The sequence below is a fragment of the Cyprinodon tularosa genome, unplaced genomic scaffold (assembly GCF_016077235.1).
Source record: "Cyprinodon tularosa strain WSP-4 unplaced genomic scaffold, ASM1607723v1 ctg8, whole genome shotgun sequence".
In the NCBI taxonomy this organism is placed as follows: Eukaryota; Metazoa; Chordata; class Actinopteri; order Cyprinodontiformes; family Cyprinodontidae; genus Cyprinodon; species Cyprinodon tularosa.
Window position 1 is genome coordinate 1,118,154 of NW_024039562.1, and position 243,793 is coordinate 1,361,946.

A 243,793-nucleotide genomic window follows, 5' to 3' on the forward strand; every position below is an offset into this window, starting at 1 on the left:
TTTAGATTCTATCTGGGCATTACATGTATAATTGAGCACCTGTAGAATAAAAGAAAGTCAAAACAAGTATATTTCAGGACTAATTCAAACTTTAAAGATTTAAAACCCAAAGCTCATCGACAAGGAGGTAAATTATAACTAACCTTCTTGTTGCTATTAAGAAACAACACGTACAGGAACACATAAAAAAATAACTTTAGGCTTGATTGTTTTAATTTCACTGACTCAAATAGATTTTTGAAAAAACAACAAAAAATAAATCTGTATTTTGAGTGCATGATTGTTTCTGAGCTGGATTAAGATTTTTGTATAAAATGTCAATGTTTATATTGCCGGTTGCTTTATACAACCTTTTTTCTACTGATGATTAGGACTGAATGTGATAGCCCTATGATTGCCTCCAGATTGTTTTTATCCTGTCATAATTCAAATGCCTATGGGGGTCCTGAGACTGTAGGGCTTTATTAATGCATAAAAGGGGAGAAAGACTGTCAAGAGTTCACCCATCCATCCATTATCTGACATGCTTGTCACAATTGGGGTCGCGAGGGATGCTGGTGCCTCTCTCCGGCTGTCTACGAGCGAGAGGGGGGGTAAACCCTGGACAGGTCGCCAGTCCATCGCAGGGCAACAAAGAGACAAACAGGACAAACAACCATTCACACACACACTCACACCTAAGGAGAATCTAGAGAAGCCAATTAACCTAACAGTCATGTTTTTGGACTGTGGGAGGAAGCCGGAGTACCCAGAGAGAACCCACACATGCTCAGGGAGAACATGCACAAAGACCCCAGGCTAGGAATCAAACCTAGGACCTTCTTGCTGCAAGGGAGCAGTGCTACCCACTGCGCCACTGAGCAGCGCCTATTGTAAAGATACTAAATATGGATGAAGACAAGTTAATTTTCTTTTTTCTTGAGACTTCCAATTAAGCCTATTTTATGTCAAATCAATATTTAAAAAATTTTATTAATTTATTTTGGTTGCCTAGTGTAAAGCAGATTATCTTTCTTCATGTCCTACTTTATATAAAATGATTTCATTTTTTAATAATGTGTGTTTGTTTTCAGGTTTTATATAATTGGCGTAATATCTGTGTTTTGCTTTTTATCCACATTATTTCTATGTATATCATTATCCTAAATGGTTATCTAGCAGTAGTGAGCTAGCTGAACAGCAAAAGATGCCTTTCATTAAACATCAAAGAATGTGTATCATTACCCAAACTGAGCGCTTCACTGAGCCACTTGGTGCATTGCCTGCTTTATTAGATAAGTTCAAGCTAATTCAACTGTAGCCAATTGTGTGTTATTGTTCACGCTAATTACTCCATCAGAGGAGCACAGCCCCCACTGAGCTTACTTCAAGACCCCAGAAGAGGGTCCCCCGAGGTCACAGTTGACTGGGGTTGAAGCAAACAGAAATGAAGGATTTTTTTGCCCTCATTGTTGCTATGAGTCACCTTCTCTTTCTCACCCACTAAAGATTAACTTTCCTCTTAAGGGGTAAAGTATTAACATTCAAAATGATAACATTCAAAATGATCAGGAACAGGCATACATTGGTTCCCTGTTGTATCCCTGTGACCTCTAGCTTCTACTGGTTGGAGCAAAAGTATGCAGAGAATCCCACCATTAGTATATCTATGCATCTGCTGCTGAGGGCTCCAAGCAACAGGAATAAGCCGTCATGGGGTAGAGATGACAATTCGCACCCTGAGTGTTTGTTTAACCTGGAATCATTTATAGAAGTATTGCAGGCAGGAAGACATATCCATGGTTCACTGGCTTCCCGATCTCTATCTGAAACTCAAGGTTCAGGAGACAAATAAAGATTTATCTAATGAGGTTGAAGAATTTATTTTACCCCATAGAGGTGCAGCTTTGGCCTGCAGAAACTTCTCATTTGAACCAAATCTTTCCTTTCTGGATCACAAGCATAGGAGGATCTACTGGGGTGGCATAGGGTGGCAAATGCCACCTTAAATGACAGCCTTGCCACCCCTGCTGCCACCCCAGTTGGCGGTAGGGTTGGCGAGGCTTATAAATTATGGATCATTTGAGAATTACGACTGCTATTTTCCAATGTCGGACTGCAGTGAATGCAGCACGAGATGACGCGAGAGCGACTGAGACTGATTGTTTTGAAAACCGAATGGGGCAAAGCGAGGGAGCCAGGGGTCATGGGGAGAGGAGACACGGGATGAAACAGGTAAAAACTGATTAACTATCTATCGAGAAATGAAATCATAATGAAAGCACAACGTTGCTAGCATAGCTGCAATGCTGATTTTGAGATGATAAAAATCAGGTTGCAGAACGTTATTTCTCTATCTATGATGTTAGTTAGGCCTGACGTTTCAGGCTCATGGAGACATATTTGCGGTCAACTTTGACAGAAAAGAGACGATCAAGTTTGGTTTTACTCAAATCAAAACGCACAAAGGTATTGGATGTAAATACATTAGTGAAGCGTTTTGCTGAGCAACATGGAAATCACCAAATTCAGCTGTTATAGTCATGTTAACTTTATGTTCTGCTCTCTGGTGAGCCTTTACAGAGCTGTTACATTTTGTTTTGGCACCTGAGAAAATCTGATATTTCCTTTAATAAAACCAAAAGTGTTAAAAGTTAAAAATGTGATACTGGTGTAAATCCTGCTTAATATGAAGCAGTGTTGTTGTTTCTTTTTTTGTATATATAGTATGAAACTATCCAGAAATGACCCGTATGAACCTACTCACAAGCAAAATGTATTTTTATGTTGCTTCTTTTCAGATTTGTGGAGATTTTGATGTAACATACAGAACCCGCCTTTTTGTTGATTTGTTGATACAGCAGTATGGAGGACCAACTCTGCCATATTTAAAAATAAATACAGAAATAAATAAATGCTTAATAAGTAAATAGGCATACAATTAATTGCCACCAAAAATACAAACAACAAATAAATGTAAGTAGAAATTAAATTATACAGCTAGTCATAAAGGTATATAACTCTTTTAATTGGCTTCTTTATTTCTTTGCCTTTTTAATATTTACCTTTTTTTTTTTTTTTGTCATTTATTATCTTCAACTTCATTTTTTAATTACTTATATTTTTAAGTATTTATTTATGTGCATGTTATAATATTTTTGTCTGTTTTATTCTTCCTTTGTATTTTTTTACCCTAGTTATTTCTTCGCCGCTATTTCTTTCTGCCTGCCCTTTTTACATTTCTGCCTGCCATTATAATATAATTTCTAATTACATTTATTTGTTGATTGTATTTTTGGTGGCAATTAATTGTATGCTTATTTATTTATTGAGCATTTATTTATTTCTGTATTTATTTTTAAATATGGCAGAGTTGGTCCTCCATATACATCTCTATCTACAGCATATTGACATGCATGAAATGTCCCTTTCATTTTGCCTTAACTGCTGTATTTCAAGTTACTGAGGAACAAATGGGGTAAATGTGTGTTCAGAGTAAAAATTACATAGATGTCTGGTACCTTGTTCGGGTGCCTTGACCCATTTATCTCTACTGTGTAGTTCTGCTCACTTTAGTGCAGCTCAGTCCATAGATCTCTGATGGGGAACTTTTTCTTTCTATAGTTTCTTCTTGTGCAAATGCTGCAAAGCTGCCTCTCTGACAGTCAATCTCACACATCTGCCACTCAGCACCTGTGTCTTACCTTAATACCTTTCCTGTCATAATGCCCCTCTATAAGTAGTGTTATCATTCTTCTATCTCCTATTAAGTGAGATCAGATTGTACGATGTATTATTAATATGAACTGTTTCACATGAAACACTAGTACTCTACATACTATTCTGACCAAACTGTGATAACTGTGATTAAATTCAGTGTAAACAAATGCCATATGTTGCCACCCCTAAAAAATTCCTGCCCCCCTCTTGCCACCCCATAAATATTTTTCTAGATCCGCCCCTGATCACAAGGAGAAGGGAGAGGAATTATCATCTCACAGGTAATCATCTCATTTTACAGCATTTGGCACAGAGTCCGAAAACAGGAAAGGTTTGGCAAAACTGAAACTTGGAAGTCCAGCCACATGCTGCTTTGTGTATCTATGAGTGACAAGAGCCTCTACTCTTTTCAAGTTGAAAAGTTTAGCTCAAATTACAAGGAAGCTAACATATTCCATTAAAAAAAAATACAAAGTCTGTTTGTGTCTGTTTAGTAAACTGATGAGAGAAGTAGATGTGAGAATAAAAAATGGGCTAATATGTTTATTTCTGTCATTGCATGTAAAGAACCAATATGATAAACTGTGTGTTTCTTTTATAAAACACGTGTAACAGGAGTGTTACCATTTTTTTCAGCATTACAACAAATTGTCACTGACTCACAATATTCTTATTTGCAGCCTCCAGAACAGGATTCGCTAATCCCAGGCATTCTGCATCGCTATTCAAATATCCCAATCCAGATTATGAAACATTTTTATTGGGGAATAAAAAACTACAATCTGGCATATAAAAGATGACAATCTTGTGTTATTCTGGTGCTAACTTGACCTGTGTGCTGTGTTTTTACATTTTTCATCCATCTATTTTCTCCCTCTTATCTGTCAGGGTCACAGTGGGGCTGGTTTCCATCTAACCAGACAATTTTACAGGCCTAACTGATTACTTTTGAATGGTTGAGATTTTCTGAGGTTTGGCCAAGAATCTTTATTTTATTCTGTCTACTTAGCACAAGTAAGTGCAATATAAAATGGCCATCAAATAAATCTTGTTTGAGTGGATTTATTCCTCAATAAGGTTTGGTCATAAACCCAAAAATCGAACTTTCTAAAAATAAATAAATAAAATACTACAAAATGAAAATGACTTGACGAATTGTTCTACAGACACAATGGATTAGAATAGGTTTTCTGATTAGGGTTGTTTGCCAAACTGACATAATCTTTGGAAAAAACCTCAAAGCAGGTATCTAACATACATTTAAATGAGCCCACATTTCTGTATTAGCATTTATTTTGTTATTGATCTATATAATACTCTAATATAAAATCTTGTACTTCATTATCTCTAAGCAGAAAAACTTCTTTACAGAACGAAAGGTTAGAAATCACCAATCTATGTCTAATTAATCTACATTATGTGTTTCACTTATTCAAATGAGTTACTGAAATGAATTATCTTGCCATTAACAATGAACATTTTCATTATGTATATGTATAGTGCACGATAAAGCTATGGTCTACAGCCCTGGCTCTCATGTTTGCAGGGATGTTAGGTGTGCTGCATGGCTGCAGCACACCTAACATCCCTTTCATATGAAGCACAGAAAGGACCAGCTTTTTTTTTTCCATCACAGCTTCTTAAAGCAGTTTTCTAATGAGCAAAGTTCTCAATCTTTTCTTTAGCTTCATCATCTCCTGTATCCTGTTTTCTTTTGTGGTTGATAATAGTGGGCTGAACGATAGTGAATCTCAAGGGAATTAGTTTACAATTTTATTTTTGTATCTGTACCACTATGTGCCTTTGTTAAGATGATTTTACTTCCCAAGCAGTGCCTCCTTTTACAAGCTTTTAGTGGTTTTGCTCTTAGCCTTGAAGTTTACCTTTATAGGTGGTTTAATGGAGACACCATGAATCACAGGTTTATATGAAACTAGACAAAACTGATTGCATATAAAGCAATCTGAATGTGACTGTTGCAGTGTTCATGTAAGATTGGATAATAATACTGTTTAGCCCCCTGTTGTCACTTAACAAGAATGTTGAAATGGCACAGTAAAACCTATACAAGCCATTTTAATGGATTGTACACATACCAAACACGCAGCAGCTGCTGCCGGTCTCTCTACTCCACTCAGCCAACTGTACTGCACTTCATCAAAGCCTCCAAAAATCCAAAGCATGCATCTCTGTGCATATATTACATCCAGTGGAGCCCACATGTCTCACTCTTCGGTTTCACACAGTGGAGAAAGACTGTTGCCATAATACAGTTTGGAATGTAATTATACGTGATTGGTGGCTCAGTGTCAATAAATCAATAACGAACTGAACGGATTAAGGATTGTGACCTGGGGCATGTTAGTTAGAGAAGCTACATGACAGACCAGAGGAGGTTTTTAACTGACTTTTCTCTCTGACATTCTAATCCTTCTCAATGCAGAGAACAACCCAAGCAAATCACATTTTAATAAAGAGAGGAATTTTCCTGCACAATTATCAAGTTGAACATTTCTTTCAGCTGTCTAACAGATTGTACATATAGGAGGTATATGTACCTTTAAACAGGTGGGAACCTGTTTGCCAGCGCAGTGCAGATCGTCAAAGAACGTGCAAAGTAATTTGCATTTGCTATTCAACAGACGGCACATTCAAATCACTTTTTGTGTGTTTGCCTTCATTATTTTACTTCATTATCATGCAGATAAACTTTTATTTCTCATTTAAAAACTCTTTTGCTTCGATTAAGTGGTTTTTTGGGGTTGCATCGAAATTCTTATATTTCATAAAACTGCAATGGAAATTTTTTTCCCACCTCATAATTCATGAGATCTGCAACTGGGCCCCACTGCATTGTACAAACATGAAGACTGCAAGTAGCTGAAGTATTTTGGCATATTTGGATACATGAGGAGAAATAGTATTTTTTACATCTCGTTCTCAACGATTAGCGTGATGAGCAATAGGGCTAAGTTTGAAATATGGATATATCTATCATGTTTACATGCGCCTCTGCTATGTTGTTTTTAGGAGTTATTACGTGTACAAACACATTCACATGCAGTTTTAGTTGGATTTTTTATTTAATGGACGTACCGGAAAATTAGCATTTTCAAAATTGGCAGAATGGTTTTGCACACATTTGTAATGAAAATGCAGCTAATGTTGCCACAAATGAGGCATCTTGGTGCATACTAACATATCTGGACCATCAAAAATAACAATGGTAGGATAACATTTATTTAAAAAAAACACATCTATGCAGGCTGGTACAAATGAACTGAGGATGCTGAACACCTCTGATGTCATCACCCAAAGCACAGGCTCCCCTCAGGGCTGCGTCCTATGCCCCCTGCTGTTCACCCTGATGACGAATGACTGCGTCCCAAGGTTCACCACCAATCACAGAGACAGCTGGTCAGAACGCTCTCTATGGTGCTTCTGTAGAAGGTGGTGAGGATGGGTGGGGGCAGGTGGGCTCTCCTTATCCTCCACAGGAAGTACATGTGCTTTTGTGCACTTTTGATCAGTGAGGTGATGTTTACAGTCCAGGTCAGCTGTCTGTAATGTGCACCCCCAGGAATTTGGTGCTGCTGACCACTTCTACAGCTGAGCTGTTGATGAGCAGTGGAGCCTGGTTAGGTCTTCCTGATGTCAACGATGATCTCCCTCATTTTTTCCATATTCAGGATCAGGTTGTTGTCTCTGCACCAGTCCACAAGCTGCACCACCTCCTCTCTGTAGTCCTGGATGTTGTCGTCTCTACTGCGGTGTCGTCTGCGAACTTCTCGATGTGATTCAAACTGGGTTGTAAAACAATAGAAAGCGTATAGGCAGAAGAAATAATGGCCATAAATGTACCTCCACTACGTTTTGCAGTGTGGACCAACGTAGTGGGGGTACATTTTCCCATGAGACTGGGTTGCTGTCTCACTGTATGGAGGCTGCAACGCTGCAGACTGGAAGAAGGTGAGGAGAATAGTGAAAACTGCAGAGAGAATCATCGGGGCTCCCCTTCCCTCCATTAAAGACATTTCATCCCAGCGCTGCGTGTCCCGAGCCCGTAATATTATAAATGGCCCCTCACACCCCCACCATGGACTGTTCTCTCTGCTACCCTCTGGGAAGAGACTGCGAAGCATTCAATGCAGGTCCAGCAGATTCCAAAACAGCTTCTTCCCCACTGGCACTAAACTGCTGAATGTTGAATAAAATCTGGAAAAAAAAGCTGAACGTTGGAAAAACTGTAAATCATATTTCAGTCTTATTTTTACAGTTGATCACCATGTTTACATTTTATCACAGCTGCACTGTGAAATGGAAATGTCTTGAGAACTGTACTGAACGAAAATTTGTTTTGTATACACCCTATAGTGTAAAGAATGACAATAAATTTTGTATATGTCCAAAAATGCAGTGGGATACTACTTCTTTTTTTGTGCTGTTAGTAGAATTTATCATAATGGATAGGTAGGAGAGGGACAGAAAAGGAAGAAAAACACATTTAGCTCAGGCTCTTATGGTCAAGCCTTAAACCCAGGATTATTTAGTCGAGGGCTAGCTTATCATATGGTCTACCTCTACACCAAATCAAATATTATTACATTCATTTACATATTAAACTACTTGTGGCCAATTTGTGTCAAGAGAGATATGTGTTTCTTTTTTTAAATGCTGTTAAACTTTTGGATTTTCGTTTTCTGATTTTCATCATATCTTTTTTTTACCTGTTTAAATGAAGCAGTATAGATGTAAAACCACACAGACAAACACTTTCAGCTAGATTAAGCAAGTACTGAATTAATAAGGACTTTTCTTTACTTGTTCCTTTAAACTGAGGTCCCTCATTCATACAATAAAATAATTTATTCCTAAATGAGTGTTTTCCTTTTGCTGAAATGCTTAACTTTTCTAACTGATGCTATCAATGTTTAGCAACACTGAAACAGAATACATGTTTATTATAATCATACAAATCTTTGATTAATTAATCTTAAGCCTGTTTATCTCAGACTATAAAAAATAATTCAGTATTCAAACATATGTTAAACCTTAGTAGGTTTGCCATTCCATATATCTGATCCATTTATAGTAATACTGTGCTTTGTTGATACTGTAAAATAATTAATATCTAATGTTAAGTATAATATTTACATTTTCAGAATTTTTAGGTGTCATTAGCTGTAAGCAATATGACCCACTATGATGCTAAATACATCATTTGTTGAGATGTACCAGAAGATTGGTGCTAATTGGATGGTTGCCCAAGGCATTCAAAACAAAGAGCAAAGAAAGATAACACACACATAACAACCATATAATTCAATGTGTCTAATTTTCTTAGAGAAGCAAAGCAACCTCATTTCCAATGTTATTCATTTTTTTTTCTTTTTATAAAACACTTTCCATACAGCCTTCTCCACCTCTAAATAAACTCCCCGGAAGGTCAGAATGAAATCTGCTGTGATTCTCTTTCTGTCTCTGCAAAATGCATGCAACAAATGCATGCATTTTTCAGAGAAGCAGCTCCCCACTCCCCCTTTTTTCATCCTGACAGTCTTGTCAGTCTCTTGAAAGCAATGAAATGATTGTCAAATCAGTGGCCGTCACACCCAAACCATTTAGACTCCAGCTTTTAGAGTCCAGCTTTTCACAGAGTTATTTCACACGCCCGGGAGGGACCCCAGGCTCTGACAAGGACTAAGAGCACATTTAAAATGGGTTTGTTTTAATGGTAAGAAGAAAAGAACAACACTTTTTATGAGTCAAAGGGGCTGGTGACCTATTTGTATGCCAAGGGGAGATACATTAACATAATACTATAGAAAGCAATTCAGTTGAAATAAGCTCTCCATGCTTTTGACACAGTTGGGATTTATCGTGACTGCAATCAGATTAGATTATTTTATTGGCTTCATACACCTTATCATTCTCTCTCTTAACAATAAAATTACCATTATAAAAATTGTGATAAATATTTAAGTTATATATGAAATTATGGGGCTTTTAAATGTATCCGAATGTTGCATTCTAATGGTTAACTAAGTGTTTGCTGTTTTATTAATAACTAGTTTTTTAGCTGAATATAAGTAATTTACAATTGGAGTCTTATTTTACTGCCTTGCTAAAGAACTGCACACACTCCTTTAAATTTGTGTTTTACATGTCCTAGCTTTTTTCTACTTCTGCAGTAGGTGTTCCTCACGCTCCATCTATTAAAAAGAGGATCTGTTGAGATTTCAGCTTGTTGGATTAAATTCACTCTGTCAGAGTTAGAAAAACCATCCTTAGGGAAGGAAAGGTAAATCCTACCAAACCTGAATCAATAACATGGAAGAAACACTCTGGTAATCAACATCCTCTGCATAGCTGTGATTAATTGAATAAGAAACAGAGGAGGATATTCTTAGACATAAAATTTTAAATGATTTGCTCTGGCACACCTCTGGTTCTGGGGGAATAAAAAAAAAGCTGTTATAAAGAAATAAAATCTAAATGGCATCAAATTAAAAAAAACAGAAAAGAAATTTATAATAAGTGCATTGCTTAAAAGAAGCTCAACAGGCGTGAAGTCTTCTCTATGATTAATGTGCTGGTTAGATTGGGAGCTTGGGGTTATGGGATCAGGACTGGGGTCAAAGACAAGGCCATGGGAATTAAATGCTTACTGCAATTAGTTTGTTAGTGAACTGCTTCGCTACTGATGAATAGTTTTTTGATACAAAAAAGAGCAGCATTCTTTTCTTACAAAGTTCGGAGCAAACAACATGTGTTTTCTTGAAATAAAGTCACACCAGCAGAGCAAAATAAAATGAATCAAGACATAAAACTACCAGATTTTCTTTTTTTTATATGCATATATCCATAAACTCCAGCTCTTCCCATGACAGTTTACCCCTTGTGAGAGACGTCCAAAGCTATTCAGCGCCTGACTTTCATTAGCCAGCTGTTGATCAGTAGTAATGGGAACATGGAGAAGGCCCAGAGAAAAAACTAGGAGCTGGTCCAAAGTATGTTCGTTTCCCTGAATGTGTTTAATGGTCATGCAGGGTCAAATACGTAAACACCAGTTCTAGATAAGGTGACATACTGTGTAAAGAGATGTTTTTGTGTTGTGATGTTCCCTCTCTTGTTTTGGTTCAGTGAAGAGCGGATTTCTGCTGAGGGCAAAAATCTGCTCTGCAGCTTTAAATGACATCATGGCAAATCATCAGCTTCTGCAAGTTGTTTGCAACTCGGGTTGAGTAATTTAACTGCTTAATTAGCTGACATGCCACAATAATACCACACCTAACACATTGCTGGGTTATTAAATCGCTTAGTTTTAAAGGTTCTTGCCCTAATAATTATGTTCTATAGCCTCAAACTTTTCAAATCTCAGCCTCATATTTGTGCAACCATAAAATTCTCCCCAATAACCCATTAATTATATCCCCTCTGAACACCATATCTGAGATCTGTACACATCACATCTTCTTCACAGTTCCACTGACGTTCGAGGAACAATGAAACTACTTGAGTCATACCTGCCAAATCCTAAATGTATTGTCCAAATATTCCATGCTTGGTTAAATTCCAATAAATTCTGGCCAATTCTTTGACCTCATTTCCAGTCTTGATCTCTGTACTCATCACATGGCACTGTATATTGCCTGTGGTATAACATTGATATAACAATAGTCTCCCAAGTGCATGCCAAACATGCATCCACCTGGCTCCAGCAGGCCTAGCCAGAGCAAAGACACAAACACACACACTAATTCCCACACGAAAAGAACTTGGTTCAATTAGACAGACTTAATAATAGTGGTGACAGCAACTGGATCGGATAGGAGACATTCAGAGCTAAGATTAGGGACAATGAGTCGGGATATGTCTAGGAATCTGTCCAGTAAAACTGAGGCCGAGTTAGAGCTTGAAAGACAGATGGGAAGACTTGAAAGGATATTTACCATGAATTATCAGTTTATTTAATAAACACACTGATGAGAGGGGAAGTTTGCTTTGAATCTGAGATTGATTAAAAGCTATTTTTTTTAAATGGATTTGCACTAAGACAAATGTGAACAACAAACTGTGTTATCTCTTCCTCTCTCTGTCTCTCTCAGCTCATCTTAACAACAGGGGTGGGGGGTCAGTGTGGAAAGTAGTAGGAGAGAAAAAAGCTTTGCAAAGGAAAAAATGATGAGTGAATTAAACAGACTTAAGGATTTTATCAGGCTGTTTTTGAAAGGAAAGTTTTGTGGATTCAGGATTCTGGACTAATAAAGTTTATTTTCAGTTCAATTCAGTTTATTTATATAGCACCAATTCACAGCACATGTCATCTCAACTATACAGAGACAATTAAACCAATCAATCAGAGATTGAATTAACAGATACTGCAGAATGGGAGAACAGAGATAGAATGAAGCAGAATGATAAGAATTGGTCCCTATGTCCTCCAGCAGTCTAAGCCTATAGCAGCGTAACTATAGAGACAGCTCAGGGTAACCTGAGCCACTCTAACTATAAGCTTTGTCACAAAGGAAAGTTTTTAAGGCTACCCTTAAAAGTAACCGACTAAAGCTGGTAGTTGGTTTCAAAGGAAAGGAGCCTGATAACTGAAAGATCCCATTCTACTTATAGAAATTATAGGAACCACTAATAAACCTGCGGATTAAGAGCGCAGTGCACTGACAGGAACATAAGGAATGATCAGAAGCCTGATATGAGTCAGAGCTTGGTTATTTAGGGCTTTCTATGCCTTGAAGTAAAAAATGCATGGACTAGTTTCTCAGCATCACCACTGAACATCTTCTTTCTACTTTTTGCAATATTCTGGAGATGAAAGAAGAAAATTCTGGTTACCTCTTTCATATGGGATTTCAATGACAGGTCCTGTTCAAAAATAACGCCAAGATGTTTTACTTTATTATCTGAAATCAATTTAATCACATCCAAATAAAGTGGCTGACTAATCAGCTTCTCTTTCAGAGACACGGGTACAAAGACTATAACTTCTGTTTTGCCTGCATTTAAAAGCAGAAAGTTAAGAGTCATCCAAGTTTTTAATGTCTACAAGAGTATGGAGCTCTATACAAGACATACCTGTAATCTTATAATGGGCTGATTTCATTTGGATTGCATTGTATCTCTATCAAAATGCTTTATTTTATTCAGCACAATTGAGTTAAATCTTTTACATACATTGGCACAGCACAATGCATAAGTATTAATACAGACAAGGTGTTTTTTTTTTTACATTTTTCATATTGCACAATGTTTGAATTTGTGATCATGCCCAGAAAAATGTGTGAATCTTTTTGAATAGCAGAGAAAGATCTATGAGGTCTGGCCCACACCGTAATTTGGCTTTACACATCTAGAAACAAAGTCCTGTTGTTCTTCAGTTGAATAAAGAGGTGCTTTTATTACATGCTAAAAATTCTTTTTTGGTTTATAGTCTGGACCAGGCATCCCCAACCTCAGTCCTCAAGGCCCCCTGTCCTGCAGGTTTTAGAGGTTTCCCTGCTTTAACACAGCTGATTATAATGATTGCAGTAGACCAAAAGCCTGTTAATCAGCTTTCTATTAAAATCAGCTGTGCTGGAGCAAGGAAACCTCTAAAACCTGCAGGACAGGGGGCCTCGAGGACCCAGGTTGGGGATGCCTGGTCTGGACTTTGACTAGGACATTAGGACATGAGTTTACTCTGATATACTGCATTTAGTGCTTAGACCTCTTTTGTAATAAAAACAATTGGCTATGAATTCAAACACAAACTCTTTATTGGATCATGTGACTAAAGAGACAGAAAAGAACAAATGAAATGTCTGAAATGCCATGTTAATAACGTAAGTACCGTATTTTAATAACTGAAGTCATAACAAGAAACAGATATCAACCATTTAACTCGTATGAGCTATTTTCTTATGATATTTATCCAAAAACATTTTACGTTAATTGCCAGTCATTAAAATTAACAAAAATGTAGAAACCAACAGGGCGGTTTAGTCATTAAACCACCCTTTTGGTCTCCACATTTTTGTAGTGTTTGCTGCTCTAAACACTAAATCTTTACTTCAGTGCAAACTCTTTTACCACCTCAAACACTTCTTTTTTTATTCATTTTTTACTTGTGTTTCTTTGTTTTTTAATTTTAGGCTTGTCTCCCTCAATCTTCCCATCACTCTTGGTATGTGGTTGTGCCAGTTATGAACCAAACTGCACTATATGATGCTGAAAAATTGCAAAATGACTTCATTGCTTAAACTTCTCAACAAGGTATCATTTGTTTCTACAGTAATGTTTTAATCTATTAGCTATCTCATTTCTCCTTGCAGTTTTTTACATTGTTTATGTATTTAGGGGTATCAGAGGATGGGGGAAACATACATAAGCATACCACATTTTACCTTTTAATTCATATTCATGCACTTTTTAGCATCCATTAATAATAGACTGTAAATCACCATTAAACTATATTGAAGTTTCATAACATTTTTAGACGTGTTAACTTTAATTAAGTGCTAAATTCCTCTTTTTATGAGCATTTTCCCTCAGTAAAATTTCTACTTCAGTCTATGCCAAACGCATTTATCCCAGTCAATGACAAACATCCAATGCTTGGTGGAAAGGCAATGGGAGAAATCTACATAGATTGCTAAGAAAAAGAAAAAAAAAGGGGGGGGGGGGGTATGTTTTAAATCTGAGGGGCTACAGATTCAAAGCAGTAGTTTAAATAATGCACCAGAAAGTCGTGAATTATTCACAAGGTAGAGTGCAGGCGGCTGGCAGAGGGTGAAGAAGAACAAAGTGGAGGGAAAACACTGAAAGTTGAGATAAAGCAGAAAAAAGAGAAAGCTTGGATTTCTTTTAATACCCAGTGGAAAGCAAAAGGTGATGAATGTACTCATTTTCTGATGGCTCTGCACTGCTGCAGGGCTTTCCTCCTGCCCTTCCCTTCCTACAGCCCCACAAATTTGGTGTGGGGGGTTCTCCCCTGGGTTTGGGGCTACCAGAAGGGGTGTTTTTCAGTCTCAGAGCTTTCTGACACACCAACATAATAATATTCTCTAGAAGATAAAAAGTATAAGGAGATGCTATGTGTGTGTTTGTGTAACTAAGTATTAGTTACCTTTTGGGGACAGTGTAAGGCCAACTTTGCAGGAACATCGTACTATGTGGAGACATTTACTCACGGATGGCTTAAAATTAGGAAAGGTTATCTTCTTGGGACAAGTTTGGGTCTAGGACTAAGGTTTAAACTGAGGTTAGGTTAGGGTTACAACGGTGTGTGTCTGAGTTACCATGGCGATGAATGGAAGTCAATGCAAAGTCCCTGTAAGGATAGCAGGACATAACATGTGCTGTGTGTATGTTTTTGTGTGTGTGTGTGTGTGTGTGTTGGGGGGGGTGCCTGAGAGTGCAGGCTGTTTAAGTTTTTTGTGCTTTGACATCGTCTGCCAGTGTTTTGGTTCTGAGTGCCACAGCCAAAGACAACATAGGTTCTCTCTAAAAGGAAGTCAGGGATCAGGCATTTGATGGTCAAGTGATGGAGAATGAAAGATATCTGATAGACTGAGTCTGGGGAATAGGAACACAGAAAAAGCTTTATTTCAGTGCCTTTTTTATATTATTTTTAACAACACACACTTCATCATATTTTATTGAAGCAGTTTTTTACAGTTTAATCCATCACCTAAGCATAGGAAGAGTTTGGCACGACTTTAGGTTTGTTAAGACATGCCCATGCACTCTAACTCAGGAATGCATTAATTAAGGAAGCAGTTAGGAAATCCAAGGATATTTTGATGGATCTGCAGACATAGACTGTTATAACCGGAGAACTTACTGACATGACCACTACTTGTTCATGCCACAAATCTGGCCTGTATTTAAAAGCAATCAGAGAAGGTGAGCTGTGCCTCTGTTGCTCAGCAGCATCTGTGTGTGCTAATCAAAGCCTGCACTTGATTAACCTCCACAAATTTAGCAGCTTGTGCTCAAAAGGTGACTGACCAGCTGCTGTGTACCCTTGTAGTACATGATCTGAAAGGCATACATGCCTGCCACCACCACCTCAAAGGTCTGCCGCCTTGTTTTTAGCCCCTGGCTTTAATCACTTCAGCAGATCACCATAGCAGGACATACTGTTTGTACACTCAGTTTGTGCTTGCTTTCTACAAATTCTAACAGGCGTTCCCCACGCCTCAAGCCTTTGAGACCCCTAAAATCACCCCGCCTCTACATGTCGGGCACCGGAGCCACGGCCTGCAACCTGGGGGAAAAGCGCACGTGCCTGACTCACAATAAGGTCATCTAAGTCAAACATGCAAACTCCCACTGTAAATTCAGCAGCAGAGGGATTAAAGAATAATCACACTCCGGTCATCAGTGCAGAATTTTTTAGGAGAGAGATAATTACACAATCGAAATGCTGGAGAAACCAGCAGCTGGGATGGACTGAGTGTGCATCAGGGTGTGTGGATGCGTAGTGTTGGGATGAAGGTCTGTGTTAAGCAAAAGAAATTAATGACAAACGAATAGAAGTAAATGGAAAGTCTCTGTAAATATAATGGGATACATTGTGTTTGCATGTTGTCCTGTTACCTATTTAGGACCATTTTTGTTATACCTACTAACTCTCTGAGGGCCAACAGTCCTTATGGGGACCAAAGGCTGGTCCTAATGAGCTCCCTATCTCAAGGAGTTACTTTAGAGGTATGATTTGAAATAACTTTAGGTTAAGGTTAGGAATACATTGGTAATGGTTAGGCTGAATGTTAGGGTTAGGAATAAATGCAACAACTGAAATGAATGTAAGCCAATAGAAAGCTCTAAAATGCAAATGTATGTGGGAGGGGCAATATGTATAATTATAAACATTATTGTGGTGGGTCCTCGGTTAGTCTTATTGAATAAGACTAACCAAGATCCGGGCTGCATGGATGGAGACATAAAGACAATCCAACATCCAAAAAGTTAGATTGTCTTGGCCTGATATCTTACTATTTCCAGTATTGTCCAACAGAGACAAGGAAGCAACTTGTTGAATGGGACATGTCAACGGAAAGCGTGTTTTTGGGAAGAAAAACATAGTAACACAACTCATCACTTTAATAAGTAGAGCCCCTGCTCATGCTGTTTCAACTCCTTTAAAAAAAAAAAAAAAAAAAAAAAAAAAAAGATGTCATAAAATTTTCTCTGCAAAAATTAGGGGTTGGATTCTTCCTACTGCAGATGTGCAAGTAAAAAAATCTTTTGACTCAATGTTGATTTATTAAGGGTTGGCCCTTTTACCCTCATATAGAAACAAGTCTTTTTTATTCTCACACCTTAAAGCCAACAAAACACCAACCCAAAACAGAAACCTTTAGTGAGAGAAAGTAACAAAAAAACTGTTGCTAATTCAATGCACTTGATTACCAGATGAATCCCAGAATGTAAGCAGCTCCACTAAAACAGAAATCTGGAGCCTTTAGGTCACTGCCAAGTAGAAATGAGATCACAAAGGATCAAAGAGAAGGGATTTATAAGGTCCATCAATCTTTAAACAGTTATAAGACTATCCCCAAACAATATGGAGTCCATCATTGTATAGTGAGGAGGATTATTCTAAAAGAAAGGGCGGTTTTCCCAGAGGTGGACATCTAGTATGATTGCCACAAAGTGTAAACATTAGAAGATCAAAATCTGGACTGTGTAGATTCTACAGGCCATAATTAGAGTAAAATCAAAACATCAAGGATGGTTTGAAAGAACTGTTTTAGGAAAAGTATTTTAAACCTAAGATGGCAGGACATCTTAGGTTTTTAATTTAAACAGAACTCACAGTCTCTGAAGGAGGATTTAACAAAATGCATTATGAAGTACATTGTGCAGTATGAAGCACAACATTTGCTAAAATTAAACATATCTGCACATGTTCTATAGTCAAGCTCATCATTTAAAGGTGATGATTCAAGCTTGATTTGTGGTCACTGGATGTTGACAAAGATTACTGGTGGTGTGGTGGTTTGCACTGTTTCCTGACCTCAAAAATGCCTCTGGTTTAAATCTAAGCTTTGAGGGCCTGTAGGTCTATGGAGTGTGCATGGGCTCCCCTTCATTGCCAAGAAGCATGCATGTTTGGCTAACCTGTGACTGAAAAACTGGTCTCAGATGTGAGGGCAAGCATAAATGGTTGCCCTTTGATCGAATGAAGGCCCTTTGATCGGCTGGCAAGCTTCCCAGGCGCTGCCCCAGTTGTGGCTCACTAGCACCCACTAAATAGGAAATCATCCCTGCAATTTAAGATCTGACAGAACCTGGGTTATGTGATAATAAACTTAAGAAGTGAAACATATAAAAAAAAAAACAGCTGAAAAACAAGATCCAAAGTCTTACTTCACATCCAAATTTAACTTCAGCTGAAATGTTATAAATTGATATCATAGAAAAACAGATGAAAGATAATTTATTAAAGGAATATGCAGGCCTTGCAAAACTGTTCCTTCCCCGTTTAACTACAGGTGCTGGTCATAAAATTAGAATATCATGAAAAAGTAGATTGATTTCAGTAATTCCATTTAAAAAGTGAAACTTGTATATTATATTCATACATTACATACAAACTCATATATTTCAGATGTTTATTTTGTTTAATTTTGATGATTACAAATGACAACAAATGAAAATCTCAAATTCATCATATCAGAAAATTAGAATATTGTGAAAAGGTTCAAAATTGATGGCCCCTGGTGCCACACTCTAATCAGCTAATTAACTCAAACCACCTGCAAAAGCCTTTAAATGGTCTTTCAGTCTAGTTCTATAGGCTACACAATCATGGGGAAGACTGCTGACTTGACAGTTGTCCAAAAGACGACCATCGACACCTTGCACAAGGAGGGCAAGACACAAAAGGTCATTGCTAAAGAGGCTGGCTGTTCACAGAGCTCAGTGTCCAAGCACATTAATAGAGAGGCGAAGGGAAGGAAAAGATGTGGTCGAAAAAAGTGTACAAGCAAGAGAGATAACCGCACCCTGGAGAGGATTGTGAAACAAAACCCATTCAAAAATGTGGGGGAGATTCACAAAGAGTGGACTGCAGCTGGAGTGAGTGCTTCAAGAACCACCACACACAGACGTATGAAAGACATGGGTTTCTGCTGTCGCATTCCTTGTGTCAAGCCACTCTTGAACCACAGACAGCGTCAGAAGCGTCTTGCCTGGGCTAAAGAGAAACAGGACTGGACTGCTGGTGAGTGGTCCAAAGTCATGTTCTCTGATGAAAGTAAATTTTGCATTTCCTTTGGAAATCAAGGTCCCAGAGTCTGGAGGAAAAGAAGAGAGGCACTTCATCCACGTTGCTTGAAGTCCAGTGTAAAGTTTCCACAGTCAGTGATGGTTTGGGGTGCCATGTCATCTGCTGGTGTTGGTCCATTGTGTTTTCTGAGGTCCAGGGTCAACGCAGCCACATACCAGGAAGTTTTAGAGCACTTCATGCTTCCTGCAGCTGACCAACTTTTTGGAGATGCAGATTTCATTTTCCAACAGGACTTGGCACCTGCACACAGTGCCAAAGCTACCAGTACCTGGTTGAAGGACCATGGTATCCCTGTTCTTAATTGGCCAGCAAACTCTCCTGACCTTAACCCCATAGAAAATCTATGGGGTATTGTGAAGAAGAAGATGCAATACACCAGACCCAACAATTCAGAAGAGCTAAAAGCCACTATTAGAGCAACCTGGGCTATCATAACACCTGAGCAGTGCCACAGACTGATCGACTCCATGCCACGCCGCATTGCTGCAGTAATACAGGCCAAAGGAGGCCCAACTAAATACTGAGTGCTGTACATGCTCATACTTTTCATGTTCATACTTTTCAGTTGGCCAACATTTCTATAAATCCTTTGTTTTTATTGGTCTTCAGTAATATTCTAATTTTCTGATATGATGAATTTGAGATTTTCATTTGTTGTCATTTGTAATCATCAAAATTAAACAAAATAAACATCTGAAATATATGAGTTTGTATGTAATGTATGAATATAATATACAAGTTTCACTTTTTAAATGGAATTACTGAAATCAATCTACTTTTTCATGATATTCTAATTTTATGACCAGCACCTGTATTTTATATTTATAATGTCACAGCTACCAGATTTTATATATTTTATTGAGAAATTATAATAGTAGATATTTACAAAGGAAAGCATTTCTGGGAAATAGAAGGAACAAAGTTTCTTAGTTCTAAAATTGGCTTTACAAACAGTTAATATCAGAAAGTTTTTAATAACTACAGTCTAAATCTATCTAATTGAATTGTATTTTGAAAGTGTTGAGAAAATGTCAGACCACTGCTATGTTCATTGTTTCCAGCCTGACTGTGACACAACCGCAAACCTACCCTGACATAGTCGCCAACCTAACATGTTGGGCAAGGAAAGCAGATATCAAAGGAGTTATTTTTGGAGGAAATGTGTTCATAGTTTGTATACAGTTTGCCCATCTCAGGTTAGACCAAACTGATCTACATCTTCAACTACATCCAAAAGTACCAACTATGGCAGAAAACAATCACTAGGCATTAAACGTAATATGCAATGCCCATGGTAGATATAGTATGACTAACTTACTGACTTTAAGACAGAAAGCTTAGCTGGTCAGAGTTGAGCGGGAGATAGCTTGATCTAAAGACAGGAAAATCCTGAAAAAAAATATTGCTGAGACAGGGGAAGAAGTATATGAATGGATTAGCATTTGAATATGCTTTTAAACACTAAAATGTGTTGGATTACATGCATGTTTTAAATTAATTATTAAAACATGACTTCCACATGAAGAAATATTAATTTCCTTAGTCTGCCGGAGTGAAAGCAGTCAGGAGTTACCTTTTTTTTCAGATAACAAACAGGAGTTCAGCCCAGCGGCTGAGAAGTAAGCAGAAACACGCATGTTTACGCTGGTGGGACGCACTGCCAGCAGGCTCCATGGGAATGGCAATCTCACATCTAGCTTGGAGAAAGCTCCACCGTGACAGACGAGGCCAGCGAGGCTTTGAGGTTCAGCACAATCAACACAGCATGTTTTCCAGTCCCCTGAAGTTCCTAATGTATCCTCACCAATCAAAACATATCTTAGAGATCAGCGGGGAAGAGGCTGCCATACGAGGAAGGGGACAAGGAGACTTTCCTCTAAAGGTCAGTGGGTGCACACTGCACAGAAAAGTGAGACACCTAATGAGCTGTCTGCTGACTGTATATATTTCATACACAAATGAAGGGGCAGGGATGCCAAGTACATCCCTAAAGAGGCATTTGTGTGACTGTCTTATTGTGCAATGTACATAATTCTATCCCCAGAGAAGAGAATCTATGTACAAATGTTTGGCATGCATTCCCCTCCATGTTTTGCTTATATGGATCTGCCATGTGTTCCAAGCTGTTTTCTCCATCCAGTTGTTTTCAAAAGGAAAAATTACAACCAGCAAAGGGGTTGAGTGGGCCCACAGCAGACCACAAATGCGGCACTGATCTTCTTATAAGTTGGGTATAAATTTCCATGGGGGTAATTTTATTCAACAACCCTAGAATTAACATCTATTTCACAATACCATCTGTCTTTAGGAAAGAAAATAGATTTCTTGTATTGGCATTTTGGATTTTCATCAACAGTCCCAGAGTCTGTTTAGTCATATAATTGTATTTTTCCCCCATTTTTCTTTTCTTTTTTTGTCCTTTTCATGGCAGCTTTAGCATTACAGATGGGGGCTTCTGGGGCCGTGTGTCAAAGAGGAGAGGTCCATATGTGGATGAAAGCTGTTCAAGATGAACAGAAGCACAATTAATGTTTGACTAGCTTAATAGATGAATAGGAAAATACAACATCTGACCCATCAATCACAGCCATTGAAGGGGAAACACAAGCAGATGCACACTTGCTCACTTACATAATTGTGTTCGCTGCTTCTCCTCTCTGTTTTTAAATATAAAACTAAAAAAAATTTAGATATAACCTAACATTGATGTATTACCTCTTACCAACTGAAATCACTAAGTTGCATTAAGTTATCACAGAGGAGATAACTGAACATCTCCAACCAGACAGACTTTCTGCGGCCACTTTCGCCATCTAGTGGACAGAAGAGTAATATCTCCTTGCAATTTCCTCATTAACCAATTTTAACAAATACTAGTGTAAAACTTTGTGTGGAGAAATTTTGATCATAATAATAACATAATTGAGTTACATATTTCGGTTTATAAAAAGGGTTTCCTTAATATTTGTTAGGACACAGTAAAATATATTTAAATATTTTTAACCTGTTATGAACCCTTTTATCAGATAATCAAAATATATGAGAGCAACACCACAAGAGGACCCCAAATCATCATCGACTGTCTAAAACCTCATAATGACCCCCCCTTTAACAGACTTTGTGCCTCTCCACTCTTCTTCAAGACTTTGGGGCCTTGGATCCCAAACAAAGTAAAGAAGTTTTATAATAAATGGATAGTATAGTTAATGAATGTATAGATAGGTTAGAAAATGCAATTAAATTGAAAGATAAAGGGACAGTAGCAGGATTTAGTTTATTAAAGTAAGAACAAAACAAACATTTAGGATATTGCTAATAATAAATAGTAGTTATGTCAGAAAAAGACAGAGGATATTCAGTTTTTATATTTAGGATATAAAGTAAAGCAGGTAAATATATTGGCTAGAATCCTCTCATTTTGTTCCACAATCCACACCAATAGGTGGCGGTAATGCACATTTAAATAGTTTGCCAACCACAAATAAACCTCACAAAGAAGGAGGTTACGTTTTAGTCCAGTTTGTGTGTGTTTGATGTTTGTCTGTCTGTGTAACCTACAGGAGAACTGGAACATTTTTGAAGGAATTTTAATGAAATAGTTACCAAAGGTGCACCTCGATCCAAGGAACAATCCACTAAATGTTGGTGGTGATCCACATCATAATCTAGATGAATAATCTTTTAATTATTTTTTTAAATTATTTGTCATAACAGGCAGTTCCCCCTTAAACCTGAGGGTAGCAGCACTATTGACAGCTTCTGCATTGGACTCCTAAGTTCAATGCAGAAGTCTTAAAGGAATAGTACACCCAAAACATGATTAGCCTTCATTTTCTACTCACCTCCATGCTGAACAACACTCTGGAGTACTTTTTTGATATCTCAAGTGCATCTGGAGATCTGGGAGGCTTCTTGCTGTCTGCTGACATTCAAATAATGGAGGTCCATGGCGCCCGAGACAGAAAGGTCCATAAAAGTCCACAAAAACGTGTCAATATTCCTCCATACTGCTCGTCCAATGTAATCCAAGTGTCCTGAGTGGGTAGCATCCAGAATTTACTCGAAACGAAGTCATTTAGAATGTTTTTAGAGCATAAACAGTAGTGTATAGGATTTCCTAATAGCGCCCCCATGCGCGCTCACGATTCTACGGAAGCCGGCAGACCAAACCGGAAGAAAGTGCGCATTCAGCGTCTGGTCTGCCGATAATGCAAGCGTAGAAGAAGAAATGTGCTGTTTACCTGTGCAAAGAAAGAAACAACGAAAGAAAAATGTCTGAGGACTTCAGTGTTGAGGAAGAGCATGAGTTCTTTGCCGAGCTGAATGCGCTGGTTTGGTCTGCCGGCTTCCGTAGAATCGCGAGCGCGCATGGGGGCGCTATTAGGAAATCCTATACACTACTGTTTATGCTCTAAAAACATTCTAAATGACTTTGTTTCGAGTAAATTCTGGATGCTACCCACTCAGGACACTTGGATTACATTGGACGAGCAGTATGGAGGAATATTGACAAGTTTTTGTGGACTTTTATGGACCTTTCTGTCTCGGGCGCCATAGACCTCCATTATTTGAATGTCAGCAGACAGCAAGAAGCCTCCCAGATCTCCAGATGTATTTGAGATATCAAAAAAGTACTCCAGAGTTTTGTTCAGCATGGGGGTGAGTAGAAAATGAAGGCTAATCATGTTTTGGGTGTACTATTCCTTTAAAGTAACCTCACTGTCTGACAAAATGAACGTCAGCCTTTCATTAGCTGTAAGGCAATATACACATTTTTAGAAATAAAAGCTGGAAAAATTCTGTTAGGAACAAGTTTATATATTGGTTACCAAAAAGATCCCAATACACCGAGATTAATTTGTAACTATTCATCCATTTTGACACACTGCAATGCATTCCCCCCCAATTTAATATTTATTCATAAAAGTTGTTGACACGTGTTTAAATTTCTACATTAAACTATCCAACTTAAAAGGAAATGATTTCTGTAAGTGACAAACATGATAAAAAGGCATCTTTTCCCATGTATTAAGTCTATAAGAATAGATTTAACTCAATGACATGTTGCCTTTTCAACATTAAGCTTACAGAATGTGCATTCTGTTCATAGATTTTACATGACATAAACAATACTAAGCAGAAAAAATGATGCAATACATTTTTAGGAGAGAAAAGTTTCAGTCCACTGTGACGCCTTCAGGCAGCTCCACCACCACCGGAGCACAGTCATCCAAGTCGGCATCAAAATCCCAGCAAAACTTCTTGGTTAGGTGAGCTTTGAATTTCTCTGCTTTCTTACGCAGGGTGCTGTCCACACCAGGCCCAGTGGCAAACTGGAAAAAATCCTGCAAGGCATACAATGTTGAGGGATTCATTAAATGTATCTGTGAAGTTTTAGAGTGTAATTTATTCTGTTGTGTACAGTCACTGTGTTTTGTGTAAAAGCCTCACTGGGGACAGGCATTGAGAATTAGCCTTAGCTAAAATGTTGTAGTGTGTGACATGATTTTTAACTCAGATTTTTACCTGATCTAATTTTTTGACATTTTAGACTAGGTGATGTTTTAGTCTATAAAACACAAAAATACATTTTCTAAATAATAATTTCAAATAATCTAAGACATCAGAGCCCTGCCAGCTGGCTGAAATCTGCAGTAAACTACTGAATCCTGAAATTATTGGTTCTACTTGGATCTGAATCTGACTGTACAGATGAACCGTAATAAAATTTTGACTGACTGTTATTTAATTGTTATACATGTTACACAATTTGACCTGTTTATCCAAAATAATATGTTGCTAGAAAAGATCCTGATTTGTTTTTACCTGCAGAGTGCTGGTGAGGAAGTTGTTCTGTGAAACGATGTCAACGAAGAAGTCAGGGGGTACTTCACCAAGCTGGTGGTAGAGCACAGTGATGAGCCCCAGGTAGAGCTCCTTCCTCTTCCTCATGGCCTCCTCGGACCGGCAGAGCAGAGCCATGAGGCGCTTCCAATGCTCGAAGCCCTCGTACACGTTTCCAACCAAGAAACACACAAAGGCAAACTGCAGCTCACCTGGAAGGTGTCAGATAAAACAGTTATATTTAAAGAGAAATGTAAAAGAATGATCATTAGTAAAAAATAAAATAAAATAAGCATTAACATACCAAGCAGGTTGATCGGTTGGTCAGGGTAGCTCTTCTTCAGCACGGTCTCCAGGGAGTAACTCAGGTCCATGCTGCAGCGGGTGATCTCTGCAGGAGAAGCTCCAGGAGGGTAGTTCTTCTCAGGAATAACCGAGAAGCGTAACTCTGTTCCTTCCCTTTGTTTCATCTTTGGAAGCCTGTCCAGTCCCTCCCTCATGCTTTGACAGGCTGTGTCATTCCTCGGCTGCTCTGCCCGGTCTTTGGTGTGTCTTAACTGCAGCTCAGGAATGACATCGCTAAAAGCACAAACTCGGCCTGAGAGAGGCTGTAGGTTCACAGCCAGCTCCTGGCTGATCTGGTCTGTGAGGGAAACCCATTTCCTCATCACCTCATATGGATAAGGACCCAGGTAGGGATCCAGCTCTCGCAATGTGTCCCGGATCCGGTTCACCTCCTCGTCATTCTTGGAGGCTGAGAAATCCAAATCCTCCTCTTTGGGGTCCCAGTGAGCCACAAGGATCTCTTTGGACTTAAGATTGAGAAAGAGGCCTGATTTGGGACCAATCTCCCCACCACAGCTTGGAGAGTTAGCGGAACAGAAGCTGAGAAAGTGGAGACCTGGAGGTATCATCTTTACTCCCTTGAACCGAGGACCCACCTGCCAACTTTTGCAGTCAATCCCGAGCTCTGTACCCTGAGGAACACCCAGCAGGACCAGGGTAGCTCCTTCCTCAAACAGCCTCCGTGCAACATCCGGATCCATGTCTACACAGGAGTCGCTCGCCATGTCTTATTGAATGCTACACACAGGATCACTCAAAAGGTAAGGTCTGTTCTCACCTAGCATATAAGATGTTCATATCCGGAGCGTTTTGCCTCTAAACGTCAGAAACACGATAGTGTCCGGCAACTGAACTAGAAAAGGGAGTTTACCCCTTTTATATACGCATTCAAATTCTAATTGAATTAATGATAAACAATGATATATGGTTAATGAAGACCTTACCCAATATCTAAGTACTGCATAAATTACCACCTTCACGTAAGCAGATTTTTCAAAACGCAGAGCTCGTTATCGGTGATATGCGTAACACCTTCAATGTGCCGGGCGGAACCTGCATCATCGTGTTTGGGTTCCGCTTCTTCTTCTTGTTGTTGAAATTTTTATGGCGCTTGCAAAAACGTTAGGTGAGCATTACCGCCACCAACCGGTAAGGAGTGTGGACCGCATGAAAAAAAACAAACAAAAAAAAAAACTATATCCTGTTATACAATTTAATCTGTTTCAAAAACTCAAATATAATCTGATATCCTGTGCTTCTTGTTTCCTTTTGTATTAAATAAACGATGTCAAGTTTTATTTTCATATTACTAAGTTTCCTAATTAACTTGTTTCTCTGAATCAAATATTTCCTACAACTCAAAATAACATGTTCCACTGTCTCATCTTCCCCACAGTCAAATTCCCCTGTCTGATGTTTCCGTATTAAAAATAATGACCTATTCTTTCTTCCTCCCATAACTTTTGCCACCTCTCTCTTGTTTTTTGTTTAAATATACCCTTTATTTCTGTTATACTAAAACTAACATTAATATCTATCCTTACCTTATTTGTACTCTCCTTAGCCATCCTTTCAGTCATTTCATTTCCCTTACTCTCATTATAAATTTACTACTAGCCCCATCATATTTATTCTGCAAAGTGTTTGTTGTATTTCAGCTAATACATCTGGCCTACTGTGTGAATGATTATTTTGCAAACTGACTAATGACGAACTAGAATCTGAAAAAATTATAGATTTTAATGGTCTTACCTCTTCCACCCATTGAACTGCTAAAAGCAAAGCGAGCATTTCTTCTGTACACACAGAAACTCCATCACTAATCCTTTTTTCTACCTTAATTTGATACTGTGGTATAATAAATGCTATCCCTACCCTATTAGCTGTATTTTTTGATGCATCTGTATATATTTGTATATATTTATAATATTTATTTAAGTGCATTTGTACTATATGGTTATTCATAATTTCAAATTTATTTTTGTTCTTCTTTTCTAATAATGAAACATCAACTTCAGCATCAGGAAATATCCAAGGAAGTAAGGCAGTTTTGGGTTCCGCTGTCCTGTTTGGGTTGAAATAAGGTTTAAAAAAAAAAAAGAAAGCTCTTACTTTGTAAGAGCTTTCTTTTTTTATATAATTTGTAAGAAATTTGAAGGTATATTTAATTATTTAAAGTATAATATTGTCATCAGTAATAATACATATATACATTGGAAATTTTCCTTATTTTCTATACATGATTTTATTTACTGAAGAATTTAGGTGAGACATCACTGTAGTATTTAGAAGTATCTCTTATCCTGCTTCCAAGTGCATAGAGTCAGCTGAGATTTTTTTCTACAAACTGGCATAAATAAAATGTAAGTTTAGAGCATTATTTTATAACTATTATATGTGATGTATTAAGGTGCGTTTATTTTAAATCTGTCCATATAACTGGATCGAACATACTTAAAACTCCTGTATTGAGACTAATTGGTTTATCTTGTAAAGTGCCTTGAGGAAATATTTGTTGTTATGAAAATAAGCCAAATTATATCACCAGTGTTTAAAAAAAAAATTTTCTCTAACATTTCAATTGCCTTTGTAAAATGTTTTTTTTACCAATTTGATTTTATTCCAATATTTCTCCACAATACTGTCATTGTTTTGGATGCTTTTAATTTTTTATCTTCCAAAAAGCCAGCTAATATTTGGAAAGTGGTACTTATATGCAAATTAAAGTAGTTTGGTGCAGTTTATTATTTCTAAGAGGTTAGATTGAGATGTGCAAAGCTTGTTGTTTGATAATCTAACATACATACATACATACATCCATCCATCCATCCATCCATCCATCCATCCATCCATCCATCCATCCATCCATCCATCCATCCATCCATCAGGGTCGAGGTGGGGCGGTTCCTGTCTCCAGCAGTCTATGGGCGAGAAACCGGGTACACCCAGTCTGTCGCAGGGAAACACAAAGACATAAAACCATGCACACACACCTAATTACAATTTAGAGATGTAAATTAACCTAACAGTCATGTTATTGGACTGCCGGGTACCCAGAGAGAACCCACACATGCACTGGGAGAATGGAGAGAACTTTTCTTCCTGCAAGGCAGCAGTGCTACAAACTCCACCAGCCCATTGATAATCTAACACTGCTTAAAAATGTTAATCTTTAAAACAAATCTATTTGCATTTATCATTTTTATTATGTGGTATAAAGATTTCATGGTTATTTTTAAAGATTACAAACAAGAAACATACATGTAAATGTTGTTACATAAAGAGAGACTTTGAAAATGTGCATATTGTTAAAGTATTTGAACGCACCGTGGATACATTTAGCTTATCTTTGGTTACCATGAAACTAACATATATCAAAGAGCAGTACTGTATACAGAAAGTAGGATGATTTGATACATAAAACACTGAGAACTTAACAGTAAACATTCATAGTATTGCATTAAAAAAGATCTGTGCATAAAAAATAGGTTATTCGGTTTTATAGCGGCGCGGTGAACATTCTTGTAAGTCAACTGGTATCTTCATGAAATGGTGGCACAGTTTGTCCTAATTAGAGAGAGTATGGACACTCTGAAGTTTTTCCCAACAAGTTATCATCAGTTTTATAACTCTGATAAACCTCAATCTCTTCTTTTTTCGTTTTATTTTTCTGACAGCTGAACACGAAGTTTTGTTTGCCTAAAAAAAGCACAGGAACATACAGGAGATTTATTTCAATTACCTTTAAATCAGTGACAGATGATTTTAAAAAGCTTCCCTAGAACTGGTGTTGGTCTTTTACCATGAATGTAGGACTGCAGTTTTGAATGATGAGCTGCTCCATGCTCCCAACTGGCTTTTCCAGGTCAGGCTGATTGCCACCCCTCTGACACAGAATCTGCTGTGTCATATTATAGATGGACATCAGTATGCTACGTGCCTGTTGCATGGAAGCCCATCAACAAAACAATGGGAGACATTTGAATTAGTGCATTATTACAAGTTGGAGCTGCACAACATTAGATCTTTGGATAAATGTTTTTTGATTTGTTAACATGAGAACTGCATGACAAAAAAGGGCAGAATGTTTACCGTCCATGGTGCTGAAAGCACCTGTGAAGGACTATGATGAAAACACAACAAACCCAAGAAATCAGAGCATCTTACTATACACAATTCTGCAGAAAAATTTTCAAGCAAAAAAGTGAGTGAACAAGAATTAAATTATTAATTTTAGCTAGACTAATACATTTTTAAAGTACACTATGAATATTTAATTTTACTGCCTTATTTAATCAATATATCATCTTTTTTTATACAGAACAAGTTAAACTAAAGTAAACTATTTTAAAGCTAAAACACATATCCCTCACCCAAATAACAAAATAAAAAAAATAAAAAATAAAACTTCCTTCATGCTAACAAACATGTACTGTAGGAGAACAATAAACACCTAAATCAACTATTAGGAAGCAGCAGAGGAGCCCTTCACTCTTTATATGGAACTCAGTGAAAGACTCTAAATATCTAAATTAAATCATTTTCTCTTAAATAGGTGCATTTTCTTTCTTGAATTGAGCAGGAAAGTGAGACATTTTGCAAATGGAATAAGAAAATTTATATTTAAAATAAGGAAAAAGTGCAGTCTCCTATTTCAAGTGCATAATATCAAATAATCTGATTTTAAGGATAAAAATGCTCCTTCCACTGGGAGATTTTCTTATGTACCTACTCAAATTAAGGGTAAATACACTTATTTTAAGACATTTTCACAAATTTTTAGATAATTTTTGTAGTGTGTTGTTGAAATCCAGGACAAGACCTTATTGTCTTTGTAATATTCAAGATATTTTGATGGCACAAATGAATGTCAATGTAATAACAAGAAGCACCAACTTGCCTGAATATATTAAGAAAAATAATAAAAGTGCTTCTATAAGAAATTCATGAAAAAAACTCTGAGAGTGAAAGAAACACATTTTCTTTAGGTACAACATAACCTTAGAGGCTCATTAACCCTTTAGCTTTACTTTCTAACTTTTCAAATAGCTTTTTACCTTTTTTCTTGACTTGTTACTCTGTTTTCCAACTGAATTTACAGTAGGTAATATATCATTCAAGGGCTCATCTAATTGGTCGAATGCCAAAATATAATGTATAGCCATGTAGCAGTATCTGTGCTGAATGGTTGGATATAGATCATGTGCTTCTAGACCTTGCATCCTTTTTTAAGGGGTATGCAAGTGATCAAAAAAAGTAACTTGCCCTATAAACGGTTAAAGTGTAGACCTTATGATTATGTCATTCATACTATTAAATCAAATAAATTCATAATGACAATAAGAGTAAATATAGAGTAAGGTAAAAAAAAAATGCAAAAATAAAGCATTCTAAGAATCCAACTAGACGCTAAATTAAGATTTTTCCATTTTGCTTTCAATTATTTCTTTAAGAAATGGAAGACGAATAATTAAAAATACTTAAACAAGCTCCACAATCAAACGTTTAGTTGTTTTACTTTCTCAGGTGTTATATAGTCCTTGCTTGGTGTGGTGCTACTTACTTTTCCTGAGGGACAAGGGACTGTCTCTTTGAATGTAGTGGCTGAGTCAGTCAGATTCTGGGGGATTCATCAAAATTAGTTATCCAAACAGTTCAAGTGTATCAAGTTTGATGTAAAAAAAAAAAAAAAAATCCCAAGCTCTACTTTTAGATCAAACACTGGAGGGCAGCCTATCATTAAAAATTTAACATGGACTCTTGCAGTATATGGCAGCTAAAAGTAAAAATAAAATAAAAAAGCAAACCATGTGAAAAATGATCATACCAGATTTTGCAGATCAATGAAGATGACATCTCGGTAGGTGTCCAGTATTTCTTTATAGTTACATCTACGTTTACCACAGCAGTTGGCCAAAACAAGAACCACCAGGATACTACGGAGCAAAGATCCGGTCAGACACTGAAAGAAAAGAGGAAGGGTTGTAAAAAAGAACAAAAAACAACCATCAAATAGAATAAAATTGTTATTGTTTAGATAAAGTGTGAGGATAAAAATGCAGCTCATCAACTCATCTCACACTGCTTTATCTAGGTGACTTAAGACAAATAATGTCGCAAAAACCTTTACCATGAATGGCGAAATATTTCAAGATCAACTTCTGCGCTGCGTAAAGACGCGCCATCGTACTTACCATTTATCATGATCTTCTGCAGAATCTTCAGACGAGTAAACCCATCTCTGTCTGTAAACGAGAGATTTCTTTGGACTCGACAGAGCTCATTGTAACCAAACCTGCTTTTTTTTTTTTTTTTTTTTGCCTTCCTCTTCTTCAGTATTTTTACACTTCCTCCAGTGCAGAGGTTAATGTCGCCGCGAGCGGTCCAGCGTGGTGCGCCGTGGTTTCCAACATCACCAGCGCTCCTATTTCCTTCCCCTTCATGGATGGTTGACGAAGGGCTTAGGGTTACACCAGACTCCTGTCTGATCAAGTCGATGAAAACTTTTGCAATAAATCACTCGGTCTTATTCTTTCAGTTTCGTTTGAAAGACGTGACCCCAAAACAAGGGTTATTTGGTAATGCGTTTATCCCAAAGTGCTGCTCACCCTTTAACTCACCAAAAGGTTCTTTTAAGTTTAAATTGGCACTTAAACACTGAAAATGTAATGTTCAATCTTTTTTTTTTTTTTATTCTGAGTCAATTTTATTTTATTTTTTATAAAATAAATTAACAAACATCACACATTAAACCTGACTCTCAAACAAACCAAAATGCCTAGAGTTTCAACAAAGAACCACCAGAAACTGCATGAGATGGTTTCAATAGGACTTAAAGGTCTGGGAAAGTTCCATACTGAATAGAACCTTTGTGCTTTATTTTGAAAGTTCACATTTAAATTCCCCCCAAAACTATTAAGGAGCAGGGTGCACTTCTGAAGATGACCTTTGGCACACACACACAAAATAGGTACAACACAATTCAGGATAAGGATAAAAACAACTCTCTGATCATATTAAACAGAACTGAAATGGGTAAAATCATTTTTCTTTTCTTTGATTTTTTTTTTACATTTCAAAGGGTGGATTTATAGATAAATTGCATACAAAGCATCACAATTCAAAATGATCTTTCATTAAAACAGAACAAAAAAAAATTTATTTTCCCATCCACTTCCTCTTTGTTTGATATATGCAAAGCTGTGAAAGTAACCTTTGGCCATCGGTTTTGATCCTTCACACGGCAGCTTCTGGGAAGACATCTTTTGAATAATTAATATGATTTTTGCCATATATTTAAACCCAGATGTTGTCTTTGTTCCCCAGCTTCCTTGGTACTCCGACAGCCTCTTTATAAAGCTGCTATATTTTTGGATGATTATAGCTGTAAGACTTATTCTCAGGGCCTGGAAATCGCCTATTCCTCCAGTGTCTAGGGTCTAACTACATAAAATTATTCCATGTTTGTAAATTGTAGTCTTTCTATCAACTGGTTAGTATTTAATATTAATTTGTTGACATATGGCCCCTTATATTAATCATATAATGAGACATGCTACATAGTCTGCAGCCCCTCTGACTGCAACTTTGGTTTGTCATGTTTCTGCTTTACTCTGATCTCTTCCTCAACCTGTTGATGAGCATGTCACAAAAGTGGAGAATCGATTGCATTGTGTCGTTGACTTTCCAACACTTTTTCATATCAAGCATACATGTAGTGAAAGTGGAGATTAAAACTCCCCTTCAACAGGGAGAAAGCTGAGTAAGCATAACCAAGCTCAGAGTGAACAGCTATCTGCCACAACTGACTGCGGATTTGAGATGACAAAGAAGAACACAGAACAACATAAATACTTTCTATCTTAGAAACAAAATGTTAGACGAACTCTATAGGGGGCTTTGGCCAGGAACGGAGAAAAAAACATTTAAGTAGATTATGTCTGAGCCAGTTTTCTGACCTTATATACACTACCGTTCAAAAGTTTGGGGTCACCCAAACAATTTTTTGTTTTCCTGAAAAGTCACACCATACAATCTCAAATTAATAGAAAATAGAGTCAAGACATTGAAGAGGTTAGAAATAATGGTTTGTATTTGAAATAGGATTTTTTTTTCACATCAAACTTTGCTTTCGTCAAAGAATCCTCCATTTGCAGTTAATACAGCATTGCAGACCTTTGTCATTCTAGCTGTTAATTTGTTGAGGAGAAATTTCACCCCACGCTTCCAGAAGCAGCTCCCACAGGTTGGATTCGTTGGATGGGCACTTCTTGCGTACCATACAGTCAAGCTGCTCCCACAACAGCTCAAAGGTCATTGTCGTGCTGTAGGATGAAATTGGCTCCAATTAAGCGCTGTCCACTGGGTATGGCATGACGTTGCAAAATGGAGTGATAGCCTTCCTTATTCAGAATCCCTTTTAGCCTGTACAAATCTCCCACCTTACCAGCACCAAAGCAACCCCAGACCATCATATTACCTCCACCATGCTTAACAGATGGCGTGAGACATTCTTCCAGCATATTTTTATTTGTTCTGCGTCTCACAAACGTTCTTCTTTGTGATCCAAACACCTCAAACTTGGATTCATCCGTCCACAACACTTTTTTCCAGCCTTCCTCTGTCTAATGTCTGTGTTGTTTTGCCCATCTTAATCTTTTTCTTTTATTGGCCAGTCTCAGATATGGCTTTTTCTTTGCCACTCTGCCCTGAAGCCCAGAATCCCGCAGCTGCCTCTTCACTGTAGATGTTGACACTGGTGTTTTGTGGGTACTATTTAATTAAGATGCCAGTTGGGGACCTGTGAGGCTAGGGACTCTAATGTACTTATCTTCTTGCTCAGGTGTGCAACGCGGCCTCCCACTTCTTTTCTACTCTGGTAAGAGCCTGTTTGTGCTGTCCTCTGAAGGGAGTGATACACCACGTTGTAGGAAATCTTCAATTTCTTAGCAATTTCTCGATTGGAATAGCCTTCATTTCTAAGAACAAGAATAGACTGTCGAGTTTCAGATGAAAGTTCTCTTTTTCTGGCCATTTTGAGCATTTAATTGACCCTACAAATGTGATGCTCCAGAAACTCAATCTGCAATGTATAGAGTGTATTTCTTTAAAGTTAAGACTAGTTTAAAGTTATCTTCATTGAAAAGTACACTGCTTTTCCTTCAAAAAAAGGACATTTCAATGTGACCCCAAACTTTTGAACGGTAGTGTAGTCACAGCAAAAGTGCAGCAAATAACTATGTTCAGGATAGAAACAGGACTTAACACTGAAAATCAGTGTGAGCCAGCCAAGGCTACCATTTACTGTAGGATAGTGTCACAGATGAACAGAGATAATAAACTTAGAAGTTAAAATAACAATAATGAAAAATTTGAGGATAGTGGAAGAATGTAACAGAGTGAGGTCTTAGAAAGTGCTTTTCATGTCTTCCAGCAGCCTAGGCCTTTAGCAGCATAACTGTAGAGGTTGCTCATTATAACACAATCTACTCTAACCATGAGCTTTATGAGAGGAAAGTTTTAAGCTTGTCTTAAAGGTAGAGAGGCTGCCTGCCTCATGGTCCAAATGTGGGAATTGGTTCCACAGAAGAGTAGCCTGAAAACTGCCCTCCTTTCCGTCCTGGACTTATTTGACCTCCTATTTTGGGGTCTATTACCCTTTATACACCTCTTACTATATGAGAAAGTGTGACTGGTGCTTACCGGTGGCTCCAAAGTGGCTGTACTTTTTTACCCAGAACAGTCCTCTCTGTGTATTTGAAATTCAAGTTTGTACGTCCATTAAAACATATTGACGTCATTTAATAGATTCCACCTTGCTTGCTTTTGGTACAATCCTCATTTCCATAGTGACAACACTCAAAGCTGCTTGAGGCTGTTTATGACTGGAATCACCGACTCACAGATCAAGGAGATAAAAGGAGAGCGCGTCGTCGTCAAAACAAACAGAAACAATGACAACCAATTCTAAACAGGTGCCAATACCTTTACCTGAAGTCCCATAATATTGATGCTAAATAACACAGGTTTACACACAGAGTGTATTTCCATGATAAAGCCTTTTTCTCTTCTGTTTAGCAGAACTAGCGCAACTTATCCAACGAAAAGCAGCCAAGGCCTTTTACCAAAGTTTCCCAATTTTTGTCCAAGAAACTTCTTTTATTAAAATAAGTTGCAAAAAAAAAAAACTATTATTGGAACAGGTCAACAACATACCAGCCACGCCCTCCTCTGATATCGCAGTGTGATTTCAATTCAATTAGAAAATACTTTATTAATAGTAGCGTTCTGTCTTGCACCAGATCTGAAGAAGCCTCTGACTGAAGACACTCTGTTGTCATTTAAAAATCTTTTGAAGAGGATGCTCACTGTTGTCCATAATGTTCTTCACTTTATAAAGAATTCTTCTTTGTGAACTAACCTCCAGAGTTTCTAGAGGAGTTCCTAGAACAGAGGCAGCTTTTTTTAAGAGCTTCTTTAAGCTCTGCTGCGGTTACTCCAGCAGGTTATGGCAAAGGAGATAACACTTTCCAACAGACTTATAGAAGATATGTAGCATCTTTTTGCAAATGCCAAAGGACCTACGCTTCCTTAGAAAGCACAGTCTGCTCTGTCCCTTCCTGTAGATGACTTCACAGTTATGTCTTCAGTTAAGTTTGTTGTCCAGGTGAGCAGCAAAGTATTTATACTCCCCCACCTTCAACTTGTTCCTGTTTCTTCAAAAATCTACAATTATGTCCAGTGTTTGTTGACATTCATGATCAGATGATTGTTTTCAAACTATGCCACAAAGCGGTTCACTAGCTCCCTGCACTCAGGTTCTTGTCCATGTTTGTTGGACCCAATGACTGCAGAGCCATCAGAGCATTTCTGCAGACGACTGGACTGTGTCTGGTACTGGAAGTAAGAAGTGTACAGAGTAAAAGGAATGGTGAGAGTACCGTCCCCTGTGGTGCTCCTGTGCTGCTGAGTACTTGATTAGACAGCTGACCCTTCAGTCTAACAAACTGTGGTCTATTTGTCAGGTAGCCTTTGCTCCAAGCAACTGTTGATGCCTCCACCTGAGTCTTCCAGAGTTTCTCACAAAGTACGTCAGGAAAAATTGTGTTAAATGCACTCCATGATCTACACAGTACTGTCTGTCTTCTCTAAATGACAGTGGATTTGCTGAAGCAGAATAGTCAATCTGTTATTGGGTGTTCAGTGTGGCTCATTTGGAAGTTAATTCTTCCTTTACATACCAGACCATCAAGACAAGTATTTAGAAATTTAAATTATACATGAAGACTGAGAATCAATGAAGAGAGCGACATTTACTTAAACATAAATTTGTAATTAGCTAAAATAATCTATTGCCGTTTATTAAGCATTCCATACAGTCGGTCACAATTTGAACATTTTGTAGGAATAAAACAAAAAAAGTAACAGAACTGGAATGGTTAAATTCGTATTTGTATGTCAGATTTCAGTTTCTTGAACTTAATAAATCATTGTCAAGCTCCATGATTGCACTAGGGCCAGTTTTCTTCATTGGTAGAATTATCAGACAGCATCAGGTTCATTTCCGTTGTTATGCTGCTGATACTAGTCTGTATTTGTCTGTAAATCCCGATGAAACACAGAAGTTTCAGGTATGTCTCGAAGGCATCAAATTGTTAGTTTTGATCAGGACTTGCCATTTAATTTTTATAATAAATTTGCTTCTTTTATCTCTGGAGTTTTGCGAAAAAAAATTGAAATATCTTGTCCAGGGATGATGCTGAGAAACTATTCCCTGCATTTGTTACAAGGCTGGACTGTTGTAATTCTTTATTACCAGGAAGTCCACCAAATACATTTAAAACTTTCAACTGATCCAGCATTCTGCAGTCAGAGTCCTGGTGAGAATTAAAGAGATCCTATTTCTCCTATCTTAGCTTCCCTTAGATCCCCTGTTAGATCCAGAATATAAAAAACTTTTCATGTACAAAACCCAAAACCAGAAAAGTTGGCACGTTGTGTAAATCGTAAATAAAAACAGAATACAATGACTTCCAAATCATTTTTAACCTATGCTCAACTAAATACACTACAAAGACAACAAACTTAACGTTCGAATTGGTAAACTTTGTTATCTTTTGCAAATATTAGCTCATTTGGAATTTGATGCCTGCAACATGTTTAAAAAAAGCTGGCACAAGTGACAAAGAAGACTGAGGAATTTGAAGAATGTTCATCAAACACTTATTTGGAATATCCCACAGGTGAACATGCTAATTGGGAACAGGTGGATGCCATGATTAGGTATAAAAGCAGCTTCCTTGAAATGCTCAGTCATTGAATGCCCGTGACCTTCGATCCCTCAGGCAGTACTGCAACAACAACCAACATCAGTGTGTAAAGGATATCACCACATGGGCTCATGAATACTTCAGAAAAACACTGTCAGTAACTACAGTTCATCGCTACATCTTTAAGTACAAGTTAAAGCTCTACTATGCAAAGCAAAAGCCATTTATCAACAAGATCCAGAAGCACCGCCGGGTTTGCTGGGCCCGAGCTCATCTAAGATGGACTGATGCAAAGCGGAAAAGTGTTCTGTGGTCTGATGAGTCCACATTTCAAATTGTTTTTGGAAACTGTGGACGTCCTGTCCTCCGGACCAAAGATGACAAGAACCATCCGGACTGTTATAGGTGCAAAGCTCAAAAAGCCAGCATCTGTGATGGTATGGGGGTGCATTAGTGCCCAAGGCATGGGTAACTTACACATCTTTGAAAGCACCATTAATGCTGAAAGGTACAAACAGGTTTTGGAGCGACATATGCTGCCATCCAAGCGACGTCTTTTTCATGGACGTCCCTGCTTATTTCAGCAAGATAATGCCAAGCCACGTTCTGCACCTGTTACAACAGCGTGGCTTCCTACCAAAATAGTGCAGGTACTCCCCTGGCGTGCCTGCAGTCCAGACCTGTCCCCCATTGAAAATGTTTGGTGCATTATGAAACGTAAAATACGATGAGTCCCTGGACTGTTGAACAACTTAAGCTGTACACCAAGCAAAAATGGGGAAGAATTCCACCTAAAAGCTGCAAAAATTGGTCTCCTCAGTTCCCAAAAGGTTTACTGATTGTTATTAAAAGGAAAGGCGATATAACAGTGGTAAAAATGCTTGTGCAAACTTTTTTGCAATGTGTTGCTGTCATTAAATTCTGAGTTAATGGTTATTTGCAAAACAAAATGAAGTTTTTCAGTTCGAACATTAAATATGTTGTCTTTGCACTGTATTCAGCTGAATATGGGTTGAAAAAGATTTGCAAGTCATTGTATTCTGTTTTTATTTTCGATTTACATAACGTGCAAACTTTTCTGGTTTTGGGTTGGTATAAAGCCCTAAATAACAAGGCTCCATCTTTTATCAAGGATCGCATCGTTCCTTATGTTCCTAACAGAGCACATTGCTCTCATTCTGCAGGTTACTAGTGGTTTCTAGAATTTCTAAAAGTAGAATGGGAGGCAGATCTTTTACTCATCAGGCTCTTCTCCCATGGAACCAACTACCAGCTTTAATACATGTGGCAGACACCCTGTCTGTTTTTATGACTAGACTCATAACTTTCATTTTTAAAGCCCATAGTTAAGTGTGGCTCACTCTATCCTGTGCTTTCTTTATTATGCTATTTTATTTTTTTACTTTTTTCCACCTTATGTGGTGTTGCCATTGGTGTCTGAGTTAAGAAGGATGCCGGTCGCTTAAGAGTAGTTACAAAATTCATAATAATTGAACTTTATTAATCTCACACTGGAGAAATTCCCATCAGCATTCGTCCTATCACCTGAGGGAGCAGTGGGCCACCATTGTGGGGAGCCTTTGGAGCAGTGTGCGGTTTCTTGCTCAGGGAGCCAGAGTGCAGGCTGTAGGGATCGAACTGGGTCTTGCAACCTTCTCCAAGCACAAGCCCACTGCTCTAATCACTAGGCCAAGACTACCCATCACTCCCCCATCTTGAATATAACGCTTTGATTGTTTGCTAGATTAGACCCATTTAACAGAGGCGCTTGATGTCACATCAGCAGACACAGTGCAGGAACTAAGTAAATTCAGGAAAATCAGCTACAGGCTTACAGATGCATCAGTGCTGAATTTAAATAATGCATCTTTAAATATAAGGATTTACTCCTTAAGGCAGGATTTTCGATAGATTTTAATAAGATAACAAGTGTATTTTCCAGCCAGTTTAAATTTTAAATATATAAACATAATGATCCATCATTTATAAATCTTTTTTTTTCCTTTTTCTTGATATTTAAATATCTCAGCAGTTGCTCCTTGGTGGCTGTATAATGCTCTCCAGAAAGAACATCTTAGAACTACAAAAAACACAGAGGAGACCTTTAGCCTTTTAGGTAAATTTGAGAGGGTGTTTACTATGAAAAAATACAAACATGACAAAAGCCTAAAATAATACCAGCCTTAAATGTCTGGAAAAAAAGACCTTAAACCACATGGAGCCAAGTCACTCAATGACGATTTCACAAAAACTCTCTAGCTTTTATAGAATATTACGTAGCGGTACTCAGATGAGTAACAACTTTGAACTTGATTTCTGACATACATTAAATTATCATTCTCTGAGATTGAAAAAAAAATGTTTTTGTAGAATAACAAAGCCAAAAAAGATGAGTTTTGCGAGAGCTGGGTGTGTCCAGGTAGAGAACAAGCATGTCCATAGCTGTTCCTGGCTCGGCTGATGACTTCCAGAGTCCTCCAGGGATTCTTTCAAGTCTTAGAATGTATTTTTGATCCTGCTGGCTACCAGAGCTAAAATCTCTCCTGTCTTCTTCTGCCAGTTGGCGACGTGTTTGGACTCGGCACACCACAGCTCTCCATGGCGGGGCTCTGCATTCTCACATCGTTTCCGCACCTCTTCCTGTTGCTCCTGAAGGATGCAGAGCATTTGAGTTAAACTCTTACAATACACGCCCATAGTACTTTTTATCTCTATTGTGCTAAACAGATGAATGTAGCTTTAATGTAGAAAAACTCCATCTTTCATCAAGATCAGTACCTCTGTGCCGTGCTGCAGCTCAAACTTGTAGAAGAGAGCCCAAGCATCTCCCAGGTCGGGCTCGATCTTAACTGTCCTGAGGAACCACTCTCTGGCTTTGGTGATTTTACGCTCACTCCAGAACAGCCTGAGGTTTGCACAAGTTTACACATGACAACAGTCAAAAATCTCATAAAATTAGAAAATTCCAAAAGCTGAAATTTTAAGGCAGTTATTAAATATTTAGAAGAATACAGGACAAAGAGATGAAAAGTTGCAGTCATACTTTGCCACAGCGAGCAAGACATGAGGATCATGTTCACACTTTTTCAAAGCGTCAACACTCTTGGTTTTCCTCTGGGGCCTGGCTTCCAAGAACACTGCCTCAGCCCACAGGATGCCTAACCAAGAAAAATGGAGAAAGGAAAAAAAGAATTTGACAAGGGACTTTGACATTCTAGAGGAAACGAAGTGAACATTTCATTTTAAGACTGCTTTGGTTTAGTATTTTCTGTACTTAAAGACTGGTCATGTGTGACCAAAGTAAATAAAGGTTAGGTTATATTGTTCATTATCGATTGCAGACAAAATCTGCTTAGCTCCCAAAAAAACAAAAGACTTGTTTTCAGTGTATGAACTGCCCAGACCTCCCGGGTCTTCTGGTTTAAGTCCAAGCTGAATACCGAGAACCAAAACCAAACACGGAGAAGAAGCATTTATTTATTTTTTTTCACTAACATGGAGTATTAAATTAAGATTAAAAATTTATTTGTTAGAGTGGCGTTTAACTTTGCTATATAAGATTTATTAATAAAGTTTTCAGTCCATCATTTATTTAATTATTCAATCACCTTTAAGACACTACAATGTGCTTTTCTTTGTCTTTTGTCATTTACATCACTCTGAATTCTTATGCAACTAAAATGTGCAAAAATAGTTTAGCAAATGTATTATATATGTATTTATATATTTATTCAACAAATATTGACAAAACTGGTTTTCCTAAATTTGAAGAAAAAAAGTTGAATCATTACAAGCATTCAAATATATAAACAAATATACCTGAATTAGGGCATTCCTGCAGGGCTTTAGCCATTAGCGTGTTGGAAATGTTCTTCAATCCAGCCCTGTATTCAAGTCTGACAGACTCCAGCCTGGTTAAAAAAAGAAAAAGGGATTTTTTTTTTTTTTGAAAGACAATTTCAGGTGAACATGTTTCTTATTTAAGAAATCTGGCTTTCAGTATTAATGTAAAATAAAAATAAAAACAAGAAAAAATTAATAAATTTGCCTTAAGGATGCAAAATACTCCAATTTGTTTATTTTCAGTTATTAAATCAAGTTTAAATTATGGGCAAATGTGATCCTTAAAGATGAAAGCCAGACAAAGCAGTCCTACTCATGTTTTCTTACCACAGCTCAGGAGACTGTGGGTTCTTTAAGCGCGCCTTCTCAAGGATCGCTCTGGCTCTGGTCAGCTGGCCAACTCTCTCCTCCAGACGGGATAACAGCAGCCAAAGAGCAACAGAGTGGGGGCATTTCTTCAACTACAGGAGAGAAAAAAATTCCCAACAATATAAACTATAGATATACAGAGACAGAGAACCAAGTTAAATTTATTTTCATCTTACTTAAATAATAGGAAGTATTGATACTCTAGTTGAGTACATATTATAGCATCTTAATCCACTGTGTGTAACTGTTCTGAAGACAAAACTGAGGTTTTTTTCCCCCCCAACCAAAAATGTACAAAAAAAAGACTAAAACTTTATGTTCAAGAAAAACATCATCTTCATCTTATTTCTTATCTAATATACCTTCAAAGCCATTTGGAGGTCAAGTGAAGATACAGTAAACAGTATACACTGTTTGTTAAGGCTGCCCTAAAAAATATATATTACCTAATGTAAAGATCTGCTCATAAATTTGATGTAAAGAATAGATTTGTCATTTCTCAAGCTGAATTGGTCATTTTTCAATATTCATTCAGATTTTATGATCAGACAGCTACTACTTAAGAAGTGATTTTTTCCAAATACTTAAATAAGATTAATATGGAAGTACGCATGTTTCTTAAAAATACAAAATTTACTTACTTTGCACTGCTGAAATGAGCCCCATGAACTGGGCTCATAGGTATCTGGACTGTAAAAATCCCTTTGCAAAAACCTACATGTTGGTCCAGCTGTTTGGTTCAACTTGATGAATTGGTAGTTTCATCAAACATGAAGATAAATAGTCCATTCACTTTGGAAGTGAGTTCTCTCCTGATAAAGTCTGCTAGTCTAAAGTGGGTTCTGTATACGGTGTTATCTTTCCCACTTTTAAATGACTTGACGATGTCTGGGTCAGCACACATTGTTTGGAGCGAGCCGTACGAGTGGCGTTGTGGAGAATCCGGATGTATGTAATGAAGGTCCTTATATGAAGGCTTCAGAGGTTTTAAACAGCAGTTGCAGAGCTTGTATGTCTCCGAGCAGCATGGAAGTACCATCACTAATACTGCAGCGGAGCTAGAGGCTGTCGTCTATCTCGGACCACTCACAGTGCTAACAAAGCCTTTTTGAATGTGACTCCACTGCCCATACACTTGGCTACAAAGTCACTATTTTGGGCGGACTTTAACCAAGCCTTAAACTGGTTCCTTTGATGCCAAGTGTTGTTAACTTTGTATTTCCCCATGACGATAGCAGCACTACTTCTACTTCCACACACGGACCATCAGGCTGATTAGCCGCCTACATGTCATGCCAGCATTTTATTGTGCATCTGAGGTAATGTTACAAGATAATTAGGACCTATTAATAAAAAAGGACTTAAACATAATAAATCAAATGCATTTAAGACTTTTTAATCTCTTAAAATTTTGATTTTCAGATTTGAGACATTTTAAGACCCCTTTAAAACCCTGTAATCAGACAGACAGTTTTTTGTAAAAGCAGAGGGGAAATAAATGGTAACAATTTTCTTTGCCTCACCCCTTGGTTGTAAGCTTCTCTGGCCTTGTCCATGTTTTCGCACTGCTCCTCTACCTGGCCGCGCATCATCCACAGCTTGGGGAAGTCCTCATAATGTTTGAGGGCTTCAGTGCACAACTCCTGTGCAGCTTCTATATTTCCCAACACCCACTCCAGTTTCACTGATTTCATGAATACCTGTGATTAGTACAGAGAAAAGATCATTTTCAGACAGAAAATAAGGATAGATGCATTCCCATGAAATGCCCTCCCATTTCCACAGAACATCTATCACACTTGACATAGATAAACAAAATGCTACAAAACAGAAAAAAACCACATCATAAAATAATTAGATATCTTTGCTAAGAACCCAACTGAGTTGTTAACCCATAAACAGGCCTCATCTGACAACTGAATGACAACAGCCAACAATAAAAGTCAGTTCTTTGAGCATACAATGAAGGATCAAAAGGAAATGCAGCCAGGCTAAATAGATAGGGTGATAGCTAATGGGCTCAGCTAAGAGCATCTGTCAACCTGAGTGTTCCTGGCTGTTTGGTAAAGAAACGCTGCAAGCCTGAACTTGCTGAGGACAGAATGTTTGTATAAGCCAAATGAGAGATGAATCACTAATAAGTTATTCTTAAAAATTCAAAATTGATGACACATTTGTTCAGAGAGGCTTTGAGAGTTCCTTAATTCTTTTATACGAATCTTTGGGGGATTTTCAGTGAGCATTTAATTTTTTTTTTTATGATCTTATTGTTATGAGCTCCTAATTGGTTATGTAATAGCTTTTAAAATCACTAAATGAATAAAAGGACCTTTCTAAGAAATATTATCAGGTAAGTTCTGAAGAACTTGTCACTGGAAAGCTCTACAGAGGGTTAATACAGGAGTGTTTATTTTTTTAAAACAGGCAATCATTTTAAACTGAGGCTCTTTATTGAAAAAATGCGTTATGTTAAGAATTTTTTCCCCCTTCTGACAGTTCTTCTGATATCTCTTATTTACTCCCCCACTCTCTTTCAAATACTGGCTCAACGCACCCGTGCTGTTGGAGCGCTGCTGCGAGCTTTGGCCAGCAGTCGACGTGCTCTTTCGTATTCATTGTTTTCCGACTCCAGTTTGACGGCAGCAAGCCAGATCTCCTCACTGTTAGGGTTAGCCTAGATTAAACAGTAAGGGGACAGGAAGAGAGCATGTGAGATCAGGAGGGAGTGAAGAACAGGAAACCAAAAATTCAACAACAGAATGTTACAAGGAAACTTTTGCTTGGTTTAGTTCTCACCTGAAAGGCAAGAGCAAGGATACTTCTTGCAGCTGGGACGTCATTGGCCAGCCACTTAGACTTGGCACCCATCAGCCACAGGACCTCTGCTTTGGGGCAGTGAGCTACGGCTCTCTGCAGAAGGGCCTCCAAAGACTCCCTGAAAGGGGTGAATGGAGGCACAGATGCAGTTGGTATTATTATGACAATAAAAGCAGAGACAACTAGATTATGAAGTAAATGACAATCAGATAACTATGAAACTACAGAAACTAAGAGGAGGAAACAAATCTGATCACCTGGTGCCGTGGTTCTTCTCAAAATACGCTGCTCGAAGCCAAACACTTTTCTTGCTAGGAAACACCTGCAGGGAATGGGCATAAATGGCCCTGGCACACTCTAAAGCTCCATGGGCCACACACTAAAGAACAAAGAGGAAACAAGTTCAAACCCCAAAAAAGACACAAAACTCAACAAATGGTTAGAGATTTACCAACCATCATTATAGGCATGCAGGTAATGATTATTGGAAGGTTAATTTTCTGTATTTGAAAAAAAAATCTGTTCACAGTGGACTGATGACACAATGGAGATTTTCTTCAATGCAAACAGATTTAGATACATAACTTGGTCTCCAGGTCAGGGACAAACAAACCATACTCTCAGTGTGGCCATCACCATGGTTGTCCATAGATGGGACATGTTTTTGGCTCGATTTACCACAGATCTTCATAACTCTCCTGACTGCCAATTCAGCATGCCATGTAGATAACCAGCTAACATCCTTTGGTGGCACCTGAAACCCTGCCTACTCCATGGAATCTGGTGGTGGAGTTGGAGATCCTTCTCAGCCCCTATTTGTAGCTCTTAAAAGAGGTGAAAAATGTTGACTCTAAAGGCCCTGCTGTTGATTGCTTTGGCATCTACTAAAGGTGTTAGCAAGGTCCATACTCTTTCTTTGGGCGCATCCTGAACCAAGTGGGGGGATAATGATGGATAATGACAAACCGGTGATGAATTAATCATGTCTCTTCATTTTTTGTATATTTGCTACACACTGAGCAGCTCATTAGCTTAGCAACATCATTATTCATGAGGCTGTCGTCAAAAAGTCATACTGAAAGTGCCATTTTTTCAATAAACTTTTTCATCACCCTGGGGGCTGCAGATCCTCCCTCGCCTTCCTCCTCATCAGCATGTTGTCTTTTAGAAGGCTTGGTTGCTCCAACTATATACCAACACAGTTTGTTTGCAGCTGAGCTATTGTTAAGTGATGTTGTTTTGGGGGTGTGCTTTCTGTACACCATTCTGTCTGTTGGCTTGAGAGGAACAGACAGAAGAGGAACAAAGGGACAGAGGGGAGACTTGCCAAAATAAAAGATGAAAGGACGTGACCGAAGCACAACTTTGGTCCAAATATTTACTTGCCTTATGGTAAATGATGCTCTGTTGTGTAAGTAATTATTTTCTAGTTTCTAATCTAACTCCATAAATGAAAAATTTAGTCCCAGTTGGCGAGTGTTCATTTCAGACCCTGTTTACACCAAAAATTTTGTGAAGCTTTTTTCTGAATAATCTCCCCCTCAAAAAAAAAAAAAAAAAAATCACTAAAACTCCACATTAAACAGACTTCACACTGATTATGAGTTTTTTGTAAATACCAGACATCTTTTTTTGTTTAAAGTTAAGATGCTTGATATAAAAGATAGATAGAAGATAAAAAACGCACACTGTCTGAATCCTCCATCCACGTATGTTTGCGATCTTCCTCCTCGATGCCGATCCCTATGACAGCCCTTATCACAGCTTGGCAGGTCGCCACGCTGCCGGCTTTGTCACACTCTTCTGCGTCCTGCAGGACAAGTAGAAACATTTAGATGGAGAAACGCTTCTGGGTGAAAAGGGAAGAATGTTCAAAAACTAAAGGCATGAACTCCTGGCACCCATTTTAATCTAGTAATCAGAATGGAATTATTAGGAAATCTAGGAGGGAATATTTACACACCTGGTCTGAGCAGAACAAGTGTTACAAGACAGAGATATCCGATATCCTGGGATAAACTCTGGTTACTGATTAACATCCTCGTAGATGACTTACAGTTTTACTTAATAAATCTGTCTTTATAGACTATTCCCACATGATTACTGTAAGAGGGGAGGATTACAAGGTAAGATGCTGACTGACCAAAAAAAAAAAAGGTTATTTTTCTGCCAGTTAAAGTTCACAAAAAAAAGCAGCAAGACATAAAAGGCCAGTTATTACAGGAAAAGATATTCAACAGTCTGTGATTGCCAAATAACTAAGGCTGAATAGAAATATCACTCAGTGAGCTGGCACATTCATTTGCTTTCAGATAAAGTGGAAGAGAAGCACTTAGCCAATATCCTGGCTTACAGTCAAATCAAAATGAATCCAAGCATGGCAGAGTTCCTCTCCAAGGTTTAAAGGAGCAGTCAGGATATTTTTCACCAAATTCTGACATGGTAGTCTGGAGTTTCGAAGGAAAACTAGTTTTTAAGTTGATGCAATTAAAAGAAATAAAAAAACGTATAGAGATCTATTTCAACTTAATCAACGTTAACAGCCTAAAATATGAGTATATTTTCTATTACCGGTACTTTGAACTGAGGGACAGTTGGACATTGTAAAAGGTCCTTAGGGTACGAGAAACAAAAAAAAAATAATAATAATTTATATATATATATATATATATATATATATATATATATAAATGATTAAATTTATATATATATTATTAAAAAGCAAATCAAATCAAAGCCCTGCGTTTCATTAGACGTATATTGTGGCCAACAGACCTGTATCCACTGCTCTCTGTTGATTTCCACACCGTTGGCCCGTAGAGACGTGATGGCTCTGTCGATGATCTTCTCCACCATCTGAGTGTTGCCGTTGGCCTCCTCCAACTTGGCAGCAGTGATCCAGATGTGGCGATCGGTGGGGATATTTTCTCGAGCTTTATTCAAGACGCGCCGTGCGTTCTCGTATGTTTCTAAACGAGCCAGAGCCAGCCAAAGCTAATGAAAAAAAATGAATTACATGTTAAAATCTGGGGAAATGTGGCTAGTAGGGCTGCAACTAACGATTATTTTAAAAATCGATGAATCGGCCGATTATTTTTTCGATTAATCGATGAATCGGACAAAAAATATTTTTTATATTAACCTCTTTATTCCAAGATAAACATTTTAGACAGAACAAACAAGCACACGAGTACAGGCTGCTCATTAACTGTACTGGTGCAATATGAAAAATAAATGTTTGTGTTAAAACTACGCAAACTTACATGAGAAATATAGGCTACTTTGTTTCATAAAGCGCAAAAAAAGACATTTTTGTTTTTAAAAGCCCCTAAGGGGTTCAAACAATAGGCCCCCCCATTTTAACAAATGAGTTTTTTTTTTTAGACTAGAAGAGTTCTGCCTTTTAAGACAGGAAAGTATAACAGTTAAAGTTGCTACTTGAGAAAATACTGAACCATAGAGATAAAAATAGCCCTGTGATTCAAATTATAAATTGTATTTGGAATAAAAATGAGAGAACTAGGGGTGATAAAAAAAAACACATCCTCCAAAGACAGATATTTACATGGGAATGTGGCAGATAATTAATTGACATATTACTGATCTTGCTGGATTTTATTCTGCTTTACTTCCATAAATTGCAGGATCTTCTTTACTTTATCTTTGCCAGAAGATTTAAACTTTAAAAGCCTTGCCCTCATAATTTGCAAGCTAATTTATTTATAAAGAACATATAAATGCTGCTTAAGCTAATTCAAATGAAATTAAAAGTAAAATAAGTAGCCAACCTTATCACTGTCTGTAACCTACTAACACGGTAAGGAAAGCATCAGATGAGCTACCTGAGAAACTAACGTTACGTTTCCCCACTTTAAAACGAAACAAACATGGTTACTCATCCTGCTGATCTGCTCTCCTCACTGCCATTGAAGGCTCCAACGTGTTTTCTTTTCAGGTGCTGCGTCATAACAGTGGTGCTTCCGTGCCATGTTCATTTGTTTTTACAAAAGTTGCATGTTACGACTTTTTTCACTTTACAAAGCGCAGGCTATTTTAATTATTGTGATCAATTAGCGCCGTCAATCACGGCGCATGTGCGCTTCATTTGCAGTCTGGACGCTGAGGGTAAACTCCTCACTAAAACCCTGCGGCTCTGACTGCAGCGCTGAGAGGGATTCCTGTGGGAGAGGGAGAAAGGGGTTGGGATGGGGGAGGCCCCCCACGGCAGGCAAAAGCCGCCAGTGACACCGTAAAAAGTCGCCAGATTTGTCGCTAGTCGCTTTTTTGAAAAATAGTCGCTGGAGGGGTCTGAAAAGTCGCTGAGTTGGCAACACTGCAACTGCTGCGCTGACTCGCTCCGCCATATTTTTTTTTTTCTTCCCCCGGATGACGGCGGCGGCGGATGACGCATTAATCGCGCGACACAACTAATCGATGATTAAATTCGTTGCCAACGCTTTTAAAAGTCGATTTTTATCGATTTTATCGATTCGTTGTTGCAGCCCTAGTGGCTAGGTCCTGTAGAGGCAAATTAAAACGGAGATGCTGGTATTGACAGTGGTATTATGAAGCTTCCATTTATAGTTCTTTAAAAGTTTTTCTTTTCCAAACCCTTCACACATAGTTAAGTCGTTTCATTCACTAACAGTAGCCACTCTGAAGACTGCTGTACAACATCTGCAATGTGTGTTCAATTAACAAGTCAGGCAGATTAAGCTGAGAAATCAGTTGATTTGAGTGAGACCATTTGGAAATCAAGTATTTTATGGTGCTAGGATGTTTTCTTTTAAACATACCTCCACACTTGTAGGGCAACACTCAACAGCTCTGCTCAGCATGATCCTGGCGTCTTCTGGCTCCTCAAGCTCAACAGCTGCCTTCCACAAACGAACTGACTTTGATACATTCTCTAAAGCTGGGGAAGACAAGTATGAACACAACATATTAAACAGTGTACACATGTGAACATGGCTATATTGGCATCAATCTTTTAAAAGACAGATCTTCATTCAGTCAGACAACTTAATCAAAGAGCGTTTCTGCCTTAATGAAAGAAGGATTACAAAAAGTAAACATTTCTCTGACCTTCTTTTGCATAAGCAAAGGGTTCTTTTTAATCTCAGAATCCCTCGAGTTTCATTTAGAGGATTCTGCCATCCTTGACGATATTCTTTTTTTTTAAGTCTAAAAAGGACTCTTTTATACATTCCATGCATGACCTCTTCGTCTGCTTTCCTCCCCCCTGCGACCTTTAAAACATTTAAGCCAAAGTCCCGGCTGCAAAAGATAGCTGTCCAGATCACATGCTTCAAGGCGCTGACTCTGCGATGCTCATGGTCGATGCTGCCGAGGCAGCGGGGAACAAGATGACTCGCCATGGAGGTGCAAGTTTGAGTGAGTTGTTTTAATACCCAAACACGGGACTATGATGATGGAACACATGTACCTGTGATGTAGGCGTGTGCCAGCATGTCTAGTTTGTACCAATAGGTAAATTCACCAGCCACACTGAGTAAGACGACACACCGTCAACCCAGTTCGTACGGCTTAAATGTAAAAAAAAAAAGGGGTGGATTTTGGGGCAAGTTACACTTTAAAGAGGATTTCTTCCCCATTTTAAAGCTGCTGAGCCATATGTCCTTGCAATTAAAAAAAAGACGCTTAACCTTTGGTTTCCTCCCTGCAACACAGATGATGTGGTGCAACAACTAATAAAAAAAAAACTATTTGAATCCCACAGTATTGGGTAATTTCATACCAGTTGCTAAACAGCTTTTTATGTCAAAGGCCTTTGATAAAAATACATTTTCAGTCAAAGACTTTTCAGAACAACGTAACATTATTGAAATTGTTCCAGTCAGGATTTAAAACTTTGCAAAACAATGAGTCTATCATTTTCAGATCTTTAAATTTGTTTAGCTTCTAATTCTGGTAACTGTGTTATTCCTGTAGCTTTACAACTAACATGTTTAGAGCAGAGGGTGCGATTGAGCAGTGTGGCTCTGAAGTGGTTTAGGTCCTATTGTCTCAGGTGGAGTTCCTCGGGGCTCAGTCCTACGTCTATTTTCTCTTAACCTGTTTCCTCTCTGCCTTGTTTGTTATACATCTTCATCATTATGTGGATGACGCACAGATTTACCTGCCTCCTCACAAAGAGGGTGCCTCCTTAGACTAACACTTACTGGACTGCCTTGATGATCTTTGGGCTTGGGCGACCTTTGAGTTTTAATTAGGAGTCAATTGAGGTAAAGGTTTTCAGTTTGCCCTACACCTCTAGTTTCCTGGATATAAATCCAGGATATATATCCATAAATTTAGAAGTCAAAATTAACAGAAGCTTTAGATTTAATAGCCAGATAAAGGCAATGAAAGGATGATCTTTTTTCCATCCGAGACAATTTCTTTGAAGTAGTATCCATGCCTTTATTACCACTCAGCTTGACTAGTATTACACCCTTTAATGCTGGGATTAATAATTCTATTATCAGTCATTTGAAGAGGACATAAAATTCAGCAGCACATCTTTGAACTGGCAAAAGAAAATCTGATTATATTAGATTTTGGAAATTCTTGTATTTGATGCCAAGGCACTTCTGACGGCTTAAAAAAAAATGTCATTTGATTTTTAAATGTTTACTTTTTTGTTTTTTTTTTCCCACACACCCTACAAGTCTTGCGTGTGCTGATCAGCTGACTGAGTGTACCAGATCTAAGAAAGGATTGGATCTTGGTTGTGTTGGGGTCCAAGTTATGGAATGACCGGCCCTCCCACATCAGACTTCTCTTAAGACCCATTTATTCACTGTGGACTTTGTTACTGTTTATTTATGACTAAATGGTTGTTTTTATTATTATTTATCCCACAAATGTTCTTTGGATGAATCTTTTATTTTAGCTTCTATTTCTTGTTTTTAGTTCTTATAATTCTTTTCTTGTTGTTTATTGCACTGTACAGCACTTTGTACTCTAAGGGTTTTTATTGCACTTTATAAAAACAAAATTACTTTGCTGTGTCAAATGTAGGAAAACAGTAACTTTTACATTACTACAGATTAAGGTGAACTTCCCTCATCCAGTCAGATGAGTAGTGTTTACCTTTGAATGTAACTTAAACCAAAATGTATAACCCCAAAAGCTTTAAGGTGCCGAGCCACATTATATGATTATTAAAAAAAAATTATCTTGAAAAAAAAGCTTCTGCTTCAGTGATTTAATACATTCATATTGTATCCTGCTCATATCTCATCCCTTAAAAATATATGTTTGAGTGTTATCCCACTGGATCTTAGACATTCATTTATAGTTTTCACACTTCTGTGGGAGGAGCTAACTGCCATCAGCAGGCCACTTCCTGGTTTACCCCCTGCACACATGCACAATATCACACCTCTGCTGTTATTGTAAATAGACACAAATGGCTTTATTTACTAAAAAACTGAGCAAAAAGCAAAATGAGGGGATCCTTCAGAAAAACTTTGTATGCAACTAGAGTTAGTTACTGTCGTATAAATGACAAAATATCATTTAATGGGAACTTTAAGACTTGATTATTTAATCAACCATAGCAGATGGTATTTGAATCTACAACTAATCATACTAAAATTTTGAGACAATGTAATGAACTTCAAATCAAACATGTTAGAGATGTGAGTCACACATGTACCTTCAGGAAATTAAACTCACACACTGATTTGCTGTCATATCACCAAATCTAAAAAGCAACTCAAGTGTGAAAGCAGTTTGTATTGAGCATTTGTAGTCAAGCTGGGTGGGAAGCAGAAAAAGAAGTATCAAGTACATAATAGGGGAAAGTAGAACAGAGGCATTCAAACATGTAGAGGCGGAGTAAGTTCCTCCTCAGAGACAACTTCGATCCATCTCTGTCAGTGGAGTATGCTGCTGGGAAACACTGGTGCATGTGTGCCTGTGCGTGCAAGTGTGTGTTGGGGCATTGACACCATGGCTGAATGCGGGGCCTGGCCTTGAAGACAAGCCAGCAACACAGCTGCCAAACGTTACTCTGATAGCTTTGTGTGGGCCATTTTATGAGACAATCAACAGATTGAGACTGGCCTTGAATTTTAGCCCTTCAGAAATTAGTGTCTTTCTCTTGGCACCAGAATTAAACTCATTCACACAAAAGCATAGTCAGGACCTCATAGTCAGGTTCCTCACATGAACCTCATAACAACAACATATTTCCAAAACAACTGCTTCATCACACAACAATGAAAGCAGAAAATGGAGGAACCTAATTGGGCAGAGTGAGTTTGATTATTTTTTTTTCACTTCAGGATAAATAAAGAGTAACCTTACCCTTCCTGAGGACTCGTTTCTTGGCTCTGATGTCTGTCTCCAGCTCAGCCGCTCTGATGTAGATGCGGACGGACTGCGGTAGGTGGCGCACGGCCTGAGCGACTACAGCTTTAGCAGTGTCACCAGGTTGGAGCCTTGCAGCCTCCAGCCACACATCTTCACTCTGGTTGAAAAGCAGATCAGAAAAACTGGTCTTTGGAGAAACGGGCAGTAGAACTAAACTTCTTTTCTAAAGCAGCAATGTCAAGTCTTAGCTTGTCTCAACTAGTTACTGAATGAAAAATATGTAACCAGTGAAACATCATTTATCTTATTGATGCAACTATATAGGTTTGTCACCTTTTAATGCAAGATCCATCTTTTTTCCAATCAATTTAGTATTCACCTTTGGACACATCTCTGTGCCTTTCATGATCAAGTTTCTGGCCACCTGCAGCTTGCCTGTCACTTCTTCCAGCCTAGCAGAAGCAATCCAGGCCGGTGGATGGTGTGGGTTGGTCTCCCTCACTGATTTCAGCAGCAGACGAGCCTTTTTAATGTCACTGGAGCAAAAAAGAAGATACAAACTGAAGTCTTTTTCAAATTAATTAAGTTTAATCAGTTGCTGTTATGAGCTGCTCTCTACCTGATGTCTCCCCCATAGGTGGGAATCATAGAGTTAAGATCTGTAAGGTAACCCTTGGGATCAACAACAGTTTGTCCACTGACTGAATCTGAAACCTGTAGGGTCAACAAGAACAGAAAATAATAATAATAGATCTCAAATCAGCAGGGCAGGGACAGGATGACATCAGGTGAATGTAAGCTCACCTGACTGAGCCTCATATCCATGAGCGTGTTCCTGGCCTGGCCAATTTTCCTCATATCCAGCTCTCCTGTCCCTGGAGTCATTAGACCCGGGGTCATACTTCCTGGATACGGTGTGTTCAGACCTCCAAGCTAGCAAAGACAGAAAGCAGTAATAATGAACAGAAACATTAGTAGGAATACTTTTGTAGAGCATATCTACATGACATGAGAAACGTAGAATTCAGTGTTAAAAGAAGTTTTTTATCAACAAAGTGGGTTTTTGTTTGTATTTCTACATAGTAAGGTATTAAAAAAGGCACATGCAGGAACCAACTAGCCAATGCTACCTTTTTATGATTTATTCAAAAATGAATATTTTATCATTACAATCTGTGGATGTCTCTTTTAAAGCATTGCAAATAACACTAACTGTGCAGTTTTCACTGAGATCTCCTGACTCCTGCTGGAGCTGATTGAAATTACAACACATCATCAGTGACACCTTTTATTTGAGAGTATGCGTATTTTCATTAATACTGACCCCCTGCAAAGGATCCACAGAGGTGTGATTTTCCCCGGTCTTCAGATGTTTGGAGAAGAAGCTGTCAGGGACAGGAGTCAGCTTCTCATGGCGAGGATTCCTTTGACGCTTGTTCCGTGCATCTCCAACTTCAGGGATGCTCAGCCATTCCTCCTCCGACACCTCGGCCAGTTTTCTCTGGGGATAAATTAAGAAAATGAACAAAGGAAATCTTGTGCTAAAATGCCTATTGTGGTTATCAGCTCTATCACTGCCGGTAAAGAACATCCAAACAAGTAAGACTGTAGAATAGCTGTATTTCCTCTACAAATTAAGGGCAAAATAAACCAAAATTGTCACTCGAGGATTTCATATCCCAAAAAAGATAAAGATAAAATAAAACAACAGAGCTAAGGGGGAAAAAGATAAAACTGGAGAAAAAAAAGGTTACAAATACCAGAGGCCACGTATTCACAAAAGCATATAAATAATGAGCGAAAGGATGGAGTTGCACTGTGTTACCCTCAGATAAACTTAACTAAAGAAATGACAATTAAAAATGAAAGGTAAAATCAATTCTGCTGTAAAATTAGGTTTTATTATGAACATTTTCTCTTTTTTTCCCCTTTTTTAAAGTGCTGGGAGAACAAGTGTAGTATTTTCTTTGTAACAGCATCTTATTAAACACACATAAGATTATAGTGACATGCAAAACAATAATGTCAACATATCGGTTTTAGTCCAGACAGATGTTGTAACTGTCATTTTAAACTTTTTTTTATTTAAATCATAAATTTAAAAACAGAACTTCTAGCTGCCATATTTCACTAGAAAAGCAATTGGACCACTACAACAAAATAAGTGCAACACTGCTTTCTGTAGCCTGTCATCTATGAAGTGTGATGAGTGCAACGGTACAATAATTAAATAACTTGAAATAATTATCTAAATGTGCCTTGAATTTATTAAAACTGAAAATAAATGCAGATTTCATTTTACAGATATATGATTAATTATATGGGTCACAATTAAATATAATAATTTCATTTGAAGAAGTGAATTAAGAAGTGATTTAATAAATTATTGTATGTTTCTACACTGAAGAACAACATGAATTAATTTAATTGTTGTATGTCTAACAAACTCAAGGAGGCGGAACTAGGGCCGCTTCCATAGAAACCCCTTGGCTGCTTCTAACTGAGTAAGATAGGGCAACTTCCCCTCAGTTCTTTTTGTTTTTATTACTCTAAAGTCGATATTATTGCTGAAAAAGGTGAAAATAATTTCTAGACAATGTTACATTTTATATATTTATTTATAGCCCATTGAGTGAGCAACAAGTCCAGTCTCTATATCCCTTGTTTGGTCTGAAGTATATCTAATGAACTTTAGAGAAGGCATGCTATGGTCTGGTGTGATTGGATCTCCCACAAGCTTCTGCAGAATCAATGTTAGCCCCGCCCACTGAATAGAACCAGATCACACTCTCATATAAACTATTTATTAACCTAACTACTGGTAATAGTTGCTTACCTACCGTGTAAACAAATGCAACACGTTTTAGAAATTATCTTAAACTTTTCCAGCAAAAATGTTGAAAGAGAGAAGCTGTCTTATCCTAGTGAGAAGCAGACATAATCCTTCACTCTGAGTTTGAGGGGTGAAGTTGAAAGTAGTGCTGCAACTAATGATTATTTTGATAATCTATTAATCTGTTGATTGATCAATTAATAATCGTATAGCTAAAAGTTCCTTAAAGACAATTTTGGTCTGAATTTAAACCTGGGGAACCTAAAGCTAGTCCACTTGAGGAGTTCTGGACAGAGCATATTGACGGACTAAAAAGGGGTTTTTATCTTTAATGCTAAGTGTTTCTGGGTGTTTTATTATGGTATAATTACTGCTCTGAGTGGGTTCCTCTGTCATCTAGAGTCTCTATACTCCCGTCAACGATTAATCAATTACTAAGTTAGCTATTTCAATAATCATTTAATCCCCATAAATCCAATTAATTATTTCAGCTCTAGTTGCCAGTTTAAAGGTTTTCATGATCACCTGACTGCGAAGATGCCATTAATAAATAACTTTAGTGAAATAATAAAATGTATTTTAAAAACAAATTAATTCTTAAAAATAAGAAATGTCTTATTTATTGGCATGTCTATTTATTTAACTTTATATTTCAAATTTTAATGGTACATTTAATTATTTAAAGACATATTAAATAAATAAATAGTATATTTATCATTTGATGGTACATTTATTTATAGATTTAAACCTATTAATTTAATGCTATATTTATGTATTTCCTATTGAACCTTCCTTAGTCACTCTGAACTTATATGAATATTTCTGAATATACCTCTGAATATTTTATAAAAAATGTATGTCAAATGTTTTCTCACCTTTAGATCTGAGAACTGTTGCTGGATTTTCGGTCGCTCCATACGGTATTTCTCAATTTCTTCTTTTTCTCTCAGTTCCCTGTAAATGCAATCAAAGCCATAAACGTTAGGGACATATTGGCACATTTTTCTTAGTGAGAGTATTTTGTCATTTTTCAGAAGTGACCTTCTCTCTTTGCGTCTTTCATCCATCCTCTTGTCCAGAGCAGCATATATAGCATCTGCTTCCTCATCATCCTTCTCATAAGGCCCACTTGAGAACAAGCTACCTGCATACCCATTAAACTGTGGGAATAAAACATGAGAAAGTAATTACAGGAACAGTTTGCCACTGAAGTAAACTAATCACTGTGGAGCCATCTTAAATTTCAATAATGAATTATTCAAATAGGGTAATAAAGTCTAAACCAAACAATTTAGCCACAAAAACCTCATCATAGTTGGTGTCGTTCAGGTCTTCGTCATCATCATCCTGATTCTTTTTCATCTGGTCCCCAACCGTCCTCTTCCCTGGAGGTGCATGACGATCATCCACTGGATCATTTGCATCACGAGCCGGACCGATATCTGACCGTGTGGTGAAACCAGTAGCACTAGAACACAGATACAGATTAATACCTTCCAGCTGTCAAATAATAAAAACAAAGGTGGCTAGTGCAAAAAGCATGATATGAAATCATTTTTTTAAACATTTTGGTTAAATAAAATGCCTGCATGATGTCAACTGTTCTGTTTTTAGGATCATATTTCTGCCTGTTAAAAATAAAAACATTTTTAAACCTAGTGTAAGTGGCCTGTTCAAAGACATTTATTGATGTTTAAATTGCACAATCATAAGATAAATACTTGTAACCTGTAGACTTTTAAACGACTTGTGGTAAATGAATAGATTTTGTATTATTATTTAAGTATAACTGGATCTAGGTCATTTCAATTCGGACTAAACAAGACAGTAGATCAAATTACTGGACATATTTATGTAAGTACGACATTTTCACGTAAATTAGCTCATTTACAATATTGTTTTAAGCTTATTGTAACCAACTTTAAACCTTAGAAGCGAATGAGGTAGTGAAATAAAATAAAAAAAATTATATATATATATATATCGGTCGGATTTGTTATGATAACGAAAAAGTCTTCATCAGATGAAAAAAGTACACATAATAGTCAACATTACTACATCATATGTTTCAAAAATAACGTTTTATGTAACTACATAGCAGCATAAGTACTTGAGCTAGCTCCTTAGCGCTAATTTAGCTCACCCTCTGCCCAAACCGGGGACATAGCCCAACGGGGCCGGCATCCCCAAGAACGGTTTCTTCTTTTTTCCCATCAGCGGAGAAGCAAGGGGGATAACAGGGGGTCCTCCACCGGCCCCTGCAGCAGCAGAGCCCCCCGCAGATGATTTGGTGACAATTTTAGAGGTTTGTTTCCCAGCATTGCTAGCCATCGTTTCGTTTGCGAAGATGCTGCACTGGCGGATGAACAACAGTTTAACTTCCGCTCCCTATTGCTGGGTCTGGGTGAAAAGAGCGCCCCCAACAGGTCAGACTGACTAGCTACCATTGTAACTCCGCCTAGTATCCGTTTCTTGAAATAGTAGCAAGGAAATCATTTTTTACCTGTTCACGCTTGTTTTTTTGATGCGGTGGCTCTTTACTTTTCGTTGATTAAAAAGAAAAAAACAAACATTTGCGTCAAATGTATTAAAAGATAGCCACAAGATGGCGCCACATCCCTAAAACAAATACGCCAAAAAGGTTTTAATTTTTGTTTCCAAGCAGAGTTATTCTATTACCTTATGATGACAAAAATATAATTCTAGAAAATAAAATTCAGGTAATTTCTTTGGTTTCAGCTTGGTCCAAAACAGTGAGCTCTCAAAGTTCCTATGGCATGAACCACCTCACTTATTACAAGACTTTGGTACCAATATACAGGTCCTTCTCAAAATATTAACATGTTGTGATAAAGTTCATTCTTTTCCATAATGTAATTATAAAAGCTGAACATCAAATATTTTACATTCACTGTACACTAAATGAAATATTTCAGGTATTTTATTGTCTTAAGGATGGTTTTGGCATACAGCTCATGAAAACCCCAAATTCCTATCACACAAAATAAGCATATTTCATAAAACCAAAAATAAAAAAGATTCTTAATACAAAAAGGTCAACCTATATATGTTCAAGTTTTATCATTACATTATGGAAAAAAATGTAACTTTATCAAAATATGCTAGTATTTTCAGAAGGACCTGTACTGTCAGAAAAATTGTACATGTCTTGTTTTACTTCACAGAAAGAAAGAAAGAAAGAAAGAAAGAAAGAAAGAAAGAAAGAAAGAAAGAAAGAAAGAAAGAAAGAAAGAAAGAAAGAAAGAAAGAAAGAAAGAAAGAAAGAAAGAAAGAAAGAAAGAAAGAAAGAAAGAAAGAAAGAAAGAAAGAAAGACTCACTCGGTAGCTCTGAAATTGCCAGCTGCACATTCATTTTACAATCTATTCATTTCACTATATCCCAAACATATCCTATTAGATTTACATCTTGTGACTAGGCTACTATGAACACGTTTTCATGTTGAATCTGGTTTGGGATCATTTGAATTTTTAGATGGTATCTTTTCCCACTGGTCGCAATCATCAGAAGATGGAAACACAAGGTTTATAAAGTAATGGATATGGTCAGCATTAAGAGTAACTTTGGCTGTGCCATTTAAAAACCTCAGCTAATACTTAGTGACCCAAAGTGTGCAAAAAAATGATCTCCCACACTATTGCACCACCAAAAAATTTGGGATGAGTTTTTTGAAATGTGGCATTGCATGTAAAAGAAAATAATAATAATATCTCTTTGAAGCAAGGCTCAGTGTGTCTAAATTATTCATGTTCTAGCTGTTTAGGTTTCTTAGGTTAATGTGCCTAATATCTACTGTACAATCATGTGACACCAACATGGCCTGTGAGAACCACTAAAGCTTGGGCAACCTCAACTGATGGGAAAACTGAATAGGTGTAAGTAAAAATACATTCTCTGAGACAACATGCTACTTCTCCCCTAAATGCGCATGTAATAAAAAGGCTTCTACATCTGCTTTGTGGATTGGATTGTAAAAAGTCAAAATCTGTCAAATATAGTCCTGCCCTCTCTTATGGCCCCTGTACTAAAGGTACTAGAACCATAATACTATATCAGTTTCTTTTGATTATGTGTGCTGGGACAGAAACCACAAATGATTGGCAACTTAGACTAACAATTTTTTTAACCTTAATAGTTCAACTTTAACAATGATTTAAAAAGTGAGGTGGCTCATGGTTTTCACTTGTTAGACCAGGGGTCGGCAACCTGCAGCTCTAAAACCAAAAGTGGCTACTTGGCTCTGTGGCTCATACATTGTAAGAGCCACAAAGAAGTTTTTTTATTTTATTTGTTTTGATGGCACAGGTGTTTATATTTTCCCATGTCATTTAATGGATATGGTATAGCTAACAGAAGGTTTGCTATTTTTTTGCAAAGGCGATTAATTGGTGGTCTGTTTTAGTCAGGGCCGTTCTTAACTGTCATTATATTTAAATGTTTTCTTTATCATTTTCATTCTAGATCATTATTCTGGATGTCATTTTGCTTCCTTTGTCAGTACTGTGAAGTGTATTGGTAGTTTGAACAAAATTTGTTATCATAAATTTAGAAAATAAAGATCTAAGTATAAGCTCATTATGGTTTAATTAAATATTACCCTGTTCTTTTATTTACTTTTTATATTTGTATTTTTTTTTTGTTTATTTTGTTCTGTGACTCAGTGAAAAAACACTGCCACCCCTGAACTCTACTGAAATATTCTCTCCATCCAGTGTTATATCAGCAGAATCCATTAGTTTTTTTGTTTGTTTTTTATAAGATCTACATGAATGACTCTATATATTAGTTCACATCTAATTCAGTTTACCACTATTATTCAACAAATTTAACAGTAAAACATTTTTTTAAAGAGTTCTCATACAAAGAAGAAAAATGAAGCAGCTTGTATCCTGAATAAAAAGATGCGGTTGGAATACCTTGGCACTGCACACTTTTTCTGAGTAAGTGGTGGACCATCCACCTTGTCTTTCAACAGCACAGATACAAAGAACCAGGACCAACAGTAGCATATGGGAGCAGTAGAGCACATGGGTAACTAGCACAAATATAAAAGATTATTATGGTGGAACGGCATGCAGTGTAAAGCTCCTTGGGCGATATTTTGTAGCGTTCTATTTTCGTTTTTTCTATGGAAAGCCTTTGATATTACAAGAAAATGCCAATAACAGAGTGCAAGTTTTACTTCAGTCACAGAGTTATTTATTAGATAAGTCTAATAAAGTAGTGGAATGAAAATGAATGAGAAAGCCTCAGCTTTTATAAACATTTTACTTGATCTAAAGGGAGGACAGACAACAGGAGTATGTGCTCAGTTAACAGCTTTCTAAATATGAACTGACTGTTTCTATTTAAATATGATTTTTTTTTTCACATATAAGGATCCTACTGTAGATAACCTTTGATATAATTTTTGTTAACGGGCATGCAACCCAAAATGGCATTTATTTGAATAAACAAATCTTGCCAATCTGTGATCTCCGAGCTTAAACTGGGGTCAGCCTAGGTGTAAATAGAACCCATTTAATTTTCTCTGTTCTTTATCATTCGGTATGTTTTTGTATGTTCCATACTAAGGAATATACACAGCACAGTTTGTAGCAATGTTGCCTTGTATCAAGAAGGTTTCAGGTTTTCTGGCCCGGGGTCTTTCTGCATGGATTTTGCATGTTCTCCCCGTGCATGTGTGGTTTCTGTCTGAGTACTTTGGCTTCCTTCCACAGACCAAAAACACTGTTTGGTTGACTGTTTGGTTAAATGTGCTCTCTACACTGTCCTTTGGTGTGAGAGTGGGCATGGTTATGTGTCTCTGTGTTTCCCTATGACAGACTGGCAACCTGTCCTGGGTGTACCAAACCTTTCACCCAAAGACTGCCAGAGATGGCCCAACAGTGACCCTGATGGAATAAGTGGGAGAAGATGGATGGAAGCCTTGAGACTAAAGGAAAACTCAATTGAAGAACTATAATCACAACCTAACATGACATTTTTGGCTCACATCCCATTACATGAAGAGTAACTATGCATCAATTAGTTTTTGTCACCTTCACCCACCCACAATCTCAGCTTTAGAACTGGTCTTTGCATTTTTCTTAATTTGCATCTGTTGACGAGCTGGCTGGTTTTAACCAGAGGGAGGAGAAGTTGCAACAAATTGTTACATGGATCAGATAATTCATACAGGCAAAGATCGATTTAAACATGGAGGTTAAAATCTACTGGCAGCTTCTGCTATTTTATACTTCCTTAAAGGTATAGTGGAGGATCTTGGCAAATATTTTAGTAGACCCGCCCTTTCTACTTAAAAAAAAAATAATGCACATGCACAACCCCGTACCCGCTCCCAAGAGTGAACGCCTATTAAAGGTGTGCGAGAGCAGGCACAAGCCCATTTCTCCGTGTGCACACCCTGTTTAAAAGTTGCTGTTTGCATCGATCATACAAGCTTACTTTCCAAAAGAACATTTGCAATTTTTCCACTATGGCAGTGTATGATCCACCAGGGAAAAGAACATCTTCCACTATACCTTTAAAGATGAATGGTTATCTAATTTCAAATTGTAATTGTTTTCTTGACAGATAAAAATCTACAGTGTCTGCAGTTTCAGTGTAAAAGGGAAAAAATATTTTCTGCTGCAGATTATTGCTTATTTAAGGACAGTAATTTTAGTAATTAGCTTGTTCAATATAAATCATTCTCCCTTTTACTTTCCTTTACAGTCATAGTTGGGTGGTTACTGGTAGGTGTTTTGAACACGCAGAATGGGCCTTTTGGTAACAGAAGTGGTTTTCAATGGGCAGCAGGAGCCCACCACACAGGTTCTCTCACCCACACACATCAGTCTGTTTTTTTGGCACATTAAATTGAGTGTGTGGCAACAGAAGAAAGCAGATACCTGTGGTGGATGTGAGGGCTGACTGAATTATAGTAGTCTTTGCCAGACATCATACTATCATTATTTCCACCGATGTGCTACCATAAAACATTTGGCTTTTTGTATGGAAAATGAAGCAGTGATCTAAAAATCATCTGGAGTTAATAAAGCTTAGACAGAAAAATAAATTCTGCCTCACTGACCGTTTGGCATTATCATAAAGATGCATAAAAATGTCAATGTGACCTCTACTTTAAGTTTGTGTTCATAACTTGGTTCCATTTCTCTAAACCAGTGGTTCCAAACCCTGTTCCTCAGGGACCCCTGTCCTGCATGTTTCAGGTGTTTCCTTGTTGCATCACACCAGAAAAGAATGAATGATTAACAGGCTTCTGCAGCACTTGATTGCAGGGCAGGAGCCCTAATTCGAAGCAGGTGTGCTGAAAAGAAACATCTAAAACTTGCAGGGCTTTCCCCGAGGACCAGGGTTGGTAACCAATGCTCTAAACCAGAGATAGTGATTTGGAAAAGTACTTTTCGCCTTTTCTGTGGTTTTTTGCATCACTGACACAAACTTCACTGTGTCTAATTCCGGAATTTAATATGATAGAATACCTCGAAGTAATGCATATCTGTAAAGTAAAGCTAATTTAATAAGTTTTTTTTTTATTTTTGCAAGAATATGAATAAGTGAATAACTGAATGTCAAGCGCTTTGGTCAAATCACCTGTCTTGAGAAAGGACTGTATAAGTACAGGCCATTTACTATTTATATACAGGGCATCCAATGTGCTTTACTTGACTTCAAAAGAAAGACAAAAACTGAGTACAAAGCATAAACATAACTTCAGTTAAATAGATATTAAAATACAAATAGAAAAGACACAAGAGACAAATCTTTCAATCATTTCATTAGTCAAATAATCTAAGACTGGTGTAATAAAAACATTTTCAGACCTTATTTATTTTTGGTTGATTTCCCTAGAATTTTTAAAAGTAGAATGGGAAGAATATATTTTAGTTATCAGGCTCCTCTCCTGTCACGAAAAAAAAAAATAAATAATTCAAAATCAAAATCGGCACATAGTTAAATGTTTCCTCACCGTTACATTCCCAGTTACCAGTTACCAGTTACCAGTTACCAGTTATACACCCCTGATCAATAAATTGTGAGTAATTCACATGAATTGCTGTGAACATTTAAAAACCACCAAAACACCCATGCATAATGGTTTGTGATGAATGATTAATTATTTTTGAAGACTTTGGAAATTGGCAAATTAGGAGCAAAAGCTTTTTTTAGGAATTATCAATTTTTCTTGACCAAGGATGATGATCGTTATCAGCTGATAAGACTGCAAAAAATGTATTCATGAATCATTGATATATAAGTAATTTACATGCTTAATAACAATAATAACAAGCCACTTTCAGGACCCTCTTCAGTTTGCTTATTGTGCTGCGTGTGGAGGGTAGGGAATGGAGTATGCAAACTTTAAGAACAGCTGTGATCAATCAAAGAAAAAATTTAGATTTACCTGTGTTCTTTTGGTAACCGTTTACATTCCACTTTCTGCTGTTACGGACACTGCATGATGCAGTCAGTTCCATTATTGCTAACAGCCAAATGAATTTGGGCCAATGACCGGTGAGCTCAGACTGACACTGTCTCATGGTGTCAATCTGGGTTTGGGCTCGGGTTTTCAGTTGTACCGTATTCTTTCTGTGTTTAAATGACAGATTAAACAGGTTTCTGTTCAAAGCTTGTTACTGTATACTGTTTTGCAGCCTAAAAATGTATAAAATCTCTCCCTATCTGTATGCCTCACCTGTCTGCTGTGTTCCTTGGTCGTCAAAATGCTGCTTTTTAATATAGTTTTTAAACGAACCTCTGTGGCAACTGGATTAATGCAGAGATTAAATTACAGACAGAAGAAAGTTAGTTAATTTCTATCTAGTCGAGTCTTTGACACGTGCACAAGAGAGTAGACTCGTAGTCACAGCAAGCTATTAATGTGATACGTCCATGCAGAAAAAAGCAAAAGACAATCATTAACTGCCTCGACCCACTTTTTAACAGAGACTAATCCCTTCAATTTTGCAGAAAAAGCTTTTATGTGATCAAGATCTAATAAATAATTTGGTGAAAACATACTTTCATTTGTGCTAGAGTAATATATTAATGCATGAGATGCTGTGTAGTTGGTCATATAAAATAATACAATGTTGATAACACAGCTGATAACACAGCTGAGGAAAAGCTGCAGTACGGCTGCACCACCAATCATATGTGTGGATCTTTACACGACTGCTTTAGCACTCTGACAGTAGTCGAAGGGAAAGACCAGTGGATGAGCCGAATCTTTGTCACAGTAGATATCTACAGTAATCTATAGAAAAAGCTTTAAGACATAAGATACAAAATATTCCATTGAACAGCATCAAGTACCATTTTGTATCCTTTTTGAGAGAAATACTCTGTGGGACAGAAAAACTGCTTAGAGAGATCTTTAAAAAATAACAGCTTCATTGGGAGACTTTATTGGTAGGTGTATGTATCTGATAATTATCTACAAACACACACCCAGAGACACAAAAAAGACAGAATTTCATGAAGCCCAGGCTGGGAGTCAATTTTCGCTCATTACATTTAACAATACAGACTGAGTAAAGGTAAAGAAAATAGGACATGGACATAATCTTTTTTCTTCCTTTTTTAATTCAAATTACACACTCATGCTTAACTTGATTATAGTCTTGGGATGAAAGCCTGATTTTATGCACACAAGTCAGCCCAGTGAGACTCAGTCATTAACTTGGTGTTGATTACAGGCTGTTTTTATTCTTATTCAAATAAGTGTCCATCCTCAAAGATAAAGGTTCATTTCCATTAGGACCTTCCTATAGGATTGCCCATCCAGATTTATGTTGAGTTGCAGATTTTCTGGTGGACTTAAAAGAAACCAAGTTGGGTGGACCTTCCATTCAGACAGACTATAATGGTAAATTCAAAGCCTGCATCCGCAAGCTGATGAAATTCTGGCGTCACTGTACATTTTAAGAGTTGAAAGTCATGATTTAAGAACATTAAAATCAACAGTTTTGCAATTTATTAAATTATTTAACAAAGAAACAAATACATAGCAATGAATATATAAAGGGAGTTTATTTTTTAGTTTTAGGATTCATGTTCCTTGTGTTGCGTTTTATTACTGACTCGGTAAAGTCAGGAAGGAGGTGCTCATTTGAATTGGTTGTGCTTACATGCAACAACAGAAACCTCTCAATTATTCATTGATGTTTATTTCCATTTACAGTGTGCAGGGACTGCTTTTGATTAATTGTGCACAGACAGAAGCATATAAACTATTTAGTGGCATGTCTGTGCAATAACTGTTAACAAAATTTTGTTTATAAAGATTTTCCTTATGCATGATTACACATCTTAGTTTGTTTTTCGTTGTGATGTTTTATTGGACCCAAGTGCAGATAGACGAGAAGAAAAAAGGTGAAGTGAGATGTTTGAATAAAGAATGCAACTTAAGGTACACAGATACCAGAGCATGAAAAGGGCATATTAATGGAAGAACCCAACACTGAACAAGGAAACAAATGGGCTAAGAATGAAACCAGGTAAGCTAAACCTGAAGGAATGCTAAATATTTATTTCAGGAAAACTGAGAGAAATATAAATACAAGGGAGGGGTAACTGCACTGCAAAGACAATCTAGAAATAAGCAAAATATTCTTAAATTAATTATATTTACTCTTATTTTGAGTAGCTAAACAAGTAGCTAACTATGCTAAAAGATAATAAACAAAATGTACAGAGTGTGGAACACAAGGGTTACATAGAAATATAAAATAAAGGAATTAATAAAAATTGCAAGATCTTACTCACAATAACTTAACCAGCAATAATAAAAAGTAATAAGCATAGAAGGCAACCCAAACAGTAGTGATTTACAGGAACACAAACAGATTTTAAATAATCTAAAGCCAGGGTTAGCTTCAAAACTCTTGAAAACTAGATTAGCTTCTACAAAAAAAAAAAAGAAAAGAAAAATCAGAATATGTACAAAAACAAAAAACAATATGTTATCTGCAAACCACTGCAAATCTGAAGTACTTAAACCTATTGTCTCTATTTACATGACTCGCCTGCAGCTATTGGGTCAGTGAGCAGCTGCTTAGTTCACTAAATAGGGGTAACAGAGGATTTATCAATGGCTTTCAATTTTCATTATTTATTATTGTGATCTACAGTCATTTCACTTTTATTTCACTTTACAGTAGCTACTGAGGGGGGAAAAAGATTTCTGCCTCTCAATATGACTTTTGAAAACAACTGCATTGCAATGACTTGTTACTCCTCACACAGCAGCTTTTTCATCCTATGATGTAAAACAAAATCCTACATTTTAAGAGTTTCTGTCATGTTTGATCAAACTGCACTGCTCTGATCTTCAGATGCAGTGTTCCTGTCCCCCCAAAGTCATAACATGCAACCTGGTTGAAGCAGTTGTCGTAATCTGTCAGTTGTATTTTCTCAAACTGTTAGAAGTACTAAATAGATTCCAACCTCTCGGGTGAATTTGACTTGCATGTATTAAGGTGGAACTTGTGAGGAGTTGGCTTAGAAGTGCAACACATAAACCTAAAGAGGCCCACTGTGCTAGATTTTCTGACATCTAAGAAAGAAAAATAAACACAGATAGCAAGGTAACACAGAAAAAGAGGTAATGGAGCAAAATGGAGAGTTAGTATGGTTCCCTGATTCTGTTTCTAATGAGTACAATTAAAAAAATGACTGGTCTCTCTAATCTTGAAATGTTTTGAACCTTGCTGTTTCATATAAATGATTAGGTGCTAAAAATAGACATACCTTGATCACAATGTCATTGTCTTTAGAGGATTGTATATTTTTTCTTCAAATCAACTGCACAAATTAGCACCTATTAAAATGTTCCATGTAAACGGACAGATGATGCCCATTAACTTCAGTATAAAAGTCTGCCTCTGTGAGATAAAGGAGTCGTGCTTTAGATGAGTTTGTGAGATTTCTATCCAAGGTGTCTTACAAAATGGATTTTTTTCTTACTCAGATCAATAATGTGTTTTGAGTAATGCAACATAAAATCAGCCATACTGAAAGGTTTTATTCTGCTGCAGGTTTCCAGGTGTTTAAAAGATCCCTATCGTTATCTCATTCCAAAAAGAAAACAATTAAAATAAATCTGTTTTTTTACACTTATATTTGTTCCAACTTGGTTTGTTTTTTATGTTTTTAAATGAAAACCATGCCACCTTAAGTGATCTAAAGCAGAACAGATTTATTCCTCTCTAGATAAATGAGATTATTGACTCGAGCTGTTTTCCTGAACCTGTATACAGACTAAGACAGCTTTGAGATATTTGGGCAGAGTGAATCAAATTATGATGCTTTCTGTTTTCCATGACCCCCCTATTTTCATAGAGGAGATAAGATGAGAGCAGACTCTGATCTTTCCTGGGGTTTGACAGGTATGATCCCTAAAATACAGTAACAGAAACTGAAAGAGACATGGTGAGATAAGCAGGGAATAAAAATGCACCCTGACATTTAATAATAATCTGAGCTCTTTACTGTCAGAAATTAGCACAGAATATAAAATAGAGATTTTTTCAAAACAGAAAATCTGTCTCAATTTCCCCATTCTAAACTTATTAAATATAACACGAAAATTGAACTACAAAATTAAATAAAAAGAAAATTACAAATAACTGGATCTTCTGAAAAAATAAGTCAAGACAAATGCCAAATTAAATTCAATTTATTTTAAGCATAAAACAGGCTTTATAAGATAGCCTTCATATTTAGCAATTTAAATAAAAGAGGATCCAAACAGTATTATTGTTTTATTTCATTTGGTGGTTTTTGAGATCTATACAGTTCATTGTGCAAAGTCAACTGAGATTTATTAAACTAAGATAATTCTAACCAGAAAAACTGTTAAAATAATATTATATTATTTTTTTCCTCAGTGACTGATACAAGTTTAAATAAGTTAATCTTTTTTAAAAAAAAAAAAGCAAACATCATGTAATCACCCTACATTGATTTTAGGTGTGTTAATGGATGCCTTGGATCATAAACCATTTAAACATTTAATGTCATTATTATATGAGTCATTCTGCCACTGCAAACACTGCTCCTTGCTTAAAGTGTTTTTTGGCCTATGTTTGTGTTTTAACATAAGGGAATTTTTATTTAGATGGATTTCATTCCATATGTATCACAGTAAGAAACAGGATGGCAGGTTTTGGTTCTGCCAATTGGACTTTCTGTTGTACAATATCACATTTGGTGTAGATTTATTAGCATGTTCTTAAAACGTAAAATAAACAAAATGATTTTATAGATTTTTTTAGATGTGAATTAGTGACCATCTGGCCTTTTCCTTCTCTATGTATTAACAAAGTTCGTGTAGAAAAACAATTCACAAGATAGTTATACCAGATTGAAAAACCCCAACAGCCTAATAATTAATCAAATTAATACATCTGATAACTTTATGGGAAACACTTATACTCTTTTAGCCTTGGATGGATGGATGGATGGATGGATGGATGGATGGATGGATGGATGGATGGATGGATGGAGTGTGTTTTTTCTGGTATAGGATGCTGCATAGCTCTTCTGACTCTGCTATTTTGCATTAGAGTGAGGACACCATTATAGACTGAGCTGAATGACAATTATGTTTCTCTCTTGTCTTTTCCTCCGTGCACGCACATTCATACAAGCCCATGTTCACGTGCACGCCGCACAGCCGGAGTTCAAGAGGAGACAATCAGGGAGTAGTAAAGGGAATATATCTCTCAAATAGATTCTGTCATTTCTTGCTCCATGTTCTGAATCTAAATCCAGGTTTTCCAATAGGGTCTTTTTTTTTTTAACAATATGCTCACAGAATTACCAAAAACTCCTTGGGATCTCTCATTAGGAAAAAAGCCCAGGGACGCAACTTATCACTATGAAATGGGTTCCTCTCTATCATTTGCACTCATCTCTTTGGAGTAAAAGGCTTCCTCTGGGAATTCATTAGATTGCTTTCACATCCACGCAAGGGAGCATTCCCTTTCAGATCAGATTAGGACACACAGAAGGCTACTCTTATGTTTTATTGAAATCCAGCCTCCATGAATCTTAGCTGAACATTTTGATGCGCCAAAGCTTTATTCCCTCTTTCCTCAACCTTTCCTCCGATTTTCCATTCTGTTTGGAAACATACTTTTTCAGTGTCAACTCAAGGACAGTCATTCACCAAAGCAGCCCGCTCTGGCACAGCTGATGGTACTCTGCACTTAAGAATCAATAGCTTCTCTGTTTATCTAAAGGAAGAGCTCTTTTTCCTCCCCTCACTTTGAAGAAAGCTTAGACGTAAGCTCAGGTTTTTTCCCCCCACTTTTGCAGCCTCTTTTTGTCAGTTTCCCTCTACTAACATATCTTTTCGCTGGTCAATAGTTTTTCTAAAACAAAAAAAACTTTAGCACTTGTAAAGGACTGGTGGCACAAAGATCCATGACAGCGCTATGACAACTTACAGGTAAACTGAACAAATTCAGCTGAATGAGTTTAAATATTTAGAGAAAATGTATCAGCCACACTTAATCTAACATGTTTTAAAGCACTTTAGAGTCCTGCCCCAGAAATTAATGTAAACAGCAACAATAAATCTAATAAGATTAAAAAAAGGGGAAATAAATATAGAAAAAAACTGACATTAAATCAAGATAAACCAACATCCTATAGAGTATGAAAAGAAAGAGAGAAGAGGAAGCCTGGCTTATATGCAGCAGCAAATCATTCCCCTCTGGAATGACAAGGGACTGCATAGAGCATACTAGTTCTTGGTACAGACAGGTGTAAAAGATCAGCTATCGGAGAGAAAAGAGTGGTAGATAAGTTGGAGCTCAGAGATGTAAGGTGGAGCAAGGCCACCTAAAGACAAAAAAACAAAAAAAACAAATACCGGTAGAAGAATTTTAAAATGAGAAGTAAAAGATGATCTTGCAGGTGAGATGAAAAATGGGGGGTTTGTTAAAAGTCATGCGGCATAATTTGCACCATCTGCAGAAAGCTGAAGCCTGAAGAACTCCATATAAAAGCCTTTTATGTGGTACAAACTTCAAATCAGACCTTTCTGGTTTATTCCAATCAACCTCAGTCATGTCAAAGTCAAATCCTATTAATGGTAATGAATTTCAGACCATAGTAAAAGAGAATGCTGTCAAACATGTCTAAGCGTTAGGGTTAGAAAGATGCTTTAAAAAATTCCAAGGAGAATCTCCTGAGTTAAATATCAATATTTAAATGGCAAATTTTAATCTTCCATTATCCACTACTCTCTTATTCTTCACCCGCACTGCCATATATTATTTCTGGGTTTCTTTCTACAGGACTTGCTCATACTAAAACTGCTGCTTCTGTGTAACCTGAAACTATAAGCCACAGCTTAGTGAGTCCCTTTATCTCTGCAGGTCCCATTCTATTCATTATTCACCACGCTGACCCCCCTCTCTTCAATTTTTAACACAACTAAATGTCTTTACAAGCACCCAGAATCACACTTTTGAATTAAGTTTTATCTGTGACTACAAGGGGTTTTGGTCTTGATGTGCATTTTTAACATTAAGTGTGAATGTGTGTGAGTGTGCATTTAGAGCTCTTTCCTCCGATCAGCAGGCACTCTGGTGAAGCCCTGATAGACCAGGCAGTGCTTTGTTCCTGTTTTGATTATAAGGTTCCTGGGCTCAGGGGAGGGTGCACATCTTTTTACGTAGTCTTTCAGGGTTGCTTCGTTGTTCTACGAAAAAAGAAGAATTAAACCGTTGGTGCAGAGAAGTGCCTTCTAACCATGCAGATGCATGCTGAATAAGCTGTAATGATTTCAGATTATTCTGCCAAAGCCATATTCACAGCTCGATTATGTTTTATTTTCTATAAAGTAAAAACAAAGGCCAAATAACTGACAACTTGATATTTCCTTAATAAATAGCTGGATTTTTAGATGAGCCTGCCAGTTAATTTCCTGTTTCGTATTTTTATTTCTGATAAGAAAAAAAATCACAGAGACCCATTGATCCATTAGATGGCACTCAGTGTTTCTCAGACTAACAAAAACAAATCAGTCAGTTTCATGGATGGGCATTTTTACCTTGTTAAGTTAAAGTAGCCTCTTTAGGTAATTTTTTGTCCTAGAGGTAAAAGAACAAACCTTCAAAAAAGCTTATATGATGTTGCAACAATTATATTTGGGTATTATTTAATAAAGTACTTTTTTTCCTGTTCTATTCTATTTCATGTTTTTCTTTCTTTTTCTCTTTTCTTTTTTAAATTATCTCCAGAGGTTTTGATGGATTTCCCAGAACGAAGCCGACCGTCCTTATTAGCTTGTTGAGCTCCTTTATGTAATTTGCTCTTATGCTGATTCTCCAACAGATGATGGCAGACGATATCAAATTTACCACAACAGACTGTTAGAAGATCTGCAGCATTTCATTGCAAACATGGAAGAAGCTTCACTTCTTGCAGATGTATAGCGAAGGTTGCATCTAAACTCCAGTCTAACTGAATACTGAGTATTAAGTTCTTCCCATGATGGTTATACTTTTGACCTTATTTCTTTTTTTTTCCTGAAACCCTCTCCTTTATTTTATTCCCATCTGGGAGGAGTTGACTGTTTTAACACACAGCAGTTTACCAGGTTTAGACAAAGGAATATGAATATTTGGAAATGCACAGGATAAATTAAAGAACATGATCCTTACAGTGATGGTGGGTTTGTTGAAGCAGGTGTATGATGGCACTTTAAGCTCCAGCTGTATGGTGATAAACACACTGCAACTACCCGGTTCGATCCCCACAGGCTCTGGGTCCCTGGGCAAGACCCTTAATCCCACACTGCTCTTCAGGCACCGCACAATGGCAGCCCACTGCTCTCCACGGGGATGGGTTGCCGGGCGGAAACACCATTTGTTAACGATAGACTCTGTGTATGCATATTGATGCTCTATCTCTCTGGTTCTTTTCCCTGAAAAGAGATGAATCGGGACAAACTCTTTAAATAACACTTCATAACTTATATGTATTAAATAACCAGGAGACATGACAATAGATTCTGATATAAATTGTATTCTTACTCAGATCAGAGAAATTGCTTACAATGTACAGAAGGCAGCTGCTCACCTCTGGGCTCACCTCTCAGGAAGTGGCCCCGATTAACAGTTAAAAAGGCATTTTAAACATCTCCAGTCTGCCACATCATCATATTTTACATCATACACATTAGCAGATAATTAGACATCCATGGCTCCAACCTTATCAAGAACTTCGTTCTTAGTTGAAGGACACCGCTCTCATTCCATTTCTAAATCTTTGCCACTTACAGAATGAAGATTATAACTGTTTATCCAGCCACAGGAACTGTTTTAATTAGATAAACTCTTATGGAAAAACATCAGATCTGCCGAGCAACTGGCATCCAATATCAAGGTGTAATAAACTCACGCATCTTCTTCTTTTTTTTTTCTTTTTACAGTGTCCTGTCTGGCAGTGTGGCAATAAGAATAATTGTCTTGATGCCAAAAAGAGCCCAACAGATTTTCCTTTCACAAGTGGAGCAGTAGGGCTATCGCCATACTGTTCTGCTTGATTTATGCATATAAATAGCTTTATTATAATTATGCAGGGAGTATTACAGATTATATGGACACTACAATGTAAGTAGACCAGAAGAGGAAAAACAGAAAAAAAGAAGAAAAGATGAAAGAAAGAGGAGATAGAAGGGAGATAAGGATAAAACATTTTCAGTCTGCTTCACATGGCAGATTTCAACATAATGGTGAGTCGTTTAAACACAACACTGATAGCAAAGCCGACAGTGGTACTTTTAATTACTATGTTAATAACTGTGTGTAGTTCATCAGACGGTTGGTAAAAATACAGGTGCTGGTCATAAAATTAGAATATCATGAAAAAGTAGATTGATTTCAGTAATTCCATTTAAAAAGTGAAACTTGTATATTATATTCATACATTACATACAAACTCATATATTTCAGATGTTTATTTTGTTTAATTTTGATGATTACAAATGACAACAAATGAAAATCTCAAATTCATCATATCAGAAAATTAGAATATTACTGAAGACCAATAAAAACAAAGGATTTCTAGAAATGTTGGCCAACTGAAAAGTATGAACATGAAAAGTATGAGCATGTACAGCACTCAGTATTTAGTTGGGCCTCCTTTGGCCTGTATTACTGCAGCAATGCGGCGTGGCATGGAGTCGATCAGTCTGTGGCACTGCTCAGGTGTTATGATAGCCCAGGTTGCTCTAATAGTGGCTTTTAGCTCTTCTGAATTGTTGGGTCTGGTGTATTGCATCTTCTTCTTCACAATACCCCATAGATTTTCTATGGGGTTAAGGTCAGGAGAGTTTGCTGGCCAATTAAGAACAGGGATACCATGGTCCTTCAACCAGGTACTGGTAGCTTTGGCACTGTGTGCAGGTGCCAAGTCCTGTTGGAAAATGAAATCTGCATCTCCAAAAAGTTGGTCAGCTGCAGGAAGCATGAAGTGCTCTAAAACTTCCTGGTATGTGGCTGCGTTGACCCTGGACCTCAGAAAACACAATGGACCAACACCAGCAGATGACATGGCACCCCAAACCATCACTGACTGTGGAAACTTTACACTGGACTTCAAGCAACGTGGGTGAAGTGCCTCTCTTCTTTTCCTCCAGACTCTGGGACCTTGATTTCCAAAGGAAATGCAAAATTTACTTTCATCAGAGAACATGACTTTGGACCACTCACCAGCAGTCCAGTCCTGTTTCTCTTTAGCCCAGGCAAGACGCTTCTGACGCTGTCTGTGGTTCAAGAGTGGCTTGACACAAGGAATGCGACAGCAGAAACCCATGTCTTTCATACGTCTGTGTGTGGTGGTTCTTGAAGCACTCACTCCAGCTGCAGTCCACTCTTTGTGAATCTCCCCCACATTTTTGAATGGGTTTTGTTTCACAATCCTCTCCAGGGTGCGGTTATCTCTCTTGCTTGTACACTTTTTTCGACCACATCTTTTCCTTCCCTTCGCCTCTCTATTAATGTGCTTGGACACTGAGCTCTGTGAACAGCCAGCCTCTTTAGCGATGACCTTTTGTGTCTTGCCCTCCTTGTGCAAGGTGTCGATGGTCGTCTTTTGGACAACTGTCAAGTCAGCAGTCTTCCCCATGATTGTGTAGCCTATAGAACTAGACTGAAAGACCATTTAAAGGCTTTTGCAGGTGGTTTGAGTTAATTAGCTGATTAGAGTGTGGCACCAGGGGCCATCAATTTTGAACCTTTTCACAATATTCTAATTTTCTGATATGATGAATTTGAGATTTTCATTTGTTGTCATTTGTAATCATCAAAATTAAACAAAATAAACATCTGAAATATATGAGTTTGTATGTAATGTATGAATATAATATACAAGTTTCACTTTTTAAATGGAATTACTGAAATCAATCTACTTTTTCATGATATTCTAATTTTATGACCAGCACCTGTACACTCCTATATGTTTCAAACTGCAATAAAGATGTTAAAAGAACAATGTATTTGAGTATTTTATTTTTTCACGCTACAACTTGGAATTATGTGTAATCCAGAGGTGTTGTACTTCATATTGTGCCCACCCAGATAATGTTGCTTAAGGGGCCTATGGTTGTGTTGTTACACCTAATAAATAAGAAGCTAAATAATATAAGGTAGGATTTTTCCTACCTAAAATGTATCAATTTTTGCGTAGTAAAAGATTAGGATTATGTATTTTTGTTTATTTATTTTTTTGTCTGTTTTGGTAGATTTAAAGTAAACAACTGATCCCTTGCAACAGACCTATGACAGGTGCCACTTTAAAGCAATTAGTGGTTCTATGCAAATGTGTGTTTGTTTCCAGCGGAAGGGACAGACGGGTTGCTGCGTCTCCTGTGTAAAGCTGGAACAGCTGCCGTCGGGGCGGGATGACCTTTTTGTCTCCCGGCGGTCAGGTACGGCGAGAGGGGGGGGGGCGGAGCCAAAGGAGGAGCAGCCTCCTGTCGGACCGCTCCTGACTTCCCGAACAATAAATGGCCGTGAGCCGACGGAGATCAGCGGTGGAGGCGAGTTTGTTTTATTTTCAGCTAGGCTGCTCAAAGTGCTGCCTCCATGCTCACATAGAGGGGAAAACGGGGCCAAAGGCGCGCTTCATCCTCTCCCACAGTAACCTACATTTTATTTTTTTTTCTAAGGGAGAATGAGGGAGTCCTGCTGACACCACGGAGAGATACACGCTCAGACCCACTATGGCTGTGGACGGTAAGAGCGCTCCGCTCCTGGAGCATCTCACTCTTTCCTAGCGGACTTTGTTCGGGTTTTTCTCTGACTTCAGTAGACGCAAACAAATTCAGCGGCTTAATTCAATGTTCTTGAGCAAGCTGTTATTTAAAGTTGTTGTTATCATATTTAGGATTGTTTTTAACCAAAAACAATAAGCTTCTCTATGCATTAAACTGACACAATCCCAGCTTTTTGAGATAAATTTTTTTTTAAACTTGCATAGGTGAAGCATAAGTGATTATTATTTTTGATAAAGACGCAACAATAAGTTTGTTGATAACTGCATAGTTCAATCATTTAATTAGTTGCAATAACCATCAGTAAGCAGAGACTGCAGTTGCTTAGGGGCTCCTGACCTCTTAGGGGCCCCGTCACTGATAACTGTTTGGCCCCCTAATGGTGCAAAAATTCCTCTTAAAACCACCCGGTATTAAATTAACTGACCGAACCATATTTATACTCCAATACATGGCAGATTTCCACAGGGTGGTGAGCCATTTAAACCCCACACGAATAGCAAAGCAGACAGTGGTACTTTTAACTACTATGTTAATAACTGTGTATAGTTCATTAGACGGTTGGTAAAAAATACACTCCTATAATATGTATCAAACCGCAATAAAGATCTTAAAAGAATTTGTATTTTATTTTTTTACACTACAACTTTGATTTAATGGGTAACCCAGAGCGTAGATTAAAACCATAACTGTTATGTACAATGTGTTAGTGAAGGGGGGCGTGTAGGGGATGGTGTGTTGTACTTCATATGGGGCCCACCCAGATAATGTTGCTTAGGGGTCTATTGTTGTGTCATTAGGCATTGAGTCTTTGGGTCTATATATGTGGATGCAGGGACAATTTAAAGAGCTGGACCATTATTGAGTTTAAAAAGGAACATTTCTGCCCCTCATTTTTTTTCTATTTATTCTTTTCTAGAGTTTCTTTTATTCAGAAAAATGCAAATATTTGTCAGATGATGACTATTTAAAAACGGTTGGTAGGGTAAGGTATGTAGTTGTAGTGGTATATGGTTAGAACATAAAGATAAATGGCAGTTGAAGGAGATCCCGCCTATGAAAGTGACATAATATGAATGGGTGTTTTTAAATAGTTTTTTATTGTTTCTTTCTTTTTAAAGAAAACAAACAAGTAAAAAAAGAACATAGAAATTTATGTTTATGTTATTTTTATGTTCAAACATCTTTGAATCTTTTATAGAAAGCACAAAAAGGTTTCACCCATGATAAATAAGAGATGAGGTCACATATTGCCTCATTTTTATATTTATGCTTCTCTACAGGTCTAATATTCTCACACCCTTTTTGTCTTTACCTCGAAGGAGTAAAGACACAATTTAGCAATATTGTGCTTTACATTTATTTGAAGACTTCTGCACTGTTTCCGCTGCTGTTGTTTTTCATGACCTTATTCTGTCTTTCGCTAGGCTGGTTGGTTTTTATTGCCTTCTGCCTAATCAAAGGTTTTTTTTCCTCCTCAAGGACAATAATGTGTGTTAGAGCGTCTTTGCTGCATGTGCCAGGTGTGTTTTCTACCTGTCCTCTGTGTCTTCATGTGGTTTAATTCTTTCTCAGATGTTTATTAGGATAAGTTAAGAAGTACTCTAACAGAATGCACAAGTTATTCTAAGTTATAATAGAATCCAACTGTTGTATTACACATTTGACAAAATTTTTGTAAAGTGTGACATGTCAAAGTGGGTTCTATATGCATAACATTGCTCTGTGGTCAGGAAATCAGTGTTATACTCTTTATCTGCCAAAGGTTGTAGTGTCATCACCCTATGGTGTCTTTGCCTGAAGTTTTACATTTAACCATCTATAATTAAAGCATAGTTTGCCTAAGCATCATTGATTTATTCAGAGCCCCAGGCACTGATGCCACAAAGTGCCACCTTTCCACTTAAATTTTAATGCATGTTGGTTTAAAGAAGAGAAGCAAGGAGAAGCAATTTTTGATGGAGAGAAGGACTAAAATGCGAGATGCTGACATGTGTCCTTTCAATTTATAGTGGTGAGGGATGATCACTAAAAAATAGCATAGCTTAGTTAAGCTTGAATTGCCTCACATGTATGTCTTAATATTGTTAAGGTAAGTATCTATAAACTATAGAGCAGACAGTTAACAATGAGGCCGTGGTTGTCGTTTTAAAAGTCCCGCTAACTACTAACAAAAGCTTAAGAGGCTTTAAGATTTTTCTCTATTGGTTACTAAACATCAGTAAATTCTTTATAAATATACTCCCCTGTTAGGCAAATTTAAGCAGATTTATTTCTCTTAGAATGTCTTCTATCTAAAACCTTGGAAGCGTTGTCAATTCAGAAATAAGCATCCATATAAACACATCCATCCGTGTCTGCTCCCTCTCCTATATAACGTTGCACCCTGCGCAGTCCAAAGCACATTGTCTAGCAGAAGAATTTTTTTTCAAGGAGAAAATATCCAAAAACCCATTGTTTGTATTGTCCAAGAGACAGGGCTGAGCAGGCAGCGCTAGATATCTAAAGATTTGTGCCAATATGGAGAATGTCAGGATGGCTATCATCCATCCGTGCGCTGCCAAAAAAATATACATACACATGAACACACAAATAGCAAATAAGAAAAGGCAACCAGCCGTGCTCCTCAGCAACCTGACAGGCTACATGGAGGCAACTACACAGCTGGATCACAAATCAAAACCCGACCTATTTGTTTATCTCGACCCCATGCATCTCCCTGGGCTTTGCAACATAGTACAACCCATGAGGGGGCTGATGTTGTATTTTGGCTCCATTCAGGTTGAATACACATGTAGCAGGAAATCAAACATCTCACATAGACTAAAAATATATTTCTTTATTTATAGCAGTTAAAGGAATCCAAAGAATAATAGCATTTTCCAGAGAGCAGTGTTAATCGAATGTATGAGACATTCCTTTTATGAAACACAGATTTTATCACCAAATAATGGGTGTGTCTTGATAAAAGATCATCAGGAGCATCACATAAATAGAGTTACTCTTATGATCAGGTGGTGCAGTCACTCAGCTATAAAATAATTCCCTCCATTGCAGGAGAAGCCTCCTACAAAGTAGTGTATTCTGTAATTATGCATCTAAATGTGTGTTTTGGTTCATGCATGCTTTTATGTTTGTGTATGTAAACATTAAAGTGAAGCAAAAGGGGATCGCAGTTTCACAGTTTGTGGAAAGTATGGGGGAGGAGCAGAGGTGTCATCTCCAAGCACATAAACACACCCTTGTTATTTTTCCTGGCATGAGTTGAATCGCCTGCTGCAGACAGTGTCCATTTGGGGCATTTGGTGATGGAGCCAAATGGTTTTTAGCTCTGCGTAGTTAACCGATATGGTAATAGAGGCTTAACCTTTCTGTTTCAGTGCCACTGTGAGGTTATATTGGGATTTTTAATTTAGACATGTATGTAAGGCATGCAAGCGCTTAACCTCATTCCACACCACCCATTATCACCCCTCACTTCCTCACATCAGGGGAGTGTGTCAGTTTAATGCATAGAGAATCCTACTGAATGTGCACTCACACACACACACACACATTCAGGAGAACTCCTATCATCCATCATCAACAGCCTGATTCTCTGATGCCCTGTAGTTGCACCTGACCTGATCCTGTGGATTTTAGACCTCCAGAGAGCAGAATAAAGATGAAGTGGACAGGGAGAGAGGGCAGACAGAGATGGGTGTGTTAGCATATACTGAACCAGGAATGGCAAGTGTCAAACAGAAACCTAAAAGTGTGTTTGAGCTTACATTCAGCTTGAGGGCACAGTAGTCAGTTTTTGTTATAATTGTTTACAGGTTTGATTTGAAATCTGTATAACCAATTAACATCCCTATAGTGCAGCAGTTTTAATTTACAAGACTGAGGATTGAGGTACTTTTTTATTTTCTTTAGTCCAACTGTTTTTAATATTCTTTTTTGTTTCTGCATTTTTTATTTTTTTCCCTACTTGCTTTGATTCTGTTTTATTTTCCTATATTTTAATAATGTAAAAAACTTTGCATTGTATTTGTACTGAATAGTGCTATACGAATAAATTTGCCTTGCCTTGCCTTGCCTTTAAAGAGAAATTCCAGATAGCATCTTTTCCCCCCTCCACTTCTTCTCCAGAGCTACTATCCTCCATTCAGAGGTGTTCCTATTTCTAAACCCCCCCTTGAAAAAAATATCTCAATTCCAAAATCAGTATATCATTAATTTCTTCAGAATCCCCCCCTCCCCTTCTATCAGCTGTAAAATGGTACCTGTTTATTTTACCATTAAAAAAAAAGTAAAAAAAAAAAAGTACACCAGTAAAACTGATGCTGTTAAGAAGTATTTTCCTCCTTACATATTTCTATCTTAAGTGTTTTGAATATTTCAGACAAGAAAAGTCAGTCTGTCTAAGATTATATTTATTAAAGGAGAAAGGTATGTGAAGAGCTCTGGCTCTGTTTGATATTTCGAAAAATCTGCTTTAACAAAACAGAAATTCATTTTTATTTTCTTCGGAAAATTGCATTTATTTTACTTACCACTTTCAACGTTGATTCAAACTATAAAAATACATGTTAAATAGAACTTGTCATACAACACAAAAAAGGCTAAAAAATATCCAAAAGCAACACATGTCCTTCTCCACCACATTGAAAAAGACTTTTTGCCAATTGTCACAAAAACTTGAGGGGTTCCACAACCATTCATTGTGCTTTTGGGGAATTCACCTTTTCAAATATAGTTTGCTTTCTATAGCTTCCCCCCCCTAAAGTTGCAGAAAGGAGTTTTGAGAAAACTGTGGACTTAAACACTCCTTACAGATCCCTCCCTCTTGCTTTCTGCAGCCCTAAAAATTTAGCTCCACAGCTCCTCTCCCACAGCGGAGCCTGCTGTGAACATGCAGGCTAGTGAGCAGGAATAAATATGACGGCAGTTAAACAGCTATGGTTAATTCACTGGTATGGAACAAACCTCAGTGATATGCTTTACATTGACACACAGCTGCACAGCTGAAGCACAGCATCAGTCGAGATGGTATGGGCTGTGCCAGGGAGGGGTTTGGCTGCACATAGAGCAGCACGATTGATCGAGCTAAGACATTTCTTCCTGTTCTGTATAGTTGACCAGGAGCGGTTTGTTCCTGCAAAAGGCAGTAAGATCACTGGGAAGAGACAGAGAAGCTTTATTATTATTATTTTTTCCCCAGATTATCTGTTTCGTGTGTTACTGTCAGGACATAGTGATGTTTTTCCCAATATATTATACATGGTTTTTTTAACTACTGCACCTTTAACTGATAAAAAACATCATTTAAAGCTTTGTTTTTATTAAAATAGTTTATCTTTGTTTGACATTGAGATTACTTTACCTGAAAATTCAACCATGACATAAAAGAAAAGCAATGAAATCAGCAAGAGGCAAATGGGTTTTTCACAGATCTGCGCTTACTAAAGTAGAGCAAGGAGGCAACTGAAAATGAGCTAAGGTTGTCAGCTTCACCTGCAACATTTTAGTGGATAGGGGTGTGGGAAATAATCGTTTTGGCGATATATCGTGATATTCGGCTGCCCAATATAATATCGATCTTTCACTTCTTAGTATCGATAAAAAAAAAAAAAAAATGGTTACATAAAACATTGATGGGAAAATGGGCTCCCTCAGCACCACCACTCTGGCAGAAAGCGCTGTGGAGCCCTTTAACTGTGCGTGCAGCACCAAATCTGTATTTGAGGCAGTCACAGTGGAAGAAAACCCCAAACAACATGGATAATAATACCTAATCAATATTTTCTGATGAAAATATACAGCACTTGCTGTTTTATCTCATCCTCTGATTTTGATAGCTGGGGAAAATATGGCAATATATAGTGATACTGCAATATCGTGATAATATCGTATTGTGACCCAAGTATCGCAACATGTATCGAATCGCAACACTCATGCCAATACTCACCTCTATTAGTGGATCCAGCCTCTGAAACCAGAATGTAGTCTTTATTCTCTTTTTTTTTATTGTATTTCTCAGTCAACATTGCATTTAAGAAAGTTGCCTAGATGTTAACTTTTTCCACTTTTTCTGATTCTTTGTCAAAAGTTAACTGATTGACATTTCCACTAAGTCTGTGAAACAAAAAAAGCTCTGGCGTCACATCTCAAAAGGGAATTGTTAACAGGATTCCCACAGGTTCTAAAAATACTTGAAAGTTTTAATTAAAAAACCCAAGAATAAGGCCTTGAAAGTTGATCAAAACAGTCAAGAAAAAATGCCTATCCTTAAAGGTCCTTAAAGGTGAATTTTAATTAATTTATTTATTTTTTTGAAATTTCACACTCATTGCAACCAATGTGAATTTGGCATTATATATGTTTGCTAAGCCCTGATGTCTACTGAATCCTGTGCATAGCTAACGTGTGCATAAGAGGACATGCATCAGTGTAGGGCTGCAGCTAACGATTATTATACATTTTTTGATTTTTCCACTTGAGGAGTTCTGGATAGAGCATACGTATAGGCAAAAAAGATTATTTAATATTTACATATATTTTTAAATAATAATAATACATTTTATTTAACAGCGCCTTTCTAGACACTCAAGGTAACTTTACAGAAAATAAAAATGAAAATACAAAAATACAAATACAGAAACATAAAAACAATTATGTGGAGGGACAAGAGCAATGTATTTACATATAAGCGAGCTGGAACAGATGGGTTTTAAATCTGGTTTTGAATAAGGAGAGAGAGTCAACACTGCGGAGGTCAGGAGGGAGTGAGTTCCAGAGCTGGGGAGCAGAGCCTTCAGCCGCTCTCTTTGGTAACAAGTCAAGCTTTTTATACATTTTGTTATAATTGCTGCTTTAAGTGGGTGGCTCTGTCAGATAAAGGAATGTTTTAGAATCTCTATACTCCAGTTAACGATTAATTGATTACTAAATTAGTTGACGACTGTTTCAATAATCAATTAATCACCTATTAATTTTTTCAGCCCTACATCAGTGCATGCTATCTTAATATAAACAAAAAATAATGGAAATTGCCAATCCTGCTGAATTAGTCATCAAGTTTACATGTTATACAGTACCTTGGAAAATGTTTAGGATGCATGGCTTGCAGACTGTAACTGAATAAAAAAAAAAGTAATGTTGTTTGTCACGGTTTGGAGACCATTTAAAAAATTACAACACATATACTAAGCAGCTTAAGTCAAATCTCCCCTACACTAAACTAATGAAAGTATTGTTACAAGTGAACATTGACAATGAGTATTATCAATTTGAGCGTTGGAATATACATTCCCATTTTCTTTTTTTTTTATTCATACAGATCAGACAACTCATATGCCATTCAGGTTTTCTTTTTGATAAATTTGAATCGTACTAATTTTTCCTATCAGCTATTCCTACATATGAAAATTTCACTATCCAATTAGTTAAGCCCGGCGTACACTGTGCGATATTTTTCAGTTGTTGCACGCAGCTGCTGCTCACACTGTACTGTACATAGAGTGTGAGCTCACAGCTTACGATTTATGTTCGGCTTGACGCTCTCATGTGATCTACCTGCTCACACTGCATGACTAAAAACCAAGTTCAACTCAGCTCCGCAGTGAGATGCCTTGGCAATTTGTGCAATTTTGTGCTGAAAGTCCTAAAAAGAAAAATGCAACAACGTATTTGGAAAAAACACATGGCTGAGCAAACTTGGCTACTACGGTCTGTCAATGTTACAGAAAGAACTGCATTTCACTCATTGCATCCCTGCCACGCTGCTGTGTTTTCATCTCAGAGGAAGAATAAAAAGAAGAATCCCTGTTTGCTCATGCGCACTGAGCGATATATGCCCACGAAGGTCGGGCATATACCTCACGATTCCTGACCTCACGATTCCTGATCGGGAGGTGGTCGTGTAAGGCTGATTGCCCCTCGTAACCCCCTGTACACTACATGACACACGATCAGGCTGAAAGTCGGCCCGATCGAAAGATTCTCGCACGACTGAAAAATCGCACAGTGTACGGCGGTCTTTATCGGAGTAAAAATCAGAGAAGAAATGTGTCCTGTAAACATTCCAGTCAGAATATTCAAGCATTGGTTCTGGCCACTCGAAGAAAAAATATTTCACGTTGACTTGAGTAGCACATGCACAGTTCAGCTTGTCTCATTCAGAATGACTTGATCCTGTCCAGGGTTTACGTGTGTGCTGATCGCATTGTCGATTTCATTCTCATCGTACCAATTCCAACAAGAATATTCCAACGGGAATGTTTACATTACACACTTTTAGTCTGATCGGACATTTATGCTGATTACCCATGTCCGATGTAAATGTAGCTACTGATGGTACTTTAAGTGGTAGCAGAAGGTTAATGCTGCTGCACATGTTTCTTGAAAATTAGGAAATCGGACATAATGCACAAACAATAATTTGCAACAGCTAATAACTTTGCAATTATCTACTTAAAGGTGATGTTAGAAGATTTACAAACTGAAAGCCTTAACCTTTCCAGCAAGCTTGAGCAAATGTGGATTGAATTGAATTTAAATATTAAATTCAATTCAGTTTATTTATATAGAGCCAATTCACAACACGTCATCTCAAGGCACTTTACAGTTCACCAGATCATACAGTCAAATTGATTCAAAGTTTTCTATCTTAGGAAAACCAGTGGATTGCACCGACTCATTGTCTGGAATGCAATCCCTCACACTAAGCATGCTTGTAGCGACAGTGGAGAGGAAAAACTTCCTTTTAACAGGAAGAAACCTCCAGCAGAACTGCCCCTCCTCCAGCTGAAGACGGGCAGCTCATGGCTCTCTGCTGAGGTCCAGTCAGCAGCCCAGCAGTCGACACCCCCCCCTCAGAAAAAAAGTGTCTTCTTTTTCAGAAACCCAAATCTGGTCACCCTAGCAAAGATGCATCAGCCGTGCATCAGAACTAAACTTGTACAAGCATAAAAAATTAAGCAACATGCCCATTTTTGCTGCTCTTGCTGTTTAGGTCTAAACGTAGCATAACAGTGGCTAGCTTCCAGCCATGGCATCCTGCACGAGCATTGAGGGGTCGATTCGTTCATGTATCAGGGTACGAGCACAGGGGGGAGGGACAAACAGACAACCATGATTTATGCAGTAAATGCTGCAGTGTTAAAGTAACACTAAAGAGTACATTTGGTCCCACTCTGAATTAGTGTGGGACCAAATGTACTCTCAAAGTGTTACTTTAACACTGCAACGTGTCAGAAACCAATTGCGTATAACAGACCATCTTTTGTGATTGGTTAGGGTTATTCATTGATTTCTCACCGTAGGCTTTATATGTAAAAGGTTGATTTATCAGGAAGCCAGTAAAGAGAAGCCAGGATAGGAGAGGTATGATCTCTCTTTTTAATTTTCATCAGAACTCTGGCTGCAGCATTTTTGATCAGCTAAAGGCTTTTAACTACAGTTTGTGGACTTCCTGAAGTAAAGAATAACAATAGTCCAACCTTAAAGTAACAAATGCATGGACTCATTGACTTGAAGGAAATCCCTCACACAGTAAATGGCTAATCTTAATGTTCAACATTTGTAAAGATTTGCTTAAGAGGAAGATCTAACACCTGTTTAAACGCTGACTAAGCATGTTAGACGTGACTGGATATAGAACTGAACTCTCCTTCCCTTCACAAGTCTTCAAAAGATTGAATTAGTGGTCAGGGGTGACAAGACCACTTCAGAATATATAAGGATTGGATTAGCATAAGTAGATTGAGGTGTACTTTGGATTATGCCCTTAAGTGTCAAAATTCAGATGTCTCATTCAGTTAGTTCTGTGCCCTCACCAATGCAATATTTTGCCATCGCTTAAATGTTTCCTCAGCGGGTCAGGCGTTACCTGTCTGATCCTGTGTCCTCATCTTGGGTTTGACATTTTCACCTCCCTCTCGTTGGATCCTTCTTTTTCTGAATTAGAGTGTGCAAAGGCCCATATCCAATTTCTTGCCTATAATTAGCCTTCTATTTAGGGAGGGACCTTAAAGGGGGCCTGGTGGGAAAAAAAATAAAATGTAATTTTTCTGAGGAATTGCACCAGTTAGATGCAGCTTCAATCATTTTTTGCCAAAAAAAAAAAGTATAAAACAGTAATTATCACCCTCTTGTTAATTATCCCCTTGTTGTTATTGTCACAAATATTCACTGTTCATGTAAATTCAAAAACAAACTATTATAGGAGGATTAACTGAATTTTAAATTGAGTAATTTTTGCTCACTATCATCAATATTTGCCCTGACAAAGTTAGACACAAAGAATTTTCAACATTAAGCACATTTTTGTCCTCTGAGTTATCCTTGGCCAGCTTTCTTTCAGCTCATTGTTTCAAGGAGAAAATCAACCTTCTCACCCAGCTTGCTGCTCTCTCCATTAGAGTGTGCTAAACAAACAACCCAATTAAGTTCGGCCTTGAGGGAAAGGGTAAGCTTAGAGTGTTTCACTCTTTCTTAATAGGTTAGGCGGCTCCTCCTACTAAGATGCTTTAGGTCAGTAGACCCTTACGTGCAGGTTGTCAATCAAAGCTAATTGCTGATGGATCCGGTTACACCCTAACAAGGCATACATCCTCTTGCATTTAGGAGCAGAAGTCATTCTCATCCACTTGAAAAGCAATTACGTTCCCAAAAGCAATCTCCTTGCGTGATCTCTGTGTGAGTTTATATTAAAAAATCCAAGTGCATGTTTTTGTGATGTTAGATAAAATATGTTTTAGACTTATTCCACCCAATGGTCTTGCCTCCTCCTAAAATAGAAATCGATTTTCTCTCCTCCCCTCCTATCACACATTTAATGTTTCCTTTCCCTTCCTGCTCTCACTCTTCCCTACTGTATTTTCATACTTTTTAATCATTTCCCCTCTGCAAGACTCACCTTCTGTTGCTTTTATCTATCCTTTTCCATTTGCCATGTTTCGATGCATTTCTCTCTTTTTTCCCCCCGCATGCATTTCCTGATGTATTCATTCAAAGTTTCCATATAAATCTCTGGAAAAGTCCAAGGCCTCCACTGGCTTTCACATTAATGCTAGAATGAGACCCTGATTTACCATGTAAATGGGCAGCAGAGAGTCAGCATGTCACCTCAGCAGCTGAGGTGTTGAGGTAGAGTTGTTCAAATGTAGCTCAGTGCTCCTGTGTTTAAGTTTACTGGATTTAATAAAGAAATCCATGAAGGTTGTAGAGCTTCAAATTCATAATTTTGGTTAGATATATTTGCAAAGTTAATAAGTGAAGAAATAAATGTAACATATCTAATGCAATAAAGAGGCTAGTTTTAAACTGCTCAACCTGGCAAACACATTCGCCTCTGCATCTTGGTATATTAAGGCTTAGGACATCTGTCAAGTGAAAATTTTTTCAAGTTAACTTTTTTAGTGTAAAAAGTTACTTCAAAAGCTCTTTATAAGTAGAGGCCATTGTACCATTTGTCATGGGTATTTGTTGCCTATAGCTTAAATGGCTCTTTTGCAAAACAGATTTCTCCAAGTCATGTGAACTTTTACAGATAAACCCAACCTTGTGGAACCAAAGGATCTTTGCAGTAAATTCTAAATTCTCCTCTGACAGGCATGTATGTCCAAACATAAGGGAAAACCTGTTTGGTAGAGATCAATAATGCACAGGTTGAACTTTTCCTGAATGTGTACCATGTCCTGGTTTTTTGTTTAAGATATAATCACATATACAATATAAGCATTCATGTATATTGGATATAAATTAAACATATGCATATCCTCTCTGCAGTGTTAGCTTTCTGGTGCTATCTTATGCTATGGGATCCATATTCTAGGGTCATTAACATTACAGTAGCCCATTTAGGGCCGGATCTGTCAAAGGTTTGCATGTATAAAAACGTGAGCTATTTCACTGCGCACGCTAAAAAATGTACAAACTGATCTATCAACAGCGTGCTAAAAGGATTTGGTCTTTAAAACGTGCTAAATAGCGCCTCTTATCCTTTTAGTACTTTTTCTGCAATTAATATGCAATATGGGGCGTTTACACGCAAAAGTGCGTCTTGTGGGAGGAGAACATGTAAATTTAGCACTCGCAAAGGGATTTATTAAACCTGAAAGATATTTTGCTAACGGTATCTGACTCTATATTTAACACGTTTCAAAAGAAGGTGCAAATGGTCTGTATGCGTAATTGCGCACACATGGCAGCGGTCATTGTCGCAAGAAGGAGACATCGAAATGAAGCAAGGAGACGCAGAGAACGCATTTTTTCACTCCGTGTGAATATTTTTGGAATGAACGAGGAAACGATCATCAAAACATATCGTTTATCCAGCATTGACATCTTGGAGCTGTTGGTGGAACTCCGAATGGATTCGGAGCCAGCCACAAGGAGGACCCACGCAATACCAGATATCACAAAACTCCTTGCAACATTGGATCTCCCAATCTAGTTTTTCAGAAGTGCTGTCCGACGTTCTAAATGCCATGTCGCCCTGACGCCCTAACGGAGAAACCAGACCTCCCCCCTGCGCCTGTGGAGCAACATGCCAATGCTGCGGGGATGCGTACGCGCAGTCATCTCATCCACAGTCACTTCTTGTGAGCCATTTGGTATGTGCATTTTTCTACAGGCCAATACAAAACACCTGTTTTTTTTTTGTTTGTTTTTTTACTGCAGTGAAGTAGAAATTCAGCCACATACCACCTTAGGGAATAAAGGGTCCCAAAGTTTTTTCTTTATATACAGGTGCTGGTCATAAAATTAGAATATCATGAAAAAGTAGATTGATTTCAGTAATTCCATTTAAAAAGTGAAACTTGTATATTATATTCATACATTACATACAAACTCATATATTTCAGATGTTTATTTTGTTTAATTTTGATGATTACAAATGACAACAAATGAAAATCTCAAATTCATCATATCAGAAAATTAGAATATTGTGAAAAGGTTCAAAATTGATGGCCCCTGGTGCCACACTCTAATCAGCTAATTAACTCAAACCACCTGCAAAAGCCTTTAAATGGTCTTTCAGTCTAGTTCTATAGGCTACACAATCATGGGGAAGACTGCTGACTTGACAGTTGTCCAAAAGACGACCATCGACACCTTGCACAAGGAGGGCAAGACACAAAAGGTCATCGCTAAAGAGGCTGGCTGTTCACAGAGCTCAGTGTCCAAGCACATTAATAGAGAGGCGAAGGGAAGGAAAAGATGTGGTCGAAAAAAGTGTACAAGCAAGAGAGATAACCGCACCCTGGAGAGGATTGTGAAACAAAACCCATTCAAAAATGTGGGGGAGATTCACAAAGAGTGGACTGCAGCTGGAGTGAGTGCTTCAAGAACCACCACACACAGACGTATGAAAGACATGGGTTTCTGCTGTCGCATTCCTTGTGTCAAGCCACTCTTGAACCACAGACAGCGTCAGAAGCGTCTTGCCTGGGCTAAAGAGAAACAGGACTGGACTGCTGGTGAGTGGTCCAAAGTCATGTTCTCTGATGAAAGTAAATTTTGCATTTCCTTTGGAAATCAAGGTCCCAGAGTCTGGAGGAAAAGAAGAGAGGCACTTCATCCACGTTGCTTGAAGTCCAGTGTAAAGTTTCCACAGTCAGTGATGGTTTGGGGTGCCATGTCATCTGCTGGTGTTGGTCCATTGTGTTTTCTGAGGTCCAGGGTCAACGCAGCCACATACCAGGAAGTTTTAGAGCACTTCATGCTTCCTGCAGCTGACCAACTTTTTGGAGATGCAGATTTCATTTTCCAACAGGACTTGGCACCTGCACACAGTGCCAAAGCTACCAGTACCTGGTTGAAGGACCATGGTATCCCTGTTCTTAATTGGCCAGCAAACTCTCCTGACCTTAACCCCATAGAAATTCTAGGGGGTATTGTGAAGAAGATGATGCAATACACCAGACCCAACAATTCAGAAGAGCTAAAAGCCACTATTAGAGCAACCTGGGCTATCATAACACCTGAGCAGTGCCACAGACTGATCGACTCCATGCCACGCCGCATTGCTGCAGTAATACAGGCCAAAGGAGGCCCAACTAAATACTGAGTGCTGTACATGCTCATACTTTTCATGTTCATACTTTTCAGTTGGCCAACATTTCTATAAATCCTTTGTTTTTATTGGTCTTCAGTAATATTCTAATTTTCTGATATGATGAATTTGAGATTTTCATTTGTTGTCATTTGTAATCATCAAAATTAAACAAAATAAACATCTGAAATATATGAGTTTGTATGTAATGTATGAATATAATATACAAGTTTCACTTTTTAAATGGAATTACTGAAATCAATCTACTTTTTCATGATATTCTAATTTTATGACCAGCACCTGTATATATACATATACATATATATATATTTATATATATATATATATATATTTCTTTTTTTTTTTTTTTGTTGGGGGTCACTGTAAGATTTAAATTTCTTAATGCACTAGTTTATACAAACTACAAACTACTTTGCTGCAAACCACAAAACACGCAAAACCATCATTTAAATAGGGCGTCTCCAACAGTTTTGCACCTGCCACCAGTTACGCAATCACTCTTGTTAAATCACCCGCAAACCATGGTTCAGCCCCTTGCGCAAAATTCCAGTTTGCGAGCGCAAATTACTGTACGCAAAATTTGATCTTGATAAATCCGGCCCTTAGTGTCAGTCATAACTAACCCCTTATGTTTACTAAAAGAAAAAGACAACAATTTTCTTTTCATTATTGAAATTTAATAATAGAAATACAAATTATTTTCCAGTGTTATCAGAGGCTCTTTGTTACTCTGTGAGAAATATCACATTTTTGTACATGTCTTTGGACAAATCTTTTAATTGTCCAAGTGGCCAACTCTAAAATGACATTTTTGCACTTCATGTGTGTTCTTTAGTTTCCAGACAGGTGAAAAAAAGAAGCCCTGAAGTAGGTTTTGGAGGATAGCTGGCAGTCAGTGGGCTGATGGCTAATAGCGTTATTGAGGTAACAATTTGATTTGGGCTAAGAATATTAACTTTATATCGTTTATCAAAATAGGGTCAAAAATTACCCCAACTTAACAGAAGTAGTTATTTTTACAGTATTGTAAATTTAAATTAAGTTTGATCCTTTCACTTTATTTATTTAATACAAAGATTCCTGGCAAAGTTTTGTTAATTGAAAAATTGAAAGAGGTCAGTGGCGATCCAAACAGCATGGAAACAAATTAAGGATGTATATTGTGCAGAAGTGGGACTTTAAAAAGTACAAACACTTAATTCCTATACTTAATTACCGTAGCCTGTTCAGGGGTCTAGAAATCGTTAGAGAAACAGATTTGGAAAAACCAAGCCACGCATTCCAGAGAACTACCTGATATTGTTGGCTCCAATAAAAATTCATAGAGATATTGTTAGTTTATTTATTTTTATTTTTTTACCAGCCTTAAAACCATAAGCTTCTGGACTTCAGTAATTCATCATTGATTTAAATAAGAAAACAAAATACTCAGGTAAACATATATATTAAGGACAGGTTAAGGGTTCAAAAGAAGGATTATCCTGTTTTGTATTCCAGGAATTTGTTTTACTTTTCTGACATTTTAAAATAGTTATCCATATCATTGAAGGTGAATATATTTCAACCTGTTGAGACTCAGACAGAGAAGAATAGAAACTAGAAAGGTTTTATTGACATGAATGAAACAAGTATTTTGGCGCTCATACCCTGGCAGAAGACTTTGGGCTGACATTCGCTACAAAAAAGATGATTGGCTGGTGGTCCCGATGTTGATTAGCTCGAGCTTGAACATGGTACTTCAGCAGGTGGTCCAGGTGAGGCTGATAAGAGTCTTCCAGATTTCATTTTTGCATAAGCTTCCCTTTTACCTTTTTTTACTTGAATACTTTGTATAACCTGTGCTTTTTAATTTTTAATTTAAAACCTGTCTTCAATCTGTGCCTTTTACCCATTTTTGTTTTTCAAGAGCATCTGTACTATTTTTTTGTTATAATACCAAAAACTGTCAAGAAGGTTTGATAATTAGTACGAACGATAATCGAGATAATAGACTTTTAGTGACGTTTAGCTGATTTAATAGTAGAAAGCAGCAAAAAGGGAAAATAATTCCATTTGTATCGAATAGACTGGGGTCTGTGATATACATGAAGTCCTGTAGAAAACGTAGCATCCCGAACTGGGCGTCATATTAAATGTAAAACACACTTTTGAACGTGCACTCTATTTATTTTTGACCTAAAACATTTAGATCTGTTTTTTTTGCTTTCAATTCTCTACTTTTTTTGCATGCTTGTTGAACATGTGATATTTTCACTTCATAAACTATCCTGTTTTCCCCTCACATGCTGACTTATCTCAGGGGAACTAATGTCTGTTTTAAAGAACCAGATGGTACCATAAAAAGAAACTGTTTTACACCATGGGAAATACAGACTGCAAAAATATGGTCTTCAGAGTATACTGACATTTCTTGGAAGCTAAAAATAACATGCACAGTTTTCTTCAGCATATAAATGTAATCGGATTTTCCACAGATATGAACTGACATTAATGCCATAGCCCAGAGGATGTCCTGAAATGCTGCAAAGAAGACAAGCTCTTTAGCCAATAGGTACATTTGCCCTCTACTGACATCCTGCAGATTCATAACGTATCCAGATACCAATCTTGTACCAGATCCTCATATTTAGTTAGAGCTCTGAAAAAAGATTTTTCTTGGTTTTTATGACAAATACACACAAGAGTGCACAATTACTACATTGAAAAAAAGATACATGCTTTCAAAATTGGTTTACCCAAAAAAGAAAAGAAAAGAAAACATTGATGTCTATTTGTATTCTCCTCAGCTTGGTCACTGTTTTGTTAAACCAGCTTTTTCTGGTATAGCCTAAATTGAAATATTTGGTGTATCGAATTTAAGCTTTTTTATTCTCTGCTTAAGATCAATTGAAAATGCGTGGAGAATATCTGTGAGAAAAGGGTTTTTTTAAGTCTTATCTTCAGAATCCCAGTTGGATTGACATCTGCATTTTTACCGGGTCCTTTAACCACTTTTACTGTTTTTTCTTTGATGGTTGTAGCTCTACTCCTCCTGAAGCAACCTCATTTATTTCAGAGAAACATTCTGCTATTATTATGGACTATTACATGAGCTGTTTTGTGTTGGTATTGTTTTGTGTTTCTGCATCTGAACACATTTTATGTGTGATCAACTAAGTTTCCTTGCCTGCAAGACATTTGGAAAGCTGTTGTTTTTTCTTTTACTTTCCCAGTCATCCGGGACAGTTTATGACTAATTGGTTGTAAAATGATATTCCTAAATATCAGAAAGGACCCCCTTCAAGCAGGAATATCACTTGTTGAGGCTTGAGTTGCTACCAGTCTGTTCAGTCAGTGTAATTCACAGCTCTCACTTTGACCCTACAAATTTTGGAATGGCTGATGAGATTTTTTTGAGCTTTGATAATGTACGGCAAAATCGCTGTATTCTCTCTGCCACCTCTGCAAACCTGTTTCATTTCTCCCCATTGAGCTGCTACTGACATATGGCTGATCACACAGTCATCACACCATCAGTTTATTGGACCTCTTGGACCTGTATGGCCCTCTGCGTAGATTCCCAATAAAGCAGGCACCAATTGGAAACCCATTATTGCTAAACATTCAAAGTAGGGTGGAGTCAGCCAAAGGGGGGTCACAGAAAATAGAGCATAGCCAACTGGTTGTAAATACATATACGTGATGCAAACACAAAACCTGCTGAAAAAAAATGTTAAGAAAAGCTAACTATCTGCACACAGCAGAAGTGTTCAGCTCCACAAGGGACTGGCAGTGAAGGATTAATATGGGAACAGACCCTTTTTAAGGACATAAGCTGGATGCTCTGATAGATAAAGTGTTTTAGAAAGACTTGAAGGAAACCAAGGCTCTGATCCATAGACAGTAATACGTAGTAATGCCAATTGTCTGGTCCAATGTGCGCTGAAGATTCGCTACGGTGAAGACTCCCCCTAGGGATCTGGGGGGGGGGGTCCCTTCTGCACCCATATCTTCTATCAGATTGGCCTATTTGCTTATTAAGTCTACTCATTTTTCCTTCCTGCTGAAAAGAGCTGGACAGAACCCTGGAAGCAGGGAGCCCAGATGTCAGTTAAAGCTGAAGTCTGTAAGTTTTTAAAAATCACTTTTTTGTCATATTGGCTAAAACTGTCCCTATGCCCAGACAGCAGTACATGTGATATGTAACCTGTGAAAAAAACTGCTTCAATTGGTACCGCCTACTGCCTGTATTTCAATCTGGAAAGAATAATTCGGGACGAGTCAAAACAACCAATCACAGCCAGAGGAGCGTCTGATGGAGTGTCAATCACAGCTCACACACGCTGAATCCCGCCCCCCCTTCTGGTCGCATGCGGTAGCCGCGCAGATGCTGTGAGAGGGGTGGAGCTTGGAGGTGGGGCATGAGTGAAGCAGAGAGGGTGGGGGAGTGGCGTGAAACCTGTTTTTCTTCAAATTTTCAGTCGAAGTCTGCTCTCTCCTCAATGTTACAGACTGCAGCTTTAAAGAGCTGCTGCACTCATTTTTTATGAGAGCAATGGGGACAGGTTTTAGGGTATTGGACTGCTACTGGCAAAATCCCTGTTGTTATGCAACGCTGGTTTGGAGCTTTTCTTAATTTTCAGTAGTTTTTGCTGCTTATAGCATTTTTTCTTTCCATGGGTTTTGTGTGTCTGTGTAATGGCATAATTTATGTGGTTCAGTGAGATGATGTATTTGCAGCATGTTTGGACTTTGCTACCCTCAATTTTATGTGATTGTAGCATTTCACTTTTGCAAGATTTTTCTTTTGCACGTGTTTTGTGTCTAATTATTTTTTGTTTTCATGTCTAATTTCATATTGCCATGCATTTATGTATTTGCAGTGTGTTTGCAACTATTGCTCTCACTTTATGCTTTGGATCCTGGAGGCAGATGAACATCCTCTGCAGTCTTTTGCAGAAATATGATCTTTCCATGATACGCTGTCTTGAGCTATCCAGCTCCCTATAAACTATGACCACTTTTCCTGTTTCTTATTTATATGAACTTAAAGAAGGTTAAGATATATCTATATTTATATAGATTCATAAAGAGCACTTATTTAAGTTTTTTTTGCCAATTTTAAGACCTTCTGTCCTTTTCCTTTAACCTTATAAATATTTGCTAAGGCATTTCACAACTGTAACGTGACAGCACAATAGAGAGTAAAGTCCCAAAAGCAGTTCTAGAGTCTTTTTAAACAGTTTAACTGGCTAAATGGGGAGAAAACTCTCTTTTACAAGGATCTCCTGGCCAAGATGTGAAACAGAAAAGTGCAAAATGGAAACAAGGTATCAAACATACATCAACATTATACATAAGAGTTACGATAGTGCTGAATTATTTACAAGACAGTATAAAACAATCAGACATATAAAAATATGTACATATAATTTGACTAAAACCAACTGTTGCAAGATGTCAGACAGTTTCTGTTTTATGCATGTAGATCTGGGGAGACCAGCCTCCCACTTTTAAAGTAAGAATGAACAAGATGCTTGACCCCCAACAACCAACTTAGTGTGAACATATTTTACATGGACACATTTTAAGTCAACTAAATAGGGAAAAAGTAAACACACAAACAAATTTAGAAGCCAGTATCTACTGTTTATGCATCTATTAAAGCCTTTTTTTTCATATACCATTATCACTTTTGCTTTTCAGTTATATTTGCAAATACCTTTAAGAAATGCGCACTTGTTGATTTGCAATCCCCACTTTGGGAATTACTGTCACCAAAGCTAGGACTGAAATCCACTAATGTGTTTACTTTCTGTATGCACTTACAGTATAGAATGATTTTTACAGAATATGACCCCTGCTCTTTAAAACTTTGCAATTGATTGGTGAAATAACTTCCGACAAATGTATTTTCTTATAGCTGACATAACCCTTTCATTAAGTTTCTATTATATTTGAAAAAAAAAAAAAAAGCTAAGCAAAACCAAAAGTGGTATCAAAGCTGAAATGACAGATGTTTAAGTGAAACAGAGACACAAGTATTGTCTTGAGACAAAGTCTGGAGAGGCAGCCAAGGTTACCGAACTGTCAGTCAGAGTTAGTCGGGGCGGGCACTAAGCTGTCATCCCAGCACTTCGGTCTCGCCCTACATAACAGGTCACTGGAGCACTACAGGCTCTGCGTGTTGGCAACGGCAATCACTCATATATTTGCAGATATAGCTTAAGCTTTTTCAACTTGCTTCCATACATTTACATTTTCTTTTAAATAGAAGGAAGGAAGGAAGGAAGGAAGGAAGGAAGGAAGGAAGGAAGGAAGGAAGGAAGGAAGGAAGGAAGGAAGGAAGGAAGGAAGGAAGGAAGGAAGGAAGGAAGGAAGGAAGGAAGGAAGGAAGGAAGGAAGGAAGGAAGGAAGGAAGGAAGGAAGGAAGGAAGGAAGGAATCAGACAGACAGATGTTGATGCCAAAAAAAAACAAACAAAAAAAAACAGCATGTTTTATGGACAGAATATACTTTCAAAATCAAGAGGAAGAGAGAAAACTGCTCTTCTTTAACATTTTTAATATATATTGGCCCCACATTTAGTCCGAAAAGAAATGTCCTTCCAGTCTGATGTCCTGGTGGTTCACTTACTTATGAGAAAGTGAAATAATTAAGGGCTAAATAGTAAAAGTCGCCAATCTTTTCACATCCAAGCTAAAATGTTCCGCAATTATGCAGTAGATTAATATATATGGTTATAGTAGCATAGACAAGGGATTATGTATCTGTCTGTCAAACAGAAAGAAAAGATGAGTTAAAGAGGCTTGTTCACCCATGTGCTATTAATAACCTTTTTGTTAAAATGACATATCTGTGGGATAATTAGGGTTTGTTTTGTGTGTGTGGCGTGTGTGTTTGATTGTGTGTGACGTCTGAGCAGCCTGGTGATAATAAGGGGATGATTCAGTGGAGTGGAAGATAATGGGAACTAGAGCTGGTTGGACACTGGAACATTGGGACAGAATAAATGAAACACAGACTCATAAACCATTGCCAGTATCATTAATACCAAAGTATACACACACTATCATGATTTTATAAATAGGCTGATTGAACTGCTGGCTCCATGAGAGAGGACCAGAGCAGTCAGTAATTCACCCAGCTGTCAGCATAACATCTGGGACTGCTTGCACGTCAACAGAAGGAGAGTTACAGGAATGGTGCAGTTTGGGATTGGAGATTTGATTGGAGAGATATCTACTTTATGAAAATGCGTGGAAGTGTTACTCTAGTATTTGAAATAGAAATAGCTCACAATGCTATGCAACTGTTTCTACTGCTGGAATGCATAAGCAAAGCAGTCATGAAGGCAGATTGTTTCCAACTCTTTGAACATGTTTGTTTTTAAACCATACATGTCATTTGGTGTTGTTTTAGCTTCTAGCCGCTTATTCAATCTTTTTTCCAACCATACATTACTTTGTACCCGCTGGGTGGTATATTTCACATCTGTATTACTGTTGATTTTATTAGCTGTAATATGTTTATAGACCACTGTAAGATTGCTTAGTGGAGTGGATAGTTAGACTTCCTGACAGGGATTAGAGGCATAGTGAACAGAAACAAGTTGTCTTCTTGACTACCAAGAAAATAAAACCATATAATTACAGGTTAAGAGCACTGGTTTGTTTATGGTAGTGTCTGTTTAAAACAAATAGGGAAAAAATGCGATATTGGTATACAAAAGTGCAGTACACTAATGGTAGAAGTAACAACAGTCTAAAATAGTGTTAAGTACCATTGTTCAATACGGTTTCAGAATATCATAGTTATGCGCCCCTGACTTATGAAGTTCAATGTTTCTTTTGGGAAAACGGTAGGGTCTAAAACGTGTGGAGTGCTTTTGTATGTAAAGCGAAATTGATTTCTATGCATGTCCTGCTTGCTACACTTAAGGCATAGCTGCTGCTAAGAATAAATACTTCTGTTTAATAACTAATCTATTCATCATATTGCATTGTAGTTCAATTGGTTATTGAATAGGATTTCATCAATGTTTTCTGCCTAAGTATTCGTAAGCAGTATATTACCTTAAGTTCAAACTGTACAATATCTGCCCCAAAATGTTATATGCATGTTAATTCCTGCAATTAGAATTCAGCATTCAAAAACTGACTTAGTTGCATCAGTGTATTGTGCATATTCTGTGATGCATGTGTCATTTTCTTTTGCTTTGCAGTTTTTGGTCAAATGTGGCTATAACACATTGTGCATGTTTTACTAATGCTGGGCTTGCACTTCAGTAACTTGGTGCTAAACAGGACTATACGTGTGCAGAAAATCTTAAAAGAAAAATAAAATCTTATGGGAAGTTTTTCACCTCTGCCTACAGTTTAATCGATGGTGTGGAGAAAAAAATATTTTGGACTTTTATCTTTTTACCATTAATCCACTCCGATCATTCTTTGAAGATCAGTCCACAGAGATGAGCAAACCGCACAACCTAGACAAGCAACTGTTGCCAACCACTATACAAAGCACTCAGGACAGTGTATGCTGTCACTGTGATAATGAACTACCTCAGTTTAACTTTATAAGTTTGGTGCATATTCAGACCAGATGGGGAACTCTCATGCTCAAGGTTCTTTATTAAAAAGTCTACTGAAAAGCAAGAAGTGATAACTGCCCAAACGAGTATGTCTTGTTACCTAAATGTGATGTAGAGATGGTGGGGTTGTTTAGAACACTAACGAAGCATTACTTTTTATGTTAAGTCTACGCTCTTATTAAGTAATGTTTATTATTAAAGCACCTTTCACTGACTCAAAGTCAAAGGCCACTGTAATGGAAAATAATAAGATTTACTTAGAAATTAAAAAATGATCCGGTATGTAAAAACCAGGATATCGGGACCCAAATAAATGGTGGAAAAAAACAGCCTTGAGTTGACTCTTAATCTCATATTAAAGCATGCATGTTGCTTAAGGTTAAATTTAGAAAAGATTTAGGCAAAACATCTCTTAACTATAACTTGTTGTATGTTGACATATATGTTCTCCAAACTAGTTTATCCAACCTATATTTTACTCAAGAAAAAGGTTTCAGTTATTTTACAATATTTTGATACTTGGTTTATTTGAATTTTACACAACATCTCATCATTTTATAAATGACAGACCTTTCAAATGGTCAACCAAGTGTTATTATTTATCTGTTTAATTCAAACCCGTATTTGCTTCATAACTATGACAGTCATACAATTTTCCTCCTGGAAATAAAATAACAGATATGAAAATAAGGATATTTTAAAACTTTGACACAGTGTCTGGAAGGTAAAGATAAGCTTAGAGAATAAATAGGAAATCAAAGAGATGTTTGGGCGTATTAGAATGTGTGTCTGTGTGTGTTTGTAGGATTAAAAGGTAAGGAAATCGAAGGTTTTCCAGGGATCATTTGGCCGGGACAAGAACCTCCAGCTGGGACTTTCCTTCTGCCTGTGTCTGTTCTTTTCTGAATGTCTGAATAATGGCTACAAAAAGCTTTGGTTCTTTTTCCTGTTTCATCCTTAACTGCCCACTTTGTTCCAGTTGCTATCTACTTTGTTACCTGATGGTGTAGCCTCAGGAAAACCGGTAAAGGATCAACAGTTGTGTGTGTGTCTTTGCTGTGAAGCTGTAATTGGCATGTCGGTCTGACTGAAAGGACAGGACTCGGCGGCGGTGCAGGAGGGGCAGTGATAACACGGCTATTAAGCTCAGAGAGGCAGACCCCCAATCAACACAGTTGGGTGCATGCTGTAAGATTTACAGAGACAGGTTGGACTGTTGAGAGTGAATACAGAAATAAAAGCCACAAATAAAGAGATTGTATGAGAGAGTGCACACAGAAGACAGCTGCTGCATAGTGGATCCCAGCTTTGTTTGGTGAATCTAAAACTGAGGAGCTTTTAAAGGACATATGTTATTATTTAAGAACACCCCTCCTAATGGTTATATTGCAAGAAAGGCAGTTATGATAGAAAGTACCAGGCCGCCTTACTGGAAGACAAAGAAGAATGCAACCATTGTGACAAATTGGAGGGAGTGTTGGCCGAGTGGTTAGGGCATTGCATTTGGATCCCAGAGGTTCTGAGTTCAAGCCCCACTCCCACGGATTGCCACTCTGGGTCCCTGTGCAAGACCCTTAACCCCCACACTACTCCCCGGGCACCGCACAATGGCAGCCTACTGCTCCCCAATGGGATGTGTTTAATTCAGAGGTGAAATTCGTTGCTTTGTACTTGTGACAATGTAATGACCGTAAAGTTGAATTCTTCTTCAAATGAAGGAATATCGGTATAAAGCATAAAAAACTGTTATTAAGGGAAGGTAACGCATTTTTAAGCAAAAGATAAAAAATAATAAATTTTGTTTGGCTATGTTGACCCGTCTACTGGTATCACCAAAGCTGTAAACCAGTTTATATTTAGTTCAACAGGAAATCTATATCTGCAACGCCCACAAAGAATATATCTTTTATTACCATTTAGGTGTAAATATCACATTTCTTGTATCTAATTCCTTTTTGAATTTGATGCCTACCTTACACGTGTTAAACTTTAACAGTACCGAAGCAACATGACAAAACCTACATCACCAAAGAAGTTGAATGAGATCAATTTGTCTGTATTTTATGTCAACCAGACCCTCCTTGTCTTGAATATACTTTTATTTAATTATCCTGATATGTGATGAAGTGATAAATGTTTTATCTCCACTCTCCTTTCTTAGGTTAACTTAATGTTCATCAAAAAGCCTTTTGTTGCATCACTCAGAAGCGGTTATTTCTCTGTATGTCCTCTAAGGCAACTAAAAGAAAATTCACAATGTTATACTGTTCTAGAATATTTATAGCTGCAGTGAGACACTTAGTTGTGCTCCAGTGATTTTACCTAATTTAAAAAGCTATCTGTGCTTGAAATCATCATTGCAGATGCCCCATAATGCATCAACTTTGTTTTTAGCCTTTGTTCTGTGAACAAGACTTACCTAAACTACGTTCAATTCAGTCCAAAATCAAAAGTTTGTATGTTTTTATTCAGGCTGTTTGACTAAAACACTTTGATAACCTGGGTAATGAGACAAGAGACAAGAGACAAGGAAATGTCATTTATGAATCTATAACTTTCTATAACTGAAGTTTATTCTTTGTAAACAATATAATAAAGATTAATGGGCATGGAAATTATAGGGAGTTGCTGGGAGAAATCCAGGAAACAAATGAAAGATGAAACGTTAAATCAGACCCAGATGGATTTGTAGTGTCAGAAAATAAAACTGTGTGAGTCAGGAGTTTAGATAGGGATCAGAGACAGGTCTTAAAACAAGATAGATCTTTTCTCTGGTTATAATTTCTCATCAAGACTGAAATCTGATTTGCTCATCCAGGAAAAAAAAAAATGAAAGTGTCCAGTCGAAAAAACAAAAACCAAAAGCTAAAAATATATAAAGAAGAGTTTTTTTCTTTTCTAATAACTTTGAATTTCTTGATCATTTACAGCTAAGTACAGAGTAAAGGTTAAATTTGCCTAATGTCTCCATTTAGAGAAGAGCTGAGCCTGTTAAATGTTCTATTTTAATTGCATTGCTTGCTGAGATGATTAGAGGAGGGGAAATAGAGCCGAGTAATTTCATACATTGATTGTTTATGCCACTGGCACTGCTGATGTTCTCCCTCTCACCTGTCTCAGCAGCAATGCCTGAGCCTGTCTGTGCAGACCCCCTCCCCCCATCCCCCACAAGTTTTTTGCATATTCATCCTTCGTCGCTGCTTTTTGGTTCCTATTCTCTCTGCCTTTTATTCCCCTCAAGGAAAAATGAGACAGGGCTCCCTTGATAACATGAGATGGTACTACTGCAGCCTTCAAAGCTCTGTTACATTTTATTTGGCTGACAGAAGTAGCACCAACCACCAATGCTGCCGCTGAGCTGCCATTTTAAATCGTTCAGGCTGATAATAATATCACAAACTAATTCCCTGTCCGCCATGTTTATGTTTTATGTTGTGTTTTTATGTATCTCCCTTGCAGATGACCCATTTACCTGCTCGCTGCAATGAGCTTTTTTCTCTTTGTTTACTTCTTTGCTTTTCCAGAGCATCAACTTTTATCTCTTTCCCAATGTAGTATTGCAACCATTCTGTAAGCCCATTTCCACACTTATTCTTTTTTTTATTCTGGTTCTATACTTACTGTATGAATGGGGACAGATTATGGAAAGAGAAGTGTAAATAATCTCATACAATGGTTTACAGTCTGCAAATAGCTCAGAGCTTGATAATAATAGAGATGATACACATAAGTTTGCCACAAATTGTTGTAGTTGTTTACTTTTGTAACAGTACACACCTTCTTCTCTAATTTACCACAAAGGTCTTTGAGCACAGAGAGAGATTAAGTTACACAGTTGAGTACTCGCATGACTCCGGTGGTTTAGGGGCACTCAATAATTTATTGACCACTAAACCCTTCCTCATCATTTTCTCTCATCGTGCTACACCAAGAGTTCAGCTCATTGATTTATAGACTAGATGCAACTATGAAATGCAGGTATTGTTTACTGTTATATCCATTGATCTGTTGACATATGTAGATGTGCGTGGATTTACAAATAACAGGAAAAAATGGTTTGAGCTCTGCTATATCGTTTCTCTAACTGTATCACTGAAGGTGCATAGAAGTGCTTTACATAGGTAGTGATTCACACCAAAGCGTCATTGTGATGTGGAAAGTTAAGGACGTGCATTTTTTTTTAATTTTTTTTACAAATATTAATTAAATAAGGTACAATAAAAATGCATAACACCATTTTCAAATTCATATCTTAAAAAATAGATTTTTGATTATCTTCAAAATTGTGCACGGTTTTGTGCTGATTAAATGAAATGCTGGTAAAATACACCGAAGCTTTTGGTTTTAATGTGACAAAATGTGGAAATGTTTAGGTTATTTGAATACTGATATGTATGAGCTGTGAAAGCAGAATCTAAAAACTGCTGGAATTAGGTTTTACTTTAATCTTCCTCTTTTTTTCTTTTAATATGTTAATATTAAAGCCTGTTTCACTGTGCATAACTTCTTAAAGCTCAGTAGTAGACCATATGTTCTTTTCCGTATGGTCGGCTTAAACTACATTTGAAATGGAAGGATGGCTCTGTTCTGTTTTAGGACAAACTGTGACTGCTTTAGAATTATTAACGTTCCTTTTCCAAACCCTAAATGATCCTATCAGGTTTCCTGTGCTGCCCTTTAGAAGAGCAGCATTGTAAAACAGCTCTAAAATGCCAGACTAGTTTATATTTCGGACAGGAACATTCTGAGTAGCAAAGAAAGAAAAAATATGAAAGCAATTGTGACATTTTGATTAAAGCATGTTATAACATTCAAGAGCTGAGTACCTTATTACTATTTGACAGCTGAATGGACTTTTATTCAGCTCAAAAGAACATAATATTTAACATTTCCCTGTTAAAACTTTTAAAAGAAAAAATCTGCGTCTGCAAGCAAATCAGCAATAATTATAATTTAATATATCTTCATGTAAGAATGTGTTTGCACAGAACAATAGTTCCTTGACTTTTTCTGCTGGACTCTCGTTTGGTTTACAAGAATTTATTCAGCTCTACTAAATCCCCCTAATCTGCAAGCCATCTTAATGATGTGTAGCGCACAGATTAAGTTCTACACTGTGTTAATCTTGGACTGCTCTGATGGAATTTGTTCAGGGAAAAGGAGGGATGTACAGCAGAACCTTCCCATCTGATTGGATGAAGTCACACCTAGTGCCCACCTACCAAATTTTGGCTTTAGCCAATAACTGTTACAGGTGAAATAACAACAGATCCCATGAGAGCCCACAACAATTTACAGTTATATGCTCCTGCTGTTTCTCTTTCAAAGTACAAAGAAATTGAGCATTCTGACAAAACAGATGAGATATCAGCAGTTAAGTATTAGGGGTAAGTATTGGCAAGGGTGTTGCAAAACGATACGCATCACGATACTTTGGTAAAATACCACAAATTTGCAATATCACAATGTATTGCAATACTCTACCCAGCTAATATCAAAATTAAATGTAGAGATAAAAAAGCAAGTGAAAGTGGGGTTTGAGTCGGTCCGTGTCCGCCAATGTGACTGCCTCTACTACACAAACGGTGCTGTACTGCACAGCAAAAGGGCTCCACAGCGCCATCTACCAGAGTGGCAGTGCAGAACTAGCCCATCATCCCCCATATTTCCAGGTTAAAAGGCTTAAAAAATATATAATATGAGCTGAAAGTTTGATATTATATCGAGTGGCTGAAAATAGCAATATATAGCCTAATCGATTTTTTCCCACACCCCTACTACACACTGCATGATGAATTTATGTGTGTTTGTAAAAGCATAGATGACGTAAGAACTCAGACTGCAGGCCAGGTTTACAACTTCCTGCAATTACACTGAGCCCCCCCTAGGTCGTGCAACTCCAAATTTGGGAACCACTGCATTGATTTGTTGCACAAGATTTTGGTGTGTGGTGTAACAATAAACTAATCAACTGGGTCTGCTGAGTAGTGAAAAGTATACTCTGGATCGTTCTTCTTAGCAGGAAAGAATATGCTAAAACCTTAAACAGCCTATATATCTTAAGTTCCAAAAATATATATAAACTAAACTATTAAAACTACAGTTTGAAAACGTTTTTTGCTGTCAAAATTATTTTCATAAAACTGATGCATTTTTTTTTTTCGCAATTATTTTTTTTTGCTGATGAAGATTCTCAGTCATCCAGGTCATAGTCATAATTTTTTTTCTTCATTTTTTTTATTTTAACCACTGGGGTAGGCTGTTTTCACAGAATGTTGTAACTTCTTCAGGAAAACACAAAGCAAATGTTAAAGTGGCAGTAGTAGGTTTGTATCTCATTTGATCTCTGCTGCTTTATCTGCTTAAATGGACAATGTGCTCCTGCTTTACATGTATATCAAGTTATGTCCTACCTACTTGACCTTTTATATGTAATTCTCCCATTTTTCATGCTGTGCTCCATTAACTTCATCCGGATGTGACAATCAGACTGATTTGGATAAAGTTTTATGATGATTTCTATGCGATCTGAATTATAATCCTCTAAAATTTGTATGCGAACAGAATCATCCTGCAATTACTTCCACACTAATAGTGCAATTATTTTATTAGTGCAGGTCTTATTTAACAGATGAAAATGCATATATGTAATATGCCTTTGAAGCGACAGCATTTTACTTCATTAGAAAATTGTTCATGCAATTTTTTTTATAACCTCACATTGACTTCAACATTCATTATGCATTAGCTGTCTAATTGAATTTGTGTTGCTTAACTGTGTGTGAATGTGAACACAGTGTCGGCATCAAAATTACCTAGCGCACATGGTGTAGGGGTGTAAAAGTCTGCATCATAACAATTTACAAATGTTGAACTTGAGTTGATGCTAGTATACCTTTACCTCACAAGCTGGACACATCCAAAAAATGTGGCGACATCGTGATAAAAATCTTTCCTTTCTGCTTCTTCTTATAAAGGAACTCAGCTTTATCATCCCCAAGGAAGGTGTAGCTAACACTGCTTTTCTTAGCAGAACAGTGTGCTTTACAGTAACTGATTGAAGATACTAAGAGTACAGAAAAATTTGTCAGACACATTAGGTCTGCGGAAAAAAAAGCCATTAAAACTGGGTAATGACTATTAATTCAGATAAAAACATTGATTATGTCCTTTCCTGATTTGATCTAACTTATCTCATATCCTATTACTCAGATTCATATCCTTCCCTCTGTCCTTCCTTCACTCCCCTTTTTGACATTCAGTCTGGGTTATTGATAGGCAAGAGATCCAATCTATCCTCCTGTGTCATCATATGAGGGCTTGGCTGTGAAGGGGAGAGGACAACAAATTCAGCATTTGATGTCTTTAAATCATTGCTGTACCTTTATTATTATTTTTAAATCATTGTTAATCCTTTCTTCATCTAACTGTTGTTCATCTTTTCATCTATTTCTTTTTTCTTGCTTATTTTAAATCCATTTTCTAAATCAGCCTTTCTTTAAGGGCTCAAATCTGCATTCTCTTCATCTAGTGTTTTCAGATCCCACCTCCATAGTCTTCCCAGTCTTTCCTTTTTTTATGAAAAAAAAAGTTTTTTATTTTAAATAGGAATTTATTTGACCACAGACAGTGGTGTCAAAATTACACACATTTGCTACCTAGGTAGAAGTATAGATACTACAGTTTAAAAAACGCTCTGGTAAAAGTTGAAGTATCAACTTGACCTCTTTGCTCAAGTAAAAGGGAAAAAGTATGTGCTCCAAAAACTACTTAAAGTATAAAAGTATAAGATAACCTTTAAAAAAAACAGCCAGATGCAACTATATGAATTGAAAGCTCAATTTTCGACTAATTCGAAAATTTCTTTGAGATAGGGCCAAGGATGAGGGAGGTCTAGTTGGTCTCCATCTCCGGATACGCTCTCGCCTGTGTCCGAGCTTTCAGACGTTTCGATATATTTTTCTGAATCCCACATTGTAGCATGGCAGAGACAGAACACCTGCTTGCTTCTGATGTGTTTGCGTTATATGACTCATCCAATTACACTACTTTTCACTAGATATGGATGGCGCCAATTATCTGCATTGGATGGCGCACATGACATGAAATGAATATTTATAAACATTAAACATAAAAAAAACATAAAAGTAAGAGTAACAAGTAACGTTTGTTTTAAAAATTTAAGGAATAAGAAGTACAGATACTTGTGTGAAAATGTAATGAGTAGAAGTCAGAAGTAGGAAGAAAAATAAGTAATGTAGTAAAGTATAGATACCATAAAAAGTGTACTTAAGTACAGTAACAATGTATTTTTATTTCATTACTTGACACTTCTGACCACAGGTGGGGATGACTAGCTGCACGCCTTGTTTTCTGCCATAGTCCTTTTTATGTCACATCAATAGTTTTGTCTGACTTTTGGGAATGTCTTCCAGGGTGATTGTTCCGCCCAGTCTGCAGACAGGAAACTGACATTTATAATACCAACAGGGTTATATTCTCCCCTGGTAGTGCCCAACTTACAAAATGATAAAAGAAATGCCATCCCCACCTGTGTGCTGGTCCACTCTGTGGATCCTGAGGCTTAGCTCCACTGTTATTTGATTCCAGAATTTGCCCTCCATCCACATCCCTGCCTCTCCACAGCTTTGTTCAGGTTCACTAGCCTGAGCGAAGGCTGATAGAAACTCCTCAGACAGATGTATGAAGGAGCGTGTGACTCACAGTAATGTATGTATTGCAGTGCTGACCTTCATTCATAGCAGTATGAGTGAATTTAGCTGCCGCTTTTCCATCCTGTGCCAGGATATGAGCTGAATCCGAGGTTGTTTAATATCAATTCACTATTTGCTTGCTGCCGTGACACTGATAGTTAGTGAAAGGTAGCTGTCAGCCCAAGCCTCAGTGAATGTTTCCTGTCACAGTAGATAATAGAGCGTTGTGCATAATGGAAGGTTGTTGAGTCTAATCAAAGCATGTTCCAGTCCTCTTCCTGATTTAAATAGTAATTTCAGGTTTTTCCTCTCGACTCAATCTAGATTCTTCTTAAGGGGCAGCTTTAAAAAGTCTTCTTACTTTACCAGCACCTTACAGAAACATTAGTATGTTTAAAGTGGTTGTTTGGACACCAAGTGTCATTTGTTACATAGGCATCGCATTAATTCATGATGATATTTCACAGCCTAGAAGATTACAGGATGATAGAGGGTTACTGTAAACATTTTACTTGGACTGCAAATATATATATTTTTTACTAGGTTGAATACAAACTGAGAGTTGCATGCAGCTGAAATATACCATAGTATCATCTCTCTGTCACCCCAAATAAGGTGGATAAACTGTCTTACCCTCCATGCAAGTAGGTGAAGATTATGTGAACTTCGAGGTTGATGCCAAACTTATAGAAGAAGGAAAGAAAATTGTGCATCTGCAAAACAGCTTAAACGGCAAAAAACAGACAGCTTTAGACAATCTTTTGAGTCAAATGAGTAATGTTGGAAGAAGCCGTGTTAATCTACTGTGGGATTTGGCTCGGAACGACCTTCCAGGGTGCCGTACCTAACATCTTAATTACCTTTTCAAAAGGGAATACCTCTGAGATTTAGCTATCGTCTCTACACAGCAGATAGGTTGTGCAGTCAAGAAGAGGTGATATTAGGTTACACTCCACTGAGCTGACTTGTTGTGACCTACCCTCTATACTTTCATATAAACCTTTCTGCTATACCTCACCTTTGATTTTTGGCACATCTTTCAACTGCCAAGGATCCTATGCAATTTTATAAGAGGGGAAATTAAATTTTAGTTGTCCTAAAAGTAGTCGTACGCTACGATATCCTCAGTGTAATAACCTTTAATTAAAACTGTAGATTTTTAAATTACTTACACAAAATTTATAATCATAAATGTTTAACATAATTAAAAGGTTTTGTTCAAAACTTAAAAGCAACAACCTATTCTATTCCTTCTGAAATAAATTATCTAACACAAACATTTGTGAAAATTGTTATCTGTAAGGGCTCTGTCAAATCTCGCTGATTTAGTCAGTATATGCCCGACATCCCAGAATGTCCAAAAATGCTGGCATACACTGATATTTTAATGTGTTTTTTTTTTCAATTTTTGGCATATACATAGGGTATTTGTAACGAGTCCAGAACTTATATCCAACGACAGCCTTACCCATAATGCGTGGCAGCGTAATGCCCATGAAATGTCACAAGCCAGAGTCCTGAGGGGGCAGCGATGTGCCCGGAGGCGTCCAACCTGCATAAAAAGATTAATTTGGATGCAGCATTAACCTAGCAGCTGTTTACCTCCCACCAGAAAAAAAGCAGCTGATTCAAAGTCATATCTGCTAGAAGATTTGTTGGTCGTAGCTGTTGAACGCAGGGATGATCCATCACTTTCACGCTCACCCTATGATGGGGATGAAGTCTGGAGGAGAACTGACAGTTTCCTCCTGTGAAGCCCCTTTTTTACCAAAACGCTGCCAATACACCATTATACAGTAGCTGAAAGCTAGAAACATGTTCCGCAGTCGTCTGGAACACCTCAAATTTGTCTATAAGCGTTTGAGATAAGTTCTTTAAAAGTTACACATAAGTTATGCACATGTTACTCATAGGTTTTGGGTAAGCTAGACACCACAACATATGAGTAACTTACACTTAACGTATGTCAATGATCAGATAACTTACCCAATGTATGAGCATACTCTATGATGCTCAAAATTTCTCGAAGTACGTATGCATGTCGATGTATACAAGCATGTTTCAGTGTGCTCATAACTTTTACAAAACTGACCCATAACTTATCCAAATATGCCTGCGTTTTTGCCAGATTTTTCTGCACGTCAGGCATACGCTGGTCTAAATCGTCAAGGTGTAACAGGGGCATGATAAGATACTCATTTTTAGGTTGATTATGAAATCAAGAATTTAAAAATTTAGTCTAAAAATCTGATAGCATTGCCATTTTCAAGGGCATGATCTGTTAAGGAAGTCTAGTAGTTTGCCCACTGTCAGTGTAAAAAAAAAATAAGATAGAAGATAGGAGAAGATAAAAAAAACACTTGAAACTCAGCAGCTGTTGTTCAAAAAACATTACTTCAATAAGAAAGGGAGGACATACCTTTATTTAGCACAGCGTACATGTCAGTGTTTTTCAATACCAGAAGTAGATCTAGCCAAGCTTGTTTGTCCTGTTAGCTTAATAAATGTAGTGGCCTATGACTGAAAGTACTTAGAGACAAATGAAGTAGAGGTTAAATAAATCAATATGATCGACACAAGATGTAGAAAATTTCAATCTAAATAGATTTAAGGAACAATATTATGCAGCATTTTAATAGTTCAGAGGACTAAATGTTTAAATCCTTGAAATGCTTTGAAAATAGAAACTGTCCCGTTCCTATTTTTAAGACAAATAAAATGCGAATTAAAGATTTAGTACGGTAGAAAAAATATTTAAATTTACAGACTTAAATCCTTATTTCATTATTCCAAAAGACCAATTTCTAAAGCAAGAGACTATACCCACAGATAAATGCAGATTTAATAAAAAACAAATCATAAGGTGGATAATTAGGTTCTTTGTTATCCTCCAAGAGCCAGTGTCCCACTTTGTTTCAGGTTCAACACTTCTTAATCAAATGAACCACTCCTCTACTGAACTTAATGATACCCTAAAGAGGTCATTAAGACATTGATTGAGGTTTGTTAGAGAAGGGCACGTCTGAAACATGAAGGACACCTCTTGATCTTCATCACTGTAGATCAATGTTATTAAAATGACCTGTTGTTTATAATAACAAGATGGTTTATGGATATTAACTATCTCTTAAGAAATCTAGGGGATGATAATCCAGTGTGATAGATTTCAAGATGATGTCAATGTAAATTAACTTAAAAGCTATACAGCTTTGAAAAGTGTTTTTATGCCTCCGCCAGATTGAAATCCAATTTCTTGTTTTACAACACGGACTATGTTATCAATCTAGGTAAATGCTCTGTTTTCCGTGTTACACAGATTTTAATAAAAACTGCAGGATGAAATTATAAAACTATTAAAGGTCAAATGTGTTAACAAGCTCTTTTTTATGGACACCATCACTTTTTGCAAAAGAAAAAATCAATATAAGCAATGCGTTAAGGCTTCAGACAAATTAAATCTTAAAGGATGTAAAATAAACTCTTTGGAGATACTTTTTAAAAGTTAAATTTGATGTAAAACCTAATGGGGAACGCTTTAATAAGCCACCTGCCATGATCTATCACTATTGTTTCTGTGTAAGTTTTCCTTTTTGGGCTCTCAGCTATGCTTTATTTGATGTTACTCTGATTTGTCAACATTTATATCATTTTTGCGATTTATTCCTTGGTCTAGTTTTAGTTAGTTCTTTTCTAGTTTAAGTTAAGTCCCGTTTTCCCTGGTTGCTCTTTGTTGTCCACTGGTTCCCTTATCCTTTCCCCTTCGCTCCTTTCTAGTTGCTTCTATCCACACCTGCTCCCAATTAACCGATTACTCCACTATTGGTTCCTTCTCCCATATAAAATCGTCCTCTGTAGTTCATCAGTGCCATTTTCTCTTCATTACCTACTCCTCACGTGTGTTTCTCTGTGGTGTCTCCTGTTTTTTTTTTTATTTCCAGTTTTTTGCTTTTGGATGTATGCTTCTGTTGCCATTTGTTGATTCATTCACTCTACCCTGACACCACCACTTATAAAAATTAGTGGCAATTTAGAATTGTACTTGGTATTGTTAATGTTAAGGGTTATTAATCTGTTTTCAATCCTGCCATCACAATTAAATGACCATCTTAGGGTTTTTTGAGGGGCTGTTCTTTACTGTTCTGTATAGTCTGTTAAAATAAGGGATTTTTTTACAGTAATTTCTGACATTGTGGACCTTTTTGGATAATCTTTCACAAAATACTCTTTTATTTTTGTCTTTTTATTTTGTTAAAAAAAAGGACAATATTACACTTTTTCTTGGGCAAACAACATTGGCAATATATTTCAGTAAAAAGAATAAATGTAATCCTGGGAAAAATATACAAATGATTTGCAGCTTTTAAGGGTATGTTAAGAGTTAGGGTGATGTTGAAATATAGATATTTAAAAATGGACATTTGGAGTTATTAAGGTATTCAACCTACGGATGTATTAGTGATAGATGTGTCTATGGGTCACTATAATGCAAAAAAATTGTTTATAAAAATTGTCTTCCTTTATTGTATTTTCTGTCTTTTTATGAATTTATTACATTTTGACTCACACAATTCCCGCTCTGTCATCCCCTGTTTTCCGCCACTCCTCTGGGTGGAGGTGATAAAAGTCACTCACAGGGGTACTGAGAGATAATACAACACCAGATAGTGACAAATAGGACTGCTGGGATTTGGCAGTTGGCCAAGCTCATCCTATGCATATTATTGTGGACGAGGAAAGATGAGAGATAACCCCTCATTCTGATTGAAATCACAAAGATCTAACGAGATTGAAAAGTGCCTAAATAAACAGCAATCCCCTTTTCTTAGGCTCATTGTATGAAGACACTTAAAGAGACATTAGTTTGACTTTGTGGACATTAAATTATCTTTGGCTGATCTTAAATTCTCTGTGGTATCCTGAGCCACAAGGTTAAACTAACTAAGTCCATTAGAGAGTGCAGAATAAGAGATTTGCCTTCATTTTTATGGCCGCTTTAGGAGAGGGAGTCCAGCATTGTGGATTAGATGTAGATTGTAATAGATGAGGGGAGTCGCAATCCACCACTACTTAATATTAAAGCCCATGTCTATTAAGTGTGGAGTCATTGTCTATTAACAGCAATGTTTTGGCTTGTGAAATTAACTCGTGCAAGCTTCTCTTTCTCTTGAGATGTTTTTACCTTGATAGAGTCAAGGTTGTTTTACAGGAATCCAGTACTAATTTACAGCTCAACACCCCCCTTCTCCTTCTTGTCAGTCTCATTCCCGCCTCTATGCTTTCTCTTGTCTTTTTCTGGGAGATTGACAGGTCTTCAGGGTTTTAAGGCGCTTAGTTTTTCATGTTCCTTCCTCCTGTCTCCCACCGTTACGCTGACTGGCAGTAATTATTTCCGAGTTGGACCCCGGTTGATCCGGACAACCTCAGAGACGTGACAACAATGAAAAGACAAAGAAATGGTAAAAAAAAAGTACACTAAAGAGAAGAAGAAGGGTCTTTGAAGTATAAAGAATTAGTTGTAACAAAGTAAGGAGAACGAGAATAATGCTCAACTTTGCAGAGTAATAATGCAAATAAATGGTGGAAACAAGTCAGGATAAGGTTATACATGGCTGATTCGTGACATGCCTTTTTCAGATTCCTTTTCTTTCCTGTTGTTCTTTCTTGCTTCATAGGCATAGAATCTCAGTATTGAATGTTCTTCACTCAGGCTGCCTTGTTGTCTAAGAAGCATGTTTATGTCTTCACTCTTTATTACTGCTGCTAGTTTTTCCCCTCAAACATCTGCTGCCTTAAAACAGAATGTTTGTTTTCATTTGGGCATTTTGTATTTATTTTATCTGTTAAATCTATCCATATTGTAAAATCCTATCCTATGCCTAAATGCTTCTTGTGTAAACACCTGATTGACGCGTGTTGTCGCTGGCTTCACCTGCGTCCAATAATGTGATATCCATACTTTTAGCCTGTTTCTTTGATACTGAATACATATAATAAAAACGATGTGATCTGTTTAATGGTTCAAACTCCAATGTGTAAGGATTCTAATGAGCTAAACATACAAATTAGAACGGTCAAAAAACTGTGTTCACTTGCCTAGGAGCAACACCTGTCACCCAGCAGAAGGTTCCTACCTATACAGATTTGAACACAAGCACACAGTGCCGCCACCTTTTGCCCAAAAACCTATACACCGAAGCTTATAAAAGGCTCCTACACACCCTATGATCAGTGTGTGGAGTTGGCAGTAATTCCAGTTGGTCTTTTTTAAACCCTAGACTTGTATAGGTGATGGCATTTACAGTTCTTGTGATTTATTACTCACTTCTTGGCTCGTGCTCAGCTTTCAGTCAGTAGAACTTTGATCTCTAAACTGGTAAAATATCTCTTCTTCATCTTCAATGCCTTTTTTTGAATGAACGCTGTCTAACAAGTGCTGGAATTTGTAGCCTTATATGGAATTACCGGGGCGGTAATTTAGCAGTTTTGTAATTCTCATGGACATATGCTTACTTAAGCTTTATAACCACATTAATTCTGCATTAAAATGAATTGCAATGATTTTAACCTGTGATTATTGTTAACCGTTCCTGCTCCATAACTTGACTTTTTGCCAAATCATATAACCATAAATTAACAGTACAAATTATGCAAGGGGGTACTACTCACAGTTTAGTATGTCATTTTGAAAAGTTCTCTTGAAAAGTGAGCTTTGGATAAAACCATGGTTCTGAAAACTTCCAATAGATTTTCCAAACACTTTAGCTAAGGTTTCTCCTCTTCATTAATTCATATTAAATTGTATTAAAGTTACCCTTCGTTTACAAAAAAAAACAAAAAAAAAAACAGGCCAATAACTAAATTTTGTTTTATTTTTGTCAGATAAATACTCAGCTACAGATGAAATATAGCAAAGGTTAGCTGCCTGTTCAGCTTTCTCTAAAAAGCAGAGAATGCCCCATGGCTTTCACAGACCTGCACCCTGACCCCAAACTGACAAATAATTTGAACCCATGTCACAGCCAACACTTCTGTCCATCCATCCAACTTTCTTGAAAGAACTGTGTGTTCAAGGGACAGAGAAAAGGAAGGATGGCAAGATCTTAAACATTAAGATGTAAAGGTTATCTAATCTGTTATCTCCTTTAATTGTCTTTAACATCTTTATGAAAAAATAGGAATGTGTGGTTTCAGATGTTGTTGTAAAGATTAACTGTGAACAAACACAGTGTGTTGGTAAGCTTGTATTCTTCAATTTTCCTTTCCTTCTTTCCTGACCAGCGGCGTCCAGCTTCAGTTTTTGCCGTGCCTCCCTGGAGCACACGGTGTCTGCTGAGGAGCTGAGCTACCAGCTGCCGCGTCGGGCCGGAGGCAGCAACCTGACCTGGCATGATGGCCGGGGCCAGAAGACACAGCACACACGCACCGTCAAATTACTGCAACAGCCTGGCACGGAGGGCATCCAGGTAGAAACATTATGCTTAAACAGAGCAGAAACTTTGCATATTTGATGCATGAAAAAGATGCTCAGAAGTGGTTTTAATGATGAAAAGACAAAAATCTGGCTGCAAATATATATATATTTGCATATATACACATATTTATGTATATATGTGTATATATATCCCAGTTTTACGTTATGTTAGATTTTTTTTCATTAGTGTTTGTTTTTATGAAGAATTTCTTAGAACTATTGCACTCAAAGGATACACAATGAGGAGAGTGGCTTTCAAAATATTGCTTCGTTTCTTTCATTTACAAAATACTGAGTTACAAAACATTTGTTTGCTGGTTTTAAAGGTGTTACAGTTATGATTGGTGAGACGCTCATACTGGTAGCAAGACTTTTTCACGTTTTCCACAGAGCTTGGTTTATACCTTGTCAATCAAATGGTTCCAGTAACTATTTTATGCATCTTATATTGTGAAGGTATAAGATATATATTTTGTTTTGTATATTAGGGATTTCTGTCAAGCCAATGACTCCATGTTCTTTAGAATATTTTGAACCAATCTGACTGTATGATCTGGTTGAATTGTCTCTGTACAGTGCCTTGAGAGGATGTGTTTTGTGAATAGGTGTTATATAAATAAACTGAAATTAATTGAGTTGAAAATATCAGACAGTTGTTGGTTGGGTTAATGTTTTTATGAATTTGTGGGAAAATCCTCTAACTTAATATATAAATCTTAAAGCTAACCACTTTTTATGTCAAACTTTTGTAATAAGAAACGGATAGTGAGTGTGGTTAAAAAAACTGAGCTTGGACACTTAATCAGACCTTTATCTTAGATTACCTGTTCACCTGCCTGCAAGCAAACTTGGGTTAAGTCTTTTTAGATGAGAGTGTATAGAGCTGGCAGGGTGGGCGAGTGGTCCACATTATCATAGCACTGACTTGATGTCCTCAAACAGACATGGTTCTCACTTATGTGTTCAAATGTGTTTAAATACACTGTTCTTGTGGCCATTACATTACATTCAATGCATTTACCAAATTTCTGTGTATATTTTATAATGTTAGCTACTGGCTGCAGCTTGTTTGAACCCTATTAGAAGGTGCCAGATTTCAGTCAAAGGCCTGATATACTAAAACAAACATAATCAAAGCACATTGGCCTAATTTCAGTGTAGCGTGCAGGAAAGAACCCTAGGAATAAATGAGACAGACAGGTATAAATAGGTTGAGAAACAGCTGGGATGAATGAAGGTGATTGGGAGAGTGATAAGGTGCATCTGCTTACCCTAATTAGCAGAGCAGAACAGAGTGGGGAGATGTAAACAGTCAGCCAGCCTAAAAAATAATACAAACATTTAGGATTCATAACAAATGTTGTCTGTAAAGGTGCATCCAGGCCGACCGTGGTGTCACATGGGATTTCCACCAGCCCCATGGGGAGTTCACCACTCTGCATTTCAGATGCAGTGTTCACACCCCGGACCACGTTACTAAATTGGAGAAGTTTCAGGTGTGTGAAGCTGACACCCTAACCACAGGATAAATCAGATAGACTGGATGGTTAGTGCTTCATCAAGGAAGGTTTGTGTAGTTAAAATTATTAGATATAACTTGTAAAACAAACACAAAAAAAATATGTGCTACTTTTGTTTCAGATATATTAAAGATGATTTTATAGGTCATCCAGAGGTCCGAATTGAACACAAAATATCTAGTTTTTCTGTGCTACTTTATTTGTGCAGGTCAAATAGTCGTTTCTGTTAAAGGTACACTATGCAACCGGTGTTGATTTTCCAGCGAGGCTCCCCCCAGAGGGCGAAAGTAAAAGTGCACTGTCGTAAATATGCACAGCTGTTCTCCTGGTTTCTCCGTCAAGCCAGGCGCGGTTGTTTTGAGCTTAGCAGACAGGCGAACGCAACGAATGACTAATGCTGCTGCGTTCACACCGCAGCTGGCGCGACAGAAGCAGCGAGTTTACATGCAAAGTCAATGGTTGAGGCGCGTCAAGGCGCAGCAAAAGGTCCCGCGGCACGTTTTGAGCAGCAGGCCCAGCGCGTCTGAGCAGCTGAAGCAGGGAGAGAGACACAGCGCTGATGATCAGAGGCTATGATCTCTCCTCTTAAACAGTTTATTGACGCCTAAATTAACTTAAAATGCAGAAATCTGCCGGCAGAATATGCAGTTTGGATTATTTAGATGAAAAACACCTACCAGCTGCCTGGGTGAACCGCGAGGAGGCGACCTGGCCAGAGGCTGCTGATGAAGGGATTCCTTCTGTCGGCGCACCGCTGGTATGTGGGGGTCTGAGCGGCTCCGACAGAAAAAATATTGAAGGCAGGATAATAATCTGAATGAACTGACGGCACTGATTACGTTTTCAGGTGGATTTTCTCATTTAAACACATATTAAAACTACTTTATTCCAAATGATCACAGCAAATATAGCTGCAAGGCAGAGAAAGGATAGTGAAGCTCCGCCCAACGCGCGTCAGACACACTTTTGCACCGCGCAGCCAGAGCAGCAAAGCTGCTTCAGCCGCGCGTCAGAACTAACTGGTACAAGCAGCAAAAAGGAAGCAGCAGACACGATTTTGCTGCTTTTGCTGCGTGAACGTAGCATAACTGCACAAAGATCGCCACTGTGCTAGCAACGAGAATGCTTTTAACTGGGGGGTGTAGCAGTTCTCGCCGTAAAGCAAGACTGACTCTCACGAGACTTCTGAGCCTGTGGGTGCGGGTCGGTGCTCCTGCAATTGCAAGTGCAGTATTTCCCCCACAGACCACCAGGGCGGCCGAGAATACCTTTGTTCAACCTGAAATGACTCATTTAATCATCCAAAACGTTATGGAACACATTAATTAACTGAAAAATGTTGCATAGTGTGCCTTTAATGTGGGTTTTAGGACAGAATAATTTTTTAATTTCTGCCGATGATGTTGCCATCCCAGCAGACATTAGCGCTACGCTCGTTACCAAATAAAAAGTTATCGCATAACATAATATGGCATTCCTCTGCTGGCATTGAATATAACAGTGGGCATGTTTACCTCATATAACGGCTGGAATGATTGTTTCATAGTAGCAGATCATCTACCTCCCTGCCGTTACCCTTGACAACCCTATAACATTTTCTGTCAATGTCTCGCTGTCGACATTTCATAATAAAATCATAGGTCAGAAGTCGATTACCGGTGCTCCAGAGACGCATGTGGCTCTTTAATGCCCCCCTTGCGGCTCCCTGGAGTTTTTTCAAAAAGGTATGAAAATATAAAAAGATGGATTTTTTTGTTAAAACAACAAATGTAAACATTTCTCTCAATGAAGATATGCGTCATAGCCTGCAACACAGGTTTGGCGCAGCGTGGTGCCAGGCAAGTGGATGTTGAAATCAATGCGGCAGGTGTGTCTCGGGCCATGGATCCCAAAGGGAAAAGGAAGAACTGATCAGAACAGGATTCAAAGAAGAATAGATTGAATAATTTTCTTTCATTACCAATGCGGAGGGATTGCCTACATGTTTGCTTTGTCAGTAGAAGTTGTCAACTAATAAAAGAGTAATTTGGAAAGACATTTCCAGGGAAGACATGCCAAATTTGCAGGCACCCACCAAGTTGGGAGTGAGAGAAAAGTGCGATTGCTTTACTTCTGGATAAAGCCGGGCGTACACTGTGCGATTTTTGGGGCGATTTTCCAGTCGTGCGAGAATCTTTCGACCAGGCCGACTTTCAGCCTGATAGTGCGTCTTGAGTTGTGTAGTGTACAGGGGGTTACAAGCGGCAATCAGCCTCTCACGACAACAGTCCAGAAACAAAACTGATCTAGAGAAATGTGTGGAGGAGTGTGCAGTGTGTGAAAACCTGATGAAAAACTACAGGAAACTATGTTTCACTTCTGTAATTGCAAACAAGCAATACTGCATCAAATATAAACATTGACTTTCTCAGGTGTTCAAATACTTATTTGCAGCTGTAGCATACAAATGAATAGTTAAAAAAATCATATTTCTGGATTTTTTTTTACATTGTCTTATTTTCCTCGTATTTTTGCCTTTTTTAAATCTTTGTCATGATCTATAGTCTTTCGCTATTTCCCTTAATGTTAAGTTGGATATTGGGCAGGTTAATTAACTATACGCATACAATGAGGGACTGCTGATAAATGAGGGCAAATTATATCTAAAAACTGCAATAAATTTTATTTTAAGAGCTTCACATAGGCTCACAAATCTCCTTAGTTTGAGATGAGTTCATGTTAATCACTTTAACGCTTTTAAAACATATTTTCCAATTAAGTAAACTTTAGGTCCCATTTGGAGCTAGAAGGAGTACGTTTTCTTAATAGTTCAAGTTAGGAACTAATTGATAAACCTAGCTGTAAGATGTCACAAGAGATGACACAGAATGATCTGTACAAGTGTTGCAACCATGCAGAACAAATCTCAAGACTGCCAACATAATAGTTTTAGCTCATATTGCTGCCTGATCTTATTTGATTCTGGGGTGCTAGAACCATCAGAGGAGGAATTGATTATGTAACAGCTGTACAAGCTCTGATGTAACAGTGCTTGTGTGGTCTAAGTGAGTCCATTTTACATAGAACAGAGACCATTTTTAATGATAGATGCGTCTGAAATATTAATCTATTTTACGGATATCTTTTTTTGCCCACCAGGGATTTACAAAAGCCCTAAAAGTAATGAGTTTTCACAGCAGATATAAAACTAATTGGAGTGCTGTGTGGCATGTGAGGAATACTTAGTGGTTGATTATTGCAGTAAGACAATGCAAAAGCAGCCCCTGCAAGATTTTGTTTCAAATGCTGCTTCATCAAAACTTTATTTCATTGTTCATTTTCCTCTTTCCTTTTAAATTTTTAAATGATAGAAAGCAGATAGCCCAGTGGACGTCTTTCACCTCATTTTATGACTGCTTTTGAGAAAATTTGTAATTCAGAGGCTGTAAGATACACACAAAGTATCTATTCAGTTTCTATAATTTATAAAAGAGAGTCCTCTTAGCTATAACAAATGTAAAAGGCTTAATAAGAGACGAGTGCAGAGTTATTTCCGTCTGATTACACAAAGCTTGGATAATTACAGCTCCTTTATACCATGAGAACTATGGCTTATCACTTCCTAGTGGCGACAACTTCTTTATGCATTATTCAACAAATGCAAGTGCAGTCCAGCCCTCTGAGTTTTGTCTGTACATTTGCAAAATACCACAATCTTGGATCATACATCTGTAATTATAAAAATGTGGGGGGGTTTTTAGGGTGCAGGTGTGTGCGTGTGTGTGTGCAGTCCTCTCAGGATGATTAGATTATTCTCCATTAAACTGGCTGCGCACACACAGGCCTTAATGAGGAAACAGTTTAAGTAAAGCATGGCTCAGTGTCTTGATGTAAAGTAGAACCTGGGGAATCCTTCTTATGTACTTAACAAAGCTGATAGAGCACGTTATGCATCGCTGTGCAAACTCCCAGTCAGAGGGTGATGAGAGATAATGATGACAGAGAGGAGAAAGGAGGTTGTGGTACTGTTTCTTCATACACAAATGTAGCTGTTAATATTAAAGATGTCAACAGTGTTTAAGTATATTTTAAATAGAGTTTTAACAACATACATAATAGATTTTATATTCCGTATAATGATGGAAAGAGTACAAAACATTTAAATTATAATAATGTTATTGCAATCGTTCAGGTGATGGAATAACAGAATTAAATATTATTGATTTTTAATAGGTTTAACTGCGTTTTGGTTGCTGGATGGAGACCAAATACTGAGACCTTTCTGTTTACTCGATCTTTTTAGATAATGAGCGACTGTCTCATCGGCGCACCTTCTGTGCCATCCGTGCCTTGGCTGCTGTTTGGATAACCAGATGGGGGCTATTGGAGGATTTGCTGTGCATGGCTCATTTTGCTGTCTGCCACACAGCTTGTGGTTGAATGTTTAGATGAGACCAGGGACTAGGTGGAATAACAAAGACACAATTTAAGAAGCCTGCCTTTTCTGAAGCAGGGCTGAGCTTGTTACAGGAAGCAAAGCTCCTTCTCCGTGCGCTAATTTGCTTTGCCTTGGTCGGCGAATAAGAAAGACTACCCTGTTATTATTTTTCCCTTCTCATTACAGAGTGCTGTGGCTGACCTTTTGCTCTGACACTGACACAAAGAAGTGAATTAATGGAGAAAACACACACACATGTTCTTCAAAATACCTAATCTCCTGGTTGAATGAATGTTTTTTTTAGTAATTTCAAGTCCTTTCTGATTTGAACTAAATAATATATATTGTCTTTTTTCAAGTTGGTGTGCACATCCGCAGTTTTGTGGGAGTGCATGGCAGCCAAACAGGAAGAGCAGGAAGGTACGGGCAGACAGCACCTATGTTTTACAAGCACGTTCATGGTTCACTGTAATCGCAGAGGTAAAAAATATTGTAAAAATTGGGACAGACTTTTAAAAATGACTACAAGTGCTGCCTATGGGGTCAAACTTTGTATCAAAGTTAGATTAGGAATACACTTTCTGTATTTCTCTTAAAATCTCAGTTGCAGCTAAAGCAAAATATATAGGTCAGAAAGGTACGCGTTAAGTAATCGTCGTTAAACAGGTGCTCTGCAAAGTTAAACCTGAGGTTTTACTGTGTGCAAGTAAGGATCTTTCAAATTAATCTACCTGAAAACATCTAGTAATCATCATGCAGTCGGTTTTATATTTGTAGGCTTAGTAAAAAGAATCACAATTGCAGAAATGAAATTGTCCTTTGCTGATTTTGATGGTTTCCATTAAACCATTGAACGGTAATTATCATCCCATGAAATGAGTAATGAGATTCTCACAGCATGATAACCTTCACAAAAAATCCAACCATGTCCAAGTATCAAAATATCAACATAAATCAAGTGTGTAACAAGATGGAAATCATTCGAACTTGTTAGTCTACATTTAGAACCCATTCCCATTACTTAACATTAGAGCAGCAGCTGAATGCAATCCTCTGTATTATCTACAGATTAATCTCTCCAGCTGCCTAATTACTTTGAGCCGTTGACTTTTGATGGAACAACAACTAAATTTAAACTTATGAAAATGATAGCACAGCCAGAATGACAGAAACTGTATTTTTTTCATATGATATTGTATAGTTTAGGATTTCCAACTTACTTCTGACTTTTCATTAGGCTGCCAACACATTCAAATTCCTTGTTTCATTAAAAGCAGTGCACAAAATCATGAGAGAATAAAACAGTGCAATTTTTCCTTATGTCTGTTGAAAATCTCTCTTTCTTATGGTCAGTCGGAGCCTGAATGCATGCAGACCTTAAATAATTCTCAATATGTTGTTGAACACTAATTTCTTTTAATAGTTTATCTTACATTTTGGTTGTCATTGACTTAAATGTAAACATCCCATTGATATTAAGATACACCCGATACTTTGTTACAGAATGTACATTAAAAAGCATGACCTGGTGTTGCCTAATATGGGATTTACTGATTTGGAAAAAGAAACGCGGTTGAACCTGAATCTATTCCTTAGTGAAAAACAACAAACACAGTTAAATCTGATCCAATGAGCCCAGTCTTTGTACCAACATTTGTTTATAATTTCACAACATGAAGAACCAGCCATAGTGGGTTTTTTCTCTTTACTACTATTGCTTTAAATACAACAGACATGTGCTTGTATTTGTTATGGCAGTAGCACCTAAAGGCTTTATCCTCTGGTCTACGATTTCACTCCTCAGTTAGACAAGACAATGATGCAGTGCGTTTTCATCTCTCTATTTCAAAGAAACCAAGTAGGAGTTATTTCTTACCAGGAATCTGATGCAACCTCTTTGTCCTTCGTGAAATCTTTCCTTGTCTTGTCTGCACTGTAAGTCACAAAATCTTAGAATGCACACAGTCACCTTTAGGAAACATCTTCACTAAGTGAATGACTGGACCTTAAACTTAGAACATTCAATCAAATCTAGTCATCACGTCTGTGGATCAAAACTGAAACAATAAGGTGATGATCAAGGGAGAGTTGTTTTGCAAAACTTAGAGACATAAAGACATATATGAGCTGCTGGCCAAAGAGCCAGACATGCATTAGGCTATATTGTCCTTGTCCTGGCACTCAGTGATGTGTTACACTCTTCAAGACACATGTTTGACTCATGCTAAATAGGGAGCTTTGTGAAAATCCCATCTGGCTCTTTGTCCACCCACTGAGAGGCAGCACATATTTACATGAGTGTGAGCCTTTTTAAACGCTTAGATTCCCGTGGACAAGCAGACATAACCACACAAGGCTTGCTGAAGTTGGCAGTTCACACATTTCCACAAAGTTACTTACAAAAGTAACAGAATCATTTACAAAATCACCCTGATGCACTTACCAAAAAGACACAAGCCTAGACTGAGTAGGACAAGATAACAAAGCACTAAATGATGAAATAGTCTGCCAAGAAAGAGGGGCTCAGGAAGGATTCTACAAAAAGGGGGATCAGTACGGGAGACGAATGGAGGAGATGTGTTGGATCATATGTCAAGATCTGTCAGGGTCTTTGGGATCAGAGAGACAGATTGCAGATCTGACTCTATGATGACAGGAGAGCAAGAGTTCGATGGGTACAAAAGATTGAGGAAAAGAAAGTTGTTTGGTCAGACAGCAGATTGCAGGGATGATAGGGGAGTTTTTAGTATCCTGTGGAGCAATGAAGTGACAACCAGGGAAGATTTACAGTAGAGAGAGAGAAGTCAGTACAAGATATGCATTCAATAAAAAAAAAGTGTTCTATAAATCCCAGCAAACTCAATTTTTTATAGGTAATTAGCGTGTCATTGGTCATCCATCTCACTCAGGGTCTAACAGGCAGCCAATCGGAAGAGCTGTGTTACTGGTCACAAATAACCAATTTAGCTGATTCCCCATGCTCCCTTAACTTCTGACTGATCCCTGATTACCTTACACACAAGTACACTGTGAACTGAAATGCATAGACAAAATCAACAACAGACAACAAAGCATACTTCAGCCTCCTAAAGTCAAGGTCCTGTAAAGACCAAACACAGCAAAAGATGAAAAAGGACAAAAAAGATGTGGAGTGAGAGTGTCAGGCAGTGGAGGCTTAAATGTATTTGGACTGAGTGGAAGAGGATATGGGACATGATAGATCAAAGGGAGCAGTGAATTGAAAAAAAGAATGTGGCTTCAGTATACAAACAGAATGATCGATGGGGAACTACTGAGAAAGTCAGAGTTTGGCTTTGGAAAGGATGGGTGGAAATGCATCAAACTATTTTTACTATAATACTATTACAGAACTTCTCTTTTCGTCATTTATTGGAGACCTTCACACTGAAATATTTTTATTTAACAGCTTGTGTCTCTAAAACAAGGAATTCAACAAGCATCTATTTTCTACATAACCAACTCTTATTCGGAAACCTGGAACTCCCTTGTTTGTGGAATTGCCTCATCATTCTTTGGCCAATGCTGAACCTTAAAAGACAGTCAAACCTTTTGCCTTTTTCATATTACCCATATTACACATGTTGCAATCCAATCATCACTGTAGTTCAGAGAGAATTTTCCAGTGAGGAGATCAGCCACAAGAGAGATCCACATTTAAGGTCAGAGAATCTGTCAACTTTGCATGTTCTGCTCATATTTCACCTTTATAGAAGAGTGGAAGAAAGCACATGTTAAAAGAAAGCCTATTATATATTAGAAGAGGCTTCTTGTCAGACAGAATCAGAAATGTTTGTCTTATGTATTTCAGTGAAAATTACATATCACCATTAGCAAACTATTATCCCTACAATGAATCGGAGTGGCAGCTTTATACTGTTAGGATTAACTTTTTATTTAGACATTTATAGACAAGGAACCTGAACAGATTTGATAGGACATTGGCTGGAGCTAAAACAGGGCAGTATTAGAAGGAAACTTATTTTTCTGAAAAAGGCTTAAAACTGAAGGTTTACCTTCCAACAGCATCACAACAGTTTAACATCTTTGTTAAAATCCAAGAATTAATTTTTGCTTATAAGCAGTAGTCCAGTTGTAAAAAAAAATATATAAAAAAGGGGGATGGTGTAATTTTTTATTTTTTTGGAAGCATTCATAACCTAATTAATATATTCTATTAACCTAAAGCAATATGCATGATGTGGTTGTTACATGTCAGGTATGCCGGCACCTTACAGTAGAACTGCAGTCAGTCCCTGGACTGGCATGGCTATCATAGTTAGGGACTAATGCAGAGGACAAATTTCCCACAGCGATCAGCTTCTTAGTCATGGTAGGCCACTTCTTTGATTTTACTTTGGAAAATCTTTGACAATGAACTTATTAAGATTTGTAAAACCTCACAAAACATTGCAAATGAATATCTGAATCCTTTCAAGTCAAGTATATTTTATTCAAATTCAATCGATTATATTGAAACAGCTGATATCTGAAAAAAACTGCTTACAAATTCAAATACATAAGAATTAGCCTGTAAATGAAATAAGCATATATAAAATCTAATATTTTACTAACTTTTATTTTATGTTTATCAGAAAACCAGTATTGCTTCCAATGGCTAATTTAAAGCAATCTAAGCTACATGCTGGCAATTAATGAGTTAAAACTATTCTAACAGGTCCATTTATCAGACAACAGGCATCCTGCAAATCACAGGAGGGACCTTGCAGTCAGATGTCAGACATTGACATCACATTTGGCAGTTCTTTCAAGATAATAATCTTAATAATCTGTTGTGCAGAGAATTACCTCCCGCCCTAAACTCATGCCCATTGATGAGAAAACAGATTAAAATATGAACGAAAAGGGAAATTTTAAACATATTCTTAATGTTTTCATATTTCTTATACATGGAAGCCTTAAAATTGATAGTTTTGGTGGACAGATACATTCGAATTAATAGGATTTTACTTGTAATGAGACACGTTTCACTCGATGTACTTTAGTCAGTGTGCGATGAATAAATTCTCTGCTCACTGAATGGCAATTCTCGATTTTGCTATCAACACCATTATAGATAATTTCTGACATTTTATTTGTTAAACTCAGAACCTGAAACCTGCTGAAGATACCCTCTCATCCTTATTTTTAAATTTATTATCCCAGACTTATGAAATTCATACCACAATCACAGAGAGCAGGTATGATTATGTGGAGAAACTGGCATAATTCTAAACCCATTATTTCTCAAACTAAGCAGGGGAGGAAGATCTCAGCAACTTAGAACCAGGAACCTACGGAAGATTCCCTCCCCTCCTTATTTCCCATGCCCTCAAATCACTTTGGCTTTGCCGCATGGCCGTGATGCTGTTAAGACCAATACAGCTACTTGGAAGCGCGCAGCCTGCAAAATGTTAAAATGGCAATATTATTCCCATTACTGTTAATATGTAATAGAAATGTACACATTCAGTGATGAAATGTCACAGGGGATGGGATGGGGGATGGTCATTTAAGTAGGAGGATTATTTCAAGATTTTTTTTAAGAAGGGGGATGCCATCCCCCCTCATCCCCCCTCAAGTGTTATAAAACCTGCAGACATTAAGAAGCATTAAATGTTTCGAATATTGCTCATTCAAATTCCAATCATATTAAGATTTTAAGGGGGGTAAAAAAAAAAAACAGAACCTTGTGAAGCTTGAAAAGAGTTGAAAAGTTTTTAGAAAAACGTTGTGTTTTGTTTTGGGTAATGGTCAGTGATTAGTTGCTTTCCAATTTTTTTTCAATTTTTAACTTCCCAGGTGTGTGTGTTTTGTGTCTTACAATTATTTCCTGATCATAAAACATGGTGTGAATCTGAAGGAAAAATATCATAGCATTTAGATGAAGATTATTGAACATTTTGTCTTTTTAGCCTAACTCAAAATTGATATTTAGTTCAAAAGGTAAAAAAATATATATTAATACTAAGAGGAGGGACTGACTTCCCGGAATAAGGGTTTCAACAATGAAAAGCAATGGACAGCATATGAGAAGTTTTGGAAAATTTAAATCACCGGATGCTTTACCTTATAAAACCAGGAATCTAATCTGGGTCCCATACATTCAAGACAATGACTTTAACTACTAACCACGTCTCCAAATTAAACTTTTGACATATTCTGTAATGACCAGAAAACCAAAGACCTGAAATTCAACCAAAACAAGGAGAGACCTTTAAACCGTTTATTGGAATATGAAACTGCCACTGGTTGATTCATCAGAGTAAGCAACTTGAACTTCTGGAAGGAGATTGGACATTTTATGACCAGGCAAAAACAGAGGGAAATGGGACAGAGGGACCAGCTTTCTGAAGATGCCGGTTTGGAGTGGGACATCACTGGTGGACCTCAGAGGATTCCTCAATCTGTCAAGGCTGATTTGGAGGAATCCTTCTTTGACAGTTAATCGTTGGTCCAGGGGAATGCAGATCAGTGAGAGCAGAGACAGGCACAATGAGCAAGAGGACAAAACTTTAGACTTTCGACAGATTTGTCATTTTGTTAACACAACTGTAAAACAAAAAGAAATTTCGTTTGGAAACAGCTCACTGGACAATTTCATCTTTTTAAAAGTGCAGCCTTGTAAAATGGGAAAAATGACTGTAAATTTACAGTTCTAAATTTTTTTTTTAAATAGAGTATGGAATCTGAGAGCAAGGTCAGAGTCAGTGCCAGGGGATACAAGATTCAGAGACAATCCAGGGGAGAATCCGAGAGTTAGGTCTGGGCACAGAAAACAGGTTAGAGATCCAAAACCAGACTATGGCAGGTCGGATAGGGTTTAGGAAGGCTCAGAGAATCAGGCGGCAGAATCGGGTAAGAATTAGGCAGGTAAGCGGACAGGAATGCTGGAAAACACCTGTCTGATGGCTTGTAATAATCTGGCACTAGTGACTGGTCTGAGAGCTGGTTATATAGTCAGGTAAGCAAGTGAATCTGATGAAGGCATATTGGAAACAGGGCAGAGGTGACAGGTGTGTTGAATTCTGATTCAAAACAGAACTAGTGCCAGGAATCATGACACGAAAGTTAACGATAAGAATAAAACTAAATGCTCATCATGATGTCATGATGTTTTTAAGAGATCTGACCCACATGCAGGAAACCACTCAGAGAACCAGAGTAAAAGTTTAACAGGTTTATTGAAATAATCAATCCAGGTGATCCAGGGTAACTTAGAGAGCTGGTGAACCAGAACTGGAAGTGAGAAGGGAAGTTCAGAGGTTAGTTCAGGGTCCGTGGGAACTTTGAACAACGTCTTGCAAAAATCAGAGATGAACGGGACTCACGTTAGTAGAAAAAGGTTCTCTTCTCAGAATCCAGTCGGTGTGGGTTTTATCCAGAGATTGGGGGGCTCGTTGAAAGGTGGACAGGTTCTTGGTTTGGTTGGTTGGTTCCTTGAGGAGCTATGGAGCAGACTGCCACTTAGATTTCCAGGAGAACTTGAATGAGTCGTGTTGAGATTAATCCCCTGTGTAGCTCAAAACAATCCTTCCAGGGGGAGAAGGCCAAAAAATCCAGTTTGCAGGATGACTTCCCAAAACTGGCAAACACTCTGGCGACGAGGTAGTGGCAGTCCACCGCTTAAGAGTCCTCCGTAATGAGCACAACCAGCTGCAGGTGTGTGGGAGGACCAACGAGACCAGGGCGCCAACTGGTGGTGGAGGGAGAGAACACAAAAAACAAACAGCCCACACACACTGGATTCCTAACACATGACAGTTCTATTTGCCAGACTATTCCTCTTATTTGAAATTTATTTATTGTTCAACATTATTTAAGAACCAATTCTTTAACAATAACAATTACTACTTTGTTAAGATTAACTTTTTTTTCTTTTTTTTAAAGTGTATATCTGTGTACTAGTTTTTACTGTAACACCTGTGTCTGCAGTGGTCTCTAAAAGTTAAAAATCTCAGATGACCTGCATCGGATCAAATGAGATGTAATTTACTTTGACTTTGTCTGATTAGATTGAATTCACTTAATATTTATTTATGGTTGTTGTAAATTTCCATGAAAATAAACAGCAAGTATGTTATTTTCATGGAAATAAAAAAATCCACTATACAAGGCTTTGTCTTGATCCAGATGGTTTGATTACTAAAAAATTCTGTCATTGTCCCTGAAATGTTTTTCCACATCTCCCAGCTTTTTACATTTTTCTTATAAATATCTTAAAGATTTTACAGACCACTGCTACAGATGAAGCCTCTGCCCTGTTCCTGTCCTGTCTGTCTTTGTTCTATATGTAAAAAATGAGGGACCTCTTCCAGCTGGACAGAAGTAGGTCTCAGGAGGAGTAGGGGAGTAGCAAAGGGTGAGTAGGGATGAGATAGATCTGGCCAGAGGAGATACAGTCTGATGGATGGCCAACAAATGGAGCGAGAAGAGTGAGGAATGAGAAAAGAGAGAGACAGAGGGATGATTGGGAACCATTATTCCATTTCCGTCTTGTCTGGCTTCTACATGATGAAGGTCATTATTCACATACAGAGTATAGCTAACTGTACAGCTCACAGCCTTCCCACCCTTTTTTGGCATATTTTGTGTGTTCACCTTTTCTGTTTCTGTCTCATTCATTATGTGTTCAATGTAAACTGTACAGGTAAATCAAACCTAATATAAAGCATTTGACATTTAACATGTCAAAATGGTTTCTCAAATGGTTTCCCAATGCAAAGCCATATAGCTGGCTTTACATTCACTCATCTGCCCTCTGAATTTAAAAAACATCATATTCTTAACCCATTTGTGTTGAATATAATGTTGGCCATAAGCTTAAATTCTTCTGTAAAGGTAATGAGAATAGAGTAGCATTCTCTTTTGAATTGATGCTGTCCAAAGATGAAAAAAAGTATAATTCTTAGTTTGGTTAACTTTCAAACACTCAAACGACATTAATTAATTGATTCAAGTTTAAGCACAACTATTTTTCTGTTTTAATGTAATTTAATCATCCATTTTCACTACACCCTCAACTCAATACCATCTAATGATTGGGCTCAGCTGTAACATTTCAGAAGCTGATTTGCTCAAAAACGTGTGTGTAATTGGAAAACAAGCACACTGGGGTGGGAGGTCTTTTTCAATTAAACCCAATAAAGCACACTTGGTTGACCAGAAAAACACTAATAAGTTATTGGAGCTGCTTCTAAAAATATGCAGTGTTTACTGCATTCTGTGTCTGTTACAAATAGAGACGTGCAGCGTTTCTGTAAGCTTACCATTCTGTTATCAATGATGAAGCCGCAAAACGTTTGTTTGATATTAGGCTGAAGAAACTGTCTGTGTCACATTTGTGCATATGACATTTCAGCATACTTAATCTCATTAAATAGAGTGAGTTATCAAGTGAAACATTAGGCAATCATTTAGTGCTGTTCCACTAAAAATAAGCCAAAGTCTTTGTTTTAGCATCAGCTCAGTCAGAATATTAGTGAATGAATTAGATACGTGAGTGAGTCACTAATAATGAGAGTTGAGGGGACGGGGATAGTTGTGTTTTCAGGTCTTATAACAGGTTTAGACTTCTTGATATCTAAATTAGGTTCAAGGAAATGATGCATACATAGAAATGTTTTAACATCAAGCCATTGTAGGTGTGCGATGAATAAAATACAAAAAAATTATAAAAAAGACAAATCAAAATAGAGCTATCAGACAAAATCTTAAGAGAAAGAACACAACAGTGAGGTGAAAACATGTCCCTAATTTAAATCTAATTCTCTAATTCAACATCTGTTTTCCTTTTTATACCCACAAGCTTTTAAACCTTAAGCCTACTAATGAGTCAAGCTGCTGCATGTGGAATAATTGTGTAATTAAATTTGTTTTGCACAGGAGCAAATTATTTTCTAACAGGATTTTTAGCAGATAGGTCAGAAAAAGTATCTTTGGTTTGCTTGAGCTGAACAAATAAAAAAATCCTAGCTGTCTGTATAATGATGTGTTTGTATTTAGGTTTCCTGTCTCAATTTGCACTGCAGTTAATCATTTTGTTTGATATTTTGGCATTTTTATGCCTCCATACTCATATTCGTCAGCTTCCACTTCCTTGGGAATGGGTCGCGGGGGACAGCAGTTTTAGCAGAGACTCCCCCCTCTCCCCAGGCCCTACTCAAGCTCTGTTGGCAGCTGAGAGTCATAGTCCTTCTATTGTGTCCTGCGCTGTCCCCTGGGCCTTCTCGTGGTCGGACATACCTGGAACACCTCCAAAGGGAGGCATCCGGGGGGCACCCGAATAAGATGTCCAAGCAACCTCAGCTGGTTCCTCATATGGGAGAGTATCGGCTCTGTTCAGAGCCTTGCCTGGATGGAGCTTCTCACCCTAACTCAAGCCACCACTTTAACTTGGTGGGGGGGTCTCGGTGCTCAAATGATCCCAGAAGCTATGTTATCAAGGCTTAAATTACTCTGGTAGGGTCTCCTAAGCCAATTAGGCTCATGTTGCCCTTATGATGATAAAGAAGCCCTTATGATGGACACAAAATTGAGGCAGGCGATGTTGCCCAGTACAGTGGAGCCAGGGACCTCACCCTGGAGCTAGGTCTGGGGTTTGGCTTTCCTCCTCATAAGATACGGCTGGGCCAAGTCTAATTCTTTTCCCCATTGAACCCAACACCTGGAGGGGGAAACCATGAGGGACTGATGCAAATAGGATTTGATAGTCTTCAGAGGCGGAGGCCTCTGTGACCTGATCCACGGATGCTTGTTCCATCCTAACTTAACATAACCATAGAATCCTTCATATGAATTAAGCTATAGCAAAAACATAGTTTCTGTTAAAAAAAATAAACAAAAACATCATCGTTAGGTTCTATACATTTTTATGATTGACATAGAATACCTTTTTTTATTCTGTTTCAGCTGCATCCAGGTGAAGCCTTCACAGTCTATCACACCAGTCCTACACTGTCCTGCCTGTCCAAACCTGTGGTGCTGTGGACTCAGCAGGATGTGTGCAAGTGGCTGAAGAAACACTGTCCTCACAACTACCTGACCTACGTAGAGGCCTTCTCCCATCACGCCATCACAGGTACAGCAATCAACAAAAAGCACCCTTAACGGATTGTGTGGAAGTTAGGGTTGGTATGAGATTTTCATGGTTTTTGTAATGAGAGGGAAAATGCAATGGTTTATCATATAGCGCTGATTCAGTGGCGGCTGGTGGAGTTTTCTCCGGCGGGGGGGCAATAAATTCAAAGTAGATGTATACCAAAAACCTATCAAACGTATACTAAGTCATCAGACCAGTATACTTCTATGAATGCCAACAACAAAAACATTATAAAAACACTTTATAAAAACTAAACATAATTTCATCTACGGGGTTACTTTTTGTACATACATTTTGCCCTTCTGAGTCTTTGTGAAGGCAAATCTGTGTTTTGCATGGTCCAATATACTGTCACAAACCTAAAAAAATAATGTACCAGTTTAAGAATGGAGAAGCTCTAAGTGAGCTTTATATTTTTTAATACATAAAAAGTATTTATTTTCTCAGAATGTGTTTATTTAATAGCAACTATGCAAATGAACTAACATCTAGAAAAAGTACATTATATTATATTATTTTCCATGGGAATCCCAGATTGTTCATGCTTCTTTGACTTTTCTAAAAACTACTTTAGATCAGTCCTACCTGTCTTAATCCATGCTGGGTCAGATCCTGACATCTGAAAAAGGATGCTGGGAAAGCAGAATAAAGTGTTAGCCTCCCTGCATGCAGTTAGCCAAGTCTTGTAGCTAAACCAGGTCCTAGAAAAAGACAAGTCTCCGGCTGATCAGGTCCAAATGATTTCACCTCCAGCTTCTCTTGGTAAGTTTGCTTTAAGGGACTTACCTTCCACGACTCGACCGGTCAATCAGCAGCACTACAACTGTGACGACAGTTTCTGTCACCTCAGGGCACAGCTCTCGTGCGCCCGAGCTCTCCTATGCCTTTGTATTGCAGTACAACTTTTAATGAGAGTCTAGGGCGGAAATACGTAATGAATCCGATTAAAAATGAAACAGCTTTATTCGTCATTAAATATTTATTTTGCACATCTAAAAGATATATATCAATATACTTTGAAATATTAAAATTTTTATTTGTAGTTTTTATGTATGTCTTAATCAAGGTCATTGAGTGGGTGGGGCGTTCCCTAGGGCGTTCTATTGGCCAGCTGCCACTGGGCTTCAGCTATGAATTAGTTTTCAATTTGATTATCCTCAAAAGATACTTTTTCTAAATTGACATTCCTCAATAAATAAAAGTGAAATACAAAACTAAACATGAATTGCATATTTTCAATTAATTGTAAGTGGAAAACACAACTATGGAGGACCAGCTCTACCATGTTTAAAAATAAATACAGAAGAAAAAAAAGATTCTCAATAAAGCATTTAATGCATCGATAAAGCATGCTCCTGTTTTTCTACAGAAATGCAAAAACAACAGGCAGAAATAAATAGCATTGAGAAAATAAACAGGGTAAAAAAATACAAAGGAAGAATAAAACAGACAAAAATATTATAACATGCACATAAATAAATACTTAAAAATAAGTAATTAATTAATAAATTTGAAGCTTATAACGGACAATAAATAAATAAGGTATTTATTACAAAGCCAAATAAAGACGCTAATTAAGAGATATATAAATTTATGTCTCACTGTATAATTTAATTTCTGCCTACATTTATTTCATTTTTCAGGGCAATTAATTGTATGCTTTTTTATTTACTGAGCATTTATTCATTTCTGTATTTATTTTTAAATACGGTAGAGCTAGTTCTCCATACAGTACACAACAGCAAAATTCAACTCTAAAATGTATTTTCCAGATGCCACACTGTAGTAAATATAATCACAGCAAGCTGAATTAAAAATCAATTCACTTAGGACAGTGATTTTTGATTTTGATTTACTGAAACACCTCCCTATAATAATACATTTGCAAGTACATATGTGTATATTAGCAATTGCACACACTTGATCATTTACTGACTTTTGTATATTAACTGAGGCAGTCAGAAGATAATGACTAAATAATACTTATTTAGCTCCTATTTAAGTCGGAGGGTCCAAAGTACTTTAAACTATGTTCAATCATTTATGCACTGATGGTTGACAGTTACATTGTAGCCAGAGCTGCCCTGGGGCACGCTTACAGAAGCAAGGCTGCAGTACAACAAAGCACTCTGACCACCATCACTAGGAAATGGAGGTGAGGTGTTACCCAAGAATACAAAAACTGAGATGGAGTCGGGGTTTGACCTTCCTGAATCCTTCCCTCACTACTGTTGCCCCAAATGCATCAAAATTAGCAGCAAATATAGCTTTTCTGCGCTCATTACATAACCTGTGCAAATATATAGATGCCAAAAAACAAAACTAAAAGTGAATTAATTTTAACAGTTGTTAAATCCATTAGAGGATTTTTTTTTTTCTAACTTGCTCATGTATCACTGGTTATCATAGTGACATCTGCTCATGCTCCTTGGAGCACCTCTGGAATTCACACCCCAGTGGAGCAGAGAGGAGCGAATGTAGTGCAAATTTGAAGGGTGAGAAGTTGGTAGTGGTGAGGAGCATAGCAGAACCAGACACAATGCAATTTAAGGGTTAGGTAGCTCTTCTGCTGTCAGCCACTCGCTATGCTAGCTGTTCTAAGTGTAGTTTCAAGCTTCATTTCAATTATGCGTTTTTCTTCTTTATTTTCAATGCCATATAGCAAGTGTTGTGTTTTTAAGGATTGGAAAATATTTCCAAACAGTTTTAAACCAGCTCACTCAGAGCGCAGAGCTGCAGGTGAGTTAGGGGTTGCACTTCATTACTTTATGTTCCGTTCTCTTCTACATACACAGATTTCTGTTGGATTTATGTAATTAGCTGTCGTCTAATTTGTCGTAATTAACTTCTAATATCAGTATTCAAGATTAGTTTTTACTTTTCAGTGGTCTGTAAAGAAAATATCAGATTTTTCCCTTGGACCAATAGATTTTTTTCAAAATACAAAATAGTTTAGAGTTTCTGTTTTACCAGGGTTTACAAAAATATGCATTAAAAATGCTATCACTTAGATAAAATTTTAGGTTATGTAGCTTAGCATTCTCAGGTTCAAAGGGATTTCCACTCCATAATCTGCAAGTGAAACTTAAAGACTTAAGTTAAAACAACACAAAGCTGGAAATAAAACAGATTTTCCTTATTTAGTTAAAAAACATATAGAAAAATATGAAGGTTCGTCTACTTATTGAAATTATTCCCAAACCTTGACAGACCAAATGGCAATTTAGGGCTGCGCAGGTAACAAATTGCTGAATGGTGCCGTAGGGTCAGTTACTAGTCAGGCTACATTTGTATGTAGACACACAGGCTTTGAGAGGATACTTGCTGTATGTAGGCTACGCACTAGCTTTAAAGTTAACAAGCTGAGCGGCAAAATGCTTGCAGGCACTTGTACCTGCTTTTATTTAGATCTCAAACTCTTTCTGTCTGAAACCTTGCTAGCAACATCATGGTCTGATTACGGTAAGTCATAGAAATAATCCTACTGTCAAGTATCTCAGGAGCAGATGCATTTCTACATTCTTAGATTGAAAGCATTAAGGTAAATATGAAAATGAGAGAGAATTCAAGCATTCCATTAGAGATGATATGCAGCACGCAAATAGTAAACTTAAATTCAAATACATCAATAGCTCAAGTAATAGGAAAGAATAGAAAAAAGTAGCAGTCCATGACTCCAAATTTGAAGTTTGTTGCAGTAAATGTTAAGGGTTTGCATTATAAGTGGTATTTCTGCTATAACTGAGGGGTCTGCCATGTCATGTTGCACCTTTTTCATTAACGTACGATAAAGAGCTTTACGGCAGCACGTTATTACTGTATGAGAGCAATCAAACATTGTTTACATGAAAGCCAGACGTACACTTCAGTATGTTGCATAAATGTAGCAAACTGCAGTGAATATGCAACTGTACAATAGTTAATATAGATATTGTACAATAAAACCTACCTCTTAAGAAATTTGGGCTGATATGCATTTTCGCAATAGCTCTGGGATGCAAGGCTGGGAGGACGATCAGTGTTTATGACAGTGCTATTTTAAAAAGCTCCTGTAGGTGGAGCACTACTCTAACAGCCATTCTTAACATTAGAAAAGCCATCTCTGTGGTGTGACTTCAGGTTTCCTGTGACCCTGAATAGGAAAAGATTCATGGTTCGTGTAGAAGTGTTCCCATCACAATAAACAATTATTTGGTGATTATATTTATAAATGCTTTGAAGAATGCAATACTCGAAAAAAAAGAACAAGAAAAGGAGTCCTATTTGTGAAACTGAAGCCAAACATTATTTTTTTGTATTACCTTTTTCTTTTCGGACCACTTTAAGAGTCATTATTGCCCCAGCCAAGGTAGAATTGGTTCCCATTTGCCCGAAGACACCATTAATACGCAATTTAGTTTGAAGCCAAATTGAGGGAAGCATTCTCCATCTAAAAAAAGCTTTTGTTTTTGTGTCTCTTTTCTTCCTTTGACAGCATACTTTCCCTATCTGCAGGCTATTATTAGGAGCTGCATTAAGTCTGTCTGAAGGGAATTGATTTGAGCTCCATTCATCTGCTTTGTCTCATTTGTACACACTTATTCACAGAGCAGGGGCAGAGGGGTTTTCTGGGACATTCTGGTACTGCTGTTGGCAACCTTGTAAAAAACAACAGGAGTTTTGAACAGGCAAGGCTAAGGTGTTAATGAGTATATAGACCTAGAAACTAGCTCATTTCAGTTTGGAAAATTCAAAGTATAGTTACAAAAAAACTAATGTTGCTTTATTCTCAATAATATGTGTACACAAAAGTTGCCTGTTAGATGCATTTTTTTCTGACACAGTAGGAAGCTGGAAGAGAAGCAAATAATCAGGCTTTAAAGAGCATGTGTATACAAAGGCATAAATGCAATGCGTTGTTGTTAAAGACTGTTTTGTCTCTAAGGGGGGAAGCCAACTAAATGCTGGTTCTGTTCAAAGTTTAATGTAAAACATGCGATTGCTTTGCATATTTTCGACAGAAAACATCAGTTTTTTAAAAGAACAAATCTCATCTTATTCAATTTTCCCCCAAAAAAGTTTTTCTTGTTAATAGGGATGGCCAACCTCCAACATTTAAACACTTACAGCACCTTGTGTATATGTCTTCATACTTCTTGATTTTTTTTTTTCCTTTTACCTTTGTGTCATATTACCAGAGACTTTAATGCATTACGCATCTCCACACACCTAAAGGCATAGGTGTGTATAAAGAGTGCATAGAACAAGACATTTCCACATATAAAAAAAAAAAGGTTTGTCGCACTGTGGGCGGGAACGTTTTTGTGAATTTGTACAGTATTTTACAAAAAATGAAAAAGTTTGATAATGAATACATTTCCAAGACTCTGCCTGAGCTAGAACTATTTCAATCAAAAAGTGCATAACTTGAGCAGATAGCTACTGCTTGATTCATGGCATTGCTCAGTAATGCTGATATATAGTTGATAAAAGGGTTTGTCATGTCTCCTTTTACTTGGAATTCTACAGTTCCTGTTTAAATAGTATAACATTTCTCTAATTCCCTAAAATCCAATAACCCTTTTGTCTTATGGTCTAGTTTTATCAGTTTGAATTATGAACGTTGCTTTGTTTACATTCTGATATTTATTCAAATATAATGCAGTTTGAGGAACATTATTTGTTTCTATATACATAGTGTAGAAGCACTGCACCCAGTGGGACTTCTTCAAACCCACACGATCAAACCCTCAAAGCTGTTCTGCACTGTGAAGCCAATCTCATAAAATATGACTTTTGCTTTTCTGTTAAGGGAATTTACTTATATTTCATGTGCTCAGAGACCAAAGGAAACTGAAAGCTGCCTTTTGATTTTTGTTTTTTCTGGATCATCTGTTTTATCCTGCTTCTATCTTCCCTGCTAAGGATTTCAGACCACATGCAAGCACACTAGTTGCTCAGGGGAAAAATTGCATCAAGAAATAAAGTTTATCATGTGTTGAAGATGAGAATTCATATTTTTGCTAAAGTTATTATAAAAAAAATCAGAGATTGAACTAAAAAAACAAGAGGAAAGGGGAAACCAGAGAAGCATATGATGCTTGGATATTTAGATGAAGGAAATTGGAATAAATGGAATGATATAGAGAGGGAAGCACATGAGTAATGAGTCTAATTATGTTTTGGATGTCGTACAGAGCTGCTGCAGGTATGATGGATTCCTCCTCTTGCTGCACAACTGAAGGACATACTGTAGCTCTAGTTACCACAGCAGTCTCTGTACCATTTTGTACCTAAATGCATAAAGGTCTTTGGGCTGTATCTGTATCTGGCTGTGCTGGATTTTAAATTCCATTTACTGAGTAATGATTTGTTAAATGTATGAATCCTGAGGGTTAATTGTGATAAAATACCACCCATAAAAATTTAATAAACTGAAAAAAAAAAGAAAAATATGGTTTGTTTCTGTTGCCATCATGCTTAGTTTTGCATAGTATAAGGCTATATGGCTAAACAGTTCACAAATAGCTCCATCATTTATATAAATCATACAGTCGTTGTGCAAGCTCAAACATAATTGATGATTTAGTTGGTGGTAAATGTCACACATATTTTTCTTGTGTTTAACAACCATGTCTAGATGACAAAACACTATCATTTACATATTTGTCTTCTGCAAGATTTGTGGCTAGGATTCCTTTTCGACCTGCCATATAACAGCAGTATTTTATGGCATTTAAAAAGTCTAATTCAATTCAATAATTTCAATTCAAATATATTTCATTTATCCCAAGGGAAATTAAATGTTGTAATAACTTCTTGGCTTTTTTTCCACAATCCTCCCTATTGAGCAGTTTTGTTTTGTTATTGTGGTTCTGTAAGCAGGTTTATATCAGATTACCAGGACCTACAGTGTTAGTCAGAGGTACATTGAATATCTGGATGAAATTCATATTAATTTTCAATTAAAATTTTAAATAACTTTTTTCCCCGAATAAACTAATGTTACATGACATAGCCTGAACAATAAAGAAATTATAATGATCTAAATGCACATAACATACATGTATAAACCCCCTTATACTATCATGTGGATAAATGTCCTTTAGCAAGCTGCAGAGAAACCACACATTTCTTTATAGTTATCAACATGGGCTAGTTGCCAAATATTTGATAAGATAGTTGAACCATTTATTCTGTACAACTGATAAATGTATATCAATTTATTTACTGCAATAGATCTGGTTCTATGCCTACTACAGTAGATTTAAGGTTAGATCCATTCTAGAATCTTAATTTTCCCGTGATTTATTTACTCTAGATCTGGTTCATTTTTAAGTTTTATCTGACCCAAACACTCCCCTAAAATGAATATAATGTGTTGGAAAAAATCTTTAAAAATAACCCAGGTCTGTCATATAGTAGAAGACTCTGAAACACTAGTCTCACTATAAAATGAGTTTCACGGACTGAAAGATTCTAGCAGAGAAAGAAATATCAGCTCCAAAATTGACACCTTCAAGCGGAAGGAAAATAGGCAGCTCCATCTATGAGTAATTTATTCTCTTTAACGTATAAAACAAAATCGAGAATTGAGTTATTTGATCAAAATTATAAAACTAATGCTTGGAGCTGTCAAAGGGGCCCTTTTTTCAAGGGTCAGGTAAGGTGGTAGCATCATGCTGAGTTTGCACACATCAGATAAATTAATCAGGGATAAGTTTCAAATTCTTCTGTTTGAAAAAAATAGAAAATGATCCCAAAAACATATTAAACATTTATGGCAAAGCCTGAAATTAACTTTAGTGTTTTGTCTATTATAGCGTTTAAGTATATTTATTAGTTCTGTTCTGGAAACCTTTTAATTAAGCTTGCTGAAAGTTGCTAAATAGCATTTATACATACTGTATATTTATGAGGTTGTATGTATATATCTTATCCGTATGAATCATTTAGACAAAACATTTAGGTTTATGGATTACAGAAAACTACCATAAATGTAGACTTGAGTACCCACATTTGTTTTCACTGATGACTGCTTACTGACGTTACACTCTATATAATCTTCTCACCCTAATTAAAAAAGGATTAATTGCATCATTAAAAACCAAAACACTGGAGATCAGGGTATAAAAACCTTTGAATGGTACTGTTACATTATTAAGAATCCACGCTGATATTCAGTGCAAGGTAGGATATATATCAAAATTGCAAGGAAAACTCTCAACTAATTCCTTACTTCTTACTCGCAGGACGAGCATTGCTGCGCCTGAATGGGGAGAAGCTAGAGCGGATGGGAATTGTGCAGGACTCTCTGAGGCAGGAAGTCCTCCAACAAGTCCTTCAGCTGCAGGTCAGAGAAGAGGTTCGTAACCTGCAGCTCCTAAGCAGAAGTAAGTGACCATATAGCTTTCTACTCTGGTTGTTGTATTTTGTTTCTTTTGGGGGAGGGAATAATAAAGAGACAGAAATCGGATTAAGATTGTTCAAATGAGAGGAGACAGTCAAGGACCATGCATTCCTGCTGTGACATATGTGAAGTGGGCCACACAAAGCAGCTGTTTGGGGTTTTATTGATGGGATCTCAGGATTTGCTGCATGTTTACTCATCGACCGGTTTTGTTACCAAGCCATTTAGAAAAAAGCTCAGATTATCTCTGAAGGATTAACTTTATGTAAGATGATTCTTCTAAACACTGCATGTGTCTTTTACGTTTTAATGATTGTGAATTGTTGTTTTTTTGGCAGAAACACTGTATCATAAAATGCATTGATAAGAGCAATGCTTGTTTTGATCATTTTGTATTCAGAGGATACCACCCTCAGGTCTCCATCAGGTACTATAAAATTCCAAATCCTGACCTAAATTGAGCAGCAGTAAGATTCTTGCTGAGTACATGCTTAGAATCAGAAGAGAACAGCAGTATATTACGTTAACTGCAGTGAGCTTCCAGCTTTTTTCTTCACTGGAAGTATGAAAAAATTGGAAAGAAATCCCATAAATGCTCTTCCTTGTGCTAAGTTGGAGTGTGGTCTGCTCTTAAAATTATATTGAAAGTTTAAATATTTGATCAGGTGCTGATGCTGCAAACACCTAATGAAGTAATTCAGATTATGCTAACTCAGGGCATGTTTGTAGTTTCACTTCCCAGCCTGCGTGCTGGTGATGCTTAGTGTCTGCATCTTTCACAGACTGCTTTAAGCCAAAAAAAACTCGATTTATACAATAATGTGCAGTGAACAGAAAACACATTAAATATTATACAGAAATGCCCAATATTTCAAAACTGATGCAAATAAATGATCTAATTTAACCCCCATTTGTCAGGAAGTTCAATGTCAACTCTAGAACAAAAAAGGAATTTTCTGTCAATTACTTAAGGGTCTAGGCTTTAAAGGTTCAAGGGTCGTACTGCTTGCATCTGACTGCAAGCTCTGATGCATTTTTTCTCCTACAACGCAGACCATTCTGCATATAGATAGGGTCCTGCTATCCTTAAAATAAGGAGAACCTGATCTGTGAAAGACTGTTCTCCATGTTTTACCTCTGTGCTTTTTGAAAAGTAAAGAAATCAGAGCTGCAGTCATTGTCAGACATCTGCAGCAGTTGTCAATCAGAATAAAGGTGGCACCCCATCTTATTGCAAACCTGCACACCATGCTGTTAAAATTGAACAGGGAAAGGATTTTTTAGATAAATGTAATGGAGCACAAATCATTTTATCAAACCTGGAAATGGTTACAGCTGGGGCTCACAAAATAAGCTTTTCCAGGTTTGACGATTGATATTATTCCTTTAACCTTAACTTTCATAGATTTCATCTTTTTATTTATTTATTAGCACCTAGATTAATTATTGGTAAATAGCATATAGACATATTTTTACACATATAAATAATATTAATACATACTGCTGTCTATATTGTCATTTTAATTTTTACTTTTGTATTTTCATCACATCTAAATCTATAGCTTTAAGCTTCATCTGTCTTTTACAGACACCTTACTCCCCACAACTGACTCACAGCACAGCACTCACAGTTTCCTCATTCAGACCCAAGGTTTTGGGGTATGCTAAAGTGATTTTGAAGAGACGCACCAACAATTCGGCCACAGATTGGAATCAGAAAGTTACCAAACTATATTCAGCCAGTTTAAACAAGAAAATATTGTATTTTGATTTTTGTTATGTTTGATGCACTTGCTTAACAAAATAAAGGTTATCCTAATTAACCTAAGTGATACTCCAGTACAAATACTGTCAGCTCTTAGAATAAACTCTCTTAAAACGCCCCAATTCTGCCAAATAAACTGCAAAAGTTTAGAATAAATTGTTAAGATTTGCTGTCAGTGTATCAACCTCCCAGACTACTCAGGTCTTCTAGTTCCAGCCTCTGTCCACCCAGAACTAGAACCAAACATGGAGAAGCAGCATTTAGTTCCTATGCTCCACTTTTCTGGAACAAACTCCCGTAAGACAGTAAAAGTGCTGAAAGCCTGAGTTCTTGTAACTCAAAGTTAAAAACCCATTTGTGTAAAACTGCCTTTGAGTGTTAAAGTTGAACTGTTAACTGTTTTATTAGTTTTACTACCTGCTTTTACCATGTTTTTATCTTTACTTGCTTTTATTTTTCTTATATTTGATGTTTAATTCATGTAAAACACTTCGAATTTTCTCTGTACTGAATTGTGGTATGTAAATAATCTTGCTTTGCATTGCCTTATTCAAATATACATGACACTTTTAAAAGTCCCTCCTTTTATTTTTGGATTCAAAGCTGTTGCCAGTTTACAGGAATCTGCAGCACTTGTTTTTTTGTTTTGTTTTTTTCTGTATTGTGTTTATTTTAACAAATAAGGAAAAATAAAAATCTGTTTTAACCTAGAAAAAACAGATTTGTGCATTCATTGTGATTTGCAAACAAATCCACACCCAATGTTCCATGCAGCCGTCTGTACAGACCAGGTTCAAATTTTAATTTCTAATGCACTGTGGATTTATATGTCCATTACATATATAAAAACATTCCCCCCCTTTTTTAAATACATTTTTACAAAGTCAAATTCACCCCTTTTCGTCCAATTTAATTGAGTTAATGTGCACAAATCTCGGAATTGAACATTTCATAGCGCAATGAATGCTTTTGATGACCTTCAAATCAGCCAAGCATGTTAGGCAGAATTAAGCTCAAAGATGCGAGACAACTAAATGGTAAGGAAAGAGTATTAAACTGCTGTCAGACACATTCTTTAATTAGGCAGTGCAGACATAATTTCTCAGTTCATGAGGCTTTGACTCTGAGCTTTGAGGGCAGGCTAATTAGGAGACCTCATATAATGCATGGTTTTCTCAAGTTTGGAGTAAATTGAAAAGGTGATAAAGGTATCGGGTATTTTGGGAGGCCCTGGATGGAAAGGTGATGTTGAATATTCACGGTTTTTATTAAAGAAATTTTAATGAGCCAACAAGTTAAAGTTGATGAAGGTGAAGGTTGAATTAGGTCAGAGATTCAGGTTTAAACTTGTTAAAAAATAGTATTACGAATTACTTCCTGTTTATTTTATCCATCCAATCACAAAGAATCATAATATGCTTGTTTTTTAGATTAAATTTCTATTTTCATTCATATTCTGATAATCATATTGGGTGGATGGTATGCCGGGCCATGCACAACGACATTAGCAGTAAATTATACATAGAATGTAATTATTCATAAAATAAATTGCAAATAATGTTTGCACATGCAAAACTTTTAATTTCATTGGGTTGTCTGAAATAAAGTCTTTCAGTCATCCATTCTAAGATACTTTGGCAGTTTTCAGTAATGTTTCTGATCTGAGGGTGACATCACTGATCCGCTGCAGTGCCTTAGTTTCTACTTGTAGTCATACCATGGCTTTAATGACAAACACAGTGGTATTATACCATTGTGTTAAATTTACACATATTGGCTGATCTGAGTTCATCTAGCACCCATCCGTTTATTTTTAGTCGAATTGATTACTGCAACGGTGTTTTCACAGGTCTGCCTAAAAAGTGAATCAGACAGCTGCAGCTGATCCAGAACGCTGCTGCCCGTGTCCTCACTAAGACTAAGAAAGTAGAGCACATGACCCCGGTTCTAAAGTCCTTACACTGGCTCCCTGTATCTCAGAGAAAATACTTTAAAATACTTCTGTTAGTCTATAAATCTCTGGATGGCTTAGGACCTAAATACATCACAGACTTGCTATCAGTGTATCAACTCTTCAGACCACTCAGGTCTTCTGGCTCCAGCCTGCTCTGCATACCTAGAACCAGAACTAAACCCGGAGAAGCAGCATTTAGTTCCTGTGCTCCACTTTTCTGGAACAAACTTCCAGAACACTGTAAATGCCTGAGTTCCTTTAAATCAAGACTAAAAACACATTTGTAAACCTGCCAAATCAGCTTTGGAAAAAATGTTAACAAGGGATAGTTTAAAGGCAGGTATTATATCAGAGTTCTATCACTCACTGATGTTGCATATATCTGAGGGATCTCATGACAGACTTAATGCTTGGAAGGGTGATTTACAGTTAGAGTTATCTGGGGAAGAGTGGCAAACAGCATGCAAATTGGCCCATACCAGCTCTATCAACACTGCACTGAAAATGATCCAATTTAAATGGTTAATGCGGGTTTATGTAACACCAGTGGACCTCAACAGATATAATGGGGAAATACCTGATGTATGTCCAAAGTGTACAGTGGATAGAGGAACTTGGATTCATTGTGTGTGGTACTGTAGGAATATTATATTGTTTTGGAAAGAGGTAAAAGATGCAATTGAGGAAATTATTTCCAAACAAATAATTATGGATCCGAAGCTGTTTGTGTTTGGACTAAGCCCAGACAAACATAATTACACTAAAAACGAATTAATTTTTATAAACTTAGGTCTGCTTAATGCAAAAAGATGTATATCACTTTTCTGGGGGAAGTCCCATACACCGACTATAAAACTGTGGTTGCAGCAGATGGCATCTACCCTCCCTCTGGAAAAGATTACATATGTATTAAAGGGTAAACAGAATCTGTTTGAATCCATATGGAATCCCTTTATTAGGTACACTATATTGCCAAAAGTATTTGCTCACCCATCCAAATTATTGGAATCAGGTGTTCCAATCACTTCCATGGCCACAGGTGTATAAATTCAAGCACCTAGGCATGCAGACTGTTTTTACAAACATTTGTGAAAGAATGGGTCGCTCTCAGGAGCTCAGTGAATTCCAGCGTGGAACTGTGATAGGATGCCACCTGTGCAACAAATCCAGTCGTGAAATTTCCTCGCTCCTAAATATTCCACAGTCAACTGTCAGCTGTATTATAAGAAAATGGAAGTGTTTGGGAACGACAGCAACTCAGCCACGAAGTGGTAGGCCACGTAAACTGACGGAGCGGGGTCAGCGGATGCTGACGCGCATAGTGCGAAGAGGTCGCCAACTTTCTGCAGAGTCAATCACTACAGACCTCCAAACTTCATGTGGCCTTCAGATTAGCTCAAGAACAGTGCGCAGAGAGCTTCATGGAATGGGTTTCCATGGTCGAGCAGCTGCATCCAAGCCATACATCACCAAGTGCAATGCAAAGCGTCGGATGCGGTGGTGTAAAGCACGCCGCCACTGGACTCTAGAGCAGTGGAGACGCGTTCTCTGGAGTGACGAATCGCGCTTCTCCATCTGGCAATCTGATGGACGGGTCTGGGTTTGGCGGTTGCCAGGAGAACGGTACTTGTCTGACTGCATTGTGCCAAGTGTAAAGTTTGTTGGAGGGGGGATTATGGTGTGGGGTTGTTTTTCAGGAGCTGGGCTTGGCCCCTTAGTTCCAGTGAAAGGAACTCTGAATGCTTCAGCATACCAAGACATTTTGGACAATTCCATGCTCCCAACTTTGTGGGAACAGTTTGGAGCTGGCCCCTTCCTCTTCCAACATGACTGTGCACCAGTGCACAAAGCAAGGTCCATAAAGACATGGATGACAGAGTCTGGTGTGGATGAACTTGACTGGCCTGCACAGAGTCCTGACCTCAACCCGATAGAACACCTTTGGGATGAATTAGAGCGGAGACTGAGAGCCAGGCCTTCTCGTCCAACATCAGTGTGCGACCTCACAAATGCGCTTCTGGAAGAATGGTCAAAAATTCCCATAAACACACTCCTAAACCTTGTGGACAGCCTTCCCAGAAGAGTTGAAGCTGTTCTAGCTGCAAAGGGTGGACCGACGTCATATTGAACCCTATGGATTAGGAACGGGATGTCACTTAAGCTCATATGTGAGTCAAGGCAGGTGAGCAAATACTTTTGGCAATATAGTGTATGTCCAACATCTGAACTTCTTGGAAGACGGCGCAAATGACTGAAGATTCTGCTCACTGCGGTTCCCAAAGAAAATTCTGTTAGAGGACATGCACTGCTGAAGTAATTATTTCAGTATACGGATGAGGTGTAGATTATGCGATGGGTTACATTGGAACTAAGAATGTGGGAGACATTTTGTTGTTTTTGTTCTGTGTTGTGTATTTCATTGTGACTTGAACCAAACTACTATTATAACTGGCATTCTTTGTTAAATGTTCAAGCGGTTTATCTTAATTGTTAAAATTTCAATAAAGATATTTTGGGGAAAAAAAAAACACATTTGTTTAGGATTGCCTTCGACTGTTCTACTTTAACAGTTCATCTAAAACATCATTAGTTCAACTTTTTTATTTTCTTTAGTCCAACTGTTTTTAATGTTCTTTTTTGTTTCTGCATTTTTTTATTTTATTGTTTCCTACTTGCTTTGCACTTTGCACTGTCTTTGTACTGAATTGTGCTATACAAATACATTTGCCTTGCCTTGCCTTGCCATTAACAGATAGTAAAACATATTGAAGTTCATGACTAATTTGAAAAAATTGGTAACAGTAAGAAAAATCGCTTGTTTCAAATATCTTGTTTAGCTGTTTTGTCTTCATGGATGAACTCAAGGTGAACATTCTAATTGTTTTTTGAATTGTTGGAACTGAATAATGCTGCAAACACAGATAGCTGTTAAATTCCAAAATAGATGGGACTAGGTTGAGAAAATAAGTGATATTTGGGAGTAGGACTTTGTAATGAGGATATGACAAAAGACACTCAAACTGGCTTTTCTGTACTGAATAGTGTGGAGAGGCCTGGTAATGGTTAAATGGAACAATAAAAGCATGAAACAAGAAAGAGGGCAGACTCAGACAGCAGCTCACACACATTCAGGCTTTGTGCTCACAGAGCTCCGCACACAACTGCTACTTCTCTCCCTGAATGATTCTTTTAATACGCTCACACTTTTGCAGTGATTAAGTGGAGCCGCCGCACCACCTGTCATGCCTGATACATCTCCGATGGATTTACCAAAAATTGAATATTGATCTCACAATAAATTTTGTGAAGGGGATGAAAACACAGAAACGCAGCTGAATTTCTCATGCTAGTCTTTTTCTAATCTGAGCCATGGCACTTTTACAATGTTTTCACGTTATTTACATCAGAAGTGTAAAATGCTCTGTGATCCTTAACCCTTCATGAGAAATAAAAATGCTGTTTGAAGCTCCTTTTGACAAATAGCATAAAATATTTCTTCACAACTGACTGAAAAGAAAAATCTGTATACCCTGTGATCCAATTCAGAGTTTATCTCGCTTGTAATTGAGACTAATTTTAAAGAATTTACACTTTCTTTACTGTTTGTACCAATTTTGAACTAGACCTTAAAATAACTTACAAATATTATGATAAATAAATGATACCAAAGTACAGTAGCAGCATCACTGCTGACCTAAGGTGACTTTAGAGGGAGAATTGAGTTACTTTATTCCAGCCCTCTTGCCCACATAGCTATTCTTCAGAGACTAGCTGTACAAGTTCAAGCTACCATGCGTTATGACACATCTGGTCTGGGTTGCTGAATTGCCACACTGAGGATAGAGCAGCGAAAGAGCCAGCTGCTTGTTTATCATAATAATTAAAAAAAAGTCTGTAATGTCTGGGTCACAAATCAGCTCTGATAACTGGCTATCAAGCGGGTAGAGATCAAAACGTCTATGGAGAATATCCTGCAAAGCTGATTTTAAAGGGTTTACCTCACTGTGTTTAGCTCAATGAATAGAAGGGTTTCATAAATTCATACTTTGTATTCCAGGGAGCTTTAGTGACTTATACTTAAAGTGTAATCAGAGTAAAATCCTTAGAGGTTTTCATTTGGCTATAGAGACTGAGCAGGAACCCCACATGATACAACTTCGGCTTCCTAGGTTTCATCTGATGTATAAACCATAAAGGAGGGGAAACCGGTGATGATTTATTGTAGATCTGGTGAGAACTACAGTATATTTTGCACTAAGAGCAATTTCAGAAAATAATCCAAACTTTATCTTTTCCAAATGTTGAAGAAGCTGGTGTTAGTTCCTTGTCTACCTCTTTCCATTTACTTTGTGTAATGCGCCAATACCTGTGGCAGCAAAACAAAACATAAACAGGACGCTTTAGTACACAGTTATTTGTTTTGAAATCACTTTAATTCTTCTCAACATACTCACTCCATTGTGATCCATATCTTCTAACTTACATAAGATCCCAAACCAACCGCTATGATATATTGAGATTGAAAATGATTACTTCCCTTTTGTGTAACTCTGCTTGTTTTTTAACATCTTAACCAACTAAATTTAACCTGCTGACACTTTAATTCCTTTGAAGACACACCAATGCTTCTAAACATGCGATAAAACTAGGTTCATAATAGTACAAAAACTAGGAAATTGTGGCACTCAGTGGTGCATATTTGTTTAAAACATGTTTTAGTAAAGTTACTCACAATGGATCGAGTAGCCAGTAATTTTACTCAAGTAAGGGTAGTGCTTTTTCATATCATATTTTTTTCATCTTATCATATTTTTATCCAAGTAAAAGTTAAAGGTAGAATACTGTAAAACTACTCCTCAAAGGATTTTTTTTTTTTTTAAAGTTGCTCAAATAAATGTAAGTAGTTACTACCCACCTCAAGGAACAACTGACAGGGGTGTTGTCCCCCAGTTGGTGGGCATAATCTAAAGTACCTTCAGTTACAACTAGGGATGCACGATATAATCGGCCCCCTATCAGTATCGGCCTGTATCGGCCTTAAAACTGAATATCGGACATCGGCCACTCCATCGATATTTAACCGATATTTGATCAGCTTCTGAGTTTCTAAAGTCTACAAAAAATAAAAAAATACTACTTCTTCTTCCTCCTCAAAAACTTCTTTTTTTACAGACTTAAAAACTTCTAAAGACAAGGGAAAAAATATTGATACACAAAAATATCACAATATCTTCATATGCTGATATATTGCCATTTAAAAACACCATATCAATCTCTTTTACTTTACTCTCTTACTTTACTCTTTTACTAATGAAATATTGCTATATGTCATCGTTATGCTACGAAATCCCCCGAAAATTCACGAAATTTTGCCATATTTTTATATGTTGATATATTGACGCGGTATCGATCTATTTTACTAACAAAATCTCACAAGAATTTGCAAAATATCACGAGAGTTTGTAACAGAACGATGAAATTTCACAAGATTTTGAAAGTAAAATAGATCGATACCACGTTTTTAAAAAATAATTTGATATCAGCATATGAAAACATATTTGAGTATATTATTTTTCAAAGTGTCAGAAATGGATAACAAAACTGCTATTTTCAACGACTACTTATTTTTGTCCAGCTTTAACATCAGTATCGATATCGGTTATCGGCTACATGAGTTTTAAAATATCGGCATATCGGATATCGGGCAAAATCCCAATATCGTGCATCCCTAGTAACAACACACTAACTCAAATTTACACTAAGGGCCTGCTTTTCTATAGGTTTGTTTGTAATAAAACTGTTAAATACTTGTTTGCACACACAAAAGCTGATTTTCAAAGCAGGTGCAATTTCTAATGTGTTTGTAAACAGAGCAGCTTGTGAAAACTTTTTTTCGGGTTTGTGCCACGATGAACATGCAGATCATATTCTAATTACAAAACTGCGCAAAATTCTAGCTGGAGGATGTGCAAATGTGAATATTAATCACTTGCAAAGGGATTTATCAAAGCCGAAACTGATGCAAGCGCAATTATTTTCATCTATATTAAGTATCTTTGGAAGTCGGGTACAAACTCATGCAGAAATGTCCCTATTGCCACAAAGGAGACATTTGTAGCCATACTATAATAATATTAGTGGGAAGAAGACTTTATAGAGGATGTGCAGCTTACATCAGCTAATCAACTGACAGCAGCGACCCCTCCTTCTAGGACGACAAAATAAACCGTTAAAACAGCCAAGTAAAACTCCAGGAAGCGCACATCATTATTTTTTTTCTTTACCAGAACCTTGTCATTGATTTGAAGAAATCTTCCCTTTCTTTTTCTATGCATGCATATTGTATTTTTTTTTTTAGAAACTGTGTTTTGAAGTGTAGAGTAAATGTCTTCCTTAGCCCAGGGCCACAGTGCTCAATGGGTGAGCTTGGAGCAGTGTTCTACCATTTTTATCTAGAAACTTTTAGGATTTGGGATTCAGATCAAAACCCCGAGAGAGAAATCTGCCTTCTTTTTTCTTTTGAGGAACTAGCTGTTGGTTTATCTTTAGCTCATCCCTGCTCAACAAATCAACTTTTAATCGAATCTTTGTCTTTTTATGAAGCCATCTGGCATGCACAAGAATCTTAGCTAATTAGGAAAAATCAAAATGTCTGCAAAGATTGTAATTAAAACATCTGATCTCCTCCCAGCAACAAAAATACATGAGACTGGGACTTTTTAGTTGCAGCGGAGAGTGATAAAAAGAAGTCAGTGTCTACCTTTAGAAAGCTGGTAGACTGGGAGCTGTAATTGCAGTGAAATGGTTCCTCAGATTATCAACTCAAAGGGGCTAAATAAAAAAAAGCAGCCCACACATTGTGTAAAATTATTTGTAAAACATCAAAACCATATTCTGTTTCCAGTTCTTTTCACTTCCTTATTGCATGACTAATTTGTTTGTGTATGAGATAAAACATTCTAACAAAATAGGCTGTGGTTATAACATGACAAAATGTGAAAGCGTTCAGGGAGTGAAAATACTTTTCTAATACACTATAGTACATTTTTATATGTTCTATAACTCTAGATCTATAGAAATCTAAGTGGAAATTGTAGGATTTATTTTTGAAGCACTATCTTCTTTAATATTGTTTGTCTATTTTACCATTTAATGTATATCTCTATACACAGTTGGTATATAGCCTATTTTGTTGCCCTGTTATTGAGTGCAGCATCTCATTTAAAGTGTGACCACAAACACTAATTAGTTGACAGAAAAGATAAGGCAGAGCTGCAGAATTGACCTTCATAGAGGTTGTTCATGACCTAAACTGACGTATTAGTTGATAAAAGGCCTGATGTGAAGTCTTTGTTCCCATTTGAGGCCCTTCTGATGCACTTGTTTGTTTCCTCTTCTCTCCTCTCTACAGCCTCCTTTGGAAATTTCTCTTAGCTCATCCCAGGACGTGTCTGGCAGTGCTTTCTCTCGTCTCCTGTCACAATACATCTCCAGGAGCTGCGGAAGAGCTGCTATCTCCATATATGTGAGCGGTGAATCAACGAGTGAAAGCGGGGGAAGGGCAAGCCTATAGACTGTATGCCAACTGGTCTTGAGGATTCTCATTCAGTCCAGCCAATCTGCTTTACTGGCACCCTAACAGAGACAAAGGACCGTTCAAAGCAGGGAGACACTCTCTATCATGATGCAATGAAAGATTCACTGTTCTAGTGATGATCCAGACCCAACACTTGTGTAATCATTGCAAATGTCCCTATTGATCCGTGTTGCATTTGGATCGAACCAACTGGACAGTTCTGACAGAAATATGGGTTTTCTATATTTAAGATTTTGGCAAATTGGATGCACAGAGATCCACTCTCATCTAATTAAATTGATAGTTCTCTGGAGCAGTTTGGAGTAGTCAGAGTCCGGGTCAGGGCGTGTCTGGTTAAAAAGCTAATTTTCACGATTTTTAAAGAATTTTGAACTAAATAAACCTCTTTGTAAGGCTTTAACATACATCTCTGTGTCAGTATGATAGCCATTTAGGTCTCATTAATGTGTCTGTCCCTGTAATCATGTTTATGGTTGTTTTAAACTAAACATTCATCTTACAGATATGCAGTTTCAAAGCAGTCTATTAAAAAGAGAAGGAAAAAAAATGTGTAATGAAAGAATTAAGAGATTTCTCACCAGGATATTAAAACAATTTTAAATACCTTTGCTTCTGAGAAATACTTCATCCAAGCATGGAAGACTGCAGCCTCTACACTTCCTGTTTCTTTTATAAAAACAAACAGGTGTTTTTGTTGTTTCTGTTTTCTTCGGTTTCTTTCTGACTCTAGCTTTTCATGTCTTTGTGTCGCCATTTTAATGTCGCCGGCATTTATTTAAATACTATGTAAGTATATGGTTATGTGCTCTAAAATACAGATTGTCCTCCACGGAAAACTTGGTTAACTTACCACTTCCTGTTGAACAACCTTGAAGAGTAATGGCACAGTTAAAGAATTAAGAGCTGCTTTAAGTAACCACAGTCTCATGAAAGTTCATGTTATTGATATTTACTTTTTTGTTCTGTTTAGTAACGAGGTTTAGAACAAATATGACAAGAGGTATTGGAGGTATAACTGATTACTCCAAAGTACTCCAAAGAACTGCATAGAAAAATTGGATCTATCCCTTTAAGATTACTAAGCCTATGATTAATTTACATGTTTTCTGTCAGGATTCCTTAAATCCTGGTGTGAATATTTTATGTTAAAGTAAGGCTTCTAATATGTAAGTATTTAAATTTAAAACCTTGGGATAAATGTTATTTCCAAAATAACCTTTCTTTTTATTGTGACTTCACAGCTAAATATTATTCAAACAAATTGACCTTTCTATAACTGAGTGTAGTAGAGTGACATACACTTTAATTTGTGTATTTGTGGTTTATTGATGGTTGAAACGACGGCCTTCTGGAGTCAACAAAGGCTCAGTGACCGCTTAGGCTTGATAAAGCAATCATTTGGGTAGTTACAGCTTAATATTAAAGGACAAACAATTTCTACTGATGTAGCAGGGTCTGTTGACAGAAATGTGTGCCACTTTACAATGTACATAACCTGACACTTGCAGACACTGTGAAAAAAAGTATACAGCCCTCTGATGTCTTCTGTCCTATTTCTTTCCCTGAGATGATGCTGAAGTTTCTAATGCTCATAAAGAAAGACTGTGAACACTTCTGAGAGCCAGATGGAAGATTCCCAAAGGGGCTGAAGTCTGCAGATGTAACTCCAGGCAGTAATGGTCAGCTTTTTATAATGATGGTTCTCATATCCCAATAAAAAAAATATGAAACATGATAAAACATAGAAACATCCAGCAAATACAACCTGCCCACTGCACATTCTTCCACGCATCCTTTAACAGGACATGAAGAACAGAGAGACTGACTGTTAAAAGAAATAAAACTCACTGTTTTTTTCTTAGATAACCAATTGCACTGTAAATATCGACACATTTGGTTAGTGTTATCAGAGTATTGATGAACTGTTTCAAATGCAGGAAAGCAAAACTATAACATATTTATCTGCTCTACAGGTTCAAACATAAATGTATGTGTTTTTTAAAATAAACTTATTGAAAAAAAATAACCAAAAAATGTTTATTCTTTTTTTAAACAGGCAAAAGTTTAGAAGAGGACAATAGATAGTTTTCAGTTGCTGAGCATTTAAAGTCTACATTCAATGGAAATGATGTTCTTTGATTGATTCAATGAAAAACCACTTTATCAAGTTAGCAAAATATTTCCCAGAGCATCATAGATTGTTAATCACTTTTCCTTTTTTTAATTTTGAAAACAACAAAACGAAAATAGTTAGAAACTAAATTATTTCCCACATGACAGTAATTTTCTTAAATGTGCATATAGAAGTAGTCATTCGCATATTCCATAGATGATTTTAGGTTGGGCTAATGTGTCAGTTTGGTGAGTTTTAGGGTTAGGGCATAAATAGGGTTGAAAATGACTGAAAATCAATGGGAATCAACACATGGTCCTCACTTCATATAGCAGAATGAAGTTTGTGTGTAGACAGATTTTTATAGTATATACATACATACTGTAGTCAAGTCCATTTATCTTCTAATCTTATTTAGCCCAATTTCAGGAGCACAGATGCTTACCTTTCTTCAATAGCATTGAAAAACCTTATGTTCGACTGGAGAGGTTGCTTTTCTAACTTGGCAAACACAGCCATGAACAAACATGCTACTGACTAACCTATCATATGATGTAAGTGAAAAGTTTACACACTGTCCTGATGAGAAAGGATGTGAGATCAATTCACTTATATATATATATATATATATATATATATATATATATATATATATATATATATATATATATATATGTATGTATAACCTTTCATTTACCAAGATAAACAACTTCCATGAATATCCAAAGAAAAAGAAAATTATGCACAATTTTTCATCAAATATTGGTCAAAATGATATTTACAGGCCGAAATATATACATACACCTCTGTTAATATTTGGTTTAATAACCAATAACCCACCTCATTTTTCTCCTTCCATACTGATTCTATGACCATTGTATTCTGATCGTTACTGCAAAGTTGAACCCTTACTGCTACTGGTTTGACCCAAGGGTAACAACTGAGGTTGTACTCATCGTTTATCATGATCCTACTACCTTTATAACTGAAACCTCATACGGTAAATGGCCTGTACTTATATAGCATTTTTTTCCATCTGCCCTCTGAAACATCATTTCGGGTCTATAACTGAACTGTGTATATAAAGGGTTTCCTATACAGATGTTGACTTTGTCCCTCTCAGACATATCATCACGCACATCCGTAACACATGCACACTCAGATCCAATTACTGCAGGACATCAAGCATTTCACCTGTTAGTTTCAGGGCACATGTATGATAAACAGATTCAGTGAACAGTGACCTTCTCAACCTTGGTAGGGGAATAAATCTGCACAGCAGATGGTTGGATGATTCAGTTAATTGGAGTCTGTTTAGTCTTTCATTTCTGTTTTATATCCCTCTGTTTGCCGTTTGGATATGATGATCTGTTGCGAAAGCTTTTGAGACTGTTCCCTAAAATACGCCAATCCTTCAACTCTTTGCTTCTTCCAGTTTATCTGTATCTCCTTGGGACTTTGATCAGCTGGCTCTAAATCATCTGACAGCAGACAGATGTAATGAGAAACACTCCTGGCCGCCCCACCTCTCCTCTGACAGTGGCTTGACTGAAGGCCTTCAATGAAATGAATGGCTCAAAACAAGTTTTACTTGAGAAGCCTAGCTGTTAAGAGATCTTTAACAGTATACAGATGCATTTATTTGCTTTGCTGCCTTTGATTATAAAAGATAAGAGGAAAAAATATTTGACTCTGTTAGGCTTTTTGATTGAGCAGGCATCTCCATTTACCCAGTTCAAAAAGCATTAAGTATGCCTTTGTTCATTCTGTAGAGGAGAGAAAAATAAATAAGCACCATGCTGATTTATGTTCTTTTTTCCTCTTGAAATGAATCACAGGTCAAACAATGCCCCAGGTGAAATATTTACCAGCATCCATTAAAAAAGAAAGGACGAGGTTGATTTAATTTCATCAGCTGGAAATTACAGCTGTAATGAAGAAGTACCATAATTTAATGGTTTTAGGATCAGGAAGTTAGGAACAAATTGAAGTTATTAAAAACTCCTTTGTACAAACACACAACACCACACATTTTGAAGTTACAATGAGGTGCATTTTTCCTCTGAAATAATATAACTGCACTGCCCCCTAGTGGCAAAAGTATGCACATAAGCCTTAATTAAATATGGTGTTATAAATCAAAAAAAGTACATAAAAGATCAATGATATGAAAATAACAACAAAAATAATAATAATAATAATAATCATTGTAGTAATAGAAGGAACATGCTTAGACTTAACTAAATTAATATGAAATACAAACAGTTTCCATATTATACGAATTATAAAAATGCTACTAATACTAATAATAATTAATTGCATCTATATTATTAATAACCACACTAATAAAAGCAGCAGAAGTAGTAATGCTACTGATACATTTATAACAATATAAATGCATTCAAATAATGAATATTATTATACTTATTAAGAAAAAGAAAACAAAGAAAAATATCAATATATTTTTTCTGGGGTATAAAATAAGAAGTACATAATAAATGGTATGCTATTGCGTGGAGTTTTGTAAATAACCCCAAAATAGCTCAATATATATCTCTAACTTTTATTTATTTTTAGCAGCTTTTTATACTCATCTATTTTCTCAAACTTTTTTTAAGTCCAATATTGCAAAATATATATATATATATATATATATATATATATATATATATATATATATATATATATATATATATATATATATATATATATATATATATATATATATATATATATATACACACTGTGGAATACTCAAATAAAACTCTGCTGCCATCTAGAGACGATATTTAAAAAAATTAAAATAAAATGAAATAAATAAAGTTTTACTACATAAATTACATCATGGTTTCAATTCAATTCAATTCAGTTTATTTATATAGTGCCAAATTCACAACACATGTCATCTCAAGGCACTTTACAGTTCAACCAGATCATACAGTCAAATTGATACAAAGTTTTCTATCTAAGGAAAACCAGTTGATTGCATTGACTCATTGACTCAAATACAATCCCTCACACTAAGCAAGCTTGTAGCGACAGTGGAGAGGAAAAACTCCCTTTTAACAGGAAGAAACCTCCAGCAGAACCAGGCTCAGTGTGAGCGGCCATCTGCCGAGGCCGACTGGGGTTCAATGAGACAGAAGCAGAGATACAAAAAGCAGCTGTAAAAGGCGGCCCCGTCCAGGAAACACACAGCCAGGCAGACGAGCTCCAAGGCAGATAATCTCCACTAAAAGGAGAATATCAGTTTATGTTGACTGGCACCAGTCAAAGAGTAGGAGAGTTGGTTGTACTAAAAACAGAGAGGTGGCAAAGAAAGCATGAATGATTCATGAAGTCAGCTGTCTTTATGAAGAAGATGTAGGCTCATACCATATGTGAAACGTTTATTAACAGCCGCTTCAGATGAGTGAAGCCCTGCAGTGTGGAAGAGAATTAGGGCCACTGAAAAAAAAAAAAAGATTTAAAAATTTTATATGTTTAATATGGGAAAAAATTCAGATTTCTGACTTTACTCTCAGAATTCTGACTTTAATCTCAGAATTTGGACTTTAATCTCAGAATTCTGACTTGAATCTCAAAATTCGGACTTTAATCTCAGAATTCTGACTTTAATCTCAGAATTTGGACTTTAATCTCAGAATTCTGACTTGAATCTCAAAATTCTGACTTTAATCCCAGAATTCTTACTTTAATCTCAGAATTTGGACTTTAATCTCAGAATTCAGACTTTTTTCTAAGAATTCTGACTTTAATCTCAGAATTCTGACTTTAATCTCAGAATTTGGACCTTAATCTCAGAATTCAGACTTTAATCTTAGAATTCTGACTTTAATCTCAAAATTCTGACTTTTTTCTCATAATTCTGACTTTAATCCCAGAATTGTGAGATTTTTCTCAGATTTCTGACTTTAATCTCAGAATTCTGACTTTTTTCTCAGATTTCTAACTTTAATTTCAGAATTCTTACTTTAATCTCAGAATTCTGACTTTTTTCTAAAAATTCTGACTTTTTCCCATATTACTGTAAACTGAAATAAAATTTAAAAATCAGTTAACTTTTTTTTTTTTCCTTTTTCTGTGGCCCTAATCCTCTTCCGTACTGCAGCCAGCTGACACAGCATCTTTTTTAATAATTAATTAAGCCAATTATGGTTAATTATTTTGTGATAAACATGGTTACCATATTATGTCTGAATGTTGACCTTGAATTATGTGTCATTATAACTAATCATTTCACAGGCTGCTGAAGATGGCATAAGGAAATGTTTTTTTTCTTTCTATTTTGGGCGTACATTGTATTCCGTAGATTATTTAGCAGATATTGACACACTGAACTCAAGCTGCGGGTCAGATTGGTAGAATATTTAGCTCAAGCTCGATGCAAACACTTATCGGGGGGCTGATATGAGGAATTTAAGCCCTGACCCTTTTTTTTTTCGTCAGGACCAGCGCCGTTACGTCGAAAGAGCAGCGAGAGCCGGGGTGTACAGCAGCGACTTTATCAGCCAGGGCAGCCCCACACTGTTGTTATTCACGTCGAAATAGATCATAATTAAAATAATAATAGCGCAAGTTGCCTGAAGACTGTCGCTAGAAGTGTCAAAGGTGGAGCGGAGACGCGCATGAGCCAACACACACTACCGTAATACTGTACACGGCCGCCGAGATAAAATCCGTATAAAAAGCCGAAATAATCCCGAGGTAAGGACACGAAGACTGGACTAACAGCCGGCGGTTCTTTTTCTTTTCCTTCGCTTGGTTTTCTTTTACTCTAACCGGCTATCTGACAGCCGTCGAAATTACTGCACTAAACATATTTTTGTGCCTCCCTTTAGCTACAGCCAGCGCAGGGATTTTTTTTTTTACTCCTCCTTCGTAATAAAGTCGCCATTTTGCTTCACTGCCTATATAAACCCTTCTGTATTCTAATATTTTTCCTCCAGGAGCGGAGGACCTTGCCGTGTTTCCTGGTTCTTGTTTTTTTTCTATATTTCTGGAGGATCTAAGGAGAAGGTTGGAGAAGTGCCTCGTGGTTTACATGTTAATGCAGGAAAGGAGGAGGGTGGAGAAAATGCGTATGGAAACTGGGGAGGAGATGAAACTACACTGGATTTCTTCTCATGGACTCCTCGGATTTTGATTTTTTTCCCCCACCTTGTCGTCTCTTTCGGAGGAGACGAGGCTGGAGGCTGACCGTTTCACCTCGGCTCCCCTTGACGTTCAAGCAGGTGTGATTTCAGTGTAACATAACATTGGTGGAAAAAACGCCCACTTTGGTTCCTGTCCCAGGCTTTCATTTGTTCACAATTATGTTTTTTTACCCTTAGTTGATATATTTAATCCTCTATGAAGTTGTTTATTACATTTGATAGAATAGAATAGAACAGAAAAGAATGGAACGGAATAGAATAGAATGGAATAGAATAGAAAGGAATAAAAGAGAATAGAATGGAATGGAATAGAAAGGAATAAAAGAGAATAGAATGGAATGGAATAGAATGGAGCGGAATAGAATAGAATGGAATAAAATAGAACGGAATAGCATAGAACGGAATAAAAGAGAATAGAATGGAATGGAATAGAATGGAACGGAATAGAATAGAATGGATTGGAACAGTATAGAATGGAACTGAATAGAATAGAATGTAACGGAATAGAATAGAATGGAACGGAATAGAATTGAATTGAACAGAATAGAATAGAATTACATAAAATAGAATTGAATTGAACGGAATAGAATGGAATGGAACAGAATAGAATAGAATTAAACAAAATAGAATGGAATGAAACAGAATAGAATGGAACGGAATATAATGGAATAGAATAGAATGGAACGGAATAGAATAGAATGGAACAGAATAGAATGGAATGAAATAGAATAGAATGGAATAGAATAGAATGGAATAGAATAGAATGAAACACAATAGAATGGAATGGAATATAATTGAACACAATAGAATGGAATGGAATAGAATTGAATGGAATAGAATAGAATTGAATGGAATAGAATAGAATTGAATGGAATAGAATAGAATGGAATGGAATAGAATATAATGGAATAGAATGGAATGGAATAGAATATAATGGAATAGAATTGAATGGAATAGAATGGAATGGAATGGAATAGAATTGAATGGAATAGAATAGAATTGAATGGAATAGAATAGAATGGAATGGAATAGAATATAATGGAATAGAATAGAATTGAATGGAATAGAATAGAATGGAATGGAATAGAATAGAATTGAATGGAATAGAATAGAATTGAATGGAATAGAATAGAATGGAATGGAATAGAATATAATTGAATGCCATTGAATAGAATGGAATAGAATAGAATAGAATTGAACGGAATATAATAGAATGGAACGGAATAGAATACAACAAAATAGAATGGACAATCAATTTATTGTCCCACAATCATTCTCATGTTTACAGTAGCAAAAAGATTATAGAAAAAATGGTCACACAAATATGGACCTTAGAAAAATAAGAACGACATAAGAGTGAAGAGTTAAAAAATCAGCAAATAGAATACTATATTGTAAAGTTTTTTAACAATATAAAAACTGCGCACCTGGAGAATAAAATAATCAATATACAACTATGGACATTATTACAGTAATGGATATTTGACAATAGCAGCAACATCAGAGATGGGCAAAAATGACAGCAGCAGGATATTTAACTGACTAAGGCAGAAACTGTGCAAAATCAGCCTGAATGTAAAAACTTATTGAGGTTGTTGGGAAAGGTGGTGATTATAGAGTCTTCTAGCTGCTGGGAGGAAGGGTCTCTGATAACGCTCCCTGGTGCATTTAGGGTGCAGCAGTCTGTCACTGAAGGAGCTCTGCCGTTCAGCAGCTTCATGCATGGGGTGGGAAACATTATTCAACAGAGATGCTAATGCACTGAGTCCAGAGGGCATCCAATGATATTAAACCTGCTAACTTTTTTGAAATCGATGCTGTTTACTGTACCTTTGCTCTGGATACGAACTGGTTATCATCAACCCAATAGTCATTTTTATTAGCAGTTATCTGTAAGATAAAGTTAGGGTCATAACAGGCCTCTGTGGTTTGGTTTATTTCTAAATAAAGTCATCTGCTATCAGATGTTTCCTGCTATTTTCTGCAATCTCCTGCTACTGCAGTGTAGGTATTTTTTATAAGAATTAATTTGCCTGAAAATGGATCTAAATCGTAATAAACGTAAACTTTATTTATGCATAATATTTATTAAATTCTATAGCAATGATAACATTTTTTGATAATATTTTCTTCAAATGAACATAATGTCATGATGGGTTCACTGAAAGCGACCCAAGAATGCAGAACACCACTGACGGACACAAGGATGAAAGTTTAACAGTTTTATTAATGCACAAGCACACTGAATATACGGGTTCTGGTTCGGGGCCTGGATTCTGGTTCACCGGAGTCTGCGTGAGAGACAGTTCAGTTAGCGTTGCCAACAGAGGTTTGATTTCCAGACGTTCACAGATTGTACCTTGAGGGTTCTTGAGGTTAGCTTTGGGAGAGTCACTGTTGGTTCTGGAGATGAGTTCATCAGCAGAGTCCGTTAGCTGCTTCAGCGTCTCACGTCTAATTAGAACAGACCTTGGCTTTGGGTTTCCCAGCTCTAGTCCAGAGCTGCTTGGAGGTTCTCTGTGAATCTTCAGGTTTGGCTCAGAGGGTCGATTCGGCAGGTTAGCTCTTCCAGAGCTTTCACAGAGGAGGCACAGGTTTCCTGGAAAACAGACACAGGGGTTAGAATCCTAGCTGGATTCAAAGTCATCGAATTACTCTGAGGATCTAGGCTTAAGCGCTGACCAACTGGAACAACACTGCGGCGTTGAGGCAAGGTCTGAAGACAGCTTAAGTAGTGGATCCTCTGATGATCTTGACGAGCTGCAGCTGTGCAGGAGGCCCCCTCAGAAGATCCACGGCGGACTCTGCTGGAGAAAGGTGGAATTTCTCCAGCTCCCAACACATAAACTTACATTCAATGGTTAAAACACACAGGTAAAACAACTGATTGTTTACCAGTTAAAACATTTTAGTAGAAAGTGTCAAAATGGTGATGCCATTGGACACCAAATTAGCATAAGGGTTCATTTACCCTCAGCTTGTCTATGATTATCCTATTTTTATTGTTGGTGCATAGACCAGAGCAAAGATAAAGAAAAAAATATGCAATAAACAATATAGTAATTTCTTTTTTTGCTTGTTTATTAGTTGTGCTATCTGCACAGTTAGCCAGCTTGAAATCTGTGGAATAACCGATTACAGGCCTACTGTCAAAACAGCTTTAGCTCAGACCTGGTAGCAGCGACTCAGAGACCTTTGTTTCTTGTCTTCCCCTTGTCTCTCAACTCCCTGTCCTTTCTTTCTGCTGTGAAATGTAATTAACACCATCAAAACCCAATATAGGGTAATAGAAAGACAAGTGTAGTACACTGAAAAAAGTGACTTTTTGGTGCAGTAGTTGTCATAATTTCTACTTTTTTACTTCAGAAAAATAGAGTTTCTGAAGTAAAATTTAACCCTTTTTTTAATGCCATACATGAATTTTGTGGAAAGAATAAGTTTTTTTTAGATTTCTTTATTCTATCTAGGTGTTGTTGTAGTCCCAATCAAAGTCATTGTGGCAGGGTGCTTCACTGCTCATGGGACTGATATATGCCCTGAACCTGGTATACCCTCCCACTTTGCCTTATACTTTTGAAGACTTCCAAAAACTTTTCCTGGAGTTGGATGGATTTAAACTTGCTTTACTAAATGCATTCATGACTTTGTCATCTTAGGGTAAGAAAATGTGGCATCTGATGCCAAGAATCAGCAGTGGGTGCCAGTTAATCTTAGATGAACAACATATTCTCATTACCAGTTCGTATGAAATCGTACGAAAAGTTATTCACAGTATTTTGTATGCTTTTGAAGTTTTTCCTCGAAAAAACAGATCAGTGCGCATGCGCAGGCAGACAGACGAAAAAAGCAGATCCGCGGACGGACGTAAAACTGGGAAAAACAGTGCAATAATTACTTCTTCATGTCTCTAACTACATTGCTTGCAGTTTTGTATCTTAGGGTTAGGGTCAGGGTTAGGGTTCATTGTATGTTAAATTCTATGTTATTGAATGGTGCGTAAGATGCGCATGCGCAAGGATATCTTGTCTCGAGGCAAGACGTAAAAATACGACGAAATAAACGTCAAAAACGTACGAAATTACACTGCATAACTTTTCGTACGATTTCGTACGAACTCATAATGAGAATACACTGAGATGAAGGTTGTCTGTCTGTTTTTCATTTTTTGCCAAATAAGGTGTATGTTATTTGGAAGAAAAAAAAAAGGTACCTTTATTCAAGCATCTTGTAGAGATTTTATTCTTCATTGAGAATAGTAAGACAGTTTTAAGCTGTTAATTTTTAATTGTGTTGATTTTTTTTTATTAATATATTACCACATCTGTGTTGGATGTGGTGTATGCGAAGTACTGTTTATTTGTTCTTTGCAAGTCATACCAACCTTATCTTTTTTTTCTGTAAAAATTCTAATGCAGTACAACATAATGCACCTTTACTATTAATGCAAATTTGTACATGCTTTTCTTCATTTAAATAGAGGAATACATAATCTTTACACCACTGCTCAAAGTTTAAGTGGCTGTTTCTGTACTGACCTTCAAGAAGATGTTTTGAGCATGTTTGTGTAAGTTAATTATTCCTGATCCTACATATGAGTGTATTTCTGTAATGAATGTTGAAACTCTCAGTTTCAGAGGGTTGTAAATTTTTCATTGCAAATTTGAAAAGTACGCTCCAGCTTCTCGGTAAAGCAGTGGGTAGCACTGCCGCCTTGCAGCAAGAAGGTTCTCAGTTCGATTCCCATCGCTGGTCTTTCTGCATGGAGTTTGCATGTTGTCCCTGTTCATTGCATGGGTTCTCTCCAGGTACTCCAGCTTCCTCCCACAGACCAAAAACATGACTCTTAGGTTAATTGGCTTTTCTAAATTCTCTTTAGATGTGAGTGTGTGCATGAATGGTTGTTTGTCTCTGTGTTGCCTTAAAATTTTGAGTAAAATGCTGTTTATACCTATGAAAAATAAGTTTAACTTTACTTAATTTGTTTAAATAAATCTAACTTTAAACTTGGATGTAATTAAGTAAATGTTAGTTATTGCAAGAAAATATTAAGTAACATTAAATTAATGTTACTTAATATCTTCACAAATAAGCACAATATCTTCACAAGAGTTTTACTTGATATTGCGGCATAACATTTTACTTAAATCATTTGCGTGCAAATTATTTATGTTAACAATATAGTGAATCTTATTAGTTGTTTTTGTCAGTGTAGCCTTCTTTCAGGCAGTTGACGAGTCGTCATGAAGTGTTCATAAAACACATTTCTCTTATTGTCTTATAAATCTTATTAAAAGGACTTTAACCTACAGGAACAGGATTAAAGCTGTATCAGTTTTAAACCGTAAATGTTAAAATCCTTGATATTTGTGACAACTTATTGACTATATTTATCCACTTTTCACTTAAATACACCCCCTCCAACTTTTTGCTACCTCTCCACCCATCCTCTTCCTCCGCCCTTGCCATAAATTGGGGTCCTTGCCCAGGATTCCTTTGTCAGTTTCAGCTTTTGAAGTGTTGTTCCTGCTGTAGATACGGTATTAAAGCACCAGTCTCCACAGTAAATGATTAATGCTCATCTTCCTCACTTTAATGACACTCTAGGTCATCGTTCTCCTTTTGAGGAGTTGGTTTTATGTCACCATTTTAATTCCCAAGAGAAACAGGCAGTTTTAGATCATTTAAAATACGACTCAATATTCTGAACAATTATGTACAAACTAAATGCTTTGTTTACATTTATTTTTAGTTAAGATCCACCATGTGTTCTTTTGACTACTCCCTTATTCAAGGGTCATTCTGACTTTCTGATCAGACTTGGCAAAGTTTTTACACTGGATGCCTTTCCTGCCACAACGGGCATTTGAACTAGAGTGCCCTGCATGACAGACAAAAGCTTAAACCACTACACCGCAGGATAATCAGAGGTTGTCCCTTTGAAAAAGAAAAAGAAAAAAAGAAAAAATATATATATATATATATACAGGTGCTGGTCATAAAATTAGAATATCATGAAAAAGTAGATTGATTTCAGAAATTCCATTTAAAAAGTGAAACTTGTATATTATATTCATACATTACATACAAACTCATATATTTCAGATGTTTATTTTGTTTAATTTTGATGATTACAAATGACAACAAATGAAAATCTCAAATTCATCATATCAGAAAATTAGAATATTGTGAAAAGGTTCAAAATTGATGGCCCCTGGTACCACACTCTAATCAGCTAATTAACTCAAACCACCTGCAAAAGCCTTTAAATGGTCTTTCAGTCTAGTTCTATAGGCTACACAATCATGGGGAAGACTGCTGACTTGACAGTTGTCCAAAAGACGACCATCGACACCTTGCACAAGGAGGGCAAGACACAAAAGGTCATCGCTAAAGAGGCTGGCTGTTCACAGAGCTCAGTGTCCAAGCACATTAATAGAGAGGCGAAGGGAAGGAAAAGATGTGGTCGAAAAAAGTGTACAAGCAAGAGAGATAACCGCACCCTGGAGAGGATTGTGAAACAAAACCCCTTCAAAAATGTGGGGGAGATTCACAAAGAGTGGACTGCAGCTGGAGTGAGTGCTTCAAGAACCACCACACACAGACGTATGAAAGACATGGGTTTCTGCTGTCGCATTCCTTGTGTCAAGCCACTCTTGAACCAGAGACAGCGTCAGAAGCGTCTTGCCTGGGCTAAAGAGAAACAGGACTGGACTGCTGGTGAGTGGTCCAAAGTCATGTTCTCTGATGAAAGTAAATTTTGCATTTCCTTTGGAAATCAAGGTCCCAGAGTCTGGAGGAAAAGAAGAGAGGCACTTCATCCACGTTGCTTGAAGTCCAGTGTAAAGTTTCCACAGTCAGTGATGGTTTGGGGTGCCATGTCATCTGCTGGTGTTGGTCCATTGTGTTTTCTGAGGTCCAGGGTCAACGCAGCCACATACCAGGAAGTTTTAGAGCACTTCATGCTTCCTGCAGCTGACCAACTTTTTGGAGATGCAGATTTCATTTTCCAACAGGACTTGGCACCTGCACACAGTGCCAAAGCTACCAGTACCTGGTTGAAGGACCATGGTATCCCTGTTCTTAATTGGCCAGCAAACTCTCCTGACCTTAACCCCATAGAAAATCTATGGGGTATTGTGAAGAAGAAGATGCAATACACCAGACCCAACAATTCAGAAGAGCTAAAAGCCACTATTAGAGCAACCTGGGCTATCATAACACCTGAGCAGTGCCACAGACTGATCGACTCCATGCCACGCCGCATTGCTGCAGTAATACAGGCCAAAGGAGGCCCAACTAAATACTGAGTGCTGTACATGCTCATACTTTTCATGTTCATACTTTTCAGTTGGCCAACATTTCTATAAATCCTTTGTTTTTATTGGTCTTCAGTAATATTCTAATTTTCTGATATGATGAATTTGAGATTTTCATTTGTTGTCATTTGTAATCATCAAAATTAAACAAAATAAACATCTGAAATATATGAGTTTGTATGTAATGTATGAATATAATATACAAGTTTCACTTTTTAAATGGAATTACTGAAATCAATCTACTTTTTCATGATATTCTAATTTTATGACCAGCACCTGTATATATATATATATATATATATATATATATTATTTTTATATTTTATTTTTTTACATGGGATTTTTTTTTCGTGAAGTGAAAATAAATGCTGCTAAAATAACAGGTACATTTGTTTTAGGGTGCTTTACGCGTTTTTATCCTAAATTCTATCCTAAATTTTGTGGAGTGCTGTACATTTGTTCAACAGATCTATCAACCTGCTATTTTGCTATTGACAATTTGTCCCCGAATTATCTTCCATAATTTGATATTTTATGTCAAAGAAACCTAAAATACACAGTCTGGTTTAATACCCAGGTAGTTTGTGAAACTAAAGTTTTTTGGAGTTATTTTTATCTTTCCCAGTGTTATCAGATTGTGCTAACACTAAACATAGGAAAAATGAAATCTTACAAACCAAAATACTCTCAGATTCTTTCCTGACGTGAACAATTTAGATTTATTTTTATAAGTGACTCCTTTAATCACATGACTTAACAACACCAATCAAAGGTTTCGACACAACTTCTTATTTAATGGCTTTTCTGTCTGCAATGTAGATAGCGAAGGATTCAAAAACTATGAGTCCATTGCTTATAGAATAATGTAGAGATCCCCAAATTTTGAAATAACTGAAAATATTTGACTTTTTAGATTCTTCAGATTAGTCCCACTTTCCTATTGATTGCTGCTCTTCAGGCTGGGCATTCTCTCCTTAAGCTTTTTGAGGCAGTACTTACCTGAGATATTTTTATTTTTTAGCAGTCCTTAAAGTAGTTCCCAGAGGTTTTAATGACAATAGACACAAAACACTACATGAGAAAGTGTGTCTTACTTTTGACTGGTAGACACTTCGCTTATATTCATTTTTAGAATTAAAACCTATTTATTAAGCACTCTGTAACATTTCTCCCCTAGATTTTTTTCACTGTTTTTTAATTGCTCTTTTTGTTATCCACGTCTATCAGATAGTTCTTCTCATGTGTGATCTAACGCCCCTCAGCCGTGACACTTTCCCTGCATTAACGTCTTGTAATGAACTAGTTCTTTATGCTTGTGATCTTTTAAAAAATCAGGTCCTGCCTAGTGATTTTTATTGGGGTTGGAATGTTTATAGATCTACCTACAATATGTATATATTAAATAGCATGGCTTTAAAATAGAGACCAATTAGCTTCAACTGGGTCTTTTTGTCTATAGAACATAATTAAAAAAAATATTAAGGATGTCGAGTAAATGAAAGCATGTTGGGCTCTAATTACTATTGCTAAACATAATTGTTGTCCATTATAATTATTTTAGGAACATCACATTTCATACATTAAGTATAGAACTGTAATGAAGGGTATATTAATGATGGAATGTGATTCAAGAGTAAATATAACAAATCATTTAAGCCAGAAACTGTCCGGGTGACCTATTAAACATATCCTGGGTTGGTCTTTGAAAAGCTAGTCAGCATCGGAGCAGCAGATCCATTCCCTCTCCTTTCTTTGACTCACCTCTGGTCTAATGGGTAGAGCATGAAGTTAGTGTGTGACTGAGAGTATTGATTTTGAAATGAAGTGTAGAAGGTCGTAGCCTCATTACCACCGCTGATGATCTATGTTGCTCTGCTTCTATGACCTTCAGTCCAACATCAACAAAGACAAGTAGTATAGAAGGAGAGGGCGTCTTCATAGACTATGGATGTAATATAGTTCTAAAATGTTTCAGCTTAATGAGCAGCAGAAAGTCTTCAGCTGTCCAGATCTCCTGTGTGATTGTACCCCATCATCTACCATTATAGGCATGGAGAGCTCCAGTGGCCCCAGGCTTGGGAAGATGTCCTCATCAGGCCTGCCAAGGGGCCAGACACCCAAGCATGTATTCCCCCAGGACTTTGTTAGAAGCACGCCTGGCCCTGAAAACAACAACAAACATAGTGAGTAAGACACCGACGCTCTTCTTTTTAACCACAATTAGTAAGAGTTACGCTCTTGTTAGGATAAACCCAGTTAGCAGTGGCTCGATGCCCGGATGAATTCATCTGGGGATCTGGAGTGGAGAGTCTGCTCCACTACTGACCTCTAACATGACATACTAACACATATTTGAGTCTTAATTCAATTTATTTTACATATTATACTTAATTATACATTCTCAAATATTCTCAATTACTCAATTATACATTCACACCTCTGTTTTTTTTTTTTATGGCTTTACAGCCAAAACTTCAGATCATGTTGTTTCGATTTGATGTGTTAGCCAAATATTGTTCTTCAAGGTTTTTGAGAATTTCAAAAGTTTTGCTCAGTTCTTTGTAGAGACACTCTTTGCTACATTTTTGATCCTGTACAAACCTTGGTTTTTATGTAAAATGTACTGCAAATTGCCATGTAAGTGCCTGTATCTACGAACAACACCTTTTATTTAATGTGACACTTAGAAATAATTTTTAAATCTATATCCATCAAAAAATCAAGTCAATTTAATACATCTTAGCAAATAGTATTAACAAAACGATTTAAGATGCAAGTAATATGTACTTGGATGTTAGGAGTAAACTTGGTGCTTTTTTCTTTGCCTGACCATGTTTAGGTCAGAAACAGAAAATATTGTTTCGTTGTTGGCTGCACGGTGGGGCACTTTGTAGCACTCCTGCCTCGCAGGAAGAAGGTTTCTTGGTTCAATCCCCAGTCCAAAGTCTGCATAGAGTTTGCATGTTCTCCCCATACACATGTGGGTTACTCTAACTTCCTCCCACAGTCCAAAAACATGACTGTTAGGTTAAATGGCTTCTCTAGACTCTCCTTGTGTATGCATTGTTGTATATCCCTGGGCCTCTCTGTGTTAGATTTACTGGCAGCCCACTGCTCCCCATAGGGATGGGTTAAATGCAGAGAGTGAATTTCGTTGCTCTGTACTTGTCACAGTGTGATGACAATGAAAAATCTGAATAAAAACTTACTTTAGTTTGTTTGTTAGAGCAACTCTTCTTAGTAAGTAAAATCAACTAAGATTGTATTGAGGGAAATTTAGAATTAGATTTTTTCACTCTACGACTTCGTACATGGGGAAATAGGAGAGTGCTTATTTAATACTGATCTAGCCACGGCGCTTAGCCCAGAGGTGTTCTGTAGCATAAACAAAAATTAACTTAACATTGTAAAGAGCTGATTGTCATCTGCAAAAACATGAACCAAGGGGAGCATATGCATGACTAAAACACTCTTATGGTGACTAAAAATAGACATCATAGAAACCCTGGGGCTTGATACGTGCCTTTGTGTATTGTAAGTTGTTATATGCAAATCCAAGTAGGGCTGCAGTTAGGATTATGTTTTTAATCGATTAATTTGTTGATTAATTTGTCACTAATTTATTACTCACACATCTGTTACTTAACTAGAAGTATATCTACGTAAACTGTAAAAACTGTAGTTTGAAGTATCAACTTGACCTCTTTACTCAAGTAAAAGTGAAAAAGTATGTGCTCCAAAAACCACTTAAAATATAAAGTAATCTTAAAAAAAAAAAAAAAAACAGCTAGACGCCACTGTATGAATTTAAAGCTAAATTTTTCAACTATGTCGAAAAATAGGATGAGGGCGGTCTTGTTGGTTTCCGACCTTTCAGACATTTTAACATCTTTCTCTGAGTCCGTCATTGTAGCATGGCATAGACAATTCACGTTTGCAGTTTGAAGAACACCTGTTTGCTTCTGATGATTTCCTTTAGCTAACCAATGAGTGTTTGCGTCTAACAACTCATCCAATTACACTAGTTTTCACTAGATGTCGATGGCGCCATTGATCTGCATTGGATGGCGCACATGACTTGAAATAAATATTTATAAACATTAAACCGAAGCCAAGAGTTACGAGTAAAGTTTGGTTTAGAAAGGAATAGAAAGTACAGATACTTGAGTGAAAATGTAAAGAGTAGAAGTAGGAAGAAAAATAAGTCATGGAGTAAAGTATAGCTACCTAAAAAGTGTACTGAAGTATTTGTATTTGTACTTCGTTACTTGAAACCTCTGGTGATATAAACCTGCATATCATTGAGACTTAAGCAGGATTTACATGGCAAGTTTATCTCCCAGATTTCCGCCTCCTCCCTTTCTGAGCGCCCTCATATTTTTGTTTTGTTTTATTCTCGTTGGTTTTATGCAGACAGCATTTGGAGAGGAGAGATCACAGCTTGGATTGAGTGACTGTCTTTCTACCAGCTTCCTGATCAGTTTCTCTGAATTTGTGACGCGTCACGTCTCCCTGCAGAAATTAAAATTTTTAAACTAAAAGCCAGGCTTCTACCAAGCAGACCGGATTGGTCTTAACCCCTTGAACCCTACGGACCCACCGGCAGGTCCAGCTGCTACGTTACCTCGTAATTTTACCAAACCCCCAGTATTGATGTAAAAAACATATTTGGCACAGTTTGGTGACATTTATGGATAAATGTGCCAAAATGGCCTCTCCGCCTAAGAAATTTCTCACTAATACCATTCTAAAATAAATGTGATTCATCTGATTGAGTCCAAATTTGGTATATTTTTACACAACATTTAGATTTGAAAGTCTGTACTACTTTTTTGTGCTATAAATAATATTTTGGTAGTGTTTTGCAATGTTTATTTCAAAGAAAATTTTGGCGAGGTTCAAAAAATGCAAAATATTTTGTATTTTGTCCCTAATATTTCAGGCAGGGTCAAAGCTACAATGGTGCTGACACCAGAAAACCATTCTATGACATCTTACCTTTACAGACGTACCAAAAGTTTCTTCTTAAATCTAATAGCTTTGAGGCTATAAGTTATTTACTTTTGTGTGTTTTTGTCAGGCAGAAATTTATTTATACCCCCTTAGGGTGTAAGAGGTTAACAGATCACACTAGGAACCTGCAGATTTAAATACAGTACGACATACTGGACCTCAGGTCTGACTGCTCCCACTTAAACCTGAAGGACATGATTTATGAGGAACACACATGCAGAGGTTGCCTGATTCGGCTTGAAGGTTAACCTCTGCTTGGGTTTTGTTTCTCAGATTTGCTTAGCATTAATGTGTTAGCATGCCTAAAACGTAGCTGAATAATGCCTCTGTTTGTATTAGTCACTGTGGAGATGGTGCTGCCTTAGTTTTATTTTTTCACACAATGATAAGTTTTGGTCTCATCTGACCAGGGTACTTTTTTCCATATGTTTGCTCAGTTTCTTCTGCATGGCTTGAGACAAACCGTAAACAAGGGTTCTTGTTGCTTTCAAACAAAAGCCTTCCTCTCTTACTGTAGGTCGACTTTTATTTAAAGCACCCACCCATAGAAATCTGTGGTTGTAATCTGATTTAATCTGAGAATATTAATACAGGGATGAATTATTTTGAAGTTCACCATGGAACAGGGTTACCTGTTATCTTTTAATACTTTCCCCAAGTTAGTCGTTCACAATTTCTGAGTCGTTTCGAAAAGATCTGATTAACGTGTCATACTTCCAATAGGTTTCTACAGTTTTTCTTGAATGATTTATATTTTATTAAGAATCATTGATTCCAGCCGCTTTGTAACTCTACCCCTCTAACCAGAGAGGGGCCTGGAGCCTTCCACGTTTTTTTTAGGTTTTTTTTTCCTGGGACTGCCTTAAAGTTTGAAAGCCAAACAAACAAGTATTGCCAAGAACTGACATGATTGAAACCCCAAGCCATCTGGATGGAGATGGAATATTTGGAAGGAAAAAGTGAGACCAGGGAACGGTTTTTCAATTCAATAACCAGCCGATCCTCATGACTTTGGTAATAACATCAGGCTGGCTTGGAAAGCTGGACTTTTGCTAATATACCCCAGTTGTTTTGGTTTTTGCGAAACAGCCTCCTTTTTTCAGACACATAGGTGCTTCATTGTGTTTTTTTTTTCTTCTTGTTATTAGTAAAATCTCCAGGCTGTATTTTCATATCCATGCAGGGGCCTACATGTTTTCAGTTCTGCTTGCTCTTCATGGGAGTCATTTCAAATCTTATTCTAGATCGCAAAGACATATGAAAACACACAGCAGATTTTTCTTTATAACAATCCCTCCTTTATGTTTTGTCCAGTTATCTGCCTCCACTGATCACTGGCACCGGCTCAGAACATGCTCTCCAGTCTCATATTGCTTCCTGCTAATGTGCTGGTCTTGTGGTTTCATGTTGTGTTTATTTTAGTGTAAGACAGTGAGTCACTTTTAACACCAGCTTCTTACATGCAAGCTCTTAAAATGTCATGTTTTATAGATCTCCCCTATTCTTTATTACTCAATAAAGTTGCGTTTATAGATCTATCAGTGAAAAAGCTGGTGGCTTTCTCCGTGTTTTCTCTTTCAGTAAGACTAGAAGTTAGATAAACCACCTTCTTTAATAAGTAACACTGCAGGTCATCACCACATAATAGTGTGTGTGTCTGTTATAGTAATGTTTTCACAGGTGATGAATTTGGTCCAGGTTTTCATGGGACTTTTTAAGGTAACTTTATACCCTACAGTTTGTGCATATGTTCCGCTTTCTGTTCCTACGGTTGATTTGCTCAGACTTGCAGGGGAAGCTTCCAAGGCTGCCGGTGGAATTAAGTCATTGTATTTGGCACTGCTTATCATTATCGGTTTGTTGTTTTTTAGATTGAATAAATGACAGCTTGTAAGAATGGTTTAGTATGGACTGAAATATACTCCTTTTCTAATTATAAACTTTCTTGCAGGGAGATCCAATATCAATATTGTTATCTTGGTTCAATAGCAGACAAAAAACTTATATCAAAATGTGTCGCTCTGGTGCATCTATGATCTAAAAGTTTATGTTACCCCTTGTTTGATAATAAATAGGTCAGAGGTTCTTTTACCTAAATTTGTTGATTATTATTCTCTGATCGGGTAATATTATTGGATCAAGTCTATTCTGTGTGTATATTTCACACCACACAATTAGTTATAAATGTAACCATGATTTGTGCTGGTATCATATCGGGTCAATGGCGGTCAATCCTCAAAGCTGCGATCTCAGCATCATATCATAAATGAAAATAATTAGTATTAGGACATCCCTACTTTTTACTGTTATTTAGAGAGATTAGACATTAAAGTTGACTCTTGATGGATTTTATTAGAGATTTAATTGCAATTTTTTCTAAATTATTTTTATTGCTGGGCTGCTCAGTGGAACAGTGGGTAGCACTGCTGTCTTGCAGCAAGAAGGCTCTAGGTTCGATTCCTGGCCCAGATTCCTGCATGGAGTTTGCATGTTCTCCCCGAGCATGCTTGGGTTCTCTACAGGTACTCCGGCTTCCGGGTACTTCCTGACTGTTAGGTTAATTGGCTTCTCTAAATTCTTCTTAGGTGTGAGGGTGTGTTTGAGTGGCTGTTTGTCTCTGTGTTGCCCTGCGATGGACTGGCGACCTATCCAGGGTGTACCCTGCCTCTCGCCCACTGACAGCTGGAGATAGGCACCAGCAACCCTCGCGACCCCACTTCGGATTAAGCGTGTTTGAAGATGGATGGATTTTTATTGCTGTTAATTGGTATTATTTACGTAAAATTCGAAAAACTCACACAAAGAGAAAAGACAATTAGGAGAAATTTATAAATACAATTACTTTGTCGTTGGCGCTCAGACCTCGGCAGGAAACATAGCGCTTAATTTTGATGGATATGCATGAACAGGAGCAAAGAACAGGGCTGTTTCCCCCACAGGCCTGAAACTGGGGGTGGTGTGGAGATAGATGAAGTTGGTCAGTCTGTAGACTGTTGGTTAGTGAGACGGTCGGCTGAGCTTTATGGGGAGATACAGTGGACTGCGTGAGCTGATACTAGAGCTTAATTCAGGGACCTGGAAGATGGAAGTCCAGTTTGGATAACACAGGTTGAGAGAACCTGTCCATGATGAGCAAGCATGAAGCGACAGTGGAGAGGAAAAACTCCCCGTTCGGAAGAAACATCTGGCAGAACCAGGCTCAACATGGCGGCCTTCTGCCGGGCTTGTTGAGATTCAATTCAATTCAATTCAGTTTATTTATATAGCGCCAAATTCACAACACGTCATCTCAAGGCACTTTACAGTTCAACCAGATCATACAGTCAAATTGATACAAAGTTTTCTGTCTAAGGAAAACCAGTTGATTGCATTGACTCATTGACTCAAATACAATCCCTCACACTAAGCATGCTTGTAGCGACAGTGGAGAGGAAAAACTCCCTTTTAACAGGAAGAAACCTCCAGCAGAACCAGGCTCAGTGTGAGCGGCCATCTGCCGAGGCCGACTGGGGTTCAAGGAGACGGAAGCAGAGACACAAAAAGCAGCTGTAAAAGGCGGCCCCATCCAGGAAACACACAGCCAGGCAGACGAGCTCCGAGCCAGCTCCCATTCCAGAGGACGAAGAGAGCACATCCACTCAGTCACGGTCAGAGAAACAGGACCACACTGGAAAACAGGCCGATCTCCAACATCTATAAACAAGGGTGTTGATGGAAGCAGCACAGCTGATGTTTCTTTCCAGGATGACGTCACAGCCAAACAGGAACAGACGAGGCAAAGCTACTCTGAGGAAAAGCAGAGAGAGCAGAAGGTTAGAGATTGAACTAACAGATTCTGCAGAATAGGAGAACAGAGAGAGAATGAAGCAGAATGATGAAATGGGGGTCCCTATGCCCTCCAAAAGTCTAAGCCTATAGCAGCATAACTATAGAGATAGCTCAGGATAACCTGAGCCACTCTAACTATAAGCTTTATCAAAAAGGAAAGTTTTAAGCCTAGCCTTAAAAGTAGACAGGGTGTCTGTCTCACGGACTAAAACTGGTAGTTGGTTCCACAGGAGAGGAGCCTGATGACTAAAAGATCTGCCTCCAATTCTACTTTTAGAAATTCTAGGAACCACTAGTAAACCTGCAGATTGAGAGCGAAGTGCTCTGTTAGGAACATAAGGAACAATCAGATCTCTGATATAAGATGGAGCTTGGCCATTTAAGGCTTTATATGTGAGAAGGAGGATTTTAAATTCTATTCTTGATTTAACAGGAAGCCAATGAAGAGAAGCCAGGATAGGCGAGATATGATCTCTCTTTTCAATTTTCATTAGAACTCTGGCTGCAGCATTTTGGATCAGCTGAAGGCTTTTAACTACAGTTTGTGGACTTCCTGATAGTAAAGAATTACAATAGTCCAGCCTTGAAGTAACAAATGCATGGACTAGTTTCTCAGCATCAACCCTGGACAGGAGATTTCTAATTTTTGCAATGTTCCTCAGATGAAAGAAGGATATTCTAGAAACCTCTTTGATATGGGATTTAAATGACAGGTCCTGATCAAAAATAACACCAAGATTTTTTACTTTATTATCCGAAATCAGTTTAATCCCATCCAAATGAAGTGACTGGCTAATCAGCTTCTTTTTCAGAGACTCTGGTCCAACTATAACTTCTGTTTTGTCTGCATTCAGAAGCAGAAAGTTAAGAGTCATCCAGGTTTTTATGTCTTCAAGACATGCCTGTAATCTTTGTAATGGGTTAGCTTCATCTGGATTTATAGACAGATATAGCTGGGTATCATCAGCATAACAGTGGAAATTAATCCCATGCTGTCTAATAACTCTACCAATTGGGAGCATGTATAAAGTAAAGAGAATTGGTCCTAGCACTGATCCCTGTGGTACTCCACAGGTAACCTGTGAGCATGTGGAAGATTTGTCATTAACATGAACAAACTGAATTCGATCAGATAGATAAGATTTAAACCAGTCTATTGCTGTTCCTTTAATTCCAACAAAATATTCAAGTCTTTCTAAAAGAATATTATGGTCAACTGTATCAAATGCAGCACTAAGATCTAACAGGACGAGCACAGATACAAGTCCATTATCTGAGGCCATGAGAATATCATTAGTGACTTTCACCAGAGCTGTTTCAGTGCTATGATGAGCTCTAAAGCCAGACTGAAATTCTTCAAAAAGTTCATTATGGTGTAAGTGATCGCAAACTTGTTTGGCAACTACTTTCTCAAGAATTTTGGATAAGAAAGGAAGATTGGATATAGGTCTATAATTAACCAAGTCATCTGGGTCAAGAGACGGTTTCTTAAGCAGAGGTTTAATTACAGCAACCTTAAAAGCTTTAGGTACATATCCCTGTAACAGAGATAGATTAATCACATCTAAAATGGAGGAGGAGATCAAAGGGAATACCTCCTTAAATAACCTGGTTGGAACTGGATCTAACATACAAGTTGAAGGCTTAGATGAAGACAATAATTTGGCTAATTCAGAAAGTTCAACTGGATCAAAGCAGTCTAAACCCGGTTCAGATTCCATGACTACCTCAGGTACAATCGCGGATAGAGGAGTGCTTATGATCTTATTTTTAATAAGATCAATCTTATTTATAAAGAATCCCATAAAATCATTGCTGCTAAGAGCAGGTGGAATGGACGGTTCAACAGAGCTATGGCTCTGGGTGAGTTTGGCAACTGTATTAAAAAGAAATCTAGGATTATTCTTATTCTCCTCTATTAATGAGGAGAAGTATGCTGCTCTTGCTTTACAAAGGGTCCTCTTATACAGCAGTAAACCATTTTTCCAGACTTGGAAGGACTCTCGCAGGCCTGTGGAGCGATATTTTCTCTCCAGTTTCCTAGCATTTTGCTTCAAAGTACGCAGCTCTGCATTAAACCAAGGAGCAAGCTTTCTATTTTTAACGGTTTTCATTTTCAAAGGAGCTGCGTTGTCTAAGGCAGTACGCAGAGAACTAGCAACCCCATCAACAAAATCATCAACCTGTGAAGGGGAATAAGCTATGCTTATGCACTCTGAGCACTGCTCAGTGACACAGAGGAGAGAGAAAGTGAAGCAGATTCTTTAAAATTTATAACTGCACTATCTGATAAAGATCTACTAAAATTGAACCTTTTTTTTTTTTGAGACAGGGAACGCAGTAAGGGTCCAGGAGGAATGAAACTCTGATGAAGCTTTTAGCTACGAAGGTGGAGGAGGGGCTGGAAGTGGGTTGAAACGGTGTCATCTGAATGAAGTCACACAGCGCATCCACCACCTGCGCAGTAGGTAGAAGGCAGGTTGCTGAGGCCTTTTAAGATGAACTTTGGATGCCGATTGGCTCTCATGGAGGTGTGGTTCAAAGCTGATTGGCTGTGTCTCAGGTGGATGTAGGAGAGCAATCAGTTTCTTCAGTTGTACTTTCGCCTTGGCTCCATTTTACAAAGTTTGATTCTAGCCTTTGTTGACTTACACATACTGAAGATAAATGTTTCTGCTGGTCTTTCTGTTTATCTGTGGATCTTTATCTGTGGATAAAGCACTTTGATTGGTCGCTTTGTTAGGAAAATCGTTACAGGTCCAGTCTATTTGTTAATTTTCCAAAGAGACAATGTCAATCTACCGATGTGTTTTTGTGTAGTACAGAGTAGCCCATGTAGCTCACCTTTCTTATTAAAAACTATTTCACATAAATACTTAAATCAAAACAATGATATGAAAAATCTGCTCTCTTTGTTTTATCAGTTTTTTATTTATTGATACATTTCCCTGATCAAAGTGCATTATAATGAAATAACTCCGTCTTAACAATTCTACGTTAAGGTTGCGGCTTCCTGAAACTCTTCATGCTTTGAAACATTGAGGCAATTAGTGCAGATTGGCTTGCATGTGTTCCTAAAGTGTTGTGATAAGCTTTAATCTTGCCACACCAGACAGATCACAGAGGAGGATGTGGTCCTTGAGGTTGACTTTGAGTATTTTTTTCCGTTGTTTTATGTTTTCTTCTCTTTGAAATTGTGTCTAAGCCTGGATTAATTCATTCCTTTGTTTAGATAGAAGTCAACCCATTTTTTTTAAACGGTTCTCTGAAATTGTAGAAATACTGTATGTCGATCTCTGCAAGGATTATAAAGAAACCTTGAGAATTTAAAGCAGTGTGTATCTGTTTTTTGTATTCTGTACATCAGAGAAAGGCAGCTCTAGAACTCATCTTTTAAAGAAAGCAGCAGGTTATTTTTTGACTAGAGGTGTTCTTAAATTTGTAATACTTTTGTTTTAATAAGGTAGCCTAAAGCGACCTGCAAACATTTCTAACTGTACAAGTCATGCTTCTGCATTTCCTTTATGCAGATTTTTCTTTAGGTCAGAAAAACATAAATAAGATGCCCTTAAGTTATTGTTTTAACTCTGAAAGTCAAAGCTTGCCCAGGAATCACAATGGTTGTATCCAATATGGCTGCACACATACAGATACAGTAAGCAGTCAAAACCTGTTATAAACTACTAACTAGTTTCAGCTGAGTCTCTGCTGTATCTAAAAATACAATATCTAACTGCTGTAAACTTTCTTCTTGGAACAAAAAAGTTATTTTACTATTTGAAAAAAAAAAAAAAAAACAATAAATGTCATTGGATTTTAGTGCTGCCCTAAAATTAAAACTCACTAACTCAGACCTGATGTCATCTCCAGCTTATAGCTCTGATACAAAGTTAGAATTAAAACTCAGCATTTTTCATTTAAATACGGTTTCAGATTTAAAAAAAAATATGAAACTAAAACCAAGTGGGGCCATAATGGAAGTTTTTACAAAAATAGCATGATAAGTTGAATTTTAATGTTGTAATTATACATAAATAAATGTAAATCTGATTTTTTATTCATTCTAGTAGACTAAACTGTTATTTGGAGAGAGCTTTACATTTCCTAAAGCACCAGAGTGCTATACATTGACATTGACGTGCTATAAATTGTAATAATAAAAGCAGCAAATCATCACAATTCCATAAAAAGAAAATAAATAATGACAGGCAAATAACAGCCGACTAATCATGTTCCCTTGAGTTCACAGCTATTGTGATGTTCCTTAAATAGATTTAAATTCATTGCAGAAAGAGTTAGACCGTTCCAGAGTTTAGCGTCTAAAGTTCAGTAAAGTAAAGCTTCAATCTTCCCTAATCAAGAGTCCAGTTGTAGGAACACAAACAGCATATAATCATCAGCTTACAGAGCTCTACTATAACAACACATTTGTCGGAGCTAAAAAACAAAACAAAGAGGAGCTACACATTTTTAAGCATCTCAAAAAAGTTGTAAAATCTTAAAAAATGACAAGCAACCAGTGAAAAGAAAGAAAAATTAGGGAATTGTGCTCATATCATGTCTTGTTAACCCTTTATAGTGCAAGTTATTGTTTTTGATCACTTGTAAATCATCCTTACAAATGGAGTCCTCCCTGTCCCTCAGTGAGATCTAGAAGCACAAGATCTATATCCAGCCATTGAGCACAGATACTGCTACATGGCTGTACGTCTTATTTTGGCATTTGACCAATTAGATGAGCCCTTCAATGACCTATTACCTACTGTAAATTAAGTTAAAAAAAATAGTTAACAAGTCAAGAAAAAAATATAAAAAGCTAATTAAAAAGGTAAAAAGTTAAGTAAAAAAGTTAATAATCCTAGTTTACAATTATATTTCGGTTTATAAACTAAAAAATGTAAGTGCCAGTATCAGCATTAATGCCTCTAATGTTGTACCAAAAAATGTGTTTCCCTCACTCTCAAAATGTTTTTCATGAATTTTTTATTGAAGCACTTTTGTTATTTTTCTTAATATATATATATATAACGTAAGTTGGTGTTTCTTCTTATAAATTGACATTCATTTTTGCCATCAAAATATCCTTTTTTTCATGTTTTCTTCTGTCTTTTCCTGGATTCCAATAAAACAATTGGCTTGAAATTTTGATTTTCAAAGTATTTCCCTCAGTCCCCTATAAAGGGTTAAGCAGGTAGCTGGATTTTGGACTGATTGTCTGCAGAGGAGGGACTGATCAATCCCAGCATAAAATGAGTAACAGTGTTCTAGAAAGATAAAAGAAAGCATGTAAAGGGAATCATGAGGAAAAAGAGGCTTGATTTTACCAATGAGCCTCGGATGATGAAACCTTAACATGACTACTATTTTATAACTGCTTATATAGATGCTTTAGTTTTAATCCAAGACTTGCACAACAATGACAATCCATATAAACAGTACAGTAAAAAAGGAAAAATATATTTCACCTTTACGGTAAACTCAAGACATAAGCATAGCATAACCTGTCGAATCATTTGGGCTACCTGTAAAACTGTATATAAGGCAAAGCTGTTGAGTGCTTTATAGTAAATATTTTTCTCTTTCTGTTTCCTGTGCAGATTTTCTAACTGTTAAGATTCAAATTGAACCTAAAGCGCACTGCTGCGTGTAAACTTGTATTTTCCGTGTGTCTGTAATTCCTGTTTATGTTCAGTATTAATGAAGATTAAATTTCCTTTTTTTTTTTTTTTTTTTGCCATGTTTAGCGGCAGTCATTTTGGGAGTGATTATTTATTTAGCTACGTGAGATTGCCGTTAAATCCGGGTATTTTGACAGTTGGTGCTTCCCACTCAGGATTAGCCACCACCACTAGCTTATCCTGTCAGACTAGTCTTATTAACAAAGCCTCTTCCTTATAATGACCCACCTGAGCTACTCAGATAAGACACAGCTGAGAAGCTCACATTCTTACTTTGCACCTATAGTAAAAAGCACTTTTGTTTTTTTAGTAAAACATCTGAATATTCTATCATGGGACCATTTATTATTTCCATTCTTATTTTAGATTAGGCTCTAAAGAGTCACTGAACAGCCTTCCCCATTATAAGCCAGTGTGTTCCCCTTATTTTGGAATAACCGTTTATTTTTGCTGTTATTTTAATATGTTTCAGGTCTTCCAGGTGTTTTCTGTTACTTCAAACATGCACTTTGTCCTTGCTATTTAACATAGCAGGAAATCTGACCTGCAGTCAAGATTTGACCATCCAAATTGATCTAGCTTCTAAAATGTTACCAACAAACTCCTCTGATGTTTTCATTCAGAGAACCTTAAGAGAACAGCTACCCTCTAAAACGCATTATTTCCAAAAGCTTGCACACACCACAATAATGGGATTCACACATGGAAAAACAGCTCTTTTAACAGACTAACACATTTGTGATTCTGGAGTTTAACAGAGTCATCATGAAATATAAAACTGTTTGCATTCAAGTAAAAGAGGTGTAAAAGACCTCCATAGACAGTCTGACCTATGAACACTTTAAGAGGTTGGAAATGTTACAAGGATTGCAGCTGAAACCAACTCTTTCCTGGAAACATTTTATTTTGTTTTCAGATTAATGGTGAATCATAAACACATAAACAGTGGTCAGTGAAAAAAGAAGCAATTATGAGAATTGAGATTAAATTTTAACTAAATGCCTGGAACCAGTATTATTGGTGAAATATTTTGAAAAAGTATTAAATAGCAATAATTGACTAAAATAACATCATTAATTATATGAACTCACTTATTAAAATATCTTTATATTATATAAAAAATATATTTTTTTGTCAAAGCAATACAGAGAGCAGAGAATAAAGTTATCAGTATGAATTCATGTGCAGTTGCACTCTCTTTTGTTGCCTGTAGACAATAAAATGTAAATATAAAGCTTTTTTTCGAATACATACTCTTGAAAATCATGTAAAGCCTATTTTTGGGCCTCAGCAAAACATTCCCACTGCCTTATGTGACAGTTTGACAAAATGAATTACCCTGATCTGGTTTACAGGCGTACACTAATCTGGAATAACATCATAGCTGGTGTTAATAAATAATGGTTTAAAATGCATGATTTTTGTCAACATGGCTCCAAATTCTCCAAGATTTTGGATCCAATCAAGCATGTATGGGATGTGTTTGACGGATAAATCCCCTGAGGCTCCAGCTTTAAGTTTAAAGGACTTAAAGGATCTGCTGCTAACAGCTTGATACCAGATAACAGACTAGCTAGAGAAGTTTGAACAGAAAAGAGATATAAGTTTAATTCCCAATTTAAAATCAGACTTTTTTTTCTATGAGTGATGTTCCAAGGAAAATGTCTGGGCAGAGGGTTAATACTAGAAATTAGGATGCAGTCTGTTGCTACAACTTAGGAGAGCAGCACACTTCTACGCAGTGAAACACAGCGTGGCACATTGAGGGGACTGCAACCATCACAGGTACTGTAGGGGTTACTGCTCCCATTGCTTTTTAACAGCACAGTCATACATGCTGCAGATAACATAATTAATGCAGACAAACAGGTAGTTTCAAAGCTGCCATCAGCATCAATGTGCTTCGGGCCTTGGGAAGTAGTTTGATGGTTTTGTTCAGTAGCTCATCTGATTTCCAATTCAGTTTTCAGAAAATAACATCAGCTCTTGCAGAAATTTCATTTAGTAATTTATGTTTTTTCGAGTCACTCTTCAATACATAATCTCATTTACATTTATTCTGTTAGCTCTGCAAATTATGCTTATTTTGTTGAATCATCTGTCTCTTCCTCCCTTCATCTCTGCATCTCTACTTTGTGTTGAATATCACTTCTAGGTAGTTTTATAAGCACTAGTGATGCATTTTTCTTAACCTTATTGTGCGCTCCTAGAAATAGATTACATATCGGAGAATATGTTATTTTTGGGATTTAGCCTGGTGCTTATATTTTTAGAAGAGAGTTTGCTTGTGCTGCATTTCGTTTGTGGATTCTAAGGGTTGGTGGTGAAAAGAAACACAGAGCATTTGGTAGGAAGAGAAGATTTAAGTTGGCAAGTTACAAACAGATCAAAGGAGTTCTGCCTAACTTTCACATACCGGTACTGTGTGTCTTTTTGTGTATGCGAAGCACAGCTGAACAGTTGACAGAGTATGAATTTTAAAATGTTTAGGTAGTTCTGCTGTCATCTGATTCGCCCTTTTTTTTTTAAAAAGCTTTCTCTATAAATTTCTAATGTGTGATCAGCTTGCTGGAGCTGTGGAAGTGTTTCAATCCATTAGAACACTTTAGCTCTTCAAAAGCATAATGATTATAAGATCAGTGCAGGTTTGTAAGTATCCCCATTATATTTCAAAGGTCATAACCCTGTCTGTTTTGCTTTAAGCTGGCTGCACTATGTGTGGTTTAGTGGTGTTGCTAAACTAGTTGTCATGGCCTGTTTGATTTGAGGATTGAGTCGTTACACTGTGGTTTCAGGCATTAGGCGCCCTGAAAGTAGTGTTTCATTTGGACACTTGTTTTCTCACGCTAGTGGTCTGAGGATCTCCCACTCTGAGTCATTTTCGTGCAATGAAACAAGAAAGTTCAAACCTCCTAACTAACTGAGGGATATACAGCCTGACCAAACAGATTTTATAAACCAGAGAATGGAGCAGAATGCATGTTAAAATACAGCATCAGCAAAATGCACAGGAGCTGCTTGTAGCCATGATTCCTTAAACAGAAGATCAGTCTTTTTGTTGAAATTGGCAAATTGACCTTAAGGGCTGGTTATACTCCCGCAGCAGGGTGTCGCAGTGAGCAAGCCGCAGGTATGACGCAGACATTTTTAATTTATGCCCAATATTGAAGCGCGGTCTGCGCTATGTTTATTCCACGCCACAACGCAAAAGGGGAAAATCACGAACTAACTGTGGGTCTAGAAGATACGGCAGAGGTGGTGAGGAAATGGAGGCAAGTTTGTCCGACAACAGAGGGACATGAGGGGCGAAAAAGAGCAGGGATCCTGGTGGAAAACGGGTCCCAGCATTCTCGCACATCTGGCTCTTCTAGCTGGTCAAAATTTAAGAGTCTTTTTTTGCACAATTGCATTGATACAAACAAAACAAGCTGGTAAGGTACCAAACAGGAGATGCATAGTGTAGAGCGGATGTATATTTGACCAGTAAGAGTCCTGTCTGCGGCACTGTCTTTGGTCACCTACAATTTGGAAGAGGAGCAGCAGGTGTCTGCTGAGGGGGCGGGGAAGTCTCTGCGTTTATCACGACACCTACGCAGACGGCCTAGTTTCGAAGTATAAGTCAGCCTTTAGACTTAGACCAATTTTATTTTGTCATTTTGTATACACGTCTTAACAAAAAGAAATCTCATTAAGTACAGCTCTCTAGACTATTTCATTTTTTAAAGTGCAGCCTTGATAAGGTAAGCAGCAGTGATAGTTAGTAGACTGCATAGTTACAGGTCTAACATTCAGTTTTTATTTTTTTAATAGAAACATTCTGCTTTTGCTAAAATATTCTGTAACTAATCCGGTTATTTTACATTGGTCAGTTGTTTTTATTCTTTTTGTTGACTTTTGCTGATATGATTTGTGGTAAGATAACATATCAGTATATCAGTCAGTGTCAGTATCAGCCAATTCTCAGAGCTCCAATTATGTATCATAGCGGAAATGCAAAAGTTGTTTCTCAACTCCCCTACTCTTATAAGATAAATGGTAGATATTCAGAAAGCTTTAACAAGTACTGAAATTCTAAGCATATGATTTTCCACCCCCTACTGTTTCTAATCATGATGTGATACAACATGTTGCCATGGGAAAACAGCTTTAGTTTATATTTCTTCTCTCAGCAAGGTTCAACTGTTCAGTCTTAGTGCCAAAAATACCATATGTGCTGTGGGCCTGCTTAATCTTTGATTAAAGAACACATCTATCTATCTATCTATCTATCTATCTATCTATCTATCTATCTATCTATCTATCTATCTATCTATCTATCTATCTATCTATCTATCTATCTATCTATCTATCTATCTATCTATCTATCTATCTATCTATCTATCTATCTATCTATCTATCTATCTATCTATCATCTATCTATCTATCTATCTATCTATCTATCTATCTATCTATCTATCTATCTATCTATCTATCTATCTATCTATCTATCTATCTGTCTATCTGTCTGTCTGTCTGTCTGTCTGTCTATTTGTCTGTCTGTCTGTCTGTCTGTCTGTCTGTCTGTCTTTCCGTCCGTCCTTCCTTCCGTCCGTCTGTCCGTCCGTGCATTTGAAGCAAGCATTTGAAATTCTGGGGGGACGCATTTGCTAGGGGAGAAGACCCTAAAGGACGCATTTAAATGCTAATTTGCTGTTATGTTACCAGCATGACTAAAAATGTGAGCAAATATGATGATATTTTAATAATTTACTAAAGAAAATTCCACATTTAATTCCAAAGATTTGAACATTTCATTCTGAACTTAATGATTTATAAAAAGCAAACTATGGTTTTTGTATATTTAAAAAGAGAGAGACATGGGCTACTTTTGATATCTTGGGATTAACTGTCTTATGTAAATTAAAAGTCTCTTCTTTATAGCAAATATAAATATGTTTATCCTAATTTACAACAAGCTACAAACTAATTTGACTGTAGATCGTCAACCAAAATGACCTCACTGACCTATTATCAGATTTATCAATGAGTTCAGTTTATTTATCCAACTTTAGCTGAAATATTCTGAAAGCAATCCATCTTTTTGTTGCTAAATTTAGCGACTTTCCCTTTCAATGCTTTTATTTCAAAAAGGTGCTTAGCGCCAGATCTAGCAATTTTGTTTCCGTGGTAATGGAGACTTTGGCGACAATACATGAAAGCTCTGTTGTCCTGAGTGAGTGGATCCATAAACCCACCTCTGTCTCTCTCTCTCTCTCACTGTCGTAATGCAGGGCAGGCTGCCTGCACACAGCAGCAGAGAGAACTGAGATTGGAAATCAAATGCGCATGTGCAAAGCTGCTGCTAATGCCACCATTGCTGGCAAATAGGAATCATAAAATAAAATTACTGCCTTTTCATACTACAGCCTTATTGTCACTACCCAATCCGTACCGGAAGCACAATCAGCTAATTTACGCAAGCCTAACCAGATATACATCCGGCCCTCGATTTTAATTTCTAAAAAGGACCTAAATTAGATTTTTCCCTCTTTAAAAATAGTAAGCATAATAAACTATAATGTGTTTAAGGTTGATAATGTATTTCCTGAGAAAATAAATGCATTAAAATCCTTTATGTTTTATCACTCACCTGAACCCGATCTGCACCGGAAAAAAAATCCAACACACTTCCAGGAGCTAACTTGTTTGGCTTTGGATTTAAACATAAATCTAGTCTTTTTGAGTTTTATTTTTTCCCTTACATGTTACCCTTACTGTATATAGCGTATAATCTAAAGAAAGAAACAACTAAAAAAAGATAAGCATGGTTTAATCATATTTTGGGTTTTTTTTAAATAAGAAATAATAAAATCGCTTTCCTTTTTATTGTAGCCTTTGTATACTGAAGTTCTTCACAGGTGTTGTAGAATTCGTAGCAGGTGGTTCCACGCATCAATACATCAGAGGGTTTCTTGAAGTTAAAAGGTTCTTTAAAATGACTCTGAAAAAAAGACAGAATTGTACTGATATTAGAAAATTGAATTTATACTTTTGAATACTTAAGTACTTTTAAATGCATTTACTCATAATACATAGGTATTTTCAAAAGTAATTGCTTCAATACTTAAACTTGAGAAGATGTTTCACCAAGTAACCTTTACTTGTAGTTGAGTAAGTTTTAACTGATTATCAATACTTTTAATCAAGAATTAATGTTGACTATATGTATTTGCCCGGCAGTTCACTGTATATTTTTCTACTCATCCTCCTTTGCCTTCTTCAATCGCACAGCAAGAATTTATGTTTTATGTTATTTTTAGTAATTAACATGATGTCGTAGCAGATGCCGACTAAGCTTTGAGTTTTCTTGAGCTTAATTTTCTAAAGCGTTCAGAGAGAACAGGGCTGGAAGGAGTTAAAGATTCAGGATGAGTTGAGGTTGCAGCTTTTTAAGCATCTCCTGTCTTACAATATGTAGTTAAAAATGATAAACAGTAAAATACATAGATTTTATTCTTCACACAATCTATAGACCTGTTGGGCTGGCAGGTTGCTGTTCAATACCATCAAGGCTTAGAATTGAATGTTGAATTAGCGGAATATTTAGGAAATTTTTGTTTTAAAGAAAAACACAAACCATATTCACTCATATAAACCCACATAAACTTACATGAATTCCTTTAATTTGTAAGAAGCAATTGAATTGAGTTGATCCAACTTAATTTTTCAAGTTAATAAGTTGGACGCTTAGATCAGTTAAATTGGGTAAACTTAATTAACTTACTTTTTACCAATTGAATTAATTCATTTAAGTTGGAGCAGTATTTTCGATTTTTTTGTACCTTAACTAAACTTAAATGACTACCTCAAATAACTTCCGGTTGTAAAATAGCAAAACACAACAAAAACATTTCTATTATATGTTAATTCCACCACAGACCGGTTTTGATAGTTTCTGCATCCCTAAAACAAAACAATTTAGCTGAAAGCTCTCAACGTGTGCATGTGATCAAATGTGAAAGTGCTTAGCTTTGTTGGTGGTGGTGGTGGGGGGGGGGGTATTAAGGCAGAGGGAGGGCAGTAAGACAGAACGAGTGTGAGAGGCGGTCTGGTTTTCTTTTAGTAAGTCCGTTTTTTTCTAGTGCTGCTTCACCTCACTCCTCTGGCAGCAGGACTGACTGTGAGGGAAATGGGGTCGTCTTCAAAAGGAGGTGTGTATACTAAGAAGGGGAAGAAATTTGATGAGTGTGTGTGTATGGGGGTGATAGAGTGAGAGGGAGGGAGGAAATGAGATTACATGCATTAAAAAAACAATGGACGAAGAAAATACTAGAAGAAAATGAGTGCATATGAAACAGACGATGTGACTTTTTAAAATTTTTTTACAAAACCGCTTTATCTGCAGCAGAGTTACAGTGACTATTCTGCTTGGAGCCCACGTGTTTTTATTTCTTTACCTTCTGTCCGTTTAGATTGAGGAAGTAGTGACACTATGCCTTTGGTCCACAAAGCATGTTAGTAGCGAATGTTGTTTGTTTATAACTACAGTAAAGTAGGTCTATGGCCCACTGTGCAGATGCAGACAAAGGCTTCTGTGTAAGTGTTTGTCAAGGGAAACAAATGGCTGTTCTGTGCATGCATGCTGTTGTGGGTAATGTGTGAACGCTTGCACTAAGGGAGAGTAGTTGCAGGCGTATCTAGGAGATCGCAGAGGTTATTTGAGATCATTAGACAGCTGCCAGGACTCCTGGGTCCTGACTCTTCTCCTCTCTGGTTCGCTTTCCTCTTCTCGCAGGACTTTAAGTGTTAAACAGTTTGGAGCAACAGTTGCAGGCAGCTGGGAGCGCGTCACACTGACATTAGCAGCACAGCTGTTTTATCACTGTGGCCTGTGCATGAGAACCAGGGTTCAGATTTGACACAGTGAGCTTGCTTTGTTCCAGACCAAGACAATGCACGTGATTGCTAGACTCTTAGATTACCAGCGAGCCAATAACTTATTTGTTCTCACAGATTGCATTGTATTTACAAAACTAACCAAAAAGGGAAGGGTTTACCTTTTCATATGTTATTCATAACCTTAATTCCTGTCAGGACGTGCAGGAAAAGCTTTGATTGTTTGCATCGTAGTGTGCTGCTCTTAACTTGAGTCAGATTGTTTTGCTTCACTAAAGAGGCCTGTAATTGTGGTAAGTAAGACAAGGGGATGTTATTCCCATAGCATACTAGTTATTCTAGTGCATTGTTATAAACCAGTCTGCATGAGGGTCATCATACTGCTGGAAGGTGTAACAGGTTTTCTCTCTGGATTGTCCCAAATGTAATTCCATTTATCCTCACTTCCACTTCTGCTAGCTTTCCTGCAGTGCTGAAAAACAAAGTGTCATTTTTTCTGCAAACTACGAACTGGATGACCCTTATTTTTCTCTCAAAATTTAGCTTACTTCCTGCTACCACTTTTCTGGATTGCAATGTGTGTCTATTTTTCTCCATCTAAACTGTCTAGCTTTTGCAATAACTTAACTGTTCCCAGGACTATAATGTCCCCCTGTCTGTGCATTGAATGGTCACCAGGCAGTGATGATGTTTAGTAAGTCAGTAGATGCACCAAAAGTTAAAAACTGTGCTACATAGAAAGTAACAAAATCAGGTTTTTGAAAAAAGCTAAGAAAAAAAAGGAGAAAAATGAAAAACAAAAAGCCTGGGATTTTCTAACTGTTTTTCTCCAAGGGAGGTGGGTAGACTAAATTCAAATCATTTCAGTTTGTTTATTTAGCACCAATTCACAACACGTCACCTCAAGGTACTTTACAGTTCTCCAGATCATACAGACAAATTGATTCAAAGTTTTCTATCTAAGGAAAACCAGTTGCATCGACTCATTGACTCGAATGCAATCCCTCACACTAATCATGCTTGTAGCAACAGTGGAGAGGAAACACTCCCTTTTAACAGGAAGAAACCTCCAGCAGAACCAGGCTCAGTGTGAGAGGCCATCTGCCGAGGCTGACTGGCCTTCAAGGAGACAGAAGTAAAGATACAGTAGGTTTCAACCTGCAGGCTTAAAGGAATAGTACACCCAAAACATGATTAGCCTTCATTTTCTACTCACCCCCATGCTGAACAACACTCTGGAGTACTTTTTTGATATCTCAAATGCATCTGGAGATCTGGGAGGCTTCTTGCTGTCTGCTGACATTCAAATAATGGAGGTCTATGGCGCCCGAGGCAGAAAGGTCCATAAAAGTCCACAAAAACGTGTCAATATTCCTCCATACTGCTCGTCCAATGTATTCCAATTGTCCTGAGTGGGTAGCATTCAGAATTTACTCGAAACGAAGTCATTTAGAATGTTTTTAGAGCATAAACAGTAGTGTATAGGATTTCCTGAAAGCGCGCACCTGCGCGTTCACGACGCTACGGAAGCCGGCAGACCAAACCAGATGAAAGTGCGCATTCAGCGTCTGCTCTGCCAATAATGCAAGCGTAGAAGAAGAAATGTGCTGTTTACCTGTGCAAAGAAAGAAACAACGAAAGAAAAATGTCTGAGGACTTCAGTGTTGAGGAAGAGCATGAGTTCTTTGCCGAGCTGAATGCGCACTTTCATCTGGTTTGGTCTGCCGCGGTTTCCGTAGCGTCGTGAACGCGCTTTCAGGAAATCCTATACACTACTGTTTATGCTCTAAAAACATTCTTTTCGAGTAAATTCTGGATGCTACCCACTCAGGACACTTGGAATACATTGGACGAGCAGTATGGAGGAATATTGACATGTTTTTGTGTACTTTTATGGACCTTTCTGCCTCGGGCGCTGGGCACCTCCATTATTTGAATGTCAGCAGACAGCAAGAAGCCTCCCAGATCTCCAGATGCATTTGAGATATCAAAAAAGTACTCCAGAGTGTTGTTCAGCATGGGGGTGAGTAGAAAATGAAGGCTAATCATGTTTTGGGTGTACTATTCCTTTAAGGGCAGATCATACTTCTGCAACCGCACACATCAAATGTTGCTTTGGTCTGGTCGCGAACCAGTTTTGCTGGTATGCTTCTGCACCGTTGATATGGAATTTCTGAGGACGCACAGCAGTTTCACACCAAAGCACAAGGGAGAGCCTATTCGAAAACTAGCAAGAACTTCGACGGATTGTACTTCTGAACCTCCTCGATTAACCTTTCATCATAGTTGTCCATTGTAGTTGCTCCTAGGTTTTTTAAAAATGGCGTGCTGGCGCGCCATTTTTAAAAAACCAAGAAGGACGACCACACGGACAGCCGGCAAGGCATACCAAGGACCAATCACAGCTGCTTTTTGTCTGCGCACTTCCTCATGAGGTGTGGCGGGTTTGCGATCGCCAACGCGTAGTCAAGATTTTTTTGAGGTGCACAAGGGCGGTTGCAGAACCTCTGCGCGGGGGGCGTGGTCATGCACGGAAACAGATTTGACGGTTGCAGAGGGTATGCGTCAGAAGCATAAATTGGCCTTTATTGCCCACAGTGAAATATGAGAGCTAGCTCAGCTACAGACTAGCATTAGCCTACATTTAACTAACATTTAATCAGTGAAGGGGATGTTTCGCAATATATTTATATATTTAGCTTGCTTTTTCCCCTTTTACTACAACTAACATCAGATGAGTGAGAGTCAGCAGAAGCCCTGACTCCCCATATCACCATAACTCCTCCTCCCTGCCTGGGTGAAGGTGACCAAATTAGTCTGCAATGACAGCACATTTAACATTCAGCATGGTTGGTTGGTTTCTGTATTCAGACTTTTGCACTAGCATTAGTAGGATTGTGCTATTACTGGTATTGAACTAGAAGGATATGAGGTTGTTTTAATTGTTTAAAGTTAGTCTACCAATTTTTTCTATAAGTCATTTAAATCTCAGTGATGTGGTAACAGTGGCTGTTCAGGGGTTGGGGGGTGGATGGTTTATTTTGTTTCATTGGGCCCCACAATCCCTGGCATCACCCCTGTTCTGTTGAACTACCAAATGTTGATTTCAGTTGTGGCAAATTTTTTCCTTGTTCACATAAGGAGTGGAAAATGCTTTGTAAGATGGCTAAAACTTATTTTATTTACTAAGTCTGGGTTACATTTCACAACTTTATCCTAAGCACATTGCTATTGTTCCAATTTATGATCAATAAAAAAAAGAATAAAAAAACTTTTGACAGACCTGGCCAGTATGGTTATAATGACTTAGTTAGAATTTTGTTTAAGGGTATCTGAGTTAAAAAGAAATAACACCATTCTAAGCTAACTTTCTTAAAATTAAATGTATTAAATAGTTGTCTTTGGTTAAAGTGAAACAAATTGCAAACATGTGTAAATAATAAAAATACTTTTGCTTTGACTTCTTATAAGATTCTTTAATCTTATCTAAGCAGGGTTAACTGCAGCATTTTCATTCAGAGTTACTCTCAGAAAAATAATCTTTTTGTGGAATTCTCTTCTCCCTAGTTTCACATTCATTTTTTAGGTATACTCCTATACGGAAACGATTCTTCATCTTTCTTGGTTGATTTACTTATGTGGCGGTGTGCAGGGGTAAAGGAAATGTGAGGTTTAAAAGTGTATGAGCACAGAGAGAAAAGAGAGAAATGTAGTGTTGTGGTGAGAGAAGAGGAAAGCAGCAATATCAGAGATGAAAGGGGTGCAACAGAGAGTATAAAGGGAGCTGAGGCAGTCAGTCTGAGGCCTGCTGTGTCAGAGGTGCACTCAACTTCCTGCAATTAATATCCTCTGCTCACAACGGTTTCACTTTCACTTTTTCGACAGTTTTCAATCATATTAAATACATTTAAATATATATTAAAAGTAAGTCCATGATGTATTGACATGGCTTAACCCAGTATTTGATTCTTTGCTGTAAAACCTTAACGTCAGATATGAGGATTTTCCTGTCAGAGCTAATGAAAACACCAATAAAAAAATATTTATAATACAAAAATAAAGTTTCTTTTTTAAAGTATGATTGATAATTACTTAGTTTTCTTTCAGAAATGAGACTTAGTCTCTTTGGAATCCATTTTCTTACCTAGATCCTGATGGTGTGCTGTGGTCCATGTAGTTTGATTTCATGAATATACACAACTTGTGTTTATCATCAGATTGGACAAAATACTGGGTGGAGGATATGCAAATGTAATAATATTCAATAATATTCAGATAGTTTGCAATAATTCCCTTTAAAAAAAATACGATGATTTATGTAGCAAACTGAGGCTCTGGTAAGTATAAATGTGCTCTTTTTTCAAGGTATTTTTGTGTGTTAAATAAGTGGTAAATGAGTTGATAAGTGGTAAAAATCCATTGTTATATTATGAAAGAAATAGTTTCTCTGTATATGATCCATGTAGGGATCATACCAGAACTTGCAAGTGCTGCCGCTCATTGTAGCTGCCTTTGGGATGCACAAAATAAATCCTCTCTACAGCCTTTGTGTGTGAAACAGAGATTGAGGTAGTGCTTAAAAAGGATGATGGACAAAGTACAGAAGAAAATTGCACTGTATTGTCATAAAATCAGCTTAGACACTGAAAAAGAAGTTCAGAAGATGATTAACAGTTTATAAGAGCAAGCATAAATATGCAAGTATTGTGTGCAGGCGATGTGATGTATGTTATGAGAAAATGAAGTGATTAAGACCCCTTAGATTGTACTTAAAAGCATAGAATATACTAAAATGGGTTGTCTTACCTGACAATCAACAGAAGAGTGCCATTAAAGTTTGCAAGCTTTTATTAAGTGGGAATGAGTGATGTCATTTTTATTCAAAACAGACTTTTTTTCTCATTTTGGCAGGTTTAATGTGTGATGAGCAAGCAGATGGGAAGAGAAAAGGTCGACCCAAAACCGAAGGTCAAGAGCTTCGGAGCATTCCTGTGAGTGTCTCTTTTCAACATGACTTGGTGCTTCATCTGGGGTCTCATTTATATAACATTGCGTAGTTTGCATACTAAAAAAACTCAAAAATGGCACTCGCCAAAAATAAAAAATAAAATTGTTATATATAAACGGTCCATGCAAAGCTCAAAGGAAAAACCGTTGTCTATTTAAATTAGTTAGCTGATCAAAGTCATTTAATGGCACTGAAGTGAGTGAAAAAGCTCAGACAGAGATAGCTATGTTAGTGAGTGAGATGAGAGTCATTAGAGGTGTGACAAATTAAGGAAGTAGATGCTTTTGAACCTTTTTTTATGCGCAGGAGTGCCAGTATGTCAGACTGAGGTACCAAATCAGATTTAATCGATATACAATCAATATTTGATATGAAGGGAAATTAAATGTCTGAGAATTATCAGTAACTATCATGTTCCCAATTTCCCGTCTCCAAAATCTGCATACCGGTACAGATGGGTCAGAGTTGGGGTCAGGGTTGCTCTTTTTTACTAATTTGTTGTTTGTAGATCACAACATTTGTGTGGAAGTCTGCGTACGTGTTTATCATTGAGGGCCAATGGGTATCATTGAGGGCCATAGACCAGCTCTATGGAAAATAACTTTTTTATTCTGATTATCTTTTCATTATTTCTGAGTAGGCCCATTTGGTGATACAATGGAAGGAAGAGTTCAAGCGCCGCGCCAGGGTTAAATGTCCATGTTCAGGCTGTTGGTTAGAATTTCCCAGCATTTATGGCGTCAAGTACCACTATCAACGTTGCCAAGCGGTGAGTCACTTAGCTCTGATTTCCTGCTATTATTTCTGCTTATATTCTTTTGAATAGCCTTTATAGATTCAAGAAACTCATCAGATTCCTAATTGAACCCTGAAATTTAGAATTTACAATTTAGGATTTAAACTGTATATTAGCCACCTAAAAGCTTTACATAATAGGCATCTGCTGATGTTGGATATTGTGCAGAGGGAGAGCTTATCCTTGATCCCCTCTTATCATATCTTTATTCAGGCCTCTGTAGCTGAGAAGCTGAGTCATGGCTGTCCCTACTGTGAGGCAGCTTTTGCCACAAAAGTGCGGCTTGAGAAGCACAAGCTGTGGAACCATCCAGACAGAGTTAGCAAGGAAGCCAAGGAGGAGCAGCTTCTTAAAATTCCTGTTAAGTCCAACGTAAAGAAAAGGTGACTGAAAGTTCAAATTCCATCCCATAGTCACCAGGCAGACATTGTTAAAGATGTTTTAATACCCAGATCTGTCCTCTCTGTCTGTGAACTCAGACCAATGGAGAACAGTCATCCCTCACCGATGTTCTTCAAGGTGAAAAAGACTTATGAGGTGTCCACACCGTCCCAGAATGGAGAACTGGCCCACCTGAAGAGCGAAAGGAAAGTGCACGCTCAGATCCCGGCTTCGCAGAAAATACACCAGTCACAGACAGATCAGCCACAGTCTCAGAGCACATCATCTGACGCAGGAGGGAGTGAAAGTGAAGGAGGAAGCATTCCCTCTTCTTACCCCGATGAAGATCCTGAGCGAATGAGGCACAGTAAGGCACCGGCAAAACATTTGTCATGTACTCGATATTTCTTTTTTAGTGATATTATGACTGTTCTTTTTTGATTGTTTTTCTTTACTACATCCATATTTCAATGATTTAGGACGAAAGCAGAAAACTCCTAAAAAATTCACAGGAGAACAGCCGTCGATATCCGGGACATTCGGGCTTAAAGGTAAGTCTAGATCATCAATGGAAATTTAAGCTTTTCCCCTACGTTTTAAACATCATGTCTCTGCGATTTTAGAGTTGATAAACAGCCTGTCTGTAAAGAAAGAATTAGCAATGATTACAGCAGACCTCTAGAATATATTGATGTTTTATTTAATCATACAATTCTAAGGATAGCTAATATAGCACTGTGTCCCTGCGGAGTTGCTTTCTAGCCCTATTCAAGGGAAATGCATCTGGTTGTATGATGGGTTGTGTCATTGTGAATGCTCCCTATTGCTACTGATCAATGGAGCTAGTCTTTTAACTGCGTTAATGTGGCAACTGCTGCGATGCTTCATTTCTGGCTAAATGAAACAGTGAGTCACATATACAGCTTTACCAACCTCCTTCTGTCTCTGTCTCATTGATATGCTGGAAATATTCACTGACTCATGTGGCATATTCAGGCTGCAAAGCACTTCACACCACATGTCAAGCAATTCATCTGCCATTTTTCAAGTCTGTTTGCTCTGTTTTACACTTCCTCTAATGAATGTATATGGATCGCCTTACAGAAGTATAACCTTTGAAATATATTGCAGTATGCCTAAATATAACTGCTCACTTTAGTGCAATTTATGGGTATTTTGTGCAACTGACAAAAGCAAATTTAAAAATCATTTTACATTGCATACGTTGATGAACTTCTTAGAAGAAAATGGGGTGTACTTGTATTCAAGGCCCTTTAACCTGATATGACTGAATAAAATCCAACCCAACAAATGGTTCGGTTAGTTTTTAATGGTCCACAGAACAAAGACCACAAAAGACAGTTGAGAGGTCAGAGAATAGGTTATTGGCAAATACAGAGCAGATCTTGAAAGAAGGCGTAAAGCGATTTGTGCATGCAATTCATTAGGCACCTCGTGCAAAGCTATTTTCTTTTGTGCGTGCCTTAAATCAGTATTCAGATCATATTCTAATGACCAAACCCACAACTTTTTAGGTGCATGATATGCAAATTAAGATATTACCACCTGTAAAGACATTTTTTAAATCTAAAACATAACTGCGGCTGTAGTTTTTGTGGCTTTATTAGTGTTTCTGAAAGCCAGATGAAAGCTCAAAAGCAAAAAATGTTAGCGGTCAAAAGCGTGCATCTCTTACTTGTGGCAAGATAAATTTTACCTCTCTAGATGTTCTATAATAGGCTCCAAAAAAGTATAGATGTTTAATTAAGTTCTTATGGCCTGCTTTGTTTTGGAATGTATTGGAAGAAGCGACCATTGAGAGAAAGGTTTGTGGAAGCAAATCCAGCTTAGAGTGTAAACTGCTGTAAATCTGACTGGATCCATGTATTGTCAGAGAGGGGTTAAGGGGTTAATCAACAAACAAAGAAGAATTTTGCCCATGCACTTTGCTTCCTATTTGGTATCTTTGAAGGTCAGGCCTAATGTGTAAACTAGCAATACACCTCACCTATAACACAGCATCACCCTAATGGAACATGACAGTGGTTGGATCATGCTTTGGATGGTGCTTTCCTTCGGCAAGAATAGGAAAGCTTCTGAGAGTTAAAGCAGTCCTAGATAACGTGTTCCCAAACGAGCAGGATAATATTAAATATAAAATCAGTTTAACATAAGAGGTAGTCTACAGCTTATTCATGCATTCAAATGTCCCAGTTATAATGTAGACATAAATATAATGGAAAATCTGTTGCAAGTTTTGCAAAGTGAATCGAAAACAGCAATTTATATTTACAGTGGTAAATATTAACTTTCAGTCCTTTGTTTCTTACTAAGAAACATGCATAATCCTCTCTTTTCGATGAGATTCTCTCTCCTTGTCTAATGGTCAAAATAATTTCATTCATAGATATATTTTCTGTGTTTGCCCTTCAGGTATGACTAAGGTAGAGGAGAAGCTGAAGGCGGGTCGTGTTAAGAGACCAGAGGGCTGTGGGTTCAGTGATGAGCATCAAAGAAGACCCGTATCTGCTCAGTCCTCCAAAAAGGAGCCAGCAACAGCAAGTTCAGGTGAGAACCTCGATCACATCCGTTAATTAAATGTGACGCCGCATAAAAAATGTAGTAACAAGTCGACAGAGCCGAAACCTGTAAAATCAGCAAAAACCGTCAAATTCCTCAAAAAAAGAGTGGTTTTCATCCATCCATTATCCATTATCATCCATGACACGCTTGTCCCAATTGGGGTCGCGAGGGGTGCTGGTGCCTATTTCCAGCTGTCAATGAGTGAGAGGCGGGGTACACCCTGGACAGGTCGCCAGTCCATCGCAGAAGAGTGCTTTTCATTTTATTCCAAAATGTGAAAGTTGAAAGTACAGAAGCAGAGTTAAATAAATAGAGTTAGTTAAATAGAGTTCTAATTCTAATAATGCTATGTTTAATAACTGTATTTTTTTATAGTATTTTGTAAATTTACCTTTGCTATACAGTCTCTTTTTGTTATTCTGTTTTTAAAAAGTGTACCATGAAAATCTGCGTGCTTCAGTCTGTTTGCTATACCTGAATTTTTCCAACAGAAACAGTAACATAGAATATATTTCCAATCTAGTCTATTGATTCTAAAATGGGTATTAAATATGATTTGCTTCCAACTGATTTTGTCAAATTACAACCCTGTTTGAGTTTTCAAAATCCCAGCATCTTTTAACAGATATTAGATTTTTTATGGAATTGGGCAACAACAAACATTTCTGGCAGTTTAGTAGATGGTTTAAGCTCCTAAAATATTTGTTAATTTGCATGTTTTCTCTAACTGCTCCATCCTCCCCTGGATGAAGAGGTGGCTAGGAGAGACCCAAACCAATATTATATAAGAAGCGAGTAACATGCAAAAAAGGTCTGTAGTCCATCACAGGGCTACTTTAAAAAAATCCTGTGGCTAAGAGGCCTGTCATTACCTATGTGTGTGGGTTTGCTCTCACTTTAAAATTTAATTCATTCCTCCTGCTTATCTAGTGCATGCTCCTTTGGTGGGTTCAGTCTGTTTCTGGGGGAATTTTTTTATCAGGTCTGATGGATCAATTCAATTACTAAACAGAACATAGCTTTACATTCAAATGTCCCTAATCCATAATATTTGATCTGCCTCTAACAAAGTCTCACTGTAAGCGGTTTTGTTGCTTAGGTGGTGTTTCTGACACTCAGTGGCAGCGAACAATCTCAGAGCGAGGGGAAGTGGTATGTCCCACCTGCTCCATTGTCACCAGGAAAACAATCCAAGGCCTGAAGAAACACATGGAGATCTGCCAGAAGGTAAACCAGCTGTGTATCTGTCTACCACATGGGGAATAAAAAACAAACAATAAATTCTTGCATTTTCTGGGACTAAAGGGAATAGATAGAGAGTTTTTACTGCGAGACAAAAAAAAGCTTTCTTCTAGCCTAAAGTTTTTTTAAGACATTGAAAAATATGTACCACCTCATCTCTCCCTCGCAGTATAAAGCAAAAAATAGCTCAGTCAGTTAGCTGGCTGAAAGAAGCTTGTTGTTCGCTCACAAGAAAATCAATTTCAGCTGTTTGGAAAATATGTTAGGGTGAGAGATACACAGGCAGAAAAGGTGTGCAAAGAAAAATAGTGCCACCCATCTGTTATATTAAGGCAGTTTGATTAATCATAGGATCAACAGTACCACCTGTTACACTTTCTTTGTGTTATAATCCTGTTTTTTTTAAACTTTTTATATTGTGAGCAAAATTAAACCAAGTCAGTTTCCTTGTTTGTTCACACAAGATTGGCCATAAAAAAATATTCTGATTGAAAGGACTAAAGATATAGAAATGTGAGGAACTAAAGCTCTTTTATTAGATGGAATATGGTATGACATCATCATCTCTATGTGCTTTTCTGGTCGCATGTGTATTTACATCCATGTGAGTAGCTGGTCCTCCGTGCTCAGAGAGAGCAGCGTAGTTTTGGAGCCATATGGTGGAAAAACGCATCCAGGGATTCGAAACATTTATCTAAACAAATTAAGTTATTTTGCTTAATTCAGCATTATAAAGTTATGAGTTATTTCTTCTCTAAATATGTTCCTCTTAAAAGTGATTCTGTTTTGCTGTTTGTTTATTCTATGCAAGAGAAAACTTTGTCACACATCTTGTTTTGGTCTACCGTCAGTGCTCAACAGCCCACCTAGCGGTGAAATTTACCTGTTGCTCCTTTGAAAGTCTACATTGTAAAAATGACCTGTTAATAACATCATGTTCTTCTTTGCACTGGGTCTTTATATTAACAGAGTTATAGAGAAACGCCAACAGTGGATCTGTCTTAAAATATGTGGCAGGCACTCCAAATCTGCAATCCTCTAAAGAATTTTTAACACGTGTGGAGACATTGCCAAATAGAATGATTTTTACTTTTATATCCATTTCGTTTAATGTTTTGATAAACCAAATGTTCCAGAATTTTAACTTTTATTCCACTTTATTAAGATTCCACCTGTTCACAGCCTGTGCATTTTTACAGTGATGACTGTATACAGTCTAGATGGTTAAAAAAAACAAAAACACAATATTTATAGCTGGTAACGTAATTATTATGTTCTCCGTATTTTTATTTATGTTTTTATTTTTTTTAAACCCTAATCAGGTGATTAAACACACACACTGGTATATATACAATGTTTTCTTTCCGTAGCACTTTACTCTTGTGAACCGTAATAAATTAAATAAGTTTAAACAGCTAGTATAGCCAAATTTGCTTTTCTAATGAGCAAATTTTAGTTTCTGTTCCTACAGTCATTGTAATAGCTCAGTGGGTGCCTAACCTTGTTAAAGTAGCAAACAATAGACTCCTCACATTAGCAATGGATCACTCACCCTCATAGCGTTTCCATGTATAAATCAATACTGATGTACTTCTCTGTTTGCACCTTAATGTCTGCAGCTCCAGGATGCCCTAAAATGCCAGCAGTGCCAGAAACAGTTCCGCTCCAAGGCTGGCCTCAACTACCACTACATGGCTGAACACAGCACCAAGGTACACTTGCACATGTCTTTTTTGAAGGATGTTTTGAACCCACATCTATATTTTTTTAAGGGAAATGTTTTGAATGTTTCGGAGCTACTGTATTATATACCAGTGAAAAGGATAGTGTATATCCATACCACGATAAAAGAAGCTATTACTTTTGTCTTTGTCCATGCCCCCATTAAGAAATACCTTATATTTTTACATCTGTCTGTTCAGTAAAATAAATCTATTTTTTATTCCTTACAATATGATAGTCTTTTGCAGGCTATCATAAACTAGATGATGTTTTTTCTCTGTTTTCATGCTCGATTTTCTTTCTGGAGCTTTCTTAAGCCTGATATCAGAGAGCTTCATTAAGATACTATCATCAATGCTGCTGCATTAGAGCAATGGCACTGCAATAATGTTTGTTAAATAATTCAGAGCTGCTTATTTGTAAAGGTATCATCAAAAATTAACGACTCTACAGGCAGTAAACCTTGAAGCTTGTTGCATGTAGATTGGTAGTAAAGACATAGGCTGAAAGGAGTCATGTCCATGTATACAGTACATGTATATTTATGAAGCATTTCAGGCTCGGCGGTGTTGTACTAATGATCGGTCAGTACCAGAAAAGTCCAACTGTGTAATGCAACAATTTATTTTCAAATTACATGTGTAACCAGACATCAAATAGTTTTATCTTCACCTGGTTTAAATTCTGTATAAAATCTTATATAAGGTTTCCATCTGATTATTAATTTATTTGCTATAAAAGCAATCACAGTTTAATTTATAAGCAAAACAATCACCTGTTACAGCCCTAGTCTTATCAGTCTTTCAGACCTTACCTTGCGGTCCAATTCTACTTTTAAGTGAACCAATTATTTTTATTGCCATAATCACGTCTAACATCAATGTAAATTTTTTTTATTAATAACTGATTAATTAATGTATTTCTTCTCTAGGTTTTTGTTAGTTCATAGCAGCCACATTCTACTGCTGCTATAGTTTGATCTTCATCTGGTCTGTAGTTTGCCCCTTTGATCTCTTGTGTTTTAAGTGTGTGTATGTGGACCAGCCTTACTGCATTATGCAGGTGAAACAAGATATTTACATACACTGCATGGCAGGATGGGAAAAGGTCACTAGTCCATCGCAGGGCAATGCAGACCCACACAAGACAGACAAATATTGCTTGTCTCTCCCTGTTGTTCCTGCACTTATTTTTCTCTTTATATGCTCGAAAAATTAATTATACATGTGGATGTAGGGTCATGATTTTCTACCCTATCAATGTAAATCTCTGAATCAGCCTGCTGGTTGCTGTTACTATTGGTATAAAAGGACATTTTACCTTCAGCTTTTAGCTGCTGCAGAGTTGCATGCCATCGTTCTCTGAGTGCATTAGCATATGAGTAAACTCATGAAGTTTACCCTCCTGGGATTCCTCAGCGGGTCCAGACTCTTTCAGGTTCCCTGCACATCTTTTTCCTTCCTGGCAGCCTTACCAGCTGTTGTTCTGGTCTCGGCTGTGTTTGGAACCAAGCGATATTCGAGTGAAAGCATGCGCCTGACAGTCGTCATCAACACACCTCAGGAAACAGTCTCACTGTGAAATCTTCTAATGATCCTGCCACACGGCGGACGGATGAGATGAAAACATGTTGTCTTCTACGATTTTATTATGGTGTGAGGAAATGTGTGTTGCTGTGGTGGGACATGCTAACCTGACGATGTGTTTGTTCCCCCTCAGCCCTCAGGGAGCGAAGGCCAGACGGTCAACGAGCATGAAGAGAGGGAACGGCTGCGGCGGATGCTCAAACAAATGGGACGAATCAAGTGTCCTAGTGAGGTATTCTCTATTTCTTGTTCTGGTCTTTTCTTTGTCTGGTCTTGTATCATTCACTGTGTCATTAGTCTAGTTATCATTCATATTTTTCCATCAATATTGCCATTTTAGTTGCCTTAATCCTCCCTCCGTATTTTTTCATTTTGGAATTACTGTCTTTTTCTCATCCTCCTCAAACCTGTCGCTGTCATTTAACATGGTTCCTAAATCAATTCAATAATTCTTTTTTTGCATATTTGAGAAATAATGTAAAAAGAAAATAAAGATATATGTATGTTAAATGTAGCAATTTCTTAATTTATATTACAGAACACCCAAAATGCAGTAGTGTTTTAAAATTAGAGTTGAAAAATTAGAAAAATGTGTTCGGTATTTGTATATAGACCCCGTTATTCTGACATCCTATCATAAAATCTTGGTTGTTGTTTCATCATAGTGTGGGGATAGTTTGATTTATCACAGTCCGAGTTCAATGGAAGGAAACCATTTGAGGTGAATATTCACCATCCATCAGTATAACAGCATTAAAACTACAGCTAGCACAACAAAGGAACAGTTTTAGACAGAAGATTCAATTATTAAGAGCAGACAGGTTTAAATTTAGCCATAATTATGTTTTAGAATAGCCTAAATCCAGTTAAGATGTGCGGCAAAACATGCAGTCTGCTGTTCAGAGACGCCGTCTATGAGCAAAGATTTTCTAAAGTTGTTAGAGGCAGACCCCTTCTGCAAGGTAATGATTCATGTAAACTGAATACAAAATAGAGATTAAGCCTTTTATCTTTTTATTGTTAAAACAAGAAACCATGCACTGCATCACCCTAACCCAGCCTCCTCTATACAACTAATGATATTTTGTAAATTTGTCGATATATCAAATAAAATCTTAATAAATCACAATAAAGATAGTGATTAAAACATGATGTGAATCCAGGGGCTATAGATGATTTTGCAAGGCACCTTCTATCCATGCCGAGTTATACAGATATCTCTATACGGATATCTGCCATTGTATGAAGCCTGGAGAAGTATTGAGTTTTGATATGAAGAAGGTTAAGGAACAAGTAATTCAGCTTCATCTACTTTTTTGTCACGTTTCCACTCATCACTTTCTTCCTTTAGTCATTCAAAGCTCCAAATATGTTGTTGAATAAAAGAAGATTCTGTAAAATGTATTTTCTGCTGTAACATGTTTGCACACATAAAAACGAACACCTTTCTGACATCGACCGGGAAAGATCGATCAAATCAAGTTAAATGTTTCCTTCTAACAAGCTTGTTGCTAAATGTTCATCCTGTCTCATCTCTTGTCACTGTTGTCACACCATATTACAAACCTTCTGGCATGCACACACACACACACACTAACACTAAACACAGGGTTGTTCAGCCCACTTTTCCAGCCTGATGGGCTACCAGTATCACCAGCAGCGTTGTGGAAGAGAGTTTTCTGACGATGAGAAGCCTGTGTTTCTGTGTCAGCACTGTGGGAAGAGCTACCGCTCCAAGGCAGGCAGAGACTACCACAAACGCACTGAGCATCCGCCAGCCATCACCGCCAGCACAACAGCGACAAACACCAATAGCTACAGGAACAACATCACTGACACCAACAACAATACTGGCAAGGAAAGAGTGAGTGCATTTTAGATGAGACTATCTATACTCAGGAGGAAATATTCTTTGTAAAACAGTCTCCCAAAATAAACTAAGTAAGTCCGTTGGCTGTTTTTTCCAGGGAATTTCCGACGATTCTCCAGCAGTAGCGAAGAAAAAAGAGCAGAACATGCCTGAGAGGAAAGACTGGCAGGAGAAATCACCATCCAGCCAGCTTAAAGAGAAAGAGCTAGAAATGGGAGAGGAGAGAAAAAAACTAAGCAAAGAGAAAGCAGCACAAACAAAGAGTCAGGGGGAAGACTTTGAGAGGACTCCCAGCGGCCGAGTGAGGCGGCAGTCTGCTCAGGTGGCGGTATTCCACCTGCAGGAGATAGCTGAGGATGAGCTGGCCAAAGACTGGGGCACCAAGCGACGCATCAAGGACGACCTGGTGCCTGACAGCAAGAGGGTAAGGTCACAGATGTCACACATTAACCATACTAGCTCGAGGATTTTCATGTAAGAACCACAAAATTCAGTGGATCTTTATTGGATTTCATGTAACAGAAATTTTTATTCATTTTTAAATAAAGATTTTTTTATTACTTTAGTTTTCAGAATAAGCAGTATATTGTTTGAGCCGACCATATAAAAAACAGTAATGTGACATAAAAGAAAGTTAATGTATAAGAAAGGATTCTTAAGACCCTAATTATACCTGCCTGTTACATGTCAAAATTAATGTTTTCCCAAGTAGTTTATGTTATTAGGACAGCTCTTCTGTCAGGATAGACAGTTATCATGTTCATTATGTACATAGCAGAAATTTGGGAATGAAATGGGGGCACAGGCAGAGTGGATCTTTTTTAACAGTGAGTTTTCTGTGTTTTTATCTGGGACACTGTGTAATAGTTTGATATGGCTGGAGCGAAGGATTATTGCTAATTTATAAACGTGTATGATGTAATTGTGGAATGATGTGGCATACTGGAGTTGTGTAAAATGCTTCTTTAGATGTGATTCTCGGCCACTTCAACGAGAAGTGAGCCCGATTGGTAAGCGTTGCCATCTGTAGCCCTAAGCAACTTCTCTGGTCTGAGTAAGAAAACAATTTATGTCAAAATCTGTTGTCCTGTCTCATGGTTGTGTAATACATTTACATCATGAAATGTTATTTAAAGAGTTTTTCCCAAGTGATCTCAGGAAAGAAACAGGGATAGAAAGCTTCAAGATGTAAAAACAGAGCTTTCCTTTACAGAACAAAGGGATTACCAAATTGTCAGTTATCTTAGCAGAGTTATCTTTATTGGAGTAATTTTAACTTTTAATCTTTTTTTTTTCATCTACAGTTGAACTACACCCGTCCTGGCCTGCCCAACTTCAGCCCAGAGCTGCTGGAGACCTGGAAGAACCAAGTGAAGGAAAAAGGCTTCATCTGCTGCACAAATGCTGTAAGAAAAGACACAGAAAAACATATAGCCTATTTAAAATAAAATGTTTCTAAAAAGAAAGAGGAAATGCCTTAAATTATGTTAGTTTAGATATTAAGTAATATATATATATATATATGTGTGTATTGGGTATGTCAAATAATTAATTCATCATCACAGAAGGTCCATAGTCTAAAATTATATTATTTTGCATATCAAGGCAGTTCTAAGCTCATAAAATTGAAAATTTAACCAGTCCAGTGAGTATTAAGCAAGCATTCTTGGATTTTAAGCAATTTTACTTTTTTTTTCTTACAGTTAGTGTAATATACCAATTTTGTTTTATTTCAAATATTTTTAAATGAGAGTTTCATAAAATTGACTGACTCCATTCAATATCTTGCTGACTTTGTTCCAGAACTGTGAAGCTGTCTATTCCAGTGTGTCTGGACTGAAGGCACACCTTGCCAACTGCAGCCAGGTACCGACACAGAACAAAAAAGCACAATCCAGCCTATTATTTTAACCTGAGGCTATCTGCCAGATCAGATATTTCCTTTCTCATATTAAATTGAAATTTCTCACCATAGAATGAATAAATAACTCAAATACTCCAACAGAAATGAAAAGACACAAAACCCAGACCATATCATAGGGCAACTTTTTAGTTTAGTTAGGATTTTCCTCTGCACACACCCAATAGAAAATAGGGGGTCCTAATTATTCCTGATTATCAAGCCTGATTATCAATTTGTATTATTGAAATGATTCCATGTTTTCTCATAACACAAGCTGTTAAGATATGCTGATGTTTGGTGACTATATCTCCCACATATAGGCGTGTAGGCATATGCATACATACAAACAAATGTAATTATCAGTCGATATAAGACATCCAATAACAGTCCTCCACAAACGAGATAACATCCCTGGAGATTACCTGTGTAAAAATGTCTGTTAGATATTTTAGTACTAAATATTATTAAAACTTCATATTTATACTAGTCTCATTGAGAGGGCTCAGATTTGGGGGAGTGCTGGCCAAGTGGTCAGTGCAAAGCTCTTGGAATCCTGAGGTTGAGAGCTTGAAACCCACTCCCACAGACTACCACTCTGGGTCCCTGAGCAAAGACCCTTGATGCCACACTGCTCCCGGGGTGCCGCAAAAGGGGATGGGTTAAATACAGAGAGTGAATTGCGTTGCGCTGTACTTGTCACGGTGTCATGACAACAAAACGCTGGTGATTTACTGGACAGACAGACGTGAAATACATAGAATACAGTTAATAAAGACCCTTTTGACACCCGTCAAATCTCTGCTTCAGATAATTAGTTTCTTTATATGTTTTTTTAATAGTTTCAGTTAATTTAATTTCTATGTTTAAAAATTATTTGTTTGTTTGCATATATATTTGCGTGTTTTTCAGGGTGGTGGTGAAATGGGAAAGTACACTTGCCTGATCTGTCAGAAGGAGTTTAGCTCAGAGAGTGGTGTCAAATATCACATTAGTAAGACACACTCACAGGTGGGTCACTCTGGTTCTTTCTCTCTCTCTCACACTCTTTTTCTCTGACGAAAATAAAAAAAAAGAGTAAAAATGCCATAATTTTACACGCTTTCCTTTTGATATGCACAGCTTTTATTCAGTTGAGTTTGAAAACTTAATCTGTATGAGCATCCTGGGAAGATTTTCTATGAAATGTTGCAAAACACTTGCGCCATTTAATCATCATGCAAAATATCATCATTCATATAATATATGGTTTGCATTTTACCAGCTGTGTGTGTGCATGTGTGCAATATATATGATGTGCTTACACCCATCATTAAAGTGGCTCCGGTGTGGGAAATGGAAACCCAAAGTTAGGTTTACCATAAGCTAATAAAAGCCGTCCTTGTTAAAGCCTGTTCAGTAGGAGGATCTAATAAATGTTTTTCTGTAAAAGCAGCACAGTGAAAACTTCCTAAACCACATGATGCTTTCTTTTCTTTGCATTGTTCACTTGTTAAATAGAACTACATTAAATTGTTAATTTTATGAAGGTATTTATGCATTCAGTCACACTCCTTGCCTTTAGCGTGTGATTCTTTGAGTATATGTACCAGTTATTACCAAGGGAAAAACTTAGTTTGTATTCTCAGCAAGATATTACTGAAACAATTGTTGAAAAGTCTTCAATATACTTACATATTTAAGTAATTTGGCTTAAAATAGTTTTTTGTTTCTCTACACATCAAGTGATACAGTTTAGTGATCCAGGTTCCTGTTAAATTCAATGCTTATACCTTACATTTGATTTTAAAAATCTATATGTATATCTATATACTGCACAAATAATATCATTGATTGCTTTATCTTGATCCTGCCTAGGTCCTGATTTAATTAATTTCTTTTTTCAGAACTGGTTTCGTGCATCAACCAGCCAAGTGGTCTCTGGTAACAAGAGTAAAGGGTTGGAGAGCAATGGATTCAAAGCTGAGGTGAGAAATGGAGCCACTACTGGTAAGAAGAGGGGCCGGAAACCAAAAGAGCGCCCCATGATGGATGAGCCTCTCCAAACAAAGACAGATGAGCTCACCACCATCCAAAACTCACCTCCAGCCATGACCCCCCCCTCTTGCTCAGCACAGTCCCCAGCCCTGATCCCTGATCAAACGGACAGCGACGATCCCGGCCAGGAAAGGCACAGCCTCCCCTCCAACACCAGAAGGAGCAAACCCAAGAAGATTTTTTTTTCAGAGTAGCACTGCTTTTCTCAGAGCTGGAGTCAGAGTGGATGCTTAGCATAAACACACAGCCTGGAAGCTAAAAGGAACCCTCCTATGTGGCATTGAAGCAGAAACAGTGAAGACATTAAAGACTTAAATCTTGGTTTTATACCTTAGAGTTAATGTATCCTTTGGTATGAACATTTCTCTCCACAGTAGATCATTTTCTCCATTCCATCTTGGTTTCCTTTATGGGGCACACATATCAGTTTCTCTTCTCACAGCCGAGGTCATAAACCAAGAGCAAATCCAAAATCCCAACATGGATAGGAGTTTTCAAACAGAAATAGTTTCCAAAATAGATGAAAGATCATTTTCTCTGCAAGATTCCAATTTTGAAAGGATTTAAAAAGGAAATTCTATTAGCATGGTGAGGTCATTTTATGATGGCTGGTGTTTCTTTCATGTTTCCTCATGAATATACTGTACATGTACATAAACAGTATCTATATCTATATATCTATATACTCAAAGCAATGATGCCATCCTTCGTTTTCATGCCTGATGCGTCCAGTTGGCTTTATGTCAGTCACACATTTTGCTGTGTGTTGTAGTGCAACATCATTTCAATTTTTTTCTTCTTTCTTCTAGTTTTGCCTTCATTGCTTTTTTAGGTTTCTAATTCTTGAGGGAAAATTTTAAAAAAGCTAAATCTTTTGTTTTTCCCCAACAATGTAGCTTTTATCGAACTTTATGCCGAAGCATTAAACCCAAAAAGTTGTGTTTATTTAACTTTTATTTCTTCAGATATAAGTCGGTAAAAAAAAAGCACATGATATGATATAATTTAATTGATTTCAACCAAGAAGCAAAAGAATATCTAGCAAAGCTAGGTGTTTAACAGAAGGAAGGATTTTAAGGTTGTTGCACCTTTGCAGCACAATCAAATGATTTATCTCTGTTAAAAGGAGGCCATACTCTGAAGTCTGCTTTACCAAGGATCTAAGCTGCAGAGAAAAAAAATCTTTTATATGTCAAAAAAAGAAAAAAAAAGGCTTAGGTTGATAACATTTTATTACACAAGCTAAAACTTGCAAATCAACATTCTCAGAAAGTAATGTATTTGAAAGAATTCCTAGAAGCTAAAAGTTATTGCCTTGCACTTTAACCCTCTACCCTTGTTGCTCCCCTCTTGTCGTTTTTGCACTCTAGGACTCTTCAATCTAGCCTGCAGGTCGTCTGTCTAACAGGAGAGGGAAAATGTTGCTCTGATGGAAAAGTTCAAAAGGCAACAGGATGGTTAACTCTTTCTGAACTATGAAACCAGACTGTATGATTATCGCTTACAGAGCCTTGCAAAAGTGTTCCTACCCCTCAAACATTTCAGCATTTCATTGCAACCACAAACTCATCTGTTTTGTTGTAACCCTCCCGCATTAAGGAGCAATTAACTATTGAATTTTTTGCAAAAAAATAAAAAAAATCCCCATAGTCTTGCATGAATGTGTATTACTCTGCAGAACCATATTTATTACTTTCGGCTACAAGCTAGTTTTTTCTAGAGACTAAATGTATGCCCTCTCTTCTTCACAAAGTAGTCTGTGATATTCAATTGAAAAAAACGTATCTTAGTTTTAATATTGAATGGACTTTGGTCCATATTAACATGTTTTCAGCAGCATTTTACTTTTAGCTGGAGAGTGAACATCCACCCCTCCTTTAAGTTTTAAAATCTTTCGCAAGTGATCAACAGTGAGCCGTTTGTCAGATTGAGGTTGATATGTTTAGGGTGTGATGTTTGTTTTGCAGAACCAGGGTGTCAGTTTTTAACTAACTAAGCTCAGGTTGCTGTTTTATGATTTTTCCCTGTTTTAAACCCTTTACGATTTTATCTGAAGAACTCCCTGGTCTTCCTTATTTGGTTTGTTTACTAATGTTTTTTTTTTTCAAACAACTCTGAGGCCTTCAGAGAACAGCTAGGTTTGTACAGGAATTAAACTCCATTTATGAATTAACTGATAACTGAAGGTTGTTGGTTTGCTAACATTTTATTTAGTATTTAGATTTAAAAAGGCAAAATACATAAACACCTAATGGTTTTTGATTCTTTTCTTGGAAATAAGAAAAAATAGGCATAATTTTCCATAACTATGCACTACTATGTTTTGGCAATCATGTAAAATCTAATTAAAATCCATTGACGTTTGTGGTTTTAACATGATAAAATGTGAAAAGGCTTAAGAGGTATGAATTCTTCTGCAAAGCACTGTATCCCAGAAAGCCATAACTGGTCAAAATGAAGTTCAGAGTTTCTAAACATTTTAACTTTGGATTTATTAGATAATAATAATATAAAAAAAAAAATAGATTACTTGATTACTTAAGATGAGAGGATATTTTCGCTTTACCATGTTCAAAGTAGATACTTGAATCCACAGTTATATTAATCTTTTCAGCAAATCTAAATGACATATTTGGTTTATTTGTGCTGTTTATGTGTATAAAATAATGACTCATTTAAAAAAAGAAAAAAAGAATGCACATCTATTTTATACTCTTGCGTGCATTATCTAGATAGCTAACTGCTAGTTTTGGATATATTGTGATGTGAGGGATAGGAAGGGTGCTTCACTTGCCACTTTACCTTAAAGACCTGATACAACTCACCTAAAGTCTAATGATCCATCCGCTCATCACCTTCTTACTGGGAAGTTGTCTGAATTTCTGGAGCAAAATGTTAAATTCATTAAAGCCAAGCACTGATGTCAGCCGAACATGATCCAGGAATACAGACTTTAATATGTTATGTGTGTTTAGGTGTTGTTCCTGTCTAATAAACAGCAACATTTTAACTTGAATTCCTTCTTTACTTATCAGATGGTTGAATCTATTCAGACAGGGATGATTTCTTTTTTTTTTTTTGTGTGACGGACCTTTATCTGCTATTTAGGATCAGTTGACAAAAAGCAGAAGTTAGACAAGCACTGATCGGTCCGTGGACGTTTTGAACGCCAGTTGTCCAGACCTTTGTGTGTGTGTGTGTGTGTGTGTGTGTGTGTGTTTGTATTAAACAGTTAGCACCTTTGTAACGAGTGGATGTCTGAGAACGGCCACGCTCTCTGTTGACTGTGATGCCGTGGCACAGATTCAGTTCGTCAGCTGCTTGTTTGTTGTTTCATTAAAACATTGCGTCGACTGTGTTTACCCAACAAGCTTTTGGTGTTGCAATACGATAGTTTAGCACTGCTTATAAGAGTGGATATTTTATATTTTATAGCACCCTTTACTATCTGTCTTCCTATTACCTGGAAAACACATCTCTCCTGCAGTGCGGATTTACTGCAGCTTGTTTCAAACCTACAGCAATATACCACATTTAGCTGATTTTGTTGGCTTGCCAATATTTTGATATTGATGTCTTCTTAGAAGTGTGTGGCTTTTTCCCAACCCCATGTTTCTTTTTTTTGATTACTTTAAAAAGCTTTTTAATTGATATGAATTTTACACAACAGTGTTGAAAAATTATTTTAGACCCAGAGAACCTTGTTGGCATACACTGTTATTTTAACCATTCTGATGATGTACATGATTTAAGCTTTTTCAATACACAAAGGCAACCCTGTTGAGATTCCTTTATTATTATTACATATTGATATGGGGGGCAACAAGGCATATGTATGTGTGTTTGTTTCTGTATTTAGTGCACTTACTATAACATAAAATAGGCTTGAAAATAGGAGTGTTGTTGGAGCTATCTAGTGACCTGGACTGTGTGGTGTGACTTTTGTACCCAGGGAAACAGGAGGCTCAAGTGTCTTCCCTTTGTCAGCAATGTTATTTCCAAAACCAAGGTTAATCTTTAGAAATCCTCTTAGACAGCCTATGAATTTTACCCTGGCTCGTGTTGTAAGCTACCTACTTGAAAAACAAGGACCTGGCATCCGGCTCTGCTGCCGGTCATCATGATGAAACATTGGAGAGCTGCACAAACGGCTCATTACTGTTTATGACACATAGGTAACTGATAAAAATGAGACTAATGATGTAATTAAGATTTCCTTATCTTAAGTTAAGCTGTATAGTACCTAACACTGGAGGATTCTACACCTCCTTTGTGTCTGAACTGTTACACTTTTTTCTCCCAAACTTGTTGTATTACCTGTGCATTAGTATCCCTTACCTAATTAATAAAGTTTGATGACTAAATCAGTGTTGTATACGTGACATCCTTACCACTTGTTTTTAATATTATTCAAATTATATAAAATCATACTCAACAACTTTAGATTTCATTGAAATTATGTGTATTTTATATATTTATGGAGAATTTTACTGTATCTTCTTTACCACCTCCCTTAATGCTTATCCCCTTAACATCCACCGTATTTTGGGTAATCCTGGCCTATTTTGCATACACAAATGGAAAAGCAAATAACTTAGGAACTGTAGGCCCAAATTACATGTGCAATACATTATTTGAAAGCTAACACCTTCTAGTTTTCTAATATTTAAAATTGGATGACTAGAACACAGACCAACCTGCATCAGTTCAAACATGACTCAAAGTTGTTGTTTTTTATTCTCGGAAATGATAGGTCATATTTGAACAGCAGTAATAAAGATATTCTTGAGAAAAGACAGGTCTTATTGTATTATATGTTTTCTACATCATGTCAACCACACATGCAGAAAATTTCAGACCTCTAGCTATAACAGTTCCAGGGCTGTGGGGTTTCGAACTTTTGATGTTGGAGCTGAGCGCAATGGCTACACCTGCTGGTAAAAATTTTACCGGTGGAATTTTATGCATTCTGAATTATTACCCCCACTTATGGTCCACCAGGTCGCAGGCAACCCGTTGGTTTTTAAGAGGCTATACCACAGAGAAGTCTGTCTTCCAATGGTGCAAGAACAAATGATCTCCCGCTCCATTCTCCATTAACTTAAACAGGGCCATAAGATTGTTAAACTCCTCCCCTCGAAGCAACAAAACTGTGTCATTGCTCAGAAATTTAAAGTACTGCAGGTACTTAGCTGATAAATGTTATGGTGGGATCAAACTATAAAGGTTACAGGAGATGATATGTCTAAATGTCTAAAAGAAATGTTTTTGTCATGTCAAAAAACTAATCTATTGGACTAGGGCTGTTACTCTTTTTTTTACACTCAGAATAAGGATGGCCCGAAACAGAAATAATAAACACAGACATGTATGTATGTAGAGGTGTTTTGTTTTTTTTCCCCCTTTTACAGTTTCACATTTCAGGTTTTCAGTTTTTAAGTATTTAATGAAGATAAATTGTGCCTCCATCAGTAGTAGATTAGAGCTAGTGGGCCTGTTCAATTCAGTTTGGGTCAGGTAGATATTTAATGAATATCTACAATTTATTTAATGAATAAATAGAATTTATTTATGACGCATTATTAAAAGAATTAATAAAGGCTATAAAATATTTGCTTGCATGCTTGCATTTTTTTAAATAAATAATTGCCCCAATTTTTTTTTTTGGTGCCCTATTGTGCCCCTGACGCCCATGCTAAATATTATATATTTGCAGCTGCAGTACAATTCATAACTTAATTAAAAAGTATGTACATTTATATCTTAAACTGTAATAATAATAATATCAATACTATAAATTACCTTGGAGTCCACATTGGTCTGTTCGACATCAAAAAGCTCTGAGAAAGGCCTTGTATGATTTCAACGCTTTAACACGTTTTTTACGGTAAAAAGAAAAAAAAATAACCGTTGCATTATGGGAGTTAAAGTCTTTTCGGAAAGCGAACCCCTTACAGCGAACGAACGAGGAAGAACGGAAAGCCTACATATCCCATGATTCCTCAGCACTTACCGAACACCTGATTGTCAACAGAGAAATGTCTGCCGTTCGCGTGGAGGAGAGGCTCGCTGAGATGGATAAAGAGGAGAAAATTTGCTCCGTCTCTAACAGGTACACCGCTCTCACGGTGGGGGTTTTGTTCAGTGCCCTAAAATTATTTTTATTCCCAATTTTATGAAATGTTTCATTGTAGGAAAAAAAAAAATAGTGGTAGCTAAACATTTAAGCTACCACCCACACTGTGCCTTCCCTTAGTAACAAACTAAAAGCCACATACTTTGTATTTGCGAGTTAATTATAAATGTCCTAAACCATCGCAATATCCCCTCGTGCATACGGATAGCCAACAGAAATGACTGAATCTTCATAGCAGGCGATAAGCTAACTAACCAATACATGCTCTGAAACTTTAACGTTCATTAAAGGCACAAATGGTCTAACTACGGTGACAGCAAGTCCTTACATGGTGACAGTTTGTCCTTTCTTCGTTTTCTACCGCGATACATTAATGTTTTAATGTTGGACAAATATATCACATTTTAATTCTTAGGAAAATTAATAAAATGTCAGTTTTAATGACTAAATGTCCATTTGAATATACACGTGTCATGCTTTCATATATAGAAATGATCTCTGCATCATCATACGAGCCTTATGGTAGTTACCGCTATGTACCACAGGAGGGCGCTGCTTCATCACTCTACCTCAGGAATGTTTGTCCCCTTTTCAGTTAGACTCATAAAATAACAGCATATGAGAACTACTTGTTTTAATTTGCATAGTTGGACAAAAGCAAATATTGAGACTTTGCTAAAAAAAAAAAAAAATATATATATATATATATATATATATATATATATATATATATATATATATATATATATATATTAGCTCTTGTATTTGGTAGATTAAAAACTTAAGTGGTCAATTGCATTGATACTTAGACAAAACATTTTTTGTCACATTGTGTTGATTCCACAATATGTTTCAAGTGTCAAATAATTGGTTTATGCAGTTTTTCTATGTATTGATAGCTCTCAACTGAGACAAGACTCAATCTACCTGAACTGGAGCTGTTTTACAGAATATTTTGACTTTTTACTATTTTTCAAGGCTGCACTTTTAAAAACATGAAATTGTCCAGAGAGCTGTTCCAAATTGATTACTTTTTGTTTTACACTTGTGTAAACAAAATGACAAAATCTGTCTAAGTCTAAGACAGGAAATTACTGTAATGAATGGTGCAAACACAGAGTAAAAGATTTAAAAAGTGGAATAAGTAAAGAAAGAAATAAGTTATATAAGTATATTGTTTATTTATGTAGACAAATAGGTATTGGGGTGATGTAGTGGAGATGTCTGCGTCTAAGGACGGACTGCTGCTAGTAGGGACCTGTTTTGGATGTGTGTGGTCCTGGTCCAGAGGAGGAAGGACTGAAACAGAGTCCAGGGTGAGGGAGGTCAGGTGCAATCCTATATGCATGTCTCTACCTTCTGGAGATAGAAAGATTAGAGTTTGTATCCAATCACCTTCTCTGCTGAATGGGTGATCCGCTGCAACTTGTCTCTATTTGAGGCTGCGGGAAACTAGACTATGATAATTAAGATGAGAACGGACTGTTGTAAAATGATGTTGTAAAAGTTCACCATCATCTTCCCAGGAAGGTGAAACTGTTTTTAGCTGCAATAGAAAGTAAATTGGAAAGTAAAATGGCCAGATGTGCAGCTGTTGGTCAACAGGGAGAAAAGGAGAGGAGAAAAAGCGAATCCTTAGGGGAGGATCCAGTATTGATGTTCACAGACATGCTGCTCCAGCTTTATGAGCTGCTGCCTCACTGTTATGAAGTCAGTAATCCACCTGCACTGGGGGCCAGACTCATTCAGGTTGGAGAGCTTGTCTCTAAGCAGAGCTGGGGGTTGATGTGCAAAGCTGAAGGATGCTGAGGAGGGGGACCATCATGGCGGCATCATCCACAGAACTGTTGGCTCTGTAAACTGTGGTTTTGGAGTGTTAAAGTCGTCGGGAACCAGCCGTTCCAACCGTTGCATTTACAAATTCTCCAGAGTGGTGCCCGACTTTACACGAGTGAATAAAGTACGCGATTGTTGTGGCGGAACATTCGCAAGCAAGTTTGGTTGTGGCCGGTGTCTCGGAAGCATCTTGCTAACCAGTTAGCAACTTAATGCTAGTAGGTTCCCAATGGGAAATTGCATTGGTACCAAGTAGCACTTAGCAACAACACTATCAAGGAATGCTATGGACAGCAGAAAACATGCAAGAGGAGGAGAGTTTTGTGTTGGAGGTCGTGGATGAGTCACCTCAATCATACATTTATTTAGAGGAGGAAAGTGGGGACAGAGTTGTTATGGAAGAGGGCGACAGAAGCTTGGTTTGGTGAAGAAGGCTTACAGCTGTAGATGTTTGACCCCTTGCTCACACTGGCTCCGGTGCGGTTACCGAGCCGACTGAGACCGCAACTCCCGCACACCCCCTCTCACACCGCCCTTTTGACTACGGTGCGGTGCGGCTCTGGCAACAGGTCCGGAGATTTAACTCGCGACAACAGAAGTTCACTTGAGTTCACGTAACTTCACGCGATAACACGGCCCAAATAAGGATATTTGCAAGAGCTTGTTGCGGAGGGCTCCGGCACGCCGCAAGGATAGCTTTCTTGCTGAATTTTCTGCAGCGCCGGAGTGTCTCGGTAACCGCAGCCGGACAGCTCAGCAGCCGGTGAGAGAGGTTTACGTTTTTTTAATGACTTGGAGTCACTGCGGTGCCGCACCCACCGCACCGCAACGGTAAGACCGGAGTCGGTGATCCGGGGGTGAGCCCTTGCCTCGCAATGCTGCCAGTTCTGTTAGCTCTACGCCTGCCGAAGACAAAGACGTCCATCCCCTTAAAGGAATAGTACACCCAAAACATGATTAGCCTTCATTTTCTACTCACCCCCATGCTGAACAACACTCTGGAGTACTTTTTTGATATCTCAAATGCATCTGGAGATCTGGGAGGCTTCTTGCTGTCTGCTGACATTCAAATAATGGAGGTCTATGGTGACCGAGACAGAAAGGTCCATAAAAGTCCACAAAAAACGTGTCAATATTCCTCCATACTGCTCGTCCAATGTATTCCAAGTGTCCTGAGTGGGTAGCATCCAGAATTTACTTGAAACGAAGTCATTTAGAATGTTTTTAGAGCATAAACAGTAGTGTATAGGATTTCCTGAAAGCGCGCACACAACGCTACGGAAACCGGCAGACCAAACCAGCGCATTCAGCTCGGCAAAGAACTCATGCTCTTCCTCAACACTGAAGTCCTCGGATATTTTTCTTTCGTTGTTTCTTTCTTTGCACAGGTAAACAGCACATTTCTTCTTCTACGCTTGCATTATTGGAAGAGCAGACGCTGAATGCGCACTTTCATCTGGTTTGATCTGCCGGCTTCCGTAGCGTCGTGAGCGCGCGTGTGCGCGCTTTCAGGAAATCCTATACACTACTGTTTATGCTCTAAAAACATTCTAAATGACTTCGTTTCGAGTAAATTCTGGATGCTACCCACTCAGGAAACTTGGAATACATTGGACGAGCAGTATGGAGGAATATTGACACGTTTTTTGTGGACTTTTATGGACCTTTCTGTCTCGGTCACCATAGACCTCCATTATTTGAATGTCAGCAGTCAGCAAGAAGCCTCCCAGATCTCCAGATGCATTTGAGATATCAAAAAAGTACTCCAGAGTGTTGTTCAGCATGGGGGTGAGTAGAAAATGAAGGCTAATCATGTTTTGGGTGTACTATTCCTTTAACACTGGGATGTAACTCAAGGGTAAAGTAAATGAGTCTTATTTCAACCATTGCGTATATTAGCTGCAAAATATGAATCAAGATGCTATGACCGGAAAATGACCGTTGATATATGATTGGCAAAATTTAGGTGTACAAGCTGACGTATAACTAACTTGCCTGCATAAGATAAAGGAAAGAAAAAAAACAGATTTTAAGACAGGGTTTTTTTTTCTCTAAACTTTGGGACAAAATGGCCTGATAAAGAGTACATTTATATACATGTTTAAGCCAGAATGATTTGACATTTAATTATGACTTCCCTATAACTTTCAAAGTTTGTAAATCATTGTGGAAATGTTTTTTACTTGGGGTAAAAAAACGGTTTTGTTTGAGTTTTCCTACTAAACGTGTAACCATCAATGTTTGGTATTAAATGGGGAGTTAGTTTGCTGGTATTTCATTAACAACGTTGTTTTTGCAGGTTAAAAAGCACAACCTTATAGACGCATCTGACTCATACCTCTGATAGAAAAGCCTCATAAGCAGCCCATTCATTTAATCATAAAGATTAAACTTCTGTTTGTCATGAAAATCACACCAGATCTTTCCTTCCCTACATTCCTAGTTTCTCTTATTTTGCCTCTGCTGTGTTAGACTTGGCCTTGGATCTGTAGCCATAGAGAGCAGCTTGAATGTTTGACATAGCAACTAGCCGGAGCTTCTTGTTTCACTGTGGCTTTCTTGTCCTGCAGCTGTCTTTAACCTGCACTTTAAAGCTACTGCCACATTCCCAAAACCACATTTAGGATCAGAGGAATTTCCTTGTGGTTTGATCTAGGGAGAAAACACAAGCTGGCTTTGTTTGTCGAAGCTCAGAATAATAGTAGAAAAATAAATGTTGGTTTAGACTAAGCCGCTTGCTTCAGTGTGGTTGTTTTTTGTTTTTTTTTCCCTAAGTTTGAGAAAATTTTAAATAATATAATAATAATAAACTTGATATTTTCTTTGCTTGTCCGTCCGTGCATGTTGTGTCCCAGGAGCGTAAGGGTGCAGTTGGATACGAATGTTGCCGACGGCCTGTTCTTCAGACTTTCAGCTGATTGAGCAGGAGTGTTGGGTTTCATCATGCTGTTTATTTCCTCCGTCCTCAGTGGGAGTGACGACTGGGAGGATCACAGATCTGTGTGTGTGTGTGTGTGTGTGGGTGTGTTTGTTTGCAGCAACGTTGACATCTCCAGTCTCGGTGTCAGAAGGAGACGTAGCCAGTCTCTGCAGGGTACAAGCACATTGCGTCCTCCCTGCTCTCCTCCTCCATCACCTCCCTTCCTTCTCTCTGTTTCTCCATCTTGTCACCTCTTCAGCTCAGCCTTGGATCCAGTCAGCATCATAGTGCAACAACAGCTAACTGAAAAGTTTCTTAATGTGAGTCGCTGTCATCTAGTCCCGCTGTCGATCTCCAGTTGCATTTAGCAACACTGACTGTCCAAACTGTAGTTGTTTATGCCAGCGCTAGGGAGGTAGGGCTCTAACCTGATGCTATTAATACAAACTAATGAACACAATCTGGAAAGGGGGTAGGTGATCCTCTTAGATTTGCTGGCTGAATAGCCAAAGGGGAGGAGCAGGGAAAGAGGAGGGAAAAGCTGTGCTTTACTTTCACACTGTCGTGCTCTCCTACAGCCAAGCTCTGGACTCCTCATCTGTTCAAAGAACTGGAGAATCTGAAAGCTAAACACATGCTTTAAGTTTCGTTTCTTGCCCAAGTTGATTTCCCCTGATATCTCTAATCCTTAGATTCTCTGGCTGTTTTTTTACAAGGGGCGTGGTGTTTAAACCTGTTATTGTGCTCCGATGTATTAAAATTATTACCTGTTGGCCGTAGTGTTGAACTGACACACAAAGCAAATCTGAAATACTTCCTACCATCATGAACACAATACCAGCTTACTCAGGAGCTAGAATATCAGGCTGTTGGACTCTTAGATCCGATGGCAGGTAAGTGTCTTATTTAATTCTTTTTCAATGATTTCATCTTTCTTTTTTAAGGTTATAAAGGTGCCTTTTTTTGGTGAATGCGTAACTGTAATCTAGAGCTCCAATTGGTGTTAAACTTTGGCTCAAATGAAAATGGGTTTTATACTGAGAACATTTGGGTTAAATCATGACTCAATCTTTTTATAAATCTACTTTTATGTTAACTAAGACAAGAGCAACTTTTGGCTTGTTTTATAGTGCTTAAATGTCCTTGTGTTTGCAGTTTTATTCATTGACAATTATTCATATTCCATGTGTGCTTCAGAGGGTTTTCTTGTTTACCAGCAGTCTGACCTTTTGTCAGCCTTTTTTTTTCTCATTTCAAAGCTGCATTCATAGTTTGCACTTAACATTTGGGAGCAACGAACAAAAGCATGATTCAGCACAGTCAGCAGGGCTAATCTCTTATGGCACCCTGGTTTGGCTTTAACAGATAACCCAGTTTGAATGAACCACGTCTCATATGTTGTTCTTTGCGTCCACTCCCTGGCTTCACCCAGGTGACTCTGATTAGATAAGATAAATCTTTGCTCTTTTTTTGTTTGTTTACCAAACCCCCCCTGGAGACTCCACCTGAGGAGGTATATGATCCCTGTAAAGATTTTAGAGACTGAGAGTTGACTGGATGACTGCAAAGGTCTAGGAATTTCTCTCTTCTAGTCTGCTTTCTACAGTTATGGCCTCTGGCTCTTTACAGTCCTGTCTGGGTGAGGTGTGGATGTCTCGAATACTAAAGTAAGTGATGCTAAAAATTAGATGTGAGGTAGATTTCTTTCTCAGAATGGTTTTTAATGATTTTCAATTAGCAGTGAATCAGAAGAACTTTAATGCTTTGTTTTTCGGTTAAGTATGACTCATTTGGCCAATGCAGGAATGCTGTAGATCCACAGAGAAAGTTGAGCCTCAAAGAGGTGATTCTGTTTGATCATTAGCCACTGCCATTATGAGCTCAATAACGTTTTACTGCTTCAAATGAAGCAGCCATAATACTGCTTTTGCAGTTCCAAGCCACTATCAGTTTCTGTAGATGCAGGAGTTTGGTAATGAGTCACAAAACACTTGCAGTAGTCAGTATTCTCACAAAACACACAACTGCCCATTGAGTTTACTTTGAGTAATTTATGCAAAACTACTCCATGCCTCTGTCCTGTCAGATCCTCGTGCCTGATTTGAATCAACTTGATGTTATTTGTTTACTGCCTGGTTACTGAGATGATGAATTTGCTTAGTAGGACTACTAGTTGCATGACTCAGCAGGTTAGTAAAAATCGACACATAAAGAGTGGATTTATGCCTCCCTGTGGGTGTGAATGAAAAATTGAGGTATGGTTTTGTCCAACTTTGCTGGAGGTCCTGAATTGAAAAAATAAATTCTAAAATCTAATAGTAGTATAGCCTGCCTTCAATGTCTTCTTCAAATTCAAGAATCTGCTGCTTTACAGGTAAAAACATATTTCATTTCTATGTGTTTTCAAAGTCCAACACTCTATTTGACTTTGGACCAGACATTTTTGTTTCAGTCCAAAAGAACTGGAGCTTTTTGAAAAAGAGAAAAGACAGAAATCTTTGTGATTCCCATAAATTTGGTTCTACACAACATGAACACAGTGAAGCAATTATTGTCCATCAAATAAACTCCCAGTAAAAACATAAAAATGTTTTTTGTGACTTTAATGCTATAAAAGGTTCAAGGTTGATAAATGCTTTGTATCTGTGCACCAATTAAACATGGGATTGCACCTCCTAAATGGCAACTTCTGAACTGTGTGAGATAACAAGATTACATCACTTTCACAGTATTAGGATCTTTCAGTTCTTGGTAAAGCACAGTTTACAACTGTTAACAATGTGCCCGTCTTGTCTTTTTGTTAGTTTTTTTTTAAACAAAAGCTCTGCACAAATTCAAAATCTATTATTTCATATTAAAACACGTTTTAATGTTGAGAAACATAATATCTTCTAAGCATAGATTAGATTAATGGATGAACTTCTTTATATCATTTGCATTTATCCTTAAATCAGCTGTAAAAGCTCAATTTTAGCTGCCCCGTTTTCTAAATCAGTGTACAAAGTTCAGTTGCTGAAGATTGGAGAAAAAACCTAAACATTAACATGGAAGGAGGTTCAGTAGTTCATCACTGGTACAGTCTTGTTTACTATCAGTTAACTGGGCCACTTTTCATCAGGTTGTTTTTTTACATGCAGGATTTTTGCTGTTTCCTCATGCATTAAGCATAAAAATGGTCAATGTTATAAATCATTAAATGAATAAGTTGTTTTGATTCATATGAACCATAAAAGGCAACGTCAGATTGAGGTATATTTAAAAACTGAGAAAACAAAGACGATTTTCTCCTTGCTGGCTCCAAACACTGATCCTGTGACCTGCTGTGTGTTTGTTCATTTAAAGTGGAGGCAGTGAGGGATCGCTGGACAGACTGCTTCCCTCTGTCGGCATGGGCCTTTCTCCCAGGAAGCGGACCACCAGTCAGTGTAAATCAGAGCCTCCGCTGCTGCGCACCTCCAAACGAACCATCTACACAGCTGGTCGCCCTCCGTGGTACAACGAACATGGGACACAGTCCAAAGAGGCCTTTGTCATTGGTAGGAAACTGTTTATAAACAGATATGTTGTATCAGGATCAATTCCTCCTGTTATTTTGTAACGGTGTGACATTAACTAAAAGTAAAACATTTTTCTGTGTGGGCCAAACCATGTGTATGGTCAGTTGTATGCTTTCAGTCTTACTTTTGTAGATTTTCTTCTCCTGTCCTAAATGACCTTTAGTTATTACTTGTTTGTGCTCCATTTTATTTAGAAGTTGCTTTAATCCACGTGTGTATTTGGACACCATCTCTTGACAATATTTGTTCATTTACTGTGTTGTATTTTTGACTGGGGTGCTAAATAAAAGACAAAACTACAAGCCCCATAATGCAATTCTGCAAATCGTCTTGTTGGTTGACAAGTTTTATTCAGCCTACAGAGTTTACATCTAATGAGAACTGGCTTTTCTAAATCTGTTATTAATAACTAGGATTAAGCTTCCTATATATACCTGAAAGGAATTAAAAGATAGCCAACATGGATTAAAGCATTTATATCAAAAACAGATTAAAAGTTGAAGCTGAGATGCTTAACTTGCTTCAGATATAAAAACATTTTAGGTTTTGCTTATTAGATAATATCTTAGGTTATTTGATGTCATTATTCATTAAGGTTTTGGGGTTTTAAAGTTAAAGAAAACTGAAAAGTACTGTACCCCAGGGTCAGGGTACCACCAATTATTCAATCAATGCCACAAAATGTATTCCTGAAGCCGGTCCCAAAGGAATTTAATAAAGATTTAGGGTTTGGCTTTCATCCACCAATAATAGCAGAAACTTCCAAAAGAAAATCACCTCTTAAGTATTTTGCAGGGGCATCAAGTCTTTAAATCCTGTTAAAAATGTTTGTCCTATTTTTGATTAGATCCTATTTCTTTCAATTGATTTATAAAGATATTATTTTGTAGAAATTCCCAGTTACTGGATTACTTTTCATTGAGCCTACCTTGTTCTTTCACTGCAATGACTATCTATGGTATCTGAAAGTTGAAAGGGTTTTTGTAAATAAGAATCTTACAAATCAACCAAACACATCGGGTTCCTGTCTTCTAAGAACTACTACTATATCTGATCTATAGAAAGGCCCTGATATTTTCTGACTTTTGATTCTTTTATCATTGCTGCATAAAATGCATCCTATGTAATAATAAACAGATCATACAAACATTTTTGTTATGCAATATATCCATATTGTTTACTATGGTGTGAGAAAACTCAGGCCAGAGAGAGCTGGATGTTAGTGAAAGTAAGCCAGGAAGTGTGACAAACTCCTACGCATTGCTGCCTCAGTGCTTCACCATCTAAGAGGTAAAACTGAATCTTTGAATCAGACTCTGAATAAGAACAAGATTCAGACAATTTGATTTAAAAAATAAAATTATCCACGGTAAAACCAGCTAGCTTAATTGCGTTTTGGGGGTCAAATTTTAGATTTATTTATTTCTTTTTGCTCACCAGAGATTTACAGGTTTGATAAATTATTGAGAAATAACTGTTGTATGAATGATGACATCAATGTGACACCAACTGTCAAATACTATCTCAGTGCAATCAACATCAACTTGCCTCTATATTTAAGTAGTAAAAATGTATGTGAAAAATGCAAAAAGGAAACAAGCCTGTGGAGCTAAAATGAGAACAGAACCCCTATGGAGCAACAACATAGACTCTTTGTTCATGAAGAATAAGAGTTCAAAGCAAAACGGACTTAAAATCATTCAGTAAAGATATTTTTGGCTAAATATTGTAATAAATCCAACTTTTTCTCACACTTTTCTCACACATTGTGAGACTTATCTCTCTCTGTGACCTTTAGTACTTTCTGCTTTTCTATTGTGACAGGTCTTTGTGGAGGCAGCGCGTCAGGAAAGACGACAGTCGCCAGAAAAATCATCGAAGCGTTAGATGTTCCCTGGGTTGTTTTACTCTCAATGGACTCCTTTTATAAGGTACGTATAATAAAGCAGTACGTTAAATTTGTTTCATCTGTTTTCAAAAAAGGAAATTATCTTGAGCTGTTTTAAACGAAATTTCTTTTTGTTTACAAATGTGTATACAAAATGACAAAATAAATCTATGATCTAAGATATTTACTCATTTCTTAATATTTTTCATAAATGGAGGCATATTCAAATGCAGACAAATAAAACAATATCATTTTTGTTTTTTGTCTGGCTACTCGCATCACTCTCCTTCTCTGAACCCCCACCTGGCCTAAAGGACAGAAATAAAATGAAAAGAAAACGGAACCAAAGTAAAGTTGAGTTAAAATCTTGAGGGGGTTTAAACGCAGTGAAAGACGAAACAGGAGGTGACTGCATTAAAAAGACTTAGTGCTTGAGTCAAATGAGAGACAGTATTTCTGCCCCTCTTCATGTTCGCCCACTCTGGTTGCGTAATCCTATTCTACAGGGGGTCATACCCGACCGAGGACTGGTGCTGTTAAAGCTTTCAGCCCAGTTTCTCGCTGCATTAACTGAGATTTCTTTTTACCATTAGCAGCTCAATTTTTCCTTTTGGAGTCGCTTACAGCCCACACACAGCGGGGAAAATCAGTTTGTCATATTTAGTGTGTAATCAGCTCACTTAAGAAGGAGGTGTTGGTGTTCAGAAACTGCCAAATAGCAGGTCTGGGCTTTTCAAAGCACAACCAGCCTAAGGGTACACACACACACACACACACACACACACACACACACACACACACACAGAGACAGCACCTCGTACAGACGTCACAGTGGCGCATGATGTTCTACTAAATTTAGGTTCCTAACTTCAACCGCACTTGAACAAGGATCAGTAATTTATATCTTGCTAGTGTCCGACTCTTAGTTTCTACAAATGAGTTGCATGTAATTATTAATTTTAAGGGTTTGTGTTTTTTTTTTTTTTTTTTTTTTTTTTTTTTTTTTTTTTGCATCATAAAAAAAAAAACATACGTATTTTTCTACAGTGGAAGTTATGCTGCACTGAAGCAATGTTCCTGTCCTCAGGTCCTGTCCCCTGAGGAGCAGCTGCTGGCAGCCAGCAATGATTATAACTTTGACCATCCAGACGCCTTCGACTTTGATTTGCTGACGCACACCCTGCGCAAACTCAAACAGGGCAAGAGTGTGAAAATCCCAGTCTATGATTTTGCCACTCATGGGAGACAGAAGGAGTGGGTAAGGAGGATTACACAGTCTATGTTGTGTCGCATCAACTTCCTCACATTTTCTCACGTTAAAACCACAAGCTATTTTAATGGGGTTTTAAGTGATTAGCCCAGAGGTTCCAAAAATGTTCTTCATGGGCCTCTTCTATTTTACTGTGTAAAACATTTTTACAATTTCAGTCAATATGCTTAATTATAACTACCTCTCCCAATTGGTCACTTATCCAGTTCATTTCTACCATTCTTTCCTTCAATTAAACTGACCCCAGGAGGACTTCCGCTTCCAGCATGCCTGAGTAGAGACGCTCACAGACGACGCTCTGACCGAAATAACTCTTAATTTGCCTGCTATTAAAATTTAATTCCACCTACATATCCAGAACACGCTACCACAATGACCTCGTCACAAAAGACTACAAGAAGAGAACAGAAGACGGGGAAAAATGATGATGCGAAGACGATACAGAAGCAGCTAACACTTGATGCTAGCTTAGCTCAAAATGAAACAGGGACAGACTTGTTGATGCTAACAGAGCTCCGTAAATTCCGAGAAGAATCTAGAACGGCGCAACGAGACATTCTAGAATCCCAAGCCCGGATGGAAGCATCGATTGCAGAAATAAAAAAGAGAACTGATGCACTAGAAGAGAGACTGAACACAGCGGAAGAGAGAGTGAGTAACGCAGAAGATCGTGGCTTACAGCAGGAAAGGGTGCTAGCTTACTTACTCAAAAAAGACGCTAAAATAACCGCAAAACTGGATGATATGGAGAATAGGATGCGCAGGAACAATATAAGAATGTATGGGATAAAGGAAGATTCAGAAGGAAAGGAGATGATTCCGTTCATTAAAGAACTGTTAAAATCTGCGCTGAAGCTACCTGAAGGTATGGATATTTGCATTGAGAGAGCCCATAGAGCCACAGTTCCGAAACCGAGGCCGACATCCCCGCCGAGATCCATAATAGTTCGTTTTTTGGACTTCAGTGTTAAACAGATGGTACTACAGTGTGCGTGGAAGCAGCGGAATGTAGAGTTTCTGGGAAACAAAATCTTCTTCGACCAAGATTACTCCACTGAAGTGCAGAGAGTCATTAAAAAGCTGAAGGAACGCAATATAAAGGCGCAGTCACCATACCCGGCTCAACTTAGACTGTTTTTGGAGAAGGGTATCAAGACCTTCCCCTCTCTGTTGGAGGCCCAATCCACCCTGAAGGAACTCGGGATCCCGGTGGAGGTGGATGAGCGGGACGCCCTGGAGAGAGAGCTGCTACACAACAGCTGGCAGACACAGGGGAGACGTGGAAGGGCTGACCCAGGGCTGGATAACATGGACATCAGGGCAATACTTAACTCGGTGGATCAGCACAAGCAGGGTTGAGACGGTAATGTTTTGCCTGACCCTGCCCTGGTCTAGCTGGCATTCTATTCAAAGGTGGATCGTGTTAAAAATATATATATAAAAAAGACATGCAGGTATAATATTTTATTAATACTTATAGATTATCGGTTGGTGTATTCACAGTAAGTGTTTTGCTTTTTTCTCTTTTTTCTTTTTTTTTTCGGGCATTTTGTGCAGTAGAATAAGAGGCTATGGCGACTACTGCTTACACATATAGTGTAATCCGCCCAGGGAGACCGTTATCCCTGTCCAATTTACATCAGGAATGTGCAGCCTATGTTCTCCAAAAGGGCTGCACATGGAATACTTGGAAGTTCTGTGAAGATGAAGATCTGAGTTCTTGTTCATTATGTTCATTGTTTTTCGGCGAACTGAGTTTGACTGTTAAATATATTTGCATAGAGAACAACATATTACTGGAGGGATGTAACTTTCATATTTTTTCCATATAAATATGACGACTTTGAAAATTGTTATTTACAATATTAATGGAGTAAATCACGTTATAAAAAGGAAAAAAATTCTATCACAATTAAAAAGGTTGAATTGTACAATTGGGCTTTTACAAGAAACTCATTTAAATGAGATAGAACATGCTAAATTAAAGAGAGAGTGGGTGGGACAGATATTCAGTGCATCTTATGGAAACTACAAAAAAAGAGGAGTAGCAATACTGTTTCACAAATCTCTAAGCTTTGTAGCAGAAAACGTACTCAAAGATAAAGAAGGCCGCTGGCTAATGGTGGTTGGTTCAATTGGAGGAACCACTCTTACAATTATGAATATTTACGCCCCAAATGAGGATAATCCAGGTTTTTTTCAAGAACTAGCCCAAATCTTGGCGGGTCACTCAAAAGGAGTGATTATTCTAGGGGGAGACTTCAACTGTGTCTTGAACCATTACATGGACAAATTTCCAGCAGAACAAAAATATCAACTATCAAAAACAAAAGCGTTGAAGAATCTATTAGAGGAATTGGGGCTGGTTGATATTTGGCGTGCAAAACACCCAAAGATCAGAGACTATACTCACTTCTCAAAGGTTCATAGAAGCCATTCAAGAATAGACTTCTTTTGTGTTTCCAAACAGGCATCCCACAGAGTGGCGGATTGTCACATTGAACCTCAAACTATTTCAGACCATGGACCTATGATAATGTCTTTAAATATCGACCTGGAGAAACCTTTCAAGTTATGGAGACTGAATGTATCACTTTTAAATAACCCGGAGGCAATCCAATATATAAAAGACGAATTAAATTTCTTTTTAGATATCAATGATGCGGACGAGATTTCACCATCTACTCTGTGGGATACAGCCAAAGCATACTTGAGGGGTAAAATTATCTCATTTTCTTCAAAAGTTAAAAAAGAACGTGAGAAAAAACAAGAAGACTTAGAAGAACACATTAAGAAACTTGAGACCAAACACAAACGAACAAATGAAGAAAATGTATTACAGGAACTTAGAAAATGTAGACAGGATTTGAATGAGTTACTAACTTATAAAGCAGAGGGCGCTTTACGTTTTGCAAACCAAAAATACTATGAACAGGGAAATAAAGCAAGCAGACTATTAGCATTTCAATTAAGAAAATCACAGGCAAGTCGAACCGTTCAAAAAATCACGTGCCCAATATCTAAAAATCTAGTATCGTATCCTAAAGAAATTGCAAATGCATTTTCAAAATATTATAGACAACTATATAATTCGGAGACCAATCCTAACAAATTAAATATAATTAGGCAATTTTTGCAACAAATTAATCTGAATAAACTTGACGAGGAGGAAGCTAAATCATTAGTGGGGACAATTACCGAAGAAGAGATAAAACTTGTTATAGGAAAGCTTAAGAATAATAAATCACCAGGGGCGGACGGATTCCCAGGAGAATTCTATAAATGCTTTCAGACTGAGCTTATCCCACTCTTATGCAGAGTATTTAATCATGCTCTGGGCCACAAAGACCCACCTAAAACATGGGCAGAAGCAATTATTTCGGTTATACACAAAGAAGGCAAAGACCCCACACAATGCGCCTCTTATAGACCAATAAGTCTGCTGTGCAATGACGTTAAAATTTTAAGTGCCATCTTGTCCAAAAGACTACAAAAGATTATTAATAAACTTATCAATCCTGATCAGACAGGCTTTATACCCAATAGACTCGGAATAAATAATATCAGACGTACTCTAAATATAATTTCAATTGGCCAACAAAGCCCTTATACATCCATGCTTCTTGGCCTAGATGCCGAGAAGGCATTCGATCGGTTGGACTGGTTATTTCTGAAGCAGGTCCTATTGAAGATGGGCTTTAATGAAAACTTTATCAGTTGGTTTGAGGTGCTGTACTCCAGTCCAACCTCTAGAGTGCGCACTAACGGTTATATGTCAGATAGTTTTTCCTTGAAAAGAGGAACTCGTCAGGGCTGCTGTCTTTCACCAATCCTGTTTGCTATCAGTATAGAACCTTTAGCAGAATTAATAAGAACAGATAAATAAATTCTAGGCATAACGGATAAAATCAGGACTCACAAAATATCTCTGTATGCTGATGATGTTATTCTCTATATCAGAGACCCAATAACTTCTATACCAAATATTTTAAAATGCCTGAAGGACTTCGGTGCGGTCTCAGGATACAAAGTAAATGAATCAAAATCAGAGGCCATGATGCTGAGTGGCTCCTGGCCCTCAGAACTATCCAAATTAGTGAATTTCAACTGGTCACCTAACGGATTTCGATATCTGGGAATCAATATTACTACGGATGTTTCCAAATTGTATACAGCAAACTTTGGGGAGCTATTGGTCCAAATTCAAAAAGACTTAGATAGATGGGACATTTTACCACTTTCCTTTTTTGGAAGGATTGAAACAATCAGAATGAATATTCTCCCTAGATTGCTGTATCTGTTTATGGCCCTTCCTATTTGGATTCCAACAACAAAATTAAATAAAATGCAAAAAATGATTTCTACATTTATTTGGCAAAAGAGAAAGGCCAGAATAAAACTTACTCAATTGACTATTGGTAAACCTACGGAAGAGGATTAGGGCCACTGAAAAAAAAAAAAAGTTAACTGATTTTTTTTTTTTTTAAATTCAGTTTAGTACGGAAAAAAGTCAGAATTCTGACTTTAATCTCAGAATTCTGACTTTTTTCTCAGAATTCTGACTTTAAACTCAGAATTCTGACTTTTTTCTCAGAATTCTGACTTTAATCTCAGAATTCTGACTTTTTTTTCTCAGAATTCTGACTTTTTTCTCAGAATTCTGACTTGAAACTCAGAATTCTGACTTTTTTCTCAGAATTCTGACTTTAATCTCAGAATTCTGACTTTAATCTCAGAATTCTGACTTTTTTCTCAGAATTCTGACTTTTTTCTCAGAATTCTGACTTTAAACTCAGAATTCTGACTTTTTTCTCAGAATTCTGACTTTTTTTATTGTCAGAATTCTGAGATTAAAGTCAGAATTCTGAGATTAAAGTCAGAATTCTGTGATTAAAGTCAGAATTCTGAGATTAAAGTCAGAATTCTGTGATTAAAGTCAGAATTCTGAGATTAAAGTCAGAATTCTGAGATTAAAGTCAGAATTCTGTGATTAAAGTCAGAATTCTGTGATTAAAGTCAGAATTCTGTGATTAAAGTCAGAATTCTGAGAAAAAAGTCAGAATTCTGAGAAAAAAGTCAGAATTCTGACTTTAATCTCAGAATTCTGAGAAAAAAGTCAGAATTCTGAGATTAAAGTCAGAATTCTGAGAAAAAAGTCAGAATTCTGACATTAAAGTCAGAATTCTGACTTTTTTCCCATACTATACTGAAAAAAAAAATAAATAAAAATCAGTTACTTTTTTTTTTTTCAGTGGCCCTAATCCTCTTCCGTATAAACCTTATGGAGGTCTTAATGTACCAAACTTAAAATTATATTACTGGGCAGCACAATTACATGCAAGTGTAGGCTGGCTAACACAAAATAAAGAAATAACATGGCTGACATTGGAAGAGAGCGCAAGCCCTAAATTTTCTCTACAGGCCCTGGTATTCTGCTCGACTGAAATATGGAATAAGTACAAAATTACAAATATATGGATGAAAAGCACTCAAAGGACTTTAAACATGATTAGAAAGAATATGAAAGCTCCCCAATTTATTTCCAGAGCCTCAAGAATTTTGGATATAATAGACTTTAAACCAGGACAACAAGATCCAGGATTTCGAACCTGGCAAAACAAAAATTTAATTTTTATTGATGACTTGTTTGAAGGGGAGGTTCTGAAGTCTTTTAACCAGATTAAGGAGAAGTACGGCTTGAACACGCCTGATTTTTATAGGTATTTACAACTGAGAAGCTACCTGATGTCCCACAACGAGTGGTCCCTTCTTCAGTCAGGGCCTACTGATTTAGAATTATTCTTTATAAAGATCACCAAAGAAAAAAAATCTAAGAATACTGTGTCGAATCTATACAAATGCTTACAGTCATGTCTGTCGAGTGCAGCTCCTGGGATAAAAGAAAGATGGGAACTGGAAATGAATGATGTGATTGAAGATGAGGAGTGGGAGCAAGTGTGTATAACTGGACATAAACTGACTAATAGTCCAACATGGAAAGAATTTTATTGGAAAATAATTGTCAGATATTTCAAAACTCCGTACATTATTTCCAAATTTGATCAAACTAAATCAAACTTGTGCTGGAGACAGTGCGGACTAGTTGCAGATCAGACTCATGTCTTTTGGGATTGCCCAAAGATTAAGAAATTCTGGGAAGGAATTAGAGAGGAAATTTCAAATATCTTGCATGCTGATATTGATTGGAATCCCCGGATCTTTGTTCTGGGAATTCCACCAAATAATTTAAGTAAAGAAGAACAACACTTATTTGGTATCCTTGTTCTCGTAGCCAAAAAAATGATAACAATATGCTGGTATAAACCTTCACCCCCTACTGTAAATCAATGGAAAGAGAAACTAGTGAATGTTTATACGATGGAGAAAATAACAGCAAAATTAAACTTGTCCACTGGTCTATTTGAGAAAAGATGGAACCCTTTGAAGACATATTTCCAGTTAATGTGATAGTAGGATAAGCGTAAACACACATTTCTGTTATGATAAAAATAAAAATTACTCGGGAGAGATCTTTCCTTTGTCTGATCCTCCAAGTTAATAAAAAAAAAAAAAAAAAATTAATAATAATAATAATATATATATATATAATAATGATAAAGAAGAAAAAGGAAAAAGAAAACATGGCTCTTCAGCTCGCCTACCTGTTTGGTTGTTGTTACCCAATTTTTTGTATGGTTGTATTGAAATTGTTGTTTCTGGCTTATTGTATGAATCAGTGATTTTGAATACTGATCTGATAAAATAAAGTCTTTGTTCAAAAAAAAATAAAAAATTAAACTGACCCCAGAACAGTGTGATAAACTGGCAGTCCGCCCAGGGCTAACCCTGCCTCTTGCCTAAAGACTGCTGGAGGGACGATAATATTCAATGTTTTCTTTCAGTTCTAAACTATCTACTACTTGATGTAATTAATTAGTAATAGTAGCCTTGAGATGAAATGTGTTTTAATTTAAGGGGTATATAAATAAACTTAATTTAATTGAATATCCATAGATGAAAAAACACACTTTTCATGGTGTAAGGGGGAAAAAATCTATACAGTTAGAGAGGAAGGAATACTTTTTGCCCTGTTGTTCTTTTCCAGCCTTCCTTGGTTATTAATTAATCTGATCCGTCACCATCTCACTGTTTGAGCAGTTAACCTGAATGTTATGTCTCTGATTACCACAGAAAACAGTTTATGGAGCCAGTGTCATCATCTTTGAGGGAATCATGTCCTTTGCAGATAAAGCTCTCCTGCAGGTAACTACTGATCTGCAAATCATTGAGAAAGCCTGGATTGGTTTATAATTTCATGTCTTGTGTTGTATCATAATGGAATATGCAGGAAAACCGAGGTGAATCCTCGAATTATGTTTTCATATGTATTTCCTCTCTTTGCAAAGTAAACAAACAAGAAAACCTCATAAATATGCGTATGTAGACTGGTAAAAAGGAGCAAAAAAATGACTAAATAAAATTAATTCAGTGTCTGTGCCATATACTGTTCTCACAAAAGAGTTTGGTATTTTACCTTTAAATGTCAATCATTTATAAATATATTCAAAAAGTTCTTTCCCCTTTTCATTGTTAGTTGTTTAAATCCTAGCATCCAAACTTTGTTTTTTTTATTTCCCGTATCCATCACGGTAATACAATAGGGAAACATTTTCAGTAAATATTTTGAATAAATATTTATTGGACTCATCGTTATCTGTTTTTCATTATACATTTTTTTATGATTAATAATGACGCATTCCACACCATTGTGTAAAAAAACATGGCTACTTGTAAAAATTATTTGTTTGGGATGCTATCGTGTTTTTTTTAAGGTCTTAAAGGAATAGTACACCCAAAACATGATTAGCCTTCATTTTGTACTCACCCCCATGCTGAACAACACTCTGGAGTACTTTTTTGATATCTCAAATGCATCTGGAGATCTGGGAGGCTTCTTGCTGTCTGCTGACATTCAAATAATGGAGGTCTATGGCGCCCGAGGCAGAAAGGTCCATAAAAGTCCACAGAAAACGTGTCAATATTCCTCCATACTGCTCGTCCAATGTATTCCAAGTGTCCTGAGTGGGTAGCATCCAGAATTTACTTGAAACGAAGTCAATTAGAATGTTTTTAGAGCATAAACAGTAGTGTATAGGATTTCCTGAAAGCGCGCACCTGCGCGTTCATGACGCTACGGAAACCGCGGCAGACCAAACCAGATGAAAGTGCGCATTCAGCTCGGCAAAGAACTCATGCTCTTCGTCAACACTGAAGTCCTCAGACATTTTTCTTTCGTTGTTTCTTTCTTTGCACAGGTAAACAGCACATTTCTTCTTCTACGCTTGCATTATTGGCAGAGCAGACGCTGAATGCGCACTTTCATCTGGTTTGGTCTGCCGGCTTCTGTAGCGCTGGGCACCTCCATTATTTGAATGTCAGCAGACAGCAAGAAGCCTCCCAGATCTCCAGATGCATTTGAGATATCAAAAAAGTACTCCAGAGTGTTGTTCAGCATGGGGGTGAGTACAAAATGAAGGCTAATCATGTTTTGGGTGTACTATTCCTTTAATTATTTTATGAATTGTAATGAATTTGATATACCTTTCAAAAAGATGTTTATTTCCCACCAATATTAATCCAGTTTGTCGCAAATTGAAATAGTTCGAATAAGAAAAGAAAGACATTATAATCTGTATTCTTAAATGAAACAGTTAAAAGGGTTTATTTCAGTCCTTCAGGAATATTACCCATTAACCAAACAAGTTTCAGTAGGTTTTACCTTGGAAATTTTATCCATAATGAAAAAGAAAATATTTAATACATTTGAAAAGATGCTTATTCACCACCAACCTAATAGATGTCCATGTTTAGCTTCATTTGTATCTGTTTAAAATAAAACTTTATTTTGTACCAATCGTTTTTCTGGCCGTTTCTTCAGCTGCTCGACATGAAGATCTTTGTGGAAACCGACTCTGACATCCGCTTGGTCCGTCGGCTGAGGAGGGACATCATGGAAAGAGGCCGAGATATCGAGGGCGTCATCAAACAGTACAACAAGTTTGTAAAGCCCGCTTTTGAGCAGTACATTGAGCCCACCATGCGCCTGGCTGATCTGGTGGTGCCACGAGGTGAGCGCTCACAAGCACACTGCATGAACCAGTCCAGAAACACAGATTCGACCTAAAGATAAAGATTAAACCTGTGGTATAACAGATAAATGAACCCTGCAAATACATGAGCTGTTGTCATCCTGTTAGGTGGTGGCAACATGGTGGCCATTGACCTGATTGTGCAGCATGTTCACAGTCAGCTAGAGGAGGTAAGAGAGGTCATAACTCCGAATTTTACTGACCTATACAATCAGATATTCAAATAGATGTTAGTATAGTCCCATTTCTCTTCATGCGTCCTTGTTTGTGTTGTTTTATTACAGTACTGATGCTTAACAATCATCTCTCTGTAGGATTGTTTTTACTCATACTCCTACCATATTTAACAAGCAAGTGTTGCCACTCCCTCTAGTGGATGATGGTTGTACTGCCTACATTTTAAAGACTGTTTAATGTCTTTTTTGGGAAGTGTCTTTGACTTCCCAATTAATTTAAGTTATTTTTATTATTCCTATTTAAAGTGCACTTAACAAAGAAGTGCATCGTTTATTTTTTATTTTTTTTGTGTTGAAAAATCATCGATAAAACATAGATTATAAGGCATTCAAGATGTTTTCCTGTCTGGTTTTGGTTAATTTCAGAAAAAAAAAACTAGAGCAGAAATGGTTGTACTTTTGTACAATTAACAAAAACTGCCCGGTTGCATCATGGGATCTCACCACGTTTGTTTAATGAATGTTAGATTTTATAATAAAATTAACACAATACACAGAACAAGTTATAATGATATATTTTATCTAGTGTTTGCAAACTTTGAAGTTAAGCTGCTCTGTTTCTACAGCCATGGCTGCTTTCATCTATGATATACTGTCTGCGATCCCATGATATTGTTAATAGGGGGCGACTCATGATGCTGGCTTTTGGTCTTTAGAAACAACGGCACTAATCACCAGTTTTGTTTTTGGGGGGAGCACTTCTTTTGTTATGGCATAGTTTGCTTTTTTTTTTGTCCTCCCCACCACAAACACAATATCACACATGCTGCTGATGGATTGCTCTCTCTCTCTCCCCCCCCATCCGCACCCTCCTTTGCTCACAGCGCGAGCTCAGCGTCAGGTAGAGTGGCCTTTATCTTGTCTGTCTTTCTCTCTTTGACATCTTCCCAGTTCTCCCATTGCTGCAGCTTCTTACTGGAAGGAAGAGAAATAATCGCTGAACACAGACCAACATTTTTTCTCTCCATCATGCTGGCTGCCATGACACTTCAGCAGGCAGTGCTGTTATACCTTCTATTGATGAGGGACATAGTTGTCAACAGTTTAGCACTATGGTGGGAATCTGAGCCCACATATATTAGCGTGCCCGCAGATGTTTCCCACATTTTGTTGCATTACAACCACATAACAAGAAATTATTTTTTTAACAAATAATAATTTGTAAAATGTAGCTTACATCTTTAACATCTTTCAAATAGTTGCTTTCAGACGTTACCTAAAAAGTTAAATGGACCTACCTGAGTATAGGTAGATGATATTGATGAACAGTAATCAGTAACTTAAAGGAATGCAGCTTAGTTCATCATCTGAAATCAGAAGTAATGTGACCCAGCTGTAAAGCACCCCAGCATAAGTAACAGGCTGTGCAAGGAGTGCTTTAACCAATGAAACGGTCTGTTAGTGAAGATTCTCAGTCATCCAGGTCATAATCAGTCCAAAAAAGTTAAAAACAAACCACTGGACTTATTTTCTAAGTCTAAAGACATTTTGCGTTGCATCCAGGAAGCTATTTCAATTCAAAATGTCTGGATTAAGGTTTAGTTCCAGGCTTTTATACATTGCAGCAATGAAGTTGATTCCTTCCTGCTATCATCTCAACCCCCACCACTATGCAAGGGAGCAAAACATCTCGCCTGCTCAGCCAGGCCAACAATGACCCTAAAGACTCCCTTTTCAAAGGCATAAGCCAGTATTAGGTATTGCAGGCCAACAACGACCTCAACAACTCCCCATTACTAAGGGGTGGACCTGTTTTTTGGTTCAATTTGCATGTTTTCTAAGCAAAAAAAAAAGCTTTGTTGGGCTGCTCTATGAAGCTTGGAACTCGACGCTAATCCAGTCAATTTGAATTGAAAAAGCTTCCTGGATGGGAAGCAAAATGTCTTCAAACTTGGAAACAAAGTCCAGTGGTTTCTTTTTTTTGGTCAAGCTGATCAGCAGGGATCCACATCACAGCTGGGAGAAACAGTTGCTCCACTGATAGTAGTTTTCACTTGTCAAATCCAACCTTTTTATTGTTAGGTGGAACAAAGAAATCCCCTTTGTAGTTCGCCACAAGCCAAGTGGGGAAACAGCAGACACCAGCAAAGAAGCTGCTCTTGTCAAATTAGACCAGAAATGATTATTTTTGGCCCCATGCTTCCTGTGTGCTAGAGGCAGCAAAAGCCTTCAGGCCGCAACAGAAGGCAGACTGAATGTGCAAGGATGGTAATGAGACCCACACATGTAGCTTTGACAAAAGTTTATCCTGTAAATTTAGAGTCAGGGTTTCCTCTCAAATCTCCATTATCTATTGCTTCCTGCTGGTCAGGTTAATAAAATCTACCTTAAAGTCCTTATATTGTGTGGTTGTAATGTGATGGACTATAAAACCTGAATCCACATCTCTGGATCAATTCCAGATCTATGAAAACTGTGGTTGAATAAGTTTGAATGTGTCACGCTGCAGCCAGCATTCAGAGTGAAGGTGTTGGTTTTGCCTCTCTTGATGTTCAAGAAACTACATCTCACACTCTTCCTGACTTCTGTGTCTAAAAATACAGCAATGAGTCGGAGCAACTGACCCCTCCTTTCAGTGGCAACAACCGAGAAACAGAGAGAGATTTTAACAGAAAGCTGAGAAAGAGAGAGGAAGCGCTCGCTGCAGCTATAGTTGATTATCACATACCTCAGCCACAGAGAAAGTTTCCAATACCCTACTACAAAGCAGCGAGTTTTTCCATTGAATGTCGGCCACAGTAGACGAAGCAGACAGAGAAAGGAAGTGAGGTTGGTGTCTGTCTTTAGACACAGGATGTGCTGGGGCCTGTGAGCTGAAATACCAACCTTTGCTGTTTTACACGGTGAAAGAGTGACAGCCGCACCAGCGCTTGTGCACCTCCCACGCGTACACACAGTGGATGCACATGCAAATATCAAAATCTGATCCAGTTCTGTTTTCTACTGTATCTGTAGAAACCTGTAAACACATGGCCTACAACTGGAGGTCTTCATAGCATCGTGAAATATATCCACTATTGAGTGTCTTTGACACTGAAAGGACAATTTGACACATTTTTTAGATAGTCTGAGCTGTCACGCTTTACACTGTGATTATCCTTCATCTTTTCATTTACCTGATGTTTTGTCTCTTCTCATTTGTCTTCTCCTATCTGTTTGTCTTTTCTTTGTTCCCTTCTGTGCAATTGTTGTACTTTCAACCAAAAAAAATGAACAAAAACCAAAAACTCTCCCGTTAGAGGAAACTTCGCTGGGATATGTGAGCAGATTTGCTATGATTTTGCTTTCCTTTCCTTCGGCGTATCTCTAACTTTGTGATGCTGTTGATATTTTGTAGTGTGAACACAACTGCATCACTTGGTTTTTATAACGGTGTGTTTGCTCCTTTGAAGATCAAGATCAACCTGTGATATTTTCAGAACTACTGTCTATGAGTAAATAAACAGAGACCGATTTGAAAAATAAAAAATAATGCAAATTATATTTTATTTAAAGGGCATATATCATCACTTTTAAACACTTCAAATTTGTTATTTCCTTCCATAAAAGGAGAAATATGCAAAGATATATAAAATATCATAGAGAAAAAAAGCAGAAATCCACCTAAGGCAGTGATGGCAAATGATTGGCTCCAATTTGAAGAGAATCTTGAAGAGAACATTTTTATGGCTATATTTTTGTAAAAGTTTAATAAGCAGTAGCTGGGAGACTTAACAAACAGGAACCCTATAGAGAAACTGAACCTTCTTCTAAACATGGAATTAGCTCTTTTTATTTTACCGCTTTTGACTAAAGATGTTATTCCAAACAAAATTCTGGAATCATTCAGGGAGATTTTTGCCATTTCTGCTCCAGTTGTGACTTTATAACCAGAAGTCAGCAGTGTTATTATACTATATATATTAAATGTGTTTTTACACACAGTCTGTGTGGAACTCAACTGTAAGATGTAGCAGTCTGCGTTTTCCTTTTGGTTGAGGCATAGCGGTCTGACTATTGACTGCCTGATGGAGCTATGAATAGTAGCCATGGCATAAATTTGAATCAACATTTCCAGTTATCTAATAATCCTGCAACAAGTAGTGGTGAGAAGAAATCCATCTTACCTTCAAGTGTTTGTTTGTTCATTGATGATATTTGAAAGAAAAGCTCTTGGTTTATCCTTTACAGATGCTACATGCTTAATCACATATTGATGCAACCTGATTTACTCGCCATAAGATAAAAAGCTGTAGAAATAACTGGTCTCTAAGTAACCAGAAATTGTTGAAGATTTTCAATAAACTTCAAGGTTTTTCTGGTTCTAAAATATGATGATATATTTCCTTTAACTTGACTTTAGTTTTTCATTTTTATGAGAAAATCATTTTTAGATCTGTTTGGATTTCTTGTTTGTATCCATTATCATGGTCTCTGTGCTATTTTCTTCTCACTAAAGCTGTGTGCTCTTCAGTTTTAAATCATTCTTTTCATTATTGATTCTGGCTAAAGTATGATTGTAATGACTTCTGTTTTGTTTTTTTTGCAAATTTGCTTTAAGTACTACAGAAAAAGATCTGAATGATTTATTATTTTATTTGCATGTAAATTCCCATGCGTGTGTTTTGGTTTAATTGAATGTAGAAGCGTGTGCACGCCTCCGTGTGAACCTTAAACTATTTCTGCACAACTCTTAATTACGCTTGCATTCATTTGTGGTTGCACTCAAGTCTCTGTCCATCTTTCTTTCCGTTGTTGGCACTCTCCCCCTCTGCCACCCCCGCTTTACTATTTGTTGCCGTGGTTACAGGGCAGCCCTGGCTTCTGCACACCAGGCCCAACCCCTCCCCCAGACCCTCAGCGTTCTGGAGAGCACACCTCAAGTCAGGGGCATGCACACCATCATCAGGTAAAAGCTAATGTGTGACAGAGAAAGAGTTTTCAGGATGAAGCTGCTGCTGTCTGAATAATAAACCATGTAACCTTTTTTCATTTTATTTAGAAACAAAGAAACCAGCCGTGATGAGTTCATCTTCTACTCTAAGAGGCTGATGCGCCTGTTGATTGAGCGTGCGCTCTCCTTCCTCCCCTCACAGGTTTACATTGAAATAAATATGTTTATGCATGAAATTTATATCAAAAGCATAAAGTCAACCAGCAATCCGCTGGTGAGAAAGAAAAATGTGCATGACTCTAAAAGTTGGAAAGCTTTAAAAAAAAGAAAAAAAAAGACAAATGGAAAGATAACTTGTTTAAAATAGACATTGAAGCTCAGATGACCTGCATGGAAAGTTAGAAACTCACCACAATGGAAAGTTTTCAAACCTTATTTCCCAACTGCTGTTTGTTTCACAAACTCACTTCGGAGCTTTTAATGCCTCTTATTGTGTCAGAATGTATTTTCCGCAGTGCAGTTAGCAGCTCTGTGTTTAAAACTGAGATGATCTCCAACATTAACTCAGGTCCATGTAGTGCAGACCCCCCAGGGAGAGGACTATGAAGGCAGGAGTTTCCATGGAAAGAGGGTGAGTGAGCTGCATTTAATTTTCCACAAAATAGTTACTGTTAAAAACTCTCAAAACAATGTTCTGTCCATCTGAAACCGTGTAATGATTGTAAACTTTTATCTCTCAAGATAACTGGGGTTTCAATCTTGCGAGCCGGAGAAACCATGGAACCCGCACTGAGGGCCGTCTGCAAAGACGTCCGCATCGGAAAGATCCTGATCCAGACCAACCAGGACACAGGAGAACCAGAGGTACACGTCTACAATTATGTCCTGGACACATTGATATTCTGCTCTTACTGTCTGTGGCCTAAAGGGAGTATCAGAATTTATTTAGCTAAGAATCCAAATACTTCATCATTAATCCCTAGATTTAGTCGATGCAGTTAAGCAGTCTTTAGAAATAACATAAGTAAAAATACTTTAATTAGGGGATGGATATAATGCATCAAACAAGCAAAGAAAGAAAATGTTTTAATATTTAGTTATGTTAAAAAGGTGCTATTCACTCAGTTTGTAAAGTTAGAAGCGGTGTCATTCTTATTCCACCACATTTTCCAGTTTGGGCTCTGATGGCTGTATGGGGGAGATAGTTTGAAGGACACCAGTTTAAACAGTTGAGTCACATGATAATATTGTTGTGTTGTTCTTAAAGGTCATGAAATATAACTCAACTAATAATTTTCCTGTTTTCAACAATGCCATTAAGTAATGCTTTATTTTAAATAAAGCATCTTAAACTAAAATTCCTTTCCTAGTTTGTTTCTCATCTTTTTGCTGTAAAATAGAAAAATAAATTATGATTGTTAAAATGTTTAACTCTGTGGGATGAGTATTAGTTTTAAGAATATAAACGTTTAAAAAGAAGTGACTTTGAAAGGTGTTTAACTTTGAGTTTTTTGGGAAGGTGTGAGAACCCTGAACGAGGCAGCAGGTCACTGATGTCACGATTTTGGTTTTAACCACACTTCCTGTTTGCACATTTTCAGCTCCATTACCTCCGTCTACCCAAAGACATCAGCGAGGACCATGTGATACTGATGGACTGCACTGTGTCCACTGGGGCTGCCGCCATGATGGCTGTTCGAGTTCTGCTGGTTCGACAGATCATTGCTTCATAAATCGCATTCATTAAGCTGCCTTCTGTGTTTAACCTGTTTGTTTTTGCTGTGTGGTTTTTATTTTCAGGACCATGATGTCCAGGAGGACAAAATCCTGTTGGTTTCTTTGCTAATGGCGGAAATGGGAGTCCATTCAGTGGCCTACGCGTTCCCACAGGTTCAAATCATCACCACAGCCGTGGATAAGAAGGTCAATGATGTTTTCCACATCATTCCTGGCATCGGTGAGTAATATTCAAGGACAGTGCTCCGGAAAAAATGGTTTGTTTTAATTTTTTAATTTTCATTTACACTTTTATCATAGAAATGCATGAATGAGACATTTTCTGGTTGATCTGTGTCTTTCAGGTGTTAGCTGACAATTCTAAATTTTCAATAAAACACTTAAAAAAATTTTCTGCATGTGGTTTAATAGAGAAAATGGTTGTGAATCCAACATAAACCAAAGAAATCAAAAGATTATCCAGTGATTGATCCCTAACCTTTATCTGATTTTTAATAAAGTGCCTCAGACTGGGCTGATTTAGATGAAGGGAAAATATGCCTGTTTGTGTAACTCTGATTATCACCAAAAATGTTTTATTTTTGTAAATCATCTTTTTGTTCCATACAGGGAACTTTGGAGATCGATACTTTGGAACAGACGCACCACCTGACTGGAGCGACGAGGACATGGATGAACCCAGTTACTGACGGCAGCGCAGGGTTTAGGGACTGTGGCCTTTTTATTGGCAAACTAAAGAATCGCTCTGCGTCTCTCTTTCTGTTTGGGTCCTTCAAGGATCAAACAGGAAAAAATTTAAAAATAAGTCCAAGAAAATAGGAGATTGCAAATTTACACCCTAAACTGTATATTATTGCTTTTAAAATCACATTTGAACATTTTTGAGGAACGGAACTGTTATGAATTCAAAGTATTTTTATTTATAAAACTTTATTGTAAAGTTTAAATGTTGTATTTATACGCCTACATTGCGACAATCTTACAAAGATGTATAATTTAGCCTTAAGTCATGTACTGTGGACGACAGCTGAATGTGAACTTGCACGTGTTATGGTGAAAAAAAAAAGAAGAAATTTCAACTATTTGGGTTTATTTTTATTCTTCCTTGGAATATTCAGAGTAAAACCTTAACATCAACTATTCTCGCTCAGCTACCATCGCTGTGAGGCCTTTTCTGAAGGATCTTTCAATCGGAAAATGTGTGGGTGTGTGTCTTTTATTTTTTCACAGTCACGTTCAACCTTTTCCTTCACCCTGAATACTGACCTAACCAGCCTAAAAAGAAGATGTTGAAATATTGATGTTCATTATACAGCTTTAAGCATGTGTTTATATATATAAATATATATTAATGCTTTATGTCGGCCATTTTTGTTGGCTATTTTTACAGATAAAGCAGCACAGGACAGTTGTGCATCTTTTTGTTGCTGTGAAAATGGGTCATTCACATAAAGCAAACTGAATTGGTGTTTGTTTCATTCTCATGTGTGGTTTTAAACCAGTGGGCGGGATTGGTCATTTGAAAATAGCGCTCTAATTTTATCAAGGTTTCCAGATCGTGCCTGATCTTCTGATAAGGGAGCAATTTTAAATACAAATGATATATCAGTTTCTCGGAGTTGCTGCCTTGTCTTTAGTTTAACATCAACTCATTTACCATATGTGGGGTTATACAATAATAATAAACCACTATGTTTAATTACATGTTAGATTGATATCAAATTGTTAAAAAAAACACACATAAATAATTGCTCTACTTTTCCATGTTACTCTACAGTAAACAGTTTTTGCATACTGAAAGCATATGATTGTTATTGCTTGCCATTTAATGGTCTTTGAACATTTTCACTTTTCATTTTTACCACCACTTTCATTGTATTGATTTTTTATGCCAGATCCAAATGTGTTATTTGTTTACTTAAAAGGAAAACGATACATTGTTTTTAAATTATTTTGCAAATAAAATTATCTGAAAAGTGTGGCATACAGTTGTAATCCCTGTGTAAATAATTAGCAGGTGCTCCTTTTCCTGCAGGAATGGCTGTAAATCTTGGCATGTTTACCAGCTTTGCACTTTAACTCACGTAAAAACTTTTCACATTCTTAATGCAAAAAAAACAAACTCAGCTTTTCATCCAGATTGTAAAACAGGCCATAGTTTGATTTAGATCTGACAATGCCATGTCATTAATAAGCTGTTCTAAAATGGCTCTTTTTACACTGTTGCAGGCATCATTCTGCTTGGAGATGAGACTCCACCACAGTTTCAAGCTTCTTGTAGTTTCTAACAAATTCCTTCTAGACCTTTCTTTCACCCAAGACATCTTCTTTGTCTCTGCTTAAAAAAAAACTCCTACAGCATGATTCTTCCACCATTGAAATCTTCTTTATAAGGGGTTGTGCAATGTTAGGTTCCCTCCATGGATGGGATTAGTTTGTCATCCAGAAAGCTCCATTTTGACATATTCTATCGAGAGCATGTTTGCAGAAGTTTGCTGTTCCCAGTTTTAGATGAAATTTACCAGGTGGGGCCAGTGATTTTTGGGGGGTAAAAAA

General features: G+C 37.3%; 5 protein-coding genes across 12 annotated transcripts; 3 read left to right on the forward strand and 2 right to left on the reverse strand.

Moving 5' to 3' along the window:
- Window positions 1-23,788: 23,788 nt before the first annotated feature.
- Window positions 23,789-26,244, reverse strand: aar2 (AAR2 splicing factor). Its single transcript, XM_038271524.1, has 3 exons — window positions 25,140-26,244; window positions 24,818-25,047; window positions 23,789-24,336 (listed from the first exon to the last, which is right to left on the reverse strand). Exons 1-3 carry the CDS (start codon window positions 25,903-25,905, stop codon window positions 24,169-24,171), a joined length of 1,164 nt encoding a protein of 387 aa, XP_038127452.1. The 5' UTR covers window positions 25,906-26,244; the 3' UTR covers window positions 23,789-24,168.
- A 13,315-nt stretch (window positions 26,245-39,559) lies between these two features.
- On the reverse strand, window positions 39,560-58,013 carry prpf6 (PRP6 pre-mRNA processing factor 6 homolog (S. cerevisiae)). The gene is made up of 21 exons (XM_038271474.1): window positions 57,777-58,013; window positions 56,939-57,101; window positions 56,675-56,793; window positions 56,509-56,587; window positions 54,125-54,301; window positions 53,605-53,733; window positions 53,420-53,514; window positions 53,180-53,336; window positions 52,795-52,957; window positions 49,275-49,393; window positions 47,254-47,472; window positions 46,166-46,288; window positions 44,736-44,857; window positions 44,458-44,596; window positions 44,216-44,335; window positions 43,185-43,361; window positions 41,620-41,753; window positions 41,269-41,360; window positions 40,493-40,607; window positions 40,228-40,354; window positions 39,560-40,098 (listed from the first exon to the last, which is right to left on the reverse strand). Exons 1-21 carry the CDS (start codon window positions 57,962-57,964, stop codon window positions 39,946-39,948), a joined length of 2,910 nt encoding a protein of 969 aa, XP_038127402.1. The 5' UTR covers window positions 57,965-58,013; the 3' UTR covers window positions 39,560-39,945.
- A 17,583-nt stretch (window positions 58,014-75,596) lies between these two features.
- Window positions 75,597-153,067, forward strand: LOC119774154 (sterile alpha motif domain-containing protein 10-like). 3 transcript variants are annotated; one of them, XM_038271535.1, is made up of 6 exons: window positions 75,606-75,717; window positions 75,847-75,913; window positions 114,578-114,762; window positions 131,637-131,805; window positions 140,058-140,198; window positions 151,346-153,067. In XM_038271535.1, the coding sequence occupies exons 2-6, from the start codon at window positions 75,901-75,903 to the stop codon at window positions 151,366-151,368; spliced, it is 531 nt and encodes a 176-aa protein (XP_038127463.1). In that variant the 5' UTR covers window positions 75,606-75,717; window positions 75,847-75,900; the 3' UTR covers window positions 151,369-153,067. The 3 variants fall into 3 exon arrangements, with proteins under 3 accessions (XP_038127465.1, XP_038127463.1, XP_038127464.1); XM_038271537.1 differs by lacking the exon at window positions 151,346-153,067 and having other exon boundaries at window positions 75,597-75,717; window positions 140,058-140,206; XM_038271536.1 differs by having other exon boundaries at window positions 75,663-75,913.
- A 15,073-nt stretch (window positions 153,068-168,140) lies between these two features.
- On the forward strand, window positions 168,141-211,999 carry znf512b (zinc finger protein 512B). Of its 4 annotated transcripts, none has more exons than XM_038271433.1 (16): window positions 168,141-168,299; window positions 193,422-193,501; window positions 194,159-194,287; window positions 194,528-194,697; window positions 194,794-195,062; window positions 195,175-195,246; window positions 197,129-197,263; window positions 198,378-198,505; window positions 200,140-200,232; window positions 201,962-202,060; window positions 203,438-203,692; window positions 203,796-204,122; window positions 205,003-205,104; window positions 205,502-205,564; window positions 206,511-206,609; window positions 207,485-211,999. In XM_038271433.1, exons 1-16 carry the CDS (start codon window positions 168,167-168,169, stop codon window positions 207,827-207,829), a joined length of 2,499 nt encoding a protein of 832 aa, XP_038127361.1. In that variant the 5' UTR covers window positions 168,141-168,166; the 3' UTR covers window positions 207,830-211,999. The 4 variants fall into 4 exon arrangements, with proteins under 4 accessions (XP_038127361.1, XP_038127362.1, XP_038127363.1 ...); XM_038271434.1 differs by having other exon boundaries at window positions 203,522-203,692; XM_038271435.1 differs by having other exon boundaries at window positions 203,540-203,692.
- Window positions 212,000-219,034: 7,035 nt separating this feature from the next.
- uckl1b (uridine-cytidine kinase 1-like 1b) lies at window positions 219,035-243,219 on the forward strand. 3 transcript variants are annotated; one of them, XM_038271458.1, is made up of 15 exons: window positions 219,035-219,420; window positions 221,870-222,063; window positions 223,909-224,015; window positions 225,060-225,230; window positions 232,434-232,505; window positions 234,181-234,370; window positions 234,500-234,561; window positions 235,452-235,468; window positions 239,417-239,515; window positions 239,609-239,702; window positions 240,069-240,131; window positions 240,242-240,364; window positions 241,102-241,209; window positions 241,301-241,457; window positions 241,847-241,987. In XM_038271458.1, exons 1-15 carry the CDS (start codon window positions 219,353-219,355, stop codon window positions 241,924-241,926), a joined length of 1,605 nt encoding a protein of 534 aa, XP_038127386.1. In that variant the 5' UTR covers window positions 219,035-219,352; the 3' UTR covers window positions 241,927-241,987. The 3 variants fall into 3 exon arrangements, with proteins under 3 accessions (XP_038127386.1, XP_038127385.1, XP_038127387.1); XM_038271457.1 differs by lacking the exon at window positions 235,452-235,468 and adding an exon at window positions 237,867-237,886 and having other exon boundaries at window positions 219,036-219,420; window positions 241,847-243,219; XM_038271459.1 differs by lacking the exons at window positions 219,035-219,420; window positions 235,452-235,468 and adding exons at window positions 220,043-220,194; window positions 237,867-237,886.
- Window positions 243,220-243,793: the final 574 nt, after the last annotated feature.

Excerpts from the sequence above, each read along its gene's own strand:
- aar2 (XM_038271524.1), bottom strand. The coding sequence starts at position 25,905 with ATGGCGAGCGACTCCTGTGTAGACATGGATCCGGATGTTGCACGGAGG. Across the intron at positions 25,048-25,139 it reads CCAACCGATCAACCTGCTTG|GTGAGCTGCAGTTTGCCTTT; the intron begins GTATGTTAATGC and ends GACACCTTCCAG. Across the intron at positions 24,337-24,817 it reads TCCTCACCAGCACTCTGCAG|GATTTTTTCCAGTTTGCCAC; the intron begins GTAAAAACAAAT and ends TATGCCTTGCAG.
- prpf6 (XM_038271474.1), bottom strand. The coding sequence starts at position 57,964 with ATGGCTAGCAATGCTGGGAAACAAACCTCTAAAATTGTCACCAAATCA. Across the intron at positions 56,794-56,938 it reads ACGACACCAACTATGATGAG|TTTAATGGGTATGCAGGTAG; the intron begins GTTTTTGTGGCT and ends TTATTCCCACAG. Across the intron at positions 46,289-47,253 it reads ACAGAGAGCAGTGGATACAG|GACGCAGAAGAGTGTGACAA; the intron begins GTCTGTTGGCCA and ends CTTGTCCTGCAG.
- LOC119774154 (XM_038271535.1), top strand. Across the intron at positions 114,763-131,636 it reads CTGGCACGGAGGGCATCCAG|CTGCATCCAGGTGAAGCCTT; the intron begins GTAGAAACATTA and ends ATTCTGTTTCAG. Across the intron at positions 131,806-140,057 it reads CTCCCATCACGCCATCACAG|GACGAGCATTGCTGCGCCTG; the intron begins GTACAGCAATCA and ends TCTTACTCGCAG.
- znf512b (XM_038271433.1), top strand. The coding sequence starts at position 168,167 with ATGGAGAGCTCCAGTGGCCCCAGGCTTGGGAAGATGTCCTCATCAGGC. Across the intron at positions 197,264-198,377 it reads GCCAGCAACAGCAAGTTCAG|GTGGTGTTTCTGACACTCAG; the intron begins GTGAGAACCTCG and ends TTTGTTGCTTAG. Across the intron at positions 205,105-205,501 it reads TCATCTGCTGCACAAATGCT|AACTGTGAAGCTGTCTATTC; the intron begins GTAAGAAAAGAC and ends ACTTTGTTCCAG.
- uckl1b (XM_038271457.1), top strand. The coding sequence starts at position 219,353 with ATGAACACAATACCAGCTTACTCAGGAGCTAGAATATCAGGCTGTTGG. Across the intron at positions 225,231-232,433 it reads ATGGGAGACAGAAGGAGTGG|AAAACAGTTTATGGAGCCAG; the intron begins GTAAGGAGGATT and ends TGATTACCACAG. Across the intron at positions 239,516-239,608 it reads GGCATGCACACCATCATCAG|AAACAAAGAAACCAGCCGTG; the intron begins GTAAAAGCTAAT and ends CATTTTATTTAG.